Below are 288,358 nucleotides of genomic sequence, written 5' to 3'. Positions count from 1 at the left end.
GGGCTCATCTGGAATTTTCAACTTCCTAATCCTTATCTCCAAGAAAACCACCACAAATATTTATCAGTAGTAAGCAGGTAGTTGAAGGACTTTTCTCTGACACCTAACTCATGTGTCTTTGCCTAGAAAGAGTAAAAGTAAATAAGTAAAAAGAAGAGATGTCACCTTGCTTGTAAGCCTTAATGGAATATTTGCTAAGAAGTGCTCGCAGATATCTCATTATCTTTGAAGAGGCAGTTTCTCACCTTTGGTCCTCTTTCTTTATCATGTCTGTGTCTCCCACCCCTGCTGTGTTTGAGCCTGGATATCTTTGCAGCTGTGCTGATGGACCCATGCTAATTGCTGACTTATTACAGATTAATAAAAATGTGCATTAATAGTTAAAAGTAGAGTATTAAACCTGTTCTTTACTCAAGAATGATTGATGGCTTCTATTACACACCATTAGATATTTTATTCTTGTTAAATGAAGAGGAGCCAACTTTGTCAAGTATTTTTAGTTTCCCCTGGTCTTATTGGCTCCATCTATTTTCAGGGATGTTCTGTAAATGGCCACATATGGCTTTGTGTCTGTAGGAGTGATGACTGTACAGCTGGCTTTCATTGCCCACCAATTTACCAGATCCCCCTTTATTGTGAGACTGACAGCACCAGGGAGCTTTGTAGAACTAACAAAATATATCTGTTTTCTAATTGTCTATTTATCCCCTTCCATGGATTGGTGGGCCTCTCATCTGAAAGCAAAGGGGGGACAGCCTTGAACAATGATCCTTGTCAGGGCAGTTGCTCACTTTAAATTAGGGTCTCATTGCTAAATAACTAATTTAGTCCTGCTATCAGACTGAAAAAGTGTGTATTCAGTACAAAGTGCCAACTGGGGAATTGATTATGTCTCCTCTTACTGTGCATGATAAAAGTGCCAGGCCAGCAGGCAGTAAGGTGGCTCCCCAGAGGCCAACAGCTTCCCAGCATGGAGCATCCATGCCAGACAACCAGGCGGGTACTCCACGAGGCGACCAGGCTCTGAGAGTCTTGGCATGAGCCTGAGGTGCTCGGGATCCCCACTTCATATATTGGAATGAGAGAAAGCCACTGCTACTCTCTCTGATCTGAAGTTGGACCAGGAGGGAGATGGGGAACAGAGGTGGCTTGGGAACCAGAGCAGAGAGAGGCTGTGGGGGCTGGCAGCCCCAGTGTTGATCCCCTTGAAGCAATTTACCCAATGTCCCTTTCCACTGCAAGACATTGGCCTTTTCCCATCAACATCCCAGGAGAACAGCTGCAGCAACCTGCTGTCTTGGTGTGAAAGACAGGCGTCTGCTAAGGAAGGCAGGAGCCTCCCCTGGAATGGAGAATGTGAACCCCTCTCCCTCTGAATTATTATAAGTTTGAAATTAACGGGCTCTCCAGCAAAGATATGAGGATAGGGATAACAGTTCTTTACTAGAATGTACAACAAGGCAAGGCAAACAGTAATTATGGCATTAACAAACAGAACCAGGGACTCAGTAAAAGCTGTCTCGGCCCGTGGCACTTTCCCCTTTGGTGCAGTTACCATCACAGCCAGCAGGAATGAGCAAAAATCTGGGGGTGGTGGATGAAATGTAGAGCTGCTCAGAAATTCTGCAGTGGTAGCTGGAACTGTGGGACAGTGCTCGCTACAGTTGGGAGGAAACCAGAGCAGTACCGAAGCAAGAGTGGGGCTGGGGTAGCAGCGGCTTGGCTCTGAGCAGGGCAGGGAGAGGTGAGGTTCAGGATTCCTGGGGCACACAAGCAGATAATGATGGGTTCCTCAGACCTGAGCTCCAGTGGTGCCAGTGAATTCTCCGCGCAGTAAGCAGCAGCCTGGCCATCCTTCTCTGATGCCAAAGACTGAAAGTCCCCAGCTGCCCAGCCCTCGTCTTTTACCTGTCTCTGTTTCCGTGGTGTCAGTATCTCTGTCCTGCCACCACCCCACCCCCGCCCCGCCCTGCCCCGCCCCGAGAGAAAACTCCCAAAAACCAGAGGAGTTCCCCCTCCCCCACTGTCGGAAGCACCCAGTCATCAGTGCTTTTTAGCAACTCAGTGGGAAAAAATTCCACAAGTCACAAGGAAAGAAAAGGAAAGAAAAATCCCAACTCCTAACACCTGCACTAACTGCAGTCTCTCCAGTATGTCCGAGCTGCCCCTGTCCATCAGGTTCACTCCGATCACAGTAGTGTTGCTGGACCAGGATTAGTCACCACAGATGAACAAACCACACAATCTGAACACCAAGGAACCTTTTTTCCAGCTATAGGACAGGTCTGGACTTGTTCCATAGCATTTTAGAGGATAGGGTGCCCCTATCCTTTGAAATGAGCCGTTTGCTGGGTGACTGAGTGAAAGGGTGCGTGAACAGCAAGGGTTTAAGATCTTGAACAGCAATGGTTTAAGATCTGTTTCTGATCCATTTTGTATCAAGGGATGGAACACCTGTCGTTATTCATATTCAGGGACAAACCTCAGAAATTATGTGTCTTGAACTGTGAATTGAGCCTCCCCTCCCATGTCATAGGCTGGTGCTGGCATATGGTTCAAACCCCAGAGAAGCAAGAGGCAGAGGCAGGGTCTCCCTCACTCAAGGATTCAGGTTCACTTGATAGTACAGAGGTTCCCTTTTAATGTTGGAATGCATTGTCCCCAGGAGGGAAATGAGATTAAAGACATTTTCCTTCCTGCTTCCATGAGTTACTGGGGTTGGACCACAACACAGCTCACGTCTGTGCATCCTCTCTGCACTTGGTGCTGCATGGTGCTGCATGACCCCCATCACATCCCTCAAGGGTTGCTACAACAACTCTGCACAGCCATCAACAGCAAACATCAGCATCATCTCGTTAGCTTGGACAGCCAAGCATGAAGGAGCACTTCTCTTTTCCTCCAAAGCTTCAGTCACTCAGGGCACCCTGCACTCAGCCATGACATTTACCATTCATGTCCTGATTTTGGTCACTACAGGCTCTTCTATTAACATGCCAGAGATGTCTGTTGGCTTTAAGGAAGCTGGAACTTTTGTGAAATTGATGTCCATTTTCAGCAAAACCAGCACCTGAACACAATGACAAGCATTTTCCACTGAACCTGTATACAGCAGTATCAAAAGATAGAATCATAAATCCATGCACTGGTTTGGGTGGGAAGGGACATTTAGTTCCAAATGTGTGCCATGGGCAGGAGCATCTTTCACTAGACCAGGTTCCTCTGAGACCTGTCTGACCTGCCCTTGAACACTTTCAGACATGAGGCATCCACAACTTCTCTAGGAAATCTGTTTCAGTGCCTCACCACCTCACAGCAAGAATTTTTCCTAATACAGAATATAGGTTCACCCTTTTAAAATTTAAACTCGTTACCCCTTTTCTTATTGCAATAGGCCCTTATTAAAAAGCTAAAAATTTCTCTCCCCTTCCACTAAAATACTCGGTTTGGAATTAAATTTGGCAAAACTACCTTCTATGAAAGGGTCTTTTTCTTTCAAGAGCCATATTATGCAAGGTCAGATTAGCAGAATTCAGAGTATTTCCCCTTTAAAGCAGGTCTCAGTCTCAATCTGGTGGAGTCTCAGCATTGTGGAGGGACTGCCCCAAGACAATGCCTCCAACACTGTTGACAGGTTCATGGACATCAGGAATGGAGCAGCTGTGATAGTGCTGTTTGAGGTGCAGTGTGGTACACGGCACCTGCAGCTGGGGGAAGGTACCAGGGAAAACTTGCTGCTGCCAGTGGCAGACACTTTCATCACTCACTGCGACACACCACAGGAGATGTGGTGTGGTTTGGGCATCATGTGACAACACATGGTAAAGTTGTTGGCTCCCCATCAGCCACCCTTCACTGGCTCTGCTCAACCCACAGCACACAGATTGCGTGTGATGCTCCTGGGAAAAAGACATCACTGCTTTTCAGAATGTGCTCCCATGGTAATAAGCCACCACATGGTAGCATGGAGATCATCTTCTGCTCAGGTAGCTGCTAAGTGGTTAACAAGTGCTCATTTGTAGAGTTTTAAGAGTGCCTGCTTCCATCCAAAGTTTTTATGTACTTAGTAATTAAAACCAATAACTAGACTGCTATGAGTAAGAAATTCTTTGCTGTAAGGATGATCAGGGACTGATACTACAAACTCATACAGTGTCTAGAGAGTCACTAGACATAAATAGCTGTCTGCTAGCAACCACTTTTAAGGACTCTAATTCCTCCCACAAATTAGCATGGAGGTAGTAATAAATGCAAGGGACTATTGCCCTAGGCTGGACATATGCAAGTGTCCAGTGTTCAAACAAATCCAAGGCTTCATTCTACTACTGCTCCCTAAGCCATTCTGCACCACATTCCCACAAATAATTACAGTCAACATCAGTGTATCTTTTGAACCTCAAGTCCAGGTGCACATTTTTCCTGTTACCAAGCTATGAGGTCTTTATGGATCTGAGGTGTATAAGGCTATTTTGATCCCAAAACAGAGCTTGGATCATGAGTAGACCTCAGTATTGCTGCACGTTTTGCTGCCACCTGGTTACCCTTCCCAATGCCAAACTCAGACAGGAATGTAACAAAAGATGGGAATTTGCTTTGCCTTTTTACCAAAATTAACAGGAGATCTGGAAGTGGAATACTAGCTGGAGTGACCTTCTACCAAATAATAGGGGTGGTATATGGAACCACAGAATAGCCTGGGCCAGAAGAGACCTTTAAATGTCACTTACTCCACTATCCCCCCTGCCATGGACAGGTGCCACAGAAAAAACATTAGCATGTCACAACAGAAATCTCCAAGAGGTAATTCCCTTGAAAGAGTTACCAAAACATGACATTACAGCTACAACCAGCTCTACAACCATGCAGTCATTTGACTTTTTCTTCTTAGAAAGACAATTATAGCAAAATCAAAATGCTGCAACTGATCAGCCAAATCCTGTTTTCTAAATATTGTGATTGATTTGCACATGCCATCATTTTAATGGCCACTGCTGCTCACAAGCTGAAGCTGCTGTGCTTAAACTTAGAGAGACAGTCTCACCAAGATACCATCATGGCCAAAGTACTGTGGCCTTTGAGAATCATGCTGTTTTCCACATCTCACAGGATGGAAATTCATACTTATTTTTTAATGTGTTTTACACTGAACGTAAGGTAAATGGGGAAAACAGGCAGCACACAAATTGTGACCAGTTTATTAGTCTCAGTTAAGATTTTGAATTAAAGCGTGATCTCTTCCACAATTATGTTTCCCCCTTATGCCAATGTGAAAATATGGCACATGGGAAGTAATGGGAGAAACCAATCTTTCCCCCTTGAAATTTACCCGAGAGAGCTATGTGTAAGGATGTGCAGAAATTATACATCAGATGTAAATATGTGTTAATTTAAAAGCTGAAATAACATTAGTGGTGTGAGCACGTCCCCTCAGTGGTCACAATTGTCACAGCATCAAGGCAGCTAAAGGGTCCAAGAAGTAAAGGATCCTGAATTTAAATTTAGGCAGAGCTGTCAGCGTATGCAACAGAGGCCTTGCACCTGAGCTGCAAGACCTGAGTTTGTCACTCTGAACTGGTGAAAACTTTAAATATAACACAATGACAGTCAGTACTTGGTTTTTGCATTTCTTATCTAAGTATTTGAAGTATTTGAAGAGGAAGATTGCAAAGTGGTATGCATAAAAAATGTCCTATATTTATTGTTCTCTGTTCCCCCTGTCTTTCTCCTGGCAGCAGTAGTCAAAGCAGGGCAGGTATGCTGGGGTCACTCCTGGTGCCCTCCTCCCAGCTCAATGCAGTTAATGGCCAGTTAATGGCAGCGCCACCTCCTTAACAGGCAGCTGCAAAATTCTCTCTCAAGCAGCCCCCAAATATCACCACTGCAGTTTTTTTCAAACCATGGGCAAAAAACTGCAAAAAATCCAAATCCAAAACTAAAACAAAACAGAAAAAGGAAAACAAAAGAACAAAAAAAAAAAAAAAAAAAAAAAAAAAAAAAAAAAAGGAGAAAAAAAGGAAAAAACCCCTTTGCAACTACCAGCAAAACAAACACACCCTGTCCCGAGCTGTGAGAGAGCCAGAGGCTGGATGGGCAGCTTTTTAGAAACACTGCACAAAAGCCAACTTCCCCCCACCCAGATTCCTAACTGCCGGGTCTTAAAGATACAACAACAATTTTTGGGCAGTAGATGATTTTTAGGATACCTTATCATTATGAATTACTCAAGATAGTGCTACAAACTGCTAGGTCTGTGAGTGAAAGCACACACGAGGACAGCTGCCAGACACAAACCCAACTCTCCATACAGGATTGTGTGTTAGGGGAAAGGTTTATTGGGGTGGCTCTGTTGGGAAAGAAAGACAGGGAAGAGCAAATCTCTGATTGCAGCAAATCTCCCCTTTGCAAAGGGAAGACCAGATCTCTGTAGCTGCCAAGATTGCTAGTCCATAATTTTAAATTATTTTTATAATCTAATCTGTCTGATCAGACACACATTTCATTCCTTCTGAGTTTTTCCAAGTGAATCATGAATGGTCTGGACATTTGAACAGCCCAAATATTTCTGATGGCTTGTTGATACCAGGATGCTGGAAGGTTCTCCCAAGCCTAACACAAATTCATAATTTACCCCTGCTGGCTGCCCAATGAAAACAAACCTTGAAATATCACTGTAATATCAACTAAGTTTGAGACTCTGTTTTCATTAACATTTTAACCTTAAACAACAAAGATTATTGGAGTCCTTTCATTGTGGTGACTGAGGCAAAAAGCACAGCAGCTTTACAGCCTGGAAGACTTAAATTAGTTTTTCTGCATTCAGCTCTTCTCAGACTGCCTCCCTTTAGCTCTCCAAAGGTGAATCCAAGAAAAGAATTAAAATTGTGACTTTTTTATATGTCCTCTATAGATACTATAGATCCCACAATTGCTGTCTTCTGATTTATTCAGGCAGTGTTCTTTTTGAGATGATTGCTGGTATATGCAGACATACTGAAGCAGAATCCCATCCTGAAATCAGAAGACTCACCCATGGCTAAATTTGAATGTTGTGGAGTAGGTAGTTTCCCCAACAGGTGCCTGCCACCGAATTCCTGCAGCCTGGAGAGCCAGCTGGCAGCACCTGTGGGTGAGGAGCAGAAGCAGCAGCATAGGGCTGATGACCTAGAGCCCAAGGACAGCAGGTGCCCATTTGCTTAATCCCTTCGGCAGAGGCATCACAGGTGTTTTCAGCACTACAGTGAGGGTACAGTGATACACTTTGTGTCTCCTTTCCTCATGCTTATCCCTTAAAGGCTTATCCCAGATAAGCACCTTCCACTCCATTTGCTGGTGGGAATGTCTCTCTTCCAAAAGCAGGGGTTGTTTTTTCACTTGAATATATAATAGTCACCTCCACCTGGGTGACAGGCACCTCCCATGACTCTCCGGGACAACATGACAACAGCAAAGCTGCAATTTTAATAGACTCCAAGTAGTTTTCACAGAGCAAAGCCTTAAAAACTCCCCAAGGAGAGATCATCAAGCAGAATGGTCCCATGAGCTGAGTTTATTAGCCGGCAGGACAGAGAGGTTGATGAGCCCGTGCAGCTGAGCAGACAAGCTGTCAGACAGGACTCCTAATCCAATCAGTTACCTGTCGGAGGGGACTGGCCTGTGGTTTCTAACTGCAGCACCTCTGGGGAGCACTGTGCTGTGGCCCCTCACACTGGCTGACACCCCAGCTAGGGGCCAGGGGTCCTGGACATCCCCACCCTGTGGAGGAGAAAGCACAGTTAAAGCCACACTTGGAGCCTCCCTCCTGTATGAAAGACAGCACTGGGATGCACAGGTTAGAGCATGCTCAGGTTCCCTGGAAAGCCCTTGTAGAAGCACAATTAAACATTTCAGTGATTTTTCTTGCCTTTTCACCTTGCAACAGCCTGGTAGGGGGCACACAAATATGTTTAAAATAGCATGAGTGTTGTGTGGCTAGCATGACTTCAGTATGGCTGCTCTGTATGGCAGAGACTGAGGACTCTGGGAGGTTTTACTGATGTGGAAGACTGCAGCACAGCACGTACATGTGAGCAGTAAGGTGAAAAAGCTCCCCCAGGCACTGGGACATCCAGTACCAGGCTGTATTGGGGTAGAGAAGCTCCCTGTGCCAACCACAGAAGCTTGCTGTGCACCTCAAAACCAGCCGCTGCATGGTGTGTACTGTGAGAAGAGCAGGCTGGGTGGACAGGCTGGGTGGACAGGGTGGGTAGTGCCAGGGCAGCAAATTGAGACCCATTCACAGCAGTAGGGAGCACAGGGTCTGGGCTTTGAAGGAAAAGAGGTGCCAGTCCAAGAGCTGTAGAGTGAATAGCATTGGTAAATTGAACAAAATTAAGAAAAAATGTTAAGAATATAACATATGTCTAGCTTGGAAAAAACACATTGTTTTCCTTAGAATGAAACCTAAATTTTCCTTAAAATAAATGCAAAACCTACATCAGTTGACACAGCAGCTGTTCAATCACAAATTGAATGTCTGATTTTGTTATTTTTCTGAAAAGATCAGAAGTTTTATATATGCCAAAAGTGGTTGCTCAGTGATTTGTGAATGATCATTTCCAACACTGATTCCTGGAACTTTAAAGAAAAACACAAGAGATTATATTTTATGCCTGTATGTGTTTATGGTTCTAGCAAATTTAAACACGATTAATAACTCTCTCCTCTGCTGCAGAACCTGCCAGGAACATGCAGTGGTATTGCCTTTTTTTCTTCTAGTGGCTAGAACCACCTTTTCATCAAGGAAACAATTTTTAGCATGACTGCACTAATATTTGTATTTACATCAAAAATATTTTTCTGTTTAAACTCCTCTGGAAAGCAACATCACCAGGCTTTTTCAAAGGTTTGTGATGCAATGCCGTGGGGCTGAATGTAGTTTGCCTGCCATTTCTGTCTGATGGCTGCAAGGAAGCTTGTCACAGTCTCTGCAAAAATAGAAAGCAACTTATTATGGTTTGTTCTTGTTCTGATCCTCTGTATTATACCCAAGGGTATCCTGTACTAGAACTGAGTGGCTGTTCAAGTACATATTTAAGTAATGAAGTGGACTAATACAGCAATATAAATCTGGGAAAACGCAATATGTATCAGATTAGCAGTACTTCTGACTAAATGAAGCAGCAACAAAATCTCCAGCACTACAAGAGGCAAAATGCAATGAATAGTCTTTATAGGAAGTTCTACTGAACTCAGGTGAAAACCTAATTCTGAAAAGTGCTACAAATATAAAAAAACCTCTGTCATTTACTGTAGAAGCTTGGGGTACTCCTCTTTTAATTCCAAGATTCAGAGAGAACGGACCTGAATGCCACCTCTGCCTCTGCTCCAGCAGATATCCCCTGGTTTTCTGTCTGTTTGTGCCTACCCCTCATAGAGAAAACTGGGGTAAACAAACGTACAGTCTTTGAGAGACTCTCCAAGATTTTGCTCCTCCCACATTTGTGTGCATTACATTTCATGGATTTTGTTGAGATTTTAGAATGGCACAGGTGGTGCATGGGAACTGTACAGGATGTTGTCATGCTTTAATCCTCCCCAGCCACCAATGAAGTAGCCCACAGCTGCTTGCTCACACCCCCCCATCACAAACCCAGTGGGGAGGAGAATCAGAAAGAAACAGTGAATTTTGTGAGTTAATAAAAATTTACTAATCAAAACAAACTAAAATAGAATACTACTAATACTATTTATAATAATTATAAAAATAGTAAAAAAAGGAGAGAAATTGAGAGAGGACTAAAACCCAAGAGAACAAGTGATGCCTAATACAATTGTTGAGCTCACACTGTCTGATGCCCAGCCTGTTCCCAAAGCAGTAATCATTGACTCCTGGACAACTTCCCCCTGTTTATAGGCAAAAGGTAGAATGCTCTATGGTGTAGAATGTCCCTTTGGCCAGTTTGGGTCAGCTGTCCTGGCCATGCTCTCTTACAGCTCCTTATGCACCTTCTCACTGGCAGAGCATGGGACACCGAAAAGTCCTTGATTTAGGGTAAGCACTACTTAGCACCTACCAAATATCAGTGTGTTATCAATAACATTGTTCTCATACTGAATCCAAAATGCTACACTGTGCCAGCTACTGGGAAGAAAAGTAATTCTATCCTAGCCAAAACCAGTACAGAGATGCAGCTTGGATTTGTATGGAAATTTGTCTGATTTGTCTTTGATTTCCTGAAAGAGATGATGCTGCTGCATCCAGTGTGGCATTGATGCAGTGCTCTTCAGGTCACCTGGGCAACTGCTGCAGGCAGGACTCACAGACTGCTGCCATGGGGTTCAGGGGTGCTGAACTGCCCCAAACAGCACGGGCATTGCTGATGTGCAGTGCTCCACACCACCTCATGCTACAGCAGTGTGTGAAAGCAGTTGCAACCTCTGTTCCTAAGCTCCAGAAGGGATTTTGTAGCCCAGCATCAGTTTTCTGACTATGTTGGCTTGCGTGTTGATGCTCTGTCCCTAGGATGACCTTTCAGTCAGCTACAGTGCCCTCCCACAGCTACTCTGAGAGCCAGACAGATGATGAGAGGGTGTACTTTCAGCATCACAGCCCATCATGCTCGTGGGGACAGAGAGACCACACTTCAGTGTGGCCTGATGCAAAATGCAGAGCAGTGACAGGAAGACCTGGCTTTACTGGTCTGGGTGTTTATAATTAAAGCCTCAGTCATACACACTAGTTAGCACTTTTCTTTTGCCAATGGTGTTTCTCTGCTCTAATTAAGTTTGAAAACAAGTATGCAACAAAGCTTTGCTGTACAGAGGTGGCAATACCTGTAGACTTATGGACAATTTTCAGGAACAGGTGTGCTTTTTAGCTTCTGCATTAATTGCTCTTCAGCTTGTGTCAGACACCCTCTCATCAGTTTCTGGTTTTTATTTCTGCATTGTCAAAATCTTTCCCAAACTGGGGGGAGGGGAGATGGTGTAGAAGGCTCATCACAGCTGCCCAAGAAACACTTCACCTATAACTCAAGATTTGCTTTTGTGGGTGTCTGTAATTTTGCAGATTAAGAGCATTAGCTCCTTAATCCATCAGAAATGCTCAGCAAGACACATTTTGTTCTGTCCTCTGTCTTGACCAGGCAGTGCCTTTGCTTATGACAGGTAAATTTAGACCAAATTCTGCTGTGTTTTATTAATTTATTATGGAAGAAATGGGTATCCATGCTGCCAATCTCCATGGTTAAGACCTAGTGCTGTCTGGGGGGACCATGGTGGGCCTTAATTACAGCATCTGACTGTGTGCTGCCTAAGTCTTGCATTTTGAGTAGAAGAACACTCATTAGTTATACTTCAGCAACAGATTTTTGACTTGTTATATTGTGTGCTACATATAAAGGCCAAGTAATTTCTTACTCTCTACCTGGATTTGAGGATTGTGCTACAAAACCTCAAATTTTTGATGTGGTGTTCAGTGGCAAAAATGGAGAAATGAAAACACCATGCATTTTTCCAGTAATTGCAATGACATAAAGTAAGAAATCCAGATACATTTATATGTCCTGAAGTAGTTAAACTTCAGTGGGAGAAAAAGGTAATTAAAATAAAGTGATTTTAAAAGAGTGATTTAGTCATAGTGTGATATTGCTATAGAGCAGCATACTGTCATAATTCAGCTCCCTCTCATTGAGAGGGACTGATATGATTTTTATTTATGCCTCAACATATGTTATACATGAGGTGATAGATTACTATGGGCGGTGTATATGTACTGGCAGCCCTGTCTCCAGCAGGACTTCACCTGACAGCCAAACAGGGGAGAGAAAACTTCCTTGATCGGGCTGTGAGCGACTCCCCACTGGCTGGCAGAGCAGAGTCCAGGATGCCTGCGAAAAAATGCCCAGGAAATTGGGCTGTGGGAGGAGCTTTAGCAGATAAAATAAGTTAACTGTGACTCAATCGAGCCCATTTTGCTTTGGGTTTCTTGAAGGGATTAGAGGCTCATTCGGAGGGTCAGCTTGGCTCTCCTCCCCCCCTGCCTTTTCCTCCCTGTGATCCTGCTTCCCTGTCCTGACCTGTTCTGCCCCACTTCACTGTTTCTGCGAGGCAGCTCATCTCTGCAAGCGATGCTCTGCTGCTTCCCTGACGAAGCAGGTACTGCCTGCACCCACCCATGACCGCCACCGCCGCCTTGTTTCTCCTGTTGCAGCTGCAGACACCACTGCCCCACAGTGACTGTGTCCCGACCCCAACAACCCACAGCTATGCGTCCATAGCCACAGCAGCCTGGTCTTTGCTGATGGCAGAGATATGCAGCCTGCTGATGCTTGAAAATTGTGCCCATCTACTCAAAAAAAGCCCTGTGCACCTGCAGTAGCTTGTACCATACACACTCCGCCTGCTGATCTGATGCTTACAGAGCGCCTGGGATTCTTGTGGAAACGTTGTCCCTGTCTTCTGTTTCTCTCTCTGCTCTCTTTTCTATCCCCCTTCAGTAAGGACACTTACTCCTTTTTTATCAAAAAACAATTATTAGATATAATATTACTGACTTTGCACTTTATTTTCATCCGAATAATCTATGAAAAATAATCCTCTCCAGCTCCCTGTTTTTACAGTGGGAGAGGACATACATGATGCTAAAGTTGCAGACTTTTACAAAACTCAGAGAGTTTTTTGTATTTAATACACAAAGTTTAATCTGTTAGAAAATCAGACACTGAGAAAAGAACATTCCTTTTTTTTTTTATCTTTCCTTTTCATTATGGAGCAACTGAAGTATGCGGGTCTGTGGCATTTGGAGTCCCTGGGATGTTTTCAGGCAGGCAAAGAAGTCCACTCAGTGGAGATTGATTCTTGGGCTCCAAACAGGATGCAGAATTCCTTCAAGTATGCAAACTGCAGAAAGTGGGGAGTGAGGGGAGACATGTTGCTGCCAATTGCATTGCTGTTGCAGAGTGGAGTGGGGGTCTGCATGCTTGCTGCCATCGGCAAGTACTCCATACATTTTCAAGTTCACTAAATAGCTTTTGAATTCACATCTTGTCACCACAGAGGTTGGTGGTAGTCAGGAGTGGGATGAAGTCTATGTATAAGCAAAGGAGATGCATGGATGGATGTCCTCAGATACCTGTGAAAGCAGGATAGGGTTATTTTCTGTGGAGTTAGCATTCTGCCCATCCACTGATTGAGCCTACAGGCAGCAACTAAACACCCCAGCTGGGGAAGGGAGGAAACCCCAAAATGAAGCAGCTTTCCAGAAGGGCCTTGACAGGACTTGTAACAGATTTTAGCATTTGAACAACTTTGCAAATCTAATCCAAACTGCTCAGCTGCTGGAAATAAATATTGAGGTATTTTAAAACTTCATCTTTGTCTTGGTTTGAAAGACAGGTGTCTGCTAAGGAAGGCAGGAGCCTCCCTTGGGATGGAAAGTATGTCCCCCTTCCCTTTGAATTATTATAATTTTGAAATTAAGGGGCTTTCAGGCAAAGATATGAGAACAGGAATAACAGTTCTTTTTTGGTATGTGTAACAAGGCAAACAAACAACAACAGTGGCAGCAAGAACAAACAAAACCGGAAACCCAGCAGCAGCCTTCTTGACTGCAGGCGCTTCCCTCCTGGTGTACTTACGGTCACAGCCGGCAGGGGCGCTGGCGGCTCCCTGCCGGACAGGGCGGGGGCGATGATTTCTTACGGCTGCAGGGGGCGCTGTGGAGCGAGTTGCGGCTGTCTCTCTGCCCGTGGCAATGCCGGGCGCAGCTGGCAGCAAGGTAAGGAGAAGGAACTTCCTTTACCATCTCACAGAGGAAGCCGATCCTGGTGTCCTGTCTGAATAGCAAAAGGACCTCTAGTGGGAACCTCAGAGTTGCAAGATGGGAAGGCAGGGATGAGCACAGCACAGCGGTAGATGAGATCTATCAGAAGCTGTATTAGAGCCCTCCCGGCAGGCAGGAGTTGCCCGGCTACAGTGTAGTGAAAAACCCAGAGCCGTGGCAGAGGAACAGCAGGGGAATTGGGCAGCAAAAACCCGGCTCCAGAACACCGAAGGGCAACACTTCCTGTGAGGGAAAAGGGGATTGGGGGTCCCAGGGGTTTCCCCTGGGACGCCTATGAAGATGGTGAAAGAGTTCTTTGTTTGGTGAGGCAGGGTGTTAATAAGGTCCCAATGCAACGGCCTCTCTTTAGAGCAGAGGTCCACTCACGGTAAAAGGCAGCAGGAGACAGAACCCTGCAGTGAGTTCTTCCCACAGCGACCACAGCCTTTCCCTCTGAAGCCGAAAGAGAGAACGAGCTAGCAGCTGCTCCAGCTTCTTTTCTCCCAGTCCAGTTCTCGAGATATCTCTGCCCCTCCGAGAGAAACCGTCAGATAAGAGAAGTGCAGCCAGATGTCCTCCTCCCCTAAACTTGGCAACTTCTTTTGTCTCTTTTAAGTACCCAGTTCTTACTGTTCTGTAGCAACAAAATGGGGGGAAATTCCTATGAAAAGGAAAAACAAATGGAGAACCGCGTACCTCCAAAAATATCATATGCTGTTCTAGAAATCTGGAGTGGGAGCCTTGAAAAGGTGTCGCTTCAGTGCTGTGTAAAGAGACAAATGTATAAGGAAACTTAGGTGGAAGTCCAGGGAGGGACAGACCAATGAGGTTGAACTACAAATCTGCTTTGTAGAAATGTTTTTTCAAGATTTTAATCTTAAACGGGAGATAGAACCAAGTGATTCTAGCATGCCAAAACCAGGCAGAACCTGAGAGTCCAGAGACTGGCTTTAAAATGTCATTTTACGGGAAAAAAACTGGCTTCATAGGCAATGTCATCAGCGCACTGAATTGTTAAAAAAGCTGTCTGAAATCAGAGCTTGAGAGTCTAAAATAGACACTTACTATGGACAAAATAGCCCCATTCTATGTTCATATGTGACATGGAAATACTGTCACTTGCCTTGGAGATATGAAAGACATTCAGCCAGGTCACATTTTTTTTTTGCCTGCCAGCAGACATGGCTATAAGCACAAGAACAGTAAGGAACAAAGTTCCCAAAAACCTTCCCTGCATTGAGTCAAAGGGCAGGCACTGGTGCCCAGAATCTTCAGGAACAAATAACATTGTCTTGGACCTCTAAAGGATCCAAAAATGAAAGCAATCAAGTGACAACCACCTTGGAAGGGACTTGACAAGAGTAGAGCGTTTATACCTCAATAAAGTTTAGTTTTCTCTGTAAAACATCAGTTTTGCTCCTTTGCTATTGGTTGGAATGTTAGTGCAAATAGGGAAAAGCATGAATTGCCCAGCAGCAGGCAGCTTCTAATTTCTCACCTATTCTTAGCAAATATCAGAGGGACAGGAAGACAGACTCCAAACCTGCCCTGGACAGGCCTTTTATATGCAAAATTCTGGGACTGGAATAGCTACTGTTGCTTGGTGCAGAGATTGAATGTAAGGATGGTTCAGCAACTAAGTTTCATCTCAGAGCCCTTCCATAAGTCTCACACAGAGGTATTTTGGAGGCTGGATTTACCCTTGGACATAGAAGAGCATAGAAAATGAAGAATAAGAGTAGAATCCCTTTTCAGCTTTAAATTGCAGATGATATCTCATAACTATCACTTTTAGAAAGAAAAGAAGAAATACTTAGCGGGGGCTATCACAAAATCGACATCTTTCAAGCTGAAGCAGAGATCTGGAAAAATAGTCTCCATCACTAATCTGGATCCAGTTGGACCTTGATGCACTTCATTACAGCATTTTTCAGGAGGAGTGAGAGAGACCAATCTGATTTTTATTTATACCTCAACATATGTTATATTCTTATAGAGGTTATAAATGGGCTTGCAGTCCTGTCCCCAGGGAAGCTTCTCCTAGCAGCCATCAGGGCAGAGAAAGCCTCCATGATCAGACTGCGAGTTCCTGCTGTTATGAGGTCCCCTATGTCTAATTTAATAAACCACAAACTTAAAATTTAGCAGCAGTTTTAATTGAGATAAAATAATAATCCAATAGTTCCAAAAAGAAATTTGGCAGTGGTTCAGATAAAGCATAAGTAAAACTGACAGGGGTACAAACCCGCCAGGGGTACTGGGAGGGCTTCCCATCCTGCCTCACATACAAAAGGCAAAAGGATCCAAACACAACTAATGTACTCTATGCTAATACATATTCATCAATATTCTCCCATAAATCTCCTATTTTCGATTCTTCAGATTTACGTGACTGTACTGCAGTGTATACTCCACCTGTTGCTAAGGGGTCTTTTTGGGTTTTTGGGGGTCTTTTCAGAGAAAGGCTGACAGTCTTCCTTTCTGTCCTCTGAATAACCTGGCAAGCTGGGCATGTGCATTATGCTTTGGCTTATGTAAGTACTACTATTTTACATTCCCTATCTGGAATTGTCCCAACTTTATTCATCTCAAGGCCAATCCTGCCTTGGGAGTCATCATAACTTTGCCAATTCTGCTTTGGGAGTTTTCCTAACTTTGTTCATCCTCAAGGCTGGTTCTGCTTTAGGATATTGGTTATCTCAATACTCCATCTTGTATCCTATTTTCTCATGAACATCTGAAAACATGTGTTTTGTGACACTAATTACATATAATTTTCCTCTATTACTTTTTAACAGATATTTTCTAAAATACCAATGTAATTAAAATTTTTAGCGTGGATCACATTCATTTATCACACTACCCCTTCCCTCTCTCTCCCTTATTCCCCCCAACCCCCTCCAGTTGTCCACTTGCCCACTTGTTGGTGGGACTAATGCCTGGATGGCTGCAAAGAATGCTAGGGACATCAAGCTGTGGAAGGAACTTTAGGACATAAAAGTAGCTAGCTGCAACACAATAGGAGTTGTTATAAATGATCAAATAGGCAGCCAAATTATAAAAAAATTTAACAAAGATTTGTTAGATCAATAACAAAATATAATTTTGAAAAACCCACCACAGCCAAGGCAGCATGAACCTGGATCTGACTGACAGAGTGCCAGTGTCTCCCCGGTGGTTCACCCCGACTGTTTCATACAGCCAGCTTATATCCCGTTTATTCTGCCTGAGGCAGAAATGACAGAATGTCCTTCTGTGTCCCTTCACATGTAGGACTGGGACCTATATATATAGATACAAAAGCCAGTCCAGATGTCCAAATGGCTGTCTGAGCTTCTTTGGAATAGCCTTCTTTCACATGTATAACTGGTACCCTGCAGATACAAAAGCCAGTCCAGGTGTCGGATGGCTGTCTGAACTTCTTCTGGGTAGCTTTCTTTCACATGTAACTGAGTGATGCCAGTACTCGAGATGGTAGATGCAATCTGCTCCAGGTGCAGGTCCTCGTGAAAGGCTCAGACATTCTTGGGAAGTCAACACTCATGGCCCGGGAAGGCTTCATTCTTAAGCTAACGGACTTGATATTATCTTAATTGAATAGAAATAAGACTCTGCTCCCAGCCAGGGTGGTCAAAGACATGAGTTGGATTTTTACAATATTTTATATACTTATATATATAAATAGCATGAATTAACGCTAATATATATAACAGAGTCCTTTTGCTTTAGGTTGCTAGGTGGGAGCGGGGGCTCACCTGTACGATCCGCTCGGTCTGGCCCCTCCCACCCCTTGCTTTTTCCTTCTTGTGGTTCTACTTCCCTGCTTTACCGTTCTTGCCAACCAGCTTGTCAGCGCAACAACCTCGTGTTCCACTGCCTCCCCAGCGGAGTGGGTGCTGCTGCAGCCAGCTGCCCCTGTTGTGTTTCCCGGGCACAGCCACCTGGCACTTCCACAGCCTACACCCAGATCAGCCCATGGTCTGCTGTCAGAACTCAGGACATCCCTTTGGGAGTCTGGAGGTGCCGGGACCCCTGCCAGGGGGCTCAGAGACCCTGGCACACAGCCCAGAACACCAGTGGGTTCAATTATGAACCGTGGAGCAAATTGCCAGCTTTGCAAGCCACAGCAACTTGAATAGTGTAATAATAAATTTATCACAGGGTGTAAGTTTTGGGATTTTTAGTATAAAGGTTATGGGGACAAGATGGAGGGACTTGGGCGTGTCTAGCCTTTCTTCTTCTTCTTCTCTACCTCCATCCTCAGTGGTGATGTTGGCACTTTTAGATTGGTTTAGAGTAGAAGCTCACTGTCTAACATAGGTGATAGGTATTGGAAAATAATTGTAAACATGTTATACGTAGTTTTTAGTATATAAAGATAACACTGCCCCGGGGGCAGGCAGTGTGCCTGGAACTGTCCTGCTCAGCAGACCTCTGCAGGACAGGAGAAAAAATTTTATAGATAAGATTTAATAAACAACTCCAAGACCGAAAACTGAAGATCTTTGACTCATCCTTTGAACGCGCGAGCTGAAACAGAGACTTTTAACACATCCCGGGTTCGCAGGCTCAGCGACATCCGAGAGTCTGCAGCATGAGCCTGCTTGCATCCAGCCACGATCGCCACCGCTGCTGTGCTTCTGTGCTGCCCGCTTGCACTACCTTGCTGAAGCCCATGGCAACCAGCCTGCCGCCTGCAGCCGCCAGCCGCCAACCCTGGGAGCCTGCAGCTGCTCCAGGATTGCGCCAATGGTCAAGACAACCTGCTCCCCATCGACAGAAGGAACACGCAGCCTCATACTGTTTGGAAATAGCGCCCCAGCCCGCCACAGGAGCTGTGCAAATACACTGCAGTTCGCAGCTCGCACGCTCCGCCTGCTGAGCTGATGCTTGCAAAGAGCTGAGGTTTTTGTGCTAACGCTGTTCCTGTCTTCTGTTTCTTTCTCTGTCTCTCATTTTCCCTCTTTGCTCCTTTTCCTGTCTCCCTTTATTAGAAGCACTTACCCTTCTTTATCAATAAACATTTCTCAGATATAAAGTGGCTGCACTTGCACTTTATTTCTGTCCAAGAAATCTATCAAAAAGAATGCTTCCCAGCTTCCCCTTTGATAGATGAACGGGACGAAGGGACAAAGTCAATGTTATAGTCATTACTTACAAAAGTAAAACATCAGCAACAACTTGTGGTTTCCACTTAATACCTGTGCAAAAGACTTCTTCTGAATCACTCTAATGATTTCACTCCAGATTTCTGTGTGCAGATGTAATAGAGATTTAAAAGTACTTGGCTGGGAGAAAGAAGATTCTGCCCTGAAGAGTGCAGGTGGGTGCACTGGATGTTTGTTGTAGGTACCTTTCTTCCCTCCCCTCTCCTCCCCTCCCCTCCCCTGTTGGATATAAGAATTTCATCACCATCAGGATTTACTGTTCAGTATTATCAGGTGGAGATAGAAAACTCCCAACACGTCAAAGTGGCAAGATAGCCCCAGGCCAAGTCAGGGTATGGACCCCTTGGTGTTCCCCCGTGGTGTTGAGCCCTTGTGGGGCACCCCTGGGTCTGCAGTGGTCAAGGGAGGACTCCGGCATGGTAATCATCCTTCTTGACTGCAAGGGGCAGAGGCAGTTATCAGCCTCAGATACCTCTAGGTCCTCTCACAAGTCAGCTATGAGATTATATGCTGTGGGCACAGTGAGCCTCTACATTTCCTCCATCTGTTTTAGCTATAGCAAGGCTCTCTCCCAGATGGAGCTAATTTTACAGCAGGTGAAGATGTGTCCTGAGGCTCTCACCTTAGCCATGTATCCTTTTAAGTTCTAATTTCCTGGATTTGTCACACACCCTGCAGATTAAAACATAGTATTTTATCTCTAAATCATTAACTTTTGTTGCTTTCTTAAGCCCACTTGAATCTTTTTCTGCTCCAGGCAGATCTGAATATAAACTCTTCAATAACACATATCCTCTTTATTTAAAGACTATCATTTTTATGACTGGAAGTATGAATGTGCAGTATGTTAACAGTGATGCCATAAAGAGGCTAAAATAATTAATCACTTTGCTGCAGTTAATGGATTCAAGGGCACAGGAACACGTTCATAAGCTCATGCTACAGATTTCAAGAATGAGGCTAGGAAATGGGAAAAAGCAAAGGCTTAAGTAGATAGTTGGCATGAAAGGTTTGGTCAGATGGTGTGCAAACACCTGCTGAACACCAAGGATTGCAAATGCTTGTGTGGGTGTGTCTCCTAGACCTGTAAGGTCTAAGCAGCTGGTGCAGAGGGATGCCCAGCAGACCCCAGACTCATCCAGAGGGGAGCAGAATGACAGCAATGAAACTAATGGAATTCCTCCAGAAAATGAACATGCAGCATGCTATCTCTGCTACTGCTTGGTTAGTGCCCAAATGACAGGAAAGGCACATCTAACTCATGTGGCAGTAGAAACCTTGTCTGTGTCATTCCTTGTATGCTGTGCTGCCTGCTTGTCGCTATGGAACATGAAAGAACACAGGCGCACGCCACTGCTCTCAAGATGAAGAGGAAAAAAGGGAAGTTTATTTTTTTACTCCAACATTTATAGTTTTCCAAAAGTGACAGTGGATTGGAGGGTGACAGTGATACCTCTCCAATGATACTGGACAAACCAACAGTCCATCAAAGTTTTCCTCCTCCATAAAAGAATGAAAAACAATGTGCTATTTACAGAAAGTGTGTGAGAAAGTTCTCTAAAAGAATGCCAACATCAGAAGGCTTAGAAAATCTTAAAAAATCAGGGTGATGCCTGCTCTTAGGGTTCTTAAGAGACTGTCCAGTTTCATCCCCTGCCGTGCACATGGATACTTCCTGCTAGACCAGGTTGCTCCAACCTCGTCCAGTGTGGTCTTGAAGACTTCTAGGGGTGAGGCAGCCACATCTACTCTGCACAACCTATGCCAATCTATCTCCACCCTCACAGGTATATTTCTTTTGAATATACCATCTAGTCCAGCCCAGTGAGACTCAAGTTATCCAACCCATGAGGAGGAGGCAGACATTGTTATATATTCATTATCAGTAGTAAAAAACAATTGTCGTGTGCTGCTTCTTCCTTCTAAAGAAGTAGTTGCAGAGGTTTTTGACTTCTTGCTTCCCAGGATAGCCTTCTGGTGGCATTATTGTTGGTGAGACTGCTCTGTTCACCCAGTGTACTGCCTCAGCCACTATGTTGTATCAGTTTTGGAATACAGAATTATAGAAACAGCTAGGAGACTAACCAGATTTACCACAGTTGTTCATTTTTTGAAGGAAAAATTGTGAGAAAGTATTTCTGATACTTTGTGATAGTCATTCCTCTAGTTTGAGTATCAACAATGGCAAGAGTACCTGCAGATCCAGTTAGGCACATTGAGAGGATATTTTGTCTTAGATACTGTGACACCAAAAGCCTTCCCTTCTTCCCTGTTTCTCCATTATCTTAGTCCTCAACTACTCCAGCAATGTGTTCCTTCCCTTATACATGTGCAAAAGGCACCAGATATGCCATGCAACCCAGGGGGCTGCCCAGTGTCCATATTTACAATTCAGAAGTTTCTGCACTACTGATACACTTTGTGCACCCCCAGAGAATAGGATTCACATTTAAGGAAAATTGTAGTTGGCCAAAGTGAACAATTATATGAAACAAAGGAAAATAACGACTACATATCCTTCATAGCAGTCAATTATTATGAGTTCTGGACCAACCCCCTTAATTATATTGTGACCTTTCAGCTCTTGCCCACAAGTGAATATACTTACTGTAACTCTTGCTGATGGGAGGCAATTGATGGCATTCTGAGTAAGGTGGGATAGGAGAGCTGGGGGAAAAAATGAGAGGCAACGTGATGATGGCTGCACAAGTGGATGACAACTGTATTCCAGGACCTTATAAATTAAAAAAACTTCCAGTGAGACAAGTATGAGTTTGATGAATTTTGTGCTTTTCTTCTCCTTCCTTCCCACTTCCCATACTCTTGCCACCACCAGCATTGCCTCTCTAATTTGAAGTAATGCCTCCTTTCAGATCATTGTCCTTCCTTTGTCACTGGCCTGTCACAATGAAAAATCTGTCACACTCGGGCTCTGGAGAGGATGGGTGCTGCTGCAAGAGGTGGCTGTGGGTCCTGCCAGGTCAGGGTGATTCTGCTGGTCGCAAACACAAGTGTTGGATGCTCAGGATCTGCAAACTCTGCGTCTGGGCAGCCACACAGCACTGGTGTCTCCTCATAGAAAGCGAAGCATTTTGTTACTTGCCTGAAATGTTCCTATTGGGCTGAAGAGGTTAGCCTGTTTTTCTTTTTTTGTCCCCCTTGATTCTGAAGATTTTTTTCAAGACCTTTCAAACTGGCAGTGTATGAGCAGAGGTGTTCCTGATGAATGAAATTAAGGGGCCTCATTAAGGGTTTGCTCCCCACTGGCATGCACCCCAGGGCTGAGCTCAGCAGAGCTGGATCTGGACCTGCCAACAACATGTTTTTGACACGTGTTGCCATGGCTACGCGGGATGAGTTAATGTGACGGAACCGGCACACAGAGCAGAGGGCTTGCTGCGGATGCGGCCAGTGCACATGGCCGTGTTGGAGGCGGCGCACGTTCACACCGGTTTATTACCCTCATGTAGCGGCAAGACTTCCTGCTGTGGTTTTGAAAGCTTGGGCTTCCAACTCTATCTGAGCTCGACGGCTGGGCTGTGCCACCACTGCCTCAGCCCCTCGGCTGCCTGCCAGTCCCTGTGCTGGCTAGAGAGTCTGTGCTTGCACCTGAACTTGTCTCCGCCATGGACACCAGAATTAAGGCAGAGAAGGGATGGCTGCCCAGAGCTGGAAGCCTAAACAAACAGCATCAAACCCAATGTTTGGTGGTTACCCTGGCTATCCAGGCTGCAGGGTTGTTTTCAGCCAGTTTTACCAGCACCCTCATAACTACCCACAGCCATCATACTCTATCATCTGCTTTCTCTGGTTTTCTGTGAATAATTTCTTTTTACCGTCATATTGTGAAAAACTGCTCTCCACTATTTAAATACTCAGTGCAGCATCTTCTGTCATTTTCTGCAATTGCAATATATTGAACTCTGAATTTTACAGCTGGTTTATGCTGATTTACCCTGTGAAGCTTCCTCTCTGTTGCAAACATTTATGTGTCTATTCTGCACTGCCACTGTGGTTGCTGATAGCTGAGCTGTGTGAAATCTAGTCAGTCATTACTGGTCAATCTTTGCTGACATAAAGTCAAAAAAGCACTCCTGGTCCAGGGTTATCGATGGGGTTTTATGTTATTCAGATGGACCCATGGACTTGTGGTCACAAACTTCCCATTGGTGCTGGTGTGTTCCGCTGCCAGTGTAGATTCTGGCAGCTTGAAAAAACATGTTGAGCAAACTGGGATGAAGAACCCTATTTTGCTGTGGTTAATTTTTTTTTTTTAATTTCTATTTCCATAAAGTTAAGCTACAACTTTAACAAGTGAAAAAAAAAATGCACAACATTTTTAGCCCTGTGAAAGGTCAATAGCATGTAGTGAAAGGCATCACTGGGCACATCAGGATTGGACTAGATTGGTAAAAGTCCCTTCCAACCCAAACTTCTGCTATTCTATGATTCCATCAGAAAGTTGCAACACAGCTTATAAATGGCTTAACAGAATAAGAAAGCAATAATGAAACTGAGGAAGTGAAAACAAATTTTATCTCCTTAGAATTACATAAATTAATTTGATTCTGTTTAACCGTCACTTTGTTTTTATACGGTTGCTTGTATTTTTGATTTTAAATAATGGATCTGCTTTGTAATACATTTTGATGCTGGAACAACTGCATTTTCTGGCTGACAGCACTCATCCAGACTCCTGAAATTTTCAGAAAACCTGTTTACCTGTACTTCTAAATAGAAAAAAAAGTAGTAAGAATCTTTAAAAACTGTTTGGATTGCAGAAGTAGTCTTCTGCAAGAGCAGTTCATTGCCATACTAGTATGCAGGAGGCCTAGTGCAGCTGACAGGCTGCTGTGACAGCTCCTGGACATCATGCTCCATGTGAACGCTCATTAGCCCCGTGGAAACTCCCTTTGCCTGGCCCGTTCCTGTGGGCAGTTCAGCTCTCACCCATCGTCCATCTGCTCTACTAGAGACGTGGAACTGTCGCCCCAGTTACTGCCAGGGGGATCTGCAAAGTGTCAAGGACGACTACTTGTGTCTGGGCTAATGGTCATTGGGGACCAAGGGTGGGGTCTCTCCTAGATCCTATGTGTGAGAGGCAAGGGCTGGAGGAGTAGGGATGTCTTGCAGGTCAACAGTTATATTTGCCTTTTCTGTTGGCAACAGGGTTATGGTGCTTATGACCATGAGATTCTCTTAGAGAACTGAAACCTGCTTGAAAGAGATGAGATGTGCCTCACCAAACACAGAAAAAGTGTCTTTGGCAACAGGGTGGTCTGTCTGATCGACAACTGCCAACTAGGACCTGTAGAGTGGAGAGGGGATCAGCAAAACAAGGTGAGAAAGTGGTAGACAAACAAAGAATATGGGTCAAATGAAGAGAGTTTGCTATCAATGAAACCGGGCTAAAGGGGGTCCATCACAGGGGTACCCACATAAAGAAGGAAGACCCTATCAGAGAGAGTTGTGGGGAAAAAGCTTTCATATCCTTTTTGGGAAACCAGCATGTGGGGGTCCTGCTCTGAAATTGTCCTACACCAACACATGCCACATGAGACATGACCAGGGGAAATGAGGGTTCTGTTGTGCTTTAGCAGAGTTGTACTGTCATTGGGATCATGGAAAGGTGGTGATTTATCTCACAAATTCTGCACTGAGTGAATATGGGCTCTTCAGAAAGGACAAACTGAGAATGCAGGCGGGGAGATATGTGAGAGAAAACAAGTCTCTCACTTGTGACAGGTGATGAGGCCAGTAGGAAAACCAGGGCAGGGTGTACTTAGTTTTGCTAGAGTGGAAAAGGTAGGGAATTGTTAAAAATCTGTATAAAACCTTAAATCCATGGCACCTGATGGAATGCATCTGTAAGAGCTAAGGGAGTGATCTGGTGTCATTGCAGAACCTCTGTTGATAAATTCTGAGAGGTTGTGGTGATGTGAAGAGGTTCCTCATGACTAGAAGAAAACAGATGTCATTCCTTTATAAAGAAGGAGAAGAAGGAAGATCCTGTCAACTACACACCTACCAGCCTCACTCTGATTGGTTGGAAAGTAATGGAGCATGTATTCCAGAAAGAATACATGCACGGAGAAGAAAGTGGTGACTGTGAGTTGTCACTATAGATTTACAAATGGAAAGCCATGGCTGTCCAGCCTGATAGCTTCTACAATGAAAAGGCTTAGTGGAGAGGGAGAGAGAAAGGGGTGTTTCCTTGACTTTAAGCAAGACTTTCAACATTACCTCCCATAAAATATTCCTAGGGAAACTGATGAAGTGGATAAATTAATTGAGAACTGATGAAACAATGGGTCCAGAATTATATGAGTGACAAGAAGTCCTGCTGGTGGCAGAGACTAATGGTGCACCTCAGGGACCCATACCATTGTCAATATCCTTTTGGCTAATAGCCTGGATGATGGGGCAGAGTGCATCCTCAAAAAGTTCTCAGGCAATACAAAGGTGTGAGTGAGTAAATGTGCTGCCTGTTAGAAGGGGCAGGCTGGAAAACTGGACAAAGAGGTGTCACATGGAGTTCAACAACGAGAAATGTGGGGCCCACCTTCTGGGGAGGAATAATCTCAATCACCTGGACAGGCTGCAGAATAATGGGCTGGGAAGTAGCTTTGCAGATCTGGAGCTCAGCATCCTGTTGGTTAGAAGGTGAAAGTGAGCCAGTAGTGTGTTCTCATGACAGAGAGGGCTGATTGTCTTTGGTCTACATTTGGAGATATCATCAGCAGGATGTGATCCTGCCCTTTGCTCAGCACTGATCAGGACTTCTGGCTACAATACTGTGCATTTCTGTACAAAAGATACGGACTTATTGGAAAAGGTCACTAAAATGCTGGAGGCACAGGAGTGTATAGTCATATAGGAAGAGGCTGAGAGCACTGGGGCTGTCCAGCCTGGGGAAAGGGAGGTTCAGGGGAGATCTTGTCAGTGTGTATAAATACCTGATGCAGAGGAGCAAAGACTTCAGAGCCAGGCATTTCACAATGGTAAGCAATGAGCTAATTAGAGTATATGGGCAGAAGATTTTTTAAAAATTCAAGAGGCCTCAGGCTGGGCCAGGGGAGTTCAGGATGGACATCGGGGGGAATTCCTTCACAGAAATGGTGGTTGAGCATTGAAATGGTCTGTCTACAGAAGTGATGGAATCACTATCCCTGGACATGTTCAAGAAATGACTGGACATAGCACTCAATCCTCTGATCTGGTTGGCAAGGTCATGATCAGTCATAGGTTCGACGTAATGGTTTTGGAGGTCTTTTCCAACCTGACTCAATAAATCTGTAAAAATAATTTTCATTTAAACATAAGAAAAAAACCTTTGGTGTGAGGGTGATCAAGTACTGGAACAGGTTTTTTCAAGAGCAGTCATGGTGCCTCCAACATACTCAAAACCAGACTTGACATGGTCTGGAGAAACCTGCTGTAAGTGAACCTGTGATGAGACAAGGACTGGACAAGATGACCTCCAGAGTTCTCTATTAACCTCAGCCATGCTGTGATCCTAGGATCTTCCTCAGACACAACTGACAGAAGACCTGGTCTGTGAAGTCTACATCCTGCTGACCACACTGTCAAAAGATGGAAGCTTTTCCATGTGGGAAACAGTCCTGGCACCAGAAAGAGGCAGAAACAATGTCCCTTTTTCGAGGGGGAATCCTCTTCTCTGTGCAACTAGAGTAAGAGAAATGATCTTTCCCATGTAAAAACACTCAGAGTTACCATGGAGGGTCACTATTGATCAACCATAGACCCCAGCTTACTAAATGTAGACTCTTGTTGGGCACAGGAATGCGTAGTAGATCCTCTTTCCTTTTTATTATCTATGTAATTTAGAAATAGCTGAAGATCAAATATGGACCAAAGCACATTATTATTGCCACTATGAGTTTAAATTGCTCTTCTTGATTATTTGGCTTTACTTATCTTCTTCATTCTTGCTTTAATTTTTTTGCTAGTTTAGGGTCAGACGTTGTTATTCCCACTTATAGCGAGCAGGTTAGTCTTACAAGAGCAGGTCCACTCCGGTCTACAAAGTCCATTTAGTTTAAATGTCACAAAAATTAACCTGAAATGAGAAAGTTTAAGGAAAGTCATCAGGTTTCTCTGCAAAGACGCTTTACAAGCCTGTGCTGGCCTTTACCCCAGGAATTTTCATTACTTTTAAGAAGAATAATCATGTCAATGAGTGAATGCCAGTAGATGAACACCTCATCTACTTAAACCCATGATATCCAAGCAAAGATAGTTTTTCCCAAACTGGGGTCAGGCTCCATGGTGGGGGGGGGCAGGAGGCTGTGCACAAAGGCTGTTCTCTCTACTCTACCTCTGACCCCAACAGTCACAGCCTGGAACAGCATAGGAGCCACCATCTCTCTCTGCTCAGGGGAGCTGATAGTTCACCAAACTGAAAGACAACTTTTTATCATGCCATTTGCTGCACACTGGCTCCCTGTGAGGAGGAACTTTGGTGGGCATGTTGTAATGTAGGGTTGAGATGGCATCAGGGGAGTCCATGTTCAGCAGAGACATCAGTGCCAGTATCCATTAGTGCCAAGGTAATGAGGGGAAAGACCACATGTCACAGTCATTAATGAATGGTGAAGCTCTGTACAGGACTCCTGAAGCTTCACATTTTTGTCCAAAGGATCTGATCTGGGATGTTTTTCCAACAGGAAGGAGTCTGCTTTTCTTCCTCTCTCTGCCCAACTCTGCAGTGATTACAAACTGAAGTCTTGACTCAGCAGCAGCTGTCTATGCATCTTTCTGACTTCTTCTCCCTCCCTGAGGCATAGAACCCTCTACACAGAGATTTATAAAAGAAAATAAATTCACTGCATTCTCTAGATTTGCCTTCTAGTCCTGGAAATATTCTTTCCTGATAGGGGAAAAAATTTCTCACTTAACCGCAAAGTGAAAACCGATGTTTTCATTTCTCATTTTTATTCTGGCACGTACAAGTTTAAAAAAGAACACTAGCAAACAAATTTAGGTCAAATGGTAAAAGCAATACTGCTATGGTTGAGGCTGTTTAAGCACTTCATATTCTAATCCTTCTATTGCAAGAGCAAGGAAGTAAAGTCTTTTACTGACTAGGGCCTGGACAGGCTTGAGGGGTGAGCCAGTGCAAACCTTACGGAGTGCAGCATAGCAAAGTGCAAGGTCCTACACCTGTGCTGGGACAATCCCAGTTACATCTACCAGATGGGCAGAGAAGTGATTGAGAGCACCTCTGTAGAGAAGGACTCGGAGGTGATGGTTGATGAAAAACCCAATAAGAGCCATCAGTGTGCACTCGCAGCTGAGAAAGCCAAAGGAATTCTGGGCTTTATCCAAAGAAGTGTAGGCGGCAGGTTAAAGGGGGGGAATCTGCTCCTCTGGCCTTGTGAGACTCTACCTGGAGCACTGCATACAGTTGTGGTGCACCCAACATAAGAAGGATGTTGAACTCTTGGAGCAAGTCCAGATGAGGCCATGAAGTTGATAAGAGGACTGGAGCACATGCCCTAAGAAGACAGGCTGAGAAAGGTGGGGCTGTTCAGCCTGGAGAAGATAAAGTTGCGTGCAGATCCCATAGCAACTCTCCAGTATCTAAAGGATACTTCTGGTACCTACAGAGAAGCTGAAAAACGATTCTTCATCAAGAACTGCAGTGACAGGACAAAGGAGAAATGAGGGAAAATTGAAAGAGGTTATTCCAATTTATGTTAACTATTAGGAAGAAATTTTTCACTCTGAGGGTGGTGAGATACAGGAGCAGGCTGCTCAGGGAGGTTGTGAATGCCCCAAGCCCAGCAGTGTTCAAGGCCAGGTTGCATAAGGCCTTGAGCAACCCAATCTAGTGGTGGGTGACCCTGCCTATAATGGGAGGTTCAGACCAGGCGATATTTAAGGTCCATTCAAATACCTTAACATCTACGATTCTATGACTCTACACCTGCTGTCTGAGGGCCCTTCTCAATCAATCCCTGCTTCTGGATGTTAATGGACAGCACAAGCTTTGGCCTTGACCATGATGCTGGGAAATCTTCAGGAAGAAGCTCATTCTCTTTCATGCTGGTAGTGATGGGTGACCTGGATGCATATCGGTGCTGCCTGACCTCAGGGCTGAGCCTGGCCAGGGATGGAACCAGATGATGCTGTTCACACAGAGAAGGGAATATTGCAGAAATCACAAGAGCAAATGTGTAGAGATGTCTCGCTCATGATGAGAAAAGTATGTCTGGCTATGACCCAGTTTTCACTAAGTGTACCAACTAATCGAGCGAGAGACAGAAAAGATTTCTGAAGTCCACCTCAAGTGTAATTCAAACCTATCCTGAGAGAGGTTGTGATAAGTAAGATAAATTTCTGTCTTTCCTTTAACTTACAATACCAATCTTTGGCTTCTAAAAGTTTGCTTAAACAATGATAGTTTGGTGGTGCCTTCATGAACTCACTAACTCTCTGAGGGCTACAGATATGTCAGATAATGCAGCAGCTGGTGAAGACAGATACATATTTCTTGGTCCTTTGAAAAAAAACTCTGGAGTTAAACACTGTAGGCAAGGGAAAGTATTTTGTGGAGCTTTTTGTGGTGGAAAATGAGCTGTTCGATTCTAATTTCAATGAGGTAGTGCCATTGATGCTTTAAAAAAATCTTTATTTTCTATGAAATGTTCTGGTTTTCTGTACTGCTTTCATTAATAGCTGCAGAAAAAATGATGGGATGATGGCCTGTAAGAAATTCCCTGGATGCAAGAGGCATATAAAATAATATGCATATTTTTCAGATTGAAGCACTGGTTCTGCATCTGCAGATATTCCATCCCTTACATCAAAGAGTGTCTCTTGAGAAAGACATGCATGGTCAGACTTGCAAGTCTGTCGCATCCCTTTTTACTAGTTCTTCTCACTCCAGCTTTTCTCCAGATGTCATCTTGCTTTTTTTAATCTCTTAGGTTTCCTTTGGTGATCTGATGTGTTTCTTCCTCAAGTCAATGCTGCTTTGAAGCTCCATGCCCCATACAATCAGGTGTTTTCTCTTGCCAGAAAAAAGCTGCAGCCACTGAGCATCCAAGGCTGGTCCTTGTGGACTGTGGAGACTTGGGATGAGACCCTAGGCTGACAGAAAATCTGTTAAAATGCAGTGAAGGTCACATGGTTTGGTTTTTTTCCTGTAAGTCTCTGCTCAAAGAACCTCAGATTCTGCAAATGTTTTGAAACAGAAGGTGTTTGGAAGGTGTTTGGTTTTGAAAGGCTTGCACAGTAAGGTTTCCATCTAATTGAGAAATTCTGAAATAAATTCTGTTGCCAGTAGAACCTAACTCTAAATATTCAGAAACAAGAGATCTTTCCAAATTACTTGTAACTCATTAATGTCCTTGTCATAGGTTTGGTCAGTCCAGACTGACAGCTCCTGAGCACCAGGAAGATATCTGTGTTCCATAATGAGGCCCTTCCTGGTGACAAATAAGTGCAGTGATTATTTTTGTCCCATTCTCTAATCACTTTAGCTCCACTAGTGGGCTGGAAAGGCCGTGTCCAGTCAAAACGTGTCAAGCATGTCCCTTCTTATAGAGCCCTGGGCTGCTGCCAAGTCTGGCTGACCCCCAGGGACCAGACTAAGCACCCAGCTGTTTGGTGCAGAGATGGTGCTAATTTTTGATATGATGCCACATCTGCCTTCACCTGAGCCACAGCAAGGTATTCTTGGGACAGAAGGTGCAAAGGAATGTTAACAGAGAGTAGTGCTTCTTCCAAGAATGAAAATTTTATTACCAAAATGAAAAAGAATACTTTTCCCTTTGGTTGTATCAGCTAACTAACATTTTCAGAGATATAATGGTAAACAACTTTTTTTGCTCCCTGCTGAAATAAATAATTTTGAAACCTTGAAAGAAGAAGTGCATGAAACATGGAATTAGCTTACTAAAACTAGATGAACAGGAGTTTGTTTGGGTTTTTTGTTTTGTTTTGTTTTTGTTTTTACAAAAGCATTACTTATTAGAAGAAATATGAAATAAAACTATCTGTGAAAATTTGATCCAGCAAAGGTGTGTTGATGCATTTCCCTCCAGAATTACGGGATACCTCTCTGACAATATCTCTGCATGTTTTATCAGTAGTTTATTAGATTTCACTTTTTCTGCCTTTTAACTAATGACAGCTGACCCATTTAAGGTAACATCTTGCCTGAGCCAGGAGCAGTTTCACTCACTGATGTGCCTTGATGTCTGTAGAAGACAGCCGACTAGCAAGCTTCCTGGGGAAGCATGGTTGCACCACACCCCATGGCTCAAGCAGTCACGTTCATATAATCATGGAATTGTTAAAGTTTGACAAGAGTTCTAGGGTCTTCAAGCCCAACCATAAAACCAGCACCACCATGTTACCTCTAAATTATATTTGAGTCTGTTGCTTTTTCTTGGTATCACTGGTAATCCTGGCTGTCATTTTTCCTACCACCAAAAATGCTACTGTGACCAGTATGCTCTATGTGGCAGGGGTTTTTTTCATTCAGTTTTTCATCTTCAGAGTTTCTAAGGATATTAACACCATGCAAGGCTGACAAGATGAATTCCGACAGAAGATAATTGCATGAGTCCTTTGTCGCTGAGTTCTTTCAGTGTCTCTCAACACTGTCAGTTCCCATTTTTTTCAAATACTTGTGTCAGAGGTGCCCACTACACACGGGGAGACCAGGAAGTGCTCGGTCAAAACTGTTTTGAAGACTAGAATAAGTGTATTCTCAGGGAATGAATTTTATTTTTAACCAAAATGGAGATGGATGGATGGATGGATGGATGGATGGATGGATGGATGGATGGATGGATGGATGGAAATGCAGGTTCCAAGGTTTACCTCAAGCAAGCTAATGCCTCTTGTGAGGGACCAGAGTGGACATGCCATGATCAGAGCAGCCTCGGGTCCCACAGGGGTGGCAGGATCCAACCTGTGTGATGGAGCCACAGCTCCTTCCTGTACAGACGTGAGTTCGGCAGAGGGAAGCTGACTGCTCTGGCAGCACTGGCACAGCTCTCTGTGCTCAGCACCATGCAGCTTGGCATGGGACTGGGCTATATCTCAGCCAGACCCAAAGCACACAGCAGCACCACTATTCCTGCAGAGGAAAAAACACACACAAAACCCAGCAAAACTTCAAAGGAAGGTGGTGCAGAAATATTTCCAACCAGAAATATTGGGAACATAAGGACAATTTTTTGCTTCTTCGGGCATTCTTTTGGAAGAGCCTGTCCAGGGTGGGAGGATAGTATCTGAGGCTCTGCACGGCTCTCAAGACATGTGAAGTGTCCCAAAAGAGAAGTTTCCAAGTTTTGCCCAAGTAAATTTTTTAACAAAATCCCTTGTCTGTAGCATTCTTGTGGGCATGAGTGGTCAAAGATTCCACACACACATACTTTAGAGTTATTTCATTCATTTATTTATAGCCCCCCTTCATTATTCATAATCCCTAGTGGCACTTAAGAACATGGGTTAAAGGTGGCCTTGGCAGTGCTGGGGTAACCGTTGCACTTGGCGATCTTAGAGGCCTTTTCCAACCTCAGTGATTCTATTAATTTGTGATTCTGTTTCTCAATGCTACCACCTGATGATTCTTCATCCATCCAGGAGCACAGACCTAGATTAATTTCTAGCTTTAATGAGAACCTTTATGTCATTGTGCCATAATTTTTTTGCTTGTTCTGGCTATTAGCCAACTGAAGTGGGTCTTGAAATCTTTCAGCACATTGTGTTTTAAAACATTCCTTTTACCCAAAGAGGGAGGTCTCAGCATATGTGTTAATTTTGAGAAGATCAGAAATTTCTGCTACAGAAACTTCCAAAAGATATTTTTAATTTTGGAATCTTTATTTTAAAACAACCTAGAGCAGAAATTTGAGGTTTGGTTTGGTTTCTTGGGAGAAGGGGGGGCAGAAAGTTGGCAGCGGGAGGAGGGGTTCCCTTAGTTCCATTTTCATGTTTGCCATATTTTAAAGTGCTATAAAGAATGCAAAATAAACATATTTGAAAAGGCTTCGGTTCACCCATGAAATGCCAGGGTTGTGGAATGTCAACTTTTAGGATCAAATCACTCTGAAAAGTAATTCTAGGAATACTTATTCCACTCTGAATCAGAATGATAAATTTTGAAACCCTGGTGTTTCTTTTAAGCTAGAAATTGTAGATTTTGCCTGGTTAGCAGCTTTCCACACTCCACCTGCTGTTCATTCAACATGCTGAACATAATGCTTGTTCATATCAACAATGCTGATCAGGCCAGAGGGGAGCTCTTAAGGGGCTGCTTGAGTAAATATTTCTCCCACTTCTTACTTTGCTATTTAAGTTTCCATGTTTTCTTGTGTTGTCTCAAGATTTCCTCTCTAAAGGGCTGATCTCCTGCAGCATTTAGCTGCTGGTGTGACTCCAATACAAGATGCCAAGCTGATTCTCAGTCCTTGCTCTGACTCTGTCCACAGAGTAACAGAAGCTGTGGCATTGGAGCACCAATGGTAAGGACAAAAGGAAAGCAATTTGACCAAATCAGAGGTACAAACCCAGTAGCTTACATTTTGACTGCACTGTGTTTTGTGTCCAGCCACTTTAATGTCTGTGGGATGCACCAAGGAGTGATGCTGACAGCTTAACTCAGTGTTCCTGATAAGGGCTGCAGGCAGGGACAGGCAAATATTTCTCTCACAGGGACCAAAGGCAGCAGGCTGTCACTAATGCAGCCCCTGCAGAGAGCCCTCCTGTCTGGGGGGCATCTTACACCTGCAGCCAGTACCTGTGTTTGCCACATCCACTGTCCTGATCAGGACGCTGTCCTGATGCATTGGTATGGGGAGAGCCAAACCTCAGCAGGACACAGGCTTGACAGTGCTGTGGGTCTGAGTGGGGCAGAAGATTGTGCACAACTGAGAAAAAAGAGAGGAGAAGTTTAAAAAGGTGGCTTCCAATGAGCTGAACTCATTCCCATGCATCACTCCAGGAAGGCCAGGAGTGTCTCCAGTAACTCTCATCTGCTGGGAAACACATCTAGTGGAAAAGTAAAATCAGCCTGAGCTTGACCTGCAGGCTTGTGCTTATTCTGTGTGACCTTTTTTCTCCCCAGGTTAGCACTGCTGTCCTGTTTCCAGCCACTGATGGGGAAGGCATAGGGATGAGAAATCTGCTGTTGGTCTGGAAGTCCACCTGCTACCTGGCTAACACAGCTCCACTGGGAAGAGAAACAACTTCCCAGTCCACCCATCACTAGCACCAGGGCTGGCCAGTGATAGACTTATTGCTTCCCAAAGTAATGCCACCTGCCTGATGAGGGAAGTGGTGACATCCATGGCAGGATGACTTTGGCTTAGTTAGTTCATGGTTACCCTGGGACTGACAAGTAATTGCTGGTTGCTCGCTTCAGTAAAATTTGGAAAAATAGGTAGAAGAAACATAGCTCTTTGCTATCCTCTGCTATCATATCCAGTCCACTCTCTTCCTAGCCTGCCTCCAGTTAGCCATTAATTTCAGGTGCTAAAAATGTAATTTAGTAACTGCACGAGACCAAGAGGGAGAATATAATTCATTCCCCTGCCTCTTATGGGACCTGTACATAAAGCAAATGAACCCAGACTTGCTGTTATATAAAAGTTGGTTTTAGCAGGGGAAGAAAATCAGTATAAGCAGACAACTGGCAAAGTCAACTGTCAAAAATTACAAGCCCAAATGGACTCAGTCAAAACCACTCTGTCTCCAGTTGAAAGGGCTAGGTATTTGTCAACCAGATGTAATTAGAATCTGATAAAGTCCTGTGGTGTCACAACATAATGCATGCAACAATGTGGCCTTGATATAAAGCCCTTTTCCTTCACCACGGCAACCCTTCTGCATCCTCAGACTTATGTAGTGTCCTGGCCATGGACAAGTGAAATGAACAGTTAAGAGCTGACAGAAACACAGCTGATGAGACCTCCAGGTTTAACCCAAAAAGAAGGAAAATCTATGGATGCCCATTCAACCTGAAACTCTAAGAAATCATTAGTAGGCCAAGTTCAATGATGATGACAGAAGAAATTTAGGGGTGAAATGGAATTATTGGCATTTGCTTAAATTTGCCATTTTCGATAGCACAGGAGGCAGATCTGTGCTCAGGAGCTTGCAAGAGGAAATATAGCAGGGTATGTACACAGCACTGGGCTGGCAACTGCTGAAATGACAGGCATTGACCAATCCTCTCCCTGTACTGGCTGGGCTCAGCTCAGCTGCTCTTGGGTGTCTCCTGGCAAGGAGTGAAATCTATGTCCATCATCTAGTGCATGGGAGGGAGTAGCCACCTCCTAAGATGTCTTGAGCTAGGATGTCTGAGGGCTTCAAAGTCCCTTTTTGTCAGCAAACCTGCAGTGGGACCAATGTGATGCCTCCAAAATATGTGTCTCCTCAGACAAGATGCCATTCTATCTGTTGGGCCAAATTTTCACAATCCATCTTCAGGTCAGGGAGGGTGCTGTCGTGCTTCTGGTTTCATGAATGCTTTGTTGCTGGTTTGGGTGGCCTCTGTTACCCTTCTGCTGAAAACTAAAAGCAGAATAAGCAATGTTCAAATTCAGCCCATGTTTGATGCACACAAAGCTGTTTCCTTCCCTGTTCCAGCATTACACCTTCCTTATGGATTGTTGTTCCCAGTAAAGCATGAAATCTCCCAAATCCTTATGAAATGTCAGGTTTCAGCTTTATTTTGAACTGGATGGTCCAGAAGCTAAATGCAGTCCTCCCGTTATGAAACCCTAAGCACAGTGAAAGAAATTCTGCCCATTTTTAGCCTTTCTGGCTTAGTTTTGGTTTAAAAATTTTGGAGGGATTTTATTTGGTTTGTATCATATATGGAAAAAGAATATTACTTCAAAGTGACAGGTAGATTAATCTAAGCCTAACTGACAAAGGCTTATACAGTTCTTCCTGCAAAAATAAACAAATTTTTGTCATTAACATTTCAATTTTTAAAGAGATTATCATTATTATCATTTACTTGATCCTTCATGGTACCACTTTAATTTGTTTGGGCTAAAGCTAGTCAGTTTTAGAGCTATGGTTTTTGACAAACCCAGAAAACATGTTCCAGTTATCCCTTTGATAACCATTACCATCTGTAACCAATCAGTCCCTCTCTTCACACTTTGATTTTGTTTCAAGTATTGTATCCTGGTTTAAAAGACAGGTGTCTGCCAAGGAAGGTGGGAAGGTCCCTTGGAATGGAAAATATGACCCCCTTTCCTACAAATTATCATAACTTAGAAATCACGGGGCTGTCAGGCAAAGATATGGGAAAAAGAATAATAGTTCATTACTAGAATATAAATGTATATATATAAAACAAACAAACAAACAACAGCAGCACCAACAAACAAACAAAGCGCAGACCCTGTCCCAGCCCAAAGCGCAGACCCTGTCCCAGCCCAGACCCAGACCCAGCCCCAAGCGCAGACCCTGTCCCAGCCTCTCTCGGCACCTTCCCCTCCGGTGCAGTTCCGTGCACAGCCGGCAGGGGCTGTGCTGTGATTCCCCCGCGCCTGCAGGGGGCGCTGTGGGGCCAGCTCGGCCACATCTCCCTCATGCGGTAATGGCGGGCGGGCCAGCGGCAGGGAGAGAAAAGGGGCTTAGGGGCTTTCTTTACAACTTCAGAGCCAGCTGGTCTCAGTGCCCTTCTGGGTGGTGCGATGGACTGTAGCAGGAACCTTGGAGCAACAAGCTGAAACAACAGAGGCAAGCAGACCCTGGAGTGGCAAAAAAAAAATGTAGCAGATAATCTGTAGTCATAGCAGGAGTCATGGGATGTCCTGGCAGGCATGGGCTGTTGGGCTAAAGTGTAGTGAAAAACCCGAAGCAGTGGTAGAAAAACAGTGGGGCTGGCCAGCGCTAGCCAGGCTCCCACGAACAGCCAGGAGATGCTCCCTCAGAGTGGGGGTTAGGGGGTTGGGGTCCCGGATTTTCCCTTGAGGCACCCAAGTAGATAGTGAGGGTCCTTTCCAGTGAGACTGGATGTTGAAAAAAGGTCCCGTTTAAACGGCTGCTCTTCCAAGCGAAGCCTCACTCAAAGCAGGAGAAGCAGTAAATGGCTGGACTCCATGGTGGCAGTGCATTTTCCTCACAGTACCAGCACCTCGACTGTTCCTCTCTGGCCGGTTCCTAACACCCTCCCCCCTCTCCCCACCACCTCCCCAAGCCAAATCTTGCACTATCTCTGCTCTTCCCAAGAGAAGGCCCCTCAGCTGTAAGAGTGCAGCCAGCTGCACCCCTCCCCCTCCTCCTTGGCTCCATCTTTTATCTCTCTTAAGTTTGATCATTATGTCTTAGGCAACAAAGGGTAGAAAATTCCCTGAGATAAAGAAGAAGAAAAAATCCTAACTCTAACGCATTTCCATCCCACATTTTTTCCTCAGTTTCTCCAGGGATGGCGCCAGAGGTAGGAGGGTACTGCTGCAGAGTGGTGAGGGTAGATATAAACTGTGACCCAGCTCTGCAGGAATGCAAGTGAGGCAAAATCTCCCCTTGATCTCCACCTATGGTCACACACCAGTCCTTCCTTGGGATTTCTGAAATTTCCTTTGATCTTGAGGATTGTGACTATCAGAGGGCGTCTTACCTCATTAGGACCCTCATATGGTAAGAATTTCAGGGAAGGTTTTTCAATCTATAGCTTTATTTATTTTCCTTTCCTTTAAGGGATACCAACCAGCCAGTTGAAGTGCCTGTATGGGTCTTCTCTTCTTCCCCACCCCCAAGGTCAGGCAAGACACAAAAAAAGGTGGATTGTTCTGCCATGCAGACATCAGACAAACTGCTCACAGTGTGGCAGTTTGTCTAGCATAAGTATGGTATTGCCTGCAACAAAAGAGGTTTTCATGAATCCTGCTAAAGTGAAGCCTCACCCTGGGAGAACACTTGTCTACCCTGGCTGAGGAATGTAGCTTCTGTAAGGGCATGCAGTGGATGAGAGCCAGGGGAAACAGGTGCTGCTGGGCAAACAAGGACTTGCGTATCCTGCAGGCACCAGGAGGCTGAAGGCTGGGACTGTGCGGTGAGGACATGTTTTCTGAGGTAATCCTGGAGTGCACTGGACCACTGCAGCCCATGGGGTGAGTTAACCAGTGGAGGTGTGTGTATATGTACTACTCATGTACACAAATAGCACCAGACATGCCATTTCATCACTTAATTCCTCTGCTGCTCCTTATTACTGTTTACAACAGCAAAGAAAACATTTTAAACATACCTCCTGCTGTCTTATTTCTACGATAACCCATACTTTAACAAATTCTGGCGCATTTAGTAAGCAATGTGTCTATAACTAATTTCTTACAAAATATGACGGGCTTGTTTCCCCTTAATCCCCTCATCAGAATAACCACTTGCTGGTTTTTTTCCTGTGATTTTAAACTCTCCCTCTTGCTTCATGCAGTGAAGCAGCTTAAGCAGACTTGAGAAGCTTAAAAGGCATGAAAATAGTTCAGTTATTTAATTTCCACACTTACAGTTCTATTTAGATCTCCTAATCTGCAAGCCTTGTGAGGGAAGAAGCACTCATGGGTGTGCCCAGTAGATTTTCTCCTGCTCTTCATCGATAACAACACTCATTTCCCATGGCAGTTCCTTCATCTATATACTCCCATTCTCTAATCAGATATAAATATATGCATGGTGCTTCCCACCTTTCTCGGCAAGAAATAGAGACCACCTCAGTCATACCTTTTTCTCACAAAGGCTGGATTTATAAAGATGGAGTGGAGAACCATGAAAACAGCCCTTGGCAGAGCCCTGTGCTATGGAACGGCCACTCTGAAGAGCAAGTGGCCATGCCATGGCACAGAGCTTCTTTAGTTCAGCTGTTAACATTGCCCAACCAACTTTATTCAGGGAGTGGTCTTGATATAAATCACAAAGATGTTAATTCACTTTGCACATGGCTTCCTTGACAGAAGTTGTCAAGTTGTGTTTTTCAATGGAAAGTAGTAAGTCATGGCTCCAAAGTCCCAGATACAGAAGGAACCATCTCACCTAAATACAATTTTTCTATTAAACTTTGGGTAGGAGATTAAACTGGGGTTTTTTAGCAGAAGAGGGACTGTAACCTAAACTAGCACCTGTTTCAGGCTGGAGGAAATGCTGGTGTTCCAGATTGCAAGGCAAGATGTGTTCTATTGCCATCTGTATGGCAGTTGTCTGGTGTCAAGTGGGCAATGCTCCTTATCTCTCTTCCTGAGTGATCATAATCAACAGGGGACATCTGCTGATAAGGGGCTATTGAATGTCACCACATGACTGATGAGAACGATACCATCCCATTGTGAGATGCTCCGCCCAGAGGGAGGAGCCAAGCATTCCTACCCAGATATAATCTGGAGATTCTGACACACCAACACAGCTCTTCTCCACTGGACTCCCCAGAGGAACAGCAGCTGCTTCTACCTCCACGGATCTGCGGAGGAAGAATTCACCCCTTTCCTACAGGACCCCCTGCTCCAACAGAACCACGCCTGACACTCCAGGAGGACTGCAGCCCCTTTTCCAACTGGACTGCCACCAACACCCTGACCCACAGGGTGTCAGGTTGAGTTCTGACTCTGACAGTGTTGTTCTAGTGTATTGCATTGGTTTTTTTATCCTTTTATCTTTATTTTCCCTTCCCTATTAAAGAACTGTTATTTCTTACTCCCATATTTCTGCCTGAGAGCCCCTTATTTAAAATTCATAGCAATTCGGAGGGGTGGGGAGAGTTTGCATTCTCCATTTCAGGGGAGGCTCCTTTAACAGGCGCCTGTCTTTCCAAACCAAGACAGCTGGTCTTGGGGTAACAGGGCACCCCACAGAGTGTGTGCTGGGGCCCAGGATCTGAACTGCAGACTTACTGGCTACATCGCACATTCTCCTCTATCCCTGCAGCAGAGGTAGCAGCGATGCTTTGGAAGCCTACAAAGGCTTCACAAACAGTCCTGAATGTGTGTCTACCCTGAATGTCAGGTGCTGGCATAAGCATGATATTGCCTGCAACAAAATATGTTTTCATGAATCCTGCTAAAGTTGGAGGAGGATAAGTCCTCTGTTCCTTGGAAGTCTGTGCTTCTTGGCAGACAACTTCTCTGACATGAATAAATAAGAAGTTCATAAGTCACTTTAATAAAACAATTATTCTTTTTAATTAAGATAAGCGTCACATACATTTGCTAGCAGTTCCTCTATGCCTATCTGAGAACACCTTGCCATGAGAGACTTCTATCAGAACTGACTTTGCAACTAATAATGTAGTCTTCATCACTTAACTCAAAAGTCCCTATTGGTTTTAGCACAGTGAAGCATTAAGGAAATGAAATATTAAAAAAAATTCATACCCTGAAGTTTGATTTGTTGAAAGCATTTCCTAAACTGACAAGCTACATGCCATGTCTAGGAAACCCACTGGGAACTTTCAAAACTTGAGCAGCAGTTTCTAATCACTGACTATCATTAGCATTTTAGTGAACAGATTTTTGATAAGAAAAATCTTTGCCCTGTGAAAAAAAGAGAACCAAATAACCTGACATTTTTAGTGCAAACAGAACTTCTCTTTAATTATTCCTTTAGCTATCCTCCAGGCACTGGGTGCCACAGTAAATAGTTCTGTTGTGCAGAAGAGTCCAATGTTCTGAAAGCAAATGCTGACATTATGCCAAAGCTTTACACTTTACACTTACATATTATTACCATAGGATATGTCTTCTGCCATACACAGAGGTGAGGCAGAGGGTGGGTTCCTATGTGGATGGCAGATCAGCATTTCTGGTGGCCCTCATGGCAGTTAAGCTGTGCCAATAGTGTTTCACAGCCAGCTGTAGTGCAGGGTGCTGCATCATGAGACCAGAGCAAAGTGGATGGGACCCCTAATTCAGGACAATACTGGAAGGCATGCACTGGGGCAACTATTGCAGAGAAAGCCTTGGGTGTTGCAAGCTTAACAACATGGAGGGTCTGCAGAGGGAGTTTCCGTTTTCTTGCAGGCTGTTTTAATGGTCTGAGGTCAGCAGGATGAGGTTCGGCAAGAAGTGCTGGGTCCTGCCCTTGGGTCACAACAAGGCAGCTTCAGGCTGAGCAAGAGTGGGTGGAAAGTTGGAAAAGGACTTGGGTATACTAGTTGACAGCCCAGGTGTGGTCAGAAGGCCAAGAAGGCAAATGGCACCTGGCCTGTATAAGGAATATTGTTGCCAGCAGGCCCAGGGCAGTCATTGTCCCTCTGCTCTGGTGTGATAGTCTGTCCGAAATTTCTCTCATTTGTCTCATGATTTTTGTCATGAAAAAGGACAGAAACTGAGACCACCGAAAGATCCTGTTTGATATCTGGGTTTGATGAAAGTCTGCCAAGCTTACAAGGCCAAAACGTAACTCCCAGCCTGCCAAGTATTTGTGCAAAGGAGCACCTTGACCCGTTTTGCAACAATAAGCCTTGGAATTTCCCTGCCTCTCGGCTTGGATGGACTCTTTTCTGGAATAACCTTTAGGTGGTCCCCACAGAAGACCCTTCATCTGTTCTGCAACCACTGTGACTGACTGACTGACTGAGATGGGAGAAGCCTCTTCTCCAAGGACTGAGACATGAAACCCTCACATAAAGAAAACTCCTTTTCTTCACAAGGATTGAGACTGAAACCTGGGAGGAACTGGCGGGGGGAACAGAACAGACCGTGATGTTTGCTTGCGGGTACAGACTGTGATGTTTGCTTGCAGGTAGTGATTATTGGGACTATTGGACTAAGAAGGAAACTATTGCATTACTTTCCCCCCTCTTTCACAATCCTCCTTAGGATAAAAACCCCCAGGTTAGCCAGTCTGATTCAAAGATCTTCCCTGCGCTTGGAACGACTCCTCGACTGACGGAACCTCGGCTGGACCCCGAAAGACCCCGTCACTTCCACGGGCAGTAGCTATAGCCTCCTCTTTTCTCTTTACCCCCCTACTTTTCCATATGCTTTCCCCGCTTTCCCTCTTTTCCCTCACACTCATTTCAGCTGTAATCATTCAAAAAAGTACACTGTTTTGATTGTTACTGCAAACCCCCTTTGCCGTGTTGGTATTTTGTACTGAGAAATCCTTTGGAAACGAATCATCACGAAATCTGTCAATAAGGATGGTTCGTGACATCTGGGCACTGGTAAGACCTCATCTTGAGTGCCCAGTTTTGAATCCCTCAGTTCAGGAAAGAGACTGAGGTGCTGGGCATGTCCAGAATAATGGATGGGGCTGAGGAAGGGTCTTAGGCAAAAAGAGCGGCTGAGGGAGCTGGAGAGACTCAGCCTGGGCAAAGTGAAGCTCAGGGGGAACTTTCTGTGTCTCTACAACTCACTGACAGGAGGGTGGAGCCAGGTGGGGGCCATGCTCTGCTCCTGGGGAACAAGAAGAGGACAAGAGGAAATGGCCTCAAGTTGTGACAGAGAGATTTTGGGTTGGATATTAGGGAAAATATCTTCACTAAAAGGGTTGTTCAGCCCCAATTACAGGCATACAGGCTGCTCAGGGCAGTGCTAAAATCCCTATCCCTGATGGGTTTTAAAAGCCACGTGGGTGCGGCACTTGGGTACATGGGTTAGTGGTGGCCTTGGAAAAACTGAGGGTACAGTTGGACATTATGATCTCTGAAGGCATTTCAAACTGAAATGATTCTTCAGATGGGAAAGGAGGGGAGGGCTAGATGGATAGAGAGCAGGGTTAGATTAGATATTAGGAAAATTTCTTGACATTCTAGGCGTCTCATCCACTTTGCTCTGGTCTCAAGATGCAGCACCCTGCACTACAGGTAGCTGTGAAACACCATTGGCACAGCTTAACTGCCATGAAAATTTCTTGTAGGAGTGGTGAGGCACAAGAGAAGTTGTTGATGCCACAGCCCCAGAAATGTTATAGACAAGGTTCGACAAGGGCTGGAATAAGATGATCTTTAAGATCCATTCTAACCCAGGCAGTCCTATGACTTTATGAATCTATGGCTAGATGATGCCCTGAACTTGCATCTGCAGGGCTAGAGAAACCTGGCAGAGGTGAACAAAAGTCTCAGTGGTACAGAGATTGTCCCTAAACAGGGGAACCACCAAATGAAGCAGAGCCAGCACTAGGTTTACCAAGATGTTCATCTCTGCACAGCTGAATAGTTGTGCTTGCCACAACCCCTGCAGCCTCGATGGATCAAGAATCAAGACCAGCAGTTAGTATGGATTAGAGAACAGCCCAGCTGGGCTGCCAGCCGTTCTTTACCCTGCCACACTGTTCTTCCTTCATGTATCTCACCACGAACGGCAACTTTTTCCCAGCTTCTAACTAGGCAAACATCACTTTCCTGGGCTGTGAGAGTGCTCCTGCATTAAGTTAGGTGCTTTCTCCAAACACCATGGCATGTACCGTGTCAATAAAAATAACTGCTCTGTTATTTTTGGAAATCATTCCAAGTGTGTGGCCAGAAAGAGAGATGGGGCAAGTCCTTTGTGATGTGAAGCAGCAGTGCGGAATAATAGCCTTTGGGTTTCACCCCTTGGTGTTTTAGCAAGAACTTAGGGACTGAGGTGGAGGAAGGGGCTCCTTCATCAAAAGCAGTGCAGTTTTTCTTGAGGTGTGGCTGGCCATGCCTGCATGCAGAGTAGAAAAAAAACCTGGATTTGGAGAAGGCTCTGGGAAGGATGTCAGAAACACTCACTGGCTGTCATCTACTGTGCTGGAGTCTACCAGGGAAAATTGGTTGAGGACTCACCAAGGTCAGCAGCTCTGCCTGGCATGCCTTCACCCACCCCATCACTGCTTGCTTCTGCTGGTGATAGGCAGGCACCACGTGAGGGGCAGGGGTCAGCACTGAACTGGCAAATGTGGGTGGGTGCAGCACTGGTGGGATAAAGCAAGGACAAGTGGGACAGGAGGTCCTGCATGCAGCAGGTGACATGCTCATCCAAAGCCACCACCCACATCTCTGGTTTCCTGAGGGAGAACACGGCCTCCCATTGCTTTATCCATGGGCCCTGTCCCTGCCCACATGCAGCAGAGGACACATCTCCTCAGGGCTTGGCTTGCCTAAGGGGAGTGGATGGGGCATGGGAGGGGACACGGTGGAGCAGGTAGGACCATTTTGTGGGGTCTGAGCAGCCTTTGCAGCGGTGTTGGGGTTTTTGGGACCAAGAGGGAAAGGAGAGGGCTGGGGCTAGGGTTGAAGTGCCATGGCTGGATTTTTTGACAAAGATGAAGTAGAAGAGTACATGAAGAGCTCAGAGTGCTTCTCTCCTCTGTCCCCATCTCTATGTACCCAAGTTGCCCATGGCTGCTCAGCCGCCTCCCACCTGACAGGGAGGAGGCATGGGTCTGACAGTGTTCAGTGAAGAAAAGGGATGGGGAAGAGACAGAGGCGGCTGCAATCCCCGCTCGAAGCTGATAATTAATAAATGAAATGCCCTGGGACTCCACTAAAGCTTCCTCCGATGACTTATCTGTCGTGGGCTCGGCAAAGCATTAAATGGCCATTTTCTGACAGAATGACTTCACTGCGCCAGAGCTTCCTTGACTTTGTGAGGAATATTTCTCCCCTCCTCCCACCCCTTGTTTTTTTTTTAAATCTTCTCTCTTTCTTCCTTCCTCCCTCCCTCTCCTTTTCTCTCTCCCTGGTTGACGGCTCTAGTTCATTTCTGCCTATTTAATTGGGCCCCGGATGAATTTACTCGACAGGGCCATTCATCATGTGGCAGCGGCTGGCGGACGAGCCCAGGGGGAGCGGGGCTGACAGCTCCGGCAGCCTTGGATGCTGCCTGACTCTGGAAGTTCACATATTTGGGCATTAGTGCAGCTATTAGTTTAACAAGCTTCGTTTATCCCTGTCACTACCACTTCAGCTTCCCATGTAATAATTTGAAATGTAGATTACTGCTAGACAAATGGGACAGAGCAAGAGTACACAGGAGGGAAAAAAGTGACATGGATTGCTTGTTACGAGCTGGCTTTTTTTCCCCCTTCCCTCTTTTAATCCCTTCCAATGTGAATGCTTTGATTAACTTAATATTCACATTATTTCTACTGTAAGCAGTTTGTCACCTGTGTACTTCCCTTTTTAGAAAATAGTTGGTAGGGATTTATTGACCCAAAGAAGAGGTTTAAAGCAATTATACAGGTGTCCAGGGGCCAAGGTCTGTGCACACACAGCCTCCTCCATGGGAGTGCTGGAGGTCAGTCTCTGCCAGCCAGATACACCTATGGACTCCAAACCTGAACCTTTCCAGGACAGGTCTGTTCCGCATGGTGGAATTCATCTAAGATGTTGCAGCAGAGCAACATGGCACATTTATTCAGTCTTCCAGCTTCTGTTTCCATGGCTTCTGACTTCCATTTTGGTTCTACTCTATAGGAGTCAAAATAGAAAGACTGACTCCAATGTTTAGAGAAAAGTGTGGTTTGCCACTTCTAACCCAGGAATAAAGGTGATGCTGCAGGACCTCCGCCCCCAAACCTTCACAGGTTTTATTGCACTCTTGTTGAAGTTCAAGGCATAGCACCTGAGGTGGGAAGGCCAGAAAGAGACACAATATCACCTGCTGTCTCCCAGAATGAGAAAGCTTTATACCATCAGCCTTTCTCAGCAAGTCCAAGGCCAGCACCAAATTTGTCTTTTGAAGCTACACCTAGAGGAGTCAACAGTGAAAAAATATTTTTTTTGCAAAGGATCCAGTTATCCCCCCAACTTCTATGCATTCAAGATATCCTGTGTTAGTCCAACACAATTCTTGATTCCCATTGTGTCTCTGCTCAGTGCAGGAGCTCTTCTCTGCCAGACTGCAGCCTTGTGCTCAAAGCTCAAGCTTTTCAGACCAGAGAGGTCAAGCTGTTTTCAAACTGACCCTTGGAAGAACCAAAGGGGCTGCTCTTCCTTCAGTTTCTCAAATCAAGGTTTCCAGGCTGTAAGTTATTCTAGGAGACTTGCAAAAAGCCATGTCCAGTTTGCCTACATATTTCCTGACTCTGAAACACTTTATCGTGGTACTCAGAACAAAATTCCCCAAGCACTACCAAGGCCACCCCTAACCCATGTCTCCAAATATCAAATTTACAGAGCTTTTAAATGCCTTCAGGGATGGTGACTCAACTTCCCTCCTTCCTACAAGTCTGAGAACATTTCATGCACTTACCTGCCTGAGCTTGCATTTCATCATGTGAAAGATATATTTGTCAAGTAAAACCAGCACACTCCGCAGATTTTAGTTATCTACCAAATCAGACACTCCACTAACTTGTGGCACCTGACATTATCACTATGGTATTATGAATTCCTTCCTGCTCCCTGATAGAGCTAAGTGGGGTTCACAAAGTCTGCTCTGGGGGAATTCTGATTATTCATCACTCCAGTCTGCACTGGAGCACAATAAATCATTAAAACCCAGAAAGTTCTTCAGATAATTTTCTATATTTTAATTCATTTGGAGACACTGACAAATATAATAAGAAAACAGTCAAACCTCCCTAAATGGAAGTTGCCTAAATTCCCTGGAGTTAGAGATAGGTGTGCTCTTTATCTCTGAAATTGCAGTTATGGTGGAGAACTTCTTGCAAGGAACATGCTGGCAACTTTGGTTTTGGATGTGATCACTGGCATTACCATGGTTTGCTTGTCTCCTACCTTTCCTTATTTGCACAGTAAGATCTCCAAGGTGCTGCTTGTTGTTATCCCTTCACAAGTCACTGCAAAGTGACACAATTCATTTATCCCTCTCTCTTCTGCAACCCTGAGACTCTCCTGGGGGCCTCAGCAGCTGGTTTCTTCCCTTAATGAAAAGCGCTCACAGGTCCGTGTCAAGCCCAGAGGCAGCTGATTTTCTTTCGTCATCAACAAGCTGGAGTGTAGCAACCAGCCAGACAGCCACTGTTCCTACATCAGTATGTCCAGGACAAAGAGGAAGGTCTGGTTTGACCCTGGGACAAATCTCAGCCTTTCACCCCCAGATTTGCTTTGCAAAGCCCCTTCAGGATTTCTCCTCTTCTCTGTTCTGTTCCCCACCCTTGTAGGTCTTTGGGAATGGAGCAGGAGACCACATCTTCCAGTAATGCAGGGTATACTGCAAGAGATCCAGGGTCAGTGGGATGGGGAACTATGGAACTAATCTGGGGGAAAAGCCAGAATGAGATAAATGGCGGGGGTGGGGGGGGGAAGGGGGAGGGCGAGGGAGGAGGGGGAGACCAGGCAATTGGAGTGATTAATGGGTGCTTCCCTCTCTATTTGAGCTTGGAAATTCAGAGTTCTGCAAAATACAGAACATTCCTGGGCTTCCTGACTGAGCGGGATCTCAGAGCCCCCAGCCATTTGTAGGCTTCTGCCCTGCTAGGGTGAATCAGCCTCAGGCTGCCCTCAGGGCTCTGGCCTTCAGAAGCAGAAGAAAATACATTGGTTTAAGCTTGCCTGTCCCTCCATCTAGAGAGCTTCTTCCCCAGCAGGGCAGCTAGTGTTTCTCTGCTCCCTGGATGGCTCCCAGGCTACCCCAGGCACCTTTATCCATTTGTTACTGAATGCATCAAAAAGAATAATTTCTCTGAAGCCACATCACTCGGTGCAGAAAATGCTGAAGCTATAACTTCAGCACATCTGAGGTCATGTAGTTTCTGACCTGTGTCACCATTTGAAAACAATCCTGCCAGGCTATGCTGAAAAACTCCTGGTAAGCAGGTAGGACTCACTGATCTCCAATTTCCTGCAGCACCATTTCAATCACGATACAGACTTGACAAAGTGGTTCAGTAGCCAGAGTTTCTTGGACACCCCCTCCACTGGAATGCCTGTGACTTTGTAATGAGGTGAATTGGATCTTCCAAGATGCCAGTGCCACTGTTCACATGGTAGTTTCTTCTTTTGCAGATGGTCCAACAGAGGCTTGTTCTCCAGTACCATCTATTAGGAATCACCAAGTTCCTGGGCTCTGATGAACCCAAGACACGCCTTCAGACAGCAAATGCATCCTGATAAAATGTCAGCTTTGCACATGTGAATCCAGCTGATACCTCAGAATGGGAGTTATTTCCCTACTACCCACCTGTCAAAGCTGAAGCTCTCAAAGATCCTAGCTCCTCTCTCCTATCTCCAGCATTTTTCTGCTCCATTTCCAGGAGGTGCTGGCTCTTCCAGAGATGGGTGGTTACAGACCAAGTGGAGAACAGATGATCAGCAGCATCATGATTTGTTGCACGTTTTGCAGGCACTTCCCTCATCCATTCTGGCTCTTCTGCTTTAGAGGAGAACTACGAATTGTTGTCTGTATTGTAACTAATTACAAGCTATCATTTAATTATTAATCAGCTATTAAGTAACTATGAGTAGTTTTAGAAGGCTTTACATGATCGCTAATTTTGCAAGACAGCTTTTCTAAATGAAAAGATTTTTACACCCTAATGAAATGCCTCTTTAAATAAAAGCAGGGACATGACGCATACAAAGCCAGGGAGTAAGTCCCTAGGTAACATACTGACTTTTTCAGATGACTTCTTTCTTCTGAACTACAACGTATCAGTTCTCTATGAACTGTGAATGACTCTGGGGAAGTTTTTTAGTCTGTCCAGTACCAATGCTTCCTGAAACTTGCATCCCCTTGACCCTCTGCAGCTTTTATAACTACATGAAAGTAGTTCTAGGGAGGTAGAGACTGAACTTTGCTCCCAAGTACCAAGTGACAGGTAAGGAGGGAATGGCTTTAAATTATGCCAAGGGAGGTTTAGTTTGGATATTAGGGAAAAAAATTCTTCATTAAAAGGGCTGTGAAGCCCTTGCCGAGCTTCACTGGGCAGTGGTAGTGTCACCATCCCTGGAAGGATTTAAAAGATATATAGATGTGGTGCTTGTAGACGTGGTTTAGTTGTGGCCTTGGCAATGCTGACCTAATAGTTCGACTTGATCTTGAGGAGCTTTTCCAACTTAAATGACTTTATAGTTCCATGATAATTTGCTTCTTTCCAGGCTAGCATGTAGCAGGATTGTGGGGAGTGAGCTAAGCAGTGCTCTAGGGTACTTAAGAAAGAGTGATTTTCTATCATCTGCTGTGGTACTGACACCCACCTGCCTTGGAGACATGACCCTTCCTTGTCTACTGTGAAATATGGGATTTTCTCCCAGGTTTGTTTTTTCCACAGGATTTGCCTTTGCTCACCCTTTGCAAAACACACTCTACAGCACCTTGCATGATCACATATGTCACACAGGGAGAATTTGAGAGTCCTATTCTAAGGTTGTCTGAGGTCTTCAGAGGCTAAAATGTTGCTGCTGTCCAATCAAATCCAAAACAGCCATGATGACTCCTGGGGGCACAACAACAAGACCACTTAATTTACTAAGTGTTTAGCCATGGATAATCATTCTGAGTAAGTAGAAAATGTTAGACTTCTAGATGTATCTGAAAAGGAGATTTTCCTCACCTAGCAGCAGCCTTCAAGCAATATTTTTCCCAAAGAATTGTGGACAAACAAGAGTGATTTCCCCTCTCAGGAAACAGATTTCCATCAAACAATAATCCTGATCCTAAGTAAGCAGGATTGCTGCAGGACAAATAAAATCTGGTGTTCCCTTTTACCTGAGATGAAAAGCAAATAGCTCCTAACAGAAATTATACTATGTGAACAGATCCCAGCAGAACAGCTCTTTGGACTACTTTTGATTTTCTATTTGTTTATTTGATTTAAAACCGAAAAGCAAACACGTAATCCACAACCTTTCAATTAGTGGTGGAGCATGTGTGTACTGAAACCTCATTTAACCTCAGGAAACTTCCCTCCCCATCTGCCAAACATTTCTCTTCCCTTTATGACTCTAGGCTAAAAAAAAACCCCAAAACCAACTTCACTCAATATTCAGGCAGTAATTACAAGACTGTATTTTACAAATGGAACATAAATAAAATTACATAGCTAATTAAGATGTATCATGAACTGAAGCTCATTTCTATGATACTAATTGCATATTTCACCTCCCTGTTAAATGGATTTGATGGTCTGAAAATAAGCCATTCATTTTATGCAGGGGAGATTTCCATGAGCAGCAACTGCTGGCTGTCCAGTGGGATGTTAGGTTTCCCTAGTTAGACCAAAAATTAACTGGATGAATTGATGACCCTTTTTACCAGTCCTTTGAGGAGCTTGAATTTGAATGTGTCAGATATTTTTTCTGCCCCAGCATCCTTACTTTTGCAAGATATGCATGGCCAAAGGAGCAAAATTCATTGGAACAATGCAAGCTTTTAAAAAATACTTTTTTACTTCCACTTTCCTGTACAGACTAGACAGGTTAAAAATTTGGCTTGGGCACTGCCACCTTTACATAGCAACAGTCATCCACAGCATTTGTTGTTTTAACTCAACAGTAATTTAGCTTACTTAATAAATTAAAGTCAAAACAAGTGGGTAGGTTTAGTATCATAATTGTTTACATTTCTGTACAATAGAGAGCTGCCAGCACCATGTGGCTCAAGAAGGTGTATTAGTTATTGCTAACATAAGACCTGGAAAGCATGATCTGAAGTCTTCTGCTCTCTTCACTCTGCAGAAGGTGTTCCTTACGGACTTGGCCAGGTCCTAGGATCTTCCCGTTCTTTCCTCGCAGTAGGGATGCAGTTCTATACATGTACATAAGTGTATTTAGTACCTCTAATACAGACATCAGTCTGGAATTTCTGAGGACTGCCTTTCTAACAAAATTCTGAAAATCACCACATGAGGGACAGAAATCCAGGATCTAAGAAATAGAGGGACAGATGAATATTTTAAGACTGAATGCTTTAAATCCTGCATTGAAGGAGAACAGAGAGGCATTGCTATGCCATTGCAGACAGGAGGTGCTTTGGCAGAAGGATGCTCTGTGATCTCATACCATTCTACTCAGAGGGGCAGGAGAGTGGGACCTGCACTGGCAGGTGACCCTCATTCCTCCAGTTCTCATAGGAAAGTGTTTCTCAGCTATTAGCTCTGGAGAAAGGGCACAGGATCTGTGGAAGCTGAAGTACACCCCCCGGAAAACTGCTACTTTTCTCCCAAAGGGCTGCTCCTGTTTGAACATGAGGTCCAATTTCCTGTCAGAGATAGATAAAATGTCCTTTATGTGGCTTTTACACCAGACAAGAGAAACAATGCAGGCACAAATTTTGCACATCTGATGATTTGAGACAATTTTTGCTGTTGAAAAGTACCACACTTTTGGAGAAGGAAGCACTGTTTCAGTGGAACAGGGATACGTCTCACAGCTGTCAGGTGGTGATGAATGATGGTATTAAGTGCTGGATCCAGCAGCCCAGGTGAGGTCCAGCCAGAAGCAGCTTGAGCATGTGCTCCAAGGAGGTGTGTGCACAAGCCCACACTTATGTTCACACATGTGAAGAGAGCAAGCCACACAGATCAACACAGACTCACGGAGTACATACATGGACACAGAGAAGAGCAGTTCTTCTCTGGTTGAGTAGGACAAAGTCCATCAGGGGCTATATATATGCATCCCTTCAAGAATATATATCCCTCCAGCAGCAGAGCACAGATTTTGTCTGCTTGGTAGTTGCCCTTGTATCCCTGAGCCTTCCCCGGGACAAACTTGTCAGGGTCCTGTATGAGGTGTTCCTTCCAATGAGTTTGTATTTGGGTTTCCAACTGCTTCTCTTCCCCTGTGCTCCTCTGGGCTTGTAGAAGTGGGTATTGAATGGGCACCAAGGATGTACGTCAAGAGCAAAGCCAGATGACAGTGTTTTTCAGGGATTGGTTTAGTCTGTGTCTGATGCATCTTCCTGTTTTCGCAATTCTGGGCTTCTGTTCTGGATTCAGACAGTGCATAGGGTTTGTGACAAAAGTTATAGTTTGCCTTAATGAAACTTTACTCCATTAATTATTCCAAATGCTCATATTTACAGAAATCTGACATCTCAGAGGTGGCCTGCAGAAGACAGGAGATCTGGGGTATCTTGTTTTGACATCCTAGTTCCCATTCATCTGACACTTCAGAATACCTTAATTACAAATTAGAGATTGATACAAGAAACTGCAATAATCTCTGCCATATTTAATGATTTTGTTCAATGCTGTTTCCAAAGTGCACAAATACCATCAGGACCAGAGTGCAAACCAGCCCCAGAAACACCACTTGCTCCTGGGAACATCACCTCGGCTCTGGGAATTCCCATCAACTGGCATCTCCTTCTCCTCACTCTGGCCCCTGCGTCCTGCATGTTGGGTTACCCACACAGAAGTGACGAGATCCCCACAGAAGCAATGCCATGGCTTCAAAAAGTGGATTTTTTTTCTTATTTGTTTGCCCCTTATTCCTCTCCATGTAGTCCCCATTCTGGGGACTACAGAAAGAATCACATTCTGTGATTCTTTACCTTTTACAAATAATCACACTAAGCAGTGAAAACAGCAAATTATAATCAAGGCTGTTTCTTCCTATTACAAAAGAAATGTTATAAACTGAAAACACAAAGATAATTTTGTCTTTACTAATAGTCTGATATGCATATGAGAAAGGTATTTGGCATTTTCTACCCCTCCGACTCTTTTCTTCATGCATTGCTGAGCAGGCTGTACCAAAGTTTAAATCCATTTAAATCCACTTCAGAACTCAGTACATTCACAGCAAAAGGATTTCATGATACAATGGTACTTCCTAGCTGTCCTTTAAAAATTTAGCCATTTCTTCCCTCAAAGTTTCCTGGTTGGAGAAATAAATTACTGCTAATAATGAAATATAAATCAAACCTGATAGTTAGTGAGGTAGACTGTGCCACTCCACTTCCCTCAACAATTTTTAGGCTTGTGTTGAATATTACCGATACTTACTCGAAATGGCTTTGTCTTGCTGTGTAGCAGAGGCTACCCTGCCCGAAGCTCCTCCAGAGTTTTCTCTTAGCTGTTGCTTGTCAAATGCTGTCCTGCAATAAGCCACTGATTTTTGCATTTCATTTCCTAGATGAAGTGTATTACAAATAGACAGTGTGATTAGTGTTACACACTGAGCCCATGATAGGAAGGCTTTAAGGACCAATCAGCACTATAAGGAGTTGTTTCAACAGTCAGACCTTGCCCATGCCCCACATTGGTCTCAACCCTCTTGGCAGCAACACAGTCCAGCTCCTGGCACCCTCATAAGGTCCTTCCTCCTCTCCATCACCAGCCTCTCTCCCAACTTCACAGCACTTCCAGCCTTCTTCTCTTTGGGGCCCTTGTTTGCCTCACCGAGACAAGAAAAAACTGCACACGTGTCCGTGCTTTCCTGCCAGATGGAATGACCATGGGAAGCCCGGGGTGAGCAGCTCACGGGGATGGACCTGAAGGAGTGGACGGTCAGGCAAAGTGCGCAGTGCCACCAGCGTCAGGGTTTATTCATTCCCATCCTTGACTTCCATTCTGCCAAGTGGCCAAAAAGGACACTTGTCCCACTAAACAGGGCAGCGCACCTGCCCTTCAAACCAGGGCAGCCATGAGCCATTGCAAGACAGCCAGTGGGCTGCAAGGTAACTCCAGGGCTTGTTTTCACAGCAAGTTGAACACTCCTATGCATTTATCCTTGAAAAGATGTCCCTTTCGTATGCCTCAGCAGTTGGTCACTGGCATAGTAGTGGTCCTGACACCCAAACTCCATCTTGCAGAGACGGGGAAGCACACCTCATAGGTAGCCCTGTGTGTGAACTTGCCCAAGCAGTCACTGGGTGGACTGAGTGGTCTGTGGGCAACGAACTGGACAAGGAGCCAGGAATTAATGTTGGGCTTGTGATGTGCTCCCTCTTCCTGCCCCACAATGACACCTTTCTGAGGAATGTCAATGCCACTCTCACAGTCCTAGCTGCAGTACTTATCATGGGATCTAGGGTATGTGGAACATTCTCCTGCCATTTTCCCTAGCTGCAGTGTGTTTTCTGATCCTTAGCAGAGTAGTTATAGTGAGCCACTATAGAGTAGTTATAGCCCTGAGCCACTAATGCCCTGTGAGAGCCATACTTCTGAAACAGTAACTGCTTCATCAGGAACACAGGAGAAATCTCCATCCTGGATTCTCAGCACATTTTGGGGTCCTTGTTTGTTCAGATAGCAGTCTTGTAATTCCCTAATCAAAAATGTTTTAAAAAAACTACTTTGTGTTTTCTGAAAGTTGTTGTCCTATTCAGCAAAGTATCATCTCATGTCTTTGTAACTTACGCCATTACTCTTCTTGATTAACAACAAAAACTGATGAGCTGGCCTTTCTAGGGCCCATAAGCAGAATCAGCCAAGCATAAAATATAAGAGAAGGGAAAACAATTAAAAGTTATTTTAGTTGTTACTTTGGAGTTGAATGTTATATTTGCTTTTTTTATTCTGTACAGTAAGAAATCTCCTGCTGCACACACATTTTTCTTCCAGCGGTGTTATGTGGATATACAGAGTCAGAGTTTCATATTGGTCACATTAGTTATGGACTAGTAAGCAAAATGCATGTGATAGTTTTCAGCCTTCCTTTTGTGATTGTGAAAGAAATGAACAGAAAATTGTTACATTAGCTGGGACTAAAAGGTTTATGCGAGAGGCCTATCCAGATCTCTGGTCCTTGCAAGGCTCTATGTGTGTGGTGGTACTTCCAGCTGAGAAGGAGCAGACAGGGAGCACGGGGAGTTGACAGCGGTTTGCAGGTTGTATAGGAAAGAGGACAGCCCCTTAAACGTGGTGCAAATACAAGTTTCTGCATGTCAGGGGCAAGCTCCAGGCAAGGCTGCTGTCCTGGCAGTTATCTGTGGGAGGTGCAGCTTAAAAGCTTTCCATTTAGATTCAGACTATGAAAGAGGCAGAATATGGTGGTACATAGCACTGAGAAAGCAAGGGTATGGCCCAGGTGTACGATGAATATGAAAGGTACAACTGTCTGTGACATAGCAAGGAGGGAAGTACAATTGGGGCAGCATGCTTGCTATTTGTGAAATGCATGGCATGAAACAGAAAATTGTAGTGATAATTTCTAAAAACACATAAATCACAAGAAGTAAAAAAATTAGAAAGCATCTTGATATTATGCTGTGGTTGTGTCCTAAAATACTTTATTTTACAGAATATGTTCCTAGGTATAATAGATTTTAAAGAATCAGCCAAGGTCTTCTCATTCAAATTTTTATTGATTATATGATAATATATTGAAAAATCATCCACACACTGGCACCTACTAAATAGGTGCTGAGGGAGAAATCCAGCAACACCAACCAGCAGAGATCATGTGTGAGGGAGAGACAATGTCCAAGCTGAGTCTGGAGATCTGCGTTCTGCAAGGATTTCCAGGAGCTGGATTTGATGAAACTTGGGGTCCCTTCCAACTAAGAATGTTTCTAGGACCTTATAAGATTCTCCAACACTTCCAGCTAACTCCAGTGCCAGGCTTTACAGATAAGCCTACAGCGAGTTCCTGCAGGACTGGCATACAGACATCCAGAGATGTGAGGTTAATACACCAGACTCCTCCCTTTTCTTACCATATAGACACTCTGAATTACGTTTTCCTGTGCTAATGGAACATTTCAGTTATCATATGCTTGCATCAGCTGTATATAAATGAAAAACACCTTAATATGTCTATTAATGAAAAAGTTACAGCAGTATATTAAAGAAGAGTTTATTTAACTTTGTTTAATTTAAAGGCCACTTAGTAGACTGAGCCTTAATGATCTACAGTAAATGTATTTTTTCAAAAGATTTCTCCATTATTGGGTGTTCTCAGACAAGAGTCCACATTTCATATATAGGATTTAGATAAATTGCTGCTCTGGGTAACACAGTGTGATAAGGAGACATTAATTCATGCTAAATTACAAAGACATTCCTTCAGAGGAATTATTCTATCCCTCTGAATATAAAATACAGCCTCTCTATCGGGGCATTTCCTGGGAAGTCAGACATTCTGTGCATTATAACAAACTGCAGGTGTATTCATTATAAGAACATTAATCACAATTACTCCATTTGTCAGTTCCACCTTAATTAAGCATTGTTGCCATAATGGACTATTTAAAGAGTTATAAGAGGCTGTTTACAAGGGGGTTAATAGAGCTAGAAGTCAGAATTAAGTGGTCTTCTATCAGGTGGGACTTTTCCTGGTGCTGCGAGGTGGCAGGGACTTAATAGGAACATAAGATGAAAGGGATGACTGGAGCATCACCCTCATGATCTAAATGTGTTACCTGCTAGCTCGGATGGAGTGTCCTGGTTTTGGCTGAAATAATTTTCTTCCCAGTACCTGCTGCAGTGTTGTGTTTTGGATTCAGGATGAGAATAAGGCTGATAATACAGGGATGTTTGGTTGATGCTAAGTAGTGCTTATCTTAAATAAAGGACTTTTTTTTGCCCACACATTGTTCCATTTCCGAACAGAGAGGAGGTGAGAAAGCAGCCGGGAGAAAGCATGGCCAGGGCACCTCTCCCAAACTGCTCAAAGGGATATTCTACACCATAGAATGTCATGTCCAACATATAAATTAGGGGAGCTAGCCAGGAACCAGTCCTTCTTTCCACAGGGCTCTTGCACGTTTTAGCACCACTGTGCCTTTTTGCACACACAGGTGAGATTGCACAGCATGATGCATAAATTTATACCTTTTGGAAGTTCTCTGTGGGATTCATTCCTATTCTGTTGATATTTCTACAAAACATGTCCCATTGTTAATTCCTATACTTGTATTGTAGGTTGCTGCAGACTGCCAAATTCTCCCTAATTTGCTGTGGGTGGGTCAGTTTTTCATGTGTATGGTAACAAACATTGGCTCTGCAGTTTTGGCTACATTTTCAATACCTTCTGCATTGAAGCAAGGGCATGTAATTCAGTTTCAGGTGGGTCCAAAGCATGTTGTCCAGCACGGCTTTGGAGGGTGAATGAGTGAGAGTTACTACAAATTTGTAGGCAGAAAGAAGTCCATCTAGCTGAGTGGCAGCTGGAGCATGCTTGTCAGTTCACTGTTCAGATATGATCAGTAGCCCCGCTGCTTTGGAAACACTGCTGTAAAAAGACGCTTCCTAGAGGCTTCCAGAAAGTGCGTGTTCATATAAGGAATTTTCTTCTTCAGGCATTTCAATTTTTTTGGGCTTTTTTTAAGGAAGGAAAATAGGTCATGTAATCTTAAGACAGAAGCCATAGGTCTTCACCAGCTGTCTGTGACATTATTTCCAGATGTTCCTGCTCTTAGCCATCATGGCCCACTGCAGGAATCCTGGCAAAGGAGCTGTCACTTTGATCTCTTTGTGCCAGCTCCTGTGTATTCACCATCTCTGCTCCTGTCGTTCCTGGCTGGACTGCATCTTGCCCTTGTCTGCAAAATCTGTTACAATACAGAGACATTCCTTTCCTTAACCAAGGGTTTGCATTTCCTGTTCATTAAAAGTATAGATGACAATTCCCAGGCATCTTGAACAATGGCCATTTGTATGAAGGTTTGAGCTAAAACCATATTTGCATCCTTGAAGGGCATTCTCACTGAAGAAAGCAGTATGGGGCCTAACACCTGAAGAGACAGGAGGATTCCATGCCTCTCACCGCAGTTTTGTCAGGTCTAATCCCACTGTTCTGCTACCAGCAGGCTGCCATGGCATTTCACATCCAGACGTGGAAGGGCTTAATGAGGAACGGGCACTGCCTGCCTGCTGCAGGACAGATGACTCATTTCTCTTTTAACCTAGCAAGGCTGAAAGACAGCAGAAGCACAAAAAGTATAAAAAACAGAGCAAGAAATGGCAACCCCTGACATTGCACAGGACAGCCACGACATGGCTCCCAGTGTTCTCCTGTAAAGTCCCTTTGCTGCTATGCCATGAATCTCTACTGAAAGCTGACAAGGCACTGGCACAGGCTTGGCAAGGAAAAGTCAGTTTGGTTAATCTATTCTCTGCCATCCTCAAAAAGTGTTGTGAGATGCCTTAAGGCAATTTTAGAACTATAGAAAGCTGGAGCTAGAAGGAGCTAGAGTTGAAAGCTCATCTGGCTTCACCCCCTGCCATAGGAAAGGACACGTCCCACTAGACCAGTTCCAAACTCCAAGCCTTATCCAACCTGGCCTTGAACATTTCCCATGATGCCACAACCACAGTTTCTGTGGGCAGCCTGTGTCAGGGCCTCACCAGGGAATAATTTCTTCCCAATATGCAATCCAAGCCTGTCCTCTGTCAATGGGAAGCCTTGTCCAGTCTCTCCAGGCCCTTGTCCAAAGTCCCTCTCCAGGTCTCTTGAAGCCCTCTCAAGTCCTGGAAGGGACCCTGAGGTCTCCCTGAAGAGAAAGAGGGAGACCCCTTCTCCAGGCTGAACAACCCCATCTCTCATGCTGTCTCTATAGAAGAGGGGCTCCAGTCCTTTGAGCACCCTCATGATGATGGACAGATGCTGATAGTGGTCACCAGGCTCTGGACCCTTCTGGGACCTTGCTGCCTGGGAGGTGAGACATGCACTGTCATGCAGTGGATTCTGAAGGTATAATGGCTTTCCTCCCCAGATGTCATCACCCCCGTTAGCTACAAGAAGCTGAGTCTCTCACAACTCAGAGGGCAGTGCAAGGGATGCCTGCTCTGTCTGGTGATACTGGGTTCCTCAGGGCACCAGAGCCTTGATAGGGGCCAGTGGATGGCTGTCAGAAGCCAATTTCATTTTGATTTGCCTTAACAATGGTCGTCAGAGGCATATGGGGGAGCGGTTGCAGAAGTGCCACATTCCAGGAGGCAGCTAGGAGAAGATGGAGGAAAGCATTGTCTCTGGGGGGACTTTGCCTGGCAACCAGCTCATGTCTCACATGGAACAGGCAGTCAGCAGGAGATAACCAAAGACACTGTACCCCAGAGACATTCTCCAATCAGATGGCAAAAGATCACTACCAATGGACTGCAGTGGGACATTGAACTGGGCCAATGGTGTCCCACCAGCAGGCAGGCTTTGTCAGGGGCTAGGGCATAGAAAATAACTGCATCACAAGGCCTGGGTGGAGACTGTGCTTTCTGTTTGGGGGGGTTTGGTTTGGGGCTTTTTGAAGCTTGCTTTTTGAGTGGAGGCTTTTTTTTTTTTTATTTGAGAGTTGTCATTTGGGAGCTTTTTTGAGACTTTTTGGCTTTGGGCTGAGTGTAGGGGCCTTTTGGGTCTTGAGACTTTTCCTTTGGCTCCAGCTTGCCCACTGGCTCGCTACTTATTTGCCCTGGCCCTAGCCTGTGTTTCATCCCTTTGTCCCTGGCCCCAGACTGCCTTTTGGTTCTTGCTTGCTCTCATGTCTGTCTTGCCTCCCCGTGTCCCTGACCAACGTCCTGTCTGCCTCGTCTCTGTGTCCCTGCCTGAGCCCCCTGTGTCCAACTCCACCAACCTCCGAGCCAGCCCGCCGCAGCAATCCCCGCCGCGACCCTGGCCGGGGCTGTGGGGCTCGGCGGAGCGCCCCTCGCCGGTGCCGCTGCGGCGGGAGCCGGAGCCGTGCCCGGGCGGGCAGCGCGCACAGCCGCGCCTCGGGGCCCCCCAGGACACCCCCGGCCTCCCGCGGTAACGCTGCCTCTGCCTCTCCCTCTCCTTCTCTTTCTCTCTCTCCCCTCACGCCGACTGCTTTCCCATTCTCCTTCCTTCTTTCTGTCTTTTCTAGTCCTTTGTTTTGGGCAACTCCTTTGTCTTTTTGGTTTTTTTGTTACAAATTAACGGTTCTCAGATACAACTCTTGCCTCGTTTGGCTTAATTTCATTCCTGGCCATTCATTTTAAAAAGAACTGCAGTTTTCCACAGTGAAATATGACAATGGCAAACACCAGCTCGCAGCAATGACATGGGCAGTGGCACTGGGAGGTTGTTGCTCCAGTCCACATAGTGTGAAGGGCTATTCCAAAAGCTGTGCATTCCAAAGAGATGCAAGGTGCACATGGTGCATGGAGAATGCATCAGGACATCCGGAGAGGAGCAACAGGGGTAGAGCAAAACGCAACAAATCCAGCCTGGCTGGACAAGTGCTGCTGTATGAACTTGGCAATTATGGAAAACTGATTTTTGAACACCTCTTCGTCTTAAGTGCACTTAATTATACTGCAGGGTCAAGTGTAAGAATACCTACTCCACTCTGAAATACAACTGCCTTGAAGCATCCTTGCTTTTTGCTGCCAGCACAGACTACAGGCTTCTTCCCAAAGGGGATTTTGCTGGTCAGGATGTATGCTGCTGATTGACTTAATTCTGCCCCCCTCTGCCCATCGTCTATGAGCCCAACGACTATGATTTTATTTATCTACAATTATTTACTGAATTGTGAAAACTTCTGTGAGTTCTGCTTGTCAGGTTTAAAACTGAAATGTATGGTACTGGGACACAGACCCATTGTCCTGAGCTTCCTAGAGGACTTTAACTGTCAAAATCGATATCAATGTTTATTATAAGGAGTGCATTGCTGTAGAGAATTTAACATGGCCAGCAGCTCAGTGTTCAGGTAGCCTTTTGTTTAATCCTGCCAAAACAGAATGAGAGAGAAAAAAGGAAGAATGGTAGTGAGAGAACTGAAGGGTTGAGACAAAAACAGGTTAACCAAAGGATGGAGGAAAATAAAAACAAAGGCAACCACTCACCACCTCCCACAAATAGACTGATAGCAATAGCCAGTCCCTAGGCAACATATGCTTTTGAAAAACTCCCTCCACAGTTTCTACTGGTGAGTATGGCACTGTATTTTACAGCTATCCTTTTGGTCAGTTGGTGTCAGCCCTCCACTTGCCCCTCTATCAGCTTTTTTCCCACCCAAAGCATCCCTCTGACCCTTGATACTATGCTAGTTTGCTCAGCAAGAGTCAGTCTTTGGTGTGTTACCAACCCTGTTTCAGCCACAAATCCAGAGCATGGCACCATACTATGAAGTAGCACCATATGGCTGCTATGAAGGTAATTAACTCCCAGCTAAATGAGGTACACAGATCATCAGTAAATCATGAGGAATTCAGAAAGTGTGAGGGTGAAAGTTCTGGACACCTGCACTGTCATTCCTTTTTTGTCAATTACATGGGTTTGTTGGGACTTTGAGCAACACGGTCTAGTGGAACTGGTCTGGTGGCCAGCAGTGACACAGGCAGAGGCTGAGGTCTTCCCATCTGTCCTACACTCTACAAGAGATTTTGGCTAAGAACAAAAAGGTTGCTGGGAGCCCCTCTCCCTCAGCAGCCAGAAGACATTCCTCTGAATGGGTGGCGATACAACAGAGCCCTGCTCCACAGCAGGGGATGTCTCAGCCAAACCACGGTGGTTTCAGACAGGAGAGATGCCTTCTGTTCTTCTGAACAGCACCCGACTGCAGTCCCCAGCAAACCCTTCCATCTTGCACCCAGGGTTGTCTTGGAGGGTGCCTCTGCTTCACAGGGAGAACAATTAGTCCACAGGACCAGGAACACTTGAGAAGCCAACAGTGACCTCACCCTTTTGTGGTGGCCTGGGCTCTGCCACAGCATGGAGCACCACGCTGGGTCCAACCATGCTGCAGTGGGGAGGGGGTTTGGTGACACTGGGCTGCAAGGAATGACCCTGTCTAATGGATGCTTTTTCCTGAGGGCCCTCATGTCCCACTTCAAATGCAACTACCTGGTGATTTTTTTTCTCTAGAAAGGCAGGACACAAGGTGAGGACAAGAGTGAAATCAGGCATTTTGAACTTAAAAAAATTACTTTTATTTTAGGAACCAATAAAATTATGGTAAATATTTACAAATAATTATCTCACATAAAGGTTACATAAAACCAAATGTCCACAAGTAACAGTCACTCTCATGAAAAGACACACAGATATTGAACTACGCCAATCTTATTGCATGTTTCTTCAACTAATCTAAAAATAAAAAGTGTTGCAATCAACCATTTAACTTAGAATAAAATCACAAATTCCAGTATTGACAGGAAAAAAGAATTAAAAAAATAAAAAAAAAGAAAGAAAAAAACCCCTTCAAATGGCCCCTCCTTTTTTGACCCCTCCTTTTTGCCTTAGCACCCCTGGTCCCCAGCCCACCTCCCTTTCTGCTACCCAAAACAAAACCCAAAATAAAATCCCCAAAATAATGTTCGACGTCTTTGGCAAATTGGCACCGCTGTAATTACATTCAAATATTATAACACACAAAAGCAACACACAGCACTAAGGAAAAAACACCAAGATTTCAAGTTTGTTCTTTTCCTACTAGAAAAAAAGAATACAAAACATACACATTTTAAGAAGCAGTTTTTCATCTGTTTTGCAACAGATGTTATCCCCTACTTTCAAAGGCAATTCAACTGTTATTTTTAGGATTTTTTTAAGTTATTTTTTGTTTGTATGTACTTCTCAAGGTGAGGAGGCATTTCTTTTTCTCCCTCTCTTTCTTTTTCCTCTCTCTTTAAAGAAGTAAGGTTCAATGCAGGCATTGCAGACTTTGGTGGATACAATAGATATGTATTTCTTTGATGCTAGAAGTCCCTAATACATAGTTGTTTGTCTGTAAGAAAAAAAAAGTTTGTCCTTTTTTTTCTTGGAAAGGAATTCCATTTGCAATGAAATGAGTTTCTGTAATTTCAAAATGTACAAAGGCCACTACAAAAAGTGAAAAACCAGGACAAGATTTTTTTCCCGCAGGAGGCTGAGCAAATGGAAAGGCAGGTCTAAATGCCCACTGGCCATTTTTCCCACCTATTTTAGACAAGGCAGAGCCAAAAACCTTGGACACAGGGGTCTGGCTGGGTGGGGTCTGGGGCTGATGAAGGACTAGGATCCACCTCTCCACAACCCCTGCAAGCTTCTGAGATACTCAAGTGTGTCTACACATACGGGTGAGTAGACAGAAATCCCTACATGCATGCCTGCTCATCCCAGATTGCCGCAGCTGCCTCCAGCTCAGTCCTTTCAGTCTGGCTCCCAGCATGGAGCTCCTGCATTCTGTGAGCCTTCCACGGGACTGGTGAGGGAGGCCACTGCTGGAGCTGACACCTATGCCAGCTGTGATGCCAAGGTGAGCAATCTGGGCACCACTTTGACATGCTTTTCACTCAGCATTGGCATGTCAAGTCTCATTAGCTCAACCAAAAAAAGAACACTAATTGGTTTTGATCTTTTCAGATCCTTTTGTTTGTCAAACCATGGTAACACGTACCTGTGACAAGAGCAGATCTGAGAAACTACAGGGCTTCCTAGCTGGGATCCCCAGCCTTGTGTTGCTACTGAGCACTCTGCCTCCGGAGTGGAGCGGCAGTTGGCTGCAGCTTGGAAAGTGTGCCCAGTGCTTCTGTCAGTGCAGGCTGCCTGGCCCAGCTCTGCCTAACAGCACCCACATCTGACCATCATGCATGCTTAGTGAGACTTCAGGGCATGTTAGCCAAGAGCTGCTGGTCATCTAACATTTCATCAATGAATCCAGAAGAAAAAACAGGGTTTTTCAGAATTGGCTGGGACAGAGTCATGGGGTGGGTCATCCTAGTGCTCTGCTACCTCTTGGGCCTCATGCTTCCTAGTGGCATATGCATGCAGAGAAGAGCACAGTACTGGGACACTGGGAAGGTCAGAGCTATGTTGGAGCCAGGGACAGGTACACAAGTTGACTCTACTACAGGTCACAGCTCTTAAAGCTACGGGTACCTATGTCTGGAAATAAGCAAGACCATTACTTGGCTTCTTCTCTCCTCATACTGAAAGGATGTGTAAAATACATAAATTAAAGAAGAAGAAAACCAGGAATATAACCCCATTAGCTAAGACCAGCAGGGCAAAGCATTTATCAACAACTGGTAACTGCTAAGACCTGGCACAGTGAGGCTATCACACCTCCCTCACCCACCGTGCTGCTCTCTCCCAGTGCACTGCCCTCACACTGCAGCACCAAGAGGAATCAGCCACAGGGAGTCAAGGAGGGGTGACAGATTGTAAGCTCCATGTACCCTGGTACTGTTTCTTTCCTCACCATCTCCTTCCCAAGTGCCTCAAGCACTGATGTTGTTGTACCAACTGCCAGTCCAATCAGAGAACTTCTCAGACATCTTGGAATGAACAGTCACTCTCTGGCCCCATGACACCAGAGCCCCAATTGTTTTTCTACTTCAACAGTGATCAAAGAAAACTTTTGACCTGTTGATCCAGTCCTGAGACATCCAGAGCTCTGCAGTCAGTAGAGCTGCCTAACAATAATATCTCCATAACTGAACCTTCAGACACAATGATAAACAAACTCAGTGTCCACATTTTGTGTCTTTGTCGTCACAGTCTGATAGCATTCAACTGAAGGTTTCCTTGACAAGTCAGAATTCCCCTCATTCATGCAATCCTGATTCTAGCCTCCACTGACTTAGTCTTACAGCAGCATTCTTCCTCTTCACCTCTAAGATTTAATTTCTTAGCCCGTGTCAGCAATGTATTTGATGAAATTATTGCTGGAGTGTCAAGTACTGGAAAACTCTCCATCTAACCACACCTATAACAGAGTTCAGTGATGAAACTGCCTGAAGGCACTTCATGGGGTTCATTTCTGCAAGGGTTTAGTAATGATTCACTGCTCCACAGGGCACTGAAGTGAAGGATTAGCAAGGCACCCCAAACCCCAGCACTGGACTGGCTCTCTCCCCTCCTAGCAGCCCCTAAGGGTCATTTGCTTCCCATCTCCACCTCACCCAGCAGCCCCTCCCCCATGAAATAGTGAGGCCACCGAGGATGGATGGAGGCCAGCAATCCTCTGTCCTGCCCAGATGACCGCCTTCTACCAACAGTGCTTTTCAAAGATGCTCCCCAAGGAGGAGGATTCCCACTATGAAGACTATGGACAGAAAGTCTTTCTGAGGAAAGCAGTTTGTAAATCTCAGGTGAAATATTCCCAAAACCAGAAAGTGCTATCAAGAAGTGCCATTTCCAGCAGCATGGCATGAATATTCCATCGTCTTACTCGTACTGGCTACTCATGACAGAAAGATGTCCCAGCAGATGTGAGTGAGCCATGGCTGCCATCTTTTGGGAGATGGGTCAGGCACAAGTCCCTGCTCAGTAGCTGTCTGTGCATCCAGAGTACCTGGGATGGAGCCCACCACTATGCCTGGCAGGCCAAGGACTGCCCTGATGAAAGTCTTGAGACCAGTCAGGCCTGAGCACTTCAGACAGTGGTATTCACACATCCATCACCTGGAGGAAACACACCTGTCATGTCTTTCTAAAATCCCCAGCCCAACTACAAGCATTTCTGGCATGAATATAGATATAACATCTCCTGAAATCTCGTGTCTGGTCTTTTCAACATTATCTGAATGAATGTATGTCACACATTTCATGCTGCTGATGAAACAAGTAAAAGTAATGTGATTGCAGGAGAGTAGGCAGAGTGGGTGGAGGACCCAATGCCTATGAGCTGCAGTTCCCTCACTGGGTACACACACTTGTTTTAGCCAAGCCTGATGGTGTCCCAACAGCTAGTGTAACTCAGCACACCTCTGCTTCAGATACATCACCAGCAATGGTGGTCAAACCCTTGTTCCTCATCTCTTCAGCAAAGGCACTGGACAGACACAGCCCTTCCTGAGCTCACAGAGAAGAAGCATGCGCTTAGAGCAGAGACAATGCACACCCCTTGGCCAGGGTTGCGCACAGGGTCCCAGGGACAAAAATGCCCTTTCCAGTATTGTCCAAGGAGTGAAAGCAATCATGGGGTATGCAGAGAGTTATGAACCCAAAGCATGGTTTCAGAAGATTCCTTGTATAAATTTTCCATGACGTTATTTGCTTTTTGTTAAGAACAGGTGTGTATCAATAATTAATTGCTGAAAGAATAAAAGTGGCACTCATTTCACTGATATTTCTGTGTTATTTAAAAAGACTCTGGCTAAAATGCCTGATGGGGTCTGTGACCATCATGCTGAAATGTTACTGAGCTGGTGAGACCTGGATGTCTCCATGCTGAGGATTGGAACACATCTGCCCTGGAAACTTGGAAGTGATGGCTGCATTTCCATACCATGAGAAGATGCCACTGGAGGGGGAGAGGGAATTTCTCAGCAGATCAGAGGCCACTACAGATACCAGATATGCAGCACAAGTGATGAGGTGGGAAGGGAAGAGAGAGAATAGTGTTAACTCAGCAGCTGCCAGAGAAAGGTTCATACAGCTGGAACCTGGTGAATACCTGCTTGAATGTTCCTCCACAGGAGTGCATCTCAAGTTTGACACCAGCAGCCTTCCTTCTGCAGGCAAGCACCAACAGAAGAGCCCAGGCAGCTCTGGGTGGATGAGGATGGTTAGGTCAGGAGTAAGGAGGCTACAGCCAGGTCTTCATCTCAGCAGGACCAGGATGCTTTTCCATTGCCCTCAGGAGGGAAGGGATGGGGTCATGCCCATCATCCTTATGTGGCTGAGGTTGTCTGTGCCTTGGTCTGGGCTAGGGGGAGGCTTCAGGGAGAGATCAGCAGTTCTCTTGGCTCCATGGAGAGGCAGTGATTGGTGTAGCTGCTTAGTGGTCATTCGTAGCTGCTCTGCTCTCTTAATTTATCCCCCCACAAGGTGCATATTGAAACGTGTGACTATTAGTGCTTCCTATTCAAGTAGGAGGGAAGAAACACAGAATTAGCAAGGCCAAAGTCCCCTCAGGCATGTCTGGACTACCGTGCTGGAATCTGCAATGCCTTCACAGAAATGAAGAAACACCCCAAAACAAGTAATTTCCCTTTCAGCTAGGCTTGGAAAGTGAGTGCAGCTGCCCTCATGCCTGGTACCTCCCACTCAATATATGCACTTAACAAAAATCATAACCACAGTATTTCTCTGCCTTCCCCTCAGGGTTCTCATGACTGGGATTTAGCACACAATCTGTAGAGATATATGTAAGGTGTCAACTGTTATTTAGGAATTCCTTCCTGGAATTTACTTGAAACCAGTGAATTTGTTCCAGTGTTTAGTATGATGACAAATGAACATAAATTAATATTGAGCAGTAAAGTATCACAAAATTGCCTATGTCTTTCAGTTGCCCATGTGTTTGATACCAGCATATAGCATGATCACACACAACTGTCAAATAGGATGCTCTATATAGAAACAACATCAGCCCAAAATACAGCCACAATGAGTGTTAACCTGGTTCAAAGTTGCTTAAAGCTTACTGAGTTCTTTGAATCAGTGCACCAATTTCAAAACACACTTTTGGATGTGTTTTGACTTCATTCTTGTACAGTGTTGCTGTTTATGCTTAAGCTACTTTTACAGTAATACAAACAAGCAAATATTTACAGTGGTGTGCTTGCGTAAAATTGAGCAGACTGATTTTTTCTTTGCCACACAAAAAAAAAAAAAAAAGAAAAGAAAAGAAAAAAGAAAAAGAAAAGAAAAAGAAGGAAAGAAAATTGCCTTAAGTCTCACAGCCTGTTTCAGTGTGCAGCAAGAGGGAGCTGCCCCAAGGGGAGCTGCTCACACCTCTTCCTTATCCCCAGATACAGCCATGGCACCCGCAGGCGATTAAAGCAGTAGCCAGCCGGCTGCAAAGAACATGAAGCTACCACACATTTTTGACCACACAGAGCTCCAGGAGTGCCACTTCCTCCTGTTTCTCTGTTTGATTCAGGACCCAACCAGATTTAAGAATACAATAATCAGTCCAACAAGCTTTAAGAGCAAAATTTCAATTATCATGTTCCTACTAGGTACTTTCTCCTTCCCTTTTGGAGTGGCTGGCATGGTGGCAGCAAGATGAGTCGTCACGGTTGTCCCAGACGCGTGTGCTGTCAGTGCCGGTGCCCTGAGCTCTGGCGTCAGTGGCGGTCATAGGCGGCAGCAGCAGGTGGTGCGGCTGCTCCACGGGCTGTAGCGCTGTAGTAGTAGGGGGAGCCTGTGAGAGACGAGACCACTGTGAGGAAGACAAAGGTGGAGAGCTGCCAGCTTGCATTGTTCTGACAATGGCTGTCAGAAAGCACTCCAGCCAAAGCTTCAGTAAAGGCCGGGTAAATAGAATGAAAATTGCATTCATGCATTCTGCATGAGAAGGAGGCTACCACTGCTCTGCATTGCTGCTTGCGATTCAATACCTTCTTCCATTCCTTCACGCAAAACATCAACTTCCTTTACTTCGCAAAAAGAAGTTAATTACTTTTCAGAACAGAAAGTCAAGATATTCCAACCCCAACACACTACCATACTCTGACTTCTTTTATTTTTTCCCCCTCCTTTTAAAAGGAGGAGGTTGAACCCCAAAGCATTCAAAGTATTTCAATGAAAGCACTTGTTTACCAAGAAAAGGCCTGAAAAATATTGGTGAAAATTCTTTGTCCTGCAGGTCTAAGCACTGGAGGATAGGATGATTATGATCCCAAGGATCACCAGGAACATGGACTATTTATTTGAATGCGGAAGAGTCTTTGACCAGTATCCAGAGAGATACCAATCTGTCCAGCCAGCACCAGTTTTAAGAAACCTTCCAAGCATACCTGCAATGAAAGCAACTCAAATCCATCCTAAGAAGGGACTTTTCTCTCTTCAAGGTTCTACCAGTTTGGTCTGCAAGTCACCAGTTTCACACACATGGGATGTGAGGCACATCACAGTGTGAAAGAACCCCTCTGGAAGGACTGATACTCAGCCACATGCATCTGAGACCATCAGGAGGGGTTTGGATGAGCAACAATGAGCCAATGTGAGTAACAGCTCTGGAGCAGTAAGGGCGGTAAGGTTTGTTTTCATGAGTGGTCCTGTCTGAGAGCTGCCTTCCATCCTAAGTTCCCTGCCTTCAACACACATGGGACAGCAGTCTATCAGACACTGTCAAGGATCTTCACAGCCCTGACTTGCCGCAGAGGCAGTGACTTCTGCTGCCTCAGTGACACAGAGGAGCTGGCCCCACCAGGAAAAGGTGATGCCACCACCTCAGTAAGGACTGTGGACCCCTTAGGAAAGCATCAGTGGCGGTGAAACCAAAGGTGCATTTTTTGGTTGTTCACTTCCCATCCCAGACTCTAGCAAACACGGCTCCTGCAGGTCCAGTGGTTGCCCAGTCCCTAGGCATAGCCTGAGTGTAGCAGGGCCCCAATTGTTCTGCCACCATGGCCCTACACACCCTCTGGAGCTGGAAGGGGAACCCAGCTGGCATGCCTGGTGCTGTTGGTAACATGCTCTGAGCTGAGCAAAAAGCCTTCCTCCCTGGGAGGCCGGAGAGCCTCCTGCCGTCTCCTCTTATTGTACAGCCTCCAGAGGAATACTTTGATGTTTGCTCCAAAATTACCTGAGTGATTACTTGAGGGCTGCTGGTTCAAAAGCCCAGGCACAGAGTAAGAATCACACAGAGATTTTAGGCTACCCTAATCCCTAAAATTAGGGACAGTTGCTGTTAACCATTAGCAAAATGCAGTGCTACCTCACTGCTGTGGGTCCAACAGGCTCAATCTGACAGGCAAGCCCAGCTGTTCCTTCTAGGCTGCTTTTGTCCAGAGTGCCACATCAGGAGATCAACTCAGGTTTCATCACCAGCCTCCAGCTTTTCATTTTCAAGGGAGCACAAGCTGATGCATCCAAAAAACAGAGCACAGGCAGCATTTGCTCTTGCCCAATATGTGCAATGTGCTGCTCAGCAGAGTTGGTCAGAGAAGAAAACTTCATCATATCAGTATCCCACCACAGCATGTGGCACTCTGCCTTTGGAATCTTGAGGGGTCAGAAACAGAGGACTTTGGCTACTGGAATGGGTCTTCTGCACAGTGCTGTGGCAAAACAGGAGCTTGTACGCACCGTGTGGGTCTGTGTTGTCCTCAGTTGCATCCTTACTGATTCAGACATCCAAAATCAGACAAACCCACTGCAAAGGGTTTAAACAAAGTAAAGCAATCTTCAGGAGTGTGGTCCTAGCTGACTAGAAAGACAGTTTTACGGTACACAAGAATAATTCCAGAGAGTCCATGAACTCACTGTCCAGGATAAACACTTGCAAAGATGTCTTTATACAGACTCATAGGCAGGAGCCAATCTGACCTAGGTTATTTACTAAAAGTAAAAAATTTTAAGCCATAGACGATGGTGTTACAGCAGATCCCTTCAGCAGGTCATCATTCCACTTCTGTTTACACAAGTGTAGTCTTGTGCTATCTGTTGAGGGCACCACAACTGCTATCCTGGGCTGGACAGACAGTCTTCTTTCAGGTAACTGACATCTGGTTAGAGAGCCCCAGCCTCATAAGCTATATTTCCTGGAGAATACTGGAAAGCTTCACAAGGACAATGAACACCATTCTCATGGGTAGCCTAAAATTAAATGCTGTATACTTTGTATCCCAGCCAAACTCAAGCCATTGAAAGCAGAGAAAACTTTTCTGGTTGAACTGGCCACTCTTGAATGAGTAAAGGCAAAAGTTAACAGCTGATCAGACCTTGAAATGTGCATGCCATATCTAGCTGGGGTTTTGAGGATGCTCTTTGGGAGCTGCCCTCTTGGGGTGCCCAGTTTGCTGGCCCATGTCCCCTTATGGCCAATTCAGCTGCACAGATGTCCATGGGGATCATGGCAGGCAGTACCTTAAGGTAAAACATCTCACAGGCCAGTGTAAAGCCAGGTGGAACTGCTGTCCTCGCCTGTCTCAGCACCAGGAGCTCAGTGTGAAGCAGGCAGTGATGGTGGTCATCAGAGATCCCAGTCCTCACTGCCATCAGCACTAGCACTAGCCATGGCAGGAGGAAAAACACACAGGGGGAATCCAGCGGCACCAAACAACTTCACCCTGACTCATGGAGCAGTGTGTGGGTCCCACCAGAGCTGGACGCAGTGCTTTCTGAAGTTCTGGGGTAAATGGGGTCTTTTGGGGGTCAGAGCCTTTATTTTCACACTCCCTCTTCCTCCACATCTGTTCTGACTCAATGCAGCTACAAAAAGCCCAATATTTCTCCCATGCATTCCAAAGGCCTTACGTTTATTTCTCTCAAGTTAGATTTTGCCAGTTTGCCTTTCAGCTGTGCAATCAAATAAGCTTGTATTTAAAGTGAAAAATGAAATCACTCACTCTTCCTGTCACCATGCCCCCATCCAGAACAGACTAGTCCATCCTTCTGTCATTTTTCCTTTCTAATTCATACTATCATCAATTTATTTCTTGACACAGTCATTTCTAGTGCCTACTTGTTCTTTAATCTTTCCACAGAATCCCACAGAGGAATTGAATCTATTCCTAACTGAGAGGCTTCTAGCCCTGCCCTTGCGTGATGTCTTGCCAGAACTGGCAGACATGGCCCAGCGATGGCGCAGCCAAACCCTCCCAGCCCACGCACAGGGATCACATCTACGTGTGAGCAGGGACACTGCATCAAACAGAACCCACAGTGAGAAGGATTGAGACAAATGCTACAAGCCAACAAAAAATGACTTTTTTTCTTCATTAGACAGTGTTGCTGTTATCTGCCCTTAGCATGCACATGTTGAGCTGATCCTATGCTGGTATGCACCACTATGTGCCAACAGCCTGAGCCCTAAACATGCACATTTGCCTCCCATGTGCTCATACATGTGCCTCCATGTGCATCCACTACTTCAGCCACTAAGCCAGACAACACAAGTGGCCAGGGTTTATGTCCTCTTCCCAGCACGTTCCTCCAAGAACTCGGGGACTGTCCTCACTCTTGCTGTGGTTGAGGGGTGACTGAGTCATTCCCCACAGCAAAGCCAGTCATGTGTCCGACACCAAAAGAGGTGTGGATGCCACCAGGGTGATGCAGGATGCAAGAACATGAAGACATTGCAAAACTGCAGCAGATAACTGACTTCTGCCCCTGCTTCTGTTGACCTTTCTAAAGGACCGTGGCTTGATTGTCTTCTCTTCCCCAGGAGCCATGGGGCACAGAATCTGGGACTGCCCCAGAGAGGAGGGAGCACAGTCCCCCATCTGCACTGATTTCACGACAGCTGGGGCAGAAGAGGCTTGGTGTCTGGTGCAGAGGTGAGAAGCATCAAAGCAAGGGCAGAGCAGACAGCAGGGTAATGGTGAGTCACTGGTGTTCTGCTGGGGCCAGACAACCAGTTCCCAGTGTCTGCATGAATATAGCTCTGTCTTCCCCTGAAGACACCACCACATACCCCTCCCTGCTGCTCCATAACATACAGGACAAAGACTGGGGACTAAAAACCAAAGCTTTCTCGCTATTCTCATCTCTCTTTCACTCTCCCCCAAATATAATTTTTCAATCCAAGTATCATTTCCTCCACTTGCAAATCATGGCATTTCTCCTTTTAGCTCCTCTTTCACAGGTCTCAGACTTGTGTGATTGCTGTGGTGCAATTCTTCCTTGCCAGCACAGGGAATTAATTGAACGTAGGTGCTGCTAAGTGCTTATAGTATTACACTTTCATCTCAGTGAAAGGAGCAGGACTTTGTAAAACAAACTGTGTCAGGTAATGTACCAGTCCTGATTAATTTTGTCAAGGTTTCTACTCTGAGGCCGATACTGCCAGAGCTTGTTCTCGGGAGAGAATTACTAAATGCCTCACGTATACTCCTGAGAGGAATGGAAGCATCCTGGATATAGTTCAAATTAACCTATTCTCCACTGCGTGTGCCCAGGCTCATCACACAGCACCTTCTGGGTGTGCAGGGAGACTTGGGGCAGGTTTAAAGGCCCTGCCACAGACTCCTACTTGCCCTAAACTACCAGTAGGATTAGCAGGCACTAGGCAGAAGGGATTGTAGGATCAGGCGTCCAGTGACAAAGGTAGAGCTGTGCATAAGAGGGATCTCTGTAAGGCACAAGAGACATCTGAGCCATAGACTGTGGTTTATTGCAGACACATTCGTGATCAGATCATACCACGGTATTTGAACCTGCCCATGGTCAGACAGGGGATTCCCTCGCCAGGAAACTCCAGCCCCCACCCAGTTCTGTGACCAGACTAAACTGAAATGGTAAGTTCATCTTTAGGACTTGCTGCAGAACAAAAACTCACATTTCTTTTTTCTTTTTTTTTTAAATGCTTAAACAAAGTATATTGAAGAGGACAAAAATAAGGAAGCCAAGATTATATATTTTACATTTTCCAACAGAAAAAAAAAAATCGGCATTGACATTATAGCATGAAACACTTCAATTTCAGGAAAGCTACAGTTTCTGGAAAAAATATGATAGACTGATTCTTGTTGCCCTTGCCTCATTTAGACATATGTTCACAGGATGCTGGGTAAATACTGCTGAAGATATCCCCTCCAGCCAGAGAATGAGCTTTGCTGTAAGGAGCACACTATCCCCATAACTGCTCATATGTCAAAGGCAAGTTGCAATTTGCCCCCAAAATCCATGATCCAAAAAGGAAATGAGAAAAAGAGGATGAATGTAGAAAAAAGGATATGCCACAGGATATGGCTAGCCTGGCAGCAAGCAGTTGCCTCATGACTAGCCTCTGTATAAAGTCTTCTGCTGACCCAGACCTACCCATCTTCAGCATCTTCAGGGCATCACAGGGACCTACCTTGCCCAGCACTGAGGACAGCATGCTCAGAACTGGTACAGGTCCATCACCTCCAACAAAGAGCTGAGCAGGCTGCAACCTACTGCCAGCAGAATGGAAGGGCCACTGCCCACGCCTGTGGGGTTGCTCAGGAATGGCTTTGGGATGGCCGCAGATAGAGTGCACACCCTTCTAACAGAGGTGAATATCCACAGGCAGGAACATAGTCAACAGCCCAGGAGCCTCTCCAGAAGTCCTGTCTTCATGCAGAAAAGCAGGATGAGAGCTGGGTTGTCATTTACTTTTAGTATCATGCCAATTTCTTGAACACTTCAGAAGGAATTTTTTTTTAAGTTTTTTTTTGTTGTTTTACACAAAACCTGGCTTCCCAGGCCTATCCATGATGCAGAACACTGCTGAAGCAGCTTTCTTGATTCAAAAGGAGTTGCAAAATGAGAAATGAAGAAAGCATGGTGTGTGCTCTTGCCTCTGGCGAAAGGATCTTCCCCATGCTGCCCAACCAAAATTCTGCCAGCACCACTGGCTGTGGCCATGGAAACAGTGGGTTTAAGCATGGGGACTCCCCTGGCTTTGTGCAGCTATGCCCATCCATATTAGCTGAAGATCTGTCTGTTGATTTATGATGGAAGCGCTAACAAACCCTTAAATGTGGCACAGCAAATAACAGCATTATACCAGCACCATGGCATGAGAGGCAGAGGCTGTCTATTGCTCCCAAAGGATTTGTTTAAGGACAAGAACCATGATGAATACAGTCTGGGTGGTTCAATTACATGGGGACTCAATTACTTAAAACAAAGAAACTGGATGAAAAAAGTATGACAAAAATTCAAAATTATTTCGCTGCTGGAGGTCACATATAACAGCCCTGTCATCCATAAATCTGGAAATCTCTAAGGCATGCTACTCCTGTGTTGAGAGATGACAATTAATTGGTATTTTACTTACCTCATCCATGCAAATTATGCAGGGAAAAATTCTAATTACTGCATGCTACATGTATATAAGGTCAAAGTGGGCCAGCTTTTGACGGGGTGTAAAATGGATTATGTTTATCCTTCACATGAGGGCTATGATCCTGCAGGAGTTACAGGGGTTCTGTCTCCCACTGCTCATAAGGACCATGCTGGCATCAGTGAGGCTGTACCACAGTGGTCCCTTGCTGAGGAGAGATGGAGTGGGCATACACACAACTGGGAAGCAAACACAACATGAGATCAGGGAGAAATGCAAAGCACATGCACAAGCAAGCAGCAATGTCATAGGAAGCATAGGAGCTTACAATTGGCTGCAAGCAAACTGGCACCAGAAGTTTTGTCTGAAAAGGGTCCCTTACCCTCAAAAAACATGGTGAGCCTGCTTTCCAGCAATACCCTATGTGTCTGGAAGAATTTTTATCAGAAGCAGGAAGACAAGATATTTGGGCCAGGTCTTCTTGTTGGCAAAGTGAACCAAGAGCAATCATGCACCCCAGTGGGGACCTGCAGTCCCATTCTGAGTCTAAACACGACTGAGGACAAGCTGGGACACACATTCTGCCCACCCCAGGGCCAGACAAACACTTGCACACCTTGTGCTGATCTCTCAAGACAGGGGTGAACACTTACCCAGGAGTCCAGGGTTGGGAAACCTCCAGGAGTCGTTGTATGTTGAATATTGTGGGTGGCTGTATGGGCTCCCAGAAAACTCACTCCCTAAGTTAAAGAGACAAAGACAGAATAAAAGGTCATTTGATTTGAGATGACAGTTACCATTCTGAAGTAAAGGGGCTCTCCAGTGTGTGCTCTGCTCCACTGACAGCCACAGTAAAAGCACTGGTGGACACTGCCTTGAGGAAAGGGAATGTTGAACAAATTATCAAGTAAATGGGTGCAAACATCTTTTACCTGTCGTTTTTGCACTGCAATCCAGGCCTCCTGAACTTGCTGCAGGAGCAAGGAAATAAGGAGAGATGGAGAAGCCTCTGGGACACACTGATGGGGCTGGCCTTTGCCTCTCCAGCCCTACAGGTCTCAGGCGAGAGGCATGACACAAGGACAGGGCTGTCCAGATACAGTCTCTGCTGCAGAAGAAGATGAACCAGACAATTTCTAGATACTGGATACCTTTCATAGAAAACTTGCCAGGGTCCCAGATATTTCTCCAACACTGTAACCCAAGGAGAGGGATGTTTGCTTCAGCTGCAGACAGATTTGAACCCTCCAGACAAAGGCAAAAAAAAGGCTTAAAAAATTACAGCTATTTATCTCCTCATCAGCTCCCATTCTTCCCATCTGTTTGTTCTCTTCATATGTCACCTGCTTCATATTTCAGCTGCAAGCTCTTCAGAACCGACCCTTGCACCATGGGCCTCTGACCTGGCCCCTCCACCACACAAATGCCAACACTGCTGCTGTTTTATTAGGAAATATTTATTGAATTACAAATTTCCTCCTCTCTCTCTTTGTTCCTCCTTCCCTTCTCCCTCTCCCACATGTAAATGTATACAAGCACAGCACAGCAGGGGAAAGGGTATGTTTCCTAAGGCAAGATTTGAGGGCTGACAGGTCACAGCAGATGCTTGCCATGACCCTTGCCTGTTTTGGTCCTTGGCATTGGCATAGCCATGACCCCATACTCAGGAGCTGCCATAACCCCAGCTAGGCAGTGGAACCCTGACAGTGTGTCCTGAGCAACTCATGGTCAGCACCCTTGTCCTGTGCCATCTATAGACCCAACCTGGAAACCACATATGGGTCTCCTGGCCAGCGAGTGGCCATGGTTTAGGCCACTTGCTGGCACACTGGTTCCAGGGAAGAGGGGATGATGCTCTGGTCACCAAAACATAGGGCCAGGTACAGGATGGCTTGATCTCCATGTGATTCTGCTTCAGTGTAAACGAGCTGCCTCTGTGCCTGCATCACGAGATGAACAGACTGAGAGTGCTGACAGCAGCACCAGCCCAACACTAGTCTGCTACAGGAAATCTCTGCTAGCATCTCTTCCTTGTTTCTGTTCTGCAGCCCTTCGGACCCATGACACTTACTAGGATCAACCTACTGTCTCTCCCCAACACAGCTTCCATAGAGAGAAGGTCCAAAGTATGCAGCAGCAAGCACTTCCACACTTAGCACACCTTGCTGTGCCAACAACTCTTCACAAGCTCAGAGCAGGGTTTTCCTTATTGCCTCTAAGGAATGGCATTACTTCACCCTGAGCCAGGAAAAATGGAGCTGCTTCAAACCCTTCTTCACGGGGAAGTACACAGGACCTACAGTTCTTCTCTGCTGCTGTCCCTATGGCTGATGGATGACTTCAATGCCTGAAGGTTTCCTCTGTCAGAGTGTTCATTCTAAAAGAGTAATGCATAGCAAAGTTGACAATACCCAAAGAGATGTGAGGAGCCACTTGACATACTGCAGCCAGTGGCAAGAGCATCCCCATTGCCTTCCATCAGACAGGGAATACATCTCTCTCCTGCAGGACACAGCAGCTTCTCTTAGGTCCTTTCTGCCTCTGCATGAACACAATTGAGGCTGTTGTCTCACCCAAAGTCCTCCCTGATTTTTCCCTGCTTCTATAGCTCCTGGGCATCCTGCTCGTCTCTGGCCCAGCCTGTGTTTCTGGTATTTGCCCAAGCCTGCAAAGCACCAAGGCACAGGTCTGTCTGGGAACTTCACTTGTGAGAGTCACAATGTTTCCCAGGCCTGAAGTCATGGTCACATTCTCCTCCATGTGTGGCACAATGAAATCCTTTCATTCTCTTGGTGCCTGTTCTACAAGAAGGCTATCACACACCACCTTCCCCTGGGACTGTATTTCTTTCTTTCAACAGGGAAGTGAGATTTTCAAAGGTTTAGCCCTGGTTTAGTTGCACAAAACAGCTGTGCTGCCTGGCTGACATGACACACAAAAGCAGAAGGGAGTGAGCCTTGCTGCTACATCCTTCCTGAGAGCTGTGCAGGGCATGGACCCAGGGACAGAGTGGACAGAACAGCAGATGTAGATCGCTGTTGTGGGCTGTTTGCACAGAGTGCACAGAAAAGCTTGTCCTGTCATTCCTGCACCAGGAGCACCCCAGGCTTGAAACAAGCTCACAATGAGCTGTTTCATGCCTGCAAAAGCTTCATCCCAAGGGGAAGCATTCTCCCCCTGGACAATATGACAACTCATTTTCAGCTCTCTCAGCACTCTCCTTCTTTTCCTTGATCCCTTCCTCCCTCCTTCCATCCCTCTCTCCCTCCCCTCTCCTATTCTCCTGGAGCTGCACAGACACATCCATTCCATGCTGATGCTATGCATGCCATGGAGTGGGCAGCAGCACTTTCCAAACGTTTATCACTGCTGCAGCAGGGCTGTGGGTGGGAATGGGCTGACATTTCATTGTTTCATCCTCTCCTGTCTTGCCCTCCTCCCCCACCATCCTCACTGCCCTCCTCCCCACACTCACACACAGACACACATCGTGGACCCTCTCTGGGGGATGCTCCAGTGCCTGTCAGGCTGAAGCTTCCAATTCTCTGTTTTTTATGCCTCAGTGGTCAGGGTGTCAAGCTCCTGCAGTACAGACCAGCCAGAAGCCCGAGGAGTCACTGAGCACCATCAGCTCAGTGACAGTATTGCTCGCCTCTTAACATACTCTGCATATCCATCAGCCTTGCTGGAGTGGGGGCAGGGAGGGGGAGAAGAAAAGAGAGAGAGAAAGAGAAGGGGGGAAGAAGAAAAATGAAAGAAACATAGAAACATGGAAGAAGGGAGGGGAAAAACAGAAGTAGGAGAGAAAATCTCAAGCCCTGTTATTACCACCACAAGACATGGGCAGACAAATGGTACAGCCCTAAGTGAAACTACAGTAGATGAATGAACATTGCATGACTGCTTCACAAATTTCACCAGATATTCCAACGTCCATCAACTACACTTCTTGACAGCACTTCTTAGCAGACAGCCCTCACCCCATTCAAAAACAAACACCAAGGATCAGCCATCCAAGGATGCACACACGCGCACTGTGTTGCGCACACTGACTGCCACAACGTGAGGAAAGGGTGGGAATCACACACATCCCTCCTTCATGTAATATGAAGTAAGCTTTCTCCTCCGTAGTTTTCACCTCGCTGAAACACAGACACAAAACAAAGGATTCCTGTGAGAGTTAGCTCACCTCTTTGCCACAAACCTGACTCTACACTCCACATGCAGCTTTAGCCCGAAAGGGGTCAGACCGTTCCATCATCCCCCCAGAAGGAGAGGTAAGGAGGGGAAAGGACAAAGACTGATTCCTGATAACACTGCTGCTGTAAGCCAGTGGCAAGCCCTGGGAGATGCATTCCGCCCTGAGACAGTGGGACAGAGATAGACAGTCTGATGGTGGTGGATGGACCTTCTGTTGCTGCTGCAAAACAGTACTGTCCACTTTGCTGCATTCTTGCTCTGGGGACCATCAACTCATGTGTACCAGTATTCTTGATTTTAAGGTAAGCTTCCTGAAAGTTTTCTTTCTGATTCTGAAAAGCGTGAGTGTAAAAATCTCAAGAACAAAGAGACAAATGAAAAAAATATCACCATGTTTTTCATACTCCTGTGGCTTTAGAGAACTGCTGCTGCAGGCACATCCACGTACCAGTACTGGAACAGGTCAGAAGGGCAAAGGAAAACTTCCTACCCTGCAGAAAGGCAGGAAGTATGACCAGATCTGAGAGAGAACATGTTCAGCCAAGGTGTAGAAACTTCCCAGGATGGAAAAAGCCTGACCACTGTCATTACACTACATCATTCAACATGTGGAGTACCTGGTTGCAGCCCTATGAAGCACAGCAGTTATGAGCCCTGGGACTGTGTGACAGCACCAGCAGAAAACAGCAGATTAATCACATGTTTTTGTCCAGCTGATGGTCCTTTTGGATTGAAATGCAGAATTTGAGCAAATAGTCTGCAAAGGAGTTTCATATGCCACTTCTAAGTATAACGCTTAATTCTCAAAAGACCTCATGAATCAGAAGCTCCAGAGCCAGTACAGTTCAACAGGAATGTTGGAGGTTAGGATTTTTCCTTTTTTTTTTCTTCTCTGAGGGAATTTTCTCCCATTTGTTTCCTCTGAGATGTTAACTACAATACTTAAGAGACAAAAGATGTGGCTTGGAGGAGAAGGAGAGGGAAGGGTGCAGTTTGCTACCATCTCTAAGCTGGGGGGCTTTCTCTTAGGAATTGCACAGGTACTGCAAGATTTTGGCTGGGGGTGAGGGCCTTGGCTCGCTCTCAGGATCAGAGGAGGGATGGTCATAGTCTTGGTGCCAGGCTGCTGCTGTGGGGAGAATTTGCCAGCACTGCAGAGTTCTGTTCTTCACTGCTTCTCCTTGCCTTCGGTAAGCCTTTGCTCATAGGAGTGGCGGTTGAACTGGGACCTTTTCAACACTGGAAACGACCCTTCCCGTCTGCTCAGGTGACTCAGGGGAAAAGCAGGGACTCCGACCCGTTCCCCCTCCAGAAGGAGCCCGGCTGCCACCGGCCAGTCCCACTGTTTTCTGCCACTGCTTTGGGCTCTGTGCTACACTTCACCCAACACCCTGCGTCTGCCGCGACCCCCACAGCTCCTGCCACACTTCCAAGTTTTTGCTACACTTTGTTTTGCCACCCCAGGTATGCTCGCCCCTGCAGTTCCAGCCTGAGGTTCCTGCTGCAGTGCATTTCACCAGCCAGTGAGGCACTAAGACTGGCTGGTCCCCATGCATTTGCCAAGGCTTCCTTTTCTGGACGCCCCTTTTCTCTCCCTGCCGCTGGCCCGCCCGCCATTACCCCATGAGGGAGATGTGGCCGAGCTGCCCCACAGCGCCCCCTGCAGGCGCGGGGGAATCACGGCACCGCCCCTGCCGGCTGTGCGCGGAACTGCACCGGAGGGGAAGGTGCCGAGAGAGGCTGGGACAGGGTCTGCGCTTTGTTTGTTTGCCTTGTTTTATTTATTTGTTTGTTTGTTTGTTTAAGTAAATAACTGTTATTCCTTTTCCCTTATCTTTGCCTGACAGCCCCCTCATATCAAAGTCATAATAAGTTTGAAGATAGGAGGTAATATTTTCCATTCCAAGGGAGGTCCCCGCCTTCCTTGGCAGGCGCCTGTCTTTCAAACAAAGACTGAGCCAGATTCATGCAGACAGACACAGGTTTGGACACTTTTTGCTGAGTTTTCTCAGACAACAGGTTTTTTGCACAAGCATTTGGGACACGGAGAAGCCATCCGGAACATGGGGATAGATGTTTGTTATCCATGTAACAGTTACCAGTAATGCAGGCTTTGCATATCGCTGCAGGTGATATAACATGAAGGTGATGCAATGGACTCTCCTCCCTGCTACAGCCATGTGACAGCTCCCAGCTGTGGCCCAACAGGGAGAGTGACCATGACCAGGCAGCCATGCCATCCCTCCAGCCAGAGCTGTTGCAGCCACTGGTTTCTCCACTAGTGTCCACTGCTGGGCCTTTTTGTTGATCAAGCTCTGCATTTAGGACAATGTGTTACTCAGCCCTTCCATTTGGCAAGATATGAAAAGAAAGCAGGAGAAATGGTATTCAATAAACACAACTGCTTAAGAGACAAGAACAGAAGATCAGGGGACAAAATGCAGAGTTAGACCAGAGTGGCAGTATCTTCAACATTCCTTCTGAGGGTTTGGGAATAAGTTTAAAAACTATCTGCTGTATTTGTCCCTAGGTTGGTTTCCTGCAGACAAACCCATCCCCCTGTATGTCGAAACTCCTGGTGCCTCTACCTTTCCCTTCTGCTGAGGGATCTTACTGTAACTTTTCAAAATTAACATTCTTATTACTTCTATTTGTTTTCTATTGTTTTATTTTGAGGAAGTAATCACATAGATCATAAATTTCTTCAGCAAATTCCAATAACAATCATTACCCTGGTAAGCAAAGACATGCTTGAACATATGGGGAGCAGGTATAAGCACTGCACTGAGCCATGTGTTCACACCTACACATCCCTGGCTGACTCTGAGGCAGCAGCTATCCAAATACAGCCTGGAAATCTGTTACATCAAAGTTCTGCTGACCACAGGGCCAGTCACTGCCTGAGCTGGAGGATATAAATCAAAGCAGAAGCTTCTTGTCACCCTGGGCAAACACCACTCCAGAGACAGTTGCATGATCCAGCAGCTCAGGCAACATCACTCATAAAGTCAGAGGGACAAACTGTGGGGGACCCTGAAGGGCAGGAAAAGGGTCTGGGCTCTCAGCAGAGAACAACAGCATGGTTTTCCCTCAGTAAAATAAACTTTCCTCTCCACATCAAGCCATTGCAGTGCCTTAGGGTGAGAGTGAATAAAGTTTGCAGTCCCATGTGGGAAGCTGCTGCCTCTGAAGCTCACAGGAGTCATTCCCTTAGAAGTTTTCCCCATGAAGAGGAGAGCTGGGAAAAACCTTTCAGTTGATACTACACATCAGAAGAAAGAAATGTTATTTCACATCACTAACGTATTTTTGGCAATTCAGACAAAATACTTCAGTGAGAGTAATGGATTTGGGTTTGGGGTTTTTCTTAATCAGTTGTTTTCCAAACAAATATTTTCCTTTTACATTCAGAGAAATACTAAATTTTAAAATTGAGTTCAGTGAGGGTAAAAAAAAAAAAGAAAACTTAGCCAAACATCTCAGTGGCAAACTAACCATACCTTTGAAAGGAAGAAAGAACTGTACATTTGAAGAAAAGTTCACAATAACTTTTATTGTTGGTTTTTGTTTTGATTGAATCTTGGACTTTCTTCGAACTTCAACATTCATTAGCAAACAGCAGGATCAGAGATATACATTGCTCTAATCTAAAAATACCAGCTTCATTTAACCTGGGGGAGTAGCAACCCAGGGCATGCCCCAGGCTAACCACCAGTCATCTGCCAGGTGTTCTGGTCGCTCACATTGTGCAGAAGGAAGGAAATGGATCACTCCGCTTTCAGCTCTGCAGACCAAGCCCACTTGGCCCACCTTGCCTGCTCTAGACCAAGCAGTCTACATGCTGCAGAAGTGCCAAAAAATGGGGAAAAATTACCAAACTACACTCCTCCTGTAACAAAGCAGGTATTTCCGAAATAGTATCCCCACCCCTGGGAAGAAGCTGAGCAGAAAAATACACTGTATCTAGCAAAAGCCTTCCATGATCCATCCAAGTTGTTTCAATGAAGATCCTCAGGGTCATAACCAACTAACATCTAGGACAAGCTGGTGGGATTCATAGAAGAATCTTTGAAGGGCAGGCTTGGGGAATGTTCTCAAGATTGTGTTACCAGAAACCATGCCAGAATGAATGACACATCCAACATATGGCAATGGATGCTGCAGCCAGATCCCCCAGAAGGATCTGGCAGCCTGGGGGGCCAATGCACCCCTTTCAGACGCCACTCTTGCACCCATTCCTGCAAGCAATGCATGTGCCACCCCAAAGAGACATATCTTCACTCTGAGCAGAGTGGCAGATGATGGAAGTCCCCCGAGCTCACATGGTACTTGGGCTAGCATGGGTCATGGCGGGAAGACCCTTTAATTAAAAAAAATGTTTCCAAAGGGGGCTGAAAAATGTTATTTTAGAAAACCTCTTCAGTGAGTAGATTCAAAAAAAGGAAGCTGCTTTTCTACACACCTGAGGTCCTCTGCATCAAAATGGGAAGTTGCTCTGATTGAACCTGCACTTACCTGGCATTGTATCGAAAAATCTATTTATTCTCACGGGAAAGAAGTGAAAAAAGCATTATAATGGAAAAGTGGAAATGCTTTCTGTACAATTAATATCCTACCAGCAGCCTTTTTTATTCCAGTGATGGAATTGAAAATAATAGATTTCAGCAGAAGAACAGCCCTCACAAATGTTTTTCAAGTAAAACTTTTCTTAGACAGGACAAAACCTTCACTTGTTGATCTTAAATGCAAAAAGGCCCTGACAAACAGTGAGTCCTTAGAGCAGTAAGCCTTTTCCCACGTTCTTTCAACACAACATGACAAAACAACATCAAATATTTCATCCACCTTTATCCCAGACAGAGTGTCTGGAGCTGTGTTGTGCTGCAGCCATCAGGCCAATCCTGAGATACTGGCATTCACAGGATCCTAGGTAGTACCACTAATCTGTATTAATAATTAGACAACATTCTGCCTGTAGGAATAACTGCCAGAAAATGTAGCAATAACCGTTAACTACTGCAGTAATCCGTGGGTTTCTGGGCTTTATATGAGTCCAAATCCGGCTAGCTCAGACTCTAGCCCACACGGACTTGCATAGACGAAAGTAAAAGACGAGAAGCGCTCTTCTCCACCTGGGGACAAGTATCCTGTTTATGGGCTTGGGACAGAACACTTCTGGGGACGGCAACCACCCAGGTAGAAAAGAGGGCGTGGCACCCTTGCAGTGCAGTTTGATACCCAAGGGGAAGGGGCGGGGACAGGTACCCAGGGGACAGACCGCCAGGTGTGTGAGGGAGAGACCATGTGATGGGGGAGGGGGAAACCATCCACATGACCTAATATACTCAGAAAATTTCCCATCACCCAGTGCAAAACAACAACTAAATAAACGATTTAGTGCAATACAACAAATTACAGGGGCCAGTGGTACAAGCCAGACTCTGCTTTGGCTGCTGAGCATCTGCAACATCCTCCTTAAACAAATCTGAACAAACAGAGGAATACTTTTGTTTGTGAGAACTATTTTCTCTCCTAAAAACATGAGGAACAACACACTTTTCTTTTTTTCCCAAGAAGAAACAATATATACATTTATATAAATAAATATACAAAACTATACACTTGATGTTCATTTACCTACAGACACTATCACAGCAATCCAGCTGGATACCACCTGGAGAAATGCTGGGGGCAAAACCCAGGGTCTGCTCCCATAACAGGTGGGGTACTGCATATAGAGCCATTGGCAAGGGGACCAAGCATTCTTTTCCCAGGATGTCAGGGGCTGCAGCAGCAAGGGTACACATACAGAAACACACCCCACATATAAGGACAGACACACACACACACTAACAAGACCTACCAACACGGACACACAGATTTGTGCATGCTCCTTACACATGCAGGCTTGTAAATCCACCAGCAAATCTGCTGTAAGTGGATCAATAGATCACTTATAATCATCTATGACCCCTCATACATTGACCAAAAGCACATCCAGTCCATGTCTGTCCCATCTTGAAGTCATTGATTAACCCTTCAGAGAGTGGCTGAGGTGCAGCCATCTCCTAAATTTTCACCCATGCAATTTCAAAATTAAATTAGCCCCCACTTTGGCTAATTGTTCCTTCACATCAGCCAAGGAGAAGTTTATCGCAGTTGAGAATAAACATTGTCTCACATTCAGAGAGCATCTCTCCAAAGTTCCTAGTCCCATCAAGACTGCCAATTAACTTTGAATGAATTTGAATATAATTATGTGATCACACAGTTTGGCCAGTCTTTCTCCCTTATTTTATCTTTACATTAGCCTACACTGGTCAAAGACATAGTATTTCAACAGTTCTGAGTGAGCTGCCATATTGTAAGAAAACAGTAACATGCAGATTTTTGTAACACTACTGCATTTCCAAGAAGCTATGAGGCACAGAAATTCCATCAATGACTAATGAGTTGTGGGTTAAGGTGGACGTACCTTGCTGAGAAGTCACTGTAGTATTCTCGACCCGTGCTGCCTGCCATAAAATTTTAATGCTGCTTCTGACATATTTATGAAATACCTCACCTAGTCTTTGCAGGATGACAAAAAGATTTACATCCGCAATTACTGCAAGCACATAGGTTTTAGCTATGCACTTTAAACTTTTGTACACAAAGGTATTTAACTTTAATACAACAAAGGTAGGTGGTGCCACAGAGCCACCATATTGGAACAGCATTAGGAGAGATTTATTTCTCTACACTGGAGGACAATTGCCCAACTCATCTGAATATAAGATGGCATTGCAATTAATTGCAATGAGGGGTTTGCCCCTTCCCTCTCAGCTGCCCCTGTAGAGTCATCTCTGCTCCCCACCAGCAACTGGCATGCAGACTCTTGGGATCCCAGCAGCAGGAAGCTGCACTGCCAACAGTGATATCAAGATCAGCAAGCCACACCTGGCCATGCGCAGAGCCTCAGCACCAATGCTGCCAGATATGGGGCTGGGAACACACTGCTCTTCTGTCCGGTTGCTGCAGCTGCCCATACCAGACTCTCTCTCCTTAAGCCTGGCTGGTGGGGCTGCTGCAACCCTCTCAAAGTACCCTTGCACCCTGTACAGAGTACAGGTGAGTGGCAAAAGGTGGATGCACGACACAGAGAGAATGCAGGGCATTGAGTACACAAGGGGGCAGGGTAGATGAGGGTCACAGAGCAGACAAGGGACATGTGGTAGATGGAAAGCACAGAGTGGACAAGTGGCAGAGGGTGGACAATGGTCATGGAGCAGATGAGCAGCACAGGGGATGCATCCACACAGAATGTCACTCCATGCCTTTGTGTCTATGCACTCCCGACCTGAGCAGAAGCAGCCCTGTATCAGGGTAGGCACCATTTTACCTTCTTTGCTCCAGACTTACCATCTTGGTAGCGCAGGTGGGATGAATGGTAAACAACTGACTCAGAGAAAGTAAGTTTTGCAATATGGTTTCATTCCAAATCGGCATAAAAAGTCACAAGAACTAAATTGTGGGATTAAAATATCTGAGCTAGGCAGCAGAAATATTGCAGTTGGTTGAGGTGGAAACATTCCACTCCATGCTTCATTCTGACTTGAGCCTTTTCTATAATTTAAGCCTTCATAATGACATTGCAATGTGTGGCCACCTCCAGGAATTACACAATAATTTACCTCATAGCAGAGGATATAATGTTACAAGCCATAGTAACATAGACTACAAATATTGTAAAGCCCGGAAATTAAACATTTTGGCAGCTTGATACATGCACATTGCTGCTGGCTGTCTTCAATTATATTCCAGCGCAGGTGTGGGAACATGAGCAGGAAAGCATCTGCATGACTGAGGGAGCATCCTCCCACATCAGCACGGTCTCAGGCATTCTTCTGGTCACCCAGTCCTTGGTGACTCCCAGATCCCATTATGGACTGGCCATGGCTCACCTGGGACTGGGACAGCAGCTCCAGGAGAGGGCCAGGTCCTGCCTTTTTCACCAAGGTGGCAGCATCATTGAGAGATGGAGAAGTCTCCTGTGCTCACCTCTTGCGTGGACAAGCTCTACAAGCTGAGCCACACAAATCTCAGCATCTCAGCTATTCTGCAACATCAAGTTTTCAGCTGGATTGCAGACTTCATCTATGCCTGGACTGGGGCTTTAGCACACTAGCAGGGTCCCCACTCCGTGATTGTAGGAAGCTTGAAATACAGACACACATCCCCAGAAGAGATGATGTCAGGTCTTCTTTCCAACACCAGAGACAATTCAAATGAATGTCTAAGTGACAGAAGACAAATTAATTTCTCACTTAATTTCCACTGCACTGCTTTGGTTCTACACCACATCCACATTACAGTCATCCATTAAAGGCAAAGATAAAAATCTTGTCAGTCAATCTCAGGTATCTGGGAATGTGGCAGCTCAGTCCTCTGTCACAACAGATGGGACACTTTGCTGGCAAATGCTTTGTAGCCTACGCTATTTCCAAATAACGTCTGCAGCTGCTTAGCCTGACTTGATCCAGCTGAATCAGCCAAAAATAGTGCCGAGGAAGAGAAGACACTGGCAGAGAAGGAAGTGTCTTCCCACACATAGCAAGGTAATTCTTGAGGGCATCATGGCTTGTCATGGTACATGCCCCAGGGGACTCATGCCTCCCCAACAGCCTAGTGCACACCTTACCAGGACCAGGCTCCTCATTGCCGCCTGGCATTATGTTTCCTGACTTTAGTAAATGTGCAAGAATCAAAGACAAGCTAACCTGAGCTGAGATGGCTCCTTGACTCTGAAGGCTGGTAGGAGAACAAGATGGGGCCACACCAACACCCTGTGCCCATGCCCACACCTTTAACAGAAAAAGCAAAGAAAAGCAGGCCTTCTCCCACCTGGGCACCGTTTGTCCCACCATGGAGTCTGTGGGGAAAACACCATACCTCTCCACGTGAGTAAAGCATCCATGTTCAACCAGCAGGTACTTGTGACAAACTGTTGGTGGCGTAAAGCACCCAAGACTGACAGGATTTAATGCAACTGCTGCTGAAAGGGCAGCGAGTCAGTACAAGAGGGCAGCTTTTAGTCTTTTATGTAGTAATTGAGGAAGTGATATTTAAACTTCCCAGCTTACTCTACAGTCACTGCAGAGCCTTATCCCAAACCTACTGAGGTCATAAGAGACAGATGACATTTTCTCATCTGAAGTGCCCCAGTGCCATGCTTGCTGACAGAAACAAATGAACACATACTTCTTTCTTGAGACCTCTCACTTCCTCATGCAGACTGTCCCTCTTCTCCTGGCCTAGAACATGCATCCCATGAGTAGGAGACACATCCTCAAACTCTCAGCTCCTGCATCCCCGGTCCAGGGGTTCACACCTGCCTCACACAGCTGATCACACAATAGGTTTCCAACACAAACACTACTTCCTACAGATGACTAGCCTCTGCTCTAAACTGTGTTTTCAGAGGAAATTTCTGCTGTGGAAAAGGGGCAGTTCGAGTAGTAATTTTGATTAAAAGTTCTCACTTGATTTTTCTTTCTTTTGCATTGATCACATTACATTGAATTGCACTGAACTGCAATCTATTGTAATGTCCAAGCATTTTCACTTGTTTTGATAAAGCCTCAAGGAATCCAGAAAATCCTGGGAAGAGAATACTTTATTATCATAGCATTTCAATTTGTGCCATAGGCATAAGTTCTGAGAACTGCAGTTTAACACAGGGCAGATGTTCTAGGTTCAAACAGTCCTAACTGCTAGCAAACCTTCTCCAGCAACAATAATAAAGAAGTCAAACCTACCATCTCAGAAAATAAGTCCAGCAAGTAGCAAAAATACTGAATTCATAAACAATAGCCTGCAGGAGAATGGCTGCTAAGTCCCCTCAAAACCTCTACAAGGGTCATCCTCTCATGGCAGAGGGGAATGTTCAGGGAGCTGTGGATGCTTAGGTGCAGGATCTAGTCTGAAGCATTCTCTTGGCCACAAAAATGCTGGAAGCATTAGGCTTCCATCTCATTACAGGACAACTTCTTGACACCTTGAAGCTGGGTAGACATTGAAACCCTCACACCCTGAGCTAGGCACATTACTCCGTGCATACAGCAACCCAGGCTGGGGTGGTATATGAGAAGTCCCCTCTGAGACAAGAATCTCAGCAAGAGGTGGGCTAGCCAGGGTCTAACGCTCAGGAGGAAAGAAAATGCATCTTCCTAACCCCCACCACATGGAAGCACTGGACAGTTGGGCCGTTGAGCCCAGATGTGATGGGAACATAGACTTTACTCTCCCATCACTGTTACCAGCTGCCATGGTGTGAGGTAGGGCAGAAGAAGAGCAGCCGTGTCACATTCCTGGCCATGACACAGTGGGACATGAAGTGCTTTCCACTCTGCTTACTTTGCGGATCTCGGCATTTGCTCATTGTCAAACACAAATTGCCTGGGAACTGTCTGATTGATTTGATGGCTGGTCTGCATGCTTCACACACCCCATATGTAAGGTCATCTGATGCCTGAGCCACAGCTGGCAACCCTGACAGATGCTGGGCACTTCGCAGGGCTCAAAGCTTCGACAACTTGCTGTTCTCAACCATGGCATTTTCATAGTCTCCAATTTTTTTAAACTCTGTGTGTTGATGTAACACAAAGGAGACACAAGCACAAAAACAGAATGCTCAGAAGTTGTGCGCTCTCACGTGGCTATTTCTCTTCTCTGAGAAATCACACTACGCGCAAGAGAGTTGAGTTCGGCCCTGAAAGGCCAGGTCAGCTATAGCTGTTCCTTCCTTGCTCATAGGTAATGCCTGCATGAGGCTCAGAACACTGGGCACTTGAATCACAGAATCACAGAACAACACAATGGTTTGAGTTGGATGGAACCTTAAAGTGCATGTAGTCCCAACACCTGCCATGGAACTACCCCAGGAACTATACCATTCCACTATCACAGGTGGCCTTGGACAGTTGCGGGTATGCGGCAGCCACAGCTTCTGTGGGCAGCCTGTGCAATGTCTTACCACTCTCATAGCTCTGCTACACTAATCCAAACTGCAGCTTTCCAAAATCAGAACTAATGTAGGTTTCATGGCTTTCTGATTACACTTATCTTTTCCTTTTTATGTTTTCACCAAAGGACAGCTGTCTGTAATGAAGAAACAATAGTAAACAGGAGTGGGCCCATGAAATGCAGACAATGCAGCAGTGTGCCTCACCCTGGGCATGCCACATCTGGCTGGACACCAAGCTGTCACAGCCAGCACATTGGGGATGCATCACCTAGGCAGCTATTATCACTGCTGTCTTTGAGAGCCAGCAGAACAATGATCTATTAGCAAACCCTCTGTAAAGCTGTTCCTGCCTTTGCAAAGGAGGATTGCAGTGCCCCTGCACCCTCTACATACAGGGGGAGTGCCCAGAGGGGACCCTGGGAGCTGCCTGGGTAGGGGTGAATTGATCCTGCATATTGCAAACTCTCAAAATCAGACCCTTGTGTCAGGTTCTACACAGCATATTACCGAGCTTTTAACGCATCATCTTTAAATTTCCGCCTCTAGATATTTTGGGGCAGTTCATTGTAGCTGCCAGCACAAGGAGTCTCAAAATTACTGCATAATTGCAGAGGACAGAAAAATGTTTAGTAACATAACCTCCCCTTCAAAGAAACAAACCAGCAACAAAAGACTGCATAAATTCTCACTATTGCTTTTAAAACCACTAATCTTGCTTAAAGGTGGGCAACACATCAGACCTGTAACACTCAACAATCACTAACAGAGAACCCCTCCCAGCTGCCACCAGGGTGTGCCTGTGGCTACCGTGGAGAGGGAATGGTCCTGCGGTTCCCTTCTGGGGATGCAGGACAGAGCCCTGTGCCACCAGCTGCATGCCTCTCTCTCTCCTCCCATCTTCAGGGACCACGGGCAGATATTGTGCAGCAGCATCCCATCACTACCCAGTGCACCCTCCTCTGCAGTGATGCTCCATGAGCTTTGCAGCCACAGACAACCTGGAAGTCTTGGCTAAGGCTCCAGAAGAAATTACCACAAGCCCTAGTTTCCATCCCTCAGTACCAAAAAACCCCCACCTCAACACTCTGATCCAAAGAGCAGCTTAACTTGAACACTGGTATCTGAACAGAGCACTCCCCTATCCCAAGGGAGCGTCACTCAGCTGCTGGAGCCCCAAACCCTGGCACCATCCTGGGCTGGGGAGGGGACAGTTTGGCATGGAGGTCTAGCTGGAAGATGCACCCCAACCCACAGCCCCCCTTGTCACCACTGCTGGCTGACGAGATAGATGGATTTGACTGAAGGTAGCCAAACTGTCACTCAGGAGGTGCCCCCTCGGTACTCCTCTGGCTGGATCTACTGGAGGATGGGCTTGCCTGAGCCCCTCCTGTCAGGGATTTCAAAGGAACAAGCAGCTGAGTGGGGATCTGACAGCTCGGCCGAATTAGGGCTATTTGCATGCTAATTTCTACCATGCTTAACTCACTGGCAGACCTAGAGCGAGAGGCAGCCTCTGCATGTTTGGAACAATGCTTGACTGATCTAGCTGCGTTAACGAGCAAATTATGGTAATTTTGTTATTACAAATGCATAGAAATTTCCAAAGAGTAGAGTAATACAATATGTTTTCTCTCCTCCTCCTCACTCCTAAATACAGACCTCTTTGTTTATACACACTTCACCTTGCTTACTTATGTTGAGATATGCACAATGCTGTACCTCAACAGGAAGAGGCAGAAATTATGGACAGAGCAGAGAGGGCCAGCAAAGCAGAGTGGTCGGCCTTTGCCACGCGTGGGACACTGGGGACCTCATCCTCAGCTGGAGTAAAGAGCAGAGAGCCTAACTGACCCCAGGTGAGGATCACTCTGCAAGGGGGAGGTGGATCTGTAGATCCAAAGGCTGTAGGCTTTCCAGCATTTCATTTTCCTACCCTCTTCCGTATAATTTCTAAGTCAATTCAATGAAATAATATTTGACAACATCATATTGAAAACAATATAGATTTTATCTATATTCTGTGCAAGCACAGTAATTACATGCCTGACAGATGAGAACCAAAACATTTCTCTAGACTTCCAAGATTCTGGCAGACCCTCATGCAAATTGTACTCGAGCAGAGGATAAACATATACCATTTACCTGATCGTTTCATTATTAATTAAGGGAATCATTTATCAGCTGGTATGCAATTTGTCTCAAGATATTTGTGATGGCACATGACATACTCCATCATAGGTGATGAAACTTCTCTGGGATTTGTCTTCCAAGACTATAAAAGGGTGGGGAGACACTTCTATGGCATAGTGTCAGACTTGGGGAAAAATGCAAAGTTTGCCTAACCAGAGAAAGCAACGTCAGCACTTCTGCCCTTTGGTAGCAGGTCTTCTGACTGTGGCATTGAAGCCTTGGATATTTTTGTGAGCATCTGCAGGGGCTGAAGAGGTGCACCAGGGGACACCTGAGTTTGAGCTGCATGAGCTGTCAAAAAGGTACAGGTGGCTATAACCCAAACACAGGTAGCTATCCCAGCCACAAGAGCAGCTGGTGGAACCGATGGCGCACTTGGGTGTCACTTCCAAGCTCTGAGGAGGTAACTTGCACACTTTCTGCTTCAGCAAGGAATTGTTAAGGTTTATTCCTCATTTGCTTTAAGTCCATCTAACATAAAGGGCCAGAATCTCCTTTTACTCTCACTGGCCAGAACAATGTCAGTGTTCAAGTAACCAAGAAGTTCCAGCATTATGTTGGACAACAGAAGAGGACCTGGTTCTCTGATGCCCTCTGACATCCTACATACTGCAATTTGGTTCCTCTGCCCCTGGTTTTAGGCATTTTATCTCTCAGCTGCTTCTCATTTGTTTCCTAAATATTGTCACGAGCTTACAACATGCTGTTGCCAAACTTCGGCAAAGGTTGAGCCAGATCAAAAAATAACTAAAATAATAACTAGTGTACCAGTGGATCCAAATTCCACCAATCTCTACAGACTGGATCCTGACAGTCCCACTATGTCCAAATGTGTGCCTCCTTACCCCTCCAGGACACAAGGCTGGCATTCTGGCCCCCTACATCCCTTGCTGCAGGCTGGGTGCCAATGGACTGAGGAAGGGTACTATCCCTTGCAGATTCAGTATGAGGAACAGCCCGAACAGCAAGAAGTCCACACAGCCTTACTGCCCCTCAGCCTCAATACCTGCCAGCCACAATTAAAAAATGCATTTGAAAGCCACATGTTTTGTTTGCAACATCATCTCCTTCCCCTTCACATGTTAGAGTAAGCATCTTCTTCTAGATAAAAGATTGCTAATGACAGCGTTGCTATTTTTTATGCCTTTCTTTTCAAAGCCCAGTTTGGAATGTCAGTGTTTTCAGGTCCCTTTAGTCGGGTAATTGCACATAGACTTCTTATAAAGGAAATTCATTTGTTCAGGGTCACTGCATGGTTTTTCATTAAAAACAAATTACCGGTGTTCAGAAAGGACATCTGGGTTTCAAGAGTCCCATTAATGACTATATTCTCGGCATCACTATTCTGGAGAGTCTACCCTTTCCTGTCACCCAGTATGCTGAGCCTGCCAGGAGAGGAGGGGATGGAGTGAACAGCAGCCCTGGGGAGGGGAAAAGGGGTGGCAGAGCAGGGGCTTCAACCCTGGAATTGTGAAAAAGGAATGGGGGAAGGAGACAGAAACTGAGGTGAAACAGGGGCTGCTGTCCCAGCACTTCTAACACAAGAACTGGAATAAGGATTTAACAAGTTATCACGGCTACTTGCATATTACCAGTGTCCAGCTCAGCTGCAGTATCATAAGCATGATGGCAAGGGCACACACACGCTCGTGAACACAGGTGTGGTTTGTCCAAACCCCTGTCTCAGCAATGAAATTGCTGCAAGCTCCTCTCCCCCAGTGCTGTCAGGACTCAAATGAGACACAGCTTCTGGGATGGTTTGCTTGGAGAAGGCACACATACTGTAGCTCTTGCACCACTCCTCATGTTTCCCCTCTGTACCCTTGCTGGTGGCCACCATCTGCCCCACACCTGGGCAAACACTGACCTTCAGATACATCTTGGGAGCAGACCCACGGACACAAGCAGTGATCTGTGAAGAGAGACCTGAGCTGGTGCTGGAAACAGGCTGGTGGTTTGTGAAGCTACAAAGGATCAAGAAAAGACCCCAGGCAAGCAGCACTGGCCCCAATCACCATGCCAGCTCCAATCAGCAGGGCAGCAGAGCCCATGAAGAAGGATGAATAGCACTGGAGAGAAAGCCCAGCCTTCCAGAGGTGAGGGAGATATGGCAACTGTAAGGTCTCTGTGACCAGCCAACAGCTGCTTCAGAAGCTGCGCTTCCATTCGAACACTTCACCTCAAGAAAGGGCTCGGAGGCCCCCACACTGGCCACAGAATAAACCCCCTGCAAATATTGCATTTCCTAGTGTGCACCCAGCCCGCTTCAAAGTGAGGTCTGAGGCAGTAAAAGGAGCAGAGGAGGCAGAAACTGCAAGCACAAGACAGCACCATCTCCATCCAAAGAAGAAAACAGCCCCAGGACCATATCGCTGTATTGGAACAAGCACTGCCAGGTGGCACAAGGCTTCATGTTGTGAGTACATGACTGGGTGGAGAAGATGCAGTTTGCTCCAGCCTGCTCTTCCCCAGAGATTTCCCTTTAGAAAGGAAAGGCTGCTGGGAAAACACTGCTCCATGTTTCCAAAGCAACAGCACCTTAGGAGCACAGTCACAGGGTGAAGAAATAGTAACAACAGTACCAAATTATTTGGGATAATTTCTGCATACAGCATCTCAGTAACCTGTGGGATCCTGTGCCCCAAGATGATGCAGAGGCCATGAATCTAGTAGGAACTAACAGTGGATTAAAGCTTTAAACAGATAATGAAAATATACAGAGAGCTGCACTAGACAAAATGAACATTTACAAGGAATATAAACTTCCATGCTTCAAGGCATCAGCCATCAGAAAATGAGGGTTAAAGAGAAGTGTTCATTCTGTGCAAGCTGCTCCAGGCGCTGCTATGTCCCCTTCCCCAGGTGAGGCTGGTCGCTGTTCCTGGGATCCTGTGGCTTCCCATGACATACCACATGACAGAGTCAATGCTGATGCCTGCTCCCAGCATGTCCAGGAATATTTACCAATAGTCACCAATCTTATTTCGGGTCTACCTGCCTTCCTCCTGTCATTACTAGTCTCCCAGAGGAAAAGGTGAGTCAGGCATGGGGCACAGAGCATAGGCAAACAGGATGCCAAGCCAGGGGCTGGAAGAAGGTGCTACTGGACTGCTGCAGGGTGAGCCCACGGTCACAGGATGGAAGAGGAATGTGGAAATGGGTTTTTCCCAGTCTCTATGTAGACATCAGGATCTTCCCTATGACAGAAAAGATGTCTAAAGAGCTCCCTTCAGTCTCAAAGTGGGATTCATGGCTCAGTCATTTAAGGGTAACTAGAGCAGAAGCATCTCTTCTGCGTGGACTGCCGGCACCACTCCTTTACAGAGAGGCCTGATATCCATCTCTAAACAGCTTCCTGACTCCATCCCTACTCACAGTATCAGGCAGAAGCATATGAATTTCTGCAGCACATTTCCAGCAGTGCCTCAGTTGAAACACTGAGTCATGGAATGACCAGTCTTTTCAGAATAGAAATGTCTTCAGGCAGTCTCAATACCATTCTCAATACCATTCAGTGCAGGATCAGCAATAAGGCCAGGGCAGAACACTCAGGGCTTCACCCACCACGGCATTGAAAATCCTCAAGCATGGAGACTGCACAACCACTCAGCAACCTGTTCCACCACGGGGTTCATCTCCTGGGGAAGAAGTTTGGAGACTTTTGCCATAGCCAGTTGCATCTTGCTTGTTTTGAGTTCTGCCAATTATTTATTTGTGTTAAGGGGGCTCAAACCAGAACTATTCCCATTGTGGGTCCATAAGTTCCAAGTGAGGGAGGAATAACTCTTTCTCTCTAGCTCCTGTCCAGGACAATGCTGACCATTCTCACAACCAGTGCAGATAGCAGACTGATGCTCAGCTCTCAGTCTGCCTATCCCTGGAGCCTCTCCAGGAACTAAACAGCCTGTTTTGTAGCAAAGTGCTCCTTTTCCTGGTGCTGGGTTTCCTACTCCTCCCCAGCCTGTCTATGTGCCTCCACATCACTGCTCTGCTCTAGAGCCTATTGACAGTATCATGCAAATTGGCACTCTCTGAACACCTGATAAGATGGGCTCTCTTCTAGTTGTGGTTGAAGCTGTGAACCAAGAGAGACCTCCTGCCGTAACCTGCAGTTCTATGTGTGGTACCTGCACCCACCTGCAGTGTGCCATTAGGCACTACCTCTGAGCCAGCTGTTTTCCACCCACGTACCCATCTGTCCCCACCGTGGCATTTCACTTGCACCCTGTGACATCAGAGCACTGTGGGTGCTGGTACCTCAGCACAGCTCAGACAGCTCCCCTCCAGTCAATTCTACAGGGTGACAGCCACCAAAAGGCAGGAAAAGCTTGCAGGGCCAGCAGCCTGCAGAGGAAACACATTCATGGGAGCCTCAAACAATGCCAGCTGTCAGTCCCTAAAGCTCCAGACAGAAATCAAACCATGTGTTTGCTTGTTTGGTTCCTTCAGAGAAAAGCATTTGAATAGTTTATTCTCTGCCATAGCAGACACACCACATAAAAATGGAAATTCACGGCTGAAATGCAAGTCCCTTGTTTTGCAGGAAAGGAAGGAGGAAATGTGAAATTTTGAGCATGTGTTTGAACAAGTCATGGAGATGCAGCAGAAACAGGCTCCTGTGTACCTCCTTGCCTGTGGGAGAGATAAGGAAGGACCTGGGTCTGGCAGGAGGCAAAAGTGCTCCTGTCAGGATGAGCAGTGACGGCAGCTGCAGAAAAGATAAGGATGGAACACGAAGCTGAATCCACACATCTTGCAATTGCAAGAGAGTGTGAAGGTCTCCAGTGCCCCATAGGCAAGCTGCAGACCCAGCAGGTGAGGGACAAACACCCAGCGTGGTAAGGGTTGGCTTTATTCACATCAGCAGGGGCAACGGCAGTAGCAACAAGCATACAACAAAACACTGCTTATGTGTTATCATGTATACATTTCTCCCATGTCTCTGACCACCTAACTCCTACAATTGCTTAATTACAAGCAAAAATTCATGGCTAATGATTAAAAATCTTGTCAAGGAAGCCCATTTCTAGCAAAGGCTCAAAAAACTAGAACAAGGCAGAGGCAGGTTGTGAGATGAATTCCTGAGAGCCAGCAGAACAAACACACGCCTGTGCTTGGGCATGACAATTTGGCCATTTTGGAGCAAGCAGAGATGTGCCAATGGTAGCAGACTAGGTCTGTCACCTGCCTTACTGTCAGCCTCTCAGGGACTGTGGTGCTTACCCTAGCAAGGCTCTAAAACTGGCCCTGCAAAGGACGGGAGTCAAAGAAGGATTGAGAAGGCATTTTGGATGCTAGTTAGCAAATTCTCACTTAAATGAGATGGAGAACCTACAGGAATTGCAACTGACCTTCACACTAGCTGGAGCAGAAGGTTGTTATTAAAGAAACCAGTGAGAGGAACAGTGCAGTTATTCAATATAATGGGTCACACAAGCCTATATGTAGTTAAAAATAAAATCTATTACCTGGGAAAATCAGCTCAGATGACTCTACATCACCGAACCTGCACTGCACCTCCTCTGGCTGAGCACCATTAAGCCCCACATCCTGCAGCTCTGCCAAGCCACCCTAGCAGGTGCTCCCAAAGAATTGGTAATTCCCGAGAAAAGACAGGAGTGCTGTGGCCCCACCAGTCCTCCTTGCCAGCACCCAGAAGTCACTGTCCTACTCTGAATTGCGTGTGGATCTGCAGCCAACAGTGCGGAAGGACGGCATCAGTGATGCCACATACCTGCAGAACCTGCTCTGCCCACCCCAGGCACCTGCACACCCTCTGCTTCTGCTGCCACACAGACAAGCAGTAGCCAGTAGCTGGCTCATGCCACCTGGCATTTCTGACTGCGAGGTTCCAAAATGGGAAGGAAATTACAGAAGCAGAGTGTCCTGGGAACAACTGGGTGTCCCCATGAGTCAGGTTTGCATGGAGGAAGTCTGAGGCCAGGACATGTCCAGCCCCCAGGGCCAATGGTCTCACTACTGGGGCAGCACAGAGGGACAGTGCTGGCAGAAACCTGGCGAGTTAGAGCAAAGCCTGAGTCAGGTGAGCAGAGCCTGGCATAGCCCAATATGGAGCAATCTCCAGGCTCCACAGAAGGGAGGCTGGAGCTCCTTCAGCATTTCAGTGCCAACACTTTGCTTTGGCACTCTGTAGGTTATGCAGCCTCCTGTGCTGGGGAGCCTGGTCCTACTTCACTCAGGATCACTCCACACCTACCCTTCAGCACTGTGGCTTCTACCTCAGCACAGAACATTTACAGCACACAATGTTTCTCTCCTGAAATACCATTTGTTTTCCTTTTGCGTTTTCTTTCTCCCCTACTCTGAAGACTCACCAGGCACCATTCCTGTCAGTGCTGGAGCGGAGTAGCTGCCCTGTCCAGCAGGAGGGACGTGTGGAGGGTATCCTGGGAGGGTTGTACTTGCCAGCTCGCGACCTGAGGAATCAAACCAACAAATCACCACGTGAGCATTGCGACAAGCAGACATGGTTTTACATCTCCCCAAGCACCCAGAACACAGCCATGCATTTGTCATCACTGCTCTGCGAGGACCAGCATGGGATTTCCAAACTGGCAGGGAGGGCAGGCACAGTTTTGTTTTCTCTATAAGCTGCCACAAAGCTCCAATGAAGTGCAAGACTGGAAGGTGAAGAGCAGAGCTCTGCAGGGAGAGGAACACGCTCGCCTGCTCCAGCTGCTCACCCCTACTCCCAAATTCCTCCAAAGCTTAGATTTGTTAAGTCAAAAGTAATGAAATGGGAAATAACATAGATCTTAATGACATTTTGCCAGAAAACTCCCTAGAAAAATCACATGCAAAGGCTGAGACTCTTTGAGATCTAAATACAATGCAGGGCGTTTTTTTTATCTCTTGTTAAAGAAAAAAAAAAAGGAACAAACACAAGGCATTGAGACATGAAGGTGGTTTAAAATATAGTTTGTCACAGTGACAGAGGAAGAGTTTAGATTTACAGACACAGCCTGATGCACTGCTGCTTCCTTAGCCACAGAAACATGGGTTATAGTAAAGTACCCACAGTACTTCAATGGAAATAACCCCACAAAAGCAGGAAGTGGGATGTCTTCCATCTCTATCTGCCCCTGGACCAGGGGTCTGGGCTACCCTCTCTTCCTTCACCCTCTCCCAGACATCTCCGATCTCCTCTGAGGACATGTTTCTGCTGGCAGTGCAAAGACAGGAAGTCAGATATCATGTTTCACAAAGAGCCACAGAAGTGTTTCCTCAGTCATGCCTGGACTCTGCTCCTGTGTGGAGGTCACCATCCCTTCACACTGCTGCAGTGGGATTTTGGGTAAACCACTCTCAGCTGTGGCCACAAGAGATCCTCCAGAAGAAAAGGATGCTTTCTGTGATCTCATCAGGCAGGATCCATCCCTCACCCCAGAGGAAATCCGGGAGCCCACTCGTGGTCTTCCGGGCTCCCATGGCATCCTTGGGCAGAACACTTAGCCAAGGAGAAGTTACTTTCAAGACACACACAGGGGCCTGGTAGCACTGACCCTGCAACACCACGGCTTGGTCAGCAGCTGGACGCAGGCTCTGCAATCCAATCCCAGTGCGAGCATCACCCACACTGCTGAGGCATACCACTGTATTCATGGACTTGCCCCTTAAACCGGTCCCCACTGGCTCTGTCACCCCCTCTGCCAGCCTGCCAAAGTGGCTCCTCCAAGGCCAGGGGAAAATGAGGGGTCCATCAGATCCAAAGCACAGCTCAGAAGCATGCTTGAGAGCTTAGCTCTGGAAAGCTGAGTGTACACCTTAGTTAAGAGAAAGGGACTCTGGGCTGCATGAAACACCTGGCGCTTCTGCTTTTCCGACCTCTACAGGACAGGGACCACTCTGGCACCAGTCAGCTCCAAGATCCTGTTGTCCCAAAACAGCTCATTAGTAAAAATCAAGTTCCTTCCTTAAAAGTTAGCATGTTGGGTCAGCAAAAGTTATGTGACTTTGTTGATTTTAGCACCACTGACAAGAAAAAAAAGCACAGGTTTTCTTTTTTCACATTGTGTTCTGTACGTAATTGTTTTTAAAACAGCGAACTTTTTTTCAGGTCTCTAGATCTTGGAGAGATTGAAACTGAACATTTTTACAAAAGCCAAAACAATTCCTTTTAAAGTTTTTTTGGTGATTTTTATTAGTAAAGATTTTGAGCCATAATTTTATTTTGATCTAAAAATAAAACTTAAAAATCTTCATTTTTTGATATCTTTAATGAAATGAGACTTCATCTGATGAGACAAGAGACAGGTACACACGTAATTGCAAATTGTGGCTCACAATCTCTGGGTTACGGCAACAAAGACTGCCTCCCCCTACCCTCAGATGAAGGGGTACACGCCAAAACTCTAGCATGACTGCAGTGATCTCTTAGCACATGCCCCACTTTCCTCTGCACTCAGTGTCTGCAAATCAGGATGCAAGCTCTTCCTCTCAGGCCCTTCCTACAGAATATTTATGGTGCATTCACATCCTAAAAGAATTTAAGGTTCAAAACAATTGATTAATTTGTTCTCCAGTGCTAGGGAGAAGTCATGTCCCTTACGGAAGGGCATAATGAATTCTAATTATTCAATGCAGGCAGAAAATGGTTATTTTAGATTAAAATGTTCTCCCCTCATCACTGCCCTGCTTCCTTCTCTCCCACACAAAATTAAATGCTTTATGTCACCTCTACAGTCTGGAGAATACAAAAGTATCTTCAGTCTACATAAAGTCAGTCAGTCTCAGAAGCTAAGTTCACGGCCAGCGCTCGCAGGGACTCAGTTAACGGCTGTCCCTAACGCCGATGAACATTTCACAGGCTGACTACTGCCATCTAGGAGCCCTCCGGAGACCGGGAGGGAAATCAGGACTCCTCCCTTCCTTGGCTGTAGGGTGTCACCACAGAATGGCACAACATGTCAGGTCTCAAAACTGCCTTGACCTGTGGGCAAGTTCCCCCTCCCAACTGCCCCACACCGACTACACCCCACTCCTCACTTTCCATAGCTATCATAAAAACCTTGACATTTACTTCAGTATTTTGAAATATTACAAATAATTCACTTTCTCCAAACCACTGCCATGCCCAGAATGACCAGCATCACTGTCAAGGGTACTGAGCAACATAACCATCACAAACAACAGTATAACAAGTAGGACCTCTCTTCCTCAGTCAATAAAGAAAATATCACCCATGATCTATTCCACAGGTTTGGGCTGGTTTCCATTACATCCCATTTCCAAATGAAATGTCATGTGTCAACAAATCTTCCTCATAGGGTCCCCACAGCCAGGTCTCAGGCAGGGCCTGATGGGAGGCTGAGGGGGCTGTCCAAAGGAGACCAAGGGCATAGCTGCAAGTTCTGCAATCCAACCTCATCCTGTCAATTCCATCCAATTTGCTTTCCCCAGAAAATAAAGACTGGAGCATCCCATTCTCTATGAGATTTCCCCCCGGTGCTGGCAAGCTTCAACTGCACTAAAACAACTGATTTAAGACAAAAACACTAATCCACCTAGTACAAAGAGAGCTGAAGAAGCAGGCTCTGCCCCAGGCTGTTATGCTTTTCTCATACAGGCAAAGCACTCAAGAGGAAATGAATATCTGCATTTCAGCAGTGGGCCACACAGACATAGGAACCTACGTCTCTTCAACATATATTTTTTTCCTGAATGTCTTTGTCCTGTGCTTTTTGAAGTGTATTTTAGATACCTAAAGATGGGACAGAAGCAGCTGTGGGCAGAGCTGCCTCCTTGCCTTGCTGGGTTGGTATTGTGCCGGACAGCGCAGCTCAGCTGCCAGCTCCAGCCTGTAGAGAAGCTCAACTAGAGCAGAGCCTAGCAGGATTTTCCAAGGTAACCAACAATGTTTTTCCAGCAACCTCTGCCAACAATTTTAGGCTCCAAGTACTGAAATACCTTTCTGAGTCTTTCCTACAGTGGCCTCCCCATGGAGAGGCTGGTAGCCCTAGCAGCATCAGTACCTTCAGTGATATCTGCTGACCTGAAACGGGCACACCTCCATGATAGAAAGAGCACATAGCAGCTCTAGTCCCCATTAAGCCTAGACCCTACCATCTCCTTTATTGCATCACCTCTTCCAGACTGCTTCACCAGTCTCCTTCAGGTTCCTGGGGAACACCTCCAAGGCAATGCTGAGCCACCACTCATCTGATTTCCAGAGTGAAAATGTCTTAGGGGGGAGCACCAGTGTTGTCATTGTGGAGAGTGGAGCAAACACCTCTTCTATGGACACCCCTGACACATGTCGAAGACTCTGCACACAGAAGATAGTCAACAAATGCTCACCCCTCCATTCACTAGGAGCTGGCAACACTCACAATGAAAGCAAATTATCATTTTGCAAAGAAAGTGTAAATAAGTAATTTTCTTTCATAAAAGAAATTTTGCCACCAGCTACAGGAGAGCTTAGCAGCAACCCCTGCACAGATGAAGCCAGCAGCGCTTGGGCATCAGCAAATGTCCCCACTACAGGACAAAAGCCCTGGGACAGAGAGCAGCCTGCAGCAGCAAAGGGCTCTCCTCTCTCCAAACCACAGTGAAAAAATAGAGGGAGCAGTTTAGAAGCATTTCTCAATCCATCTACCTTCTTTAAAAAAAATCAAAAGGTGGCAAAAAGCATTTCCAAGTGTGTCTTTGTACACTACTGTGTGTAAACGTGAATCCAATTAACTTCAAATTTAACTACTAATGAAATTATCTCATTTTGCTATCAGCTCAGCTCTCATCCATGGCAGTAATTAACCACTGGGGGTTGTCACTCCCAGACACATGACACAAGGACTCCCCCAAGCTCAGGTGCTTCAAACCCATGCAGAATTCATTACCCTGACAGTGTGAAAACCCTTCACTTTCAATACCACAGGGCACCAACGCATTTTTTTCCCTTTATCTAACAGATTGTCAGTAACAGTATGAAAGAAATGAGCCCACTGGACACGTAATTAATTACAGCAAAGGATACATCAGAAAATGTATGGGGTTCAGGTGGTGGAAGGGGGCTCACAGAGCCCCTTTGCCACTGTCTCACAACCACCAGCAGGGCTGGTGATTTTCCTTTCCACGATGCACCACGGTGTGCAACGAGGGAAGCCAGGCCTTTGCGCTTGCCCCACGCTCACAGCAGGTGTGTGATTGCCACCGGCTCAGGAGCGTGGTCAAGAATGAGGCAGAGCTCTGGATTAATGGGGTAGTGCCACCTCGTCAGAGTCAGAGGTTCAACACCAAGAGGTCAGCAATACTGAGGAAGTCAGCCCAGCAGTGTCGGTGAATCCTCCCACGCTCCTGGCAGGTATCATCACAAGACATCAGACTATCTGAAATGGCCACCCAAGGCAGCACACACCCCTGCCTGAATCACACAAGGCACCACCCAGCACTAGAGTGCTCCACCCACCACAGATCAGCACTGCCCTGGGCTCCACTTTGGGCAGGCATCCCTGCCCTAGGGATGCTCCCTAGGCATCCACAGGAATGCCTCCACTTTGGGCAGGCACCTGCCCAAACCTGATTCCCCCCCCAATCTGTTCACAGCACAGATCAGAGCCCTCCCCCCCAGATCCACACAGAGGCTGCTGCCTCACCTGACTCTTCATGTCTTTCCAGAAAACTATTTTTAAAAATGCAGGTTTGCACTAGGCAAACTGGCAATGAAGAGATGCTGCCACACCAGCCCACATAATTGTGCAACGAGCTGGGCAGGTGCTTCCAAGCACCATCCCATTCAGTCTGGGGTTCTACAGCTCCTTGCCTGGCAGCCTCTGTGTGCAAGGAATCCTTATGCTGGTTTCCTGTAGGGATGCCACATAGCAGATGCAGCAAGACTCTAGCAGAATTGATAAACTACTTCCAGAAGGCCTCCCAGATGGATTCACTTGGTTTTAGATTGTGGTCTCTTCAAAATGACCTTGCATGGTCTCTAAGACTCCACATTGTGATGAGAGGAAATGGCACCCCTGCTGTTGTCATGTTCCTGGTCCTGTCACACGGCAACATCCTCATCAAGTGCCCTCAAAAATTGCTGGCAGAGGAAGGGATCTGCCCTGGTGCTGTTCTGCTGCTAGGACCCCAGAGGACTGCTGACCCCAGGAGCCTGCACATGTTGCTCTCTCTTTGGTGGGCTTTGGCAGCTGTCCTGCCATAGCAGGCACCTGCTACTCCAGATATGAAGAAGCTGTGGTGCCTTCCAGGAAGGAATGATATTGCTTAACATCAGAAGAAAAAGTAATTGGCAGAGATACTTTTTGGGTACCACTTCATCTCTGGGCAACAAGCCCAAATTTCTAGTTTATTTCAGTGAAACTGGTTACCAACACTGATTTTTATTCTGAAAAATCTGGTTCCCACTTATAAAAGCTCTTTTTCCTCTGCCCAATGAAGAATTTGATCACGCTAATCTGGTTGTTTCAACTGTTACCCCAAAGAAAATGTTTTGGTCAAATGCACAATGCTGTTATCAGGAAAAGACCTGATGAGTTCCATCACTTGGCTCTCGCTCCCTTTGTTACCTGGGGATGTGTGTATCACCAAGGGTATGCCCAGGGCAGCAGCATGGGGCACTGGAATATCCAAACAAGAGAAAAGCACGTCCTAAAAAAGCTGTCTGGTTTTATCACACACAAAATACTGCTCCACAGCAGCAGCCCACTCATTACTGCCTCAGGTCCAAAGCCACTGAGCACATGCCCCAACATGCAATCCTGCCCAAAAGTCGCTCAGATTCTGTATCCCATGGATGCCTGCAGTACAGCATTTCATGCCATTCCACTGGGAAAGGAGATGTCACCAGCACAGGACTCCAACAAACTGAATCGCTGCTGTTAATGAATAACTCCCCTCCTGTGCTCATCTTGCTCTATTTGTGGACATCAAACCAGTGTGGTGTGCTTACTGTGATGAGTTACCTCTCCTGCACCTAATTAGAGGCAGATAAAACAGTGGTAACATACAGATCACCTGTAATGATTTTGCTGACTCGATTATTCTTCTGACAATTAGCTCTGGCTGCCAAAGCCTCACAGGAATGTCAAAGTCTACTTCCTACAAAGCAGGTAATGTCACAGGTATGACCATGAAATCAATAATGAGGCACAGCTCTTGCAGAGGGCATTCAGGTCAGATGGAACAGCCCTTAAATTAAACATTGATAAGCAGAACACAATTATCCATCATGTTTAAGTGCCTGCGTGAAATTAGCAGCCAGGGAATGGGAGCAGTGGGGGAAAGATTAGTGGAGGAGGTATTGAAATGCAGAGTGTCCACTGTGACTGGGGCTGCAAGGGCTCATGACAGTGGCACCATAATCTGCTATCAGAGCCATAAAATTCAGATTAAGCATACTGCACAGAAACAGGGGCTGCAGATGTGGGTCTGTTTTTCTCCTTATCTGCAAAGCAGCAGCAGATGTTAACAGGACTCCAAAGCTGCCTTTCATAGCAAGTGTTTCTGTTACTCTTTCCATTGACCCAATTACACTTTTAAAAGAGAGCCAGGGCAGGTAAAAGAGAAAGGAAGGAAGACTGCTGCTTTCTATCAGAGCAAAAATGCAGTGAGAAAGTACAGATGAATACCCCAGTATGTTTTCTCTGTGATTCCTAAGAAGGAGTCCTGGAGCTACAGAGTGCTCTGCCCTCAGTCCCATCTCCTCTGGACAATCTCTTTTATGCTGCTGCATAAACTCCTTTTCCTTCTTCTGTGCAGCAACAAAGCTCTTGCACCCTATAAACAACTCAATATTCCAGCTTGTCACATACTTTTTAGGGTTGATAAGATGAGAAAGTTTTTTCTGCAGATCTGAACTGCACCATCATCCACCTTGATCTTCAAAGACTACCTGGTTCTCCTGTCCCTCCTGTAACACATGCAAGGTTAGAATTCCATGGGTTGACCCCTTCATTCAACACACACACTCACAATGCATTGGAGGGGGCATCTGTGTGGAAAATAGGGAAAAATATCCCAGGCAGACAACATCTTTGCAAGAACCCATTCTCACCCTAATTCTTGTGTGGCCAACAACCAGCCACACACTAAAATGCACCTGCATAATTAAGCCTTTCCACGGCTCATGATAAATGACATCTTCAGGCCTTGAAAGGTTTCTCTTTGTTGAGCCCAGGTGATGCCAGCAGGCCCACCAGTAGTTGGGGCAAGGCAGGGGTCTCAGGTGCTCACAGCTCTGCATGTGGAGGGACGTGGGGAAGTGTGGGTATGCATGGGATTCATGGCAGAATGATGGAAACAATCCCACCACATTACATATACACACCACCACAGCTTTAACTTTATCATCTATCAAGGGAACACCAAAAGGCAGGGAGGGCAGATGGAGGTAAGAGCAAGGGTGATGAGATCTTGTGGGCAGACACACGGTGGTCTGGATCCATTAAATTCCCTCTGTGGGGCCCTTCCCTTCCCACACCTGCCTGGAGAACAGTAGAAGAGCAGCAGGTCACAAGCAGCATGGGGCATCCTGCAGCAGCTGCAGCAGCACCCTGCAGAAGAGGGTTCTTTGGGGGAGGCTGTCTGCCTGGCACAGCCTGAAAACCCCACGCAGGTCCATGTCCCTGCACAGCTACTGCATGCCTAAATCCTGGGAACTGCTCTCTTACTGAAGAGCACAGCTCCTCGCAAAGGAGGGGCCAATCAGACACATAGTGAGGAGGAGGTGGCACAGCACAGAAGTCATGTCACATTTGCCTTTGTGCCATGCCAGACAAGACCTTTAATAATGAAACCTTTACACTAAGAGACAGAAATGCCCCAACAACTTGAATTGTGTACACCTGGAGTTTACGCAAGCAGAGAGCTGCTTATTCAGCATTTTGACTCCAAGAAGTTAATGGCTGTGTATTGAAAAAGTTCTGACGATGCTAGAACATTTGATTTTCCTTTTTAAAAAGAAGTTAAATCTAATTTTCAAGACTAAAATTACTTTACTATGTAAAATTTTAGATAGTGAGGACAGATACAAAAGGTGTCACAAATACAGCCAAGAAGTGCACACTGCTCTGGCCTGGTTTTACCTTATTTAGTACTTTCTGTTGTTAAACTTTCTTCAGATCTCAAAATTTTTAAGAGGGTATTTTGTTTGTCCATTTGTTCTGGGTTTGGTTTTGTTGTTTGGTTTTTTTTTTAATATGAAATAGACCTGAACAAAGTAAAAGTCTTGAATATTGTCACAGTTGTTGGATCTGCAGGCCCCTGCCACAGCCCAAAGGATGGACCTTCATGAGCTCAGCAGGGACCTACAGAAAAGGCCACAGAGTCACAAGGACCCAACAGCCTAAGCCTGAATAAACCCCCACTGGTCCCTGGTCCAGGGGTCCATCCCTCCACTAGTGTGGCAGAGAAGCACCTTCACAGACAACAAGTTTAAAGAGCAGGGGAAGGCAGCTCATTCTGGCCCTGACAGGATGGGATCTTCTGTTGGTCAAGATCTCAGACATGAGACTCTGCTTACATAGCACTGAAACTGATGGAGGTCTTCAACTGAGTTTCAGGTCTGGTCAAAGTTTCACTGGAAAGCTGATTGAAATTGGCTCCTCTTCCCCTTCTTATTTCCATGCTCACAGTACAAGGCAGGAAGAGCCAAAATTGCAGGCAGTTAGGATGTGGGAACTGCTGAAGCAGTGTGAGGGAAGCCAAGTGAGCTTCCAGAGGTTCTGGAAAAGAAATGGAGCAGAGAATGTGGACTGGAAGCACGGATACACAAAGGTGGGTATAGGACAGACACAGACATGGGCTTATCTTTCTGCTCTGGTCATTTCACTGGTGTCAGCTATACTGATCCACAGTTTTCAGTGTTTCAGAAGGGATTCACTGCACACCAAGTGCTCTTCTTGGCAAGTTGCACTAGTTTGAAAATGATATCAAGTGTTGACTACAAAGGCAAAAAACCCCATGTGTCTACTTATCTGAGAGACCAGTTAGCCTCCTCTTGTCAAACTGACGTGTTTAAAGCAGAGAGAAAAGAAATCCCACATAAAAAGAATGAGCTTACCTTCATGGCCGGTGTTAGCCTACAAAATGTTATTTTTTGGTTAAGTGCGCTTCATCATGCAGTGTAATTCACAAGCAGCAACGAAATAAAACTTTCAAATAGAAATAATAAAACCAACTTTAAAGAGTTCAGAAATAAATAAATATGAAAGAAACCAAAACCAAAAGCCAAAATATAAAATAGTAATTCCAAACCAAAATACCTCTTCCTGCTAAAATGCAGAAAGTGCCCATTTGGCTGTTTTTCTGTTGTTGAGTAACCTGCTTCTGCATTTCATATCACCTCACATCTTTGGTCTGAACAGCCTTACACACCTCACAACCACAGCCAAATTAAAGAAGGGGTTTTTTCATTGCCTTATTTCTAAAATGTACTCTAGCCAGCATGCAACATGCAGTGAATGAAAGAAATAGGAGAATTAAACCACGCAATGAAACAGCTTTCTGACGAATAAAGCTATGGAGATTTTAGGCTCCATTTACTCCTCAATCTAATTTTGCCCTCCAATGCACATTATGTCTGAAATGGGATCTCTTGTGGTTTGATCAGTGCTCTTAACGCATGCAGAAGCAACATATTCCCTTTATTGTTGTTTTCCTTCTGCGGCACAGCAATACTTCTAATAAGAGCAGCACAGCAGGCTTGGTGAGACTGTCTCCACAGTAATCACTGTGCTGCTGGAAAGATGTAGGATGACCAAGAGGATCAGCAGCATGAAAAGTTTGTGGTCTGGGGGATCCCTGTTCAAGTAAATACACAGCTAGATGCTAAACACCCCAGAAAAATCATTAGGGGGACTGAGTTACCAAGACATATTTAAATAAAACATTTCCCCTTTTCTTCTTTTCCACTGTTTGGATTTTTACAAATGCCCAGAAGAGGTTTTCTAGCTTCTCTTTGCAATCAAGAAGACGAGAAGGAAACTACCATCAGTATGTCAAGAACTATGAACTGTAACAGGACTCCAGAAAACTCCTTGGAGCTACAAGGGAAAAACCAAACAGTAGGACCTGTAGTATGAGAAGTAGCATTGTTAGCATTTTACTGTGGTGGCATGGATGCTCCCAAAAACAAATGGATATGTATGGGATATATGGGGAGAGGTGGCTGGCCTCCAAACCGTGCCTCATCATGAAATGGAAATCCAGACTTTTGCCAACCCGACATGTTCAGCCCATTTAACAAACATCTAACAGTTACAAAAAGGGACATGCCAGCCCTGAGGAGTGGTCCTGCACATTACTGGGGTTCACAGCCTTGGCTCAGGCTGGTAGCTGCCCTGGGAGCAGAGACACTGCTCCCAATTCAGGGCCTCCTTCAGCAGGGCTCAGATCTTCAGGACTCATCCCACAGACCTGCTAAAAGACCTTGATGTCCATTGACAACTCAGAGGGCTCATACCAGCCCATGCAGTCACCTCTGGGACCTTCCCAGGCATTGGGAAAGTGTGTGAGGAAAAATGGAGATGGCCTTTGAACCACCAGATGCCACCACGGCCACTTCATGAAGGGCATCTGAAAATGCTGATGACCTGATACCCCATCCACCGTGAGTGGGGCTGCCACTACCTGGGATGTGCTGTGCTGTGATTGCTGCAATATGAACTGCATCAGAAGGCCCTACTGGTACAGGCAATGCTCTAGGGCATCTGCAGGACTAATGATATGATATGATATGATATGATATGATATGATATGATATGATATGATATGATATGATATGACTCATTATGTCATATCAGGAGGGGCAGGGCAGTTCACCTCCTCCTCCCGGCCTGGCAGCTGGGGTGACACTGCACCCAGGTCTGAGAACTATACAGGGTGGCCTGGAGAGGGTACTAGAATCCAGGCAGGCCTTCAGGCTGCAGAGCCCTGGGTCCCTGCCATGTCCTGGTGGGCTGGGATGATCCCCAGCTTCATGATTCCCAGCAATGTGTGGGAAAGCAGGTAAGCTGATCCAGCTGAGCAACCAGGAGAGAGGGGAAAACATGGCTTTCCAGGGACCTTGCAAAGGACAGTAGTGACATCCAGAGAGTTTTTGGAAGCAGCAAGAGCAGAAGGAGAAGCCCAGACAGCACGCAACCCTGCCTCAGTGGGAATCCCTCTGGTCCCAAGCCACACCCTTGCGCCCCGTGCCAGCACCCAAGGACTGATGATGCTCTGGCAGATCACATCCCTGCTCGGGGCCGTGGCGTGTCCAGCCAGGCTCAGGGCAGTGCTGTAGTGCCAGGGGCTGCCAGTGCTCAGCCAGATGCCAGGCGACCTGGGGCTTCACTGTCCTACCTGCTCCTATGCAGACAGACACCTACCCAGGCAGGGGAGCCCTGTCAATGCTGACATGGGTGAACATGACCCAGCAGCCTGCTGGTGCATACAGAAATGGGAAGACATGAGTATATTGACAACTGTTTATTCAGCTTGCTACGTAAGCACAGAGGAAAAGAAAATCCAACAGCTTCCACCAGTCTGTTTTGCAGTGACATTAAACCATTAAACCCATTAAACCCATGCTGAAATTTTTCATCTTACAAAAATTAATATTTATGATCTGCATCTGGAATTCACCTGAGATGGAGGCATTTCCAATCCAAGCACCATTGTTAATGTCATGAGTGGTTTTCTACTCCTCACAGAACAAATATGTACACCCTCAATTTTCACATCCTAATTAGGGATCAACAGAGTCCAAGTCAACAACCTATACGCTATTTTTATGCTATTTAAGTAATGTTTTTTTAATCCTGGAATAAGATGAAAAGCTGAAATCAGGCACTTTACCTAGATTCTGTGATGGAAATAGTGAAGCTATGGAAATGTTGACACACTGGGGGTTTCAGTATTTTCCACCAAATACTCTCAGTTGTCAAGTTCGAAATGTTTTACTCTGTTTAGCTGAAGGAACCTGAAACATCTCATTTGAAATCACTTTGAGAAAAAATTGCATTTTTCATCTGCCCCATCAAGCAGAAGAACCAGATTAGTATTTCCAAGTCCCACCTCTTTCCGAGCTTTCTAGTGCGTATATAACATCTCATAACATAGTGAGATATGTCTATCAGCTGATGCACCATGTAGTTAAAAAATAACAAATGTGTGGATTACTTTATGGGAAGCATCCTCCAGCGAGTTCAGGCCAGAGAACAGAAGGGACTGTGGAAAGGGATCTTGCTCCAAGCCCCGTGTGATATTTCCCTTCTGCCACATTCAAGCAGGAGTGAAGCAATCCATGAGTGCCAGTGCCAGGATGGGGGGATGCTGTAGGGATACCCAGGACCATGGTACATCTCCACCCACCCCAAGACCTGGGGGCCATGCAGCCTGCCTGTGTCTGGGTAAAACACTTGGGGCTTGCTTGATCCTCAGCCATTACCCTTCAACGGGGAACTCCCAGCTCACATTTTGACCTGCCTGCTCCTCAGCTGAAGACAGTGACCATGGACAAAAACAGGACAGGAGAGTGGCCAGAGGGGGTCCCTGGCCAAGAGCAGCCATCGTGGTGTCAGGATTTATAACTGTATTAAATGGCATGACAGTTGGCCACAATAAATCAGCTTACCTTCTTTCCAAATCACAGACAGTAAAAGGTTTGACAGTGAAAGTAATTCATCATCATAAAGACTTGAGACGTTCCAGCCTTCAATTTCACTCACATTCTCAATACACCAGAGAGGAGTGTCAGAGTTTTAGGGGAGAAGAAAGAGAGGGAGAGAAGAAAGGGGAAAATAATTAAAAGGAAACATGAAGAAAGATTGGGCATGAATAATTAGAAAGGTGAGAGAAAGAAGTACATTCAGGACAGCACTTTGGATGATGGGGGCAGAGCTGCTCTGTTCTCTGTAGGGTATATGTGATGCTGAGCAAAGCTGATGTGCCCCTAACCACTCCCATGGCTCCACGGGGAGGAGAGTCTGGGACAGCCTCTCCTATCAGAGGGATAGCCAAATTTCACACTCACTCCCCTCCTCTCCCAGACCTGTGGTGCCACCGCTGATCCCTGCTGCCTTCAACCTCTTTATGCCACTTAGTGAGGACAGAGGAATGAAGGAGATGACAGCGGCTACCACTGGTGGAGCACCATGCCCACAACCATGGCGGTGCATTCCCCTCCATGAGGACTGCAAATTCATTCTGTATCCACCCAGCAGGAGGGACCTCCTCTGCTGCACCAGAGGCCAGCTGCAGCCAGAAGAGCTCAGAGCAACCACTACAGAAAGGGAGCATTTTGCTGAGAGTCTGCAGGCAGTATCTTGCAGAGGAAAGCACTCTGCAAGTAGTGCAGAGTGAGAGTAACTGTGGTCTACAAGCCTTTGGGTGACACGATGCACAGGAGCAGTGGCTTTCTATCTCCCCAAGGGGTCAAGTACAGGGGATAGGCACCCCTGTCTACCACATGCTGGTCAGGGCAGGGAGGCAATATCACACAGAGCACCACAGAGCTGCTTCATGCATGTCACAGTAGGGCCCAATGATACCTTAGTCATATGTTAAGTTCTTAAGATCATGTCTCATTAAAGCCTGAGTTAATATCCAGACTTGAAGGTAGTGAAGTCCCCAGAAGAGATGGATTAAATCTGTCTCCTGAGTAGGGAGGATGCAGCAATGCATCCCCAAACCTGTTAAGTGAGCCCTTATACAATGGACAAGGTGCACCTGGACATAAGGTGATAATCCCACCTCTGCATGTCCCCATAAGATCTGATGTGACTTCTGCAGCCTTGCACATCCTTACAGTGGAAGGTCACAGCAACTGTACCTCTTTTGGTCAAACATTTGACTGCACACTCGTCTCTCTAGAGTGGACAAAGCCATTGGGATGCTCTGGGGCAGGACATGGGGATTCATGGAGCACCTCCTGGTATGGCCTCAGCAGCTGCAGGTGAAGACATACAAAGCAGAAGTGTGCTCTGCAACCCCGTACCCCGTGATCATGTGCCAGGTGTGATGTATGTCCCGTGTGTCCTGTTACTGCCAGTGTTCCCTTATTCCTACAATGACCATCCCCAGGGAGAGATGGACAATGCTCTCCAGAGAATTCAGGGCCAGGTACAGCTTTGTCACACAGGCTAGGCTGAGCAATGCCCTGGCTACACAAGATTCACAGTTTGCTGTGGTTCAGTGTCTATACCAGACACCTTGGCTGTCTCTGCATCAGCATAGGGGTGAAGCTGGACCTCAATGCATTTGGAACTGCCTTTACTGGCTAGCATACACAGCTCAGGCAATAGAGGACACAATTTTCCTACCATGTGAACAGCTAGCAGACCTGTTCAAGGCTATACCAAGGCTTGTGTCCATGTGCCATGTAACTATATTAACAAGGACAGAAGGAGCAAAAACAAGGCCTCTGTTTAGCAACGAACACCTGATTTGCTGACAGTTTTATCCATGCCCCCAGCATCACCCCACCTCTTATGGACTTTGCAATTAGTGCAGCTGTAGCAGCACCTGCTGCCTACCCACCACACTCTTCCACACACTACATACTCTTGCAGTCTTTAAGTCCCAGAGGTCAAGGACCATCCTTCCCCGAGGAGGATGCTTACATGTGGGCAGACCACAAGGTCTGGATCCAAAAGTGGTAGAGATGAAGCCAGCTGGGGAGGGGATAACCCACTTATCCCTCTTTAGAGGGATACTTCTGATACATGAGCCTTTTTCAGAAGTTAAGTGTTCAAAAACAGCATAATGTCATCACAGGGCTGTGCTCAAGGATTTCAGATTGTTGTAACGAACGTACAATGAAAAGAAGGGAAATTCCAGAGAGACCCCAACACTACTTTTATTCTTTTCACTGAATCTAGTTTTGAGCCACATCTGTGTGAAAATCCCAAGCCAGGTGTCAAGTCTGTGGCAGCACAGGCAGTCCCCATCCTGGCTGATTCTTGTGGGATTTCCACAAGTGATATTCCTCACTGCTGGTAGATGTGCCAATTCCATCAAGCAGCTCAAAGCCAGGCAACTTGTATTTTGATGAAGTGCCTGTGACATTTTTCTTTTTTTCTACTAATTTTTCTTTTTGCATATTTTTTTATTACTGCTCAACATTTTTAGGAGAAATTATACAAAACCCAAAATTCATACATTTCTTGCCTTTAATGTAACATGAAATCATAAAGAAACAATGGTTCATTGAAAAAAACCCCAAAACTAAACAAACAAAACAAACAAAAAACCAATAAACAAAACAAAACAACCTGTAGGCTTATAAAATCACTACTCTTGGCTAACGTAATGTTTTCCAGGGACAGAACTACAGGAAGAGCTCTTTCAAAGAATAGAGAACATAAGCAAGAACTTTCCTCAAAAAATACACTGCAGCATTATTAAAACATGACTTCAGACATTTTACACTTTGCAGTTTTTCCTTCTTGAGTCATTTTAAGTTTCACCTAGATTTCTCCCAGATACCTCCTAGATTAAAAAAATTAAATCATGCTTCCACTTCTAGGCAATGGTAGGAAGGTGTGAGGACACGGCAGAGTGCAAGGATCCTCCTGGCATGCTCTCCATTGCTCCAGGGTGCACAAAGACCCAGAACTGTCTCTTTTATGATTTCCTCTACTCACTTCCCAAAACTACTGGTCTGACAACTCACAGTCAATTCAATGCAAATACATAATCTCCCAACCGGTCAGGAATCATTTAAGAAGTAATTCCTATTAAGCAAATAAAGGCCACATATCAGTGGCAGAATAACAGAACTGTTTAGATCAGAAAAGTTCTCTAGGATCACAAAGTCCAGCTATTCCCCAGCAGTGCTGAGGGCACCAACAGCCCACGTCTCCAAGTGCCACATCCACATGGCTTGTAAATCTTTCCAGGGATGGCAACTCCACCTCTGTCCTGGGCAGCCTGTGCCAGGGTTGAACAGCCCTTTCACTGAGGATGTTTCCCCAATTCCTCCAAAGAGGTGTAAGCTGTCCCCAGCATATCTTGAGACCGTGTCCTCTAGGCCTGCTCTCGTCCCCTGGGAGCAGAGCCTGACTCCAACCCGGCTCCACCCTCCTGTCAGGAGGCTGCAGAGAGACAGAAGGACCCCCGAGTCCCCTTTCTCTCCAGAATGAGCCGCTTAGCTCCCTCACCATACCTAATAACACTTGTGCACCAGACCTTCCCCAGCTCCATTAATTGTCATTGGACACATTCCAGCACCTCAATATCTTTCAGAAGTCTTCAACTACTGTCATCAAAACAATTACCTTCTCCTAGAAACAACTTCTGCAGCCTGACTCAGATTGCCACTAGATTTTATTGTTGTGGTGTGCAGAAGCACAGATGTCAATGCATCCTGCTACTCACCTGGAAATACCATTTTGGTGGCTTGCACAGAAACACTTAGATGTTTTGTTATTGTTGTGGGCCAAAAGAAAAAGCAATTAAGGAAGCATCTAAGCAAATTAGAATGCTGTCTTTCCTTTCTTTATTTTCTTCTTTTTTTAAAATTATTTCCAAATTGGAGATCTACAACAGATTTCAGCATTTATCTGTCAGTGAGAAATTCTACCTGTCAGCTGAACTAGCCATTGTAAAAGTGGCCAGCCACCCCTGAGCACCCAAACTCCCCAGCTGCCAGGTGGGTGGCACAGCTGCATGTGAGCATCCCCAGGACCCAAACACCAGCATAAGACACCGTGCACAAAGCCTGAAGAGCACTTTCCACCCACAATGTGGAGCTGGTTTGGCACCTTTTTTTTTTTCAGGGTGTTTCAGACCACTGTGAGCACAAGATGAGGCTGCTCAGCACGTCTGCAGAAGAAGCCCTAGGCCCGCCATAATCAGGACCACCACGAAGGCACCAGAACCCTCTTGTCTTAATCCTCCTGCTGTAGCTGCTCGATTTAAAATTGCATCTATTATCCATACCACATGGTATTTGGGGCGGGGGGAAACAGATTTAGTTAATTAGACATTGCAAAATCCTTAAGTAAAAGATGCTATGTAAATGCAAATTGTTATTGCACATGCTTTGCACCAAAATATGTTTACCATAGTTAAATTCAACATGTAAATCCACAGCCAAACTCCCAACAGAGTCAGGCTGTACATCATCAAAAGAGGCAGTTAATAGCCTGGGACTTAGTGGGGTACAAGTGCCCTCGTTTGCTTTCTCAAATGCACTTCTTCTTTAATAGCAAGATAAGAATTCATAAAAATGGAAAAACTCAACAGTGTCGCAGTTAGACTCTGTATTCTCATTAAAAATTACACTTTTGTTTTTCAGATTGGCTGCTTTCCACAGGAGTTTATGTGGCCTTTTCTCAAGTCTTTAACATGGCAGATTCTATTGTGAGTGATGAATAGATTATTGGGAAATGCATTTGTACTTTTATCCATTAAATGTAGAAACTAAACTGTAACTCTTAGCATAACTCTTCACTAAAAACCTTCCATCTAACAACACCAATCTGCACTTCAAATCAGTCCTGCAGAAGGTAAACTATAATTCCATGATTACGTTCCATGTTTAAACAAGATCAACATTTCCAGGTAGGGACAAGTTATATGACCTGTATATAGCCTCAGAAGAAGACTTTTTATTGTTATTACAACTAGGCAACAACAACAAAAAAAAAAACCACCAAAGCATTTTTCCAGAAGAAAAATGTAGTATTAACAAATCCAAATCTTTTTTTTACTTTCTTCAAAACTGTGCTAATTTGAGGATAGGGACAGGAGGGGAGAAAAAAAGAGGGAGAAAAGGAGTTGTGGAAAAGTTACATTACTCTTATTTCAAAGAGTTGGAACATGAAGTACAAATTGAAATAACTTTTCATTGAAAAAATGCAAATATTTTTAAATCTTAAATCAAAATAATTTAATGCCTTTCAATCAGCGGGTGAAAGCACAACTGTAAAACTGCTGCTGACTATCAGCTGCATAACAATTCTCCCCCGTATCTTCAGGTGACCCTTCTTTCTCTCTCCAGAGCAGGTCCATCCCAACAGTGCAGGTCCAGCTTAATACTAAACACTCCTCCTTCCCTCAATAGCCATTGGAAAGAAACAGGCACATTCTGATGAGAATCCCTAACCTTATATGCAGAAATTCTTCAAACAAGTCACTTTCTGCAGGTGTTTTCTTCTTTCCAACTGGAGCTCTTGCTACAGGGATGACCAACCACAGACCTCCTAAATGGTGAGACATCAGCAAAGACAGTCCAGCTTTGTGCCACTGTGAGAATCAAATATATGCAGGTAACCAAGGGGGCCAGAATCCACAGCTGAAGTGTAAAAAATAGATTTATTCCATCACCATGCTGGCACTACAGGGACAAATGCACTGCCAGCTTTCATCTTAGCAGGGACAAAAAGTGTGTGGGCTGTTCCCTGCCTCACATGGCAACAGACCTGTGCAATACTTCACAACACTGAATTTCCTCTGTGCTTTTATGATCTCTGCTTTTTTCTCTCTCCCAAGACAGGGAGCTCAAAAATGTCTGAGAGAGGGTCTCCAAGTCTCTATTAACACCAATGTTATCTCTACACAGAAATTCTACTTCTCAGAAAAGACAGTGGATAAAGAGCATAATATATGTTTTCCCACACAGTTATTCTCCAGACCTTGGCCTTTCCAGTTGCAAAGCCACTTAAATTATCATCCTCCTCAACAGGTCTTCTTTTTACAACACTTTCGTCCCAGTCACTCTTAAAATACAAAGTAGTAAATGCTACTTGTTTAACGGACAAATAGTGTTTTCTTATGACACCAGGTTTCTCACTGTGGTCAGCAAGATCTGGATTTAGACCTGAATTCATGACAACAAACAACCTACAACTGCTGAATCAGCTAGATAGGAGATTCTTAGGTTCATTCTTTTTGACTACAGTAATATACAAATTAAAATAAACATCCCCTTTGTCCACCAGGAACTGCCACCAGCAGATTTCAAAATGCTTTTCCCATCATTATTAAGGCACATTTTTACTTCTTGTTCATGAACTACTAACCCTGTATCACACTTTTGCACCTCTAAAATAAATAATAGCAGTCTTCACTCTAAACATCAGGTGTGCATGAAGGAAAGAAAAGTTCTGTTTCAATGTGTATTCCTCAAAGGCATCTATTGGGAGCTTTTTCTGCCTCTAAATATCACATTATTGTTTCAATTGGGCACAAAAAATCAGTAGTTGTCTCAGACGCCCATCAAAAATGGTCCATAAAAGGCAGATCAAATACAGCTGAGACAGTGGAAAAGCACTCCTTCCTTGTCTCCTGCCAGCACTACAGTCAGAAAGAAGAGTTAAACTTTAGTCTTAGGCACAGCAAAAGTAAAAAGTAAAGAGAAGTGGAACTTGGAAAGAGGTTGCGCCTTTGTTCTGATGTGGGATGAGTACTCAGAATCCAGCCAAGACCCAGCACAGAAAGGCAGCCTTTCCTTCTTCTGCGGGCCACATGTTCAGTCTGTGACCACATTCCACGACACCTATCCAGACTGGTTAAATATTCTACCTGGATGTACACACCTCACCACATACTGAACTCTGAGATTTTCTTGTGTACCCCTAAGACTCCTCATTTCCAAAGCCATAAAAAGAAATAGGCTACATGTCAGGATGTTTACACAACCCAAATATCCTCTCTTCTGCTTACACTCTCCCAGCCATTACCAGAGGAACACAGCCCTTAAAATCTTCATCAGAGAAGTTCAGTCAGGCCAAGAATCCCAGGGAAGGAGTTTGAAGGTTGGTATCTTTTCCTGGTCACTAGAAAGCAACAGGAGAAGATGAAATGGCCTCAAATTGCAGCAAGGGGAAAGCTTAGATTGGACATCAGGGAAATAGTCTGCACTGAAAGGGCTGTCAGGCACTGAAACAGGCTGTCCACAGCAGTGATGTCCCTGGAGGGATTTAAATGGCACGTAGGCATTTGGAGATATTGCTAATCATAGACTTGGCAGTGCTGGATTAGTGGTTGGGCTTCATGATCTTGGAGACCTTTCCCAACCAAAATGATTCTCTGACTGAAAAAAGGAAAAGGACACAAAGATTCAAAACCACCAAAAATGAAACAATGGAAAGCAAAACCTCCATATTTTCCTTCCATGTTTTCTGGTATCTCTAAAATGTTCCCTTAAAATCATATACAAAAAGCAAAATAAATTATGAGAAAGCTTCCTTACCCATCTACTCCATTTTCATGCCCAGGCTGGTACAGGCAGACCCCCAGAAGGTACCAGTGGTCCTAGTAACATGGACTGCAGGTTGTCCCACAGTGACCCTGGGCCCAACCCCATCAAAGAAGCAATGACACACAGCTCTACCCAGAAGCATGGAAGCACAGAGCCAACCACAGAAACACAGGGCAGCTGAGATTAGAAAGAAATTCTGGAGTTCACCCAGCCCAGCTAACTTGGCTATGCAAAAAAGTAGGTGTTGAGTCCAATACCTTAACTCTAGCCTGTGGAGTCAGGGGGTTTCCTCAGACTCCACCAACCAAAGTCTGGTTTCTAGAGCTGCTCAGATGAATCCTCCAGACACAGGCTGAGAATTATCTGTTACCACTCTTCTGGAAGTGATATGCATCCTATTGCCATTTGTTTTCTTGTTAAAAAACAAGAAGTCCTTTTGGATTGCATTGAGCTAAATGATGAAATACATTAGTCTTTAATCCCAGCAAGAGCTCAGCCTGGGACTTTAGAGTAGTGACTTCTTTCCTCCTATTGAAGGCATCAAAATTCATGCAGTCCCACTATCGTAGGCATAGCTTCAGAAGGGACAAATAATACCTTCCATTCAACAAAACCCGGCAAAACAATGATTCATCAATTGCACTTACATCATGATGGCACAAGCAAAGTAGCATGAAGACTCAGGGAGCAGATGAGACTGAGCACTCCTAAGGAAAAACATGTTGAGAGGCTAACTGAGCACTGCAATTCACCACAGAACAGTCAAAAGAAATGTCTTTTGGCCTGCATTTATTCCATTTTAGCAACTGTGTTCCCTAACCACAAAAAGAGAACATTATTCCAGGAATATGGATTGCTAAACATATCCCTGTTATCTGCATTAGCCACAGATCTGTGCCACATATGCATAACTAACTACCTGGCACAATGTACTACACCTAAAATGTTGGATACATCTACAGTAATAAAAAGGTCACGCTGCTCTTCCCAGGGGAGAAGGACTCTGCTCTATGTTCAGTTCAGCTTCACATCTGGGATCACCTAGGTGTAGTGGCAGAGTCCAGCAATGCAAGCAAGAGCAGGTAACTAAGATGACAGCCATTGGGAATATCTCTCCTTCTCCATCTCTACAAATAATAAACTTACACTGATCCTGCTCTTGTTCTATTTTTCTCACCTTTTTGATGTGAATACAAAATAGGCAGCAAAGTTTATGGATTTGGCTCCCCAGAGCCATTGTCTACAAGGCTGACCTCAAAAAAAAGCAAGGAACGTCACACTCCAAGCTGTTGTTAAAAGTGTTACTTTTTTGCAAGTTTGAATGCAGAGGATAAGATGTAACTTGTCCATATTTGGCAGTCGCTCCCAGCATGTGAGGAAGAGTAGGTGAGCCAAGGATGATAGAGATGTCCCAGCATGGAAGAAGACTAGGCTCCTCTACTCTACCATTTGCTAGACAAAAAGCCCTCTGACAAAACTGTGCCCTGTGACATTTCTTTTAATGGAGTGATACAGAGTTCCCATCACACCCCAGTCCAGTAAATGATGCTTCTCTGCCCCTGGGTGAGGTGAGCCTGGTCAGCAGCCACTCCTGGCTCTGTAAGAACATACTGACTCTGCTGCTGGACACAGCAGGGCTGCTACAGGGTCATCAACCCACACCCAGCACAGCCCTGGAGAGCCATATAAAGATATCAGTTTAACGTGGCTTTATGCTCTCAAAGTTACACCAACCATGTTGAAATCGGCAAGTCAAAGCAGGGAAAATGCATCTGGAGGTAATTAGTAACAATCACAGGCTGCGTGGAAACTGCTGACAACAGCAGCAATGTGCTGGACCTATGTCATTGGCTCGTAAATGGAGAGAGCCCTTATAGGCTATGGCAGCATGAAGTGACTGAAGGGGTTTTTTAAACTTACTATTTATTGTGGCATAAAAACAATGCAAAGAAAGCAAATGGTTCTCTAATTAGAGATTTCACTGGTGATCCACAGCACAACAGAGGTGGTGGATGAAGCAGGTCTGAGAGCTGTGACTACATTTCTCCTTAGGAGCAAGTACTAGCATGAGTGTCAATGTTTTAGCAATCCTTTAATTTTCAAGATCTACCCCATATGTTTGGATCTGCCAGCTGGCTAAGAGAGGAATATATTACATCTTCTACAAACAACTGCACAGAGGATCTTTGCCATCTTAAATCTCAACAATGCTTTGCCACCCACACCACAACCTGGGTGCAATGAAAAGCAATGAAAAAGTGTAATCATAGTTCTGTTCTCAGTCATATTTCCAATACATTATTTTATAATCTTACACCATTATTTTATAATCTTGACACCATGAAAGAGACTAAGTTCTCTTCACATATGGCAGCCCAGACTAAGACTACTTCAGAACTTCTCACAAAAAAGAGTAAGCTAGAACAGCAGACACAGCTATAGAAAGACACAGGTGTTCCTGGCTCGAACTCATAGTTTTCATATTTCAAGTTATTTACCCACTTTTCAGCCTTACCAATAGCCCCATTCTGCATGCGTTGAAACATCACACAGTTGTGTTTTACAGCTCTGCTCCACACACACAACCAGAAGAGTTCCTGGTAGAAGAGATGTTTCACACAAATGCTGATCTGGCTACCATAACTCATTTGACAGTGTTTTAAGCAGCTCTTGGTCTCATTATACTGACGCTGTTATAAAATTGTTTATAATTTGGAATGTCAACACAGAAGTGAGATCAACCTCAAGGCAGTAACACCACCAAACACAGACTTAGGACATTTGCTGGACCTTTATCCAATTAACCCTCACAGTGGAAAACACACTACCTAGCATACCAAAATATGTTGTCCACAAGGCTTTCAATTCCTTCTCTGAGTTTGTTCACATACATCACAGGACAGCCTGTATGAAATAAGGAAGAGTGGAAACACTCAAAAAAAAGTGAATAAATTAAAAGCAATACAACTTCCTGAATCTCAAGAGAAGATCAGAGGTAAGGCTGGCCATTCCTCCTCCAGTGAGGAGCAGTTCACATTGAAAATGCCATCATGGATCTGTGAGGCTTAGGCTCTTCTGAACTGAGGGGGGCAAGGACCAGGAGGTGGTTCTGGCAGAATTTCTCTTATGAATAAGGGCTTACCACTGAAGTGGTTGTGATACAAAGCTGACCTTTCTCCAGAGATTGTAACCTTTTTGATAGCCTGTCATCCCCTGCCCGTCCCAGCCAGAGAACACTAAACCAATAACTGGATTTTACCACAGCTTTGGTCAGGCCACAGACCACAAAAAAAGCTCTGAGAAGGCAGAATAGGTGGTGTGCTTGCAGACATTTGTTGGACCTAGCACTCTGAACCACTATTGTGCACCATTTCTCAGCTCCTGATTTTCAGAGATACCTACCACAGATTAATGTCCCATGGCAATATGCACCTTATGCTTACAAGGGAAATAGGGTCAATAAATGTGTCCCCTTTTCCAAATTCCCTGTCCCACCAAGGAAAGAGGGTGGGTAAAGAGTTGTGACTTATATTAGGGGAGAAAATAGAGGAATCTGTCCAAAACTACATTGGGAAATGCACCACCAAGTGTACTGTAGTGGAGCACATTACAAAGTACAGCTCGCCACTGAATCCCTCCTCCTCCTGACAACCTGCAGAGCTCTTTCAGTGCCTCAGGAAGCCTCAGAGTAGGGACCATGACTCAGGCCTACAATATGGGCCCAGATCATGATGGGGATTTCTGGGTGCTTCCAGCGCATGACCAGGACAAAACAATTCCTATGGCTATGAGAAAGAGAATATGAAAGTATAGCAGGTAGACAATTTCCTTCAAAAACATACCAAAGGGCATAGGTTTTAGAAGACTCTTGATATGCTCATGTAAATCTACGTTTTATGAATGCTGTCAATAGAAAACTCTATGGTACTTTCAAATTAAAAATATAAATACCCAGTGTCTTGAAAAATGCATTCTGTTGTAGCTGTCACTCCAGCATATTTAAGACTGATGGCAGCATTTTTTCCTAGAACCTGCTGTTCATAAAGCCTGCTCAATGTTTTTGAGGAGAATTAGAAAATTTAACATTTGGAACCTTTGCTTAAGTGTAGGTAACATCACGGGGAGAACTTCTGTGAAATTAATATTGAACTCTGCAGCATCACCTCTGTAATAAATTTTACTCTAACAAATGTGAACAATCAATCTCAACAGTCTAAGGAAGCAGCAATGTGAGACATGTAAGAAGGGCTTAAACCAGGGTAAAGAAAGAAGTACCAGCCAAAACAGCTTTTGGCTGAACCTCATTTTGGCCAGGTGGAAATCCTGGATGAGCAGTCGCTTAGAAGATGACATAGGCTATAGTTAGGTCTCCCCAAAGCCTTCTTTCCTCCAGCCTGAAAAATTCCAGCTCTCTCAGTCTTTCCTCACAGCAGAGGTGCTCCAGCCTTCTGATCAAACAGGATGCCTCCTCTGGCCCGGCTCCAGCAGCTCCACATCCTTCCTGTGCGGGGCCTCAGGGCTGGAGGCAGCTCTGCAGGTGGGGTCTCACCTGAGCAGGGCAGAGGGGCAGAGTGCCCCCTCCTTCCCCTGCTGCCCACACTGGGGGTCAGGCCAGCACAGGGGGGTTTCTGGCTCCCAGCACACATGGCCAGGGCAGGGACAGCTCTCACCCACCAGCACCCCAAGTCCTTCTCTCAGGGCTGCTTTCAGTCTGTTTGTCCTCTGTCTGGAGCAATCCTGGGAGTGGCCCCAACCCAGGTGCACCATCAGCATCTGGCCTTTTTAAACTTCATGAGATTCCCATGGACCACTTCTAGGCCTTTTCCCAGTACCTCTTGGACGGCCCTATCTTTCAGGGGTTTTAGGGCACTCACTCTCAGCCTGGTGTCACCTGCAAATCTGCTGAGGGTGCCCATAATCCCTCTGTCTGTGTCACTGGTGAAGATATTAGATCTTACATCTTACAAGCCACACACCTCCAGAAGTTCCTCTTTCTGTCCATCCATCCACACCTAGACACCTTTCTTATCTATGAGTCCAACACTCAAACCATCCATTCAGAACCAGACAGATATTGAAAGAAGTCTCTCTCATCCTACTTCATCGTAAACATGTATTTCTTTCACTCTCCAAACTCCTCTGAATCCTCCTAAATTTTGTCAAGAAAAGCTGAGGACTGGTACTGTACCGGGTTAAAACAACTTTGTAACAACGCTTGATTTCAAAACTTTTCCTCTGCTGGATGGGATTTTAAGGCATTAAAGACATAGCAATGCTTTATAAAAAACAGTATAATCTTCCACTGTAGCTACAAAATAAAGCATTATGTCCAATCTTTGTCAAAACAGAGAAAATCCAATGAAATTTGCACCAATTAGACATAGCTGAGCTAACATTCCTATGAAACACAGAGCCCAAAATTTTAAAAGCCCTTCTTTTTTCTGACTTGCACAACTAATGTGGGATACAATTCCATAATTAGCTTATCATTTGGCCAATTTCCTTGCAAGCAATGGGATCAGTCCCAAATAAATAGGTGACCAAAGCATTTATCAGACTCTGGCTGTTCCTCAACTCTTGCTCTATGCCTGCTGAATAAATGCAGATGATTTGGCATTCCTTGAACAAACAGCCTTTGGTTTTCATTTAAATGCTCAACTTTAGTGCACAGGTACAATTCAGAAATGGTATAGAATGAGCTTCCAAAATTCAGGCGAGTTTGAGCTGTCATAAAAACTCTGTCCAGTCAAACATACCAGGTGCATTTATGAAAAAATAGCTCCAAGGCCCAAAAGCACAGGCAAGCATTCTGCTTTTCAGTGATGTGGTGCTATTCAAGATGTACTTTTGGGGTGGAGGGGCACATCCTTTCCTGAACAAGAGGGATGGAGGCTCCATCTGTCAGCCACAAACATACACAAATGATTTACACAAGCCATTCAGCTCTCTTTCAAGAAGAGCTCCTATGAAATCACATTCAAAAAGAGACTTTTTGAGCAAATTACTCCATATATGATACAAATCTTCCATAAAGGACCTCATCATGTAATATGAAGGTACAGACAATTCACAGTACTTACCAGTATTTGAAAATCATTTACCTGTGACAATAGGATAGGACTGAGGCCCAGGAACACTTGCTCCCAAATCTGCAGAAGCAGGGCTGGTTATATTGGCCTTCATGTCATCCAATCCACCAGCTAGTGAGGCCATGGCTGAGTATTCTGTTGCCTGGAAAAAGAAACAAAAGACATTTTAGTGGAAATAAATTTGCTAATCAAGAGCTTTTTTTTGCCTGTGCCAACAGAAAGTAGATGCAATACAGAACTCAAAAATCCTTTGTTCAGCCAGTGTTAAAGGCAATGCCCATTTACACTGGGCTTTTCAACATTCAAACTGTTCAATAAGTGGGTCTGTGCTTATCACCAGTGTTCTCAGAGAACACCAAAATAGGTTTTCTTTATAAAACCAAAGCCAAACTCATTAATATGTAACAAGGCTTTCCTGAAAGAGGAAAATTTGTAGATTACCTACCAAGTGCAAGCTACTTTCTTGTTAGGAAAATGTACACGCCTTTTAACCTCCACACTCTCCACATTTCAGTGTTGGCACTTGAGGGGACATGCACTAACAAGAAGGTGCAAACAGGTTTTCCGTTTCCCTTTTCTTGGGAATGTTGCATTTCTTCTTCATTTCACAGGAAAGAAAAGGTATGTATATACAAAGAGTTTGCTCAATGGATGCATTTGTAGATAACTGTTTCTAAATCTGAGTTATTTAAAAATAAATCACCTGACTGTAGTAAGAACACTGTGCCTTTTCCAAATAATTTCCTAATCTCATTACCTGAAAAAGGCTATGGTAAGCAAGCACAAATCTCAGAAATCAGAGTGTTTGTGTCCTATAACCCTGTTTAAGTCCCCACTGCTACAGCATTCTATAGCCAATGAGTCCAATGCATGTATCTAAAGGATGTATATGTATATGGCACAAAGCTTATCTTCATTTGCCCTTTTTCAATGGTTTCTTATTGTCAAGATCATTCCCACAAATCTAGGTAGTTTTCTTTCAAAGTTCTCTGTTCCCGGCTACCTACCCTTTAAGTTTTAATCCCTTATTTGTGAGATGGCAGTCATGCCCATATCAACTGGAGATTGACTTCAAATAGAGAACTAAAGTGGGAACAGGTAAACTGAAGAGCAGCCACTGTATTGCCAATCTCTAACGAATTCCTGAAGATTAAGTCAATGTAGAAGCCATGCAGAGATGAAGAAATGCAGATGAACCCAGGATCACATGGACCAAAACAAAACTCAGAAAAACACAGAATCCCAGACAGGTTTGGATTGGAAGGTACCTTAAAAACCAACTTATTATATATGCCCCCTACCATGCGCAGGGACACTTTCCACTAGACCAGGTTGTTCAAGGACCCATCCAAATAGGCCTTGAATAGCTCCAGAGATGTGACATCAAAATAACTTGCCTTTTTTTTTTAAGGAAACAAAAGCTGATCCAAATGAATACATCTTCCTCCTTTCCTGTCAGTTTCTCTGACAACCCAGCACATTATCTGGTGCTTGCCACTAACTCAGTACTTTAGCCAGGAAGACATGCTGATGTCTCTGTAGCTCAGGTCTCAAACAGAAGGCAATTTACATGGATAATTCTGTATTAACAGTTTTGTGTAACAAACATGTTTTTCTTCTGCAGACACCATTTGCATGAGCTAGGAATACAGCCTGTCACCTTGAAGGATCCCCCATACAAACCTCTTGCAGATAAGCATGCAAAATACATTTTACCAGGGATTAGCTGCTGGCCACCCTTGTCCTGCTCGCAGCCCATGCATCACAGTCCTCTGACTTGTCTTCTAGGATCCTACATAATCTTTGCATTAAAGTTGTACTGTTCCTCAGTTCTTTCAGCTCATGCCTCCTCCAACACCCTCTGTGCCCTCACTTTTGCGTTGCTATCATTCACCTAGGTGTTTTTGTCTACCACCACTGCTTCAAAGACAGCGTCTGCCTCATCCCCTCCTTCTGCTCCTGGGAGAGGACAGCCCTGGGAACCTCCCTCCTCTGCAGAGGATGCCGATAATGGTCCCAGCCTTCCTCCTTCCTAGAAGTGTAATCAAAGCTCCTTCTTCCCATTCAGCATGACACCGCAATGCATTTCTCAGCCTTCCCACACCATTCCATGTTTTCCTGAGTCTCCAACCCCACCTCTCCCCTATGCAGGGTACATGCACATATGGAGGCAGTGCTAGATTTTTTCTTTCCCCAAAACCCTAATCTGGCAAAACATCAGAGAAACAATAGCCCTGCAGAGACATCCCAAGCAGCTGAGGATGCACAAGCATGGATGGGCTGGCAGCACAGCAGAGGAAAAACCTGTCCTTGTGTGCTGCTGTTTGGAATTTCTGATTTCTCCAGAAGAGCACACGCAAATCCCTGGGGATGTCTGAATTCACCCATGTTGCTCTATGAAAGCCATAACCACACCACATGAAGACTAGAAAATCTCTTTGGATCCTCCCATGATGAAGATCCATCCCTCCCAACAGGCAGAGAGTGAATGTGGTTTCCCAATTACAAAGTGTGAGCTGCACACCTGTAGTTTGGGAGGAAGCATCTAGCTGGAATGGGACCCTTGCCACGGGCTGGGTCACATGAGGGGACTAAGGAAGGAGGTGCACATCCCAAACTACAAACCCAACTGGAACCAGCCTAAGCCCTCAACTGCAATTCTCAGACACAGGAATGCATTACTCCATGCATAATTCCAAGCACAACTCCATAGCTTGCTTCCTTTCAGGAGTCCAAGGAACTGACCCTGGGAGAAACAGGACCAGAGTTAAGACTTTTAGCTGTAATGACCTGAAAGCACCATGCAAATGAGCTATGAGTAGCCCTCTGAACTTGGAGAAAGTGACCATTTCTAGTGTCAAGCAAGCAGCAACCAGAGTGTAGCAAAACCTGGCAAGGGTCACAGCAGAGGTAGCCTGTGCTCTTCCATGTGCACTGCACCATAATGAGTTGGCGCAATATACAGTGGTGCAGTCCCAAACCATGGAACGACATCTGCAGGAGGGACTGGAAGCATTACGGTTGCTCAGCACAGTGTGGATGGAGAGCCCATAGACAAGCAGCACTGTGGTAGGAATGAACTGATGATGTGCAAAATGGAGATTTGGGGTTGTTCCCTGCTTTTGGTCCCAATAACTTCCTGCAGATGGGAGCTGCATGTCTTTTGCCATGGCCCAGCAAATTTTCCCAGAGGTAAGAATAGTGGGATTTTAAGGATTTTCTGATTTTAAGGGATTTCCCAGCTACTTTGCTGTGCCCAGATCCCTTCTTGGAACCACCTTCAGCTGAACACTAACAGCCACACGGAGCGAGCACTGACCACTGCTTCCAGCATTGAGGCAGAAGTGCAGGCTGAGGGGCAGCCCTTCTGATTGCTGACTCCCCTCTCATCATGCATTCTCAGTGGAGGAGCGATCCCATCACATCACATCCACCTCTGCAGTTACAGTTTGCACTGCAAAGCAGCGGGGTCAGGGCCAGCACTGGGCTAGCAGAGTGGCAGTGACCAGCACTTGCCAGTGGGCAGAAAAGAAAACATAGTGCTGCCAACAGCAAGGCACTGCAGAGAGGTGATGGTCAGCAGAGGCATCTTCTGGCCCCCAAGGAGTGGGGCATCAGGAGCGCAGAGCAGAAGAGCCTTCACCCTAAAGCCACACTATGGGTACTGTCTGCAGCTCACCTCACTCCCATGGAGTGGTCAGGAGACTCTAGAACCCCCCGAAAAAGCAAAAACCTCTTTTACACTGTGGGGCCACAGTGTTTGCTGTTGAACCACTCATGAGGGGTACAGTGGTGTCCCCTCTTCCCATACCCCCCTGGCAGATCTCTTTCTTTTCAAGCACCCCATCCAGAGAGGAAAGGAAACCCCATGGGAAGGCACTCATGGAGCAGCCCCTCACCCCACAGCCTCACTGAGACCCTTCTGCTGAACCCTCCTGCCAACCCTTCCCAAGAGCTTCTCCAGCTGATTGGGGTGGGAGCAGCAGAAAGGATCTCAGATTTGGCTCCTGTACTAGTGAGCTCTCACTGCTGCTGGTGAGAAACAGCCCGGAATGACTATCATGGCCAGGGATGTGCAGCCAGGAAGCCAGACCTTCTGCCTGGTAGGTGAAAAAGCAAGAGACATTCATTACCCTAGAAATTACCTGAAAAATGACTGCCTGCGGTTGTACCACGCACTGTCTCATCAGCATGGAGCACCACTGCCATAGCATGGAGGAGAGAAAACACAGACATGTGAAACGAGGTATATATAAAAGAGAGACTGAGAAGGACAAACTGAAAGGAGGGGCAAGACCAGACCTTGTGTGTTCCCCTGCCCTATCCTGCTCTCCTCTGGCTTGACTCTGGCAGACAGAGTTAAAGGAACGGCTGCAGTGGTGAGGAGAGGAGTAATCTCTGTGTGCCTACTAGCAGCAGCACAAGTCCTCTTGCAGCAGCAGGGTCTGCACAGTCCCTCCCCATTAGACATCTCTGCAAAGTGCAAACAGGAAGGTTTCTGCTCTAAATAAAGTTTTGAATCTACCTCCACTGCAAAAGCTTTATTTCTAACTATTAATCCCTTGGAGCGGTGATTGTGATAGGCAAATGGTAAGGAAAAGGCGGCAGGAGGGTTTCATAACTGTTTTCAAACCTGCTGCATTACAGTAAAGCAGAGAGGCAGATCACAACCAGCTTCACCCTGCACTTTTTCTGGTGAAGATGCCGGAATGTAACACACTGAAAAGTCAACCTACCCTCTGTGTACAGAAATTGTCTCTTTGATATTTACCTGGGATTTTATCCTAAAGTGTCAGGAAAAGATGGACACACAGCAGGGAACAAGGCCGCTCCCTGAAACAGCCTGGTTTTTAGGTACCAGTGTGGGAATCAGGGAGCTATGAGGCTGGAATGAGCCCTGCAGCAGTGCTGCAACCCATAAGGTGTGAGACAAATGTATCCCCTTTTCACCTCATCCCTTTTGCAGGGCACAGACCTCACAATGCTGCTGAAGAGACTCCACCAAGCAAAGAAAGAGAAGAGCTGTCTGCTGCACAGGGCAAATGGCCATTAAAATGAGCCAGCTGGGGTCCACTGGGACTTGCACGTGTTGCTTTTTTGAGTCTGCTATATATTCCAAATCAGAACACCAGGCAGGCATGAAATATTACCTTCTGTGTTCTCCTGCCACTGGCACAGCTGCCCCGAGGCCCACAGTGCCACTCAAGATATAGCAGCAGCAGCAGCAACAACAGCAGCTCAACAGGAACTGAGACCATCAGTGCAAGGTGCCAGCCTGGGGCTTCAGGGCTTAGTCTGTCTCCTCAATCACCATGTGCTCTGCCTTCCTTACTGACAGAGATGGCGCATCAAGAGCCTTCACTGACAAATAAAACACTGAGGTCCCTGAAAGGCACACTGTTGTCCCCCAGATCACATCCGCCAGACCCCCTGGTCATCCCTGATGGCAGCAGCAAGCCAGACCTCATACCAAATATCTCCAAGTTATCACATCTTAATATTTTAAAATTAATTAATAAATAGAGCCAAAAGTGGCACACGCCAGGCAGGCTGTCAACAGAAACCCACACAGCAGCCTGACAAAGGGAAAAAATTTGTAATGTTAGATATGGTTCGAAGAATTTAATCCAAAGCAGCTGTAATTAATCTCCCCAGGCTTTCAGAAACCCAGCACGCTTGCAGCTGCAGGCGCCACTGCTGCTCCACCTGGAATTTCATGGGAATGGAAAATCCAGCCTAATGCCCTCCTACTCAGCCACCCAAGATATGGGTAGGAAAGGCTCCTGGAAAACTATACATCAAAGTCTCACCGCTGTGGCCTTCCAACCACCACCCCATTTAATAATTTACATGATATTCCCTGCACTGGGCACTGCTGACACCAAACCCAATCCTACTTTGGAACAAATGTTATTTATACCTCTAACTGGGACCGAACCCTAGTTTCTCTGTTTTCAGCCACATTGAGCTCATTGCTGTCTCACAAAATGTGGAAGTTTGGTTTCAGTGGTACAACCTTTCTCCCTAAGTTTAAACTGGGTATTTCTGAACCTCCCTTTCACAATACATTTATTGTTTATAAAAAGTTAACAGCTGTGCTTCATTTTAGCCCAAATCCAATTAGGATTGTACACATCCCCAGACATTCCTTTGAAGGCAGTGAGAATTAGCTTGTGCACCCTGCCATGAACACATTTACCCTCATACTTCAAAATAACTGACCTGTTTTTGACCCAGTCTTCACATTATCTGCATAAGGGAAGCGATACGCTACATTTTACATTTCCACAGTACAATTCATAAGTTGGTGCAGATATTCTCAGATTTTCCAAAGGGACACCCAAATCCAATCTAAATGCCAAGAAGTTACCTGTTGTTTTTCTTTTATACATATAAATAGCTGCATTTCCATTCACTCTTTGTTTCTCATTTTCATTTTGTTCTAATATCTGCATGTAAATGTCTGAAAATAGCATCTGTAATTGAAGATTATGAAGTATAGCCAGCTCCTGACAGGCTGCTAAGGAAGATGGATTATCCTCATTTTTCTGTAAATTTTGTCAATTTTGGAATTCATAAGCTATCAACACTGATCAAAATGTGACTGCACAGCTGTGTCAAAGCGGACAGTGCAGCACGGCGCAGCTCCGAGGACAGCTCTCCCCAGCCACTCAGCCAGGGGCACACACTGCAGGAATCCTTACCGGCTGCCTGCAGTATCTACATCCCAATCACACTTCCCCCTCCACCCCCAGAAAAAAAAAAAAAAAAAAAAGAAAAAAAAAAAGGGAAAAAAATCTCAAATAAATAAGTAAATTGAAAGTACACAAATTCTCTGGTGCGCCAATTCAGATCACAAAGCACAATTTATTGCGTGTTCTCTCTTTTTATTTATCCCTAAGTAGTAAACACGATTTCCATTCAGGGGGTTCGTTATGTTCCACTCCTACCAGACAATCACAGCACACTTGAGGCAATTGTTTAGCCTCTTCCTCTCAATTTTCCCATTACTGGGAGTAAGTACTGTTGGGACTCTTTAATAGCCCAACTGCAGCCCATATCAATAACAGATGAGGTTTAATCGTCCAACACAAAAATTATTTAGGCTCAGTAAGGACATTCAATGTCATTTGCATAATGGCATTTCTATCCTGAGCACCTAACCCATCGTGCATAAACAAGACCCTGGGACCATAAATAATAATAAATCATGACGTCCATGCTCCTCTTGCTATAATAGGAGCCTCTCTATGTAGAAATTATTTCAGCAGGAAACGGGCACTATAATTTTAAAGACATGTGGCACTGCACAGGCCAGTAAATCACACCCATGCACATAGTCACGCACACACACGTGCCAGTGAGGCTGCCCGTAGTGAAAACCCCATGGAGCAGCAGCACAGAACTGCCCATGCTGGCTGCTGGATATGTTTTTAATAGTGTTCCTTAGTCAGAGGTTGCCGAACAAAAGCAACGCCTGAGTAGTGTGTGCAGCGCCTGGGCATGTGCTCAATGGACCTGTCAGTCTGCCAAATCCCTGCTGGGCAATCCCTCATGTCTGCTGTCCTTGGATCTCTGGGAAAGTCTGATGGGGAGAGCAGAGACCTGCAGATGCCTCGATGGGTGTTTTCCAAGCAAGCCCTCCATGGGTCATTGCAGTCCTCAATGCCCAGCAGGGGCAGAAATGGCCAGTGGACTCTCTCAGAATCATTGAGGATGAAACGCCCTGTAAGATCATGAGTCCAACTGCTAATTTAACACTGCCAAGGCTGCCACGAAATTGTGTCCTCAAGAGCCATAAACTTCCTTTGGTTTACAAAATGAAGCCTCCACTGAAAACCATGGCCAGCCCAAGAGTGGCAAGTGTACACAATGAGCGGAGGTGGCTTTCCAGATTTCAGCCTCACCTGGCCACTCACAAGCACCTGGATGAACAGAAACAGCGACACCACCACAGTGCCAAAGCCGACCTCTGTTTCCACCAGGATTTACTAGTTTCAACACCATATATTTATCCTCAGCAACTCTAGTGCTTCTCTACTTAACAGAAAAAATTGCTGAGTCTCCTGCAGGACACAAAATGATAGGATGACTCGCCCAAGCCTTCACCCATCCTCTTCAGCACTGCCCAACCCTGCACAGGCTCTTCCTTTCTGTCTCCATGCCAGAGCCTCCCACTTCAGCTTCTGCTGAGAAAAGTAGAAACTCCAAAACAGATTTTGTAGAAGCCTGCTCCGAGTTTCAGTGTCCAACACCAGTGCCTGCAACTGCTCCAACCCCCTACAATTTCTGCTCTCCAGTCTTCCCCTCTCCAGCCTTCCTCGTCTTCCCATGGCTGCCTTCTTCTGCTTTCCCCACAGACTTACATGGGGCATTTCTCTTCTCCCCACGTTTCCTGCCCTCTCCCCAGCATCTGTTCTCACCCCAGCACCAATGGAATTTTCTCAGCAGCCTCCACCATCCTATGTGCAATGCTAAAAAGGAGCACCTAATCAAAGTAAAGCATGAGACACACAGCCGAAATAAGTGTAGCACAACCCACCCAGGTGGGAAATCAGTTTACTTTTTGTAAACCCAGCACAAAATTTAGGCTTTTATGCCTCTAATTGCTACAAGATATTGTTTAAAAATGCTGTTTCTCATGACAGGAACTGGACACTTTCCCTCTCAACCCTAACATTTTCAGCCAGAGGAGAAGGGAAAAGGTACAATCCTCGATCATGGTGGCCCCACTACTTCCACTTAAGTGCTAATCATGACTGCAGAAAAGAAAACACAGTCCTCAGCACAGTCAATTATTTCCTTATGGAGAAATATGAATCAGAAATGTGAATGCACTCTGAGAATGCATGAGGCTAGCACCAATATTGCCAGATCTTCAATCCATTCCACCGATGGCTCTTGACACTTAAGAAGTCTTGTGCAAATTTTCAAGAACACTTGGTATTTGTGTAATGCTTTCACATGAACTACCCAAATGTGTTTCACAAATGCCATCTGAGAATCCTGTTATAGCATTTTTTGTATCATATTAAGCATTGTATGCAATAAACTGGTCTCAAAGTGGTGATTACCAAAGTGGCAGATTATCAGGGTCCAAGCCTCACAGGTAGCCAAGGCCCCTGCAGTCACTGCACCTACAATAGCACCAAACCTTTACGTGGGGTAAGACCAACAGAGAAAACCACAGAGTTTGCTGTTTTGTGGCATGTCACAAAGTCCAAGCTCAACAAATCCACGTCAACTCATGAACTCCTGCATTTCAAAGCCAAACACCAAGCCAACACATATTCTTCATTCTCCAAAAGACTCTTGCTTTTCCTGTTGGTGCCCCTTGGAGTCTCATCATCCTGTGGAGGTCAGGAGCATTCTGCCTTCCATTTTTGGGGGGTAAACTTTCCCTACAATGATGAATTCCCCATCAAATCCCCAACAGAGAACTGATCCCATTTTTTTAAAAAAGGCAAAAACAAACTAAAAAAAAAAAACCCATTAAACAAAACTCCCATACTTTTTCGAAGCTTTTCTTTCATTTCTTCACTTTCACCTGAGCTAGAACAGTAAAGGGCCATTGTATTGCAGGCCAGTTTTCATTACAGCATGTGTATGGACAAGACAGAAATCTTAAAGGTTTTTTCCAATCTGTATGATTGTATGGTTCTGTGTCTGGGGAGGTAGGAAATATAGAAAAAAGTAGGATACTAGGACAAAAAAATATTACAGAAAAGTTTGTAAGTCATTGGAACAGGCTGCCCAGGGAAGCGGTGGAGTCACTATCCCTGGAAGTGCTCAAAAACATATGGGCATGTGTGAGGACAGGGTTACAATGAATATGGTGGTGCCACTGGGCTGACACATGGATTTGATCCGAAAGGTCTTTTCCAGCCTTAACAAGTCTGTGATTCTATAAGTGCAAATGTTGTTTTCAGAAGCATTATGCATCACTTTCTGATTACATGTCCTTGGAGGCATGGGATTAGAAAGGCAGCAGGAACTGAACAAACTCTGTGCACTGACAGCAGGCAAAATGACTGGCTTGGATATTTTAACCAGAATGTTTTGTCCTGAAAATAAAAAGTGCCATGATGGCTGCTGGGAATGTGGAGTGGGGGAGATGTTCCTTGCCCTTCACACATGCTGTAGGCATGCCTCATGCAAATGGAGGCCCTGGGCAAGAGAGCATCAGGGGAGTGATGCAGTGCTTGCTTTGATGCAGCTTGCTCTGGGCAGGGAAATGGGCCCCTCACCTTCAGAAATATACCTACAAACACCAGAAATTGTTCACATATTGGCATAAAAAATTAAGCAAAACAGAGACAAGCTGACAAGCCAGGGTACCTATGAGGTTCCAAGTAAAGAGACTCTGTCTGATGACACACAGAGCCTATTGCTACTGGGTGCCCCACTATCATGATAGGCTTCACTGATGGACTCTCTATACAGAAAAATCATCAAAGACAACAGGTTTTAGTGATACATTTCAGTTTTTATCAAAACATTTTCTATTGCAAAGACAGGTCCAGCCAGGCACACTGGTATTGTAATAGTCACTATTCTGCTGCTAAAACTGCAGAAGACGCCTGGGCACCACACATGACGTGAAGCATCACCACAAGCAAACAGCATCAGGCAACCAGAAGGGAACCCACCACTGGTATTACCTGAGAACCTCTTCCACCCGAAAAGCTACTCCAGTTCTTATGCCAGAGAGGTATTTGGGGTTATATTTTCAAAATTTCTTCTCCAGTCGCAAGAACCAGAGAGGAACCACTTGAACAAAAACACAGACACCAGAGCTGTGCAGTCAACAAAATCTCCCACTGTTACCAAGCCTCACAGTTTGACAATGCCTGAAAGTCATTCATCAGGTATATAATCTGATGACAATTTCTTGTGTAACATAATTTAATTCATTACTTAATCCTGTGTTGCAATTATTTAGAAAGGTCCTAATAACCAGTGAAATACTCCAAGCCTAACAGAGCATCTGACAAGTGCAGTTCTTATGCCTGGCTTCACTCCACAGCTCCTATTCCAGGAATGCACTCATCACCTCCAGGACCTCATTCTCCCTCAGCCCTCTGTGAGTGACTTGTCTGGACTGACACGGACCCGAGGTCAGCCCTGAGCCTGAAGGGGATTTTGCAGGAGAAACCCTTGCTGCCCTTATTTCATTCAATTTTCAGGGTGAGAGGACCAGAGCTGAAATCATGCCCCTACATGTTAATCTACTCTCTTAGCGCAGGAGCTCTCTCCTCTCAGGTTTTGGGTTTGGAGTTTATTTGTTGGTTTGTTTGGAAAAATCTGCTGCAAAAAAAATCTAAGCAGCCACTATTCATATGAGCAGAATTTTGAATCAGTCCCTTTTGTCTGGAACTGGCTTAGCTCCACAATTGCTTTTTGTCACCATTCAGACACTGGTGTAGGTTGTTTTGTTCAACCCCATACTAAAAAAAAGGCAACCCAAAACTATGGCATTCTTCTGAAAACCTAGCCTCTGCAGTGAGTAAGTTTCTCAGACTACTTGGCACTGCATGCCAAACAACTCTCCATCTCATCCTGTACCCTGGGTGAACCAGTGCTGCTCTTCCTCTAACCACAGTTTTCACTGTAGCCACACCAATGTTTTCCTCAAACACATCATAACAACTGGAATGAATACAGTGGATGAGCAGCAAGGTAGTGCTATGACCTGGGCTGGAGGAAGTTTCAGAGATCCTTCAAAACAGGGCCAGCTAGGGAGACAGGCCATGCAGCTCAGGGGTTCATCTAAGTGGGTCTTGAAAGTCACCACAGACACAGATTGCACAACTTCAGACCCTGCAAAGCCTCTGCTGTGTCAGTTCATGCCCCTGTCTGTTGTGTTCCCACTGTGTACCCCCATGAAGAGTTTGGCTCCTCCTGAGTTGTTTTAGCACATCAAGTTCTCCAAGGGAACATACTCCCATCTTTGTTGATTATAAGGTGGACAAATTTAGAAACAGTTCACAGAATGACTGTAAAACAGCAATGATTTCCAAACTAAGAATGGAAAATGTACTTGAATCTTGTCAGAGCCTGTGGGATCCAGCCATTTACTGAGGTCTGCATAGAGAAGCCTTGTTCCATTCTTCAAATGCTGGTCCAAGCCCTTCACCTTAAATATAATCTTAATGGGCCAGGCACTAGTTTAATCAATAGGCAACTGTGTTCACTCCCAGACTTGTCCTTCCTTCTCTTATGGGGCTAACATAAACATAAGGAGGTTGGTCAATTTTGACATAAGTGACCAACTAGTGCTGTTACATGGCATTGTCTGATATTGGTGAATGACCTTGTTTATCTCTCTAAACTAAAAAAGAAAGAAGTTATTTAATGTGAAACACGCAATAAACAAAGAGATGTAATTACTCAATGCCAGTTCCCAATTTCAAAGAAATGTGAACACTTCAATCAAGATAACAAGTGGGGAAAGCTTTTCTTAGATTTCCTACCTCTCTATCACACTTAGAAGCCACAGAAAATCTTCTGGAGGAGATCACCTGCTGCCTTTGTGAGATGTTGTGTTCTATGCAGTCTCACTAAGCTCTGGCTGTAAAGCTGGTGGAAGGTGCTGAGATGAAGCTTGGTGTCTGGAAAAACATCCCCTTCCAGCATTACCCAACAAGAATGGTACTGTGGCTGCAGTTTCCAAACATTTTCCCAAGGGGCTGGGGGTTACAATTTTTTTCCTTTTGTTTCTTTCATGGAATTTTGTCCCAGCTATTGCTAAGAGAGAATAACGACTGGTATTTAAGAGACAAGAGAAATGGCCAAGGTGGGGGAGAATGTAACTGGCTATTTTCTTACCTGGGGGCGGCGGGAGGGAATGTTTCTCTTAGAAGGGCAGAGGTGTGAGATTTTGGCAGGGCGTGGGGGACTGGGCTCAGCTCCTCTCACTCTCAACATTGGAGGGGAGAGAGGCCCTGGTTTCTCTGGGGAGAATTCGCTCTACCACAGGGCTCTGTCTACTGCTGCCTTCTCCTACCATGAGGGAAGAGCTGCTTGAAAGAGCCCCACTGCACTGCGACCTCATTAACACCCAACCTCACTAAAGCAAAGACCCTCACCACCCACTCAGTCCCTCAGGGCAATACCCCAGGACCCTGAGCCCTTCCCCCTTCCAGGAGGCCTCTCCCTGCCCTGTTTAGGAGCCCAGCTGCTGCAGCCCACTGTCGCTGCTTCTCTGCCATTGCTCTGAGTTTTTCACTACACTGTAACCAAGCTCATCCCTGCTCATCCCTGCTCATCCCTGCCGTCCCAGCAGCCACTCCTGCAGCCCTTTTTTCCATCCAGCCCGCCCGCCATTACCCCATGAGGGAGATGTGGCCGAGCTGGCCCCACAGCGCCCCCTGCAGGCGCGGGGGAATCACGGCACCGCCCCTGCCGGCCGGGAGCCACCGCGCCCCTGCCGGCTGTGCACGGAACTGCACCGGAGGGGAAGGTGCCGAGAGAGGCTGGGACAGGGTCTGCGCTTTGGGCTGGGACTGGGACTGGGTCTGGGTCTGGGTCTGGGCTGGGACTGGGTCTGGGCTTGGGGCTGGGACTGGGTCTGGGCTTGGGGCTGGGTCTGGGCTGGGACTGGGACTGGGTCTGTGCTTGGGGCTGGGACTGGGTCTGTGCTTGGGGCTGGGACTGGGTCTGGGCTTTGGGCTGGGACAGGGTCTGGGCTTGGGGCTGGGACAGGGTCTGCGCTTTGGGCTGGGACTGGGTCTGTGCTTGGGGCTGGGACTGGGTCTGGGCTTTGGGCTGGGACAGGGTCTGGGCTTGGGGCTGGGACAGGGTCTGCGCTTTGGGCTGGGACTGGGTCTGCACTTGGGGCTGGGACAGGGTCTGCGCTTTGGGCTGGGACTGGATCTGGGTCTGGGCTGGGACAGGGTCTGCGCTTTGGGCTGGGACAGGGTCTGGGCTTTGAGCTGGGTCAGGGTCTGCGCTTGGGGCTGGGTCTGGGTCTGAGCTTGGGGCTGGGTCTGGGTCTGAGCTTGGGGCTGGGTCAGGGTCTGTGCTTGGGGCTGGGTCTGGGTCTGAGCTTGGGGCTGGGTCTGGGTCTGAGCTTGGGGCTGGGTCTGGGTCTGCGCTTTGGGCTGGGGCTGGGTCTGCGCTTTGGGCTGGGACAGGGTCTGCGCTTGGGGCTGGGGCTGGGTCTGAGCTTTGAGCTGGGTCTGGGTCTGGGCTTGGGGCTGGGACAGGGTCTGGGCTTGGGGCTGGGACAGGGTCTGGGCTTGGGGCTGGGTCTGGGTCTGCGCTTGGGGCTGGGTCTGGGTCTGCGCTTGGGGCTGGGTCTGGGTCTGCGCTTTGAGCTGGGTCTGGGTCTGTGCTTTGAGCTGGGTCAGGGTCTGCGCTTGGGGCTGGGTCTGGGTCTGCACTTGGGGCTGGGTCTGTGCTTTGGGCTGGGGCTGGGTCTGCGCTTCTGGGTCTGGGTCTGCGCTTGGGTCTGGGTCTGCACTTTGGGCTGGGTCTGTGCTTTGGGCTGGGTCTGCGCTTTGGGCTGGGTCTGCGCTTTGGGCTGGGTCTGCGCTTTGGGCTGGGTCTGGGTCTGCACTTGGGGCTGGGACTGCGCTTGGGGTTGGGGCTGGGTCCGAGGTTCTGGGTCAGTGGGTCTGTGGTTCTGATTGGGACTGGATCTCTGGTTCTGGCTGGGACTGGGTGTCTGCTTCTTTTCATTGTTGCTGCCAGGGTTGTTTGCTTGTCTCGTTATAGACCAAAAAAGAACTGCTATTCCTTTTCTCATATCTTTGCCTGAAAGCCCCTCAATTTCAAAGTTCTAATAATATGAAGGGAAGAAGATAATATTTTTTCCATTCTAAGGGAGATTTCTGCCTTCCTTGCAAACACCTATCTTTCAAACTAAGACACCAGGCTCTCAGTGTAAAAGCTCCCCTCCTCAGTAGCATCCTTGTCCCTGAGGAGCTTCCAGAGCAGGGGAGAGCTGGTGGGCCTTTGCCAGCTGCTGACCATGCCACATGTCACCCACATTCCCTTTGCACAAGTCTGTGCACAATGTGGGGAGCCTGCCAGGGAGAGAAGACATCCCTCCAGTTTGTGCAGAGCAAAGAGAAAAGAAACAAGGACAAAGGAGATGTGGGAGCACAAGCCACAGCAAGGCTGGCCTTTCCTTTAACTTATGAATTTGTATTTTTACATCTAGTCATATTTGAGAGCATTCAGGAGGAAAAAAGGGCATGTTTATAACCAGGAATACAATGCAATTCTCAAAGGAGCTGTCTACCTTGGTATTTTGGGATTCCTCCTCTTTGATGAGTCAAAGGGAGGAGGAGGTGACAAGGACTCCCCTGTGTAGGAAAAGAACTCAGACTTGGCAACGCAGGAGACAGAGACAGTCCCCACACAGAGTCATGTAAGTTGGGGGATGTAGCCCAGCAGCCCCATTGCTAAGACTAAGAGAGAAGCATCATTTGCATCAGCTCCAGCCATCACTGAGGCTTCCCTAACACCGTAACAGGCACTTTGAGAGATCCAGACTTTCAAATTCACCCTGAAATCCCTGAAATGTGCGTGCTGTTACTCTTCCCCAGCTTCGTCTCATTGCGCTGACTGCCACCACAGCAGGGTGTGTGCAATGAAACCCCAGCTCTCTCCTCTACCCGAGCTACTCTTCAGCATGGTCATGCTCCCAAGGTACTGCAGACCACAGAAAATGCTCCCTGTCACCCTCTGAAAAAGTCTGCAGGAGAAAGCCTGACCCCAGGATGCCCATTACTTCTAGACAAAGTGGGAAAGTTGGTCACCACCTGCTTCTACCGTGAGGATGCTCTGGGAAGGGGCACTGGGCATTGAGCTGCAGGGGGGAGAAGGGTATCCCTATCTCTGTGCCAGACCAGAGAGTGGGCAACCCCTGGATTATCCACCTGCCCTTCTTCCCACCTCTCTTGCTTACTCAAAGACCAGCCATTTCAATTCCAGACCCCCTCAGACATCCTCAGCTGCCCCTGAAAGCTGCGGGGTTGCTTTTCACAAGGTTCATGTTGATGCAGGAAGACGTTTGCTGGATACATGGCTCCTGTCATGCTCCTTCCCCAGAAAACTCTTCGCCTCCACAGCCCTACTGTCACACAGAATACACACAGGTGTCATACAGCAGAATCTGCTGTGACTGTCACCACCCAACACAGCATGACATAACAAGGTGGGACATGCACAGAAATCTTTGAGGTCTTCGGGAGCTCATGCACAAAGAAATGCTCACAAGGAAGGGCAAAGGAGTGGTTATGCAAAGAGGAGGTACTGGCCAAAGGAGCTGTGCTTTCTGCTGCTATTTTAGAAGAAAAGCCTTTCCACTAAAAAAAAAAAAAAAAAAAAGGTTGATTTTAGCAGGAAGAACACTTTCTCCTTTTTCAATCAGAACCAGAGCAGAGCTAAAGGAGGAGGCAGTGCATCCCTCTGCACTCCAGCAGTGCAATGAAGGGCTCAGAGAAGACACTCTGTCCTGAGGAGTCTTCAGCCTCTACAGCAGATCAGGTGTTGCATGAAAGCATCTGAGACAGATGGTGGAGCTCCATCAGACACTTTTGCAGAATAAGTTGATGATGCTGAGCAGGAGACAGCAGCTGACAGCATAGTGTTCAGGCTCAAAGTGCTTTGTGCATGGAGCAGAGCTCTAGAAAAACACCTCCTGCAAGGAGATGGGGGTAAGTGCCACTATCATCTTCCTGAGGTTGCTGCTGTGTCAGAGAGAAGCTCTCCATTCTACAGCTGAGTACTGGCCCTCTCATCTTTTACCCGTTTAGCTTTTACTATTATTGAAAGGTTCTACTGAACAAGAAAAACCTTTGCCAGCTTGAGACTTCCTTCTGAGTAATCTTTAAAGGGCACAAGTGGCTGGCAGAGAGGGCTGCAGTCGGTGGGGGTACACTCCCACAGCACACTCTGCATTACCCAGTGGGAGCAGCTCGTCCCCACACCACCCAGCCTCCTGACATGGCTTAGCACGGGGACAAGCAGCAAAGCCCAGCACTCAGGGAATCAACAGCTGCAGCAAGGGGCCAGTTGCCACGTCCTGCCGACCAGCAGGAGCACAGCTCTCTCCCCACAGCCCCGCAGAGGGCAGGGGTCACGGTGCCTGTGCTCCCAGATGCTGTCCCTCCGCCGCCCTGCCTGCCTGGACCCCACGCCCTTTCCATTCGGGAGAGGTATTGATCTGCTGGCAGCAATGGGCTGGATAATTAGCCAGGAATTAGGGTTTCTATTACAGCCAGGAGGCTGCCCCAGCTGATTTATCACCTGAATAATTTACTGTGATTGAAAGGAAATTAAAATGAACTCCATTTGACAACTGCGCTTTTATGGGCTTTAGTGAAGACTCAAAAGCCAAATTAATAGCCTGGTGTTGTTTGATAGTCTACTGAGAGTAAATATGGGAAGGTTTTTTGCCTCCTGATGTGCTTTCCTAGGCTTGATTTTAGAGCTGTGATTTTCTTCCCCTCCCGCCAGTAAGCCTGCAGCCTGGAGCAGGGGAGATTTCAGCTGTAAAAGCCACAGAACTCCCCTTGCTGCTCTCCCACCCACCCTCTCATCCTCTCTTCGGTGGGCACAGAGGATCACAGGGTCAGCGGATTGAGGATGAGCAGCAGCCCCTGCCTGCTGGCAGCCCCTGGCCCAGCCTGGCAGCACCAGCAGCCAGAGCTGCCAGCAGGGTGGCCTGAGGGAAGGGAAGGCACGGGGGCAACGCAGCCACCCACAAAATCATCCTGCACCCCACAGCCCCCTACCACCACCTTGGAGCCCCGCCACTCTGGCAGAGCTGGGGGTGCATCTCACCGTGGTGCCGGGTGCTGACCCTGCAGCCCTGTCCTCCCACCCACTGCTGCCTAGACTCCTGCAGAGTGGGCACAGCATTGCTAGGTTCTGCTTCACCTCTTCTTTGTCTTTATTTTTTCTCAGTTTTAGCGTTGTATACATTTAATGAGCGACTTATTAATATTTCCTTTTCCTTTTTTACTTGTTTTTCATTCATCACACCATGTGATGCAGCCATGGTTAAAAGCTTGCCTCAGAATGCTCAAATCATTCCAGAAAGTGACAGATTGAGAAAATATTTGGTTCCTCAAACTATCCATGAATAATTTTCATAATTTTCACTGTTTCCGGACAACACGAAGTTTGGGAAAACACAAACAAATATTAGCTCTGTATTTCTCAATAAAAGTGTCAGAGTATTTTCAGATGCTCACCAGTCTCTATCTACCCAAAGGTTTCCCAAGAAAAAATGTATTTCTCACGCTCTGGGGATCAGGACCAAGCATACAGTCCTGCAGCTCACAGAATCATTGCATGGTTTGTGTTGGGAGCAATCTTAAAGATCATCTCATTTCAACACCCCTGGCACAGGGTGAAATCTACCTTTTAGTAGATTAATTCCTTCCTTCTGCTTCTCCAATAACTGCACTTTGGGAGTGAGCCCCCTTAAAACAGAAATGCATTATACTTTCTGGCTTTACTAGAATTTTTCATTATTCCCAAAGATCAAAGTCCAGTACTGTAAGGGGGATTGTATATCTCACTCCTCTCAGAAGTTGCCTTCCAGCTGCTCCTAGCAAAAAAACCCCAAGATTCCTCTTTCAAAGCTGGAGTGTACTTAGACAGAAAGCAAAACTTGAAGATTTTCCAAAGAAGTTTATGCTCCTCTCATGGTCAATTCAGAGAACTTCTTTGGTGCAATTCTCTGTGCATCAGGTTTCAACTTCATGCAATTCTTCCACTTTTTCCAAATCATAAGTAATTTTGGGGGGATTCCTTGGCTATCTAAATTCCATTAGTTACCCAAATTCCATCTGCCTATTTCCAGATCCACATTTATCTGCACTCTGTGTCATGAATACCTGTGTTACTATATGTTTGCCACGTTACTGGTTTCTGTATGAGCACAGAATATGTGAAAATACAGAAAATTTTATCCAGAAGTCAATCTGAGAACAGATATTCTGTTTAGTTCTAGCTTAAAGCAGTGGGAAAGCACCAGCAGAGGCCTAGGAATTATTTGCTATTAGCAGCAGGCAGTTATCTCCTTAGCTGGTGACCTACATAGTGTTGAATCTGGTCACATCATGTTATGCCTCATTATGGCCCTGATCTAAAGTTTATTGAAGTCAATAGAAATATTCCCCTTGGCTTCAATGAGTATTCGATTGTACCCATGTGTGAAACTGAAAGTACAAAAGAATCCATTTCTGTTGTGGACAGAAATCCAGCATGGATAATTCCTTTCTTTATTCTGAGAAAATTAACGCACTGTCTCTCCCATTGAGCCAATCCAGCTGTATATCCTTCACCCTGCATTTTTCACCTGTAGATGCATTAATCCCACTGTCACAGCCTCCACAAGCACACTGGTCCACTAGCCCTGTGCTTGCCCCTGCCTGTTTCAGTGGGGCTTTCCTGCTCTTGTCCAGCCTCACTGACCTGAAGTCCTCAGGTCTCCTTGACTTTCCTCGGTCTCCAAGAACATCTCCTGTCTTTGTCAGTGTTTTGACTGGAGAATTGCTTGAGTCAACAGTTCACAAAACAGATGGCACAGCCTTGGCCAGTCTGGGATAATTTCCCAAAGATGCTATGGAGAGCTCCTCCATCCTTCTGGCTCGAATCACAGGAAGCCATTGGAGGATAATCACCCCCACAGTCACACAGAGGGGTTTGCTGAGTACAGCCAGTGCTTCCAGTTCCTCCAGGTCTTAATGGACAATAGGCACTGGAAAATTTTGCCACTCAGTGTTGCAACTCTCTGCATAGGATGAGTGCCAGTTCCAGCTAAAGGCTGAATGGTCACTGCAGTGGCCATGAATAATGGGGGTTGCCTGCAGTGGAGGCCAGGCTGAAGTGTGTTGGTCTGACACAGGTACAGTGCAGAGCACAATTCCAGGCCAGGCAGACAGGTAAAAGCCACTCCTTTTGTCAGTTTGGTTTGTTCCCAGGGAATCTGGGTGCTGGCAGCACCAACATCCTTCCCTGTGGGCACTGCAGAGCCGACACACTGGGGAGCAGCACACACACAGAGCACAGAGAGAGTGGAAGCTGCTGTGAAGGCTCTCCTTCCCCAAGGGCTAAGAATGACAAGGTTTGGCATTACTGTCCCTGCAGATGGATGAGACACATCTGCAGGTACACAGCAGCCATGTACAGAATGGCAGTACAACAGTGGTGCTGCAAACATACCACTATGTGCATTTCCATGCCCATGCCCAGAAATAAGTGAAATCAGTTTTCGGTGAACATTTGCAGCCTGTGCAAAGTAATAATGGGCTGTTTGCAAAAAATGAGTACAAAAGGGCATAAACATGAGAGAAAGGCCTTCATTCTTATGAATTCCCTTAACAGAAGAATTCATTTTTATAGCAGGGCTCTGTCAGGGGGAGATGGGCCGGAGTGCTTCTCAGCACTGACTTTATGTCATGGCTCCTCCCCAAACACAGCCTTGATGCTGTTTGCACAGCCAGCCCTCAGCCCCTGGCTCCCTCTGCCATGAAAACGGGATGTTTCTATGCCCCACACAGGCAGAGAGCACACCCAGCTGCAGAGCACACATGCACATGTGCCCAGCTGTACCACTGGGTGTTAGGCTGCAAAAGAAGGCAAGGGACAGCTGAGGCCTTACTTCTGCCCCTCGATGCACAACATCTGACAGTCTTTAATGCTAGAAACACACGGTAGGATCCTGCCTCACCCAGCACACACAACCATCACTGCCACCTCAAAGGAATGTTTGATGATTTATTTCCCTGTCACTGTCCAGTGGTTGCCTTCTCTCTCAACACAGTATGAGCCTTTCCCCAAATACAAGTATCCATTCCTCATCAGTCTCTCCCCAGATACCACAATCTGCAGCAGATGTGAAAGTTAGTATGATTATTGTACAGCACAGATTCGCAGATTCACAGAATATTCTGAGTTGGAGGGGACCCACAAGGACCATTGACTCCAACTCATATATAACTCAAGAGCCCCCATTTTATGCAGGTTAACTGAGGGAAACATCAAGATGGGAAATTGAAGGAAGTGGATTGGAAGCACTCAAAGCAAAGGGTTACACACTCGTGAGCAATTACTCCCACACAGCCCATCGGCCCCTTTACCTGCATGAAGGGCAATGGACCCAAAAAGGTAAGGACAAATTTTGTGCAGAAAAATGCACCAGGAGGACTTTGGGCACCATCTGGGAACCGAGCCTGATGAGGCTGCAAATACTGTGTAGTGCAGGAGGGACTTCCTTCCCCCTCACCATTGCCAAGGGCCTGCCACCAGCACACAAGTGAGGAGGAAGACTTTGAGAGGAGCCACAAAACAGGAAGGAAAAGGGATCTACAGTGTATACAGACTAACAATTATTCCACTAAAATGCCTGGGGTCCTCCCTAAGTTAATAGTACTGGCACATCACTAAGTTCTGTGCCGAAGCAAAATTAGTGGTGTTCGCTGGCTGCTGCTGGAGCAAATTTCTAATAAAATGGATAAACAGTGGGTCAGCAGCTCATGCCAGTCTTCCTCCCACATCCTGTCTCCATGGGAAGGATTATCTTTTCCATACTTTCCTCTACAGAAACAGCTTAAAGCTCCATACAGCCACCACTGACTTAGCTCCTGAAACACCACTTTGGGGTCCAGCAGCACTTTGGACAGACAAATGTCACTGGCAGATCTTGCTTTACTACAACAATGTAATCCAAACTCTGGTTTTCCAAGGCATGTCATTAATATTCTCATCAGCATTTGATTTCTCATTGATTCCTTTGGCCGTACTAATTGATGCAGGCAGTTTCTCCACTTTGGCTAAGCACCATGACAGCTTTGCTTGACTCACCAAGGAGGTGAGACAAGGCAGTTTCTGTGAGGCCTGGGGCTCACACAGCATCTCTGTGAACCACAGCAAGTCATACAGATCACATCGGTCATGTTGACATTACCCTTCACACACCACCAAAAACCAAAAGCTGACCCCAAACAGGCAGAAGCCCTTAACCATGGTCCAGCCTTCTAAAAGCAAAGACCATATTCCAGGGAATATGAAAGCAAACAACTAAAAATTTCTTTTGAAATTACATGTAAAAATGCCAGGCAACATGGTTCTGCAAAGTACATTTTGGACCTTATAATGCCAGATTTCTCAGCATCTTACTTGACTTCTCAGAGCATGCAAGGATTATCCTGTTCCTCATATTAATATCAGCATATCTCCTATTGTAATAATCTGGTTGCTTAGAGCCATTCTAGTCACAAGTCCTCATGTGGCCCTGGGAGATCGTTTCTGCATCAAGAGCAAATACAAATATCCCATAATTGATAATTGGGATAATGCTTCAGCAATATCCTGATTCAAATCTCCCATTCTTCCTATAAAACCAGTAAAAGTTTATCTCAGAACAAAGGTTCACTCACTGCTAGACTGTCTCCCATGAGCTGCAGCTGGCCATGACTGAGAGGCTCCAGACCAGAAAAACTAATGAAAATCCCCCTCCCATCACTGCTCCCTTTGCAGAGACTGTTTTGGCCTATAAAGTTTTTGCAGGAACAGATCCAACAAGACACAACTCCGAGGTGACCAGTGCTGAAAAGGCTTGCCATGGCCTTGGGCACAGAGCCTGCCCTCTCCCATCACCGGGGTTCGGATGGGAGAGCCACCATCTAGTGGCACTCGAAGGCCACTTCACCTTCCAGAGAGGGATGGTCTGGCTTCCCATCTCTTTCCAGCCTCGGGTCTGCAGATTTTCACAGCACACACAAATCAGGGGAAACACAAAAATAGCAGAGGATGGTGAAAAGCAAATGTCTCTATGAATGAAATAAAAAATGACAGATGAGCTTAAAGGCATGAGGAAATCCTACTCTACCATAGCATTTTCAGTATAAGTAAGTAATTTTAAAAAAAAGTATGCACGTTCCTTAACTGAAGCCACAATGGTAGTAGGCAGCCATGAGAGCATCTCCAATGGCCCTCAAATGTATAGATTCTTCCAAGGGGAATCAGTGTTAGAAAAGTCCATCCACCTTGCTAAAAAGCGTGTCTGATATTAAGAACACTGAAGATTAATGGCTGAATACATCATTAAGTAGCAAGCTAGACCAATATCGGTGCTGACAGCAATATATTAATTTCTACCTCCTTCTCAGCAGCTAAATTAAATACTGCCACCTAAGAAGAAGAACACAGAGAGACATAGCTAATCAGTTTTTTCATGTGCTTCCATACTATGACTGCAAAAATGGAATTTTTCCAAAATATTAGTGCCAAGTCCTCCTCAAACACACTGTAGATCCATAGGTGCAATTAATTTACCTTTACATACTAATCGGGTGTTGCAGCAAATGGCCAGTTACACGTCTAATAAGCCATTTCTGGATACAAAAATCTGATTTGTGTCCACAATCATGCTCACTGTGAACCAAAATTAGGCACTGAGCTTTGCAAGTCTTCTCCTTGTTACCCGCACTGACTGCTTTTGATCTAACAAAAAACATCAGAAGCTGTGGTGCTCCTTAAAGATTCTTTTGAAGCCACTGGTCCAGATCAGGCGTCATCTCATAGCCAAACACTTGCTGATGTTTGCACAATGAGTGTTTACCTTAATTTTCTAATAGGCTTTAATAGCTAACATGGACTTGGCTGAAATGAGCCTGACAAGACATGTCTCCATATTTGTCAATTGAAACTGAAAAGCCTTTGGTCGTGGACACCAAACAGATCTCTGCCAGTGGAAAGCATATCAGGAAAACACGAAATATTGGCAATAGTACCTGCTCTGGTTTGATGGGCTCAGTTGTTGTGAAAATGTCAGAATAATGTTGTCTCTCAAAGACACGATCCAACACTTCTAGCTGCTGCTGAGTGAAAAGGTCTCCTCGCATCTGTTTCCGGAGAAAATCTCTGCTCGGTAGAGAATGGCCATTTGGTACTGGAGATTCCTGAATACCTTTCAAAGAGGAGAGAGAAGAGGAAAAATGAGTAGTGTCATGATGTGACCTACAGCAGAGTGTCTTATTTTATCCCTTGAACAGATGTAGGTACCAGTATGGTGAAGTCATGAAGACTTTTTGAGAGGTTACAGTTTGCTGGAAAACACACTGTACAGTCTTGCATTACAGGCAGCCCTTAACCCATCAACAACTTCACACATTATTTAAAGGCAGGATACAGGATAACAATCACATTTTTCCTGATCCACGTTGACTGTGACACCTGGGAAGTTGTCTGGTTCGTGGTCTGTATGCAAGAGAACACAGAGGATGAGTAAGGATAAGCCTGATGATGACAGTCACGGTCAGCTCGGGTCAGCTCCAGCAGAATGCTTTGTCCAGTCACCACCCACACACTCTGTCCCCCTCCTGTGCTGCCTGCAAGTCCTGCTCAACTCCATCCCACACTGAGCTCTGAGCTCTGAGCTCTGGCACAGACTCTCTGTGAGCAGCACTGGCCCAGCCTGTGTTGTACTAAGGTGGGGAATCCCTGGGCTGAGTTACCACTGCAACACCCTCAGCATTGCCCAGTCCAAGATGCACTCCTGACCCTCCAATTCACTTTGTATTTCTCCAGCTCACTGGCAGGACTCAAACCTGGGCTCCAAAGCACACTTTCCTCCTTCCCTTTGGCAGAGATTTTTAGCAGGAGTCATAAGTGACTGACCGTGGCTGAAAAGCCATGAGACAAGCTTGAAAAATGTTTGATTGGCAGTTTGAAAAGACTCTTGCAATATATGGACTTGTTTCAATTTGCTTTTTGCAGATTCACAGTGGTTTCCTACTTTTCCTTCACCTGTCAGTACTGGAAATATGTATTTTATGCACAGAAAACTGAGATCTGCAGTATTCCCAGGACTCCAGGAGGTGGAACTCCAAGAACAACAGTAAATATCAGATTTCTTCTCCAGGTGGCAACATTGAACTAGACAGAGGGAGGAAGTGTTTTAAAAATAGCATCTAGCTGCCAGAGTAGTTCTGAGGAGCAGAATTTAAATGCATCCTTAACAGCAAGATTTCCATGAGAGCTGCAGTTGCTTACAGTCCAAGAAGTCTTCAGAGAAATAACATCACCTAGACCTTCTCTGGCAGATTCTGCATCGAGTTTTTTGATTGTAAGCACAGAGGAAATCTGATAGAGGCGATCTGCACACAAACAGCCCATAGCTGCAGACATCAGTTGTGACCGCACGCACGGGCTGGCCATCAGTAATACAAGGGATGCTTGGGGGACAAGATTTTTTACAATGGACTATTGATTTAAGATCATCCTTCAGCATAGATGGATTTTGCAGGAAATGATGTCTATCCAGAAAACAAGGCTTCTTTAAGGCAGAGTTCTCAGACTGGGGAACCCACACAGGGAGATACCTCTTTTCAACCTCAGTTGCTAATGCTGAATTTGAGCCGAACTCTCCTTATACTGAACAGACATTTGAGGTTAGCAGTTAATGCTGGAAACTCCCTTCTCAATTTGAGCTCAGCAATTTCAGTGACAACAGCATTATATATACCCTTCTTAGAGAAAGTAATGCAATTTTAGAAGGGCAGTGGAAGGATCACTTTATTCCGCACAGGAAGGGAAACAAAAACCTGAAGCTGTGGTCTGAGTAGGATGTCCAAGTGTGGAAAGGTACAGAGGGATAAAAGAAAGGAGTGTATTTTTCTTTTTTTTTTCTTTCTTTTTTTCTTACTATTCTAAATCAAATAGTATCTAATAGACCCCGTGCTGAGTTTAGTCAACCATGGCTTATGGAATTAAAATTCTGTTTGGTGGCGTATGGTACCACAGGGCCAGGGAGACTCTGTCTCTTGAGCATGGAAATGCTGGCTTTAAACTTCAGGTTAAACTGCTGTACACAATTTGGCATCAAAGTTAAAGCTTTAAGCATATTTGGGATAAAGGGGATGACAAAAGGGAGTGAAATGAAACAAGACAGTCATGACCTGACAAGTGTTCTTGGAGATGCCAGTACAGTATGTGCACTGTTTGTGCATCCAGAGACTGGAAATATAATGAGATCCCCTCGTGTTTGAAAATGGAGCAGTAGTCCCACCTTTCACCACCAGCACTTTTATTATGGAGAGCAGCTCCAGATTTTGGGGAGTGAACACCTTGGAGAAGAGGGGGCCGATGACAGAAATCCTGGGCAGCAACCTCAGCCAGAGACAGGCCCAGGGATAGTGCTGGGAAGGGTCTGCCACCCCAGACACCAGAGTGTGAAACCAGCAATAAAGGCACCCTCATGTGCCTGTGCCATCCCATCCATGCATCTATCCCAGCTGCCATTCGTCCAAGGGGCACTGGGGCAGGGGATGACCTTCAGGCACTGCCACCAAAGCACGAGGAAGAGGAGGGTGTTCCTCTCTGCAAAGACAGTATGAAGGCACGCGGAGATGGGAGTGGGGCTCTGGAGGGCTTGGGTCCCAAAGTCAGCATTTGGAATGCTGCTGGAAGCACAACATCTGCTGCCAGCCAGAATGGGCTCCAGCTGACCCCACCGTACATCCCTGCTTGCCAACACCTCCAGAGGTGTCCTGAGGACACGAGAAGGGATCAGTGCAGCCAGGCTGTCCTGGGGTGAGGAATAGTGCATGCAGCATTTGTGCCAGGGAGGGGCCTGGGCAGGGGCTGGGCAGGACTGACACTGCACGAAAGGAGCCACCCAAGCCTCCCTCACTGTCACTGTCACCTGCCCTCCACATCCTGTGAGCAGAGGAATGGCGTCAACTTTTGCACTGTGGGTATCTGCAGCAAATTCAGACTAGTAAGTTCTGGATTCCATTGTAGAACTAAAGGACTTTCTGTGCACTGCATATGACACACAGGAGTTCCTGAAGGTCTTCAGGATGTGTTTGGCTGTTAGACATTATATAATAATACCGTTAACATTATACATTGTTTAACTAGAATATCTTTGATAATTAAAATACTGTTGGAATGCTTGAAACAATTTTAATTATAAATAGGCTCCAGGGAGTGATAAAAACATTTTTCATATAATCAATGCATGCACATAGGGTTGTGTTCACATGTTTTATTGACAATAGCACTACACATATACCTACCCATTCTGCAAAACAGTTAGTTCCCAATTCAATGGCATCTTCCCAGAAATTCGAGTGAAGAGCACAGATATAACACTCTCCTTAGTACAAAAGATTACATTCCTCCCAAACAAACCTTTCATCCTTTATCTCTATAAGACTGTGCATATGGGATAAGATGATGCCATTAGCCCACAATTTCCTGAACTACTTCTGCTGAAATGCATCGAGATGTAACACGCCACAGTGTGCCACAGGGAGAGCCTGCACGTGCTGCTCCTCCAGCACCAGGGCTCCAGCACATGCCAGCCCCTTCTAACAGCCTCCCCACCCCTGAGTCAAGTCCCTCCCAGGCATCCCACCCAGCTCAGAGCGCTGCCTTAGCTTCCCACAGCTTGGAGAGCAATCCCCCCTGCCACCAGCACTGGAAGCCTTGTCATGCTGGGGACAGGGCTGCACAACGTCCTCCCTGGCTCCAAAATCACTGACAGGCATTGTCCTGGCACGGAAAATGCAATCCTTTCCCACTCTGAAATGCATGGACAACTTCTGTTCACACCTTGCCCAGAAAAACTGACCTGTGGTTTCACAATAAAATCCAGACATGCTCCTAAAGAAACTGGCCTTCCTTGGACATAATCTAGGTGTTAAACACAAGCAAAGATTTTCTGTGGTACCCAAAATCTGAACAACCCACCAGAAGCCTGGGAAGAGTTAGTCACAGAAGACATCTGCCTTTGAGAAGAGATACCATCCACAGTCTTGCTGACAAAAGACAGCCCAAGCGATGTGAAAACCATCCAGAAAAGATGGAATCACTGCATGGTTTGGGCTGGAAAGGACCTTACATACCATCAAGTTCCAGTCAGCTGCCATGGGCAGGGACACCTTCCACAATTCAGGTTGCCTAAAATCCTGTGTGACCTGTCCTTGGACATTGCAACTAATACATCTTTGTTAATTAGGAGCAAGTTATTTTCTGCGGACCTAAGCAAATAGCAAGATCATTTTAAAGGATTTGATAAATTGAGATCTCATTTTTCTGTGCATTTCTGTGGTTAGATACTCATCCATGACATGCTTTCTGAAACAGCAGGAGAATATTTTAAATTGCTAAATACGAGGAAAACAGAATTTTAGCAACCCTCACCAGACAATTCACTTGATTTAAAATACTATTTCTGAGACTACAGACCAAGATAAGAACAAAAGCTGCTATCTTCACAAAATACTAAAGCATATTTAAAAGCCTTAAAGCTTAGTATGAAAACAAGGCAAAATACAGAACGACCAGCAAAAAGCACTGAAATATAGAAATGGTTCAGCTCCACCTTTTTGTATACTGATAAGGACTTCAGCACAATTTCAAATAGTGATAGGACAAGGGGGAATGGTTTTAAACTGAAAAAAAGAGAGATTTAGATTAGATGTTAGGAAGAAATTCTTCTCTGTGAGGGTGGGCAGGGCCTGGCACAGGTGCCCAGAGCAGCTGGGGCTGCCCCTGGATCCCTGGCAGTGCCCAAGGCCAGGATGGACAGGGCTGGGAGCACCTGGGACAGTGGAAGGTGTCCCTGCCATGGCAGGGGGTGGAACAAGGTGGACTTAAAGTTCCATTCTAACACAAAGTGCTTTATGATTCTATGAATCTGTTTAAAAACTGTATTATAGTATGGGACAGACCTTGCCCTGGTGCAGTTCCACTTGAGAGTGTCAGCAAGGTGACAACAGCTGAGAAACAGATGCCAACCACAAATCCAGCTGGACTAATATTTCAAATGCTATTAACAATAAAGGTGTGCCACGAGGTGTGCACCTCCATGGTAGATTCATCTGATGCAGCGCTCTTCTGAAGATAAAAGGAATCTACTGGTTTCAGATTTTCAGGTTGTTTGACTTCTTTTTTTGAGCAATACACATACAGGGTGAATCAAGGAAACACATAGCTAGTGCCATGAACAGCCTACATTCATAAAGGACATGACTTCTGCCTCTAATTTGTACTGTCCAACTTCATTACCTGTTATCATACCTAATTACTCCACCTTATAGGGAAATGCAGGCTAATTAGGGAGGATGTTATTCACCACATTTAAAACATTATGAAGCAAATGAAATATTACCAGGAGGCAAAAAGGTGATTTGTTTTCTTGTAGCATGCCTGTAAATTAGTCCAGAGAAGATAAAGACTCTGTTTAATTACCACATGGAAGGTTTAAAACGTAAGCTGAATTTTTGCACCGCCTTCTCAGGATTGTATACATTTGGCAGACAGCTGCCTTAGAATGCTCTTCCCAGCAAAGTATTAGTTTCAGGACCACATATGTGAAGAGGGATCTTTGTATTGACACTATTCAGATTTTCTAAGCCCTGTTATTTCTTTTTTCTGAAGGACAATATCACTAAAAGGGGTCTTTATATTTTGAAGTGTATATAGCTGATCACCGTGCAAATATTTTTAAGAGAAATCACTGTATTTCACAAAGGTAGCTATGAGTTTTATCGTAGATCAAAGTGAGAAAGAAGGGGAAAAAAATGATAAATCATCAGAGATCCAAAAATACTTTTCATTTGGAGAAGATATCAGGCCATTTCGGTGGCACTGATGGAGTCTCTGCTCTGTCTCCATTACCACTGAAGGCAGCCGGAGTCAGGAGCTGACTACGCTAGATTATATTCCCTATAAGATGGTCACCAATATATATATATCTGATCTTCAACCTCTATTGATTGACCAATTTCACAAGCAAAGACTGGTGAAATGAAGCTGAAATGAACATCATGCTTTAACTCATTGAACCCATCAGGCCTGAGTTAATCTCACTGCCCACTGTCTCTGATAGAATTCAATTGATCAATCATGTTTCGGTGATAGTACCATTTCAGTGGCTTATTGCTTCTTCATTTCAAGCCTTGACCTGTTAGATATACTTGGATCAGCTCAGCTCCTTCTGGAGACACAGAGACCCACATCTGCCAGCAGCAGTGCATTGTCCTGCCTTCAAGCACAGGAAAACTCAGGGGAGCACTGGTGAACACTCTCACTTTCCCATTCTGTTTTTACAAGTATTCTACCCACTTTGCATTCAGGATGTGTGAGGACACAAGGAATCTGAATGGCCCAAGCCCACTGCACACTTGTCAGTGCTTGGACAAGCAGGGACAGTGCCAGTTTGGTGGCCATCTGGCTCCAGTCCTTATGTGCAGCAAAAGAGGTGCACATTACCAGTACCTAGGCAAACTGCCCCAGAACAGTCCCAGCTGAGCACTGCCAGCCCACTCGCACACCCCAGAAGCACAGGTCAGAGTTCACCATGCCTGTGGCTGGCTCTGGATGGCAAAGGGTCTTCAGGGATGTTTCATCTGCCATGTAAATGCATAGCCAGCCTGAGTGCATCCCATTTATCACTAGCCTGGCCTCCCTCCTGCCCTTTGCTCCTGCAGAGTCCCCTGCACTACTGGAGACAAGGGCCATTTGCATTCTGCTGCACCTTCTCCCAGCTGCCCTTACTCCAGCCAGCAGGAGCTGCATGGCTCCTGGCTCTTCCCAGGCTGCCTTCACCCCATGCACAGCCTTGGAGACCAGACTGCATCTCTGCAGCTCCCTGAGGTGAGCCCTCACCACAGCACACTGCTCCCAGCAGCACCCACCTGCGCTGCAGAGCAAGTCCGGACAGTGCCTGCACAGCCAGCTCCAGGTTTGCACTGGCTCTGGGGACAGGAAGAAGCAAGACAAAAGGAGCTGTGCCGTGTCGTTGGCCTGTCAGTGCTGCTCTTCCTAAAATGCTCAGCAGCACAGTGAGCTGCTGTGCTTTTTCACCAGACACTTCACTTTTATCACCAGACGCTTCTGGTCCTTCACTGATGAGAGATGCAGCTTTTCTCCACCAAGAGAATATTTGTCTCTTTTCTCTAAGGCAGCTGCAGGTCCTCCCTCGTGTACAAGGTGGAGTCAAGCTGTATACCCACCAGACAGACGAGGTGGAGCTTTGCCAGCATACCCTCGAGATGCCACCCCACAGCATTGCTGCAAATCTGCGCAGCAAAGCTCATTATGGGACTCACCAACAAAGTGGGTTTTATTTAGTGAACAGATTTCCCATGAGATTACAGCTGTCCTCCTCCTACAGGTATTTTAATCTCACTGTAGCCGTATATGGAAAAGCTTTCATGTATCCCCTCGGAAAAACCTGCAATCTCCACCATCCCACATTCCACAAAGATATGGTGGGACCTCACACCTCAGCAGCCCTGATACTTGAGAATCTGACAGTGTACACATCTGAGCAAACATTTGTGCAAATAGTGCCACTGAGTGGAGCTGGATTGCTTGTGCACCTGCCCAGCCTACCATCAGGATGGACTTTGCTCATGCCTCAAGCTTTGCACATACAGGACACAGCCCTGCACCCTGCACAGTTTGCACCTGGGGGCAAACAGTGCCTCTGACTTGGGGGACTTCTCACAGGTCAGAGCACCTGACAGCAGGCCTGGGTTTGTTTTGCTGCCCAGCAGCTCCAGCGAGGAGCTTTGCTGGGTGGTGGAGGAGAGCCAGTTGGACTGTCCCCTGCACTGCCGTAGGACCCCCGCACAGCTGGCTGAGCAGATGTGCCCACCCCATGGGGATCCAGGCACACAGCCATCTGTGGAGCAGCACGGGCTGCTGTCCTGGCCATGCCCAGCCTGGCAGCTCAGCCTCCCTGCAGCATCCTCAGGGAACCACAGGGATGCCCGTGGCCACCAGCCCTGCCGTGTGGCAGAGTCCACCCGAGAACGGCGGCTGGAGAGACTGGAAGTTTTGTGTCTGCTCTTCTGCCGCTGTTTTATATTTAAACAGCAGAAGAATTATGTCAGCAATAGCCCCCTGCATGGTGGGGAATTTAGAAGTGCAAAGATGAGGGTTGGAAGGAAGAGGCTGAGAAGAAAAGAGCTGACACCCCAAGCCAGGCACAGAGAATGGGAGCGCACATCCCACCAAGGCTCCTGGGCCACAGGAGACTGTGGGCACCTGGAAAAGCCTCCAGGTTCAGGCACCCTTGCCCAGCTGCAGTGTGATGTGGAAGCATGCTTGTATTTCTATGATTTCTGTATTACCTAAGGTGAGCTGTAACTCCAGTAATTATACACAAAATGCCATGACAAGTTCCTTAAAAATGATTATGTGAAACTATTTTCCTAATCCGTTTTTGTAAGCTGAGTTCAGCTTTGGAGACGTGCACTTTATATCACGTACTCCCAGCTCAAAGGGTATTTTTAAAAGGTTGTTAAAAGCTTATTGAGGCAGTTTTAATATCATTTACACCTACTTCCATACCATGTCATAGCATATATTTTTGTTACTTCTTTCAAAAAAATAATTTCTTTGTATGCCTAAGTGACAAAGACTAATGCAGGTTGCAGTTGAAACTGTGCTCTATGTAGGTCTGGAAATGCAAAAATAGCATCTTATTTCAAACAAGCAGGAGAGGATTTACAGCTCTTTACAGACAGAAATTTGACAGCCAAAGGAAAAGTGGTGTTACGACAGGCAGCCCGATGGGGTCTGCACAAACAGTCACCAGCTCTGGAGCTCTGCTGCATCCCAGCAAGTTCTGCTGGAGGTGAGAAGCCTTCAAGCAAGGCAAACCTCCTAAGAAATGCAGAGGACTCCCAAACAGCAATGCACACCTCCTAAAATGCAAACTCCTAGCAGAACATTGAAGCTCCACCACCAAGACATGATGAGGCTGGATTTACTAAAAGCAAAGGAGAGAAAAAGCCCATGAAGGATGCAGCTTGCTCTACCAGCAGCAGTGTCTACATTGTCTCACAAATGGGGGATTTCCTGTGCAGTTATCCACAAAGACCACTAATAAAGAGTTCTTAATACCTGCAGACTTTTCTTGTGCATAAATGAGATATTGCCTGATTTTACAGAATCCCAAACAGTGGTCTCAAGCCTTCAAGTGTTGACACAAAGAATGAACCAGTACCACAGATGACACCACCACTATGGTTTGCAGCCATAATGCAATACACAGGGAAAACCACCATTACATTTCTGTGTACCTGTTACACCCAGGAGCCACCGCTGCTCTTTGGCTTCATTTCCTGTTTGCCTGAACCCAGACACGCTCTGCCACGGTGACCCCAAACTGGAGAGTGCCCGAGCCACCACCATGCAGTTTGCTGCAGGTTCTGGCAGCTGCCAGGGCCAGGGAGGTCAGCAGCACTGATGGGAGGTGCCCACAGGTGCGCCCACCCTGCAGCCCCAGCACCAGCTCCAGGAGGGAGGGCACGGTGCTGCTGTCACCAGCCCAGCTCTCGCCACGGCCGTTCGGAAGATCTGCTCTGCTGGCACAGGAGGTGCTGTGAATGAATGGGGTGTGCAGAGCAAACTGTGGTGGGATGAGGGGTGGGCACTGTTTCTCCCAATGTCTTTGAGGGTTTTGACATGGTTTCCCACCACCTCCTCCTGGAGAAACTGATAGGAGGAAAAGTGGGCTCACAGCAGCCTTCTGAAATTCAGCAAAGACAAATGCAAAGTCTGGCACTTGGGAAAACATAATCCAGGAGTGCATCAGAAAGTGCACCTGGGAAGCAGGTCTGTTGAAGGGGCCCTGAGGGTGCTGGTGGACACCAAACTCAGAGAATGAGCAGTGTGCTGCTGTGTGGGCTGCACCCACAAAAGTGCTGCCAACAGAGAGGAGTCACTGCCGCACCGCACTCGGGATCTGGAGTGCTGTGCTCAGGTTTGGACAGCACTGTGCCAAACAGATGTGGACAGGCTGGAGGGGACAGAGAAGGGCCATAAAGATGAACCAAGGTCTGGGTAGCTGCCATAAGAGCAGAGGCTGAGTGATCTGGGTTTGTTCAGCCTTAAGAAAAGCGGGCTCAGAGGAGACATTATGGTCTTGCTCCACTCATAAAAGCGTGCCTGCAAAGATGATGGAAAGATCCCGCTTTTACAAGGAATCACATGGAAAAGATTTGGAGTAATGGGTGCTAGTGAGTCCTGGAGAGATTCCAGTTGGACACACAGAGAAAATTATTTGCAACGAGAGCAAGCAGCCACTGGGAATGACCTCCACAGGGAAGAGCTGGATTCCTCAATGCTGGGCACTCCCAGGAGTTGGCTGGGCAGGATATTGGACTGTCTCATCTAGGCCATGCTTTTGCCAATAAAGTTTGGACCAGACAGTGCTTGAGGCCCCTTCCAGCCTGGTGTTCTAGGATTCTGCATGAAAAAGGTAGGTGGTGACCCAACAAAATCAAGCCTCTGTATATGCTTGTATTTCATGGTTCTGCTGTAAATGTTCTGACACACTGGAGACTGAACAAAATTAAACAGCCAAGATTTTACTTCTAAGGAAAAACAATGTAGCCCTTTTCTAATTGCTGCAATTAATTAGTGTCACCTAAACATTAATTATTTATCCTGCAGTAAACTTAGCAATCTACAGTATAACTCCCTGATGCTGTGCTTATCACACAGAAACCCTTATTAAGCACGTGTAGGTGAATCTCCCTGCATGAATTTGTGTTATTTGAAAACCTGATTTCATTCAGTGGGAGGCTGAGGGGGATCCCTGTTTGGGCCACATCACAGAAATTCTTGCAAAGATCTCTTGAGCTGGAGAGCCTGTTCCTACAGCTTCGGTTGAGACAAAGACTCCAGGAACATCCTCACCACACCAGCAGGTGAGGCTGACTTCTGTGCCAGCTTTTCTAATCTCACTCATTTCCCTTCCACCTAATTAGATAACTACTCCAGGAAGAGAATAATAAATATATACATTTTTTTAAACTTATTTAATTTTCTGGATATATAAATAAATATGGAGAGAGAGACAGAAGGAGAGAGATGGCTACATCTCAGAAAATAATTTTGGAAGACCACTGTATCCGATGTTTCCTCTGCTCCCCACAGCCAGATGTTGCAAACCAGGGGTTTCCATAACTCAGTGAGGGTGGTCTGAGGGTGAATGCCTGGCGTGGCAGACAAAGTCTTGTCTCTCTGTGTTTGCACGGTGCCGCAGGAGCCAAGGGCAGGACTCTCACTGCAACCGCCAATTTGCAGTGATGGGGAAATTTTCAAGATTTTGCATTCAATAGAAAAGCACTTGTAGACTGAAACTGAATCTTGTTCTCAAGCAGAAAGCATTTCTGAAGAATTGTGTGACACAAAGCCCTACTGGGGAAAATACTGAACGTGTGGGTAGACTCCATCCGGAGACTTTAAAATGAAATTTATTTTAGTTTTACAGTTCACAATCATTTCAGTGCTTAAATAGAAATTAATCAGCTTATAGGGAATCATAGAACCACAAATTCAATTACATTGGAAAAGTCTTCTAAGATTGTCAAGACCAGCCATTCACCCAGGTCTGCCAAGACCACCTCTAGTCCATGTTCCTAAGCAGCATGTCTAGAGATATTTTAAATCCCACTAGGCATGGTGACTGCACCACTGTCCTGGATAGCCTGTTGCAATGTTTGGCACCCATTTCAGTGAATAATTTTTTCATAATATCTAATCTAAACCAGTCACAGCTGAAGGCAATTTCGTCTCACCCTGTCACAGAATCCCAAACTGGTTTGGGTTGAAAGGGTCCTTAAAGCCCATCTCATTCCACCTTCCACTGCCCCAGGTCGTTCCAAGCCCCATCCAGCCTGGCCTTGGGCACTGCCAGGGATCCAGGAGCAGCCAGCTGCCCTGGGCACCCTGTGCCAGGGCCTCACCTCCTCACAGGGAAGAATTCCTTCCCAATGTCCCATCTAACTGCTCTCTGTGAGTCTGAAGACATCACCCCTTGTGCTGCTATCTATCTATCTATCTATCATCTATCTATCTATCATCTACAGTCAGAAGTATTTGAATGTAAATAAGCCACCACTCCTCACGACTAACAAAGCCTGGGTGGGCACCAGTCTCTCCTCACCAGAGGAGGTTCTCCTGTTATTTATGTAAAAGACAAGAACTTTTCCTTTAGAAAGGTTTACAGAATCTTTAGGAGAGGTTCATTATTATTTTTCACGGTTTCAATTCCCCATCTCTTCTCGACTTTGTTCTCTTTAGAAAAGAGGGAAACACGCTGAAGATGCACACTGCCTAAAATGTTTCTTCCTTATATACATACACATGTGTATACAGAAACATTTACATGTAGCCACGTGTCTTCACAGAACCATGCAGAACCATGTCCACTTTCCCACACCCCAGCCAAAGACACGGATGGCAAGACAAAACCACACAGAATTCACAAAAATCACTGGATTGCACCGCTGTACTGGGTAAAATCTCTGAAAGAGACCTTTTTTAAGAATGAAAAAGAAAAAGAGAAAACTTGTAACATGTGACTCTGCTACTGCTGCAGAAGAGGGTGGCCAGGGGCTTGGACAGGAAGGCTGCTCACTCCCCCAGTAGGAACTGAGGGGTCCCTCCACTACCCTCCAGGCCAATTTTCCTCTCCCTGGCGGTATTGTGGCAAGCAGTGACTGAGGATCTGCTCTGTCACCAGCGCTGGGATTCCCCGGAGCACACTGCTGGCACCCTGCACCTGCAGATGCCCACCTGCACCAGCCCAGCCCCCCAAGCCCTGTGGAACCCCTGCCATGCCCTGTACCTGACCCCAGGAAGGCAGCCCGTGTGCCAGGGCTGCCCACCAGCTCACACGCCTTCTCCCGCCGCTGGAATGTGGGCACCAGTGGTTACCATAACACACTCAATTGTTCTCAGCAGTGCTCCGGCAAATAAAGCCATTAATTACAGCCTTCCCTCAGCCGCCGTTGGCTGGAGCAGCAATCAATGTGCAACCCCTCATTGCCTGCTCTCGGGGAGCAGAGACAGATGCCATAAAAATGATGCGCAGCGCGCGCCGAGCCCCGCCGGCTCTGCCCGGCACGGCCGCCGCGCTGCTCTGACACGCGATACTGTATTTATTGTAGTTATTGTATTTATTGGGCCCCGCAGCCGTGGGGGAAGGCATGCCATTAGGCGATTATTTTTATCTTATAACGTCAATTTACTTATACTGATTGGCTTCCTGCCGCCAAATATCAATTAAATTGCAAATGCCTGATGAAGCTTATTTTATGTCTCTTTTTGCTCATTTCCCTTCTCTTTCCTTCTTTCCTTCTTTCTTTCTTTCCCTCTCCCTCTCTTTCTTTCTTTTTCTCTTTCTTTTTCTTAGAGGGAGAGAGAGAAAGAGAGAGAGAGGGAGAACCAGAGAACCCTGTGTTTGAACATAATTTACTTTATTTCCCTTTCCATATCTCAAAGGAAAATCTATATCTCCCCCTGGAAGGCCATTTGCCCTCTGTTATTGGGAGCTGAGGTATCACAGCAGTGGGCAATTTGTTTCAGCCGACTATCGCCGGCCCATCAGGGCTCCTCAGACCTCTGCCATTTCAATGCAATCGTATCTGGTATTTCCATTTATGATTTGTTTTTAACAGCTGCCGGTACCCACCAGATGAATGAGTTTCAGATCTCACAGTGTGCCCACCCCTTCCTGCCACAGCCACCTCCTGTCCCAAGATGTTTATCATTTTGCTGATGAAGCCTTCTGCTTGTCCCGCTGTCAGAGACCCTTGTTAGCACAGGCTGCTGCCCCCCGACAGTTGTGTCTCAGGAGGTGACAGGGTGGCCAGAGCTGCCAGAGACTGTAAGCTGTACCCGTGACAAAGAGCTGCCCAAGTGGGCTTTGACACCTGGGGAGCACTGGGAGCAGCAACCTCTCCAGCAGCTGCAGGTGGGCTCACCTTACTTTGTCATGGCCATGGGCTGCACCTGTGCACACCCACGAGCCAGTCAGCACTCCTCTGACCCGGGGGAAGTCTAACCCAGACGTGGCACCTGCTGGCACCTGCATCAAGGCAACGTGGTAGACATCACACTCCCTCTGCTGAGACCTTCAGAGCCCATGGAGAGCTCTGGCACAAGGCCCCAAAGCATCTCCCTTCACAGCAAACACACACCCCACCACAGTATCCTAGAGCACCTCTGCCCACGTCTGCAGGAGAGAGAAAGGGAGTGGGACCACATTACACCGATGGGGCTGGAGGGCTTGAGGTGAGCATCAGTGATCAAACCAGGTATCTCTGGCTGGCCGAGACTGACAGCAGCACTGAGAATTGGAGGGGGACCAAGAAGGGCAAAGCACAGCTGAAATGCAACCAGGATGAAAAGGAGAATGCCAGCCATGAATGAAGAATCCTCAGATGCAGACCACACCTAACCCAGCAGCACACTGCCTCTGACTTCCCAGGGTGAATGGGTTCACCAGGGAAAAAACAGATCACAAGTCCAAGAAAACTCACCTACAGCCTCTCCAGGTGCAGAGGCAGCCTTTATGCCTTTACCTGTGCTGTGCACACGCACTGGGCCCCTGAGTGGGTGCAGAGGAAGGGGCACACAGGGGCACAGTATGAGAGCACACACATTGCCACACATGCACCTTCATCCAGCCAAGCACTGAACACATTGTAATCTCCCATCAGCCAAGTCCTACCTCTTACAACTGTCTGTAATGAGTCAAAAAATTCTTTGGCAATTTTATAAAATGCAGGTGAGTTTATTCTGGGCTTGCCAGGTATCAGGGTGATTGTTACATCACTGCCAATTATCGTCACAACAAGGTTTTGGACCTTTTTGTGAAGGTTTAGCAAGGTTTAAAAACCTGGGCTGGGGATTTTGAACAATGCAGTCAGAGAGCAAGCGAACACAGAGTGAGGAATGCACCAATGTGCACATACACACCTGCAACTGTGTCTTGAGTTAAAACATACATACTCTGCATGTATATGTATGCATAGTGACCATTTATGTTCCATCTGTCCATCTATATAATAGCTATTACATGTGTAGAGATGTTCATAAAGAAAAAATCAAGGGTACTAGAAAAGACCTCTTCACCCTTGGCAGTGTTGATTATTGACTGGTTCATTCAGGTCCTGATGGAGATAGTGTGATTGCCTGGAATGTACCTCGCAGGTTTCTAAACTGAAGGCTCCAGAATCAATTTTGTGGTAACTGGTTAGATGTGACAAGCTTACAAACTCAGCATGGGTGTCAGGAAGCAAATTCAAGTAGCACCATTACTGTTTTTAAATATCAGGGGCAAGGAAAGGCTCCTGGTTGGGCAAGTCACAGGACAGAGCAGAGATTAACCATTTTGACTTGTTTTCATCTGCAAGGTGACAAACAGGTACACAGCACGTCATGGCTGGTGGTGCAAAATTATGCTGAAGCTCACAGCTTGCAGGGGAAGATTTGTCACTCCTGAAGTGAGGACAGTGCCAACAGCTTCAGCTGGGTGAGACTGGCTTGGCTGCAGATGCCTGCTTCCTCCCCTGTCTGAGCTCCACTCTTCCTGGTGCCTAAGGGCAGCCCCCACCCTCTGGGTCTGCCCAGAGAGGGGCAGGACAGAGACTAGGAGCTTCTTGGAAGGCTTGGCAAGAACTTGTCCTTGGTGGTCAGCAGCTTCTGCCCCACTGGTCACCAGGGGAGCCACACATGGATACTCCACTGCAAACAAATTTCCCACTTCTCTGAGTGGTGAAGTAGCACGAGCTTCATTCACACTCCGGAGTCAAACCATCAACCCAACAGCTCCATTTTCATCCATAACCTCCTAAGAGAAAGCATTCCTGGGAATTTGCTTCAGCTGTGACAAGGATCTGGAAGTGAGACTCAGCATTCAGAAACAAGACCAAGGAGTTCCAGAGGTTTACACTGATTTGACACACCAGATACTAACTTCATGTGGAATCAAGGCATCTAACAGCATCCCCACATCCTGATATCCTTTTTTAAAGTAAACAGCACAGTAAGGTGCTGTGGTGCTCAAACCACCAGGTACCAAGTGCTGCTGCCACAAGTAACATGTAGGGGGAAGAGAGGGAGAACAGGTAAACTTAACAGTTACACAAATTTAAAACTCAAAGGCACACACCTAAACTGTTCCAAAACAATCTTCCTTGGATTCAGGCATGCCTATAATTATGTTCCTCCCATCTCTGAGCACTCATAACAGTTCTGGGCCACTCCCCATGGCCATCCTAGGCCGTGATAGATGAGGACTGTTCTTTGTCCCCTGACTGGCGCTAGGCAGGAAAAGACAGGCTCTGCTCTACCAAAAAACATCCCTCTTCCAGAAATGCCAACTCCTGTGTCCTCCTGCCCGGGAGAAAATCAGTGTGAGAATGGGGAGAGAGTGGGTAGGTGTTCATTCTCAAGGAACCAACTGGAAACCCAAGGAATCAGAGAAGAAAAAGACTGCTGCATGACTATTTCTTATTAGTTGATGTTCAGACAAAAAAAGTCAGGCACTGTCAAGCATGAAATCTTGTTGGGACAATAGAGATGGAATTGCTACTGCTGACAGCAGTGTTTACAAGGGCATGATGCGTCGATGCTGCACAGCATGAAACCAGCAGCCCCATCCAGCTCTGTGAATTGTAACAAGAGGCAAAATATCCCATTTGGGACAGATAGGAATTGTACCACCAAAAATAACCTCTCAGGTGTAAAATCCATTACAGGTGGATGGAAGGAAATGCAGAGGAGCCCAGCTGGCACAGCAGGAGGCTCCTGAGTGCTCTCCTGCCAAAGCACATAGCAAACATTGTCTCTGAGAGATGACTTGCCAGTGGGTTTGAGGGCTTCCCATCACCTCCAGCCAAGAAAAGGTGGAAAAAAGGGAGCAGGAATGTGCTGCTCACACTGTAGGCTCTGACATCCAGCCAGAAGGTATTGCTTAAGTATTTCCAGGCAACATCTAAGATATTGGACCCTCTGCCTGCCTTGAGGTACTCTAAGCCCTGTTATCAGACTGCTGAGAAACCAGTAGCACTTCTGAAAGGTCTGAGTTTTTTAAAAGCCTCCACCACCAAATCTGTCTGACTCAAAGGAGCTGTATACAGGGCAGTGTGGCAGCTGAGTCCAACAAGCCCTAAAACTGCTAATTCCAAAGAATAGTCTGACAGTCGAATGTCCCAGGGACAGCAGGTGCAGAAAATTGCATTGCAGGGAAAGTGAACACAGAAGGAGTACCTTGACTGCAAAGTTCAACAATAATTGTTCAGAATTATAAGGGGGGAGGCTGAAGGCTGTTTAGCCAATATAAGACATTCTGTTGTCTTCACCTGAAATGCTCAGCCACCAGGAAGCCTTTGATGTGCACACTTGTGCATCAACTGCTCACAGCTTCTCCCTTAGGGTTGTGCTTCCCTCTCCCACGAAGCACTGAATGCAAAAGGAGGAAATGTATCCTGGCCATTAGATGCAGCAGCGTGGGGGTGAGCAGTGCCCGCTCCAGCAGAGCTCTGTGACAGCTCATCAGGCAAAACCCAGCAGTTACTGCAGCATCACAGGGAAATGAGGCTCTGCTGTGTGAGATGGCCACCACTCAACCAAAGCTGCTCTTACAGATGTTTCCTCACTGTAAATTTGCTTTATTCCTATTTTGTTGATAAAAGTGGATGTGGATCATGTAAAGCGCCTGAAAGAGGAACCTTGTGATCCCATTGTTCCCACAGAAGCAGCATCCTACAGACCTTGTCTGCTCTGCTAATCAGCATCACTGAAGTCCTGATCTAGAGGAAGGTGTCCCTGCCCATAGCAGGGGGGTCAGACTAGATGGCCTTTAGAGATAGACTTCCAAACCAACCCATTCTGCAATTCTATCATTCCAGGTCCTATGAGGGACATGTTTTCCCTGCCTCTGAGACATCTTGTGAGATGCCAGAGAACCATAATGACAGACTGCAGGAAGTTTCTAAACAAATAAGGTGCTGATGGTGGATGCACATCCCCACTCAGTCTGCAACCAAAGAGAACCAGAGGGCAGGTGATGCAGTCTACAAACGTTTCACTGCAGCCAGCACCCTGTTACAGAGCTGCAGGGAAGCAGTTTCATGGAGTGTCCATATGATCAGAAAACCATCACATTTCACTGATGCTGGTACCTGACAGAACTTCAATACCTGACCTCCACTGTAGACATCCTTTTTGCCATCCTCAAATCAGCCAGATCAGCGCCCAGCTGATAGGAGATTTTAACTGGATTTCCTCTCAATATAAGACATCTCAGCAAAGAATCCTTGGTTCCCAACCTCCACCTGAAATATGGATCTGCAGTAGCAAAAGATAATCTCCAGATAGAGCTATTAGCTTACAGGAATTATCATAGGTATAAGTTGACTACAAATATCTCTTGGCAGAATCTCAGATGAGATAAAACACTGGCAAGCTCCACATTCACATCTCGCAGTCATCTGAAGAAAAGACATTGTTTGCTTTCAGAGGACCAGCTGCTCTTTGCATCTCTGAAGTCATGGGCACCATCATGTGGACAGTCTCTGCTCCAGAAGGAACAGCCCACAAGACCAAGGAAGAAGTTGTGGAGGGACCTCCCTAGCTAAGGCTCATGAAGAAAATGGAGACAACAAAGGCCATGGCTGTGAAACTAACTCCCAGCTCAAGAAAAGTTGCTCCAGCACTATAGGGGGAGTGCAGTGGAAGGAGTGCACTCCTGTCATGACAGAAGAGCTGGAGTACAGAGAAACATACCTCAGACCACTTGGGGCAGACTGCACAGAAGTACACACAAAACAGAAAAGGTCCAGCTGAGTACCTAATTGCACACCAGGTGTAGTTGAAGGTTCCTGCACATGGCAGGGGACTGGAATTAAGTGTCCTCTGAGGGTCCTTCCCACTCAAACCATTCTGCGAGTCTGTGATTGTATGGATGTGAAATAAGGAAACTAGCTGAAATCTGTCTTGTTATAGAAATTCAGCGAAAGACCTGTGCAATACATCATCTATCATACACTCATAAGTCCTACTGGAGCAGGTAGGCACAGCCATCTCTAGATTTTCCCAATTAGGACTTCCATCTGTAAAATCTTCTCAAGGCAAAAAAGAATAAAAAGAGGGATGCGGCTTTTTGCAGCACATCTGGGTGCACCTAAAATGCATCTTCTGGTGTTGCTGATGATAGCTGTTGCTGCTCTGCCTGAGCTGCTGGATGTCTAGAGCCCCAGAGAGCCACTGGGCAGGCAGAGGCTGCCTGTGCCCCAGGACGTGCAGGCCATGCACACAGCCTGAGCACCAGGGGCTGATGGCAATTCCTGTGCCCTGCACAAGCCTGAGCCAGCGGGGGACTGCTGAGGAGCAGATCTTCCCCTGTGCCCATCTCTCCTTCCACGGCAGAGCGAGCCCTGACCCGAGGTTTGTGCTTCAGCACAAGACTCAGCACAAGCAAGGAAACCACCACCTCCTGGAAGCACCACAGCTCCCTCTGAGCTCTGCCATTCCCTCATCCCTGTGCCGTGACAAATTCCTAAAGGGGCTCTTCTCAAGGTCTGGCACATCCAGGAAATACAGACAGCCTACAGGTATGAATCCAATACTCCTGCAGTGTCAGTATGTCCAGCTATTTATATAATTAGCTAAAACCCACACCAAGTGGCTGCAAGATGCAGTCACCAAGCCTGATGGAAATAATCCCAATGGGACTGTTCTGCAAATACCAGGAGAGGGCAAAATGGGCAGGATTCAATCAACCCTGAGCAACCACCTCTAGCAATGCAGAGTCCTCAATGCAAAGAACACACACAAAGGGCATACCAGACAAAAACGGAACTGGAGAGAGGTGCCAGTCTCAGGACACCTCCCTTTTCTGCCTCTCACTGATTTTGCTCACGGGGAACTTCGCGACCAGCAAGAACAGCAATTACGGCTTACAATAGTAACTCCAGAGCTTCCCAAAGCACCAACACAAAGTGGTTTTCCACTATCATTCAGGATTTCACAAGGCTCTCATTTCAGTCAAGGAAATCATTCTGATTTTAAAATTCCAGTCAGCTTGAATTGCTTGAACCAACTTTGACAGCAGCAAATCTCAGTCTGTACATGGGACTCGGGCTGCACTTTGTGAGAAGGCAGCTGATATCACCTGCAGAACTCTTCACTTCTTCCCTAGGGGCAGAAGCACACTTGGGGGGTGTAGGGGGGCCCTGGCCTAGCCACAGCCTTGCCCTGGTGGTCACCCCACCTTACAGAGGGAACAAGGCAATGGAAAACCCATTACTGCTTTGGGCACAGAGAAAGACTGACACAGAAATACATGATGCTTGGAGAGCTCTTGATAAGACAGAGTTGCCAAATCATTTACCTTATGCTTTGGGGTTGGACCTTTTGTGTAGGAATAGTGCCCCTGCCTCTTTCCAACCACCACCTGTGACTGGCCAAATCTCTCTTCCAGGCTGAGAAGAGAGGCTGAGACACTGCAGCTCCTCTAATCTCCCATCATCCCAAACACGTTTGAAAATCAAGCATTTGTTTTAACAGTGCAGATGTATGCTGACCCAAGAGACACTGATGTACAAACCGGGAAAAAGGGGAAAATCCAGCAGCACACACCCTGATCTGAAGTGTGTGACCCTCCTCTCACAGAAGCACCTTGTTCAAGAGCGGCACGTGAAGGAAACTAACCACCAAAGGTCCGAACAATCTTTTGTTGATTTTGTTCTTCAGACTTCTCAAAAACACCTGCTATAAATTAAAAAATAGAGTACTAACTCGGAAAGCTTTTGAGTAATATAATTTACCCATTGAAAGGCAAAACCTTTTTCACCTCTCTGTTTATACATATATGTGGCATATGCATTAGAGGCACATAGATACGTGCTCTGTATCTGTACAGGCACATAGGTACATACATGCATTGGGACTGCACCTCAGCATTTCCTCCTCTCTGGAGTCTGCTGATTCCTTGATAAATCAGAATTATTCATCTCGCTCATGACTTTTCTACTTATTTTATATTAGCATTTATAACAAACATCCATCAAAACTGACAAGTCCTACTTTTCCACAAAACTGCTTCTTCTTTCAAAAATGCATCCCTATGAAAGAATCCTGGCCAGCCCCAGTACTGGCTCCATCAGGATGATCTGACAAGTCACCTACCCCTAAACTGAATTTCAGCTAAATTTATATGAAGAGGTTGTTCCTTGAAAAGCATCTAGCAGTTGACAGCTCCTGATGAGAACAGCTGGAGCTACAGCAGGGCTGTAAGGAGTGGTGGAAGTCTGGGCTTTTCATTAACACAGCTCTGAGAAAATCCCTGCTCCACTGAAGCCAGTCGCAAACTGGCAGGGCTTCACCTCGGAGCCAGAGGAGAGCTCTCTAGAAAACAGGGGCCCCGGGGACCACATTAGGAGAGAAGTGACAAACATGCTTGATGTGCACACAAGACAGCTGGTAACCTGCTTGCTCAGAGAGGGCAGCTGTGCTGGCAGGGAGCTCTCCTGCGCTGAGCTGCGAACAGGTGAGCATCGCTGATGGCGAGGGCAGCACCTGCCCGTCCCTGGAAGCCCTCAGGTACGGAGACACCCTCACCTGGAAGGAGCTGCCCAGCAGGCACTGCCCTCCAGCCATGTGGCCATGTGCACAGGGATGCTCGGGATGCAGGCCAGCCCCTGTCCAGCCTGCCAGGGCTCACCAGGGAGCTGGGACTCACCCTGGCAGCGCAGAACACGGAATGCTCCCCTGGCTGACAGAACTCAAGGTTGCACCAGGAGGATCCCAGCCCACAGGCTCTATCACCTGGCTCAGCAGAGCCTGGGATTTCCCTCCCCAGAAATCTGTCCTGCCTGAGCACAGCTCGGGAGAACACTTTGCTCTCAAACATCAGAACAGCTCCATTTGGAGGCTGAAGTGGCTTTTTGCTTCATTTCTTTGAATTTAGACATGCAGGACTTTCTCAGAAACTGAGACTACATTATTTTAATGCTGCTTTAGTGGAGATCTCAGCTGACCTGTATTTATTTTTTTTCCCCTAGAATTTCATGAGGAATGAAATTTCAAGGAGAAAACCTGTGCCAGCTGAGCTGGTCCTGTTAATATCTGGGATGGCTGGATCAGCATCAATGGGACCCCAGATGCAGGGTGGTTCTTAGAACACTCAAGGGCTTAATTCTTAAATCAAACTCCTCCTTCAGACATCTACAAGCATCTCGTGTGACACCATCACTGCTGGTGTCAAATCAGCACGGCCAGAGCCTGTTGCCATGTCAGCACATTCAGGATGCACCACGTAAGGTACACAAAAGGCCTGTGCAAAAACTGAAAGAAAACTACAAGTGTTCTCAGAAATTATGCCCAAGAACTGAAAAATGAGCTGCCAATGAAATGATAAAAAAAGAACTAAAACTTGCCCCAAAAGTAGATTGCTTTGAATATAGCATAGATGAAGCCATCATTGCAATGTAAAAGCAAAGCCCACATCAAACCCTATTTAAAAGTACGATGTCAGTGTCTGTGTAGTGAGGGAAAACCATTTCTTCTGAGGAAATAAAGAAATAATGGGACAAACAGCCCAAGCCACTGTGCTACCCCAGGAATGGAACCCTGAACGCAAAGGACAGTCTACATCAGCAGGACAACTTCAGATCAGTACTTTCCAGCCCTGCAAAATCTCACACCCTTCAGAAGCTTCATCCCACTTGCAGTCTTACCCCAAGGAATTATTACTTCAGGTACAGACAGCTCCAGTGAGTAACTGCGGCTAAAGTGGGGCCAAAGTCATTAAAGTGAGCCCCAGCACTTCCTGAGGACTCTGGAGGGTGTTTCTTTCTCTTTCCCTCTGTGTCTCCACTTGTTTAACCTGACTGCAGTACAGAAGGAGTTTTTTGATTCTCCCACTGCCTCTTTTCAGCTTTTGCTGTCCCACCAGTGGGACTGTGCATCCCAGGGGCTCCACGTAGGCAGCTGCCCCGTGTGCCACAGATTCAGGAGGCATGGCCAGCCCCTTCCCATGCCCTTGGGGAAGTCTCTCATGTGTCTCTTCCTACTCACCACTGGCCAGACTGACACTTATGTCTTCTGACATAATAAATCTGAAGTTTCTATTGGCAGGTGTTTTTCTCTTTCCATAACCTCCTGCACTTTTCCACTCGGTGTTTGTCTGCTTTTAACTGATTCCCTTGCAGTTAGGATTCCCAAAGGGTCTGGTCCTTTGCACATCACTTGCACGGTGCAGAAGACCCCAAGAAAGTCCTGGAGAGGATACCATCAGTCCCCAGTACCATCAGGCTCTGGCCACTGTCTGAAGTGAGCCATGTAACAGGGACTTATGTCAAGACTGGACCTCATCAGTGGTTAATTTGTGCACTGAGCTCCATCCCCCGTGGCTGCTGAGCGTGGGCAGGCAGTACAAACCTCTGTGGACTCTGTCCCCATCCACACTCCTGGGCCAGCAGCATGACCCCTCACTCAGCAAGGCCCCCCTGATGGGATGCCCCAGCACCCCAAGTCAAAAGTGCCTAAACCAACTCAAGGAACCACAAAGAACAAATCTTGGATGGGTGGAGAACCCATCCCTTCTGAGAGGGGACAGGGCTTTTACAGCAGGGCAGACACTCACCAGAGGTGTCCTGGGGTGAGCAGGGAGCGCACAGAGGCAGCAGGGCTGCCAGAAAGAGGGCTGGCTGTCTGAGTGGGGACAGGAGTCCTGCCTCCCAGCCCTCAGAGAACAAAGATTCTGGTGTTTGAACGAGTGGCATTTCTATTGCCAGGCTACCTACAACAAGATCTACTTTACCTCTATGAAAATTCGGAAGGCCAAGCTGGAAAGGGACGTTACACCCTCCTGACCAAGGTCATGGCTGGCAGGCGTCTCCCCCAGCCCTGGGCCCTCCAGGGAGCTGCAGGCTGGCACAGCTCTCACCACCCAGAGCTCTGCCATGGCACAGGGCTCGGGGAGGAGGGGGGAGCTCTCTGCTCTCACTGACGGGACACTGGGACCAAGGGGGCAGAACAGACAAATGTTGGTGTCCACCAAAAGGAGGGGAGCAGCAGAATGCCCCCAGACACTGTCCACATGTACCCACTGCAAGTCATGGCACAACTGCAGACAGGAACAGAGATGTGGATGCCGCACCTGACTGTTCTGGGAAAAGCTTAATGTTCAAAAGGGTTCAACTTTTAAAGAAGTGGACTTCAGGCAAAAGCAGAAAAAATACTTTGCAAGCCTTTCCAGAAGCCTCCTAGAATTGATTCCTTGGCACATTGTCCTTGACCATAAGAGGAGATGACAGAAGAACCTGGCAGCACTTACTCCATGTTAGGCTCTCTTTGGAGGCCACTGACCCTCTCAAGCAGTCTCCAAGACATTTTTGCCCACAGCCCTTCAAACCCCTGCCTAGATGTGAGTGTTGGATTATAGCTGGTGAGAATGGAAACAAAACAAAACAACTGGTACAAGTGGAAGTTTCCTGCCACACCGCTTTCAATTTCCCAAACTCCTCCACTGCTGGGAAGTGTCTGTTAAAATTACATTTTAGATTCTCTGCAGCTCTTTGCTGCACATATCTAAATCTGCCTAACCTCTCCTGCAGCAAGGAGCAGACACTTGCACCCTGTGTGGCACTTTGTTGAGGATGTCCTGCTGAACTTGGGCAGACCAAGCTTATGGCTGCAGAGAGCCTTTTGAATCAGCTGCATTTACAGAAGAGAAGCACCCAGCCCAGCACACAGACCCACCCTGGTCTAGCACAGCCCATGTCCCTGTGAGGAAACACTCCCCTCTGTGCCACCTTGGCTGCACCTGAGCTGAGCAGCGAGGGGCCCCTCTGTGCCAATGCCTGCACTAGCTGACACAGGCTGAAAGGTGCCAGCCTGCACACTCCAGCACTGGGCCAGGGCAGTGACAGTCCTGGAGCCGGATTTTGGTGTTGTGCTCCTTTTTTCCCACGAGTTGGACTTTGGTGATCCTCGTGGGTCCCTTTCAGCTCAGGGTGTTCTATGATTTTAGCCACAGCAGGACAAGCCCCATGACACTTGTGCCCATTGCCAGTCTCTATTTTAACAGCATACAGGCATTGTTAGGGGCACAACAGAGGGCTCTGCACTGGGTGCAGCAGAGCTACATCCAGCACGTAGGTGCCAACATCCCCCCAGAGCCTCCCCTTGCTCTGTGACACTCTTGGCAAGGACCAGCAGGCACAGCAGGATTCCCACAGAGCACAGGCTCCTTGAGAAGCCAGAGTCCTGTGGTGGAGGGGTGTCACTCTCCCACTGAGGCAGGCCCAGCACACCAGGAGATCCAGGTGAGAAGTACATCCCATGCCTCAGACCTGCACTCTTGCTGCAGCACCTCTCTCAGCTGGCATGGCACAAACACAGCTGTGCTAACTCCTGGGGAGAAGCCCTTCTGACACCTCTGTGCCCCCTGCCCAGCTCTGCAGGATGGAGACCAGGGCTGGCAAAGGGAGGAGTGAAGGGAGAAGGAGGATTGGGCTCTGCCTTCCTCCCTCATCATCCTCAGTGAATCTTCCAGACTCTTATGGCCCAGCAACCTCTCTTGTCCCCAAAACATGTCCTGACCCCAGTCTCCTATGCACCTGTGGACAGAAGTGTCTTTTGCTCCTTTCTCAGTGCTCAGTAAGGATTGTTCAACCCTGCCTCAGAAAGCTCTGACTTTCAGACAGGAGATGCTCAGCACTTTCCAAAATACATCAGGTGTCCATCGTGAAATCAGCACTGCTCCCCCGCCCCCGTTGAGAGCAGGCACCCCATCATGGTCACTCTGGGCGTTCCTGCTGCCCACCTGCACCTCTGCAACCCTCCCTGAAATGCAGGGCTGGGTAAACCTGCCACCACTGCACCTGAGCAGGCAGTTTGCAGGCAGAGCAGCAAGGTGGCTGCCTGGCATCCCCCACTGCTGAGGCTGCAGCAGCTGCCTGTGTCTCACTGCACGACAGCCTGCTCCTCATGCCAGTCTCCAGTAGCACGTCCTTTAACCAAAAGTGAAAGCAACTGATCCCCCACGAAGGCACATCTGCTCCAAGTCCATATTACATGAGGGGAAAAAATGACACCTTTAGCTATAAAAACCAATAAAGACTGTCTGATTTGGTTTGCCCCTGTTGCTACCCAGCAAGCTCCCCGCTGGGTTAAATACTGGTGACATCTGCTAATAAAATGTCAAGAGTGAGGAGAACAAAACTGATTACTGAATTATATCAAGTGCTCAGTACAGCTGGAAGGGCAAGTCCCTCGCACCTCACCCCCAGGCCGAGGGCAAGCAGGACATCTGTACAGCCCTGCACAGCCAGTGCCTCCAGGAAACGTGTGTAGGGAGGCAGAGCAGCACACACTCACCTTCCAGCAGCCACAGACAAAGGACACGATGAGAGGGGCTCCCCAAAGTCAGGAAATGGCTAAATTAGCTCTGCCACTTGGGCACCCACATCTTCATACGGGCCAAAGTCAGGTGACATGCTTCTCCTCCTTGTATCAGAGGAATGTGTAGCAGGTGCAGAGCCTTGGGACTCCTCCAGGAGCACAGTGCCCCCACTCTGACCATCCAGAAGGACCTCGTGGTAAGCAGGACAGGGAGGGAGTTGTGGATGCTCCTGGGGCTCCCCCCTGACAGACAAAGATGTTGGAGTACCTGACTGTGCCTCTCCAAACCTGCAGCTCTGAGCCTATTACCAAAGCAGTTTAAGCAGCCTGCTGAGGACAGCATTACTGTCCAGCCCAGGAGCTCAAGCCCCATGACTCATCCTGCCAAACTGATGGGGGGTGCTTTAGCAATCACATGCACATTTCTGAACGTGAACCGAAAAAAGCTGAGAAGGTTCTCAGCTCCACTTCTGGAACTGCTTTTGCTTTTCAAGGAAACATTTAATCCTCTTCTCTGCAGTTAAAGCAGTGTATTCTGACAGGCACCCAAAAAATGGCACAGGAGCCATGGGGTATCAATACAGACAGCCTGTCTCCTGACCTGGCTGATAAAACATAAAACTTCTACCCTACCTGCTTTAATGCATATATTTAACTATGCATCTATAACCTGGATTTGGAAAAACAAAAGCAAGTGTATAATCACAGACTTAAGTAACAATGGTGTATTTAGCAAGAACCTGAGCACAAAGAGCTTTATACTTCCACCATCGAATTAGTTCCCATGTGGCTGAAATTGGCCCTCCAGACTCTTGCAGTTTTTCTCCCAGTTTAGTAAATCTGGGTCTACTCTGCAACCTGCTCATGTGTTTCCACTAAAGGATGCACGGGCACGTGACCCTGTTTGTACAGCTCAGGCACCAGGCTGCTGATTTTAGCTGCGTTTCCCCCAGGGGATGGGAGTGGGCTGGGGGCTGCCACTACCGCTTCAGCCTGCCCCCAACATCCCCTCCCTCCAGGAGGGTTTGGGGAGCATGGGACAGGGGGGCAGTGCAGGGACCTGGACCTGCACTGCTTGCAGGGCACTGCTGGACCTGCGCCCGCAGCGGGAGCTGAGGAAACAGGGATGTTCCTCAGCAAGAGGCAGGAGGCTGATTCAGCAGGAAAGGCAGCCACCCCTCCTCCACAGGCCCTCTGCATCCCCAGCTGAAAAAGCCCCACTGCAGTTCTGGTGTCCCCTCTGCTATATAAACTGTGTCCACAGCCGTGGACCTCTATGTAGGTTCTTCCAAAATAAAAGTAATGCTTTAAACTAAAGGTACTTTAAAAATACACCGGCAGAAAACTTCTCCTCTCGTACCTTCCACTCCACCTCTGGTTCCTTTCTCTCCAAAACATTGTTTTCAGGAGGATACAGAACAAAACAGGACCAGACACTCTGTGGATCTGAGGAGTCCATCAACAATATCCAACCCCAACTGGCCTGCACTTACTCCCACCCTTCAAGACTGACAAAAGTCCCTGGTGAAGCAAGTCCTGAGAAAAGCAGCACAGCAGATGTCTGTGCAGTTAATTTTCTGTCACTTTGCAGATATTATATATATTTCCTATTTCAGGTGGCCACAGAGTCAACACAACTGTGCCTCTTCCCCTGTTTACTGGCAGGAGGGAAAAGTTCCACAGTGTGGAGGAAGGCCTGGCCCAAAGCTGACACACTGCCACAGCTTTCCAAAGCACCTGGAGAAGCTCCTGCTCCTGGCCACTGGGTCCCTGGGGTGATCCCTGGCTTGTCGGTGACCCTGGCAACGTCCTGCTGGAGCAGAGCCAAACGGCACTGCAGGGGATGTCCCCAGCTCGGTCACAGCACAGACACACAGCCCCCAGCCCTGCCCCAGCCCCGCACTCCCCCAAAAACAGCTCCTGCTACCTTCGTCCCGCTTGCGCTTGTTGCTCTCGGCGCCAGGGGAGGCAATGCCCAGGATCCCACTGATGGAGTAGGACGAGCCAGCAGAGTCAGTGCTTACAGAGGACACCTGGGTGACTGATCCCGTGGAGGCTGCAAGGCAAGGACAAGGACAGGCAGTCAGTCACGGGCTCTCCCAAAAGCCACGGGCCCCCAGGGCATGACGGAGGTGGGCTGGGGCTCAGCCGGCCATCGCGGCCCCTCCGGCTCAGGAAGAGCCCCTACCCACCCCAGCCAGGCCCAGTCCATCCCAGCAGCATGCCACAGCAGCCCAGTGCAGGGGGGGAGGAGAGGCACGGCCAGCCCTTGCCCCCATCACAAGGGGCTGGGTCTGCGTGCTGGGGGACAGGAGATGCTTTTCCTTAGCAGTCAATCTCACAGGAGGCTCGGTGGAAAAGCTCATTGTTTGGGACAGCAGAGGCCCTCCAGCGACACAGCAGCCCAGCACGGTGGGCAGAGCTTGCTGGGAACAGCCGTGCAGAGAGAGGAACTGCCACCAGAGGGTACCCGGGACAGGAACCTGCCGGGAGCAGGGCGCCCTGCACCTACTGCCCTGCACCTACTGCCCTGCACCTACTGCCCTGCACCTGCTGCCCTGCACCTGCTGCCCTGCACCTACTGCCCTGCACCTGCTGCCCTGCACCTGCTGCCCTGCACCTACTGCCCTGCACCTACTGCCCTGCACCTGCTGCCCTGCACCTACTGCCCTGCACCTACTGCCCTGCACCTGCTGCCCTGCACCTACTGCCCTGCACCTACTGCCCTGCACCTGCTGCCCTGCACCTACTGCCCTGCACCTACTGCCCTGCACCTACTGCCCTGCACCTGCTGCCCTGCACCTACTGCCCTGCACCTGCTGCCCTGCACCTACTGCCCTGCACCTACTGCCCTGCACCTACTGCCCTGCACCTGCTGCCCTGCACCTACTGCCCTGCACCTGCTGCCCTGCAGCTGCTGCCCTGCTCCTGTCAGACCACAGCGCTGGCCTCGGGCCATGGAGACCCTGCACAGCTGCAGCTGCCGAGGGATGGACGGCTGAAAGACCCCAGGCTCCCGGAAAAACCAGCCCATTTCACTTTGCTTTGGAAGAGCCCTCCGAGCAGGGCACTGTTGGTGTGCAGCACGGGCAGTGTGGATGTGCCAGGTCACACAGCAAACACTGCCCTTGGGATGCTGTGGGTGTCCAGGCTGCACAGGCGCAGGCAGAGGAGGGAGCACCACCAGCACCTCCATCAGCTCACAGGCCGAGCCTGTCCTGCCACGTCCCTACATCCTAGAAATCACCACACAGACCCCAAGGACGGGATGGGGGATGCACATGTGGGACCACATCAAAGACCCCCAGACAGGACAACCCGTGTCAGGAATCCATGCCGCCTCTCTCAACTCCAAGGCCTGAGAAACAAGATTTTTCTTCTCTGTTCTTGACTTTTTCAGGAAGAGAGAGCACTTAAGCCACCACAGTGAGATAAAGGAAGCTTTTCTTCCCCAAGATTGTTTTGGCATTTTCTGGAGAGAAAGGCTAAGGGCGCAGGGTCACCAGGATGACTCCTCTAGCAAGCTGAAAAAGTGCAGGCTGCTCTGCACCTCCACTCCCTCTCTCCCAGTGCCAGCACAGCCTTGCCAAGAGAGCAGCAGCGAGCATTTCACCATATCACAGGTTACAACACAAAGGCAGAGAGAAACTAGGGCCCCCCACCACTTCCTGTGAAGCAAAGGCTGACCAGTGCCCAGACGGGTTTGATGGAACGGGGACAGGAAGGGAGCAGCCCCGAGCCCTCCACTCCTGCTGCACTGCAGCACAAAAACACCCACCCCCTCAGAAAGACACTCAGCCAGGAGAAGGCCTGAGGGTGCCTCAGCAGCCTGGGGGTCTCCTCTGGGTCACCCTCCACCAGCATCACCTCCCTCAGGCTGCAGCATCACTGTTCTGAGGCTGAATTAGAAGTTTCAGAAAGTTTTGCTACCTCTTCACTCAAGACTGCAAGTGCACAAAGAACTATGGAAGGGATGGTTGATAGATGGAAAAAACACATTCAAAACTACTTACTGACTAATGATGCAGAAAATGTTATGAATAAGTATCCCTTTCTTGATTTATTACTTTAATTATCTGACATTCTATAGACCCCTATTAGTAGGGTTTTTTTGGTTTAGATTTCAATTTTCTGTCTCATGGTGAAAGCTATTTATCATAATAATCAGTAAAATTCAAAACCTTTTAGCAGTATTTATAAAATTCATTTACTATGTTCAGCCCTTGGAGAATGACAAAGAAGGCACATTAGCACGTGTGCTGAAGTGTTTTATGCAGAATTATCTGTCCATAAGAATGATTAAAAGTTCTTCAGAATATTTGTAATCCATTATTATTTTTTAATGTATTTTTTAAAAAGTTTTCCTTACCTATGCTGTGACTGGAAGCCGGGACCTGCTGATTGGGTGGCTGCTGCACCTTGGTCCTTATGATCCTGTGAGTAATGGGAAAACATGACCACTTAGCTAGCATTAGGCATGCAATGGCAGCAGGCATTAGACACTATTTTTTCAATGCAGGACGCCTACATCGATACAAAAAATGCCTTTCTGCACATGTTCCCCTCATCGTTCACTGAAAGACCAAAGTTTGGCAGGTGGACCCAGGACCACATTTGTGCCCACAGCCCCTGCCACGAGAGTCATCAGGGTGACATTCCACAGTCACAGAGTCACAGAGCAGTTTGGGTACAACAGCTGACAATAGGACATCTGTCCAACCTCCCTGCTCACCCCAGAGCAACCGGACAGGATCGCACCCACATGGCTCTCAGCACCTCTCTGAGCTTGGTGTTTCGGTGGCTTTGAGTCCCCTCTGCCCAGGAAAGGGAAACCCAGAGCTGTCTGGGCAGCCAGCAGGCCAGCACCCCCTCCCCAGGAAGCTGGACCTCCTGAGCCCAAAGCCCCAAGCCCCAGCAGGCTGTGTTCTGCTCCCTTGGGTGTTCTGCTCCCTTGGGTGTTCTGCTCCCTTGGGTGTTCTGCTCCCTTGGGTGCTGGGACACACCCAGGGCTGCTCCCAGAGCATTCCAGGTGTGGCACTCACACGGCTAGAGGCACTGGACCTGGCAAAGGGTCTGCTTAGCCAATGTCTTTTTAAGTGTTGGTATAAATGCTAATCTTAAAAGCTGAATGACTGCATTTACCATCACTGGGTACATAAGTCACTGCTCTGATTGAAAGTGACATCAGTGAGAAAAAATTCAGAGACGCAGATAAAGCAGAAGGCACATGTGGTGTGCAGGACAGAGGGTCCTGCCACGAGGGGAGATTCTGGGGAGATGCCACACACATTATTTACCTGCCCAGTGCCATGAAGAAAGGACATGAAGACAGGGTCAGAAATACGCCTGGAGATCACGCAGCTCTGCCTCAGGGTGCGGCAGAACTGGAACAGGCTGGAAGGAACCTCTCACAGCCCTGGCTCCCCACACTGGCCCAGGCACAGGCACTGCCACAGCAGCAATGCCAGAGTGAACACTGCCCCTCCTGTGCCTGACAAACTCCCCTCCATTCCTGCCTGCCATGACTTTGAAGGAGAGCAGAGGAGGAGAGTTGTCAGGTGGAATGGGCTTGGGGGGGAATCTGCAGGAATTCACAGCAGCTCCCTGCTGGCAAGTCCCCCCTAAGCAGGCCCAGGGACCACCACAGGTGACACCCAGCTCCATCCCAGAAAAGGATGCACTGCCATCCCCTTTCCCTCCCGTTCCCTGGAGGAGCCTGGTGGAGGCTGCAGAGGTCTGGTGTGTCCACAAGCCATTTTTCAGCTGCCAGCCCCAGAGTGGAGCTGCTGGGTGTCAGGCATAGCCAGGAGATGGGTTACAGCAACAGCAAGAGGGGCAGAACAGCTGGGACAGCAGCTTTGGTGGGGGAGCACAGCCAGAGAGACAGACCCTGCATGGTCAAACAGCCCACTGCACAGGGCTGTCATGGTGAAGGAAGGGTGTCCAGGGCCTTCTGACACATAAACATCTTCATCTCTGGAGGAATGGAGACGGGAGCACTTGAAAGCAGCTGGACAGCTCTCAGCTGATTTGAGCAAAGCTAATCACAATGATTAATTAAGTCTTAACCACACAGACTTGCTTCTGCTATTGAAGAGTAGCCTATTATTAAAATTAATGTTATTAATTAATAATAATTATTATTATTCACTCCTACATGGAGGCAGCAGCTCAAACTTGTCTGCTGAAAGGCCCCCTCAATAGCAGAGATGGGCTGCAGGAGTCCATCCCCATACAGCCCAACGTTCCACAGGAGCAGCACCAGCACCATGGGCGGGAGCAAGGGAGCCCCAGCACCACGGGGACAGGGACAAAGAACACACCCTCAGCGTGGGGACAGGGACAGAGGACCGTGGGGACAGGCACAGAGAGCCAGAGCAGTGGCAGAAATGGCAGCTGCAGCAGGGCAGGAACCACTCAGTGAGACCAAGGCTCAGGTTTGTGCTGACCAGCCACCCCTCACTTGTACCCCAGTGGGGAACAGGGGTATCGTGGGCAGGGGCTGCACCTTTCCCACCAGCAAAGCCCCAAAGTACACACTCAGTGTTAAACAGGAGGATAAAGCCCACAGACTGCTGGAACTGTAGGATTTAGCATTACAGCCAAATATTTTGATGTAAATTCCAGGTTCTTTGTCACATTATTGTTCAGACTGGGTGTTCTCCTAAGCTGGCAAAAACAATTCTCTGGGTAGACAGATTGACTCAAACAGATTGCATGCATTTCTTAAAAGGGATTGCAAACCTTTGAGAAAAGGAGAAGATCTTAGCCAGAGTCACAAGCAGATGAGAAATCAGATTTACAGCCAAAACTTGGTGACAGATCATGGACTGGATCTCTTGTATCAGAAACAAGAGCAGTAGGGGTATGGGCATTATGAGTGTGGAAGCATACAAGGACACAGCAAGAGGAACATGGAAACTGGCTCACAGTATGTCTGGAAGCTACTTAAATCTCCCTTTTACGTAGAGCGGGGACTGCCTTTTTTGGTAGTTTTTTGGAAGACATGTGACATTCTCCTGCACAAGCAGAGGGCTGCTTGTAACAGCCATGCTTCTCTCGTGATTCGCTGACATTAATAGAAGCAGAGCTTTTCCTTAGGTATTTGATATTTTCCTTTGTTTTTCCTGGTGTCTGTGATATTTCTCAAACCCTTTTCAACCTGAAGACACCATGTCCACAGAATTACTGCACGATGCTCTGGAGCCTCCAAGGCAGGGGCTCCCAAGCAGCAGAGCCTGCACGTGAGCTGACCCATTTTTTCTTTTAATTCCACCAACACATGACTCAACATTTACCCCGTCAGGGCAGAGGCTGCACTCTCCCCTAACGCTGGGGAAGCCACTCCAGCTACTCAAGCAGCAACTCCATGAATACAAATCAGATTGGGATAGCCAATAAAAGAATATTGCATCAATTTATTTCGCGTCTGGACGCAAATGAGAGATTTTATAGCGAGCTGCATTCAAAGAATTTGCATGCAGTTGCACAGGTGAAAATCATCTCACCGGCGTGGTGAGGAACAGAACAGAGTGAGAATTGACAAACCCTGCTTGCCAGGGCAGTGGGTGCCCAAAAGCTCTGCTGCTCCAGTGCTCATCTCTTGCTGTTGCTCTGGCAGGGCTGGAGATGTCACATAGTATTTCACTGGGTTTTTCCAGCCTTACACGTGGCTTGAGTCAGGAGGAAGCCGTGGCCACAGAAGGTGCAATGGACAAGGCAGCAGGTTAGAGCCCCTAACCAGGCCTTCTGTGGGCCAGCCCTGGCTTGCAAAGCCACGGCAAAGCACCCAAACATGGGACTCGGTCTCCAAATGAGATTCCCCTGCATTTTCAGGGGCAATCCAGGCCACTTTAGTTCCCCAATGCAAAAAGCAGACAGCGGAGGCCCTCAGACACTCCCAACCAAATTCCCCCATCAATATTCACACTGAACACAGGCCTGGGCCGATGTAAACAGCACCAGTTGGGTGTCAGGTGACAAAACGGTGCCTCAGACCCCTGCCTTGGGTCCCTTTCTTACCCAGGTGACTGCCACCCTACTCAGTGGCCATCTGAGCTTGCCCCCAGGCACAGCCCTCACCCCACTGAGCAGAGCAGAGCAGGAGCTTTGCTCGCAGCAAACACACAGGGTCATTCCCAGAAAGGTCCTCCAACTCACAAACAGGGGAATGGATGGAGAAGAAGCCAAGGCTGGCAGAAGAACCTGCCCAGGACACCCTCATCACCCTCACCTGTCCTAGGACACCCTCATCCCCCGTGGGGCTCCAGCCGCCGCGGTCAGCCCCAGCCGCTCCCAGGCACCAGTGCCCCAGGAAAACGGTGAAGGAAGCTGCTTTTCTCACCAACAGCCCCGAACAGCCCGTGCTACTAGAGACAGAGCCACGGTGACAGGGCTCCCCTGAGCGCCCCACCCCGAGCCACGCCGCCTCACCTGTTAATGGAGCTGACGCTGGGCACGGTGTCGTTGTCACACACTCGCTCAGCAAGGAGTCTGTCCCTGATCTCCCAGGCAAACATGGTGGGATTTTGGCGCTTGTACTCTGCAATTTTTTCAACGACTTTGGGTGTGGCGACCTTTGGTTTTGATCCTCCAATCACTCCAGGTTTAATACTCCCGGTTTCATAATACCTGGGACAACACCAAAACAAGGCTTTGGTTATCACACAGACAGAGAACATGCTCTGAGATTTATAGAGAACATCATTCCAAGGTAACCAAACCCCAGCAAATCCTGAGATACATCTTCACTTTCACATACACATTTCCTGCCTGCGTGGTTCTTTATCACCTAATAGATTAACTTATAGTAATTGGAATTGGGCCTCAGGATACAATATATATTTTTCTGTAATAGCAAGACAAAAGAAACAACGCAAGATTAAAGGGCATGCTGAGATCCAAAATTAACTGAAAATGTGTGTTATTAATCAGCAGTACTGGCAATAATAGAAACAAATCACACCAAAGACCACTTTTTGCAGTGGACTCTTTTGTAGCAAATTACTGTTTTTACAGAAATGCTGTCATTAATATCCACAGCTTGTTATGATTCAAAGTGAAATGAAGGCTAGATATTGTATTTTCTTTGCACCTCCGGAGTAAATACGCCAGCATATCTTTTTCCTGTTTTATGATTTTAATATGCATATTATGGTTTAATAGTTCATATTTTTCAAAATGCATTGTTTTCATCATTATGTTCTCAGTAGTTTCAATAACAAATTTTGAGGGAAAGGGAGCTGCTCATGCTCCAGAGGGGTCCAGCTGAGGCAGGGTTGGTTTCTGTGACCAGCCCTTCCTTAGGCACAGCATCTTCCCCACCACCAGTGTCTCTGCTGACGCCATGCCCCCAGGAAAGGTGGAGAATGAGATCCCTGAAGCAACATAAATCTGACCAATTTTCCACGTGTACATCACACAAGATCCACTTCTTTTGGTAGCTTTGCCATGGCACATGGCAGCTGAGATCCCTGGCCCTGCCAGCCTCTCCCTCTAGCGCAGCCTTGAGCAGGCTGTGAGGAGCAGAGCCACATCTCCCGTGCCAAGGGCCAGAACGGAGACCGAGAGTGAGACTCTGCTCCTCCGTGCTGCAGTCAGGGCTCTCACAGCCCTGAACTTACTGCATCTTGTGAATTTTCACATGACCAGATGAAAAATAAACCCCAACTCATAAGCTGCCCCCCGGCTGCCCCAATCCTGCACCCCCTTTCACACGCAGCAGCGTCTCACCCAGGCGCCCACCGAGCTGCGCTTGCAGCAGCTCAATCACAACTGCTCACTGCTCCGTGCCCCCATTCCTAGCTCAGAAAAAACTCACCAGCAGGAAGATAAGACTGCTTATTAATGTATTTTCCCTGCAATTATCTGACATAACCATTATACAAAAAAAAAGAAAAAATTTTCCCATCTTTTGAGCCTGAGCAAAGCACAAACAGTCTGCAACAGCCAAAGTCTGCCTCCCTGCCTCCCTGAAACATGCAATCATGTTCATCAAATTTTTGCCTGGCTACCTGTTCTCAGTGTTTCTGGGAGAGCTCTGTGTGCAGGGCCTAAAGTTCCTTTAAAGAGACTGACACCAAGTTGTTCATACATGTTCTCAGATACTTGGTGTGCAAATGTTGACTCAGGGCTACCAGCCTCCATGAGCCATTTATGCCATATCAATAATGGCAAATGTTGAGTGTTAGAGATGGATTAACCCTCCTTCTGCCCCTAAAGGCTGCGAGCTTTAAGGCAGAGGGGAAAAATTTAGTTGCCCTTGCGCTTCCATGAGGACATGACAAAACAACGGCAAACATGGCCCATAAACCTTCTAAAATCTTGCACTTGTAGCCTCAGGACCTCGAGGCTGAGTTTGCTGGCCCCACTTCTTTGAGGAGGATGTAGAACACAGCCAGGCAACACTACAGATGCTACCAGACAACAAGTCACAATTTTATCAGATCTGGTCAAAATTGTGGATTTCACAAATGTTTCTTAGTGCTTTCTTGCAACAGGGTCAGTGCCCTGCAGTCCGGGACAGCCTGGCCAAGGGGAGCACTCCCAACAGGACAGGATGCTCTGCCTGTGCAGACCAGCCACAGCTTTCCCATGGCTGGTCCCACCTAGGAAAGCCAGAGAGGGCCCTTGCCACCAGAGTGCTGCAGCTGTGATGAGCCCAGCAGGGGACAAGGCTCTGGTTCTTCAGACCAGCCAGACCTGCCTCTCCGAGTGTCTGAGCTCTGCACACCTGCCTGCTGTCAAGGCTCAGGGCCAGCCCAGGCACAGAGGAGCCCAAGGAAGGTGCAGCAGTGAGCCCAGATCCCTCCCTGCACTCGGGGGGAGGACATCACCCTGGGGACACCTGGGGACAGTCCTCACCTGCCCAGCCACAGACATCCCCTCCTCTCCCCAGCAATGAATCTGGGTGCAGTCATGCTGTATTGCATTAAATTACACAGTCACAAAGCCTGCAGCTGCATGGCTCCAGCATTTCTGACTCCCATCTCCATTTTAAAGGCAGGGATTGCTGCAGCCAGCGCTATTCCACGTGCATCAGGTCTGGGCTTTTTGCTCCAGAGTTGCAAAGGCAGGTGTAGGGTGGGCACCCCCATAGCCCCCTCCTCTGAGGGTTAAGAGCTTCACTTGCCCTGCAACATCTGGTTACCTGCCTCTGGATGGACTTTTAAAACTGCATCTAGTACTGAAAATTCTGATAATAAAATTCCAAATGCAAGGATTTATCATAAGGACTCCCACTTTTCACACACATGCACACATACAAGAAAACATATACACACAGAGATGCAATTACAGAGACATTTTACCCACTGTAATTATTAGTTAAGAAAATAATGAGCTATGAAATTCCAATTTATTGTTGACAACTTTAATGACAGAGCTCTGGAACCTCACTCTGAGCTCCATAGTGCAAACGTACCTAACAGCAGACCTAACTGACAAAAGTAAAACCACCAGACTTTTGCCTGGTGGATAAATAAATTGTCTGTTTCCAAGAACTGGAAAAAAAATTTTAAATAAAAATAGTAAAATGCTAAACAATGAAATTAGCTGTGAAATCCCAACAAACAACTCAGTAATCAACTTTTCCAGATGATAAAGAAAAACACTTTGTAAAAAAAAAAAAAATCCCCTTAATATAACTTGCCCAAGTCTGTAAGAATACCTGGGGTTCAAAACCATTTGAAAATGGTAATTTACACAAATTAGGATTAGGTTTGCACAGAAGTTTAAGAAATCAAAAAGGAAAAAAGCAATCATGGCATTTTTTACCTGAATCTACACCAAATTTTAAACAGCAATCAGGAAATAATATTAATTCAGAGTTTAATATCCTGTTGCCATAACATTTGGAGCAGCTCTTGGCTGAACAGACAGCTACTTCCAAAGTAGCCAAAATATCTTTAGGATGGTTACTGGTTACTCATGGTGTTCTGTGCTCTCTTTATCCAATAGAATACTGGAAAAAGATGTTTGATTATAAACAGTGGGAGAGATTGCAGAAAAGCTTGCATGAATGCATGTGCCACAATATTGATGAAATACATAATGATAATATTGTTTAAAAGGAGTTCTACTCAGGAAGCAAAACAAGTAATTTCCACAACTTCTACTTTTTTCACATTTTGCTGAATATGACTCCCAGATTTCCCTTCCTGTTCAGAGCAGACAGGTGCAGGACATACACTATATACTGTAAATACTCATGGCATTCTGCACTTTGCATACGAATTAGAAGCTGCAGCAGGAGCTAACAAGACCTACGGATACTTGCTGTTCCTTTCCACATCAGACACACAAACACGACTCCTCGGGACGTCGCTCCCTCACTGGACTGTCCCCGCCTGTTTGCAGCCTCTAGCTCTGGGCTGACACCGACACTTTTGACGGACACGGAAGGATTCGCCGTCCCCTTTACCTGCCGAGTATTTTGCTGACACAGCCGTGGCTGACGCGGAGCTGCCGGGAGATGTCACACGGCCGGACCCCTTGGTGGGCGAGCTCCACGATCCTTTGGCGAACGACATCTGGGAGAGGGCGGCCGTTGACAAAAACACCCCCCAGCTGATTCACGCCTCCATGTCCTGAAACACACGCGGAGGGGGAGAAGGGCAGGACAAGAGCTGTGAGAGAGTTTCACTCGCCTCGGCAGGGCAGAACCTCCGCCCGCAGAACCGCCTCCCCAGAAGCGCTCCGATTTCCCCGGGAGGAGCAGGGAGGTGACCTCACCGCCGCACTGACACTCGCTGTGAGGAGGGAGGACCCTCCTGCCCGAGGGGGAAACGGCCACGAGGAACCCCTCAGTCACGGCCGGCACCCCGGCGGCGGAGCATCCTCCTCCCGGAGCCGCGCTAGCGCAGCCACAACTGCGGGGCAGGCCCGGAGCTGTCCCGGGGAGCGGAGGCTTCTCGGAGCGATAAATGAGGCTGGGGGATCACTCAGCCCACATACTGCCTCTGCCTAAGCATAGAAAGATACCTGGAATTAAACACGCTGTGTTTTGGTTTGGTTTTCCCCAGATGCCTTGAATTAATCAAGTGGGGGAAGGGGAAAAGAGAGAAAGAAAGAGAAAAAAAGGGAGAGGAGAGAGACAGAAAGACAAGAAAGAAAGACAGAAAGACAAGAAAGAAAGACAGAAAGACAAGAAAGACAGAAAGACAAGACAGAAAGACAGAAAGAAAGACAGAAAGACAGACAGAAAGAAAGAGACAGAAAGAAAGAAAGACAGAAAGAAAGAAGAGAGAAAGAAAAGAAAGAGATTCTGCTCCAAGCATTTACAGCTGTTCTGGCTGATATTATGGTCCCACAAATAAAACATGAACACTTGGGCAAGCCTAGTGTATGACTGCTTTTTGAGCAGATTTTCACTGTTCACGTTTGGCAAAGTGAATTATATATCTGAGGGGGGTACAAGACCCACTTGGGGGAATAGCAGTAAGCTGTGTAAACCCCATGAACACACATTAATCCCCCGCACTAGAAGGTAATATAATTAACCCTTATGTTGTTATTCATCCAACTACTCATATTACAGAGGGACAGAGAAGCTAAAAGCAAGCCATAGAGATAGTACAAATGCCAATTCTGGAACAAAAGTAATACAGAAAATGTCTCTGTTTAAGCAGGATTGGAACTGTACTGACTAGGCTAGCGAGCCAAATGCCTCAGTGTTTAAAAAAATTTATACAGAGCTATTTTTATTTTAATCGTGTTGTTTCGCTATCGATAAACTGCTGCCAAACTTCGCAAACACGTTTTAACATTGTAAGGACACAACGAACCCGCATGAAATAGGTGATGTTAAACGCTGTGGCGAGCAGACAGGAGCCTGCTGTGCCTTCAGCGGAGCGGGAGAGGCAGACTCTGCCAGCGGCCCACGCTTCTCTGCCGGGAGCACACACCGGCGCTGGGACCCTGCCCGGGTGGATGCCCGGGACACCGAGACTCGGTGTGGAACAGCTCCGCGGCGGAGGGAAACGGGACCTGCCCGGAATGAGACCTCGGCTCCGCAGGGCTCTAAGTGAGAGGAATCGCGCAGAGTTTGAGTGGGAAGATCCTGGGGTGGTTGTGGTCGGGGAGGGGGGGAAGGAGAGGAAGGAGAGGCAGGAGAGGCAGGCAGGCAGGAAGGAAGGAAGGAAGGAAATAAATTAAAGAAAAATAAAAAGAAACAAAAAGAAAAAAACAGGAAGAAAAGGGTAGAGAAGGCATCACTAAGACATGCCTCCCTCAGGGAAGGGGCCAACTCTACCCCTGAAGCCCATCCCCAGTCCCCGGAGGCTGGGGGGAACCGAGCCTGCCCAGCCGGGGAGCACCGACCCTCCAGGCGCCGGAAACAAAGGCTGGGGCCACGGCCGTCCCTTCCTCCAAACCTGCCACAGCCCTAGGCAGCGGCACCGGCGCCGAGCCCGGCTCCTGCCCACTGGGGCCTCCCGGCCGGGGTCGCGCTCCCCGGCAGCTGCGGACCGGGGGCCCCGTCGGGCCGGGGGCTGCGGGAGCGGTGGGGGTATCGAGCACCGTCCGCGCCTCGGTGCGGGGATGAGGCAGCCGCCCCTGCCCTCCGCAGGGAGGGAGGAACGGGTAGAGACTCGGGGGCTATTTCGGGGGGGGGGGGGGGGGGCCCGATGAGGGGTCCGCGGGCCTAACCCAGAGCCATAGTGCAGCCGGGGCGGGCGGGGAGCGAGTGGAAGCGAAGGGCGACCGTCCTGGGGACCCGCCGACACGGGTCGGGGCCGCTCGGACCGTGCCCAGCCTGCCTCGTCGTCCTCGCGTACCCCGGACGGAGGCGGCCAGCGGCTCTGCCCACGCGGGACGAGGAAGCAGCGGGGACCGCGTCGGCGCCAGAAGGGACCGAAATGTCGCTCCGGAGCGCCCCGGCCCCGGCCACCGTTCCCTGTGGCCGTGCTGCCACCTCGCTCCTCCCGCTGCCGCCGGCTCCCCGTCCTCCTCCGCCTTTCTGCATGGGGGTCCCGACCCCACGTCCACCCTCGCGCCCCCGAGGAGCCGCGGGTCCGGAGATCGTTTGGCAGCAAATGACCTCGGAGGTTTCCCGGCCGCCGTCAGGACCGGAAAAAAGGCACCGGCGTTTTGGTTTTATTCCTTCTGTTCGCCCAGAAATTCCTGAGGACGACATGGATTTTCCGCAGCCGCGAATGACGGCAGAGGCGCCGCTGAAACCCGCCGCGGCTGCTCCCGCCCGAGCTGTCCGGCCCCGCGCGGGGAGACCGTGCTCCCGTGGGCTCCCGTGGGCTGCGTGTCCGCTCGTCCCCCGGGGCAAGGGGCGCTCCGACGGCGGAGCGCTCCGCACTCGCCCCCCATCCCGCCCCGCACCGCGCGCTTCCCGACTTCAAAGTTCCCCTCCGAAAAAAAGTGATTTGGTTTAATTCCGGGAGAGAAATAAATAAACGCGGAGGTCGAGGGCTTCATTGCCGCGAGAGGAAAAGTCCGCTTCCACGGGGGCGGAAGAGCCCATCACCGGCCTGCGTCCCAGCTCCGCACAACCCCAGAAATGGAGCGGCGGGAAGAGGGATGGGAAATCGGCAGATGAACGGGGAGCGCGGAAAGGACAAGGGAGAGAGGGAGGGAATCTCCAGCTCCGGAGCTCGGTGGTTTATTTTGCAAACAAATTTCTTTGAGCCGAAAGGCAGGCTGCGGTGCACCGGGAAATGAGATTAGTTCTACGTTAAATTCCCTCGCAATCTCTCGCCGTAATGCAGCGTTTAACTCGCCGTGAGAGAAAATGTCATTTCACATAACACTGTGCTAATGGATAAGTCTTCTCCGACCTCTCAAGCACAACAAATCTCGGGCGAACCCATCGCGCACGACCTGTTAACTTCACCGGCTGCCCGCTCCGCCGCCCCACGCCGCGATCGTGACGCCATTCTTCGGGGTTTAAAAAGACAAAAATCTTTCCTCCAGCCTCGCTCCTCGCGTTTCGCATTAGTTCAGTTTGTTCGGGGCTTTGGGAGGGGCTGCTGTTTGTTTGTTTAGGGGTTTTAGTTGTTGAGGGGTTTTTTTGTTTGTTTGGTTGGGGTTTTTTTTTTTCTTTATTTCCAATTAACGAATTTCAAAATGTTGAAAAAGAGAAAGAATACCGCGGAGCAAACTTTTCCGTTCGTCGGAAATACCTGGCGGCTTTTTTCCGGATATTTGATTTAGGGAGAGAAATAAGCCTATGCACACATCCATGTAACATCTGTGTATTCATCCATGTACACCAGCGCGCGTTCATATGTACTGATGGCTGTGTATACGTCTAGAGACGCGTTTATACATCCATCCGTACAGACACACACGCGCGGTGACATCGGCTCTTTCTCCACGGGAAGCAGCCCCCGCGCCGGCCGCTCCCGCAGCACCCCTCCGCCGGCCGGCCGTCCCTGGCACCCCGATCTTGCCGGGGGGGACGGCGTCGGCGGGCGGCCCGGCACGGCCGCGGACGGAGACGATCGCGCGGAGCCCGTCGCGGCCGCTCAGACAAGTTGAAGGGCAGGCACTTACTGTGCATCGCTGCGAACGGGTCGTGCTTACAGTGTATTTCCATCGGAGCGGTCCGGGGCCGGGCGACCTCGCCGAGCTGATCTCGATTCGCCGGCGACGTTCGGGTTTCGGGCTGAGGGAGCGAGCCCGCGAAAAAGGACGGAGACCGACCAGAACCGAACGAACAAATTTAAAAAACCAAACAAACACATAAAAAAAACCCAGCAATAACAAAAAGAAACCAAAAAAAAAAAAAAAAAAAAACCCCAAACCGAACAAACAAAACCAAAAAAAAAAAAAAAGAAAAGGAAAAAAAAAAGGAAAAAAAGCAAAAGACAACCAAAAAGGGGTGAAAAATAAAATAGAACAAAATCCCTCAAAAAGCGAAGAGTCCTGCCGCGTGACGGGTCGCGGTATCCAAGAGCGCCGGCCGAACGCGGCTCCCGAGCCGCTCGCAGCCTCCGGAGGCTCCGTCGGGGGGCCGCGGAGCGGCCGCCCCGGGCTGAGCCCCTGGCCTCAGCCGCTCCGCGGGCGGCTGCCGATGCGCAGCACCCACCGCCGGGTTCCGGGACGTTACTGGGCGCGGAGAGGGGCGAGCGCCTCTGTCCGGCGGACCGGAGCCCAGCGCTGCCCGCCCGACGGCTCTTTGTGCTGGCGGTGCCGGCGGCTGCGCGGCGGCGGCCGAGGCGGGCGGCGGCGGGGGCGGGCGCCCCGTCCGCGGGGCTCGGTCCCGGGGCGGCGGCGCGCTCCGCCTGTGCCGCCCCCCGCCGCGCCGCTCGCAGCAACTCGCGGCGCCGGGCGGGGCGGCGGCGGTGAGCGAGGGGAGCGGCGGGGGAAGGTGTGCGAGAGGGCGGGGAGCGGAATGGGGGCCGGGCTCGCCGCGGCCCCGCGGGACCGGGCCGCCCCGTCAGCGGCCGCCGTCCGACCTGGGGCGCCGGCGCGGCGCGACCATCGCTGCCCGCCCGCCGGGGCCGCGGCGCCCCCTCCCCTCTCTCTCTCTCTCTCCGTCCCTCCCCTCCGCCCGCCGTCGGCCGCCGGGGCGGCGGCGCCTGGCTGGCTCGGGCGGTGCGCCCGGCGCGCTGCCGGCCGGCGGCGGGCGGCGGGGGTTGTGGCGGGCGGCGGGGGCGGGGCGGGGCCGGGCGGGGCGGGGCCGGGCGCGGCGGGGGGGCCCTCGGGGCTGCCCCGGGACCGGCCCCGCCCCGCGGTCCGCGCGGCCCGCGCAGCGCGCGCGGAGGGGGCGGCGGGCGGCGCTTCAGCACCGCGCGGGCGGACAGCGGCGGGGGCGGGGCCCGCCCGTCACTCAACGCCGCGGCCAATCGCAAAGTTAACCTGACGGCGTCCCGCATTGGCCGCCGAGCGCCGGCGCTGCCTATTGGCGGGTTGCGAGCCAATAAAGCGCGGGGGCGTGGCCGCGGGGGCGCAGCCACTCGTGACCGAGCCGTGGGTGGGTCTCGCCGGGGCTGCGGGCCCCGGGACCCCCGACGGCCCGGCCCGGCCCGGCCCCGCCCGGCCCCCGCGGCCTCCGCCGGCCCGACGTCGCTTCCCCGGGGCCGTTGGTCTCCCCGACGCCCGGACGGCGCGTGTCGCGACCGTGGGTCCCAGCACCCGCGGGAGCCCGGGCCGAGGCCGCGATCAGGGTGGTTCTCGGTGGTTCGCGCCGTGGCTGGGCGGCGCCGCGCCCGGCAGCGCCGGGCTCCCCACTCAGGCCGCCCCGCGGCGGTGCTGCCCCGGCCGAGCCCCTGTCGGAGGCCCGGGCAGTCTGCCTCGCCTCACGAGTGACCCTGGTGGCGTGGCACAGCCCGCCGCACCGGTGACCTGCCCTCGGCCCCGCCGTCCGCATGTTCTGCCACGGGGATCTTTGTGGGGACGGGGCTGCGGGAGAGCTTAACCCGAGCCGGGGCGAGCCCTTCCTGCCCCGCTGAACCTTTTAGGCCACGGCGGCAGCGGGGCCGTGCCCCGGCCCGTCCTTGGGCAGCGCGGGGCCGGCGTCCGCTGCGGACGGGCGGGCGCGGGCCGAGTTTTCGTTGAAGTCGAAACTGCGGGGCGCGGCCGAGGGGCAGCGCGGAGCCGGCGCGTAGAGTCCGGCCGAAGCACGGCGAGGGCCGAGCCCCGCGCAGCCCCGCAGCCCAGCCCCGTCCGTCGCGCGGCTCTCCCTGCTGCCGCTCGGCTCCTCGGCCCGGGGCGGCCGTCGGGGATGGCGGGCAGGCTGGGCCCGGGTTGCAGCGTCGCGCTGCGCCGAGGGGACCAGCGGGCAGGCAATACCGGCTCACATCCTGCCCGGCCTCCGTCCCTGCCGTGACTCCCCCCGTCCTCCTCCTGCTTCTCGCCCACCCGGTACTGAGGTGAAGACCCTTCGGCCCAGCTCTCTATAGGGGCCAAAGGCGCAGAGGCTTTGAAGCGCCTTGTCACGGGGCCCCGGCCCGTCCTCGTCATCCTGCCCGGCCCAGGCAGCGCTGACGGTGCTGCTGCCCCTGCGGCCACCCCCGCTCCCGGCCGCCTCCGCCGCGCCATGAAATGCTTTATCGATTAAACGATTATTCAGGCGATTTAACTAATAAAAGGCCCCATCGATCGCTTCGAAATTGCATTCCGCCACCGAGCCGCCAGGCCGCCTCCGCGCCCTCCACCGCCCGCGCCGCCGCCGCGCTACTCGCGGGGACGCCGCGACGGGGCTCCCGCAGCCTCTCGCCACTCCCCGGTGCCTGTCCCACTGCCCGCTTGGCCGCAGCCGCGGGACAAACGGACACCAGAGTGCCTTTCCACGGCTGGCGGAGCTCTCGGCAGCCCGCCGCGCCGCCGCGACGGCCTCGCGGGGAGCCGGTCCCACCCCGCCCGCTCTGCCCCGCGTCCCCGCTCACGTCGGCGCCCCCCTTGTCCGCGGAGCCGCCGGGCTCCCCGCAGCCCCTGGCCCGAGTCCCACCTGTGCGGCCGGCTCGGGGTGTCGCGTAGGTTTTCTCCAGCTCCATTCTGGCTCTTCAGGACTTGGGGAAACGGAGGCAAGAAAAAGTTTCTACGTCGTATTGCAACCTCTTCCTTTTCCCTCTTTCTTTTCTTTTTATTGTTTTGTGTTCTTTCCTCTTTTCTTGTATTTTCCGTTTTTCTTTTCCTCCTTTCTGTTTTCTTGTCTTTTCTTGTCTTCTTTATTTTCTTTTTTTTCCCCTTCTTTCTTTTCTTTATTTTCCTTCTTTATTTTTTCTCTTTTTTCCTCTTTTTTTTTTTTTTTTTTTTTTTGTGAGGGGCTCTCTCAGGTTGGAATAATTCAACTCTTCCGCTCCCCGCCGAGCTTTTGCAGCTGATCACTGAGCTGAAACTAAACGTTTTAGGTGGAAAAAAGCCTCTGAAGGAACCGTGAAATGATTAAGAAACTAAAGAGCTCCTCGCCATGTGAGATCATGTCCTGTTCTCTAAAACATCACAAGATGTCCCCAGACGCAGCCAAAACCCAGGAAAACTCTGACATGTTCTGTAGCAGGAATCAAAGTTTGCTCGCAGCCGGCCGCCCCCCGAGCGCTCCGCACCCCCGGCAGCGGCGGCGGCACCTGCCCGTTCTGCCTCCGCTGCCCCAACCTGTCACCAACTTTTCAGCAGACCGACTTCCCCTTCCCGGGCCGGGGTGACGCTGCCGCCCCCGGGGCTGCGCTCCCCGCCGGGCCGGGCCGGGCCGGGCCGCCCCAGGGGCGGGACAGGGAGCCGTCTGCGGGAGAGACCCCCGCATCCCTCCGGGCCTGCCCTGCCCTTTCCAGCCCCGCGCCCCTCGACGAGGGACAGGCCCTGGACTGCGGCGGGGACCGGAGAACAGCGGCCCAGTGGAAGCGCGGGGACCGTGGGCAGGATTTTCCCAGCCCGGGGGGCTTCACTCGGGTTTCCTCCCCCCGTACCTCCCATCCACGTGGCGGATGCAGACCCACGGCCGCGAGTGAGGGTGGGGAGATTAAAGGGAAAAAAATCACGCAGCTTCGACCGCTCCAGGTCGAACCAGTTTTATTGATTTATTTTTCAGCAAAACGACTGTGAGGGAAAGCGGGAAATAGTGGCCTGTCCCAAAGGCCAAAACAAATTTCGGCTCCAAGCCCGGCGGGCAGTCCCGCTTCTCGCGCCCACCGGCGCCTGCAGCCACGCACCCGAGCCCATCTCCCACGGAATCGATCCGCTGGCGTGGTCGCAGGTGGGCTCTGCCCTGCTCCCCTGCCCGAGCTTCCCCCTCTGCCCCACGGCCGCCGGCGCGCCGTGATGTCGAGCAAGGGGCAGCTGGGTTCGGGAGCGGAGACACCGCCGCCGCCCGTGCGCGGAGCGGCGCGGGGAGCCCCGCTCGGGGTGCTGCCGGTCCCGGGAAGGTGCCGCGGTAGAGACGCGAGGCCGACGAAGGGGCTCTCTCCCGGCTGACTCGCCCGGCACAGCCTTGCCACCCCCACCACGCCGGCCCCCGCTGAGCGCTAACGTGGACACAACTCTGTTTCCAAACTCTATCTTTTCCCTCCCGGCCATTCCTCCGCCTTCGACGCAGTCGCATCCTAAGACGGCGGCCTCGCGGGGTTCCGTGGCTGGGCCGGGCCGACTCTACGGGACCCCCGGCCGCCCGGCTCCGAAAGTGAGGCCGACTGTGGCCTCTCTCCCTTTTGCTTCTCTTCCCACCGACCTCTCTTCGCTCTAATTTTCTTACACAGAAATAGCCTCGCCGGAGCTTTCCGCGGGCTCGCCCTGAAACGCGACCTGCCGTTTCGGGGTAGGGGGCACTTCCCTGGGGGAGGTGCCCCCACAGAAGCGGCGCAAATGCAGGGCAGACCCCGAGCCGCTTTCTCGTCCCTTCAGGCGCTCGCCTCGCCTCTCCCGGCTGAGCCGGCCTCGGCAATGCGAGCCGGATGAGAGAGCTACCCTGACCTCACTAAGGGAAAGGAACGAAAAACACTTTATTGTCCTAAAAACAGGCTGCGGGGCTCCCGCCTCCCCTCCCGCCGCCCGACACGGCCTGAGAGAGACCGTGGGGAAGCGGCGGCGGGGCTGCAGCGGGGCAGACCAGGCCCCACGCGTGTGCCAGAGCGGCCGTGGCTGCAGAGAGGTGCGAGCACCGACCCGCGTGGGCCCGCTGGCTCAGCACCTTTGCGGGGTGCGCAGCTCTGCGGGGTGGGCGAGAGGAGCCGTCCCCAGCCACGGTGCCGCGTGCCGGGACCGCGCGGACGCTCCCCGGTGCCGCTCGGCCGTCCCCGCTGCCGCGCTAACGAAAACAAGGAGGCGGCTCCCGCGGGGAGCGGCCCTCCTCCCCCCTGGCCAGCGGGGCAGGGCTGGGACCCGCTCTGCTGGCCGTGCGGTGACCCCCGCAGCGCGGCTGCGGGACCCCGACGCGCCCAGCACCGGCCCCGCGGTGCCGTGATCGGGGCTGGCATCTAAGGCCCGGTGCGAGAACGGGCGGCTCACGGACGCCGGGAAGAAGCCGCAGCTGTGTCCACGCAGGGGCAGTGCCTCGGGACCCAGCAGGGCTGGGGCCTGCCAGCATCCCCCTACCACGGTCCCTGGAAAATGCTCCGCTCTCACCAGAGCAGCGTCTGAGGGGGCACAGAGCTGTGCCATGGCAGAAATCCCCGGGGAAGCGGGTCTCGGGGTCCGATCACCGCGGCGCTGCGGCCACAGCCGAGGGCCCCCGACGCTGGCATGTCCCGGAGCACACTTTGGAGCGATGCTGTGCTTTCTGCGTGCGGAAGTGTAAAAGCACAGTGAGGAGAAAAAAACCGTGGCTCAGCAGAATTCTGGGTTTGGAGTTTTCCTAGGACAGTTATTGTTTCCTGCCCTCACTGAAGAGAGCAGATCACGAACCCGGGCCAGCCTTTTGTCCTTTTACATCTGATGCATAACGTTAGGACGTGAAGGGTTGTCCTCCCATCCTACAACGCTCGCACTCGTCCTGCAACGCCCGAGACTGCAAGGGGCTTGGCCTAACACCTGTCACCCAAAACACCTGGAGCGGCCGGAGCAGAGCACCTCACTTCCCCAGGTACTGGCTTCAGCTGCTCCAAGAGCTGTCTCCTCTCCCCGTATGTGAGGGGGCTGGAGGGGCACAGGTTGCAGGGAGCATCCAAACACCCGCACCACTTTAGCAGTTACCTGCTTTTTCTCATATTTGTGTAAAGTACATCGACACCAAACACAGGAAAGGGGGAGCACTGCTACAAATTCCACCAATTCAGTTTTGTTTGGCAGCAGTAGGGGAGGGGGGCAGGGAGGAGGAAAGGTGTGGTGGAGAGCGCTACTGATTTGGAAATAGCCAGTGCTCCTCTGCAGCACTGCAGTTTCTTTTTCCTCCGATGTCGGTCGTTTTAAATTCAAAGTAGAGGAGATCTATCAGCGATCCTGGCCCAGTGTGTTCCCAGAGAAAATGTCACATCTGAGATGGGGATGCTAATTAGACCGAAGCAATTTAAAAGGTGTTCGGTGGGCAGTGCTGTGAAGTTGAGAGCACTTGGGTACTTTAATATCCTGAGTGATCTTTACAGAGCTGTGCACGGAAATCCAACAGAAAAAGAGGTTTGAAGAGGAGTTGGTCCACACGGAAGAAATGTGCTGTCCCCTCAGACAATGATTTTGCAGCTAGACAGGAATGACGGGAGGTGCTAAATGTCCTTCCAGGACTCTCTGCCCCTGTCCTGTCTAGTCAGTACAGAGAGAAGCCAGAGCCGAGGCAGGGCAGATGACAAAAGCAGCGGGTTTTATTTTTGAGAGTGTGAGAGGAGGGCAGGAAATGATGAGAGACTTCTCTTTTTCAGCCAATATTCATAACTATTTTTCTTTCCCCTCACCTACCAGTAAGTTTTGTCTCAGCTGTGCTGCCAGTTGCCTCATTCTCGTTGGTCTATTCCCAGGGGTCTTTCTCTGGCGTATTCTGCAGAGAGACTCCCTCCCAGCACCATGACTGAGTGAAATGCTTTTCTAAAAGACCTGCATGGCGCTTTTCTGTCTGGCACTCGGAGGCCTGCTCCCCTTGCTGGCCCTTAGGACTTTTTTTCTCCAGTCCACAACTGTAGTGACTGGGGCCTGCTTGGTTTTGGATATAAACCTGTGTCAAAGCAGAAGGCTAACCTTGTTTATCACAGCAATGAATAACCCAAACCTATTTCATCAGCCTAGTGTGGAAGGTGTCAGGGCTGCAAGGAACACTTCAGTCTTCTCCCTCAGTCACTTTCACTGATCTCGAATGTGGTTACTTTGATAGTTGAAAAGACACGGTTTTAAAAGCCAGCTTCGCAGAACCTTCTGCCCGGTCAAATGCTTGCGTACACAGCTGAAAATGAGCCAGGATTCAGGGGAGGCCAAGCCTCACCCAAGTGCAGGCTTCTAGCTCTTCCGGAGAGCTCTGTGAGAAGCCCACGGTATCCTCCGAGATTGCTGCAGGAACGCGGTGGAGCCAGGGCCTGGCCTCCCGGGAGCACAGCAGGATGCTCGGGCCGTCAGAGGAGCCGGCAGCTCGGGCTTCCCCGGCCTCTGTGCAGCGGCCGCTCCTTCAAAGCCGGGGAAGAGCGAGGGAACGCACCGCACCGCCCGCCGGAGAGCGGAGCGGCCCCCAGGAGGAAATGTGCGTGCTCGGATGCAGCGGTAGCGGTGGGATGGGGACTGCTTGTGTGACCAAATGCACAGCGGAGGAAAAAGGCTCCCTGAGGCTTCCGGGGGTCTGCGGATAGAGAGCAGCCCTGGGGAAAGGGGGGAGAGGGGCCAAACTGCTGATTCCTTTGCTAGTCGGAAGGTGCCGTGGAATGCCTCGGGATGCAGAGGTCTGGGCAGAGCACAGAGCAGGAATTGAATCTTCGCAGCGGTAGGTCGGGGACCTCCTGAAACAGCACCCTTGGAGTCCACCCTTTGTCACCGTGCGCGGACTTTGATGACGGCCCGGGTGCCCGGCGAGTGAGATGCCCGGAGGGGCAGATTGTCACATCTCTTCTGCCTCAAGCACAACGGAGATTCTGGCTATGGGCCGCTGTGCTCAGCGGAACAGCTTGCTAAGTTGTAAGCTTCGCTTCCCACGGCCTAAAAGCATCCTCCTACGGACAGTTTAAGAAGAGGGGCCCATTACAGCTATGTTGCGAAGTAAACAAACCAAGAATTTGTCTGGTTTGGGATTTTTTATGGGGTCCCTATCTGGAAATAGTCGACTTCACTACACAATGCTTGCTTGCTTTTCCAGTCTCTCTTGAGAAACTTTAAAAAAATCACCTCAGGTTCATGTCGTGCTGTAACTTCTGGGCTTGCTGCTATTAAAACATTGAAAAAGGTCAAATTCGTTCCTTTGCTTTTGATAATTTCTGGGAGAAGAGGTAGATTGGAAGACCAGAATTTAAATCACTGAATAGTCTGCTTCCAAAAATTACCCACAAAGAAGAAAATAGAGTGTATTAAGTGAGCCCATTGCTAGACATAGAAGTGTTCTGAAAGTGCAAGCAGAAAACAGGATGCTAAAGAATCTAAGGGTTTCTCAGAGCTCAAAAGCAGACATAGTCAATATATTAACTGTTACCTTTCCTAGATTAGGTTTCCTATTATTAAACTAATTCTCCTCAACTGATTGTAAAAAAGGATGGTGGGTCACAGTCTCCAAACATGTAATTAACTCTAATCAAATAAATGGAGAGGATCAGAAACTGGGCAGTATCAGAGTCCAATATGGTCCAGAATCTTTCCAGATCAGGTGCTTACTGCCTACAGAAGCAGAGTACAATATTCTCCCGATCCTCCTTAGTTAGCCAGAGGTTGATTGTTAAGTAAGCACATCCCTTTGTTGACATTCTGCCACACACACAAATAGATGCCGCTGTAAATCCTAGCTGCCAAAGGATTTTCATCCTACCATATTTTGCTTTCATAGAGTTTTCAAATTTCCACTTGAGAATTTACCACAAACCTCGTATCAGCTGCTTTAGACTGGTGTTTTAACCATCATTTTTCAGTGGCCTATAGAAACGTTTCCATCCATGGTTTTAGGAAACAAGTCTGTCGATGCAAGAATGTGTAAACATGCATTTAATCATGCTAGTCAGCAGAGCCTTTGTGCATGTCCACAGCACACATTCAGAAGAGGAGAAGTACATGAAAGAGGGATGAAAATGTTTGTACATTTTCAACCCCCAGGCCACACTGCTACAACCCAGGAAGTTTCTCATTCCCAGCAGCCCTGGTAGAAGCCACACTAGACACCCAGTGTGGGGAGGGTTTGGGCTGCTTGAGGGGGGCTGTACACCCTGAGGTGCCAGATTTGTCTCTAAAATGGGTTTTGTGATAAGGGACTGGGGCAGCACACACTCCCTAACAGCATTTTCACAGCGTGGACCAGAAACAACTGGGATATTCATCTCACTACTGTGGACAATCAAATGTCTCTTAGACAGGAGGCTGTCCTGTGGGATATCTCCCTGAACTGGTCCATGAGCAGAGATCCTGCTGGAAGGTGCATGTGGCTGGAAGGGACACTATGGGATCGTGTGGCTGGGGACCAGGACCAGCAAGGTCCTGCACGGATGGTAAGGGATGTGTGACATGAGTGCAGAGCTGTGGCAGAGCAGCTCACAGGGGCAGCTAGGGGATTTCCCACACAGCACCTGCAGCTGAGCCCACCCAGATGCCAGGAAGGAGCAAATGACGGGTGGGCACGCACAGAGGTCACATACTCTGGTTCTGATGCTCAGGCTTTTCACCAGCACAGCATCCTCAGACCCAGCTAGAATGGTCTGTGACCAAGTGGAAATAGCCAAATTGTGATGGTGGAGCAGGCCCTGTGAATTGCATCATCATTTGGGTGACTCCACAATGTCTGGAAACACAATCCCAGCATGAGCCAGGTTGGAAAAGACCTTTGGGACCATCAAGTCCCAGCTATCACCCAACACCTCCTCATCAACCAAACCCTGGCACCCAGTGCCACATCCAGGCTTTGCTGAACCCCTCCAGGGACAGTGACTCCACACCTCCCTGGGCAGCTCATTCCAGTGCCCAGCCCCTCTTTCAGTGCAGAATTTTTCCCGATGTCCAGCCTGGCCTTGCCCTGGCGCAGCTCAGGCTGTGTCCTCTCGTTCTGTCCGTGTCACCTGGGAGCAGAGCCCGAGCCCCCCCGGGCACAGCCACCTTTCAGGAGCTGTGGAGGGTGAGGAGGTGTCCCCTGAGCCTCCTCCAGGATAAACACCCCCAGCTCCCCAGCTGCTCCTCACAGGACCTGTACCCCAGACCCTTCCCCAGCCTTGCTGCCCTTCTCTGGACACGCTCCAGCCCCTCCCAGTCCTTCCTAGACTGGGGGGGCCCAGGACTGGACACAGCACTCACAGTACTGGTCGATGCCAGCCTGGCAACCTTTTCCACAACAACACGACCTCTGCTCAGCACCAGCACATTTCTGGGAACCATTTTCTCTGTTTTGCATTCTGCCAAGATACTCACAGTCCAGGCTAGACCTCTCCTCCTTGCTGGTCCTCTCTGTTGAACTCTGCTGCTTGCCCATCAGGCTGTTCTGTCACACAGCACTGCTCGGCAGGGCACTGCTCTGCCTGCCACCAGGGTCAGAAAATACCTGTTACATGGAAATAGGGGGAAAAAAAAAAAAAGGAAAAGAGGCATTTATTATTTGTACTTTATCAGTGATTTTACTTTAACAGATTGGGAAGGTTTCCCCTTTTTGCCTCTGCAGCATTTGTCTCACCTGTTCCAAAGCTATTAGCCTCTTAAACATTGCCATGCAATAAAACAAAGCACTTCCTTCTCCTGGAAATGCTTCTGGGTACTATTTCAATCCCATGGGCCTTGAAGAATGTCCGAAGTGGCAGCAACAGCTTTCAGAGGGCCCAAATCCTGCTGTGTCCTGGCATCTCCCATCCCTTCACCTTCATTGCTTGCAAAGCTGGGAGCCCCACCCCTCCCGTAGTACACACGAGCAGGAGAACCAGGTGTGCATGGAACTGCACATGGAATTTCTCCATGGAATTCATCCCACAAGGGGCCTGCAGGATGATGGTAGATGCAGGGTGTGCAGGGAGGGAGTCGCTCTCATTGGTCCTGCTGCATACAGCAACAGGTCAGGGTGCTTTCAGTTCTTGCACTCCTTTGAGAATAATTACCACACGAGATTGTTTTTCTCCTCTTCGTAGGTGTTTTCTGGTGTAATTTCTCTTTCTTTATTTGCATTCACTTTGATTCTGCAGGGGTGGGGGCTGTGTTTGGAGCTGATGACAAAGAGCTCTGCTCTTTCTCATCACACTGTAAATGGTCATTAGCTGGGGACTTTAGGAACAATACAGAAATCTATTTCATTAACTCCAGATTCTGCTTACCTCCAATTATACAGCTCTATGAAAATTACCAAGTGTGAAATATAAAAATGTTGTCTTGTAATTGAAACCTTTTTTTAGGCAAATTTTGAAATCAATAAGAAGAAAATTAAAAAGGAGTGGTTTGATAACACTTACCCTGTTTGCTCAATATATATCTATAACCACCATGAAAAGCCATTTGCTTCATTATATGTTCTGCAGGAAAGAATGCTGAACAGATCTGAAGAGGCACTTTAGACAAGGATATGATATAACAGGACACAGGGAGCGGCTTCCCACTGCTGAGGGCAGGGATGGATGGGATATTGGGAATGAGGAATTGTTCCCTGGCAGGGTGGGCAGGCCCTGGCACAGGGTGCCCAGAGCAGCTGGGGCTGCCCCTGCATCCCTGGCAGTGCCCCAGGCCAGGCTGGACACTGGGGCTGGAGCACCTGGGACAGGGGAAGGTGTCCCTGCCAGGGCAGGGTGGGGCTGGGTGGTTCTTAAGCTCACCCCCCACCAAAACTGTTCTGTGATTCCACACTGCTCTCTGGAGAGTGCTGTATCACTGCCTGCTCAGCTGCCCAAACTGGAAGAAAAGACTCACTTTCCACCACCTCTGTTTCTCAGTCTCAGAGATTTGTTTGAAGTGTGGCTCTAGGGATGAAACAGTGTCCGAAAAATGCCCAGGTGTGTTCCTCTCCACATGGCTCATGGCAGCCTCATGGCATGAGAGAGCCTGAAGATAAACCCTCGTATTTAGCGTCACTAAAGCGGAACAAAACATTCTTTAGGGGAATTTCCTCACTGCTTTTACAGCTCTGCTCTGATATTTACTTCACTCATTAGTGCTGCTATTTTAGTTCTGTCTCTATTTCTTGCCCTGTGGGGTATGCATTATTTTGAGTATTGTGACCAATTTGGGGGAAATTTTTTCAGAAGCTTTGCAACAATGCACATGGGATGCCATTAAGCACTTGTTTCCCGAAGGACATGCCAGTTGCCCTGCTGGAAGTCCCCTTTGGAGGCTCCAATTGTGACAAAGATCTTGATTTTTTGATAGGGCTGCCTTTTTGTCTTTCCCTCCCTGCCTGTAGGAGTTTCCAAAGAAATCACACACAGAAACCACAGTCCAAACTGCTCCCACAGCACAGGACAGATGGAACTTGTCACCTTGGTGAAGGAAGGTGCTCTGATCTGGTAAGAGGTCTGTGAGTCCAGCTGGTGTGTGCAGAGCAGCTTGGCACGGGTGATCAGTGGGCGCTTTCCCATCTCTCTGTCTCACTGCCTGGTCCAGCAGAGAGGAGAACAGGCAAGCTACTGCAGTGGCACTCCTCAAAAGTAGCTCTCAGCCTGAGAAGGGAAGTGTGTTTGTACCAGATGGACCGTGAGGGAAATTACAAAGAGAATAATGGGTTCAGCCTGGAAAAATAAGCTCTAGAGTGGAAGAGAGTGTTGGTGGGCACTCGGGATGCAGGACAGGGTTATATGTGTGCTAAAGTCTGCCGGGTGCTTGTGATCAGGGCAAAAAGACTCCAGGACGAACTAGGTGATGAGCAAGTGCAAATCAGAAACCTTCCACTGCTGTTATTTTACCCTTTTGTCTCAGGTTTTGAGACACTTTTTCTGAAAGCCCTGCCAGTTTAGCTCCTGTGAGGCTCCTCAGGCTGCCAGCTCTCTAAAGAGAGACCAAGGCATTTCACATGGGCAGGACTGCAGGGAAGAGATTCAAGTGGCAGCTTCTGGGTATGCCAAGCTCACAGTAAGTAAGGGGGCTCAATTTTAGAAGGCAAAACTGACATGTGCTAACTACATTGACATCCTGTGACTGGTGACTCGACTGTTCTCACTGCTGAGGGCTCCCCCTTATCTGCAGAGGTGGCACTTTACACATGGCAGAAATTTTGATGACTGCCATGGCTAGGGACATCAGGAGGGAGCACAGGAGGGCAGAGCGAGCCCAGCCCGTCTGTGCCTGTCCCTGGCATCAGTCTGGAGGTGGCTGTGCCAGGGTGAGGGGAGCAGAGCCACCGTGTGCACTGTCACTGCCTCTACAGCAGGGATATCACATGCTCAGACACACAGAGCACAAGGGGGGCAGCTTGGGCCCCTCTCCCCCAGCCCTCCTCACATCCTCACAGGAGGAGAGGGCTTGGCCACAGCCTGCCCTCCTGGCACTCTGGCAGCCGTGCCCCTTCGCCAACAGAGACACTCCTCCTCCTGCTCCAAACACTGCGGCTTGGCTTCTTCCCCAAAAGAATACCTCTAGCAGGCTTTCCCCACCTATCAAAGCATTCTCAAGAAGCAGTCATGGTAAGACAGCAGACCTGAAATGCAGATCCTTGTCCTGTACAGGTAAGCCACCCGGCTCTCATACTAATTAATTATATGAACATGGTGAATCCTGCCTTGCAGCTGGATGAAATTCAATCTAACAACTTCATTTTCTCCGGTTCAATACCAGCATTTTAAAATATAAATTCCAACTGTGTACTGCAGTCTTTAATCCAACCTTCAGGACAGAGGCCTGAAATTTTAAAACCGCACAGAAAAAAAAAATAAGGACTTTCCTACTTGCTGTATTTGCTATCTGAATATTGCAAATGATTTTAAAAACAGAGTTGTACATGTATATCAGATATCATTTGAAGTAATGAGTGTATTTTTCTAATTTTCGCAATGCCAACCTAACAACCCATTTCCAATATCATGCATAATAATTAATTTGTTTTCTGTATAGTAATAAGATTAACAACTTCACATTTACACGGAGTACTGAGTTATGTTCAAATAAAATAAGTTCTAATGAGAAAAATTGGAAGTGGCAGCAAATCAATGTTCCACTCAGCAATCCAAGTTTATGTGTGTTTGTCTATCTTTCCTGCATGATTTTTGTCAAAGTTCCACTGTAAACAAGATAATTTCTTTCATGTTGGGTTAGCCTGGGTAAATATGTTTAATGAACAACAAATACATTGTAAACATTGGAATAAATCTAAATACCTCAGAAAACATCCTGGAAGCTATAGGGTGATTCAACAGACAGTATGCTAAATAGGAGACCTCACTGTGTGAACTCCCCACAGAGAGAAAGGTGACACCCCCACGGCATGATTTCAAACTAATTCTTAAATGCTTTCTTTTAAAAGACCTGCCCATATAACATGCATCTCTCAAAGTATCTTGTTTTCGTCAATCAAACTGGGAAATTTGCTTTCCTATCAGGAAAATATTGAAACAGTAGCCAAAACTAGTGAATTCTAACTAAGCAGGACAAACACTAGGGAGATTTGTAGCTTTTTCTAGAGATGGATATTCATGGAAGAGCCAGTGCTCCAATACTCTGCAGCGCCTGTCTGAAACTAAATCTCCAGGATTTGTCCTAACAGCCCTTTTTCCAGGACTCCCAGCTAAGCTCACGTCTCCCAGACACTTCAGTAACAAGGTGACAAAACAGAGGAATGAGTCATTCTCCGAGTATTTATGTACTGACACTGAGGGAAGGAGCCTCTGGTTTCACAGCCGAGGCAGCTGAGGTCTGCCCACTGTCCACCTGGCAGGTAGCAATTCCAGCAGGTACCTGGAACCCTCCTGCACAGATGGAGTCCCCTATCACCAGGCATAGCCCACACCTCCTCCCAGGGCAAGGGGACCAAAGTGAGCCCAGCCGTGGTGCCAGGGCACCCCAGCACAGCCCAAGGACTGCCCAGCCCATGCTGCAGATGGAGAGTGGTGAAAATGAAGCAGCTATTAATAACTTGTTTGTATCGTTTCCGGTACACTTGTTTCCTTGCCTAATTATAGGTAACTCAAGGTTCACTGCCCAACTGCACGGCCATCAGTTCCCACCAGACCTTCAGCTGCTGACGCCTCCACGAGATTTTAAATGTCTGGGCTGAGATTTTCCACATCATGTGTGTGACGCAGACTATGGCTTGCCTCTCAGGGTTCCTGTTTGCTTGTCTGTTTGTTTTAGAAAAGGCTTTGATTATAACTAGTCATTTCTTAGTGATATAACAATCACAGAATCGTAGATTATCCTAAGTTGGAACAGACCCACAAGGCTCAGCAAAGTCTAACTCCTGACAGTCACTGGTGTAATCCTAAGACAACGTATTTTTCACAGTAAGTTTGTTTCAGAACACGGCTTTGACCATTTTTGCCATGAGAACATCACATTTTTGGGTTTGGGGACTTCTCCAGGTGACACATCTACCTTTCCCCACAGAAAGCAGTGCATGCTTGAGGACACTGTGAGCTGCTGGTTCCTGTGTGACCTGTGGACATTGGCTGTTCAAAGCCCCAGATCCTCACACACATTGAGCAGCACCTTATATTCCACATCCTACTTCTCGCCAGCCCAGCTGTGTTGGCTTCATGGGGTCGGTGAGGAGTGTGTTTTGCCCTGGTCTGAATGGGGAACCCTTCAGCCTAGTCTTTGGCCTTCCAGGGAAGGAAACAAGGCTCAGCAGCCAAGAGAATTTAAATCCTTCCCTAAGCATGGGACTTTCATATTCTGAGCACATAGTGCGCCCTGTCTGCCCACTGACAAGCAACCAGTCTGCCTCCCTCCACCACAGGAGCAGCCTAAGAAGCTTTCAGAGACATTTCTCATCTGCTGTGTGAGGGGAATTCAACAGAGCCACTATTTGCTTCCTCCACCTTCTCCTAGACGGATAGAATCATTTAGGTTGGAAAAGACAATTAATAGCACTGAGTAGAGAAAACTCCTCACCTTACTCCAGCACTGCCATATGAAACCCTGCCACTTTGGTTCTTCTGGCCCACTCTGCTCCCACTGTGTGCAATACCTGGACAGCCCCGGTCACCGTGCAGAGATCAGCAGTTTTGACTAATTCCCATGCTGAAATAAGTAGCAGCTCAACTGGATGCTCAACAGGATGTTGAGCTAGTTATCTACTATTTGTGTTTGCAATGGAAGTAGCTGAAATTGCAATGTTTAAAAATTGCTCCCTGTAGATCATCATGATCATGACATTCCTGTGCCGGCAGAGGTCTTTGCCACCCTGCTTCCTGTCAGCTCAGGAGGGGTGGCAGCCCTGTGCCCCCAGTGCCTCCTGCCAGGTCAGCAGCCATCACAGGCTGCCTTTCCATTGCCCTGGCAAAGGGCACAGAGCTTTGCCCCCCCAGAGATGTGCTGCCCTGACCCTGTTTTGCCTAGGCTTAATATGTCCTTCTGCAGGAGACACGGTGTTCTGCTCCTGCAGGGTCCCCAGGGATGGCCTTCTCCAGCTTCTAAGAGAGGGCCCAAATACCCCAAGGCAGTCCCAGTGGACACCTCACAGAGCAGCTCTCACGTGGATGCCTTACGACCTCAAAGGCTTCTCTCTGCCCAGCAAACACACTTGCGTGGCAGTTTTTTTTGGTTCACAACCAAAAAAAGCATAGACCCTGTGAATCCAGAGATCTCCAGTGACAAGGGTCAGGGACTGTGCCCAAATAGTGGTGTCTAGACATGCCACCATGGGCTGCCCCTCCCACACCTCTGTGGTGATGGGCAGGAGTTCTTCTGAAGGCATCTGCACAGACTAAGGCAGGAGGAGTGAAGCCAGGATGAGGCTAATTGGGCACTGTTAACCACACAATTCCTTTTCTGGTTTTCCTCCAGAAGGGGAAAGTGAAAGAAGAGGCAGTGGGATGTGTGGTAGCCTGTTGGCTCCAGCTGTCACATTTGCAGGCACCTCAGCTGGGGCTGCTTTTGGTGGTTTTTCCCCTGCACTGGCTGCACAGTCTGTTACCCTTCCCTGCTGCAAGCCCTGCAGGAGACATCCAGGGCTTAGCCCTGTGCCCAGCCAACCGCCCCCAAAGGCCCTTCAGATTAGCCAGGATTTCACAAATGCCCAGGGGAACAGTGACCAAGCTCTTCAAGGTGCTGCAGGGGTGAGGTTTCACATGCCATGAGCTGTGACACACCAGAGGCAAGAGGGTTTGTGCAGGTGTCTCTGTCTGAGTTGTTGTTCCACCTGGGGATGCAGACCACCTAGCCCTGGGGGTCATCAGTCCTGAACATCCACAGGAATGGTATCAGGAGAGAGCAGACCCTGAGAGCTCACTTTGCCTTCCTGAACTCCCAGCATCACTCTCCTGGTCTACCCATCCTTGCAGTGAGAGGAGCAGCCTCTGCTGGGACCTTCTTCCCATGCACAAGCCCTGCAAAGACCACCAAGAAGAAACACGGGGTGGGAGCAGGTTCTGGAGTTGCATGGAATGGGGCATGTGGCTTACATCCCCAGCCTGAGCAGAGTGTGTTTCACTCCCTGGCTGCTGCCTTCTGGAGGACCCCCACCCTCAGCCCTACCTCAGCACTGCTCTGCTTGCTGCCTGCTCGTGGCAGAGGCTGTGGCACACACCAAGACTGGGAGGGCTGCCAGGGTCTGTCCTCCCACAGCCACAGCTCCTGGCTAGCCAAGGCCCAGGGCCAAACCGAGGGCTCAGGTGGGGCTCAGGAAACAGAACAGGGGCTCACCTTGCTGCAGAAGCCACCGTGGGTAAGGTGGAAAACTAGCCAGTCTGGATTAAACTGGAAATTCTCATGCACCAAAGGAAGGTCATCGGGACTACAAAAAGTAGACCTACAGCTACCAAGAGTGAGACCTCTGGGATTCATTCCTACAGATGTATTGATGATGTATGTTCCAGATTTTTGACAGGGTAAAATCTCTGCTGATGCTCTTCCCAAGGTGAGAGCAATGTGCACAATTGTGAATCCCTGGAAGACAGGCAGTGGAAGAGCTTGGTAAAGATGAGACACAGGCGGTGCCCCTGGGGCTGGCAGCCCAGACCCTCTCCCAACAGGGGGCACACAGCAAGGAGAAGGGGAGGATTGGGTGGAGGGGTCTTCTGCCCTGAGGCCATGCAGACAGTCGTGTCCTGCTGAGGGAGCACAGAGCTCTGGGCAGTGCCTTGGAAGCAGAGGGGGCCCTGGCTCTGTGTCACCTCACCCGGTCCCATCCTGGCCTCCTGCCCAGGCCAGAAAGGGATCAGGGGAAGGCACTCAGGGAGGAGCCACACAGCGTGTAGAGGGCTGGAAAGCTTGTGGGCCCAGCCTGCATGGGCTGCTGGGTCTGTCCAAGAGATTGAAAGCACTATCTGTAGGCACCTTCTCGCAGAGAAGAAATTTCACAGAGGGGGCTGCAGCAGACACCCTTAAAGCGTGACCCAGAATTTGGAGCATTTCAGGCCAAGGCTAAGTCAGTCTCAAACAGAAATCTCTTCTACAGGCACCCAGCAGGAACAGTCCATTTCTTACCAAAGGCTGCACATGTCTCATGTTGGCTGTGCACACCTCTGCACACCTTGCATCAAGGAGCTGTGCTCCAAGACTTCCTGGAAAATTTATTCTGCAAGCACTTAAAATTTCATCATCTGAGACAGAAAACTTGTGGGAAAAGCAATGTTAGAAAATACCAAAATCTTGGTGGTAAAATAACCAGGCAGGAATATCCTACAGCTGTGTTTGCTAGTGAGGGTATTTACTAGCCTAAAGTCATCACTCCTTCCCAGGGCCTCAAATGCTCACAGTAAATGGAGAGACAGGCACCATGTCTCCAGCTGGCACAGACTGACTCTGCTCCAGATCTGTGCTAATACCCTTGTTTACATACGGCCTGACACACTCTTAATGTTAACAAGTAAATAGAAGCCTGTGGCTCGATTTACTATGCAATTACACTTGCAAAATAAGAAGGAAAAATAAGCTCGTATTAAGCACTGATACGCACATTTTATTCAAGCACAAGTGGCACATGACAATGTGGATTTGCCCTTTGAGATGTCAGAGTTTAATGAAGTAGGAGAAATCCTGCAGAGAGTAGCACAGGACTTAGATTTCTCCTTATGAGGATTAACTTCATGCCCCTGTTTAGAAAAACAAACATTTTCTGCAGTAAATGAAAGTGGTCCTCCAGCTCAGGATAGCCTTTTACCATCACTGCTAGATTACTTGGTCCTCTGCTGGCCTATTCCTGACAATACACATTTTTGTAGCTGGACCAACAACCCCTTGGGTCACAATGCCCCAAGGTCCTGGAAGTGACAGACTTCTGCATGCATAGGGTCCAGACTGCCTTTTTTCCCATAAGAAATAACATATCCTCAGATCTACATCTTGTTCTGGTGAAGGAGACCTGCAGTCTTGCGAAGGGCACTGGAGGGTAGCCTGTGGTTGTGTAGAGGATCACTGTCTCTCACGCTCACAGTGAAAGGCTGTACTTCCTGTTGTTTCCTGGACAAAATGTGCGAGGGAGAGATTTTGCTACAGTCCCGAGACACTGCCTAAGCATCACTGAAACTGCTTGGCTTTGGTTCATTTCCCAGCAGAGACTTCCTGACAGACTTGGTGTTAGGCTGTCTTTAGCAGCAGAACAGAGGTGCTGCCTGCAGATCATCCTGCCCTGTTCCTGATGCCCTCGAGGGCAGGATCCCCCACAGGCTCGGTGTCTGCCCAAAGGACTCTGCAGCTGGATGCAGCCCGGTGGGCCACACAGACCTGATGGGAGTCTTCCAGCTGGAAAACTGGCTGCTGCATTACCCAGTCAGACTGATGCTCAGGCTGGCAGCTGAGCAGAGGAGGAGAAATATTCATTCTGAGGGAAGAAGTGACTTTCCTGGGACAACTCCTCTTCATGCTTCCATGAAACCCCTGCTCAACCCTTAATTTCAGAAATTTAGGGTTCAGAAATTCCTACAGAAAGTGAAAAATCGTCATCCATCATCATCCAAATGAACACGCGAGCTGCGGAAGGTGCTATGCACCTGGAAGGGGTGAACACCCCACGCTGAAAGTGCTTGTCTGTGAGCACAAGAGACCACAGCAGACTTTCCACTGACTGCGGCAGATTTTGCACGGTGACTGCAGACCATGTCAGAGCCCAGGAACTGGAGCATCTGAGTGGCCATGTGGCCAGCCCTTGCAGCAGTTGCACACACTGTCACCAGCCACTTGGCTGCACCTAACTGGAGCTGGTGGCTTGTACACCACAAGCTTCTGGTAGGGTGGAAAGCGAGACAGGGAAGAGGAGCAAGCAAGGACTGATGACACAGTTGCATAACTCAATGTTTAGGGAAATTCAGCTAAAAATAGTCCATGGGCTAGCTTTGGGTTTACATGAAGAAAAACCAGACTTTTGGCCTCTCTCCTGATTTGACTGCAAACCAGAAATCTGGGGGAGCAGCACATTATCCTGCTGATGCTTGTGGACTCCTGCCACACCTCCAGGCATGGTGAGCAGAGATCCAGGATACACCTCCACACAGCCTCAAGGACCGTTTGGACAAACTCTCAGAACTCCAGCAGAAAGGTATATTACACAGAAGCCAACATCCTCCTGCTCCAACCTTCTGCCTACCAGAGAATGGGGTCACAGGACAATGCAGGTACAAGGGATCTCAAGAACTCTCTAAATAATCCTCTGCTCACAGAAGGGCTACTTATTAGACCAGACCAGCATGCTCTGCTCTTTACCCATCCTGTTCTTGGGAGCTCCTAACGATGGGGACTCCACCATTCTGGTCTCATTTAGCACCAATATTCACTGCTGCTGCTGCAGAGCAAATCCTTGAGACCAGCTGAGAGCAGAGGGTGTTGCAGCTGATTTACTTTCAGGCAAGTGACTTTCCTCCTTTTTGTATTTGTGATCAAACCAATGAAATCAAGCAATCTGGAGTCCTGGGTGGATCCTGTCATGCCCTTCTTCTTCTCTCTCCATGTACATTATGTTTAGGCATAATCATCCTCCCATAAGGCACTGCCATTCTTACATTTTAATTAACACAGAATAACAAACTTGTAAACTCTGAGCAGATTTGATTTGGAACATGTTGATGCATTTGGCACCAGAAAGTGGGTCACTGATTATATTCCCTCTATGCATCTGGTACCTGTTGTTCACTTTCTGCTGCCATGCCAGGAACACAGGTGCTAAAATTTGAACACTACTGCTCTGGATTTATATGTCTATAGTGCATTCAGTGCACAATGTCTTAAACTTATCTTTCACCTTCGGACAGTGATACTGAGGAGGATTATTGCTTTTTAAGGTTGTGCCTTTTTGCAATAACCCCCCAAAAGGAATGAAGTCTTCCAAAGAGATCCATGCATAAGCAAAGGGATGAAACAGAGAATTTAATCATAACGCTTGTGCATGGCTTTCAGACTGACATCTGTACATTAAGAATATGTAAAAGTACCAATTTCATGCTCTGACAGCTTATTTCACATTGATGGGGGATAAAGGGGAAAATGCCATGGGAATGCCAAATGTCAAAGCAGTACATAATGCAAAGCATTCAGACACTGTCTCTTGGGCCATCACCGGTGGTTCCTTAGGGGAAATTTTCCAGTAAAAGAGAGAAACAGAGACTGGGCCCAGCCAAAAGGAAATCAAAATCATAAAGTCAAAGCTAAGAACTACTGGCAGCGCAGCACCAAGTCTTCAAGTACAGAATCTTTTCTGCCTTTGAATTGTCTTTTCATTTCTGTCAAAGATGAAATACACATACATTCATTTCAGAAGCTGCATATAAGCCCTTAATGGTTTCCCATGGAGGATCTGAACATTCTTACCACCAGCACCCTCTTTCCAATAATTTTTTTTCAGAAATTGTGGATGTTCTGAAAGGTAGCCTCTCCCCTTAATCCCAGGACCCTCAGCCCAGGGACAACAGAAGTGTTGTTCTCTAGCAGAGGCTGGCTTAGGAGTGAGAGGAGCTCAGGACAATTATCTGCTCTTTTCATCAGATGTTACAGGTTTTGCCCTTAAAATGCTGGGGATTCTTATCGAATGGAATTGGGAGAGGCAGAACACTGTTGCAATTATTTTGCTCATTTAGTGAGAAAATTAAAGTGATTGAGAAAAGGAAATATTTTCTCTGACAAGGGTCAATATGTTGCAAAATTCATTCTGTCCTCCAGCAACCATGCCGTACCCAATGGCACTGTCAGTGCTTTGACCCAGTGCCCGAGCACTTACCTGCTCTGCCAGAGAAGGCAGGTGGGCACAAAGGATATGCTGTGCACAACAGTGCACAACACCCCTTGGTGCCTAATCTGTGTCCCTGTCACCCTCCAGAGACACTCTGTGCTACTCCCCTACACGGGTCCATCTTTACCCTCTTCTCTCCACCTCCCTCTGCGTTCCAGCTGCCCCCCCCCTCCCTGTGGCTCTTTCCCAGGTTCCTGTACACCCAAAACTTTGGCTCTGCTCTCTGCCCAGCTTCACCCTGGTTCTCCTGACTGTCAGCTTGGTGGCTTTGACTTTCCTGAGTCCTTCCCCTCCCTCAACCCATGTTCCCCACTCCCCACATGCTCCTCTGGTCCTCCACTGACTCACGCAGCTGAAACTGTAATTAACAAGCTTTGAAGCACTGTAGAGCTGGCTCTAAGGAGCTAAATAATTACACTCCCTCCTCTCTCCCGCTGCTCGGTTTGAAGCAGCAAAGTGGAGCACTGGGAAGAGGAGGAGCAGATCAGGTGGGGGGTGGGAATTTAATTAACTTCTGAAGTGTTCCTGTTCCTGCTGCAGACAGCTGAGGATGATGATGGGCTGTGCCTCAGGACGTTGCATTGGTCCAAACACAATGTGGTGACTGATGTCCCTATGGCCTGTGCCCAGATCCAGTGGCTTTGGGTCGTCACTTCCACACTATGATGAGGGATACCCTGTCAGGGCACAGCACCTGAGGTCTGCCAGGGTAGCATACTGATGATTTTCAAGCCATTTCACTGTAAAGTCATTTAAAGCATCAATCCTGTGACATGGGCAAAGCAATTTGCTGCTGATGAAGTGGGAGGCAAGGTGGGGAAATGGTATCTGCAGAGGCAAATGTCAGCCACCTCCTCCCTGTCCTGGTTCAGTTCTTCCTCTCATGGCCTTGGGGCTCTGCCTGCCTCTCCCTGCCTTCTTGCCTGGGCATTTCCCGAACAGTTTTAGCCCTCCTGCACCTGCCTCCTACTCAGTATTGGTTCCATATGAGGCCAGTGCAGAGAATCCTGCCTGCTCCTGCCTGGCAGAGTGGGGCAAGTCCATCTTTGATTTTCAAGGAGGATGAGTGGTTCATCACCTCAAAGCTCACCTCTTTTACTGGATCAGGACAGATGAAATGGGAGTTCATGTGCTCAGACACACAACACACCATCAGTTGCAGCTTCCAGATGAAAACAATATGACTGTGTTTTCATCAGACTATGCATGTCAAAGACAACTCTCCCGGGCACAGGTGACCAGAAGCAAGTACAGCCTACTCGATTCAACAAGTCCAGGTAAAAAGTGTGTTTGACAGGACTGCAAAATTAGGCTCTTAAAAAGAAAATCGTTGCCCAAATAGATTTAATTAACTCCCTGTACGCCTACAATTTTCAATCATGTCTTCATGTTGTTCCAGAGTAGAAGAAACATCACCCAATATTTTCACCGTGGCCAAGTGCCCTGAGATTTTCCTCAGCAACCCCCTTGGACAGGGCATCAATTTCCAGTTGTGAACTCCCCTAGGAATTCCAGGTGAAGCTGCGTCTCTCATAAGCCTTTTCACTTCATAGGGTTGGTGTCTAGCAAAGTTAGGGGAACAGGAGCCAGCATCCTGACACAGACACTTTATTAATATGTAATACTGCCGAGGCATATTCTGGGTGCTTTTTGTGCTGTTACCCTCAGAACTTTCATGCTATGTCCCTCAACGTTTAGAAAAACACTTTGGCAAGAATCGACTCGAAAATATAATTTCGGGGTCCTTTCTGATGGCTGTTGGCCCCAGATTCAGAGCCACCGAGGATCCCCCGATGCTGGAAGCCGAGCGGAGGCTGAACATGCTGCGGGGAGCAGCATCAGGCCAGCAGAAAGGCCGCGCATTCTGGGGTGCCACCTGCCGGCACCTAGACCGCGAGCTGACAGGTTACACCCTGGGGAAATGCCCCTCTTCCTTCCTTTTCCTTTTTTGAGCAAATACAGGTTTCGGTGGAAAGAACGACGGTCTCCACCCGTCTCCTGCAATCTGGAAGGCTGCAGGAGACACAGCTCTGTCCCCAAGCATTGAGGCTGCCGCAAAGCCACCTGTCCCTACAGCACGCATGGGTTTGCCCGCAGGCGGCGGCGGGCCCGCTCCTTCCCGCGGGGTTTGTGCGGCCACGGCGTGCTGCGCAGGGCAGGGCACGGACAAGGGTCCCGTGAGGATGGAGGCTCCTTTCCCTGCGCTGACAGGGCTCCTGGTGGGTCACAGCCCCCCGGCCCTGCCGGGGGATCCCGGGCGCAGAGCCGGGTGCGGAGGGCTCCGCTGCCGCAGCCGCGCCATCCGGACGAGACCTCCAGCCCCCCGCGCACGCTGGCAGGCCGGCGGCAGAGAAAGCGGCTCCGAAGCCGACTGTTCCGGCAGCCTTGCGGCCCGGAAGATGTCTCCTGCCGCCCTGAACAGCTCGGAAAGCTGTGAGGGAAAAGGGGACATTCTCCGGGCTCAGCACTTCCAACGGGCTGCCAGGCAGTGACACCTCCTCCTCTCCTGGCCATACGTGAGCACCCGACCTCAGGCTCTGTGCTAAGCTTCTCTCCCCCCGTGGGTGAATCACTGGCTCACCAAAGGCAGCGTGACCAGGGAAGCAGGGGAGCAGTTTGGGCTGGGCTCAGGCGTGCAGCAGGTGAAGTTTGTCACTCCTACCAAGAAATAGTGCTTAGAAGCAAAAGGCAGCAGCCCAACCCAACTGCCTTGACGGACAAAGGGGGGCAAGGGTGAATGTGCCGGGCCCTGAGGATCACTCCTGAGTCCCGTTGGATTGAATGCAGGTACCTCTGTCTGCTCGTCTGCAGCAGCCAAGCGCCCTGCAGCAAGGCTGGACTGGAGACGTGGCACTGCCACCCAGGGGGAATGATGTCCCTTGAGCTGTGGTGGCCCTGGGGCAATGTGGGACAGAGTCCTTTAGGACAGGTGACTGGCAATGGATTGCTCAGAGGCAGCTGCAGACATTTTGCTAGGATGCCACCCAAAAGAACTTCCTTTTCAGGGCAAATCCAGCAAGAATGGGTCATTGCAAGCAAAACCTACCACCGTAGTCACTGCTAAATCCAAATGCTCTAATCTTTGTCCTGCTGTTTCTATAAATATGCTCTGGGGAAACATAACTGACCTGCAGGTATGTTTCTCCAAAGGTGTGTTTTACACCATTTCATGGTTTTACACCATTTCACCATTACACCTTTCTCCAAAGGTGTGTTTTACACCACTGCAGTAACTGTGCAGGGGGGGCTGACAGGGCAGGGCCCGGTGGCCACTGCCCAGCCCATCCTCCCAGCCAGGAGCAGGCAGTCCCACCCCCAGCATCAGGCACCTGCCTGGGGACGGGGACAAGCCAAGGCCATGACAGGATGGGAGCCTGAAAGGGGTCATAGTCAGGAATTTGGGAAACTGGGATCACACACAGCATAGGTTCCAGGGGTTATCCTCAGGGTCCTGACAGTTGCATAACATTCTGCAGTTTCAGCTCATCATTTAATCATCTTAACAGCGTATATTTTACAGAAATTAATTACCCAATATATTTGAGTAGGTTTCATAACATCCAGAAGCATTAAAAGCATTTTTGTTTTGAAAGGTGCCATGATAAGATCAGAGCAAAGTACCTGAGGCCCGTGCCAGGTGTCACAGCTATGTCAGGTTCCACTCGCTCTCTGCCAGAAGATAAAACCTTTCTACTAGTGGGTTGGATTTGTTCACTCCTTCCCAGACCTAGAGCCTGGAGGATCAGAGAAACACATTATTGTGCCTTTCAAGAGGCAGTTTTGCAGCCCACCTGCCTGTGCTAGTGTTCACAGAGCTAAATCAGAGGTCGTAATTACATGCCAGCAATGATGAAAATAGAGTACTAGCACTGCATTAAGGAAACCCCCAAAATCTGAAAGCCCTACAGACAATGAGACGGAAAATGAAAGCTCTGGGCTCAGTGGATGTGGCAGCGCGGAGTGTTTGTCTGCACAGACAGACAGACAGCCCTGCTAGTCCCAGTGCAGTGGGCAGCACGGAGGGGCAGCTCTGTGTAAGAAGCACAGCACTGTCCCCAACGCAGCAGATGCAGCCGGAATCTCCCCCAACTCCTTGCATCTTCTCCCTCATCCGCCGTGCCTGTCCTGCCCCTGGGAGGCTCTGCCTGACCCCTTGCTGCAGGCCAGCCCAGCTGCTGTACTCCCAGAAGCAAAGCACAGCACGCACACCCCCGCACGGCTCTGTCTGGCAGTGTTACACAGGATGTCTGTCTGCTCACACGGGCGAGGGCTCCTCTCTGCCCTGCGTGCGCCAGTGCTTGCCAGGGAAGCTGCTCCGCGCTCAGGGGATCCGTGTGTGTGTGGAGGCACAGCCCCCGCAGGGAGGCAGGGTCCCTGACAAACGGGCAGCACCAGCGAGGGCGGGCAGCGCCTGCTGCGAGGCCGTGCCGGTCAGCAAGGCCAGGAGGGAGCGTGGGCCCGGCACCACCGAGGGGATGTGGGTTCACTGAGATCCCTGCCAGGGCACCGGTGAGACAGCGGGGCTCGCCCGGCTGGGTGCCACCAGCACACCTGCCCCCGAGGGGCTGCTGGGGACAGCAGGGACAGCCCACGGCAGCATTAGGGTGTGTGTCAGCTGCGTGCACGTACCTGCACACTCAGACACATGCCCTCGTCGCCCTCCGCGCTGCAGCAGCTGTGCTCTGGAGATGGCCTGAGAGCTGGGGATGTCCCCTGGAGAAAAGGCGGCTCTGGGGAGACTCTAGGGCCCCTTCACATGTCCACAGGGGCTCCAGAAGGCCTGGAGAGGGACTTCGGACAGGGCTGGGAGTGTCAGAACAAGAGGAAAGGGTTCTCACTGACAGGGGCAGGGTTAGATAGGACACTGGGAAGGAATTCCTCCCTGCAGGGTGGGCAGGCCCCGGCACAGGGTGCCCAGAGCAGCTGGGGCTGCCCCTGCATCCCTGGCAGTGCCCAAGGCCAGGCTGGACAGGACTGGGAGCACCTGGGACAGTGGCAGCTGTCCCTGTCGCTGCCCCTGTCCCAGCACTTTCGCTGTCCCTGTCCCAGCACTGTCCCTGTCCCTGTCCCAGTGCTGTCGCTGTCCCTGTCGCCATTCCTGTCCCAGTCCCAGCGTTGTCCCCATCCCAGTCGCTGTTGCTGTCCCTGTCCCGGTCCCTGTCCCAGTCCCAGTCCCTGTCGCTGTCCCAGCGCTGTTGCTGTCCCTGTCCCAGTCCCTGTCCCGGTCCCGGTCCCTGTCGCTGTCCCTGTCCCGGTCCCTGTCGCCGTCCCTGTCGTTGTCCCTGTCCCTGTCCCTGCCCCTGTTCCAGCGCTGTCCCCGTCCCCCCTCATGGCGAGGGCCTGGATGAACTTTAAGGCCCTTTCCCAGCCCGTCTCTTCTCGGGTCACGCTTCCCGCGGTGCCGGCGCGGGCTCCGTCCGCTCCGCACACGGAGACGCGGTCCTCTCACAGGACGGCCAGCGGGGTTGGCGCGGGGCTCTGGAAACCCCCATCCCCGCGCACCCCATTTTCGGTAAATTCTCCCCAAAGCCGCGGCCCCGCCGGGCCCCTGGGGGCGGGCCCGAGGCTGTGGGGCGCGGGGCGGGGCCTGGCGCGGGGCGGGGCCTGGCGCGGGGCCGGAAGCACGTGGCCGGACGGCGGGGCCAGGCCGCCGCCACTTCCTGTTCGGTGGGTCCCGGCGCGGCCGGCACGGAGTGGCGGCACCGGGGAGTCCTGGCGCTGAGCGCGGGCACTGCCGGTGGGTGGTGGGTGAGTCGGTCGGTCGGTCTGTCCGTCCGTCCGTCCGTCCCGGTACCGAGTGCTGATACCGACTGGGCTCCGGTATCGGCAGTGAGTGAGTATCGTCCGTGACTACCGGCACCCGGCCCCACCCGGCTCCGGTACCTCCCAGCCCGACCGCGACCCTCCTCCAGGCGGGCCCCACTCCCTGAGGCCCCGGCCCGGTTCCCCCCCGGCCCGGTTCCCCCGGCCCGTGGCGGCTGCAGCGCAGCCGGGATCTCCCCGCGTCCGGCCCCGGTGTCCGTGATCCTGGCCCAGCCTCCGGCTGCGGCGTGTCCCGGTCCCACTCCGGGAGCAAGCCCCGGTACCGGCGGCCCTGGAGTTCTGGAGGACGGCTCTGCTGTGCCCGACCCGCGCTCCGCCGCCGGTGCTGGCGTGTGCGGCCCTTCCCCGGGGTGTTCCTCCCCTTGCCGGGATCTCCAGTCCCCATCTGTACCCACTCACCGGACACTTCCAGCCCTAGGACCCCAGGAAAAGCATGTTACTCTTAAACATCATCTGTCACGTGCCTGTGGGAAGAAGAAAATCTTCGGAAAGGCCTGAAGTGAACGTGAAATGTTTTGTTGTTTTCCAGGGTTCGGGTGTGGAAGAGATAATCCTGTGGCCTCTTGAAGGTATAGCTGCCACTAGGAAAATGGTGTCTTCTTCTACAAAGCTTTGCTTCTCTCTTTGCACCTCATTTAAAGAAAGTCCAGAGCTGTTGTGTCTCCTCAAACAGCAAATGGGACAAGGATAGGGTTTGCATCTCAGTATTTGGCCAAAAATCACAGTTAGATCACAGAAAATGCGGGCAGAGGCTGCTCCCAGCCCACCTCTGACACTTTTTCCACGTTGTTCTACGAGGGCTTTTCCACTGCAGGTGGGGCAGCCACAGGTGACTGCAGCTGCAGGCTCACCTGGGCAGCAGGGGAGGATTGTGCCTTTCTCACGTGGTGCCCCCTGTGAGGCACAGCCGGGTTAGAATCACATCAGGCACAGAAACAGCAGGGGAAGCAAAACAGTCTCCTGACATCGGCCTCTGTTAGTAAATATATCTTTGGGAAGGTTTTTCTGAATACATTTAGGTTTGATGTTCTCATAGCTTCCCAGGTGTGATTTTCTGTGCAGTCATGAATCCATGGTGATAATTTTCTCATGAAATCCGGGCAGTGCAGGGTGTACAAGCAGCTCCAGCAGCTGAAGTGAAAGGTTTCATTCACATGCTCTGGAAGGTTTAAATTCTTTGTCAGTTTCACACTGTCTGTGCTCCTGCAGTGTCTGAGCAGTCTGAAGCATCAGGCAGTCTATGTACCACAAAGAGAACTAAATTAAAGCTGGCTCCTACTCTCCTGGTGTCTGACCCTGTGTTTAGATAGGCAGCATGGTGATTTGCTTGAAGAGCTTTCTTTCCCATTTTTTCTTTGCCATTTTGTTGTAATCTGTAAGAGCCTGACAGCAGGGGTGTGTTTTGCCTTCCAAGGCCATCAGGAGTATGTTTGCTTCTCTGTTCTCAGTTTTCAAAAAGGGTCAGGCAGAGAGTGATAAATAAGGAAATGTTTGGAACTCACTGATGGGGTGTGATGGGAGGAGCGCACTTGTCCAAAAGCCACGTGCAGTGGCAGAAGTAATCTCTGTGTTTGAGTTTGAATTTAGAAGTTTTTAAGAAATCTCAGTGTTTGAAGTCAAGCACGAAGGGCTCTGGAAGGTGTTAGAAGCTGGGAAAGCAGGAGCAGCAGGAGTGCTGGAGGGCAGCAGTGGGAGGGAGGGATTGGCAGGGAGAGTGGAGGCAGGTGAGCAGGGATGGCACGGGAAGGACTGCTCTTACCTCAGAGTCCTTCTGCAGACAGGTGAGCCCTGAGCACCCCGAACCTCCTCTGGGATTTCGGCTGAGTGTTCTAATTACATTGTTTGTTGGCCTTGCTCTTCCTCCCTGCTTTGAGGTGCCAGTGGCACCTCTCTTTTGACTGCCTGGTGCTGCTGCCGCTCCTGCTGCTGCATCGCACGTGGGATGTCAGGTTTCTGTGGCTCAGATGAGAAATGCTGGCAAGCAGTGTTTGAAAATTATCCCTGCCATTGCCAACTGCAGCCATTTGCAGTTTTGTTAATGGTTAGGAGGAGCTCAGATGTCTGTGATTTGTAAATTGTAACAATGGTAGCCCTTTACTTGAACTCGAAGGCATCCTTACTGCCTGAGAGGCAGTCAGATGCTTTTGAGGAAGATTGTGATCTGGGTTCAGGTAGGAGTGCAGTTCCTCTTGATAGAGGGATGGGGTTTTCCTCTTGCCAGGGGTTTGAAGTTTTTGTTTTATTTTTTAATTAAGGTAATCTAGTTCCAAAGTAGGATGTGTCAGTGTGCTGTTGCTCCCTGCAGCCTATCAGATCAGGTAGTCTTTGCAGGATCAATATTTTTAATGTGTTCTGCACACTCAGGTGTGAGGAGTGTCTTTATAATAGTCCAGCTGGAAGCAGGATAGGTGTGGCACTTGGAGGTGAGCACAGCTGAGAGAACAGGGACCCTGGGGTCCTTTCCAGCAAAACCCTGCTGTGGTTCTGTGGAAAGGAATGTTTGCCCATACTCTAAACTTTTCACTGGCAAAAGGAACTCTGAAGTTGCAGTCAGGTCCCTCTCTGAGTTACCTGTATGAACTCCGTGAGAGACTGCTTCAGCTTGACAGTCTGGAAAACAGCAAGACTTTCTTGAGCTGTTCTTCCCTGTCCTTGAGGCTGTGTGTGTCTGCCTTGGTGTGGAATACCTGACGTGGCTGTTTCCCTTTCCTGAGGAGGAAGGGCATGGCTGTGGCCCGAGTGTGAGAGTGGTGAGCAGCAGGTGCTCTGGTTGTGTGCTGGTGCTGATGTTGGGTGTTTCTTGTTTCCCAGGTGTACATGCTGAGCAAGAGGAGGAGCCCTTCGTTATCCCAGTCACCTGTGGACCTGAGAGCAGGAGGAGCTGTGCTTTGACCTTCTGAGCAGGATGGATCAAAGTGAGTGCAGTGCTTGCTGCCCGTTGCTGCTGTTGCCTGTGCTGTGAGGTGTCCATGAGTTGGCTCCCTGGATGCTTGGGAGACACCAGTGCTGTTCAGCTGCAAGTTTTTAGCAGTGGTCACTACTTACTGTGTGTGACTTCATCCACTGGGGACAGAGGGGGAGGAAGGAGTGCTTGGATTCTGTTTTGGAGCTCACGAAAAACACAGCATTTTCAGGAGGATTTGTTACTTTCCTACATTGCTGAAGGCCTCTGCTCACACCTCATAATCACATGTTAATATGGTGACTGAGCCTGATTGGAGCTCTGGTCTTGCTGTGTGGGTAGGAGCTCCAGCCTGTGTGTTCCAACCTGTTTGAAACAGAGACCCCGTGTGAAGCTGGCAAAAATGTTGAAGTTTGGGGCCTTCATTTGGTCTGTTAAATGTTTTTCTAGCTACAGCCATTCAGGTGCTGTTGTACTTTTTCTTCCTTTCTACAACATCTAAAGCTAGGTAGTGGTGTAAAGTAGGTTTATTGTCTCTACTTACCGCCTTGTTCTTTCACATATTTAGCATATTTGGTGTTGTGTTTACTTAGGAACCTGGGTACGAGCAGAGAGCCTTTTTAATGGGAACCTTTGGGTTCTTTAAATACCATAATCACACAAGTTCCTTCTGTACAAAGCTCACAAACCTGAATTTTTGCATGTGTGTGCAACTAAGTGGATTTAAACAGTACCATGCAACTCTTCTTCTTCAGCCAAAAAAACTGAACTTCATCTGGCAGTTTTCATGTCTAGAAAAGCTGGATGACTTCCATGGGAGTAACTAGTGCAGAAATACAGACAGACTTTTAGAGGAAGTGTCTCATGTCCTATATTCAGTGCTATGTATGGTCATGAACATAAAGCTAGTCTCTCAAAGAGGCAGGGTGACTAGAACGTCCCTGTATTACCAGTCTTGCAAGGGAGCAGGCTGTGAGCCCTGCACACACTCGCCCTTGGGCTGGCATCACAGGACAGCTGAGGTGGGAAGGAGCCTCTGGCAGTTTCAGCCCTAATTTAAAGCAGAGTGACCTGGAGCCTCTTGCTCAGTGGTGTGCCTAGCTGAGGTTTGAAGGTCCTCAAGAATCCAGGCCCCGCAGCCTTTCTGGGCAACAGAGTTACATTTAAGTGGAATTCCTTGTATTTTGTTATTTTGTGGCCATTCCCTTTCAAGTTCTTGCTGGGCAGTGCTGTGGTGGTTCTGTCTTGTATATTCCCCATGCCCCAGGTGTTTGTGAGCAGGATAAATCCTTCTGAGCTTCCCCTCCCTGTGCAGCAGCAGTCCCAGCTTGACCTTCTAGGACACATGTTCCAATCCCTTAATGGTTTTAGTGGCTCCTTGTTGCGCTCACTCCGGTCTGGAGAGCCTGAGGAATTTGCAGCACTCTGGGTGTGGTCCGTGAGCGGCCTGATGACCTCCCTGGTGTGGGAGGGGAGAACTCAGTAATTGTGCCTTTTGGAGGCTAAAGCAGTTGAGGTATGGTTGGTGCAAACGCATCCTTAATTATCTTTTGCTGTTCCACATTGGAGCACAGGTGGCTGTTAAATATGCTCAGTTAAATCTGCACAGATATTCTGTGTGCAGAGCTCCACAACTCACCTGAGCAATTTCAGGAAGACCAAAGGTGTCACTTGAAGGCTTATTTTGGACATGTGACCATTCTGCTATTACTGTTTGATTTTTTGTAGACTCAGACTCTTCACTTTCCAGAATATTTACTGGGTATGATGCTCCTGAGAATCCTGAAGTGTACGAAGATGAGCTTTATCCCGAGGAGTCATCCAGTGAGCAGAGTGTTGATAGTGAGGTGGAGTTTCATCTCTATAGCCAGATCCACTATTCCCAGGATCTTGGAGAAATCAGCACACTGGAAATGGATGAGGAAGCTGATGCTGGAGAAGTCATGGGTCAAAGTTCAGGTCTAACTGAGAAACAGGATGAAGATGAGAGCCTCACGGAGCTCGCTGATGGTGGCGCTCAGCTTTCAGGTGAGCCCGAGGTCATTGTCCTGTCTGATAGCCCAGAGGAAGACAGCATCTACAAAAGCAAGGCAAAGAGGTCAAGATGCTCATCAACTCCAGGTAAAACACACACACACCCGCTATCTTCCACGCCAAATCACACCAAAGCTGCTGGATGCAATGCCCTGTCCCCCTCCGAATCTGGTGTGGGCACACCAAGGAAGAGAAGCCGTCCTAGTGGGAGGCCTGCCCCGGTCCTTTCTGCTGGACCTCAAGCCATCCACGAGGTTTTGGTGGTAGACAACAGCTCGGAGGAGGAGGAGGAGAGCCTGATCTCTGACAGCGAGAACATCGAGAGCTGGATGCTCCTGGGAGCTGGTGCTGATGACACAGATGGAGACATCATGCTGAACCTCGAGGGCTGTGCCACTCCTGCCATGAAAGGTTAGTGCTTATTGTTGGCTTGGTTGTTTTTGTATGGGGACTGCAACGACACTGATGCCAGTACTTGAAGGATGAACAGAAAGCAAACGAGTTCATGTCAAAGCTGTGGTAAATGAAATGGTCATTATTTGTACCATTTCAATACCTTTATTTCAGCAGCATGGCATGCAGAAGGAAAACCAGCATTTTTTCTGGTAGAAATTTAGAAGTAATATCAGAGTGGTTTATGCTGTGAGCTTTTCAACCTTGCCATGTATTTTGTTTCTGAGAATGTATAAGAAGTTATGTGCCAGAGCAGAGACCTTTCAGCTCAGGACAGGGATGAGCTGTAACAGGAAGGAGGCAAGGGGCAGAGGGGAGACCTGAGCATTTCCCCTGCCTGAATTCAGCAGGTGATTGCCCCCTCAGCACTCTTGACAGTTTGGGCTGTTCATCTGAAGTTGTCTGACTCTTCTCACGTGGATTCTGCCCTGAATTCAGAGAGGTTTCTCCCCAGCTACTGGAGTCTGACATTGTGGTGTTTTGATAAACGTTCTTCCCCATTGCAGCAAAGAAGGTCCATGAAGGTGGTGGTCAGTGCCACAGAGTTTCAGCAGGTGTTTGTTATAACCACTGTGTGTAACATGCACACTGTCAGGAGCAGCTGCAAACTCTGCTGGATCATCAGCCACGATTTCCTCTTGCTGACTGCTCTCCTGGGGCACAAAGGCCATGACTGGGAACAGCATCCCCCCTGCCAGGTTGAGGGAAATCATGACCCCCACAAAGGCTGGAGAAAGAAATAAGGGAGAGAAGTTTATAAATAAAATAAATAGACCGTACTTTGAAAGAAGTTAAAAAACTATGTTTGCCAAACTTGATTTGGTGCACATGTGAGTGAGGAGGTTTTGCATGGTATGGAGCATTCTGTGACACTGATCTGCAGGCTGACTTCAGCGGGGTTTTTCTCAGAGTGTCTATAAACTGTGCTGCTGTTCTGCACAGTTTGGGAGAGAAGAGCTGAGGAGTAGGCTTTGCCTTCTTTGGTGAAACACATATTTCAGGGCCATAAATATTTGATTACCTTCTGCTGGAGTTGTGTGTGTTTTTGCATAGCTTAGCACAGTTTGTGGCTGCACAGACTTCTACGTAAAGCACTCTGTCACTGCATCAGAGCCCTAATAAGCACACATGTTTGGAATTCATGTAGTTTCTCCTCCTTACAAATCTTATAAAAGTTTCTAAGAATTGCCTTGCAGGTGTGCCAGTGCTGACTGAGGGGGCTGTTAAAAATCAAATGGATGTTTGGTACAAGGGGGCAGCTTTTGCTAAGTTATGCCATGTTTTTGTGACAAACATTGTAACGTTTCTGGTTCATAGTGAATGTTGGCAATAAGCAAGCCACATAGAGAGCAGACAGCAGGGCTAGAATTTCCCTGCTCTGTGTGAGTGGGTCACAGTGGTCAGAAGTACAATTGTTCTGTAGAGTGTAGGGAATATGAACAGTTTTTGAGATGTTTTAGTGGGCAGTCAAAGGCCATCATAGAAGGTCACCTGCTCTTCTCCTGCTCTGATTTGTTCTCAACAGTAGGCAGAACCTTCTCCAAACTCCTCCAGATTCTGGTGGATGGAATTCAAGTAGTCTGATGCACAAAAGTTTGGTTTAGCTGCTCCTTTTCTAGCATACACTGTGATCCCCATGCAAAGACAAAGGCTTAGGGTAAATTGTGTTGTAGGTATGTGTGTGTAATTAAAAAAAAAACCAGCATCAAAAGAGTTGTAGGGAAGAGAAGCCATAAAAGTTCCTAGTGTACAGTAACTGTAATTTGTTTACTGAGCTTGTGTCTCTCATCCTATGGACCATAATATGCAACTTGTCTAAGGGAAGGTGTCCTTGCCCATGGCAGGGGCTTGGAACGAGGTGATCTTTAAGGTCTCTTGGAACCCAAACCATTCTAGGATTTTGTGATTCTATAAATGACTCTGCTGAAACATGAATATAAAAAATTTCGGTTCAAAGAAATGTATTTTAAAAACATGTGTATTGGCAAATTACTCTCTCAGAGATATTCTGTGCTCATTCATTTGAAATATTTTGGGACATGCACACTTCTGTTTTCAGGGTTTCTAGGGAACGAGAGAGGTGTTTTTGGTGACATCACTGTATATAAATTGCAACTTTAGGGCCTGTGGTATCAGTAGGGATGGTCCTGGCATGTAAGAGCTCAAGAGGGCTTGCCTTTGCCTTCTCCCCTGGAGCTGCCTGTGACTGGACATTGGGCTGACCTCCTGTGACAGTGCTGTGGTGTTTAGTGTCCAGTTTGCTTCCCATGCAAAAGGGAGCTGGAATGTGAGCAGTGCTCTGGCGTTGAGAGCAGCTGGTTGTGTCGGTCATTTGATGAGTCTGTCTTCACATCTGAGTCCCTGAGCAGAGATGCTGAGCTCCTTGTTCTGCTCACTCCCCTACACCTCACTCACCCAACCTGCTCTTGTCTAACAACCTGCTTATTTTAATACTCCCTGGTGTCCTCCTTATTTTAATGCTGTCCTGGTGTCTCTAGTGCTCAGAGTCTTTCCCCTCTGCAGCTCTCCAGCTCCAGTTTCCAGCATCAGCTGTGAAGGAAAGACGCTGTGGGGCATGAGCTCTGGGTGCTGGTGGCAGATCAAGGTTTACCTGCTGGTGCTCACCTGTCATCCTACGGGTTTGTGGCTGGCCCACGACTACCAGAGTTCCATGCACAGATGGGAGTCTTCCCTCCCCTCTGCTCTGCTTCCTTCCCCATGGTTTTAGGTGCCTTTTAGGTTTTGGTTTGCTTGTGTAACACCACACTAAGCCACAGCATATTGTTGCCTGTATTTCTGTAAAATTCCTGTTTCCCTGCCAAAAGGCAGGACCAGGTACCTGTGTGTCCCCACCTGTCAGTGGTGGTTTTCCTGGTGCGACTGTCAGAAAACTGCCTGCTGCTGCTGGCTGCTGTGCTTACAGGGTCCTACCTTCCTCACAGGGTGTTTCAAAAATGGGTAAACCAGCAAATCTAGGTCTGTGGTATAATCGACACTCTTTTTTTTTTATTTAAAGTTTAGGAGTCCATAACAAAGGGTGCAAAAGGAACCATTCCAAACTGTGCCGTACGCTGCTGCAGAGATTTCATTTCCAGTATCAGAGTTTCCATGTCTTTAGAGGAGTGTTCTCCCCTCCCACCCCTCTCTCTGCTTTGCAGTAAGAGTTTATATGATAAGAACGTTAATCTCCTGTAGTTGGAAGGCTTTCATCCATTTCTTCATTAAAACCTTCCTTTTAACATATTTCTTCTTCCATGAGTGGCTGCAACCCTAATCTCTCTCTCCTTTTTTTTTTTTTTTTTTTTTTTTTTTTTTTTTTTTTTTTTTGGGAAAGACAGCTTTCAGAGCTGCAGCATTGATGTCCGGCCACTAAGGGGTACAAAAAGCAATTTATCTTCTCTCTGTTATGTCCTTTGCCTGCCTGGCCCCTTTCTCAGAGACTGGGTGTGAGTATGATTGCACTCAGGCCTTGGCAAGTTTGTGGTGTGTGGCTGCTTCTGACTCCAAAGAACACTTATAAAATGAAAAGGAGGAAAAAAGAAGCATGTTTGAACATTTAGTGAATGAATGCAGAAAAATATGCCTAAAATGGAAAAGAAAATTAATTTGAAAGCATTTAATTTTTGGCTCTTCCCTAAAAAATAATATAGGAAGGAATCTTCTATTTAGTGGCAGTAACTGCAGCTTACAGAGTCAGAATGGAAATAGCAGTCTCCAATAAATCTGACTTAATTTTTATCTCTATCAGAAAGGAAATGCCCTTTGTGAACTATCAGTGTTTGAAATGGCTTCCTCTAGACATTGACCTTAAATTTATCTTAACTGTGGGGCACTGCAGAAACCACGAAAAAATCTGACCACATCTATATTTTATTTCTCTGTGTTCTGTTATTCAAATCCCTCAGTTTGTTTCTAAATGGTGAAAAGGTGTAAGCTTACAGCAAAATATAATGAGTTGTGCTTTGCTTCTTTTCCCTGACAGCTGCTTTTGAATGTGACCTTTGCATCATACAGTATGTTTTTGTTCTGGAGCCTTGTGATTTGTAGCAACAACTTTTTTTTTCCTACAAAAATGACTACCATAAATTTTTCATTTTTCTAGGCCAGATAAGTGCTCTTTATAGACTCACACTTCCCTCTGCTTACTGGGTACCCAAGTTGTGGAATCACTGTGTTTAATCTCAAACAAAGTTGCTTTCAGAAGTAAAAGGATTTCCAGGTGGAAATTTCTTCCACAATCGAGATATTTCTGTTGTTAATACCTAGACGTATTATCACTGATATGCACTGATGTGCAGAGCCCCTTTCCATGTGCTGCTGAACCCCTCTGGGGTGCTGCTCCCACAACTGCACCTGCTGAGCGCCGTGATCTGGGGGGTTTCCTCTGGTTTGGGGGGTTTTCTTCTCGCTTGTGTTTGCTGGAAGTGTGGTGGGAGTGGTTTCTGCATGAATTCGTGCAGCAGAACGCACCCCGGAGCGGGAGGGAGTCAGCAGTGGAAATCCACCTACCCCTCGGAAGATACAACACATGCATATGGATATTTTGATTAAAGAAAAAATCTTAATCTTCCTCGCTGTGTTATGTGGATACACTCGAATCTCTTGATTATTTAAGAAAAAAAATTAATAAAACTAATAAAGTTCCTTTGCAAATCCAAAGAGATCGAGGCTAAGCACATCCTGCAACCTGAGCAGCCCCTTGTATCTGTTCGGATTCTGTCACTGCTGTGGACCTGGCTCTCATTTACATTTCCTCTGTCTTGGGATTGCTGACTAGGTTTTCTGCAAGAGTGCCCATGCTTACATGGTCATATATTCTGTGTGACTTTTTTTCACTTTTCCCACCTTTTTTTTTCCTCTGTTTTGGTGATAGTTACAAGGGGATTTCCCACCCTTTTTTTATCAGTTTGGTATTTCTTCCTTGTCCCTCTTTCTTTGGGTTTCTTACAGGTGATAACAAACTGTCACGCTGCAACTGAATTTTTGAACACTGATGGGAAACTGATTTAATCCTGTAGAAGGAGAATCTCTAGGTGTTTAAACAATTAAAAACTGCAGTAGAGACTATACTGGATACAAAGGCTGTAGAGAAAAAGTTTGGGGTGAGCAGCCAGGTGTAGGGGGACAGAGATCTGACCCTGCACCCTGCAACACCTCTGCAGTGATGCTGACCATGAGGCAGGGCTATGTGCTCCCTCCTTTCACTTTACATCTGGAGGAATTGCAGAAGGAGCTCCTCAGGCTGCTGCTGCTGCACTTGGTCAAGTACACACATGCCTGTGGCATAGGCTGGGAAGGGCTGGGGTGATGGCAGTGCTGCCTTTATATTCTGTTAGTGTGTATAATTGGTATTTCCAGCCCTCGTCTTGGTGAGTGCTGTGTGTCGCTGTGTCCCACAGGGAACAGCCCCGCTCCAAGGGCCTTTGCCGGGAGGATTGTGACTGCAGGGGACACGCTGGTGAGCGGGCTGCACACTCCAGCTCCCAGAGCTCCCTGCAGAATTCCCCACCAGCATGACAGTTTTTGTAATCGTGGGATTTCAGTTTGCGCCGTTTCTTTTTACCTGGCAGTATTTAGCACTGGCAAGGTTTCCCACCTGCTAGGCTCAGCCTCTCCTCTCCCTGGTGGTTGTGTTTGACTGCTTTTCCTCTAAAGCTTTTGCTGATGTCTCTGACTTCACATCATATGTGGCATTCCCAGCTATCCAGAATATGTCCTGTCGGACACTGACATTAGCAGTGAGGAAAGAAGAAAATTAAAGCTCTCTGTCCAGTCCTGGACTTTTTTTTTGGTGGATGTGGATTGCCAATGGCAACATGTCTCCCATGCACTGCTGAGAGCCATGTGCACAGAACCATCTGCAGAGGTGTTTATGTCACCAGTTTGGTGTGCTTTGGCACTGGTTTGGTGTGAGTTCTGCCTGTTCCTTTGCTGCCTTGGCACAGCCACAGGTGTGATGTGGTGATTGGTGTTCCTTTGTGAGGGGATAGCCCTCAGACAGCCTGGGTAGGCCCACTGGAGGCAGCAGGTTCCAGGGACAGTCACAAAAGCACCTCTTTGCCCCAAGTGGGCAGATTTCTCTGCACTTTGCTGTCCCGCGTTGTGCTGCGTGGGTGGTTGTGGTGTGCCTGTCCTTTCTCTGAGCCCCTGAGGCACCAGGAACAGCCAGGCATCCTCAGGACAAATCTTCCTCCATCAACTCCTTTAAAACCTCAGCAGCCAGGCAGTGAGGGGGGGGCATGGGGGAAGCTGCCAGATGCTCTTTTCGGTCTCTTTTTGAAACTCTCTGTGCATGGTGAAGCACCAGAGCTGGCCGTACCCTGCTGGAGCGGGGGCAGTGAGGCGGCCCTGCCTCCTGCTGCACTGCCCTTCCAAAGGTAAGACACCACTGCAACTGGGGCTTGTGCTGTTGGAGCTTTACCTGCCGGGCCTGGGGGACTCTGCCTTGCTCCCCCTGGAGCCAGGGGGTGCAGGGCTGGCTCCCCAGGGCACGTGGGACGCACAGACTGTGTGAGCACAGGCACCTCGCACCTAGGTGCTGCAGTGTGGGTGTGTGTGCAGCTGTGTGTGCTGGGCATTTCCCCCTGCCCTGTGCTGCCACGGCATGTCTGGGCAGAGCAGCCCGAAGGGGGAGAGTGGCCAGCTTGGAGCAGAGGTGTCACTGGTGTCCCACAGCCTGCCCGTGAGCGGGGCAGCAGCGTGCCCAGCCCTGGGGTCTGTGTCAGAGCCTTCAGCCAGTGCCAGCCCAGCACCAATCTCAGCTGTGCCCCAGGCTGGCTCCCAGGACACAGGCAAAGCTGGCATCCTTGGTACTTCAGGCTGAATGGGTGTGTGCTGAGGGCATGTCCTCACCGGAGTTTTAATTATTATAACTTTTTTTCTTGGAATAAGAAGAGCAGAGAAGATATCCCTCTAAGAAATCCGTGTCAGCAGTTGGAGCAGAGGGACAATTCAGTTGGCGTCGGTGCTGTGTGTGTCTGTGTGTCTCACGTTGGGATGCATTTGTGTGACTGAGATTTTCAGATAACGAGCCTGTGTTTAAAACACACTCTTTTGTTAAAAATGAAGCCTAGAAGCCGAGCTTTGGTCACTCACTTGTGATTTTTGTGATAGGGGTTTTTTTCGTTTTGAGGAGCAGCTTAGTGCAGGTGAAACAGGGCCGTTCTTGTTGTCATTTCCCTAAAAATGGAGTGATTTAGTGGTGGCTGAAGGTCACGGTCCTTTGTGTTGTGCTGTGGTTTCTCTCTCAGGCTGTGGTGAGTGGGCCCCAAAGGCTGCTGGCTGCAGGGGCCAGCAGTGCTGGGCATCTGGAGGCAGCAGGGAGCCGTGGCCACTGCTGGGGTCAGCAGGGAGCCACAAACCATCCTGCCCCATCTCCCTGCCGGGCACAGCGCCTGCCAGCACGCTGGGCTGCTCCCCGACAAACCAGCCAGCCTTGTGCTGCTGGTGAGGAAAAATTCTGACTTTGCAAAACAACAGCAAAAATATCCTTGAAAATGCAAATGACGTGTTTTTGAGGTGTCAGTGATGTGATTTTATGTTTTTTAACGCAAATGACGTGTTTGTGACGTATGTCAGTGATGTAAATTTTTTTTTTTTGCGGCGCACACGTGCAATCTCCAAAAGACAAAAGCTGAAAACCACTTTTCCCTTTTATGGAAATGCACATTTGAAAATAATTTCCCAGTGAACTTAAATAATTACAAGGAGCACATGGAATTTTAGATTTGAAAGCTTGACTAATCCTGAGTGGCTTTGTGAAGCTTGAAATCTGCAGGAATTTGAAGGAGAAAGCAGGCTCTTTAGGAACTGCCTTCTTCACAAAAGAAAATTTTTCTGGTCCTTCTTTATTTTAGTGTTGTAGGAAAGGCTGAAAATTTATAAGAGGTAACTTCATTGAGACTTTATTTCTTTTTAGTTTGGCAAATACCTGATCTCTTTTCCATCAGTAAGACTGAGACCATTTCTCAGTCAATGTTCTTCCATTGCCACTCCAGATTTTGTCTCATAGGGAAGAGACTCACTCAAAAAATAGATATAAATGGAAAACATGCCCCAAAGTCCTGGTCAGTGCTTCAGAAAATGTTCAGATGCAAGAACAGTTCATTCAGGTGTTGCTCTTCTCTCCTGTAGTTGCTTTGAGAATATAAGCCTGCAAAGGGAACAACTGGGCAGGTGGGATGGGCAGGTGAGGTTTAATATATCCAGTTGGGCATTTTATTTTTTAATGTTATACTTACCATCCACATGGAGAACATGAAAACTACTGTTAAATGTCAGTTCATTCAAGGACACAGAAAAGCATTAAAAAATGCTCTTCCAGCCTGAATGGAGGATTTAGCCAGCCAGCGAATTCTTTTCAGTTTGTTTTCTAACATTTAGCTTTGTTCTTGTAATTTCCAAATTTGTTAATAAAACAAAATGCTGCATGAGGCACAAATCTGTACAAAACAAATGAAAAATCGGAGCCATCAGACAATTCTTATCCAGGAAAAGAAAAAACAAAAAGTGAGAACATCAAAATGACATCAAGGCTTCAGTATCAGGCTGTTTTCACCCAGCCCCACACTAAAAATTATAATTTCTAATTATTGACCAATTTCAATAGGTAATACATAATTAATAGAGCAATATCTTTAATATTTACACAAATTGTAGTGTTAACATAGATCTTCAAAATAATACTTAATTGTATCTTTCCAGAAATAGTTATGCTACCTGTGTGCCTTTGTACACTCAAATTTTATTTAACAACATTAATCCCTGTATATTTATTTACAGCAAAATCTTTGCTCTTATGCATATTATGTCTCTAATCGCACAAATGCTAAATGTTTAAAATTACATTTGTTGCTTCTTCTTTGGTTTGACTCTCCGAATCCTGTTTGGTGTTTTTGTTTTGTTGTGTTGGGGTTTTTTTTGTTTGTTTGGTGTTTTGATTTTTTTGTTTGTTGGTTTGGTTTGGTTTTGGGTTTTTTTTTTTTTTTTTGTTTGGTTTTGGTTTAGATTTTTTTATTTGTTGGTTTTGGGGTTTTTTTTGGAGAGAGATTCCTTAAAATACACGATGATTACTTTAAAAACACTAAATAAGGTGAAAGGAAACAGAAAAACGGGAAAAATACTTGTTTCACTACAAGTTGGGAAAAGCACAGTAATTATGGGGTTTTTTTCCTTTAATAGGAAGCTCTCACTTTCCTTCTGTTTGGGAGTTTTGGCAACAAGTAATAATGATAATAAATCACATAGACTTTGCCACAAGTTGCTTTGGAAACTGAAAAATTACTGGTATGTCATACATCTGCTCTGTATTGGAGAAGTTAAAGTTTTCAGTCTTTTTAGTGCAGTCACAGGATCTGTGCTAGGAAATATGTTTTATTGCTGAAGTGTGGTCTCAGGATAAGTGCTGTCTTCACTTTGATGCTGCCCCATTTCATCCTTGGGCTTGAGCAGGAATCCTCAGCGCTGGGAAAGGAAGGAGTGGTGGAAGTTGTGCTGGGGCTCTGTGTGTGTCCACAGGGACAGTCAGTCCTGCTGGCCTGTCCCAGTGCTTATTTCTGACCCTGAAGGAGGAGAAACATTGCTGGGGCTTCTCTAGTGCGCTCTTCTTTTTCTCTCTGCTTTTTCTGATTAAAAATTTATTCACCTCTTTCCAATTCTACCAGTGAGTTACAGTATCATCTGAAGTGCGTTAAATGCCCTCTCCCCACCTTGGCAAAAGGTCTATAATTCTACCTTTGAGAGTTCAAATTGCACTCCTTGGTCTTTTTGCTCTGTCCCCAAAGTAATCCTCTGACATAGTTTCAAATAATAGGGAGCTCATCTTTGGAATTAGGCAGGTAATACCTTTGGTGGCGCATGTGATAGTTTGAAAGATACGGTCAGGTTATTATTATTTAATTGGAATACTGGCAATGTCATATTTTTAAATTCTTCATGCTTTTTGAAAACTATGGTGAAGACTAGAAAGCAGCCAGCTGTGTAGTAGCCTTAAAATGTACATTGGTTATCACAATTTAGGAAAAGAAAAACGAAAAACAAGCAAACACCAACAAACCAAAAAACACACCAAAGAAGGAAGAAGAAAGAAAACAGCTATTAAATACCATTTTGCAGGCATGAGTTATTTTCCATGGCTGATTAAAGAGCATCTCCTGAATCGTGTTGCTTGAGGATGTTCAATGTCAGCAAATGTGAGGGTCTGTGATGTTTAGGGCTTATTGCATATGTGGGTTGCTAAAGTGTCATGCCTAAGGACAAAAGTGTGCAAATATGAACACATCTAAATTTCACACCTTTGTAAAACTAAACTGTTGAGTTTCCTGACAAAAGCCATTCCAGCTCAACCTCGGGTTTTGAACACAAGAGGTCTTGGACGTGGCAAGTTTCTCACATTCTTATACGTATGGAAAAGCAGAGATCCAGCTCAGTCTTAGGAAGGCAGGGTGTTCCGCGGGGACCTCTAGTTCCTAAACAAAGGGTACGGAATCCCTGCAGGGCAGGTGACCCAGAGGACGGCACTGCCTCGAGAATTACCATCCAGCAGCACAGGGCATCCCCAGCGCAGCAGAGACTCCTGCCGAGGCTGCGGGGCACTCCAGCCTTTGGAAAGAGGAGATGCGCTGCCCACGGGGCAGTGAACTCTGACAGAAATGTGCTGGTTCTGCTCACAGTTTTTTACCAAGATGCCCTTGGAGTGTGCATTTTTGTGAGCGAGGGGGTGCGGAGGGTTTGCCGGTGTCTGTGTCTGTGGAGGGAGGCAGGCAGGCAGGGAGGGAGGGAGGGAGGGAGGGATGCTGCACGGCGCTGCGGAGCGCAGAGAGCAGGCACAGCCTGGAGCCGGGGCTGCAGCAGGCTCCTGCCCAGCCCGGCCGGCTGCGGAGGCTCAGCTCCGGCCGGCAGCGGTGCGGACAGCCGGCAGGAGGGGCGGCGGGACCCGCCGGGCCGCTCCGGGACCCGCCGGGCCGCTCCGGGACCCGCCGGGCCGCTCCGGGACCCGCCGGGCCGCAGAACCAGCGGCGCTCCGCTCGCCCCGCGGGAACTGTGGCGGCTGCTCCGATGGCCAGGAAAGGGAAATTTGTCTATTTAATGACAAGGCTTCCGCAATTCTAGCCACGATCCATAACACACACTGCTAAATACCTGGTCCTGTTATTTTTTTTAAATCAGGAAAACAATAGTAAAACTTTGAAAAGCTTTTAATAGCAAGTATGTTTTCGCATAAAGTTAGTATGAGAAACTAACTGTAGTGACAGAAATGACAAAGGCTAACCCCTATTTCTGGCGGTGAATTTCTCCTTTGAGGTGGGTTCTGATGAGGCCACGCAGTCAGAGCCTCGAGCAGGATGTGCTCCTGCAGTCTCACCTGCTCTGTCGTGCTCCCACCAGGTGTGTGCTGTCACAGATTTGCTCATGGTGTGGTGCAGGTGGTCACCTGAGGAGCACTCACCTTCAGGTGTTTGTTGTCCCGTGGGTCTGAAGCCTCCTCTTGGCCTCTGCTACTGCTGCAAAAGGAAATGTAGGGCATGGAGGAGATTTTAGTGCGTGTCCATTTTCTGTCATTTTGGGTGTTATTTCTGGAATACTGACTGCCTTGCTTGAGGTGGGTCAGTACAAGTAGTAAGCACACGTTTAATTACAAAACACAACAGTTTCTTTTGGGTCTAATGCTAGCTCAGATTATTAAATTAGTGAATTGAGTGAAGTTCTTCCTATTTCTTTCTATATTGCAGAGATCCCCTTAAACCAAATGAATTCATCAGGTTTGAGCAGTAAAAGTACTGTGCTGCTCTTTACAGAAGCAATAGTGCTAAAGTGATGTTCTTTTAGCCCTAGCATAACTGTGAGGTCAAAGCAGACAAACACAGTACAAAACTGTCCTCCAAAATCCTAGAAAAATATTTTCTGGTGTATTGTTGTAATTGGGCACAGATTCTGGAAGCTAAAAGTCTTAATTGTGATTAGTTTCCTGACTTTACTATGGCAGATTTCCTTTCGTTTGAAAAACCAAAAAACGAAGAAAAAAAGTTCTTTTCCTAAGTAACTCGCAAATTTTGCTAGAAGTTGCTTCAGTTTGAGGTTACTCAAAGTTCTGTTCTGTTCCATCATTAATGTGTCACTGAGCGCTGTGCTGCTGTTTTCAGGATTAATATCCTGATTTTGGGGAGAAGCCAATTTTAAGACACATTAAATGCCAAGGAAAGTAGGGGAGATACATAATTTAATTTATGCAGTATTTTGATGCTTGCAAATGTCTTGAAGACTGGAAAATAATTGTTTGTCTTTTTAAGGGTTTTTTTAGTTTTCTTGAATATGTGACCTTTCATCATCTGAATTATAAAGTTGATAGAATTTCAATGCTTTTGCAATAATTCTGGCTAAATTCTGTTTCATTTAAAAGAGAAATTATGTGCAAGAATAACATTTAGTATAGTTACTAAGTTGAAGAATCAAATATTTAGATGTTAGGCAGGGAATTTTTGTAGTAAATACTTATCTCTAATAATGTTACATTACTTTTAAAGAATATATTACAATATATCAGTGGAAGTTACCCCTAAAGAATTTTAAAATAAATATTACTATATAGTATACCTTGTCTCAAGCTCAGATATTTTTCAGGACTTGGTTGCAAAGCTGCCTGGCTGGGATTGATACATCTCCCGTGGTTGAGACCTGTGATGTTGTGTAGGTTTATGTTTTTTAAACCCTGAGGGGGAAAAAACCAGATGAACAAACAAAACCCACACAGACAACTAGCACTAAAGAAAGAAAAAAGAGCTTAGAACAATAAAACTCAGTGTTAAAATTGCCCAGGCATTTCATTAATAATGTGAGCAGTGTGCAGTGAGTGCTAACTGAGAGCAGCGGGGAGGTTTTTGTTCAGCAGCACACTCACACGTGCTTGGCCTCAGTCGCTGCCTTGTGTCCTCCAGACCCAGGGCTGTGCTCACCTGGCTGCACCTGTCTGCAGGGTGAGGGTGGGCCTGCACTGCAGCAGGGAACACTTCACACTGGGAGCGTCAACACTCCGTGGAAGAGCGGCACGGCCACGGGGCACTGTTTAAAAATGGGAATATTTGCTCCATGTTTCACCCTGCTGCAGCCCCACAGCCCTGCTGTGGGTACTGCCAGACCCTGGGAAATGGCACCTCCTGGTGCTCTGCAGGATGACCTGGGATGGCCACCTCGGCTGGCACAGGCCTGGGGAGGTGTTAATTTTTTATAGGATCACAGAATCACACCCTGCTTTGGATCAGAACGGAGCTTAAAGCCCATCCTGCCCCACCCCTGCCACGGCAGGGACACCTCCCACTGTCCCAGGTGCTCCAGTCCCAGTGTCCAGCCTGGCCCTGGGCACTGCCAGGGATCCAGGGGCAGCCCCAGCTGCTCTGGGCACCCTGTGCCAGGGGTGCCCACCCTGCCAGGGAACAATTCCTCATTCCCAATATCCCATCTAACGCAGCCTTCTGTCAGTGTGAAGATGTTTTTGATGCCCTCCTCTGAATTGCAGCCTATTGTTTGTTTACAGCTTTGTGGGAGGGGTCCAGTGAGATATTCACACACCTCCAAAGAACCCTTCCCACCCAGGTGACAGCGAGGCGTGGTGGCTGTCCACGCCAGGCAGCATTGCAGGCTGGGCCACTGTGCTTCCTTTTCCACGTTTGCTGAATTGTGAATAAAGCCCACCGTGTGGTATGCTACAAATAATGTTTGTCTTCTTCTGGCTGCTTGGTATAGTTAATACAGAGTGATATTAGTGAAATCAGGATCCGCATTGTAATGTTTTTCTTTTTTTTTTCAAATAATTTCTCTAACAGGTGGACATATGTTGCTTTAACTCCTTAAGATACATAAGCAGAGTTCTTTTCAAAATTTGGGCAGAACCCTTTCACCTGGCCAGTGAGGAGCTACTTTCCTCACTTAAGAAAAATAATATTTTTACCATCTTTTCAGCAGCAGTTGAAAGATATGTAAATACTGTGCTCCTTTGAGTGTATTAGTATGTAAAGAGGCTCCAGAAGAGCTGGAGAGGCACTTTGTAGGAGCACCTGGAGTGGCAGTACAAGTTGACATGGTTCTCACTGCCAGAGGGCAGGGCTGGGTGGGAGATTGGGAATGGGAATTGTTCCCTGGCAGGGTGGGCAGCCCTGGCACAGGGTGCCCAGAGCAGCTGGGGCTGCCCCTGGATCCCTGGCAGTGCCCAGGGCCAGGATGGACACTGGGGCTGGAGCACCTGGGACAGTGGGAGGTGTCCCTGCCATGAGAGGGTGGGGCTGGGTCAGATTTGGGGTCTCTGTGTGGCTCTGGGGCTCGTGGCTCAGGCTCCGGGGAGGTGAGTCAATGACACCATTCTCACCAGAGCACAGTGGACCAGCTATGAACCACAGCACTTGGAGAGCTTTTGATTGTTAAAAGCTATGGCAGTCTCCAAACTATTGTGTTTAAAACATAGTGATGTAAAACTACTGCCTTTCTTAAAACCAACATTGGCTTTCGTTAACTGTCAGCCCAGATGCACCATGCTGAGGTAATCATTAAACTTTTTGTTCTTACAGGAATAATTGTTTAGCAAATACAATAATATATGAAAATATATTGTTTATTGAATTCCTAGAGGGGAAAAAAGGAGAAATTAATAAAGGAGAAATTAATCTTAATAATCTTAATATGTAGCACATGGGGTTTAGGTGCAGAGGACAGCACAGGGGTGCAAAAAGGCATGGGAGCTTAGAGCTCTAATAATTGACAGTCCTCCAGATGTCTGCTGTCAGTTTGTGTTCATCGTGACGTAAAAAAAAAAATGCAGATATGCATAATTTATCAATGCCATGCACAAGACTATATGGATCTCATTTTAAAATTAAGATGAAAGATTCTCGTTTCTGACACTTCTATGTAAAATAATATTTTAGGGTGTCCCTGTCAAGGGTAGGAGCTGAAATCTGTATTTCATCTATTTAGACAAGTCCTGCTTTTCCTACAGCAGTGTTTGCACAAATAAATGTATTTTTAGTGAAGCCCCAAGTCTGGGTACCACTGGTTCAGTGGTGAGCCAAGGTGTGGAGGAGTTGGGTGGTGGGGCCCAGCATGTCTGTGGGAGCTGGAAAATGGACTGGCGGAAAAATCACACTGCTTATTCCCTAAGATATTTCAGATTTTTTGGTGGTCTTGCCTTTTATTTTATCATGGGAGAAATACAAGAGGGTTTCACGCTGTGCCTTGATCTCAGCATATCTGGACATGCAACTTAGATGAGCATGAAGCAGAGAGGAGTAACCTGTGTAAATCTGTACTGGCATCTTTGGAGGAAAGAGGTGGAGCTTATTTTTTTTTCCCTGTCACTGTTAGTGGTGTGTTCCTTAAATAAGATGGATTTATGAATATGTTGAACATGTCTTTCCTTTTTTTTGTCTTATTTCTGTGCTCCTCACTTGCAGGCGCAATGGCTGAACAATGAGCCGTGCGGTGTGACAGGTAAATTTCACAATTTACCTGCTGTAATGGTGTGCTCTGCGCTGCTGTTGAATCATCTCAGAATTTTACTTGCCTGATTAGTTGAGTGCAGCAGATTTTCAATTTAAATGTAACTTCATCTGCTTGATTAAAAATGTAACAGAACATTATCTGTTGCAAATAAATTTCAGAGGAAAAGATGATTTTGCCTCTTTAAAAAAAACATCTGTTTATATTGGCTGGGAGCAGATGATTAATACCTCTCTAATTTCGAGGTTTACCAGTCCAGCTCACCTGTCTCTTTGCATGGATAGCTGAAATTGATGGCTGTCGGGTATAAACATTTACCTGTTGATGTTTATTTGATGGATTTTTTTTTTTTAAGGATAATATAGAATCCCATCATTGGGCCTTCATTTATTTGCTGCTCATCATGATGATTGACAGTTCTGCCAGCAACATAGGAAAAGGCTTTCCTCCTTGGCACGCACCGGCGAAATGCGGTGCTGAGCGATAAGTGCCTCGCCGGAGAGCTCAGATTCCCAGATTTTCGGTTCCAGCGTTCATTTTGGTGAGCTGAGGGCAGGCTGTGGCTGGTGCTGGCTGTCTGACAGATACTGAGTGTTGCTCCTGCAGAGCTGATGGCTTGTACAAGGCACAGGACATGCCCAGGGCAGCCGCTCTGGCTGGAGCATCCCAGGCCAGCGCGGGGCTCTCCCGGCTGGGGCGCACCCCGCACACGGGGACCCGCAGGGGTGGCACTGTCCTGCTGGCAGGAGGGAGCACCACAGCTGCTGATCCATCAGCCACTGCACAAAGGATGCCAGCTGCTCCTGGCTGCCCTAGCCACCGGCCAGTCCTGGCCAACCCCAGCCCTGCTCTGTGAGCCCCAGGGATAACACTGCCCTGCAGCCTGGTGCTCCTGCTTCCCGCGGCTTCTCCAAGCTGCTCCAGCTGAGGGTCCTGCTCTTCCTCGCCTGCATTAAAAGAAAATCCTTATTTTCCTAGGAGTATAAATACAAAAAGTTTATTTAGGCGATTTGTTCCTATTATGGGTAAGGAGGGATTTGTTTCTGTTACGGCTAAGGAAGTTGAAAAAGTGTCAAAATTCCAGTTTTAAGAGCTAGGAAGAAATTTCAGTGTATTTATCTTCCCTTGACAAAGTCATGGTAACACATTCTGTCTGTTTTGGCTTACATGGGAAGTGTGTCCACCAGCCTTTCTTTCTTTCACACTCCTTAAAAGCTTAGGAAACCTGCAAATAATCCTATATTTGCCCAAATAGATGATTTTTTTCCTTTGATCTGAAGCAGGAAGGTGAAATTAATACAGCTATTTACAATAATGGACTTGTAAAATGAAATGGGTGTGGGCTTAGTAGCAAACCTAGAAAATAGATGTTAATATCATGAGAGTGAAAAGTTGTCAAAGATTTTCTTTATTAAGAAAAGGCCTCTGCTTTTGATGGTTATTATGAACATGCCAGAGGCACAATATTTACTGTTGTTACGTTACTATTTACATATTTGACTATTATAAAGGCTAGAATGCTATAGGAGTTCCCAGGGTGGGAGCAGTCACAGCTCCCTGTAGAGCTGGTGGGTGAGCAGGGGTGAGAGCAGGGTTGGACAGCATCACCAATGCTGGGGAGCTGCTCTGCAGAGCTGTGCCCACCCCTGCACGGGGTTGTGTCCCTGTATTCCTACTGCTTCCTCCAGGTTTGGTCTTTGTAATCCAGAAATTAGACATTACAGAAAGATCTACAGCCTCTTCATCTTGCTCATCTCCTAAAGCTATGAAAACATAATTATTTCTGTGAGAGATCAAGCTGTGTTTAAATTTAATTCATATTAAGGTAGCTGAGGAAAATGCTGTGAAAGTCTTGTCTTTGAGTGAAACCTAACTGTGCACACCTGGGTCACACTGGCACAGCATGCAGGGACAGGGCCTGCAGCTCCCAGTTCTCTGCCATTTTGGCGTGGCTTGGTTCCAGAACCATGGTGGGTTTGCTGTGCAGCTTACAGCTTAGGCTACTGCTGAAGAAAGTAAATACAGCAGTGATCCACGCTCTCCTCAAGTTCACAGCTGGGTTTTGTCCCAGGCTAAGCAGTAATGCTTTTTTTCTCATTTATTCTTCCTGGGCCTGGGTATTCCCAGCCTTTCACGACCCCATTACATTGTTCCCATAGCATAAAGTGACAACAGGTCGGCAAGGGAACTAAAACTCTGATGTCAATGTCTGTGTGTGGCTGGCAATGCCCTCCCCACTTAATTCACTGTGTCAAGTGGAACCTCCCTTCCCCACAAACCAGATGCGGTACACAAGTTACCTGTGGAGTTAGGGTTTTTTTCCTGCTGCTGTAACATTTTGGAAAACTCACATCAAAAATTAATTTATTTTCCGGTGGTTTTTGAGTTGTTAAATGCACATATAAAAATCAGTCTATTACCAGATTGATTCTCCTGTCTCTGAAGTTGGCAGCAAAGCCAATTCTCTCTTCCCAGCTGTGGCATCTCCCTCAAACACGCCTCACTTCCAGACTAACACAATCCTGAATTAGGAGAGCAGCCCTTTGTGTCCAGCTTTTCCTTTGGCATGTTTTCAGGAACTTTTGGTATGTTATCACACATGTGAATCGTATAATTCCCCTAAATATGTAGGTTTGTTAACATACAGCCTTGATACCACCAGAGGCTTCCGTGTTTGTCAGCTCAAGACATGAATGTCTTTTCCTGGGCACCTCTGTGAACACAGCAAATCACGTCCACTTTGGAGAAAAACCCTTTCTTTTTGAATTGCCATTTGTTTTGTATTGTTTTGCCCTCTGTATAGTAAATACAGAGGAGTTCTGTGTGCTGGGCATGTAAATAAACCTGTTAGGTTTGGGGGTTTTTAGTATAGTCTATTTCTCTTTATTATATATGAGTGAAAGGGTTATTGTATTTTCAGATCTAGAAGCTCAAGACTAATCCAGGCTGCGTGGAAAACAAGGGGGTGTACTTCAGAGGATTTGCTGGAGTTGGGCTATTGTTGGTCTCAAAACACAGCCTCAATGGGCCTAGATGACCTCATCTTTTGCTGCCTGCTAATCCACCACCTCCATTTTCACCATGTCTCAGAAAAGTTTATTTAAGGAGACTTGCAGTGGAATAATAGCTGATGCTTTGCATAAGTCATAAAGTCAAAGTTAAACAAGTACATCTGTGTTGTACATTGTGTACTGAACACTGAATGAAAAAACTTCAAAATTTGCCATTGGACTAGATTTTTATAATAAGGCTTTAATTTTACAGGGTGACATTAAAGCATAAAGTGGCCTCGTGCAGTCCATAACCAGCGTTTCTGTTTAGTATCTGTGGGTCACTTGTCAGATTTTGAAATGCAGGTTCTTTGAGTCAGTGCTAGGAAAACAGGAACTGCCTTTGAGTGGGATCTCCTTCCTTGTGTGCTCACGCCTCTGCCCCAGCCCTGGAAGTGTTCAGGGCTGGGTTGGATGGGGCATGGAGCAGTCTGATCTAGGGCAAGGTGTCCACACCCATGACAGGGAGGTTGGATTGGAGGGACTTTAAGGTCCCTCCCGACCCAATCCATTCCATGATTCAGTGTTTCTGTGGTCCCTGAATCTGCCACTCACATCAGAGCCCTCCAGACCCATGTCACAGCTGTGACTGGGCACGACCAGGTTGTTCTTCAGGTGTGGATTCTGTCATTGCAGCTGCACCCAGCAGCTGAAGTTGTCTGTGGTACTGTGAAATGCCATCTCTCTCTAAGGATAATTGGAAAGTATGATTTTACCACCCATTGCAATTGGAAGCCTCAGCCTCTTTGGGCCACAAAGAAGAAATGCTCTGCAGAGGTCCTTGCTTTTAAATTTTTCAAGGAGCTGGAATCTGGCTATGTTCTATATAAAGCTGCCAATAAGAATTAATTGTGAAAGAGAAAAAAGGCAAAGCAGACCTGCGAAAGTATTTTCATGGTCCTACCTCCAGTTATTGTGAGGGTAGCTAGTAGGCAAGAGATGCATGGGATGCAGTTATTTGGCCAGTCACAGAACCAAAAAATAGGAGCTGGAGGTTTAGAAGCTAAAGTTCACCCTATAAACATTTAGAGTCAAAGTTGATCCCCCAATCTCTGAGTCATACCACCGGGGTCTGCAGCCATTGCACTGGCAGTTGGACCATGACCTATCAGTGTTTTCATTCTGCTGGAGATCTCCCTGTGGCTATGCCTCATGCCTGCTTTGGCTCCATCCCCTGCCTCTCTGGGATATCCCAGACTTGCTTTGCTTTGCTGCTGTGCCCCTTTCCCCATCCCTGTGTCCTTCCCTCACCTTCTTCATGCCCTTCTTGTCAGCCCTTGACTCCAGCAGAGGATCACATCCAGCTGCCCAGACAGCGGTGTGGCCGTGTAGCAGGGAGCCCACCCGCAGGTGAGAGGGTGCAGACGGTGCCCTACAGCCTGTGTGGCACTGAGACCTGTCACCTGCCTGCCCTGCTGCAGAGGGGCTGGGCAGGTGGGCCGGGCAGGGCCGGAGCTGGCGGTCCGGCCGGACGCCGGCGCGGTCGGGGCTGCGCCCGCGCTGTCCACTCCAGCCCCTGGTGGTCCCATCTGCAGGTCAGGGAGGCTCTTTGCTGCTGGCTGCTCATCTCCCCACGCCCAGAGCCCGGCAGCCAGGTGCAGTGCTGCTCTGGGAATGCCCCCTTGGCGTGCTGGAGGAGATGGATGGTGGCTGGCTGGGCTCTGCAGCGTCCGTGCCTCGTGGTGGTGGGCTGCTCTGTGTGTGACTGCCAGGGGCACTCACAGCATCCTCCCTGTGGGCAGGATGGAGCAGCTGCCTGGGGACAAGCCAGGACAACAGTCTGGCAGCAGCAAAATTGCACTCTCTGGAGAAACGCTGAGTTCCTTGGCCTCTCAGAAGAAAAATTAAAATCTCAAACCTGTGGAGTTAAGGACTTTGAGATGAATTTGTTAATTCTCGCATTCCAGTCATCTCTTTGCAGACACAACGATGCCAGGTCCTTCAAATCCTTCAAAGATGTGATGATAGGAATTTATAGACTGATTGTATACCCTGAATTACAGTGTAGAGGGCGAGGGGACCACAATTCATGGCTGCATAACTCAGTTATGATAGGCCTTGTTAAAATGTCACTTACCAAGTGCTTTTCCACTGATTTTTTTTTTGTGGTGCCAATTTTTTTTGATCCACGCCAGTAGTATTACAGTAAATGTGTACGTGGTTTAAATTTCTTTATGTGAGCATGCTTACCTGAACATCCAAGGTAAGAAGGGATGTACTGCAATAACAGCTGGTTGTAGATTGCTGTGTATGCCCTTTTGTTGTTTTGCAGTTTGGATCTGGCAATGGGATGTTTTCCTCTTGCAGTTTGCAGTATATACTCCTGTTTTTATGAACACAAATGGATGTTGGCAGCTAGAAAAGTGATTGCAGTTTTACTGTCCGTTTGAAAGCAAGTTATTTACTTTTTAAAACAATTTTACTAGTAAAAGTAACTTTACTAGGATTTTACAATCCCCTACTCATGAAGCAGCATAAGATCTACAGTTATACTGTATTCAGAGTTCCTGATTTTTACTGCTTAGGGTTTGTTTGCACAGTTAGGGTGAAATTATTCAGAAAAAGTGATGGGTTTTGGTAAACATGGTTCTTCAGACAAAATTACGCTTTTTCTGCTCTTTGTCAGAAAGTTGCAGCGCTACAACCTGCTGCCCTAAAAACCTGCCCAGGAGACACTAGTGGGGCTTTGTGGCTCCACAGATTTTCATTAGTTTCCATTTTATTTATAGGACATTGGGAAAACTCACTCATCCGTAGCAAAAAAGGACATTCCTGAAACTCCATCTTCCCCCATGTTGAGTGATGACAGAGTTATTTTTTATTCCCATTTCACACATTAGTGCTGTGCTCAGCCCTCACGTTGGCTGGTCCACAGTGACACACCAGGGTCCCGAGGGCAGGGACCCTTGGGCAGGCTGCAGCCAGCCAGGATGGGGCCAGACAGGCAGTCCCAGTGGTGGTGGGCCTTTGGCTGCCCCTTGGCACCCTTGGGGTGCCTGCTGTGGCCAGAACCCCCTCAAATGAGTGGGGGAAGGAGCACAGGAGCAGCCCTGGGCTTAATGCGGTGCCCATCAGAGCAGCCACCTCCTCTGCACTCCTTGCTGCTGTGCCAGGTGTGTGTGAGAGCCTGAGACACTGAAATGGAGGTGAGGAGAACTCACCTTATCTGAGACCAACCTTTCCATGGAATGGGTTCCCAGGACAAAGAGCATATGATGTGTGTAACAGCTACAGGAACTGGATTGTCATCAACTTTCTATCCAAACTAGTGGGATTTTTCTGTGCAGCATAAATGGTGTTATGAAAATGTAAAGTTCATTAGCAAGCTGTGTATTTTTTATCCACTTGCATGTAATTTAGAGATTATATAGTGTAATAGGATTTATAACATTATGCTGTTTAATCTTTATGGTGCTGCACACACGTTAAGTACAGCTAGCAGGATCCAGTGCTTGCCTTCAACATATAACAACAAGCAACACGTGCTGATCTGCAGGACTTTTTTTTCTTTTATCAGCATTAATGGTAATAAAGATCTGTAAGCACTGCACACCATGAGTCCAGTGGACTCACCATCTTACTTTGGAGGATGGGGTGTTGCTGGTTGGAGGAAAGTTTCTGTTAGATGTGGAGGGTGTTTGTATTTCCATGTCAGCAAACTGCTGTGCTTGAGGATGTGTTTTGAAAAGCGACCTAGAAAGTGCCATATTAGCCAGAGAAGAGATGGCAATTTTCTTGAACCTGAGGAGTTAAAATTCTGCAACCATCTTGTGGTATACAAAGCTCTAAGCTAAAGGGTTTGGGTAATAGGTAATTTCTCCTTTACAGTCTGGAGGTTCAAGAAAAGCAAATGCCCAGAAATGTCAGAACAACCACTGGAAGCAGAGGGTGCTGTGACAGACACTGCAGTACTTTTAATTGGTGTTAAAACCTTCATCCCAGTCAAGTGGACTTGGACCTTGCACCCTTCCTCAGTGCAAAATGCTTCTGGGCATCCCTTTATCATCCCATGCTTTCTAAAATACACCCTTCTACTTTGCTGTTAAACCCTACGATATCGCACAAAGATAAGCTTCTGCAGAACCTAATTTTACCTGGCATTCAGAATGTCAGGTGACATTCACCACCCAAAAAAGGCACTGTCACCCCGAAAAAGGCACTTTCCAGTAGATCTAACTTGTGTCTCCCTAGTTTCTGGCTGGGTACAGGAGGCTGTGCCCCTCTTTCCTGTGCCTGGTCAGGGATGTCCAGCACACCAGGTGCTCTTGCCAGGCATTTCTTGTCCTTCACAGAATCCTGAGGACGTTCACTTTGTGATGAGCTGTAGCCACTGGCAGCAGGTGAGGAGGATGAGGTGCTGCTTCATCTGTCAGTGGTGTGTTGGGTAAACAGAGAGGGAAACTTCCACCCTCCTGGTGGCTCTGCTCTGTCGAGTTCAGCATAGGGCAAGGATTGTAGTGACACACCTTTACCTGGTAACAACTGTGTGCTGGACTGAACCTGGCTGTTAAACTGTTAAAAATTCCTTGGTAACAGGAGAAATGTGTCTGGTGTCCATATTCTGTCATCAGTGTATTTTCATTGAAATTGATCAGGCATTACACCCTCAAAGGCTGTAATTTTACACCAATTTTGACAGACAGTGCTGATTTTTCCCCCATTTTAGTCTACATTGAATAATCATGAAAGAGCTGCTGGTCTTCTGAAGTACAGAATATTTTGGAAGGAGGGATGAGGGATTAGAATTTCTGTGTGATGACAAGCTGTGTCTTGTGAAAGAGAAAACAGAGTTTCAACATTAAGTAAGTGTAAGTTATGATGAGCCAGGAGGTAGTGATCCCCTGGGCTTGGCCTGCACCAAGAGCTGGTTGCTGCTCTACAAACAGGGAAAAGAAGCAGAACCAGGCCTTTGTGTGAGGCAGAAGAAATTAGAGAAATTCAGAGGCTGGGGATAACTTATAACCAGTATGGTTAATAGCTCCTGAGTTTTTCCTTTGGTAAAAATGCCGCTGCATAATATATTTGTGAAAAGCACCAGATGTCAAATGGCTGCCTTGCCAAAACCAAACCAGGGCCATTTCTGCAGCAAAGGTGATGCAGAGTGCTGATGTCTGTGGTGGCAGGAGCAGGGCCACAGTGTCACCCACCCCTCAGCAGGGCCGTGGCTCTGGCTGTCCCTGTCTGTGCTCACTGTGCTGCCTGCCCTGCCCCAGCTGGGGCTGAGCCCAGCTCCTGCCCTGCCGCAGGAACCTCGCTGGGAGAGAGACATCCACGCACGGCTGGCGTGTGAGCGTGCAGCTCCAACAAAGTGACTGTCACCCCACAAACCCACCTAAAATGTCCTTTTCTTTCTCCCGTCTTCCTGTACAGCTTTTCTTTATTTTTTATACAAAATGTCCACTTTTTAGCATTTGGGTTATTCCTTAGAATGGTTCTTGTCTTTGTGTGAAATAAGCTTTGGGTGTTTATTTAGATGTTCACTGAAACTGTGTAGAGAGCAGTAATTGTGTGGTACTAAACTAAAGAATTAATCCATTTAGTCATGGGAAGCCCTACTTAGCCTTTTTTTCTCTCTCTCTCTTTTCTTTTTCTTTTTTTTTTTTCTTTTAGCATAACAGGCAATTTTAAGGCATTACAACTTTATTTAGAAATTTTATTTTAATAATTGTTTTGATAAACTCGTTTTCATCTGGGAAAAAAGCAAACTCCTTATATTTTCTTATTTTAAGAAGAATCGTCATTTTCTGTAGAGCTCTATTTTTGCGCTTCTGTTGCCTTTATTCCTCAATTTCCAAACGGACAATGTTCTTGTAAAACAAGTCCTTCTAACTATTTTATGGAGGCTGCTAAGCCAGCTTAGGGAATCTTAACATTTAAGCATATAATTGTCTACTCAGAGCCCCAGACTGGTAAAATAACGTCCAAAGCTTCCTGTACCTCCTGCGTCTTGCCTTTCAGTCCCGTTAAAGCTGTCATGCTTGGGGGTTTTTTTGTTGGTTTGGTTTTTTGAACCTCCCCGAGCATATTCTTGATCTCACTGTACGTGCTGCTGCCTCTCTTAGGAGCACAGCGGGGCTCCGTTTGTTTCCTGGCTGCTCAAACCCTTTCCAGCAGGATTCCAGCATGTCTTCATTCCAGCACGGCCAGGGTGCGCCCAGCAGCCTGCTGTGGCACAGGGAGGGACAGAGGGACAGAGCAGGGGAGCCCAGGGCTGCCGTGTCCCCAGGGTGTCCCCTGGCCTGCAGAGTGACCGCCTGGGTGCCTCGTGTTCCATGGCTTTGGAAAAAGCCTGAAGTGGCGTTCAGTGCAAAAACAGAGCCCAGGGAGCATTTGGACAATGCTCTCGTGGGGCTCCTGGGCTGTGCTGGGCAGGGCAAGGGGCTGGACCCTCACCTGGCAGTGTTCTGGGACTCTGTGGGTCTGTGATGACACGTTAGAGAGTGCAGCAGGTTTGGAGTGCTGGAACCCAACGGGCAGCTCTTCAGTTCTAGCTCTTCTCCTTTGATTCCTGTGAAATGGTAGGGAGGAAAGTGCTGAAAATGAACCAACAAAAGTGTTTACCGGTAGCAAAAAGGTGACATGGTCAGCTGTTTGCCTGAAAAATTATAGTCCATCAGGAAAAAAAGTGGAAATGCTTTCAAAATGAGTCTGTTTGGGCCAGAGCAGAGCAGCATATGGACTGGGAGCTGCCACCGGGTGGCTGGTTCCTACTCTCCCAAACCTTGTGTATCCCTGGCACAAGAGAATTTCAACTCACTTGTTACTTTATAACTGTCAAATAGAATATCTTCATTGTAGTAGTGCTGAAGTAGCAGATCTTTTTGAGCTATACTTGTACATCAGAAGTGCGTTTAACTTGGAATGGTAGCAGATTATCTGGCAAGAATAGAACAGGTAAAAAGTTAAGACGTGGGTTATTGGTTGCAGAAATGCAATTATTTTGTTTTGCCATCAGTGAAGGTATTGGGCACCTCAGCATTTCTTGGATTGGGAACCTGATTTTCAGGCACTTAAAGTTGTGTCTGTATTTGTGATGTTAAATGCTGTCATTACACAAAACTAAGCATTGCAAATGCATTCAAAGACGATAGATGTGACACTTTGTGGCAGCCTTCATTCAGATTTCCTTCAGTCAGATTTACTGGACAACAGCTGGTACCCATGCTTGGGGTACGAAAACAGTATATGGGATGGTCCTGTCAGCCGCTGTAATGTCAAAAATCCATCGTTTGTTTTAATTAAAAAAGAAAAAAAAAAGGTCTACAATAATCGCCTCAGCATTGCTTGGGTGTTCAGGGCCACCCCTAAAACGCCTGGCTTCTGCACAGGACATTTGTGGATGGTTGCATGCTTGGTTTTGGCATCAGGATGGACATTTAATTATCCTCTGGTGATTGGGTGTTTCCTGGCTTTGTCCAGTTTATCTTGGTGGCTTTGCCATCCCATCTCTGGGCCCCAGTAGAGGACATGGTGAAGATTTGTAGCTGAGTTCAGGAAAACGTCAATAACGGATACTTTTGACCCAAATTCAAAGCTGTCTTAGCATTGCTGAAGTATCAATTTCACAAGGCATGCCTGGAGATCACACCAAATTTTTTCCTTTTTCCTGCTCATTGTTTTGTTCCACGTCTTTTAAATGGATTTTTCATTAGACATACATCTTTTAAAAAATCAATTTAATTGTTTTAATGAGATTTATTGTTTTTAGGCGGTGCCCTGTGGTTTGCTTCATATAATTACAAAGCAAGGTGCAGCTGCAGCAGAGTATCAGTGAAGGAAGAAAAGAGTGGGTAAAGGAAAAATGCCAAAAATCTCTAGGCAAGGGCTCTCTCGGCCAACACGGCAGATAACCTACATGCTCATTATTTGCCAGCTTCCTCATTCCCTCTTGGAGCCAAGCAAGAAATCCTTACAGGACAGAGATATGCTTTGAGCTAGGTGCCTTTGGCAGCTCCCTTTGACTCCTTACCTGCAGGGAAACCCTGCCTTTGGGGTAGCTAAACCTCCAGCCCCTCAAAATGATTGTTTGACCTGTTCCAGAGACCTGGGTGGCTTCCTTTGCAGCGAGTGCCAGAGATGAGAGCACTGAAGGCAGCAGTTCTGCGGGGAGGTTTGGCTCACCTGTGCTTCACCTGTGGGGTTGTCTTTGGGGCAGGGAGGGTACAGAGGGTACAGAGCTGCAGCGAGCACCCTCTGGCTCTTCTCTCACAAGAACGGGAGTCACTGTTATTTAATCTCCCTATTTTTCTCAAAAGGCAGCAAGCTGTGATGGAAGGGCAGGTGCAGCACCTGGTTTACCACTCCAGGAGCAGCACCCATTTCCACCCTGCCCGGGCTGGGGCTGCAGCTGCTGCAGATCAGCCCAGGCCCCAGATGGTGCAGCCTAATCCCCAGGAGAATCCGTGTCCTGGAGGCAGCCCTTATCGCTCCAGACCACTGCAGACATTGTCTGCAAGTCTGCCACGACAGGGAATAATACAAACATGCAGTGCATGAGTTTCACTTCCTCGAGCAGCACAAAGACACAGGAAGTGAAGTTAAACATTACAAGAACAGGGCTCGCATTACCGAAAGCCGAGCTATTTTTGCTGCCCCAGTAAGGTGCTGGTGGTTTGGGGGGCAAGGGGCACACTTGAACCTGCCAGTGGTATTGTGCCGCTGAGAATTGCGGCGTAGAACCGTTGTACAGAACATTTTTGCATTTGTTTTGTCTGTGCTGCCCGTTGCCGTTAGCTCACCGGGGTGATGCTGCAGACGCTGCTGAGCTGGAGCTGTTGGAAATGCTCAGGTTCCTCAGTGTTCCTGTGGAAGTGTGTCCTGGCTGGCTGTCCTGTCCAAACAGGCTCTGCTCCTTTCCTGTGCCCAGGGGCTCCCAGGCACGGAGAGGGAATATCTCCAGCCACTCCTTTATTGAATTATTTTGGTGCTGCATAGCGGGCATAACTTTGCACCCTCTTGTCTATTTCCTTCCACGTGTGCCTTTAAAAATTGTCCGTGTTAGGCTTCTGATGACCCCATTTTAATTTTAAGAAGGAGTCTGAATCAGTTAATCCTGGCGAGTAGTGCAGGTTGTGTTCATGTATGTCTTGATTTTTGTCACCTCTAGGGTTCATTTTGATCTCCACAGCAGTTACGAACATGTTTTAGTGGAGGCCAAGGTGTAGCAGTGGCTCAAAAGCATCTGGTTAAATTTCAAAATAGATTAAAATAAAAATATATTTGAAAAAACCCAAACCCTAAACATTGCTGGAATCGTGTTCATAATGACAGATTTTTGTCATTTTATCATCAGTGTCTTGTTTTTGACTGAGCTGTAAAGCCTGTACTGATTGCACATTTTACCTGATTTATACTATGCTGAGTTGTTCCACCCCATACCTGAAAAATTACAAACGCACTCGGGTTCCTGGTGGCTCTTTCTGGTGCTATATAAAAGCCTCTTTTATTGCCTAATATATAGCCTGCTGCTCTGGAATCAAAAAATAAAATATCTCAGGCAGTTCTGTGGGAAATGTCTGTCTAAGTCTCTGTAACCTTGCAACTGGAGTCATAATTTGGGGGGTTTATGCTTTACTTAAAAGAAAGCAAACAAAAATTATTTTATTTTTCATTAGAAAAGACTTTAAAGTCCTGTGGCATTTTTTGCCGCATTAAACAAGTGAACAAAAGTCGCACAGTAAATTATTGACAGTTTTAGTCTAATGTAGGTCCAGCTGCACTCAGAGGAGAGAACGGAAAAATGTTTTTCCCTATTTTAAACAACTGCATCCCAGCCAATAGCGTTTTGGCGAGGATGTACATGTGCTGAAGGTGTCATTACTCAGACTTCTTACAGTTGAAAATGTTTCGTAAAGAACTATTCAATTTTTTCTCTCTAGTTTAATTTTGACTAAAGCCTAATATTTCCTAGCAAGAGCGGTGCTGGAAAGCTTTTATACATTCCGTTTGCATCCCTAAATAATTATTTTTAGCATTATTTATACCGCGTGCGGGTTTCCCAGGCACACGTCGTCTCATTGCAGTAACTCTAGGAACACAACAGAACAATCCACTCTCCAGAGCTGAATATACAAGATAAAAGATGTTTGAGATTAATATGCAAACATTTGGAAAACAATGGGAATGGAAGTTGGCTTTCCTGAGTAGCAGAACAGCCAAAGACAAAGAGAGTGGGAGAAGGGGGCTGTGACCCCCGGGAGCACGGGCATCCAGATTTTGGGCATTGCTGGTGTGAGGGGCAGGCCAGGTACAGCCAGGGTTTGTGCACAATGTCACCACAGAAATCAGGTGCAGCAGGAATGAACTTCCCTGTTTGTACTTGGAAGGTTTCTGTGTGTTCTCTTTAATTTTAACAGCATTGATATTCTGTTTGCTTTATGAAACCCTTTATTACAAACAGTTATGAATATGAACATCTCATTTGACTGCTGATGAACAGAAGGGAAAATCTAAATTAAAACTTTAAATACCACTATTTAATTACCCAAATGGCTTTGACTGTGTTAAAGAGTGCCTGGGATTATTCTGTTTTTCAATTTGTTTTAATGCTTCCTCGGTAAAAGCTGATGGATTCCCAGGCCCATTGCTGTCACTGATGAACTATATAAAGATAAATGACATTATGGTAAATTCCACTTAATGACACATTTTTAATTTTCAGAACACAGACATTTTCTGGCTAGTGAATGAAGGCTAATTACCTCAAGATCAGAACAAAATAACTCCTCATTTTGAAAGATAATAGAAAAGAAATGTTGCAGATTAATGATGCTATTTATCTTTAAAAGAAAAAAAACTCTATCTTTATCCTGATAGTGCAGTTCCCTGAGGAACACAGTTATAAAATGAATCTGAAGTCGCAACTTAATAGGTTATTAAAATTATTTGAGTGTGGGCTCCTCTGGTTCAGCCTTTCCATAAATTTAAATTGGAGGTCTGCTGTATTTCTAAAGAAAGCAGCTTGTTTACGAGGCCACAGGGAGCAGACGGGGTGCTGACAAAAGACACGCCTCACCCCGTACTGAAGCTCCTTTTCTAAGCCTGAATGGAACTGATATGTTTCAGAAACAGTTGAGAGAAAAGTTTAAAATGTCTGAATTATGTTGCACCACTGTCTTTTCTTTCCAGCGTGTGTCATGATAAGAGTGAGTGGGAATAAAGGGCAGAGGGTTGAATCTGAGTGGGGACACACACACACAGAGCAGTGAGGCTCCAGCCCCAGAGGTGCTGTGGCTGGTGGCACAGGTGGCACCCTTGGCTCCTGCTGTGCTCTTGAGCAGTGCACACTCACCTCTAAAAGAGAGGGATGGGAAAACATCCAACAATACAGCAGACCTCCCATTTAAACTTATGGAAAGGCTGAACCAGAGGAGCCCACACTCAAATAATTGTAATAACCTATTAAGTTGCACCTTCAGGTTCATTTTATAAGTGAGTGTGAGCTCTGCAGGTCCTTGCTCGGGTTGTCTGGCTTGTCTGTCACTGTCCCCAGCCAGATCACAGGAACATTCTGTCCCTCTCCCTCCTGACACGACACGTGTGTCGTGGAAGCTAATTCCTGTCAGCTACTCAGCTGTATGAAGATTCAATTGAAGAAGGAAATTTTCATCCATCAGCGTCCCTTTTGTGTCTGTGTTGCTGTATCCTGGCACTCTGTGCCCCGTGCACTGTCAAGGCTGGACTGTGCTGTGTCTGTGTCGAGGAGCCTCCAGGCACCATGGCCACTCTGGGGACACGGTGTGAGCCTTGGCCCTGCGTCACTTCCCTCTGCAGCAGGAGGTGACAAGTGAGCTCAGCTGAACAGGTTGGGAAGGTGTTCTTGGAGTTTCCAAGGCTGGAGGGCAAGAAGGTGGAGGAAGATCCCACCAGCTAGATGTAGATATAGTGGGCTGAAGGCACAGCTGGGTTTTGGGGCTGGTATTTGTTTTCTCTCCTGTCAGTTCATGAAGCAGCACGTCATTTTGCCTTGACCAAGCTCAGCTGTGTGCTGTGGCTCCATCCACAGAGGGGCTGGGCTCTGCTGCTGCTGCTGGTGCTGCAGGAGGCCCTAGGGATGGCCGTGTCCCCCTGTGTCACCTGCAGCAAGGGGACTCAAGGGTCACTGCTGCTACCACTTCCCAAGCTGCTCATCCCCCTCTGCCTTTGGGCAAATTAGTTAGGTATTTAATTACTGAGTGAAATAGCAAATTCAGTATTTAAGTACAGCCTGTGCTTGGGTGAGCTCCCTTGCTGTGCAGCAGTTGCAGCGTTGTGTGTCCCTCCCAGCCCCTCGCCCTGCTCCTGGCCCAGTGGCACACTGCAGGGTCGTGGCTTGAGAGGCTGCAGGGGGACCAGTGTCTCCTCTCTGCGTCCCTCACAGCCACAGAGGTGCTCCAGCCATGGCCACGCAGCCACCACGGGGCTGTGACATCCCTTCCCTGTGTGCCACTGCATCTGCCCCTTCCCCTCCTGCTCGCCCAGACCTTCCTGAGGAGGTCTGGAAACACCCCTGTGTACTTGTGACAGAGTGATCTAAAGGGAGCATTTTACACTATTTCAGTTCATCTTGGTTGGGTGCAAATTGTGCCCAAAAGGATGGATATGTAGTCCTGAAAAAATGTGTTGCTGGCAATTTTGTGTATGTCTGTTGAGTTTCATGGTATCTGTTAGGGATGATGGAATACATTGGCTTGTGTGTGGGGCTAAAGTGGAATTAATTTAGAGTTAAAACTGCAGCCTGGTCACTCACTGACAAAATGCGATGGCAGTAGTCAGGAGCAACACTTTCAGCACCTCTAGTGCTACTGTATTTTTGGCGCTGTTGTATTTTTTAATTTTTCACAGCTCTGACTATTTTGTGCATGTTCCTTCCACTCATCTCTTGCAGTAGCATCTTTGCTCTTTGCCTGGGACATTCCTTTTGGGTTGTGCACGTGCTTTGCAGACATTGGTGACCTGTGGTCTGGTAAAAATGCATGATCTGGAGATCATCATACACAATTAATATACAAAGTAAAAAGGGAAATACAGAGCAGAATAATTTTGATTGAGCTGAAAAATGGTTCTGCATTGGGTTTTTACAAGGTCTTGGCAAACCTAGGAGGTTCCACCCCTGTATTTTAAGATTCCACTGTGGCTATTTGGTGTGAATGAATCAGCAGTTCATACAACGGTATTTTCTGTGAACTACTTTTCCATTTGGGAAAGTGTAATGTGAGCATTTTCTCTGTCCTAAGGACTGCTGGGTTAGCTCATGCAGGGGAGCAGTGGTCTGGGGGTGGGTCAGGAGCCAGCTAGCCCCCCTGGCAATGTCCCATGTCATCTGCTGTGTCTGCCAGAAGCCCAGCAGGTCATTCAGGAATGCTTATCAGCAAAAATCACTTTCTGTAAGGAAAAGGTTTATTTTCAAAAGGTTAGGTTCGTAAGGCCAGCTGACGTTGCCTCGGTTCTTGAACTCTGTTTTTGAAAATTCTGTGTCAGTTTTACTTTTTGCAATTTAGGTTTTTGGAGGCTTAGGATTGTAAGGATAGTCTTGGGGAAAACCCTCTTTTAGGTACATTGTGATAACAAAACTATAGTTTTTGCTTGTGTAATTATGGTAATACATATATAGAATGCAAATGGTATGTATCACAGGATGATATTTGTAGAGTCAGTTTTTCCTGATTTATTGTAGGAGTGCACCAAATATCAAGACAGATATGGGAATATTTTGCCAATGTTTCTGATGGATTCTGCCAGGAGAAACTACAATTTTTATTTTTTAGTTTATATGGCTTTGGGTTTCCTGTTGGACAGTTGTCAATATGACTGAGGAGATGTCATTTTAAAAAAATAAAATTTTCATTTACATGATGTTATCCGTGGCTGTTGTGGCTCATATCTAGCATTCATACATAAATTCTTCCAATTGTACTAATGGAATTCCAGTCCCAGGCAGCAGCATTTTACAACACCATAGCAAAAAAGCAATGTGTGAAACTAGGAGTGTCTCTAAGAAGTTCTTTCATGTTGAAGCAAAAATGTGCTCAGCAGAAAGAAATGTAAATTTAGGGAAAATCTCCAATTTCCTATTCTATGCAAAGCTTTGATTTTTTGCTGATTCAGGCAGTAGGGTTGACATTGGAGCTTCTCATTTCTTCTGAAATAATCACTTTTTACTTTGGAACAGCCTTTCATTTTTCACAGCACTATCTTCTGAAACAGTCCACTTTGTATGTATGAATCTGTTTTTCTCCAGATAACACAGAAAGTAAAACTATTAGAAACAGGTTCCCATCTATTACTTTCCGGAGTCCATAGAGAAATACTAATTTTCAGTGGCACCCATTTGGGAACTTTACTGATGTCTTTTGCCCCCCTTTCAAAAAAAGACAGAAAGAGGAAGAAGGAAATGCATCTGTAGTCTAAATTGACGGTGCCAAATAAAACATTAAATTTGAAAAGACCATGTAAAAGGCAGATGGTTCATGGTAATAAAGCTGTCAGTAAAGGCCTGGTGGCTGAGGAGGATTGCAGAGCCTGTCCTGGAGGGGTCCAGAACCATCTCTGGAGCTGCAGGCCCTGCCTGCTGGGTGATGGTCAGCACTGTTGGTCATCCCTTGGGTCTCATACAGCTCTGCCCTCACACAAGCACAATTTTAACCTTTATTTAGAAGTGGCCGTGTGTTTTATGATGGTACAGTGAGCATATTCTAAACAAGAAGCCTGGGTAGATTTGCCTTTATTTTTGACAACCTGATCTGCTTGCATCCCTGGGCTAATTACTGCTGGCATTAAAAACACCCCAGACTCATTAGGGTTCCATTAAGGTTTGCTTTGTATATGGAGTTCCATTTATTGTTTCTCTCTTCTGATCACTTCTGCTTTTCCAGTATCTTTTTTCCATGGAAATAAAATCCCCAATCCCCCCTCCTGCTGCTTTGCTCCGAGGGAGTACCTTCTGTCTGGCTCAGGTTTTTCATGGAGGTATCCTGTGCGCCCAGGTGCCTCCTGACTTTGCTCTGAGATGGTCACATCGTCAGCACTGCCCTCACCCTGGGCAGACGTGCTGTGTGCTCTGTGTCCCTGGCAGCCTGGTGGCTGTGCAGAGGCTGGTCCCTCTGCAGAGGCAGGCAGGCATGGGGGCTGCAGTGGGCCCCCTGCCCTTCTCCCGTCCCCCTGCTGCTGTGCCCGGCGCTCGCTGTTGGTTCCAGGGCGCATTAGGAGGCTGTGCTGCACCAGGATGTCTGCGTGGCAAAGCTTCATGTGTTCTTTTGGAGAAGGAAATTTTGCATATTCCAAAAAGCAGATAGTTTTTTTTCAGTACATGCCTTTGGGAGCAGTCAGCTCTGGTGTGCAAGTATTTCGGTTTCCTCCAGCCACTGTTCTCCTTGCTCGTGTTTGTGTCGCCCACTCCCCTTACAGTTACCTCAAATGACCCAAGTTAGGATGTTTTACCAGACCTTTGTGTTGGAGAAGGTCTGGCCTTAAAGTCACTCCTGGAGTGTTGCTGGCACCTCTCCCCGTGACCCATAGGTAGCAAATGACAGATCCAGTGCTCCTGTCAATGTCACGGCCTCGCATCGCCATGCTGAAAGGTATCTCCTCCGTGTATTGTTCCCTGGTAGTTGTTTCTTTGGGAGCAGGCCTCTTGTATAGCTATTTGTTGAACTGTGTACCTACTGAATTAGTCAAAGACCTGTATAAAACCATTTTTTTCTTTTCCTCTTTACCCCTCCCCCAAACTTGCTTTTGTTATGTATTGGCTTGCTAATCCTTGTGTTGAGCAGTATCAGACATCACCTTTCTTGGGGGCACTTAGTCCACTCTTCCGCTTTCTTTGTCAAAGGGCTCCCTTAATAGGAGAAGTCAACAGGGAGGACAAAAGGGATTGAAAGTTGTATTTAATCGGGGTCAGAGAGGTGGTGTTCAGAGTGACGGGCCCACAGGCAGGCTGGCCTTTTATGCTTTCCGACACAGATGGTCCCAGAGCATTCAGCTAAGTGAAGAGAAAGCTGCCCAGTGAAAGCTATTGTGGGGCAGCATCGTTACAGTTGAGAAGGGTTGCCAGGGGTAACTGGAGAGTATCACCAGCATCCTGTGATCACTAGTCTGTGCCATTGAAAACCCCAGACCCGGGATCGTTCTGGGTCCCTTGGCATCCTCCCGATGCTCTGGCGTAAGCAGTAATGTCTCATGCTACCTTTTTAAAATTTAATATCAGTGTTTTTACTTTGAGGCACATAAACTGTAGAGTCATTTGCATTTCTTAATTTCAGAGTAGCCACCTTCTGCAAAATATACAGCCACTTGCTTTGGAACATATTGCTTTTCTTCCCCCAGGGAATAGTCTAATAATATTTGAACTTATTAAGATAACACTGTGTTTACAGAAACTTAATTTTTTAACATTTTTCTGAGTGCATGAATAGCTGAATTTAAAAAAAAAAAAGGAAGAGGGAATAAAAGAAGCTTATGTAATTCAGCATGAATAAAGACTGCAGGCATGTGCAAAAGCTTTGGAAACTATGCCCAGAAGAGCCCCAGGAGTTTGCCACGGTACCTCCTTTGGTCTAACCAAGTGGCACAGCGTAGCAGGTAAAATGTGTTCCAGACAAAATCGTTGAATGCTGCTTTTCTTTTTGAACAGTAGCAGCCCTACTGGTTTTTTGTCGAAACCATAGGTGCTGGTGATTATGGTAACATTTCACCTGTTTGAGAGAGCAAGTACAAGCAGAAGCCTTGAGTAAAAGTGCAAGAAGGTCAGTACTGAAAGTTCACTGGTGCCCAGCAGCCGTTCCTCAGCACGTGCCAGCAGCAGCCATGGCCATGGAGGGCAGCCCTGCCTGCAGTCCTTGGGACAGTCTGGAAGGGGCAGATGCAGAGCCAGCTGTGCTGCTGGTGTCCACTGCACAGCCAGCTGTGCTGCCCAGTGTCCAGCCCAGATGCAGCTGTGCTGCTCAGTGCCCAGAGCAGAACCAGCTGTGCCACCTGCCAGCGCCTCCACTGATTGTGGGTGCCAGCCTGGGTGTGGCTGTGGGACAGAGGGTGATGGGCACAGCCAGGCATCACACCTGGGATCACACCTGGGATCACACCTGGGATCACACCTGGGATCACACTCCAAGGATCACAGCCCAGCTCTGGCCGTGTCATTTGCCTCGTGTCCCCATTCTGTCACCACAAGAGCACTGTGTGCCACAGAGCCACATGGAAGCATCACAGCACTGCCGTTTGTGTGATGTCAGTCACACAGGGAGTCCCCACACAGGCTACCCTACGATTCAAAGATGTGACTTAAAAAGTGGCTGGTTTGGATATTTCAGCCCTTCTGGACATTTTTAGCAGAGCAGGTACTGTCTGTCATTAAGCAGCTCCCATTCTCCACTTGTTTGCTCCCTGCTTAGGTGACTGAGGTGTTCCAATCTGAGCACTCCTGTTGGTGTCAGTGACAGTGGTGGCACCTGCAGGGAGGACACCTGGGTTCTGCCCAGCACTCCCTTTTTGTGTGGTGCCAGGGTAGGGTGCCATGGGTAAAACACCCTATTTGTGGGTTTTGTTATGGCACTGTCAGATTGCAAAGGAAAGGGAGGTTTTGCTGGGCTTTGTCAACGCAAGCAGCCTTGGAAGTCAAAAGTATAATCTTCATTATAATGAAACAGAAATAATGAAGGCTGGAGGCAGGTGTGTAATTCAAAGAGCGTGTTGTCAGAGACAATGGCAAAAACGAAATCAGTGTTTCTACAGCTCCTGAGATATGTTCTTTTCAGGCAACCAGTGAATTTATCATTCTTATATTTCCAAAAGAGGGAGGCTGGCTGTGCGTTCCTTTCTCAGATTAAATAGTTGGCCCACTTGTTTTCCAGGTTATGAATGTTGCTGGTGAGTGATATCATCTGTTTACTTTAAATAGTGTATTTACTTGTCTGCATTAACATTGAGAAGGTGGCTTTTTATGTTTATACCTCATTTTCATTTTTTAAAACCGTTTGAAGATCTGCTGGGGAACAAATTGAAGATTACCTTTTCCTTATGCTTCCCTCTGCAGCTCTGTTAAAAAATAATAATCATATAATAATAATGTAATCCCATCTTTCCTAGTGCATCATCAAGTTTGTTGATCTTATACAAACACAGATGTAAGTGAAAGCAAGTGTAGAAATAATGCATCTCAAATGTACTTTCTTCACAATGGTTTTTAAATTAATATCTGATTTTCAGACTTGTGTAGTAGGTGCAAACTGCACGTCTGATTTCAGTCATACCTGAATCACCTGAATCACTAACCAATGGCAAAAGGAAAAGCAAACTTGAGCATCCCAGCATTTTTTTATTGCTCATACATCAAGCCCTTGAAATAAAATTGTCTGAGGTTGTACTCAGCAGAGGTCCTTACTGCCACCCAGAATTCATAACATTTTGGGAGATTTCTGCCTCTGGTCTTGTCCTGAATTAAGGAGGTGAGTGTCTGGGAAGAAATCTGTACCTCTGGTTTTCAACTGGCAGTTAGGATTTGGATTGTTTTCCCTAAGCCACATGCTCCTGTCATCAAGGCAGGGCCGGTGGCAGCTCAGAGCTGACAGAGCCAGGTGTGGGAGGCTTTGCTGTGTGCCCATCTCCGTGCTGGCTGGTGCCCTCCTGGGAGCCAAGGCTGAAATGCTGTTCCTCCCCAGGATGGCCAGTGCTGGCCCAGCCCCAGTGGCAGCCTCCAGCAGATGTGGCTTCCCTCAGGCTCAGGGGAATTGATTCTGGGCTGGATGTGGCACGCAGCCGCCAGAACTGGTGCAGCCTCTGCTAGCAGTGTTGGGTGAGCCCACAGCTGTGCCATCGTCCCCATCTGGGGTCACCCCACTGCTGACACTTGTTGCCACCTCTCTCCTCACAGAGAAAGGCAAGGCACAACCTTCCCAAGAATATTTCTGGGTTTCACATTCTCTGAGCCTCAGAGGAAGGAAAAACAATTCTTGTCTCGCTTGCTGTGCCTGTGCTGTGCCACAGTCGAGGGCAATGTGGAGATTGTTTCCCACAGTGATGGAGTTTGGTTCCTTGGCTGTCAGGGCCAGGGGTGTGTGTGTGTCGGGACTGTGGGCTGGCAGCCACGAGGTTCAGAGCAGTTGGAGTTGAGCTGAGTGCTTGGCAGATTCAGTGTAGATGCAATGTAGCACGGCGTGATATAATATAGAATACTATAGTATAATGAAGTAATTAATTAGCCTTCTGATAGGATGGAGTCCTCCTCATCATTCCTCCCTGCCACAGGGACGGTCCTGTTTTGACAGAGACCTGCCAGGCAGTCCAGAACTTGTCTGTGGGCAGCGCTGGGGACCAGCAGCAGGGCCCCAGGGTGGCACCCCAGGGGCAGTGAGCAGGGGGTGCTCCCGGCCGTGGGTGCTCCCAGCCCCTGCTCCTGCCCACCAGTCTGTTCTGAGGGCTGCTGTGGGCTGGTGCCAGCTCTCCAGGGCTGTCTCCTCGCCGTGTGTTCCCCTGGCCAGCTCCCTGGGGACAGGACGGGTCCCTGGAGCTGTGCTGGCTCCTGTGCCCTGGCTGCGGCTGGCAGCGTGGATCCCGCGCTCCGGGGCTCCTCTGGTCTCCCTCCTCCCTGCCACAGCCCAGCCAGCGGTGGTGCGAGCTGGAGAGAGTGTCTGCAGTGTTTGTTTAAAGCACTGACAAGCTACCACCCTGCTCAGGAAATTTGGTTGATTGCACATTTTAAATGAGGCCTTGGTGATTTTTTTTCAGTGATAGGACTGGTTGGTTTTTTCCCAGTGTTGCTAGGTAGAAGCAGGATCTGCATTGCAACCAGCCCTCAGTCACAGGGTCAGACATCCCTTCCTCTTGCCCAGAAAAAGAGGGAAAACCTGAATCAAAGATCTCAGGAGTTATTGCCCGGATCTGCGATATAGAAGCTATATTTAGTCAATTGCAGAGTAGAACCATGATTCTGCTTCATCACAAGGGACTTTCACCTGAGGTACATGGGCAAAACTGTTCAGATGAGCAAGTCTTTATGAGAAAGGAGTGACTTAAATCACAACTTGTGATGTGCATCAGCTTTCTTGGACTTATACAAATATTTCACATTCACTTCAGCTCAGTCACATGAAGTAAGTGACCTGAATTAGATAACTGCATATTTTAAAGAATACTGCTGTTTAAAAATCAACATTGAAACAAAAAAGAAGATGCTTTAATCAAGCAAACATTATAAATTACATGAAAAAAATACAAATATGAAGTGCATAACATTTACGTATTAGAACAGCAAAAAGTTGAGGCTTGCAGTATTTGAATTTAGGTAGGAAGAGCTAGCATATAATAAGCCTTCCTTTTATACTGTAGTCAGGAGGAAGTGATATTAAATGTCGTAAGTCTGGTTTTAAAACTAATTATATGCAGGTTACCTATTCAGTACTGCTGTTGTCTGATTCATTTTCGGTAAAGGCTTGTTAAATTCAAATGCTTAAAATCAAGTATAGGCTTGTGAGTTCTCCTAGTCCCTGTGTTCTGTTCTGTGTCTCGGGCTCTGAAAAAATGGAAAACTTGGAAAAATAGAAACTTGAGCAGCTCCCACTGGGATGGACGTGGTGCTGGTCACCTCTTCAGGCCTCCTACCTGGCAGCACCTGGGCAAGAGGCGCAGGGACCGAGATCCTCAGGTGCATGAGCAGCTCATATTCAGAGAGAACCGAAATTTAGTAGAATGGGAGAAAGTTTTGTTCATTACAACAGCGTACCTAAAATATGAGTTGGTTTTCAGTAGCAGTGAGAAGGATTTTCCTATTGCTGTGCTATCTGTGTAAGGAAAAAAAAGGGAAAAAAAAAAGAAAAAATGCCTAACAAACAGAAAAGAAACCAAAACCACAGAGACAAATGATCAAAGTATAAATAACTATGTCTTTAGCATTGTAGGAGGTGCTTTTGACCCCACCATTGAAGTGTCAATTGCGTTATACAGCACCCACAAAATAGAAAGTAGAAAGTAGTGAGAGAAAAATCAAGTATACACTTGCAAAAACTGTTTTGTTTTTATTTATTAATGGTAGAAAAGAGCATTTTCTTCCCGTGCTGCAGTGGAATGCCCTCCTTGCTCCTGGGGTGTCTGCACCCCCCTGTTGAGATAGCTGTGCCAGTATACATGGGACACAGAGATTAAATCAGGGTCTCAGATTCATTTTATCTCCTTGTAGCATTGAGAAATTTTTAAACAAGCAAAACCTGAATTCTCTCACTGAGAAATGTTATTTGCTGATTGTACAGAGAACATTTCCTTTTCCCCATTTTCCTTTGGAAAGAGAAAGAAGGAAACAGGGTGACATCTTTTCTACTGTGGTCCTTGTTGCAAGGACAGAACTGTTGTAGCCAGCGAGATTTAGCAGTTCTTTGGAAAGGCCACTTCATTTCTCATCATCTCAAAATCGTGCCTCTAAGGACAGAATGACATGTTTCTGCAAAACAGGTTTCTACTGTGAGCAGAATTTTCTTTTCTGTTCCCAAGAAAAGGATGTCTTCTCCATGTGAAACAAATAGCACCAAAATTGTCCCTGCCATGGAAGAGGAGGTGTGTTCTTCCTCAGTCTCTGCAGCATTGCAGTCTCCACCCCACAGAGCACAGCATAAGAGCAGTCCCAAGCCTTGTGCCCTTCAGGCCCCGGGTTCTGGTGCTGTTTGGTGCTTTTGTGTTCCAGATCTCTGCAGTCCTTGGTGGCAGTCTGGGAGCAGAGCACCATCTGTGCTGGCACCCGCCGGTTTTCCGTGGCAGTGACTCTCGGAGCAGCAGCTGCAGCATCTTGGTACACGCTGTACAAGTCATGACCCAGGGGTTGAGAAGAACTTTCCAGCTCTTCCTGCTGTAGGAGCGTTCAGGGATGGCCTGGAGGATCTGCCTGTGGTGGTGAGGCCATGAGAGCCCAGGAAGACCAAGGAGAGCAGAGTGCTTACCCTGGAGCTTTCTCCTGCACATCCTCAGATGCATCTGTGTCTTGTTTCCAGCCCCTGCCAGGAGAGCTGTGTCACTGCATCACTCCTCTCTTTCCTTGGAAATCTCAAGTTTGAAGAAGCCCTAATGTGTGGGGGCACCCAGGGTGCCTGGCATGGGGAGATTTCCTCAAACAGATTGACAGCAAACCTGTGAGGTGGTGTTAATTTCTGTTACTCGAATTGGAGAAGTATTCTGTTCGGTAGGAATATTTTTGAGGAACCTCCTGCTTATGATTCCTATTGCTATCATCATCATCAGGAGAATCAAAATGGAAAACTAGGAATTTCACCCCCTCTCTGTCTCCAAACAGCACTTCTGCTCTCAGAGTAATGCAATTTCCTACATCCTGACTCTGACCAGGCTCTTTGGGAGTCCTTTTATCTGGAGCTCATTCCAGTCCTCCCAGGAAAAGATGAAAGTGCTGAGACCTGCCACCTTCAGGGCTGTTTTGGGTCAGTCTTCTCCCAGGCACACTGTGGTGGTCCTCCTCGTGTTCCAAGAGCTGCTTGTGGGAGCCTGGTCTGAGCCTGAGGATGGGAAGGAATCACCAGAGCTGGGGTGATTTAGTTTGCCTTTGCCCAATGGGCCGTTTATCAGCACAAAAGAAAGCTGAACCAAAATTCTGGCCCATACCCAGAGACTGGCACTCAGCCTGCATTAAAATGTGGTTTATTTCTTCCTGGGTTAGAGATTTTGGGAATTTCAGAGAAAAAGTTAAGATCCCCAATTAAGCTTGACAAATTTCAGATATTCATCTACATCAATATTATTCCAACTCAGGGATTATTTCCCTGTTTTATTGTTTATGACAGCATCAGGAAAGCTGTGCTGTTTCTCCAGGATGCAGCTACTGGTGAATGGTTTTAGGTTTGTGATTCAACTGAAGCATTGAATTTCCAAGAAGCAATTAATTTCCAAGAAGCTTTAAATCTGGATTTCATTGCAGGAAGACGTGTCACGTTGTTGGCACATACCTTACACGGCTTCTTTTAGCCACGGGGCCTTTGGCACCTCAGACACCCACAAGAGCAAGGTTCTGGGGACTTAGTTGTCTCTTAGTTACAGTTATAGTTATAGGTATAGTTATGTTTAATACATTTTGTATTGGTGAAAAAAGGTGCAATATGCTGGCCAAGCAGCCACAACTGTTGATCCTCTGTGCAGGGTGGGAGTGCAGCAAGGGTGTTCCTCGTGCTCAGGGTGTTGTTCCCCAGGATCAGGGTTTTATCCCTCATGCTCAGGGTGCTCCCCAGGCTCAGGATGCCCTCAGGCCCTTGTCCCCACAGCTCAGCAGGTACCTCTGCATGCCCTGCAGGGCTGCACAAGGCGCTGGGAGCCGCAGCAGCTGGCATGGCACACACAGCCCTGTCCAGGGGCTGATTTGGGGCTGGGGGCTCCCCTGGCCCCAGCCTGGCCCCGAGGGGGGCGTGCACCCTGACACCACTGAGCACAGGAGTGTGCAAACCCAGGGCAGCACAGGGAATATTTCTGTGTCTGCTCTGTTGTGCCCTGGCCCCCAGGGCAGCGCTGACTCTGACCCTCACTCATGGAGAAAGTTTCCCAGACTTCCAGACAGACCAGAATCCACAAAAGTGTGAAACAGATTGTGGAGAGCAGTGCAGGTGTGTCACTGGGTGAGAAATTGAGGGTTTGGGGTTTTTAGTGTGCTGTGGATGGCAGCAGGATGGAGGGCACAGGGTTTGTCCTGGGTTCCTTCTTCACCTTCTTCTTCCTCCTTCTTCATGGGTTTGGGTGGCATTTTGTAATTGGGCAGAGCAGTCCTCACTGCAGCTCTGTGGGATCAGTTATTGGGTTAAAAGGGAAATAATCCAGCTGTCAGCTCTTAACTGGATAGTTTAGCTGTAAAAGCCCTTGGAACAAGAGAGTGTTGGCCATTTTTGCAGTGCTTTTCCAGCGTGCTGAGCCTGGTGTGGGCAGCGTACAAAACTCTAGATAAGAAAACAATAAACAAGAACCTGGAGACCAAAAAGATCCAGTGTGTCTCTCTTTCCTGACACAAGACCACTCCAGGAGGGTCTCCCAAACAGGGGAGCCCCCTGGCAGGGCCCAGCCCGAGCCCCAGAAGTCGGGGATTGGCGACAGGAGCCCCGAGGCAGGGCTGCACCGACACTGCAGCGGGTCCTGGCAGCCTGCAGCTGCCACGGGGCTCAGAGAATGTCTGTGGCACTGCAGCTCAGGATCACAGCCCCGCCGCCCCACACTGCCCCCAAGCTCTCTGTCTGTCTGTCTGTCTGTCCGTCCGTCCGTCCGTCCATCCGTCCGTCCTGCAGAGCTCCCCAGGCACAGGTCTGCAGTAGCTCAGGCTGTTACCGCAGCAAACGCTGCAGAACACCTTGTCAGATGAATGACACTAGAAAACAAAAATCTTTATTACTGTTTGGAAATTGTAATTGCATCTCAATATGGTGAAATGAGGGATTTAAGGGTTATTAGGGAATTTAGGATAGTTTAGGCAATATATATGTGAGCATATGGTATTCATTATTGTACTCATACAGGACTGCAATAACTTAGGCCAGTCTAAGACCTTTCTTGGCAGTAACATACTCTGAAATTTCCCTTTCTTTTTTTACTGAACTTTTGGTTTTATCCCTGGTTTTGTTTTCTCACAGGTAATTCTGAGTTAGTATTTATTATTTTTCTTCTCACCAAGGATTGCTGGAATCTAAAGGTTATTTCAGACAACTCAATCAAATAGCTAAAAAGGGTTTCTCTTCAAAGTAAAGTATTCACTTTTCAATCATATAGAAAATAGTCAAAAAGTGAAATCTTGATGCACCCAATGAGAACAATAGATTTGTGTTCAGGCTTTCCTTCTCTAAATTAGAAATCACAGTATAGACAATGGGGTTTCTAAATCATATATTATACCTTATTCTCTGGTGGGAATAAAATGTTCATGTTTGCCTCCTTTTCTCTGTTTAACTTTGACTGCTGTGAACACTAGGAAGAATAACCCTGCAGCTTTTCTTTCTTTTTTTCTTTTTTTTTTTTTAATCTATTCACTTTATACTTTTCAGACAGATTTTTCCCCGGGGTGAAACAAAGGTTAACTGAAATTTCCTCTGTTGTGTACCTGAACGAATCAGCAGTTTGAGAAGGAAATCCCATTGATGGGCAAAGAGAGTGACAGGCTCTATTTAAAGAATTCCCCCGACTGTGTGGTAGACCAACCATGCCATGAATTTAACTGTTCCTGTGGTCCCCATACTTGTACCCACCAAAAAGAGAGAAAAACCTACTTTGTTCTGCAAATGTTGCGCTAAGCTTTGAAAATCATGAGCCGCTGAGTTTTGTGAATTAACATGGCCAGCAGTGGCCAGTGCTGAAGGAAGCAGTGTTACAGCACAGACAGAAAACAGGCAGGAAATTATGCATACTTACATAATGGAAAGGGCACCCTACGTGTTCATGTTTAGCATGTGTCCCTGCATTTCAGCAGTTTGGTGGTACAAATATTCCACAAAAATATGATTCACAGAATTGTCTTTTGCTTTGTTTGCTGCACATTTTCATTCCCACTTGGTAGATGAGGCCTTTACCCACACAGAGCTGCTGGATAAGTGGAGCTGAGGGAGACACAGAAGGGCACACGTGTGGAGGGCGTGCAGGAGGGGTCGTTGGAGAGGCTGTTTGACACAGAAATGGGGAACAGGGCCAAAATGTGCTGTCAGGAGCCTGACTCCCGTTACAGCAGCAGGATGCACCAGCACTGCAGTGATTTCTGCAGTTATTACTGTCTCTTGGACACCAGAAGGATGTCTCTGCCTGCCTAGGTGACCTGATGTGTGTTGTGCCCCGAGGTGTCCCTGCAGCGGCCACCCCTTCAGCAGACCCTGCTGGGGATGGAGCAGCAGCCCTGCCCCAGCTGCCAGCCCTGCCCTCTCTGCCACTGATGGTCAGCTCTTCCCCCATGGGCTGCTGAGGTTTGTTTAAAGGAACTTTTACTGCTCCTTGGGGGGGGGTTCCCTCTTTTGCCAGGCTGCTCAGAAGTGTGCGAGTCTCTTTTCCTGTTTGAGGTCCAGTTTGCTTCTAGGCAACTCTCCCTTTGCTTTAGTCAACTCCTTGCATTTTAATTAATTTCAAAGTGGGTTGAGTATTGTTAGTTGGATTTTGTGATGCTTTTCAAAAATGGCAAATAAAGGTTGCTAAAAACAAAGCATTGCAGGGATTTCCCTACTACCAAAACATGTGCACATTACTGGCACATACATAACTTCAGGTATGAAGGGGAGAGGCAAGAGAGCCTCTTTTTGCCAGGAGAAAATGTCTCTAATTGAACTTCTGTCAACAATTCCATCGACTGATTTCCCTGAGGGAGATATGGATCTCTTTTAATGCTGTTTTAAAGAGATATTGACAGGTATTCCATTAAGCAGCCAGTGTTTTGTTTTTAAGTAAACCATCTCTTTGTTATCAAGGAAAAGGTGAGAAATCCTGAGAAATGTCTAAGAAAAGCCCACCGGGGTTGGTGCTGTTCCCCCAAGGGGCTGTGTGAGCACTGGGGTGTGCAGGGGGGCTGCAGCCTCCGAGCCCCCCGTGGGGAGGGGGCCCTGCTGGGATGGACCTGGAGCTGCTGCCCTGGAGCTGCGGCCAGCACCAGCAGGAGCAGCCTCCTGTCCCTGGGGGCAGGTGGGCAGGGAGCTGGGCCTGGGCAGACACACAGACATGGCCAGACCCACGGACAGCGCCCTGCCGACACACAGCACCCTGCAGACACACAGACATGGCCAGACCCACGGACAGCGCCCTGCAGACACACACACGGACAGCGCCCTGCAGACACACGGACAGACGGACAGCACCCTGCCGACACACGGACAGCGCCCTGCAGACACACGGTCACACGGACAGCACCCTGCAGACACACAGACATGGCCAGACCCACGGACAGCGCCCTGCCGACACACAGCACCCTGCAGACACACAGACATGGCCAGACCCACGGACAGCGCCCTGCAGACACACACACGGACAGCGCCCTGCCGACACACGGACACACGGACAGCGCCCTGCAGACACACAGACATGGCCAGACCCACGGACAGCGCCCTGCCGACACACAGCACCCTGCAGACACACAGACACACAGACACACGGACAGCGCCCTGCAGACACACGGACACACGGACAGCGCCCTGCCGACACACAGCACCCTGCAGACACACAGACATGGCCAGACCCACAGACAGCGCCCTGCCGACACACGGACACACGGACAGCGCCCTGCAGACACACAGACATGACCAGACCCACGGACAGCGCCCTGCCGACACACGGACACACGGACAGCCCCCTGCAGACACACAGACATGGCCAGACCCACAGACAGCGCCCTGCAGACACACGGACACACGGACAGCGCCCTGCAGACACACAGACATGGTCAGACCCACGGACAGCGCCCTGCAGACACACGGACACACGGACAGCGCCCTGCAGACACACAGACATGGTCAGACCCACGGACAGCGCCCTGCCGACACACGGACACACGGACAGCGCCCTGCAGACACACGGACACACGGACAGCGCCCTGCAGACACACGGACACACGGACAGCGCCCTGCTGACACATGGACACACGGACAGCGCCCTGCAGACACACGGACAGCGCCCTGCAGACACACAGCACCCTGCAGACACACAGACATGGCCAGACCCACAGACAGCGCCCTGCAGACACACGGACACACAGACAGCGCCCTGCAGACATACGGACACATGGACAGCGCCCTGCAGACACATGGACAGCCCCCTGCAGACACATGGACACACAGACAGCGCCCTGCAGACACACAGACACAGACCCATGGACAGCCCCCTGCAGACACACGGACACACGGACAGCCCCCTGCAGACACACAGCACCCTGCAGACACACAGACATGGCCAGACCCACAGACAGCGCCCTGCAGACACACGGACACACGGACAGCACCCTGCAGACATACGGACAGCGCCCTGCAGACACACGGACACATGGACAGCCCCCTGCAGACACATGGACACACGGACAGCGCCCTGCAGACACACAGACACAGACCCACGGACAGCCCCCTGCAGACACACGGACACACGGACAGCCCCCTGCAGACACACAGCACCCTGCAGACACACAGACACAGACACACGGACAGCCCCCTGCAGACACACGGACACACGGACAGCGCCCTGCAGACACACAGCACCCTGCAGACACACAGACACAGACACACGGACAGCCCCCTGCAGACACACGGACAGACACACAGACAAACACACACACGGACAGCGCCCTGCAGACACATGGACAGACAGACAGACAGCCCCCTGCAGACACACAGACACACGACACGCACATGGACAGCGCCCTGCAGACGCATGGACAGACACACGGACAGACAGACAGACACACGGACAGCACCCTGCAGACACACGGACAGACAGACAGACAGACACACGGACAGCACCCTGCAGACACACAGACACACACATGCAGACACACGGACAGACACACAGACACACGGACAGACACGCAGACACACGACACGCACACAGACAGCGCCCTGCAGACACGTGGACAGACACACGGACAGACAGACGGACGCACGGACACGTTTCCCCGCGCCCGGAGCGCCGAGCCCCGGTGCAGGCATGCCGGGTGCCCTGCCCACACCCCCACATCCCCGTGCCCGACAGGAGCCGGGCTGGCTCCGGGACGGCGCCGGCTGCTGCCCTGGCACGCTGTCCTTCCTTCTCCTTGGGGAAGAAGGGATACCTGGGCACAGAAAATGTGAAACTCAGCATGGCAAGCTCCAATACTGCAAGACTTGAATCACTTTGGGTCACACGTAATCAGGAATTTTCAGATGTATGCAATATGTCACATTGTGAAATTCTTACAGTTGTAGTGATTTTTAGGGGGTTTAAGGCTTATAATTTTAAAACGCTCTTTCCACTAGCAGCAGAAGCTGTCTCGTGCTGTGGTAAATATTGTTTAGAGATATTTTGAAACAGGCCTTGCCACAGAGATCTTACAGTGGAATATAATTAGAGTTCTCTATTCTGTAATATGCTACATTAATTAGCAGTCAAAATCCAATTTTTAGAGCCCAGCTTTGAAATGTATTTGCCCTTCAGGCCCATGTATCATTGTGCCACAGCTTGAAGTGTGCTGTGTTACAGGGCTGATCGTAACATAAAATAAATAAAATACATCTCGTCATGCATTTTCCAATTAGAAGGAAGGAGGCCATGACCACTTGCCTTCTTCTTTTGGGAAATGTAGCGCTTTATTTTCAAAGTTGGATGTCAACCTCTGCAGCAGCTCTGTTGCTGAGGAGGGTGATGGCACAGACCCTTGCAGGGCAGGCCGAGCGTGTGTAGGGGCAGATTTTGTCCCAGCCCTGCTGAGTGGAGCCGGAGTGTGATTTTGGGGGTCACAGCCGTGCCCAGCAGCGCCTGCCCCGCCTGGCCAGGGCAGCCTGATCAGCTGCCGGGTCCCTGCTGGAGCAGCACGGCAGATAAGGAAATTTTGTGAACCCGTCATTGTTTCTTCTGAGTCAGTGTTTTGTTCCGTGGAAGCAGATTGTTCCCCCGGGCAATTTCAGGTTTTGACTGCTGGTCCTCCTTCTCCCTCCTCCCCTCCTCTCCCTGTCTGGGATGAAAGAGGGGAGGTTTGAATGCACATTGAACAGTGGTCCTAAATCTGGCTTCACCCCGAGCGCTGCTCAGAAATTTACATTTTCATGCTGGTGGAAGGATACATGTGAATCTCAATGATCTTTCAAAATTTTTCTTTAAATAAAAGCAAAGCTGTTGCTCGCCATTCATCCCATTGTGCAGGGGCAGAGGACAGCCAAAATGTGGTACTTGATAAAGGGAGAACCTTGTGCAGGGCTTCCATTTTCATATAAATGGTGTATATTTTACATCCTCGTCTTCCCTGATCTGCAGTTTGACAACAACATTTTCTCAAAGTATAAATGCAAGAAGTTTATACAGTAAAGTCTGCTGTAATTTTTTACTATAGAAATATATATAATCATAATACAGGAATTCATCTTAATATTAAATTTAATGTAGAAATTAATATAATCTTATAAAGGAGCTAGCATTTAACAGATGAAGATGAGGAAAATTAAAAGCACAAATATATCAAAGATGTTCTTGGTTTTATTTAACTCACAGAAAGCTTTAAGTAAGTTTCATATGTGCAGCTTCTCCACAGAAAGAGGGGGAAATCTTGAAAGAGAATGTCTGAATCAGTCTTTGAACGGCTGTATTCCGAAGAGTAAAAATAAAACTAAAGCAAATGCAGAAACAAAGCAATCACAGCCCTTCCTTCAGGCAGAAATCCACCTCCTGTGTGCATGCCCACCCTAAAAAAGCAAGAGGTGCTCAGAAGCGGTGCTGGCAATGGCCCTGGAGGACTCCAGGTGCTGGGCTTTGTGAGCGATGGAGCTCCCAGCAGACAGGGTGTGCCTGCCCAGAGCTGCCCTCTCTGCCCCACGTCGTGTCTGTGGGGTGGGAAAGATCCTCCTGGGCAACCCGAGGGGCTGGTGAACCAGCTGTGATCCCTGAGCCACCCTGGGTGCACTTTGGGTGCCACCTGCCCACCTGCCCTGGGCAAAGCCACGGGGAGGCTGCTCCCCCCTGGGTGACAAAAGAGGTGACGAGGGCTGCAGAGAGCGTGGCATCAAGGGACCCCAGCACCCCAAGGTGCTGCTGGGCGAGCCAAGGGAGCAGCCAGGACCGTGCAGGAGTGGCCAGGAACCACCCACGGGGCACTGGGATTGCCTGCGGGACGCATTAATTCACCCTAATAAGCAAACAAAATCAGAAGGAAGGGGAAGGATCTGTCAGTTTGAGAAGACTTTTCTGATTTATTTCATTATCTCGAGCCAGACAGAACACTGTGGTCAGCGAGAAATATTGTTGCAGATTTTTCTATGTGTCTCTATAGCAGGATTTCTACTTGGTTGCAGAAGCAAAACTCTCCCTAGGTGTTTCAGTCTGAAGAACTTGTGTGTGAAAACAAAGCCTTATGTAATCTATTATGAATTAGAATTAACTTTTATATCACCAAACAGATTTAGTGAAGGGAGATTTTGTTGTAATATTTCATTCAGCATTAAAGCTCTTATATTTATTTTCTGAGTGGAGCAGTTTTAGCTCTTGTATTAGGAGTATTTGAATCATTGCATCATGGTTTTCCCCTGTGAAGCTGGGGATTTTGACAGTGAAGAAGAGAAACTTGGTTGGTTTGCCCTCAGGAAGGACATGCCTAGTGATTAACAGGAGTTAATTCGCTGGTAATTTTGATCTGTGACCATTCTGCATGTGCATTTCTGTGCAACACGGCACTTGCGGTGCTGACTGCCAAGGCAGAGCTTTGAATTACAAACACCTTTCTCTTTATGAATTAATTTCCTTAACAGGCATTTAAGCCATAAATAATGCACTCAAATATGACAGTGTTTCTTTTATTGATCAGGCCTCAGAAGGTTTGATTGTCCCTGGCCCACGCCCGCTGCTGCCTGGGGCAGGGACGTGTCTCTGTCTGTGTCCCAGCCCGTGGCCCGAGCAGCTGGGCTGACCCTGCCGGCGCTGCTGCAGTCCTGGCAGTGGCACTGGCCGTGTGTGCCACCACTCAGGTCACACCTGCTCACAGCACTTTCCTCACTGCCCAGTTAGTGCATTATCAGTGTCTCGGCGGCAGCACGAGCAAGTGTTGAACACAGAAATACCTGAGGGTGTTGCTCAGGTGAGAACATGTGATGTGAGCTCTGACTGTTGAATGAAGAGCAGCAGGAACCAGGGGCTGTGCTCTAGAGCACCTGGGTGACATACCTTGTATCCCGACGCCACATCATGCCTCAGCCAAAATTACTGACTTCTTCAGTAAGTGAAGGGAAAGACATCAAATTACAGATGATACAGTTTTAATTTGTAGGCATCCACCTTCTAATGGAAATGAATAGTATAATCAGAATTGGAGACATTTTTGCCGTCTGTAAATTGTGATGATGTTGTGATTTTTGTTGGTAACATGGGTGCCTCAGATTGAGATGCAGGATCAGGATGGGACAGTTTGCATTTCAAAGTGTGCAAACATGCAGGATTAATGTGCACACAGGTTGTAGAGCTTGCTGTAAAGTCAGAGAGGTGAGCCCTGTGCTGGGGTGGATCCTCCTGCAGCGGTGAGGAGCTGCAGTGGGAGCACAGCTGTGTGTGCAGCCCGAGTGCTGAGCCGTGTGCACATGCAGGATTTCGACAGCTCTGGCTGCATCCCTGCTCCTTTAGTTTACTGCCCTTCCGCTTCTTTGCTGGTTTGTTTCTTTTCCCTCCTGCCAGCCCAAAGGCTGCATGTGAGAAGGTGATGGCGTGACAGTCGATAATTCAGTGTGTCCTCCTGATTTAGTGCACATTGCCAAACGCTGTTTGGAAATAGATTTGCTCAGCTTACAGTCTGGGTGTCTGAGGTTGTGCTCAGCCGTGTTGGCATGCAGCAGTCAGGATGCAGGGCTGGTGAATTGGCACGGAGGAAAGGTGTATGCTCTGCAGAAACTTCTTGTTCTGTGTGCTCCCACGCTTGCAGCCTCGGGGAGCTGGGCATCCCCAGGAACGCAGGCAGGCACAGCTCCAAGGGCTGCAGTCAGGATCTTGGGAGCCCGTGCCTCTGGAAGAATTAAATCCCCACCTGAATTTAAGCCCCAGGGGTCAGGACAAGAGGGTGGTGTCAGAAAAACTTCTCCCAACAGCTGCACCTGTGCTGATGCTCAAGTGAGGCAGATTTGGTGCCCAGTGGGTCAGTAGCTTTCCTTTACCAAAGATGGAAATAATTTGGAAATAATTTCTCTGCTTTAGTACATCAAAACCTGTTAACAAGTTCAATAACTCCAGTAATCATCATGTTGAATATATAATCGAAAAATAATCATATAAAATAAATATAATTAATTTTATTTTGTTTTTCAGAAAAAATTGATGTGAACTGGTCCATCTCTCATAAAGACATAGAGGTAAATACAACCAGGTTTTTCTATAATTCTTTATTTTGTTGTTTATTAACAAGCATAATAAAGTAAATGGGATTGGAAAACCCCTCTGTGGTGTTTTTGTGGGACAATTAGCAGTGTCCTCTCACAGGAGAAAGGAGTTCCTGAGGCACAGAGGCAGGAAGGGTCAGGGGTGTCAGGAGCTGGAGTGCTCCCACAGGCTGTGCAAGGTGCCATCAGCTCTTCCTTGCCGGTGTCTCTGGAGCCCCAGCGCTGTTTGAGGGCAGCCTGGTCCCCTTCCCGGCGGCAGTGGAGCCAGCAGAGTGTGGAGCCTGCCTGGGCTCGGCAGGGCAGCGTGGGGACCCTGCAGCCCAGAGCTCCCAGCCGAGCTGCTGCAGCGTCCAGCAGGAGTGAGCTTCAGCTGCTCTGTCCAGCTCCTTCCCTTCTTCCTCCCAGTGTCCAGTACAGCTGATACAATCCAGTGACATTCACAAATTCTCTCCCTGAGGAGAAATGGTATTTTTATACCTCTCCTGTTCACTCATCCAAAATTTCATGTATTTTTTTAAAACTCGTGATGTTTACTAGGCAATGACAGTTGTAGATAGGATTTTCATTTCTGCCTGCCTACACAGAAAGTATGTGTGAGGTCACTGGGAGAGAGACAGTTGTTTCCAGCTTCTCTTTTTCTTTTTTTTTTTCCTTTTTAAAGTCTTTCTTTACAATTGCAAATTGCAGATTTCATCCAGACTTGTATAGCATTATACTTCGTCCAAGCAGTTTGCCTTAATGTGTGCAAGGGAATATGTAACTTGCATTTGCAATTGATGTTCATTTTATTTGTGTTCTGGAGAAAATTCCAGCTTGTTGTGACATAGCACAGTGAGTAAATCTTGGCTAATTGAGGGAAAGCTTCACAACTGCAGTTTTAAATAGCAAAAAAGAATGTCCTGAAGCAGAAGTTCGAATGAGAACTTTCTTTCCGGACAATGCAGGTTTCTCTGTAGCAGAATTACCCATTCCAAACCTGGATGTGTAAATTGTGCATGGGAAACATTAGATTTCTGCTGGATCACTGCCAGCAGTGACCTTTATAATTCCCAGTTCCCAAAGCCCAGAATCTCAAGAGGTAAATGCATTTCTCTCTGTGTTTCACCAGGCACAGATCTCCAACTACACGGGCGTGAGGCACAGCAGCATGCGGTACTACAGAGCTGACAAAAATGTTACTTGTAGGAACTGCAACAGACCAGGACATTTGTCCAAGAACTGTCCCACTCCAAAGGTAAATGCAATGCTTAAATCACTTGAACATTCATCTGTTTTCCTAATATACCTTTGTGCTTGCTGTTAGAAGCGTTGTTTAAGTGGTTTATCCTTTCTTTGAAGCAGTGCTCTGAGTTGCAGGATAGCTTGCACAAAGTCAGTTTACTGTGAGAAAGTATCCCTCTGTTTAGCAATGTCATTGCTTTGATTGTTTTTATAAAACAAAAATGTGCAGAATTATATTATATAGAATCATATTGAATGGTTTGTGTAGGAAGGGATCTTAAAGATTACCTTGTTTCACCCCCTGCCATGGGCAGGAGCAACTTCCACTAAAGCATGTGGCTGTAAACTGGGGAAAAAAAAATCAAATGCCATACAGAAACACCCTCTTTTTTTCATATGGTAAAGTCTGCAAGTGTAAAATATTTCTTAATTGTACTTTCAAAAAGGAGAATCTATTGAATCAGAATTACAGCCTTACTAAATTAGTGAAAGCAGAAAGTATAATGAGTCATGATATGAACAGCGCTAAAAACCATGGACAAGACAAAACTGGAGTTAACTTTAGGAAGCTCAGATAGATGCCACGTATTCCAAAAGTCTGTCCTGTGGTTGGGGGTTTGAAAGTCAGTCAGTACACTGTCAAGAAGTGGAAGCCATTGCATGACAGCCTGGATGTAGCAACCCCTACAAGAGAATCTGTGACACCCTCAGTCCTTGGGGCTGTTACCCACGAGGACACTCAGAATGAGCACATCCCACAGGACCCTCAAGGGGAAACACACTCACTCACTGGGAAAACTGGCTTCACAGAGGTCCAGGTGTGGCCTCAGAATAGCTGGCTGTGTGTTACATTTGTCACTCCACATGCTGAATTGTGTGAGGCGGTGCTGCTGCGTCCGGCTGGCAGCGAGTGCCCCCAGCTCCCCCTGCACAGCCCCTGTGGGGCTGGAACCAGCTACGGGAACACTGTCACTGTACGTGATTCTACTTTTGTGTCTCCACAGAAAGTTCCCCCGTGCTGTCTGTGTGCAGGAAGAGACCATCTGCAGCACAGCTGCCCAGCACGTTTCTGCCTGAACTGCTGCTTGCCCGGGCACTATTTCAGGGAGTGCCTGGAGAGAGCCTACTGGAACAAACACTGCAACCGCTGCGACATGAAGGGCCACTATGCTGATGTGAGTATGGCCCTTGGCACAGAGACCAGGCCTGGTTTGGTGTGTGTCTGTCAAAAACTGAATTTACAATGGCTGCAGTCGCTGCATGGTACCTGGATTTTACATAGTGCCTATTTGTAGAGGCGTATGAAAGTGTTATGTTTAGTCATTGCTTTATACTGTCAGAGTTTTCATGGAGAGCGGTTCAAAGAAAACAAACCAAAGCATTGTCAACACCTGGTCTTTAATTTGGTTCAGTTCAGCAGTGGTGGACACAAAGGTCCTTTTTCCTGGAAAAGGAAAGGGGTAGGGAGGTTGAAATCAGGAGACGCAGTGCTGCGAGCATACCCGGAAGGAGTAAAGACTAACTCTGATGCATCAGGAGTTCCAGATCTGTGGTTCTTTCACTATGATCAGATATTAATCAGTGAAAATATTCTTAGAGAAGTAGTTTGAAGGCTTTGGGTTTGACAAGATCTACTAAAGTAAAGCATAGAAAAAAATAAAAGGGAGAACAAACATCTCTTTCTTTCACCTTGTATTATGTTATTATGGTCTTATATGTCCCCAACATTCAGTCCTATATGTAGCAGTCAAGCTTTCATGATATTTTTTTCTCTTGAATTAAACATAATCAAGGATAAAAGGCAGATATTGATAATTTTGGCATACATTCACACTTCAGTTTCTAACTAGAGATATGGCCTATATGTTTGGTTTTCAAATACACCTGTGGGATTCTGTAAACGCTGGATTATTTTGAAATTCAGAAATATTTGAATCTCTTTCTAAATGTCTCCTTCCTGCCTTTAGTTTTTCTGTTTGGTCAAAGAGCATGTCACAGTAGTACATGAGATGTGCAAAGGTCAGCTGGCATATTTGGGAGTTGCTATTTCTTACGCTATTTGAATGTGTGCCAGATGTACTTTTGCTTATAGCTAACGTGCCCACAATACCTTTAAAGAATGTGAATTGTACATTTCTGCACCCTCTTTCGGATAGGCAGTGAGACAAAACTGCGAACTGTAAGGAAGCATCTTTTCTTTGCCATCTTTTCTCTTTTCCACATTTTATGACACCAGTTTCATAAACTGATGTTCTTTTCTTTAAAGAACCATAAGGGCTCTATCATACAAGCATTGAAATTCTATCTTAGCTGTGCAAGTTATCAGGAACATCACAGCATGTATTTTTTCTGCTCATTTGCGTCCACCTTTAATCAGAAAGATTTTTCTTGGAAACTTTGGGCAGTTCTTGTGCACTCCTGCATGGGAGGTGTGAAGCTGCCTGTGTCATTCACCTGGGTGAATCCTGGGGCATCAGAGCAGGAGCTCACCTGCCCAGTCCTCAGAGAGAGAGAGAGCATGGCAGAGCAGAGGCAGAGGAATCAAAACCAGCAGTAAATCTTTCCTGAGATCAGAGCAGTAAGCCTGTGAAGCCAACAGGTGGTCAAGACACGAAAGGAACACTTGGACAGGACAAGGTTGCTGCTCATGGCCTTGAGGTGTTTTTTGCATCTGGGATATTCATAGTGTAAGAAATCAGGGATGTTCCCGTAGTGAAACCTTACTTTGTGGATGGGAATAGCAGAGAAGCTGTCAAATGGAAGAGAATGTGAGTGTTCCTACGAATCTGTGAGCGCTAGCCCGTTACCAAAGCTGGGTAGCAGCCAGTATCTGGGTATCTGCCCAAAAGCTGCAGAGGAGCATGAGGGTGGAACGGCCCAGCCAGCGACGGCAGCAGGCACCTCCTGCTTGGTGCATGAGTGTAACTGAGTTTTTAAAGCAAGGACAGCATGTAGGGGATGTCCCAGGGAGAGCTGGGGGTTCCAGACTGCCAGCTGCACATGTGCATCGAACCAGGGAGCAGGAGCCGTGGTGGTGGCATGTTGGGATGGGTGTACATAATGGACGTGGGATGACTCAAGGCTGCTTCTGTAAAGGAAATCCCACTTCTCAGGGATCTCTGGATTTCTTCAAAGGAGCAGGTTGACAAGCATGTGCGTAAACATGATCCAGTTTGCATAGTCTACAAATTCCAAAAGGCCTGACTAAAATTCCTGACCAAAAGCTTTCAAGCAAACTAAACAGACATGGAGTAAAAGGATAAAGGTGGGATATGCTAGTGTGACATGGAAAATGGGCCAACAGGAGTGGCTGAGAAGACTGAATTACTTACAGAGTCAGCGCTGTGAGCCAGCTGTGTAGAGCTGCACAAGAACTGTAAGAAGTCAGAGGGAGAGCACAATAAGATGGCAATTGACATTGAGTGGCAATAAATGTAAAGTAAAACAATCCCATCTTGGCATATGGAATAACAGGTTCTGCGTATTACTGTTCAGCACTCCAATCCTAATTATGAGATATGATTCCACAAAAAGTCAGTTTAGTCTTCACAAGCTGTAAAAAAGAAAACCAAACCGGTGAACTGTTAGGAATCATCAGGAAAGCAGGAGCACCTGGGCAAAGCTTTGGTCCCTGTCTTCTGTATCCCTCAGCATGGCCACAGCTCCTCAGCCTGCAAGGGAGGTGACAGAGGGAAGGATCTGTGAAGAGCTTCAGAATCATCTGTCATGGGAGACAGTGGTCAGGGGTCATGATTTCTTCCAGTACACCTGACGAAGGCAACAGAAGCCAGGCTGAGAACAGACAGTCCAAGGTGACTCTATGCAGGCAGCAGCAGACCTGGAGCCTCCTTTCTGAGGGATGCAGATCTGTCCTGCCTCCACAGGAAATAGGAGCAGTTCATGGGAGAGAAATCACAGAATCCTACCACACCAGGTTGGAAGGGACTTCATGGATCATCTGATCATCATTGCCAACATTTCTTGGCAAAAGCATGGTCTACACAAAACAGCCCAGCCAAGTCCTAAGAGTGTCCACTTCTGGGGAATCCACCACTTCCCTCAACAGATGAGTGTTCTCGTTGTGAAAAGTTTTCTGCTGTGTCCACCTGAGATCTCCCCAGGAGTAACTTGGAGCTATCACCCCTTGTCTTTCCCATGTGACTCCTTTTAAAAAAGGGAAATCTCCATCTTCTTGTTATCAAATGTACGCTATGAAATGTTTTGGATGCTCAAAGGAAGTTGTCATTTGTCCTTCTCAGCAAGTTTACTCCCCTTTACTGTAACACAAAGGGTGCAGAACAGGCTCTTGTGCACAGTCCATCAGACTGACTTTCCACTTTGCTTCAGAAGTGAATGTGAGGCAGTTCAAGGTACTTCACCTAGTTTGCCTAGGAAATATTCACAGTTACTTATACCATTTTAAGGTCATACATTTATGATCTGCTGCATCAGTCTCTTCTCCTGAGACAGCGCTGAGAACATACAGAGTCGTCTTAGTTGGAGGTGTTCTGGAAGCAGCCTGGCCTGGTATGGTTTCCTTGGGAGGGTCATAGAGGAGCTGCTTTTGGCTGATTCAGTGGCAGTTTAGTGGATGTCATGAGCCTTGTGGTTGGTGTGCAGCCTCACCTGCCAGCAGCTGGGGTGAGAGAAGGGCTCCATGAATCTGCAGGAAGCAGGCAGAGGGGCAATGTCTTCATGTATACCTGGGGAAACCAGTATGCAGGTGCTTGGTGAGCTGGATGGGCTCTCCAGGAGCTGGCAGACAGCAGTGCCCAGGTGCTTGGTGCCTTACAGCCACACTGTGTGTGACAGCCCCATTAGAATGCCCAGGTACTGTATTGTCAGCACCCCTTTGCATGAACCAGCTGGGTGCTTCAGCTGGCATCTTCTCTGCATATTCTTAGAACATTCTGGGTGTGCAAACTGCCACTGGCCTCTTCTCTCCAGGCAGGTTCCTTCAGCCTTTGTTGTTTCTGGCACACTGTGCTGGGCTGGGGTGGAGCTGGTGCTGGGATCATTCCGCGGGGGCAGCTGGCATCCATGTGGCCCATTCTCCCTGGGCAGAGAGAGAGCACGATGTTTGCCGTGTCTCCTGAGTTCCCCAGTGTCCTTGCCCACCCTTCACGCCTCCGGCTGTCCGCATGCCCCCGAGGGTGAGCACGCAGCCGTGCCACCAAGGCCAGGGTGACACCAGCAGTCACCCAGCCCTGCCCGCCCGGCACCGGCAGCTGTCTGCACTGCCAGCGTGGGGAGAGGTCTCGACATCTGCTTGTGCAGGAGTGCCTTTGAAGGGAAGCATTGTGTGTTTTCCGCGGCAGTTCCCATGCGGAGGTGATGAAAAGTGTGTGTTTTGGCAAATCTTTTGTTTTATTGTGGTGGCTTGCAGCGGGGCAGCTCCAAGCAGCCGCTGCCTCTTTGACAAAGCACCAGAGGATTCTGTTAAAAAGTTGTGTTTAGTAATTGTAGTCGTCGTGTCAGACCATAACTGACTCGGAGCTGAAGGATTTTTGCGAGATGAGTAGCTATGCCAGCAGGGACCCAAGTCTCCTGGGCCAGCCGCGCTCTCATTAAGATTTGCCGCTAGCCGTGGCGGTGTTCGGCAAGTATGTGACGTGCATGCTGTTATTGTATGCTTGGCTTGTCAGCCTGCAGCTTTCTGACACTCACTTATGTCACTCTTTATTCAGAGACGAAGAAGCTTTTGATAATTTGACAAGACAAGCTCTTAAACGATCTAGGTCATGGCCTTCACTGTCTGTGATTGTGAACATATTTCCTGAAAGCCCTGTCACTCATCACAGCTACATTTTCTCCCGGGGAGCCGCGGGCCCGTCCCGGTCTCCTGTCAGCGCGTGCATTTTGGTTATTCATACGCCAAATACAGTAGTGGGTTTTTGCTCGCCTTTGGCCGGCGCTCGCATGTTAGCGGGGCTAATCCGCCGCCCGCGCCCGCGCCCCGCCGCGCCGCCGTCGAGGGCCCTCGGCGCGAGGCAGACGCCCGGCCGAGGGGAGCGGAAAGCAGGAAAGGCCGCTTAGTGCCGGTTTTGTGTTTGCTCATTGTTGTGGAAATATGAGAACTGGTGGCAAGGGCCTCGTCTATTGAGCTCTCGAGTCCCGGTCTGCTGTCAGGGGCTGTTTGAGATTGAGTGTTTTATTTTCTTTGATGTTCACATTGGAGAATAGGGAAGTGGGAATTAAACAACAGATGCATTAAGCCGTTGTTCTGGTAAAACAATAATTAGCACCTGATAAAATTCAATATGGGTCAAAACGTGCAGCACCCAGTCTCGCTTCTCCCATTATGGCGCCGTGCAGCGGATCAGCCTCAGGCACGAGTGGCCGCCCTTGCACAGGGCCGTGGCAGCGGTGGCACGGCTCTGGGGACAGCGCTGGCTCTGGGGACAGCAGTGGCTTTGGGGACAGCGGTGGCACGGCTCTGGGGACAGCGCTGACTCTGGGGACAGCGCTGGCTCTGGGGACAGCAGTGCCTCTGAGGACACCAGTGGCTCTGGGGACAGCAGTGCCTTGGAGGACAGCAGTGGCTCTGGGGACAGCAATGGCTTGGGGGACAGCGGTGGCACGGCTCTGGGGACAGCGCTGGCTCTGGGGACAGCAATGGCTTGGGGGACAGCGGTGGCACGGCTCTGGGGACAGCGCTGGCTCTGGGGACAGCAATGGCTTGGGGGACAGCGGTGGCACGGCTCTGGGGACAGCGCTGGCTCTGGGGACAGCGCTGGCTCTGGGGACAGCAGTGGCTCTGGGAACACCAGTGGCTCTGGGGACAGCAGTGCCTCTGGGAACACCAGTGGCTCTGGGAACACCAGTGGCTCTGGGGACAGCGCTGGCTCTGGAGACAGCAGTGGCTTTGGGGACAGCGGTGGCTCTGCGGACAGATGTGGCACAGCTCTGGGGACAGCAGTGGTTCTGGGGACAGCGGTGGTGCTAGGGACAGCAGTGGCCCGAGGTGTCGGCAGGTGCGGGCCCACTGCCCTCGCCGCACGCCATGGCAGGGGCTCTGCCCTCTGCAGCGGGCACCTTTTGTGCTGGTACATCTAAATGCGAGTAAGGTCAGACCACTGGGGCAGGAAATAAATGCAATTTTATTTTAAGGTCGTTCATCACGCTGCCATAGTACTACGGGGGCTTTTCTCTAAAGGAGGGCCATTCATGGGTAAGTTCTTTTAAATAAATAAGGAAAATGGTGGGTTTGGCAGCGGTTCTGTCTGGTATGCTGTCTTCCATAGCAAACCTCTCTGCCTCATTTGAGGAGCCAGTATTTGGTAGTAATTATTAATCATACTATTTGTCATTCCACAATATAAGATGCAGACAACAGCCCTGACCTGATGCAAAGCAATGAGGTTCCTGGTTAAAAGCATCATCTCTAAAGAGCTGTTGTTTAACAGTGACCGCTCCTCAGCTGATGTACCCCACTTGAGCAGTATTTCCCCAACACAGCTCCTGAATGAAGGAATACGCGTAGCCTTCCCTCACCACATTCATCTTTTCCTTCTTCTGATCTTCCCTCAGCTTCACAATGTCCCTGAGGATAAAACCCACCTCTGGACAGTACCACGAAGGGGCTGGGGCTGTGCCTCTCCCAGGGTTTTGACAGGAGCTCTGCCAGCTGTGGTTCTCAGAGCTACAGATTTTTGCTCAAAGTGATGTCTTTGTGTCCAGAGCAGAAAAAATACCCAACCAAACAATTATTCAAAAATGAAGTAATTTTGATGATGACGGTGATTATTAAATAGCAGTCGTGTGAGTAAAGGTCATAGCACAGAGTGGCATTTTGCCAGGATAGGACAACTCACTGATTGCAATTGTTCAACCATATTAGCCCGGGCACACTGTGGTAATCAAAAAGTATCCAGAACTAATGTATAAATAACTGCCTGCTACCCCCGAGCTGGACCAGCACAGCTGTCCTGCACAGCTGAAACCTCCTCAGCTCCGAGGGAGATGCTAAGAGCTCTGGTACAATATTTTTACAGGCTACAGAGTGTTTATATGTTGCTCTCTGAACACTGGCTAAGTTAGGGAAGGAGGAAAATCCTTTTGTTTGTGCTCAAAGACAGCTTCAGTGTGTTCAAACTGTCAGATCCTCGGTGAGGAATGTGATGTCCTTCACACATTTCTTTATAGAAATATTAATATAAAACTCAAATATTTACACACAGCATTTGAGTAAGAGGAGAAATGCTGAACCATTACACAGAACAGATTGTAGATTTTTCTGCAGACAATTATGTTACTGGTGGAATGAATAATAAATAATATCATTTCCATCACATCTGGGGAAAAAACACTGTGTTTGCCACAGGGTGACTGGCAAAAACTTGGATTTTATTTTGAGAGATACTGGTTGTGGTGTTTTTTTAATTAACATGCTCCATTTAAATAAAAGAAGGCAAGAATTTGGGCACGAGTGAAAAATTTATTCAAAATTTAAAGAAGTGTTAATAGTACTCATTTGCAAGAAATCATGAGGCTTCAATGTTCAAAATTGCAGCTGCAGCGTATTATGGAGAAGCCGTGGAATAGTACATTTCTTTTTCTTTACTTAAAATGAAGGTTGGCAAACCAAGTTGCTAATTGTTCAAACGAGTACTGTGCTGTTCTTACAAGAAGGTAAATTTCTAAAGAGAAGTGAAAGCCCTCCGTTGCAGTAGCTGTGTACCAAAATGACAAAAAGTGCCACAATTTCCGTATCTGTCTGTGGCTCAGGGGTCGTCAGAAATATTGTACATTTTGTAAAAGCATTAAGAACCTCCGAGAGAGTGATCTGAGCTTTAGTGAGCACCATCATGTTCTGATTTTCTTTTAAAGATCCACGTTTTCCTCTTAACCATCTCTTGTGTGTCCCTCAGGTCAATTGTGTCACTTTTGTGACTCAAAAACCTGCTCGGAAATTTTTTTTTTTTTTTCCAAGGGCTGCACTTAGGACTTGGTATAAAAGTCTGGCAATTTAAAGAAATTAAAAGTAAAAAAAAAAGAAAAAGCAAGCAAGTCATTGTAAAAATAGCAACATTAAAGCAATCTGTTATGGTTCTTGTTTACAACTCATCTGACATGAGGCTGCTGAGGATTATTACATGTAACAATTATATTTTGATTAGGAAAGAGATACGTACAAAAAAGATAAAATATTTCTGTTCGTACATGAAAGGATGGCACCTTGTGATTTAATTTCTAGAGCGTTATGTAAATTTAAAATGTCAGAAAATGTAGAATTTAAATCCACCCCGTTTGTTTTGCAGTAGTAATGCTTCCTACAGTCACAAACACACTGCTCTCCCAAACTTCTGCCCCTCGGAGAAAAAGGGCAGAGAGAAAACTGTTACTGGCTTTCTGACAATGGCAGGGAGTGTGTTAAACCAGTGTAAAATTCAATTAAACTGTCTAGCCGGGTTTTTGAAGCTGAAATGCAGACCCTTTCAGTTAAGCTTCTTATTTTCCTGTGACCGACACCAGTGGATACTGTGTTATGCCAAAACCAACAGGCTGTAAAGCACCTTGTTTCATGCTCCTAGCTGATCAATATTTTTATTTTCCAGGCTTGCCCAGAAATATGGAGGCAGTATCACCTAACAGTAAGTAGAAACACCTTTTTTATTTTCTTCTACACCCAACCTATTTACTCCTCTGTGAACTGCTGACCATAAAATATAGATAAGCATCTTCTCTGAGAAGATAATAAACATCTCAAGAGTTTTTGAACTGAAGAAGGCAATGAAACACTGTCACTATTTTTTAAGCATCTTTAAAACTTCTGTTTTCATTTTAATACTGTAATAATTAAATTAGTGCTTTGCCTCTCTTCTCTCAGTGACCCCATTTACACATGGAAAGAGCGTTAAATTTTAAGTTGGGGTGCACAGCAGAAGCAGTAATCCCATCTCAGATATCCCAGATGCTGGTAATTAGTCACTCTGTGTGACAAAGCTTTCTTATTAGATGACTGAAATAAATCTCAGTTAGAGTGAAGACATGAATTTGAGGAAAAACACCTCTTAAACTTTTGCAGATAATTTAGAATTAGTCAGGATATAGCTGTGACTGCTTATTTGGCCTGCCTTAGCTGATCGTTAATCCCTGAAACAAGAAAATAAAACTTTGTGAAACTGTACCAGTTTATTACTTAGGATTTTTCCTCGGATGTAAAATAGATTTAAAAATACAGCAAAAGGAATACAAATTTGTTTAATATTGAAACCTCGGACAGTATTTAACCAGTAAAAACAAATTCTTGCATTGGTGTCACGGTTCTTAAGTATAATAATTTCTAAAATTGTCAAACATAAAAACACCTTTAAAAATCAGGGGTTTGTTGTTCCTCTGAACTTTTCGTTGCTCCCCAGATCGGCCTCACACGAATTTCGCTGTTACAGATAATTAACCCCTGTTCTCTGCTCTCAACCAAGTAGAAAAGTTTCTCCACTACTTTTCTTTTTGGATCTTTGGGTTTTTTTCTGAAGCAGTAGATGGGATGTGCTTT

General features: G+C 47.5%; 2 protein-coding genes across 11 annotated transcripts in view; one reads left to right on the top strand and one right to left on the bottom strand.

Annotated features, from left to right (window-relative positions):
* Nucleotides 1-67,674: 67,674 nt before the first annotated feature.
* Nucleotides 67,675-194,594, bottom strand: PAX5 (paired box 5; the record flags this gene model as incomplete). Of its 9 annotated transcripts, XM_084224615.1 has the most annotated exons (11): nt 67,675-67,751; nt 74,960-75,046; nt 98,037-98,138; nt 124,960-125,089; nt 129,093-129,149; nt 148,707-148,882; nt 177,074-177,202; nt 179,516-179,580; nt 183,580-183,777; nt 187,568-187,733; nt 194,549-194,594. In XM_084224615.1, 11 exons carry the CDS (start codon nt 194,592-194,594, stop codon nt 67,675-67,677), a joined length of 1,233 nt encoding a protein of 410 aa, XP_084080741.1. The 9 variants fall into 9 exon arrangements, with proteins under 9 accessions (XP_084080741.1, XP_084080742.1, XP_084080743.1 ...); XM_084224616.1 differs by lacking the exon at nt 129,093-129,149; XM_084224617.1 differs by lacking the exons at nt 74,960-75,046; nt 129,093-129,149.
* A 24,984-nt stretch (nt 194,595-219,578) lies between these two features.
* ZCCHC7 (zinc finger CCHC-type containing 7) overlaps nt 219,579-288,358 on the top strand; it is an 89,240-nt gene continuing 20,460 nt past the window's right edge. The window contains exons 1-8 of one of the 2 annotated variants that reach the window (XM_084225613.1): nt 219,579-219,737; nt 220,257-220,296; nt 222,539-222,642; nt 224,358-225,074; nt 276,569-276,612; nt 277,748-277,873; nt 278,865-279,035; nt 287,418-287,453. In XM_084225613.1, coding sequence (XP_084081739.1) covers nt 222,633-222,642; nt 224,358-225,074; nt 276,569-276,612; nt 277,748-277,873; nt 278,865-279,035; nt 287,418-287,453 — 1,104 coding nt within the window. In that variant the 5' untranslated portion in view covers nt 219,579-219,737; nt 220,257-220,296; nt 222,539-222,632. The remainder of the gene's footprint in view (nt 219,738-220,256; nt 220,297-222,538; nt 222,643-224,357; nt 225,075-276,568; nt 276,613-277,747; nt 277,874-278,864; nt 279,036-287,417; nt 287,454-288,358) is intronic. The other variant, XM_084225614.1, reaches the window with a different exon arrangement.

The sequence above is a fragment of the Fringilla coelebs genome (genome assembly GCF_963513975.1).
Source record: "Fringilla coelebs genome assembly, chromosome: Z".
NCBI classification, from domain to species: domain Eukaryota; kingdom Metazoa; phylum Chordata; class Aves; order Passeriformes; family Fringillidae; genus Fringilla; species Fringilla coelebs.
The sequence above is the reverse complement of the archived record's forward strand: the minus strand, read 5'-3'. Positions and strand labels throughout refer to the sequence as shown.